We start from the raw sequence: 217,254 nt of genomic DNA, 5'->3' as shown, positions 1-217,254 counted from the left end.
TGAAAAGGACAGGAAATGTAACCTCTGATTCACCAAAAACAGAAACAAAAAAAGTTTTGGCTTGTCTGGTCTGCTGATTTTAGGCAAATTAAAAAGTCTAGGGTAGGTGACTAGAACAAGAAAATGGGAAATGGCGACTTTAATTGGGCGATGGAGGAAGACACGCTGCTCACACGATTCCTGAAGCATCCACCATATTACTGGTTGATGTGCCATCTCCTAAGTAGATATGAGACATTTGAAAGCAGAAGTAGTATTTTATACATGTATCCTCCAAAGGTATTCCAAATGCCTAAAGTTTAGACCATAAGTATTTTTAGATACCTAGCCAACAAAAATTTATTTTGCAACTTCTATGTACCAATCACTGTTCTAGGTGCTTATTCTAGGCACCGTTACAGGTAAAAGGAAGGACAAAGGAAGGGAGGGAGGGAGGGAGGGAGGAAAGAAGGAAGGCAGGAAGGAAGGAGGGATGGAGGAGGGAGGGAGGGAGGGAGGGATTTTAGTGTGTGTTGAAAATATGAGTGCTAACTTTAGCAATGCAGGCATGATACAGGCAGGAGAAATGGTGTCTTGTTGGATGGATGAGTGCAGATGAGGTCGTTTGTTTTAGCTAGTAAGTTTGCTGTGGTTTAGCCTACATTACCAAGAAGATGTAATGCATAAAGGCTAAACTTTGGTGGGGTGTGTTGACTAACTTCAAGTAGATTCGTTGATTACTTGCAGCTGAGGAAGGCAACAGCCCCACCTTTAGGGGAAAAAGAAAATAGATCATCTCTTTTGTTTGCAACTCTATCCCTGGTACTTAGTTCTTGGCACATACAGCTCAATAAATATCTATGAATAAATATTAATATCATACCCTCCTCCTAGAGGCCTTATCTGGCATACTAGTGAAAATGAGGCCTTCAGAGAGATGGAATGATCCTCCCAAGGTCGTTTAACAAGAAACTTTGAATTCCCACTGGTATCCAAATGCTCGATTTCTGAGATCCCAAGGTTAGTCGTTCGACCAGACCATGTTATGCTGCTCAGATCTCAGATTCTAGTCTTACTGACACTGGCAAATAAATACACACAGCCTCTTCACCTGCCTTTGCCACAGAGCCTGACTCTGCCCTCCTGTCTGAGGCTATCCGACAGCTTCCATGATCATCACTGAATTACATAAGCATCCAAATGAGATTGTACTTCCATCTGTTAAGGGCCATCAGAGCCCCCGTGCAATGAATTTCAATTTAAGGAGCTTTATGTCCCATCTGGAGCAAGAGGATTCATTCCTCTATGACAGAAAAAGATCACTGTGATTTTAACCTGGTTTTCATGGAAATGACTCAATTCAAGTTTTAAAATTTAAATGACATTTAAATATTGTATGTTTCAGCACACACAGAGAGAATGATCTTGCCAACAATTATTTTCAAAGTCACATTTTCACAGCAGTAAATGCTCATTAAAAATAAACCATAGAGTCAAGAACTCTCATGGCAGCTTTGTTTGCCAGAGGACAAAACTTGAAGCTAAACCAAAAGTCTATCAAAGGAGTGGAGTTACAGAAACTGTGTTATGTTCCTACCATGAAGCTATGAAAAAGAATGAAGTAGATCTACACGTGCCAATGTGACAAGATTTTTAACGTCTACCAATAAATGAAAAAAGAAAGATGCAAAACGCTGTGTGTGTTTCTAATACTAATGATAACAGCAGTAAATGTCAGCATGTGCATATCACAAAATCTGGAAGAATGTACAACAAACTATAGACAGTAATTACTCTAGGAAATGACATTATGGGGTAATTTCATTTTCAACCGTATGTATCTCTGCATCATGTAGATTTTTACAAGCAACACATATTACTTCTGTAATTTTTTAATGCTTCTGTCTCATTTTAAATATAAATAGGTATAATAAATTTAAAATTAATAAACCAGAAGTTTTAAATGACAGTTTATATCTAAATAGAGCGTGATCCTTCTAGAGAGTTACTGTGTGTCACAAGCATTGTTCATATCCTTTAGTCCAGTAATCTTTAATACAGAAAACCTTTACCCAGAAAGCTGTTTATTACAATTCTGTTGTAATAGCAGAAAGTTGGAAATGACCCAAGTGGTAACCAGAAAGAACGGTTAAATAAACGGCCATTCTCAATAAAATATTATGCAGCCTTTCCATAAGAAGCGTCAAGAAGACTATAAAATAACATGAAATGCTTACGATATAATATCAAGGGTAAATGGCAAGATATAAAATTATATTTTCAAATGTGTGCGGTCAGACCTTTCAATGGAAAATGGAACAGAAAGAAACTTACCAGAGCTGAGAATAACGTTATTTTGATGGTGGCGTTCTTGTTTATTTTTCTTCCTTACACATGTTCATAGTTTCCAATTTTCTAATTACCACTTGCTACATGTATAATGGAAAATAATGCCATCAGTGCCGTTGGTGGGATATTATAGACAGCAGCATTCTTATTACTGGCCTGGTATAGAAATTTACTCCCGTGTTTTCTTTTACTCGATCCTCAGGTTCATTCGAAGGGAAAGCGAGTTCTATGCTCTGGAGCAAACCACCAACCTCTTCACTCCATAGCTGTGAAATCAGACCATGTCATCGGACTAAATGAGAAACTGAATAATTTATGAAAGATGAAATTCCCACAAAAGAAAGTCTGTTATTCTAATGATTAAGCTTAGCATCACAAGCGATCAACCAGTGATTCCTGGAAGGATTGACAGTCCAACGTCAGGACAGTTGAGCGCCAGTCACAATTCGGACACTTAGTGAATACTCTTCCTGCCAGTTAGCTAATGGCTACATTTTTCTTCAACATTTTTGCTTGTAAAATAACTGCGTTGAACTAGAATCTGAATTTTAGACATAGAATTTTCCTAAAATGAAGGGAATAGGAAGTACCTAATGTGTGCCAGGAACATGATAGATATCACCTTTATTTGACATATAAAGAAATGAATATATAAAGAGGGTACGAAAGTTGACCAGGGTAGTGACTGATCGAGGATTCAGTCCCAGGCCGTCTGACTCCTTCTCTTTAAGATTTTGTAGGTCTTCTCCTGTTGACTCTACATTGACATGTTGACATGACATGACGTGACTGAATATCCCACCCCCGTTCATGTGAAGAGGGAAACACTTCTCCCAAAATATGCAGCCCTAACAAGCGTGGCCACCCTGAAGTGTGCTTATCATTCTTGGAAGAAGGTGAAACTCAGCACCCCCTTTTCTCAAGATGTTGCTCATACCTGGACAGCACTTAGGAGAATGGGATAGGAGGTCAGACTTGAAGGTCATGAGGTGGCTAGATTTCCCAACTTGCACCCTGCCTGGAAGTTGACTTTCAGTAGCATAAACACCAGGAAGAAAACAAATGAGATGTTGCTGTCAATATTTTTTATTATCAGGGGAATGTATGTGTGATTTCCTTATAGCATATGCCTAAAATATAATAAATATAAACATTTCAGTCCTAAAAGTATAACCCAAAATGCAATTTAAAAGAATTCCTCATATCACCAGCCATTTAACTGGTGGAAGTGTTCAGACAAGTGGAAAGCTACTTTTTTTTCCCTCTGTCCAGTATCCATGCTGTAACAGATGCTGTTGGTTGTATAGTTCCAAAGCATCCCCTGCCTGTTTGTCCTTCACCTACTATAAACTAGAGAGGATGAAAACCTCAGAAACTTGTTTTGCCAACATACCTTGAAGGCAGGGTAGCTAAAAACCCAGTTCTGGCCAAAGGTTTGTGACAGAAATCTCCTTGGGGGAGCAGGGACTATAGGAAATATATTTTAACTCCCTAAAAAGAAAAAGAAAGATTGTCATTCTGCCCTCACCTCTTCCACTTGTTTCCTATCTTCAAATGTAATCACAGTATCTGGAGCTGTTATGTCACCTGGCAACCATGAAGCAGCAGAGCTTAGCATGAAAAAGTAACACGCTTAGGCTAGAGCAAAATGATAGTAGGAAGTGTCCTTGAAGATACTGTTGAGCTGCTGCACCAAACATGGAAATGCCTATCCCAACTTCTTGTTTAGTGCTATAATTACATGCTTTCTAGCTTGAACTACTATTTGTTGGTATCAATATTATATTACTTGCAGCCAAAAGTATTTTTAACCGTATGTGCCCCAAAGGGAGCTTTCACTATCAAAGGAGCAATTCTGAATCTCTGTAAATGATAGAAGGAGTCATGAAAGGTACTTAAATCTTTTGGACTTGAAAATATCAAATGTAAATAATTAACTTTGTTACACTGCCAACTATAAGCCAGGCACTGTGCTAGACCCTTCGGGGATGTTACCTAACCTACAACTTCCTTCATATACTGACACTGAAGAGCCTCTGATTCAAAGAGCTACAAAAGCTCGGTAAGAGGCCCAACAATGATGGAAAGAAGCTCAAGAAAAATTCGTGTCCAGGCAGAGTGAGACATTAGATGCCCATATTAACAGGAAATTGTAGAATCTCTTTGGGTGTCCTGTGTTCCACCCGCCTTGACTCAGCTCTGATTTTGGTCACACCTGCAGTAGGCAGTTCCTACTTGTTTAGACCCACACCTAAGGAGCCCACTCCGAGCCTTCACCTCCTGTCTCCACGACCTGCCTCAAGTATTTCTTTGAACTCTAAGGAGCCCACTTGGACCTCATGAAGACAGGGCCTGGACACACAGGGCAATTAACACTCCTAGGGTGACCCCCAACCCATGGAGGTTGACAGAGCTGGTGGTGGATGATGCCCCAAGTCTTAACGTGCGGAGAGATAATTCTGGGAGGTACCCTACTCAGGGGCAAGTGGAATTGAACCCTCATCACCTGAATAACTCACCCATATATCAGCTTTCCCTCTTTCCTGGTCTACTTCTCTCCACTTCTTCCTTTCTTTTTCCTGGAATCACCCTTCCTTCAAGTATTTGATTCAGGCTTATCTCTCAAGAAGTATTCAAACTATGATGGTAATTTTTTTCAAAACGTGTATGTTTCATATCAACTTTTTCTTCTCCTTCTTCCCCTCCTCCTTCTCTTCCTTCTTCTTCTTCTTCATAGTGTTAGCTTTTCAAAATGAATCAATATCAAAATGGTCAGCCTGGAAGATTTGTCAAAATATTATGGACTCATATTGAAACGTCTTCTTTGTAAGATGTTGGGTTTGTTTGTTTGTGCCTGTGTGTCTTAAGCCACACAACTCTAGTTATTTTCTGCAGTGTGGTATCCCTGTGAGCAGAAAAAGAGTACATACAATTCCCACTTTGCTCAATGGTTCTGCATCAGCCTAGGGGTGTGTAAAGTCGATCCCTCAATAAGGTGTGTGCGAGTGTGTGTGTAGATACTACTACTGTAGGTCCAGTACTAGGACAAGTTTCTTAAGGTAGCTCTAAGTCTTAGCAGAAGTCATAAAAATGGGCAAATACTATTTGCATTGAAAGAGTACTTAGATATCATCTTATGCCTTTTTTTTGGCCACACTGAGTGCGGCTCGCAGGATCTTTGTTCCCCGACCAGGGTTTGAGCCCCTGTCCCCTGCAGTGGAAGCACAGAGTCTTAACCACTGGACCACCAGGGAATTCCCTTATCCCATTTTATAAGTGCGGAAGCTCAGGCCCAGAGAGGTCAAGCAACATGTTCAAGGCATCTTGTGGGAATAACGGAAAACTGGGATCAAAACTCATTGATTCTGAACCCAAGTCCAGGGATCCTTCATTTATACCCCATAACAAAATATTTCAAACATAATAAAGGAGCCCATTATTTAAATGACAATGATAATAATAATAGTACTTATGGATGCTTACTCTGCTTTAAATGCTTTATCTACACAATTCATTTTGTTTGCATGGCCTTGAGATAAACACTGTTATCATCCCCATGTTGCAGATAGGGAAACTGAGGCACAGAGGGATAGGATAACCTACCCAGAGTCACAAGACTAGGAAGTGATAGAACCAGGCCTTAAACTCAGGGAGTCTATCTCTAGAACTTAGAGTTTTAAACCTTATGCTCAAGTGAAAATTCATCCCCAAATTCCTCAGTTTTATAAATGTATATCTTTTCATATAAAATCAAAGTCATTGTTTTGGGGAGAACAGAAAAAAGGGTTTTAAAGTGACATTATCTTTTCTAGTTTCAGAGGGAGCTATGGCACTGATGTAGCTTTCTTGGGAAAAGGCCAGAGCTGAACTGCCACCACAGATGGCACCTTCTCCAACCACCAGTGCCGTGACGGCAATACTGGCCACAGTCAAATCTTCCATCTGGAAAAAGGGCTGGTGCCCTTTCTTCCTTCTCCTTCCCACAGACTCCACTGTTCCTGAAGTTCACTGGAAGAGATGAGGTCTTTGTTTTAGATGCTGAATTAATCCTATATCCTAATTAACATGCCAATTTACCTAGTGCATTAGACAGCTTGGGCTGCCAAAACAAAATGCCATGCATGGCAATTAAACAACAGACATTTCCTCACAGCTCTGGAGGCTGGGAAGTATAAGATCAAAGTGCCAGCCTATTTGGTTCCTGATGAATACTCTCTTCCTGGCTTACAGATGGCCACCTTCTCACTGTGTCTTCACATATCAGGGAGGGAGCTCTGATGCCTCTTCCTCTTCTTACAAGGGCACTAATCCCATCATGGGGGCCCCACCCTCATGACCTCATCTAAACCTAATTACCTCCCCCCAAACCCCATTCCCTAATACCATCACATTGGGTTTAGGGATTCAAAATAAGAATTTGGGGGGAGGGGACACAGATATTTGTCCTATAAAATTCTTGCCTTATTCAAGCAGAAAATTAATTTAATGAAGAGTCTTAGGTAGGTTACAAAATTTGAGGGAGTATCAGAGTCAGGCTTGGAGGGTACACAGCCAGGAACAATGCCCAAACCATGCTACGGTACTGCACCAGCAAAGACCCTGCAGATCACATTTGTCCTGTGCATTAGATGCCAAAGCTGCTGCCACTATTGCCCCTGTACTAGATGTCTCAACCACCATTATTACCAGAAAAATGGTGCTTGCACCTCCCATTGCTCACTTCCCAATCAAAGTCCCACTCCGACACATGTGTCTGATGGGTAGAGATTCAGTTGCATATCTAATTGCAAGAGATGTAGGGAAAGTGGCTTCTTTCTTGTAGGGGCAAGTAGGGTCACTGTGCAGACATGCAGGCTGCACACTGCACAAGGTCCTAGTTATGTGAGTGGCTCTCCTCAGAGCTGTACAGTTAGTGTATTATTCAGGGTATGCTGACACTTATCCCAAGATCCCCCAAGTCCCAGAGGCTTATCATATTAGAGGTGTTGTTTCCCACTCATATCACAGACCAATCATACATTCAGCAGGCAGTCTTCCATGAGGCAATTCAAGCAGCCTGCTCCTTCCATCCAGTGGGTTTCACAGTCATGCGTGCAGGGCAAAGACCTACTGTCATCCTGTACTATTACACTGGAGAAGCCTTAGGCAGAAAACAAAAGACACAGAGTTTATGCTCAGGGTGAGATGCTGTCAGCAAGAAATGAGCCCAAGCCCACAGAAAACTATCCATTTCAGCCATTACTGAAACCAGAGTTGAAGCTAAGAGGACGCGAAGCAGTACCCGAAAGGCATCGGATACATTAGCTTCTACAACGTTGCTCACCTTCAAAGGACCGTGATTAAGCCTAGCTCTAAATCCATGGTCCCTTGAGTTTTATTGAACAGTCTGATACACTCAGGGTTGAGACATAAAAGGAAAATGGCAGAAGTCCCCCCAGTGTTCTCATCAATCTTAAACCAATCACAAGCCTCCATCCAATTCTCCCTGCGTATTGAATGCTGCAAATTCACTCAATTCAGCCATCCTGTCATTTCATGTCCTTGTTATAGAAAGTTCTTCCATGCAGTTCCCCAGAATTGTTCTTTGCAAGTAGGAACCACTCACTGGCTCAGTCACCCTGAGTGGGTATACGTGCCAAGCCCTGACATCCCCAGGACAAATCCCTACACGTATAAAAGCCACATCCTGTATGTCTTTTAGCCCTGATAAACGTCTTCTGGGATAAGACTTTTCCACTTCGATCTGCACAAAATCTGCACATTAAACTCCCATTTCCTAGATTTCCTTTAAAGGAAATAATGCAAGGGAAAATGAAAACAAAAAAAAAAAAAAAAGAAGAAGAAAAAGAGGAAGACAGGAAAGCCTATTCTTCGACCTTCAGAATATCTCCTCCTCCTTTTTACCTCTGGACTCATCCCCAGAGCTGCTTTCCTGAATGACTCATATGGTCGGGCTGGATCAGAGCCCACAGGATGTTCTCACCCATCTACCCAGGAGTCTTCCAGGAGTTTGGACTGGCGTGCCCCTTTCCTTAACCACCAGGTCCCTTCCTAGCTGCTCCCTGCAGGGTGGGCCTACAAGCGGTACTTCTGCAAACCTGCTGCCCCCAAAGTGCCTGGCAGGGCTCCTGGTAGCATTGTTCCTATTGGGTGCACCCGAGCCACGCAGATGTCTACACTAAGCATTCTTACTGAAGCCCCTCAACTTGACCCTTTAAAGAATTTGGTGAGGGCTTCCCTGGTGGTGCAGTGGTTGAGAGTCCGCCTGCCGATGCAGGGGACGCGGGTTCGTGCCCCGGTCCGGGAGGATCCCACATGCCGCGGAGCGGCTGGGCCCGTGAGCCGTGGCCGCTGAGCCTGCGCGTCCGGAGCCTGTGCTCCCCAACGGGAGAGGCCACAACAGTGAGAGGCCCGCGTACCGCAAAAAAAAAAAAAAAAAAAAAAAGAATTTGGTGAAAGGGAGGCTAAAATGTCCTTTGTGGCTGCCTTAGGGAGTAAGTGAAAATAACCTCCTGAGTAAAGCTCATGATGCCAACTCAGGGCACTCCTCCAGGCTGTGGCTGGTCTTCCCTAACCCTCCCTCACATCACCTAGTCTTCCACGTTTCCTCAATATCCACATGCTCAGGGCCACCATGCACGTGTGTTTAGGTTGTATACTTCGTGAGATCACCACACAGCATTGGCATCAGACAGCTGTATTCTTCTGATTTTTGTGTATGTGTGTTTTTATGATACCTTTTTTCTTCCAAATGTGGGCATTTTTGTACATTCAGTATAAAATTTTTCCAGAAAATGGAAGTGAAGTGTCTTGTTCTAACAGGGTAAATATAAATGATACCACTTTAACTTATTAGAGAGGAGAAATGACCTTGTTGATCTATCAATAACTGAAGTAACCTGAGTTTCTGCATGAGCTGTTCCTTTCATGAAGGATGGACTAATCAGTTATTATCTTAAAATTAATAACCAATCCTCTCTTGATATTAGTATACCGGTTACATTTGGTATTTTATATTGAGTTCATATCATTTGTCATTTTATCATATCAGAATAATATTGCTGAGTTCACAATTTATATCCACAATTGTTGTATAACAATTAACAGTTATTTAACATTTATAATTCACAAACATAACTATTGTATGGAAATAAACTAGAATCTACTAATTGTTTTGTAGCAATTGTTTAGTTACGAAATTTGTCCTCAGTAAAAAATTTTAACTGTTATTAAAATTTAGCAGCTTGTTATGATATATTACTTTTAAATGTTATAAATTCTAACCTAAGATGCTAAGCTATTAAATTATTTCTCTTGACTGGAAAATATAGCTCCTCAAAATTAAATTTTATTTAAAACCTACTTAATGTCTACTATGTCAAAAGACAGGTTGTCATATTTAAGGCCATTTCTATAGAAAATAAAATACTAAAGCAAGCAAGCATTGGAATGGGCATAAAGAATTTAATTGTTCCACAAACACCTCAAACTCAACTAGTCCAAAGTCAAACCCATCATCTTTCCTAAAAAATTCCCTCGCTCCTCTCCAGTATCCCCCATCTCATCATGAGCCACCCGGTTGTCTGAGACAGAAACATGGGGTCATCCTCGGTTTCTCATTAACACACAGATCCAATCAGTTATCAAGTCCTATTGATTTTACTTCCTCAGCATCTCCCAGACCACCAGATGCCCTCCAAAAACCACACTGGCTTAGTCATTGTTTCTCCCTGAACCTTTCAATTACCTTCTAATTCTTCTGCCTCTGATCTCATCTGCCTTCCTGCAGTCATCCTGCACATTGCCTGTGAAAGCCAATTTAAAGGTATTCCCCTACTTGAAGTCCCTCGGTAAATTTCTTCATTTGGCAAACAAGGCTTCCTTGAGCCTGCCTCTGCCTAGTCTAGTCCTATTCTCTTTAGGCCCCAACATAGACCCTAAGCTCCAGTCCTAACAAACTCCCAGGGTACTTTGAGTCATCCGTGCGGTCTTTCTACGCCAGGTCTTTGCACATGTTTTCTCTACCCATAATGCTTTGCCACCTCCTTGTTCACCTTCTCAAGTCTTTGTCACCTTTCATAACATAGCTCCAGTGTCACCTCCTCTGGGCAGCTTTCCCTAATTCTCCAATCTGAGCCAAACACTCCCTCCTCTGTGTTACCCCCGTAGCATCTCTCTATGGATGGAATCCATCCTGTGCATCTCTCTATGGACGGAATACCACACGGTGTGAGAAGTAGGTGTTCCTCCAGCCTTGAGGGCAATGGCTGTGCCAATATTATTCAACTGTGTAGTTGCAGCTACACAGCAGCCATTTGATAAGTGTTATGAAAGAAAAAAGAAGAGTCTCTCTTTCTCTCCCAAGGGCTTGGCTGGAAGTAAAATGCTTCCGCATGTGCCCACATCCTGCTGCTCTGGTTTTCCTAGGTCCCTGAGGTGGGGGAAAGGATGCCACCTCCATAGAAGCTGACCTCCACAGAAGCCCTCCAAATTATACTAGCTCCCTGTCCAGATGATAGAGGTTGGATCAACATTCATTCCCTACTTTTGCCTTGCTTTGCTTTTCTATGAAGGCAGAGAAGGTAATGCTTGACTTCCCTGGGAAGGGCATCCCTTCCTGAAATAAAAGGCAAACCCTTAGTATGAAAAAGCTTTTAACCCTTCATCTTTTGCTTTTCTTCAGGCCTGGAATGTGGTTGTGAGGTCTAGTGGCACAGCAGTCATCCTGTAACCACGAATCCAACAAGCCTGAGAGTGAAACCTCACCCTGAGCAGGGCAGAGTAGGAAGGAGTCTGGGTCCTTCATGACATTGAAGAACAGTATCAACCCCAAATTGCCAATCTCCAATTGGATTCTGTAAGTTAAATAAACTCTTAATTGTTGGGAGCTACCATAGGTCAAATTTTCTGTTATCTACAACCAAAAGCATTTCTAAAAGATACACTACATTACAGAGGTATAAATCTCTTATTACCTCAGATTCCTTGGATTCTTATACAATATTAATAAACAAAATAAGTGTTATTTATTGATCACATACTATAGACCATGCACATTAGTAACTTTTGACCGTTCATTTTAATCCTACCTAAGAGGTACATGGTATTATTATGACAGAATTCTCTTAAAGAATGGGATAATTCAGTGTGAGAACAAGAAAGAAATTCACCTTAGGTCACACAGTAAATGTCAGAGTGGGCACCCATGATCTTAACCACTATGCTATTCTGCAAATAGATCTTAATTTTTGGAATAATAGCTGTTAGATCATAATTGTTGGAAGACAGACAACATTCCAGGACAAAAGTCTGTCTGTTACCTGAGAATTGTTAATACAACAGAGCTTGGCTCGTAATGAGACTTACACCACCTGTCTCTCCATAAATAAAACTAGCATAACCTAATGAATTGCAATTACTGTAAAGATCTCATGGAAATTTGCAGAGTTTAACCTTCTAGAAAAACCCAGAAGGGGTCCATCTGGTTTTGAAATGCAAAGTTGCCTGGGCAGAGTCTATATGGAAAATGTTTAGACAAAATACTCTACACGATAAAGTCTCAAGAAAGTCTGAAGTTGTCAGGCAGGGCTATGAGGAAGGGACATGGACTCCAGAAGAAAGAAGGTAGGGGTGGCAGGGTGGTGCACAGTGCGGGCAGAGCTTGCTGATGGAGGGAGAAACTCCCTCTCACGAGGGTGACGGGAAAACGTACAGGGAGAGCGTTATCATTTGAGGTCATTTTCTGCTTTTGCTGTAGTTATCCTCTGAAACTTCACAAACATCTGTTAGTCAAAAAAGCCTCATATTAGCACTGTTGTGGAGAAGGAATGAAAAGGGGTGGGGGAGTAGTGACCAACAGCAAAATGAATACCATTCCCAAGAATGATGAGATGACAAGTTCCAGCAGCGAGCCCCCCTGCTCTGTGGATTCATTCTGGGTTTGTCCCAAATCCAGTACACTCTGGGAAGAAGCAGAAAGAGGAACTAGATGCTGTCAGTAGATAGGATGGAGGGTGTGACACAATAAGAAATACATACCTTTGGTCTTTGTCCCCAGTTCCTGGCACATAAAGCCCTTGGGATATCCAAAGTGATGAGTGCCTTTTGTGGGCTGAGCTGACTGGTGGCTGGGGGCCCCTGGATAGCTTCAGGATGGGAGCTGGTCTCCAGAAAGACCAAGGCATGGAAGGGGAGAGGGGCTAGAGGTTGAGACAATCACCAATGGCCAATGAAATTAATCAATCATGCCTAAGTAATGAAGGCTCCATAAAACCCCCTAAATAACAGAATCCAGACGGCACCTGGGTTGGTGAAGAGAGCCATTTATTTAGGCAGAAGTACAGCCATCCCTTGGTATCCACAGGGGATTGGTTCTGGGACTTTGTGGATACCAAAATCCACAGATGCTCAAGTCTCTTATATAAAAGAGCAGTACAAACAGGTACAATCTGAGATTTGTAATTGGTACCTGAAGTGGGGACCGTCTTGTGGGACTGAGCTCTGAAATACGTGTAGTCTGACACTAACTCCCAGAGTTGTTGAACTGAATTATAAGACACCTAGTTGGTGCCTGGAGAGTTGGAGAAAGTCAGTGTGGAAAAACTCCCCACACATCTGATGTCAGAAGTGTGAGTAAATATGGCTCAGAGAGGGTAACACCTTTTATCAAATGGTACAGAAATAGTTGACACTGGAAAATAGAGCACTTGAAGTCACTTGGTTTTCGCTGGTTTATTAAAAATTGGATGATGGGGACTTCCCTGTCGGTCCAGTGGTTAAGACTCCGAGCTCTCAATGCAGAGGGCATGGGCTCAATCCCTGGTCAGGGAACTAAGATCTCATATGCCGCAAGGCGTGGCCCAAAATATAAATAAATAAAATAAAAAATAAATAGATAAATAAAATCAATATAAATAATAAAAATATAAATAAATAAATAAGTTGGATGAAATACAGACCAGCACTGCCTCATAAAAGCATAGTCACAAATGCAAACCACACATGTAATTTAAAGGTTTCTTTTAATATGCATGTTTAAAAAAGATAAAAAGAAATACATGGAGTTAATATTAATAATGTATTTCATTTAACCTAATATATCCAAAATTATCATTTCAATGTGTAACCAATGTCTAAAAATGCAGGCGATATTTTGTATTCTTTTTTTTTTTTTTTGCAGTAAATCTTTGAAGCTCATTTCGTTTTTTAATTAATTTATTTTATTTTTGGTTGCATTGGGGTTTTCGTTGCTGCGCGCAGGCTTTCTCTAGTTGCGACGAGCCAGGGAGACTCTTCATTGCAGTGCGTGGGCTTCTCATTGCGGTGGCTTCTCTTGTTGCAGAGCACAGGCTCTAGGTGCATGGGTTTCAGTAGTTGTGGCATGCGGGCTCAATAGTTGTGGCTCGAGGGCTCTAGTGCTCAGGCTCAGTAGTTGTGGCATACGGGCTTAGTTGCTCTGCAGCATGTGGGATCTTCCTAGACCAGGGGTCGAACCCGTGTCCCCTGCATTGGTAGGCAGATTCTTAACCACTGTGCCACCAGGGAAGTCCCTCATTTTGTATTTTACACTTACAGCTCTTCTCAGTTTGGACCAGCCGCATTTGAAATGCTCAGTAGCACTGAAGCTTCTCTGGTCAAGGTTTTTTTTAAAAACACTGTTTAATAATTTTTCATGGCAAGTTGCATAAAATATAGTACTATACACTTTAATATCTCCCTTTTTTGCAACTTCTTCTGTATTATAAAAGGAATACATGTTCATTTGTAGAAAAGTTGAAAAATAAAGGAAAGTACAAAGAAAAATAAATAAATCCATCTACAAACCCCCCTGCGAAGTATGTGTTAAATATTTTAATACATGCTTCTAGAATAACATATATATTACTCTCTATATATAATAATATATAGTATATATATATTCTACTACATGATAGTAACACATACTATTATTATATTAATAATACATTGATTATATATGCTATGTTTATTATTATTGATTATATGTAATCAATAACACATTGCTTTCTTTTTCACTTTTGAATAGTTGTATACCCAAACTGAGCTAATCTTTTCCTGCACATTTAAAAAAAATCAATACAGTTTTCAGCAGATAGCATTATCAATCTTTCAGTCTCCAAGTTTAAATATATAAACTTTGAATATTTTCAATCCTTAGTTATCTTGTCTCTTCTGTCACCATAGATTTGTGGCGGTTTTTTCCCCTCAAATGTTTTACTTTTTGCCCTTCATACTCAGTTTCAACCTAATTCATTTCTCACCAACATTACCATAAGAGTTACCTCTTTGCTCTCCCTGACTCCAATCTCCTCCATTTCAATCCATGTTGACAACTGATGCAAGACTAATCTTCCAAAAATGCTATTTTCCAGCTACTGGGGGAAGGCAAGTAAAATGAGGGCTTGAATAGGCAGGTTTGACTCTAACAGAAACATACACTTGAGGAAATTTTTCCTTCTAATGGAAATAGAATTACTCCTCCATTACCTCTTCCTCAACATCCAACCCATTGTGGTGAAGCAAAGTCTATAGCAAGATACTTAATAAAACCTCAGAAAGATTTTAGAGTCCAATCTCTCCAAGAAAGGCCGGAGGCAATTACATCTGAGCTCTCTCCCATCAATGTTACAGCTTTAGGCTATGGAAAAGTGGATAGAGCACGAGAACCACGCCCTCACGCTGAAGTTCAGACAGTGAGACAAACAGGTCTCACATCAAAATGAGAAAAGATTTGTGATGAGTTCATCCACATCGAAGCAAATTGAAGGTCTGGATAGAGTTGCCTACCTTAAGTATTAAGAAGGTGAAAACACACTATGTGTTATGAAAATATATTTTTTAAAGGAGAAGGAAACAAACAAGATTAGAAATAAAGACACAGAACCCAGTATCAAAGAAAATATAACTCAAGAAGAGAATTATCTATAATGCCTTTGCTATAAAACAACTCAATAAAAATATGAATTCTATAAAACACAAGGGCTTCCCTGGTGGCGCAGTGGTTAAGAATCCGCCTGCAGGGGACACGGGTTTGAGCCCTGGTCCGTGAAGATCCCACATGCCGCAGAGCAACTAAGCCCGTGCGCCACAACTACTGAGCCTGCGCTCTAGAGCCCCGAGTCACAAGTACTGAAGCCCGCGCGCCTAGAGCCTGTGCTCCGCAACAAGAGAAGCCACACCGCAGTGAGAAGCCCGCGCACCGCAGAGCAGCCTCCGCTCGCCGCAACCAGAGAAAGCCCGTGCACAGCAACGAAGACCCAACGCAGCCAAAAATTAATTAATTAATTAATTTTTTAAAACCCCACGAACTCAAAGACAAGATGAAACACAAAGCAATGATATGAAAAGAGAGATCTGTAATTCTACACAAACAAAATACAGAAAGAATACCTAACTAATAAATTGTTTCTTTTCTTTTCTTTTTTTTTTTGAAGTATAGCTGAATAAATTCTGTTTCTTATATACACCCTTACACAAGCAAAAGAGATCCCTGCCCGGGACCCTGATCTTTAGAGTGCTGGTGATCTCACAAATGTTCCAAACATCCAGGAAAATAAACTTTAAAGAACACACAGGCACCTCCAGTGCTCTGTTCCAGCACCGTGAAATCCATAGCCTTAAACTCTGCTTCATAAGTAATACTTCTCAGGCCCCAAGGAAACATTTCTTCAAATGCATTAAAGAATGTCAAATGCCATGAAGGTTCGTGTGCCTCTGCCAACCTCAGAGATGGCCACTGGTTGAGAATATGAGCAGGATTTGAGCTGATGTGTTTAGGAAAAATAAAGGACCAATTAATTAGCATATCAAATAGTCTCGGATATCATGAATCCATTAGATTCTTGTCTAACAAAATACTGCTTCCCAGTAGGCCAAGCTTCCATTTTGTCATTTCTCTTTGTATCTAATTCATTGGTTTGGGAGATACTAAAAAATCAGGGGATTAATATGAAAGGAAAATCAAAATGGAGTCAATATTGCTAAAAGAGCTCCCTAAAATGGAGCCAGGAGGCCACTGAGGACGTGTGACCTATGCACATCTCAGCCTGGATGGAATCCGGTCTTTTGACCATTTATTGTCCTAACAAAGGCGTCCAGAACATCTGCTAGAAACTCGGGATACTCATGGACCCTTCCCCTAAAGTAACTTCTGACAGCCATCCCTTAAGGACAAATATTTCCTTTCCTGTGTTAGAGTACAGTCTCATGGATTTTGCCTTTAGAAGCCCCTGACTCTTTCTCTTCCTTGGAACACTCTTTTGGTTTTACCCAAATCTGTGTCTCCCAAATTGCAATTTTTAAGAGCATAAATAAACTCTTTTTTTATTTGCAGCCTTCTGCAGGTTTTCTTGGTTGACATTACATGGTGTCAGATGTAGGCCTTCTGTGTTGTTTTTTTTTTTCCCTTTTTTGGTTGACATTATTCACAGCTGTTGCACATGGCATCCAAAGAACATTCTGCAGTATTAAACAATTATATATTATTCTTAAGTGTGTACATACATACACTCAAGACATGACATATGTGAAGCATGGTTCTAATTCTTTACATTGGTAACTATGTGGACATGAAAAACTAAAACTGCAAATAGTTTTTCAATACAAGATTTACTATGATTATATTAAAATTTGTAAATATTAAATTAAAATGTCAACTTTAATTTTGATTTTTGTTAATTGTAATTATTTTTGTCTTTGTTTTGTTGGGTTTTTTTGGGGTTTTTTTTTTTGCGGTACGCGGGCCTCTCACTGTTGTGGCCTCTCCCGTTGCGGAGCACAGGCTCCGGACGCGCAGGCTCATTGGCCATGGCTCACGGGCCCAGCCGCTCCGCGGCATGTGGCATCTTCGCGGACCGGGGCGCGAACCCGTGTCCGCTGCATCAGCAGGCGGACTCTCAATCACTGCGCCAGCAGGGAAGCCCTATTTTTGTCTTTTAAAAGAGAAATTTCTGTATTTTAGAAGAAAATAAAAATCATCAAAGCAATTTGTTTTTAAATTTTTTACATTTACCTTATGTTTTTGATGTAAATCATTCAACTTTTGTTCAATTTGAGTACATTTTACGTTTTAATCCTTTAGATCTTTCCTATCCTAAGAAAACAAACTATGTGAAAATCTTCATTATACTGAGATAATTAGTGATTTTGCTGAAATCAATTTCATAGAGTAGACAATAATAGATGATCTAGGAGAGTCTTTATTTCAGTACTCATCTAAGCATTGATGGCCAAAGAACAGAACACTCAAATGTGCCCAATGATAATTGCATTCATCATCTTTAATATCTTGCCAAGTTTCAGTCATGTAAAAACCATACAAAACCATGAAAAATCATGACTTTTACACATATTTTCTATTTTTCCAGTTTGAAAGTATATTTGTCAAGTGTAAGGGAAGAAAAACAGTTTTCCCTCTTCCCATCTTAGATTCATTGGCTGGGGCCCCATATATTAGGCTGATTAAAAAAGATAGATTTACAAGAGAGAAACAAACAGAAGCTTATTAACATGTACAAAGTGCATTCACCGGGGAGTACTCAGAGAGGAGTAACACAGAGGAGTGGTTAGAACTTGGGCTCACATAGTATCTTAGCAAAGAACAATAATTTTGTAGAGAAACGGCAACACAAAGGAAAAGGACTTTGAGTTCCTAAGGCAGCAAATTGTGGGAAGGCAAAATACATGGGGAATAATGGTAGATAAGGGCTAGTCTGAGTGAGTTTACTATATAGATTCCTCTGATTCTGTCTCTGGGCTGGTAAGGGTTCTCTCCGGTGATTACCTTCTGTCCTTCCTAGTAGAGAGAGGAGGGGGGACAACTTTACAAATTTATGTCCTGCTTTTAGGCCAACAGGGGAAGAGTAGAGAGATTTTCTTGTATCTACTTTTTCTCAATTGCCTTCAGCTCAAAATAATCTTCATGCCAAAGTGGTATATTTGGGGGTGGCATAGTCTGCTACTCTTCACAAGGAAGAAGGATAGAACATATTTTATTTAACAGTATTTTAGCTTGATTTTCTCTGGTATAGATCATTCACATTGCATATAATTATTACTATGTTTGGATTTAGGTCTACCATTTTACTATTTGCTTTCAATTTGTTCCCTCTGTTTTTGGATCTTCCATTTTTTCCTTTCCTGTCTCCTTTTGGGTTATTGGAACATTTTTTATTATTACATTTTATCTATTGTGTGTTTGGACTATATCTCTTTGGATAATATGTTTATTGATTACTCTAGGGATTACAATGTACATATTTAACTTTTCTAAACCTATTTAGAATCAGTATTTTAGCACTTCAGGTGCAATATAGAAACCTCACTACCATAGAGGTCTCTTTATCCCTTCCCCGTTACTTTGTAGTTATATTTGTCACCTTTCTGCCACCTCCTGGTAAGTACACACTGGGCAGGCCCAGAGCTTCCAGCGACAGCTCTGTCATCCTTCCTCTCCTTTCTCCTGGTGACCTCAGAGTGTGTGAGGCCCACCTAGAGACCTCACAGCTGGTGATGTCAGAGGGTCTGCTCTGTGAACCCAACTCTGCTCATGGCAGGTCCCCAGGTCCAGACGTGGGGAGACAGCAGGAGGGCCCCACTTTGGCCCCATGTCCAAGCTTATTCTCCAGTCCAACTTTGTCAGAAAGTCCTGAGCCCTGGGGGTTGTTTGGCCCCTGCCTGAAGTCTTAATTTGTTGCTACTTCTTTTTCATGTGGGCTTTAGATTTCTGTATCTAGTATTAGTCAGGATAAGAGGCAGAAACCTTTCTCTAGCTATTCTAAACAAAAGCAGTTTATTGGTTATATAAATAAAAACGTCGATTTCAGGCTGAGCTAGAGCCAGGAGCATTTCTTGTTGTCTTTCAGATCTGCTTTCTCCATAACAGCTTCAGTCTCAGGCCATGTAGTAGCCCCAACGGCTCAAGGTTCAAAATCTGTATCACAATAAAATGTGACCTTCTTTTTCCAATAACTCCTAGAAAAATCCTAGAATTGAAGCTCATCAACTCTGACTGGGTGACATGCTCACGCCTGGGGCCTGGAGGAAGACTGGCCCGCCCAAACCACATGGGCTAAGAGTGGGGAAGAATGGCTCCCCATGGAAAACTGGAGTGCTGGAGCCAAAGGAAAGAAGGTATCTGATCACCCTCCATATTTGGTCGGGTTCCTCATCCTCTACCATCCTCTGTGCGATGTCCGATCACACTGGCCCCTCTTCAGCAAGAGTCCTGTTAGCTGGTTTAGCCAAAATCCCCCTTACTCCCCATGTTTCCTCTTAGTAATTTCCCATCCACTGCTCCCCACACTGCTCCTTGGCTATAAATTCCCACCTGCCCCAGCTGATTTCCAAGTTGACCCCATTCTCTCTCCCTGCCACTACAACATTCCAGCACAGTGGTCCCCGTACCTAATGAGACAGTCCACCTCCCTTAAATAAAGCCTTCCTTACTGGGCTTTAAAAAGTGTAGTTGAGGGCTTCCCTGGTGGTGCAGTGGTTGAGAATCTGCCTGCTAATGCAGGGGACATGGGTTCGAGCCCTGGTCTGGGAGGATCCCACATGCCACAGAGCAACTAGGCCCGTGAGCCACAACCACTGAGCCTGCACGTCTGGAGCCTGTGCTGTGCAAAAAGAGAGATCGTGATAGTCAGAGGCCCGCGCACTGCGATGAAGAGTGGCCCTCGCTTGCCACAACTAGAGAAAGCCCTCGCACAGAAACGAAGACCCAACACAGCAAAAATAGATTAATTAATTAATAAACTCCTACCCCCAACATCTTCTTAAAAAAAAAAACAACAAAAAAACCCACAAAAAAAGTGTAGTTGACTAATTTTTTCTTTAACAAGGGATAAATTACATATGTCCACACAAAGACTTATGCAAAAATGTTCGTAATGGCCTTATTCATAACACCCAAAAACTGGAAACAAAATAAATGCTGTCAATAGGAGAGTGGATGACCAAACTGTGGACTACTATTCAACAACAGAAAGGAATACTACTCAACAACAGAAAGGAACTAATTACTGATAAAACAACATAGATGAATCTCCCAGCTATTACATTGAAGACAGACACAAGACAGAAGGAAGTCAGATGAAAGGCAATGCTTATTGTATGATCCCATTTATATGAAGTTCAAGAACAGACCAAATTAGGCAATTCCCTGGTGGGCCAGTGATTAGGACTCCATGCCCTCACTGCCGAGGGCCGGGGTTCAATCCCCGGTCGAGGAAGGAAGATCCCACAAGCCATGCAGCGTGGCAAAACAAACGTGTTCTATATCTTGTTTGGGTGGTGGTTACATGAGGTATATAATTGTTAAAAATCATCAAATCGAAGTAAGATCTGTGGATGTTTATTACATGCAAATTATACCTCAACCTCAAAAAATTACAAAGGGCTTTCGTTAAATAAAGTTTGTGCCACTGTTTATTTAACCAGTCCTCTAACGTTGGACATTTGTTTTTTTCCATTTTTTCACAGTCATAAACTATGATACAATGAATATCTTTGTGCATATATTAGGTTGATCCAAATGAAATTACCAATCTTCAACATTTCGACCTATAAAAATGGCAAGTTCCTATGGTCCAATCTAGTAGATTTTTAATATTTTGGACTATTCTCTTAGGTTAAATTTTCAGAGTTGGGTGACTTGAGCAAAATTTACAACCATAAAACACTTTTGTACATATTGCTAAATTGCTTTCCCTACCAGTTCTACAAATGTGTAATTCCTACTAACCTTTTATGAAAGTGTCTACTTGCACCTTAATATTTTTAATTCTTTATATGTTGATAGCCATTTCCACAGCCATATGCCCTCTCTTCTCTCTTACCAGCACTTTGTAGCTCTCTTATGGCTCATAACACATTCTTCTTCCCTCATGTATTGTACACATATGGGTGGATAAGAAAACCACTCCTAGAGGACAAGGACAATCTCATTTTTCTTTGTATCTTCTAGGCTGGTGCCTTGTGCATTTCATTCTTTCATTCAAGAAACAGTACAGAGTTCACACAACGGACCAGTAACTGAGACAGGTGCAGTAGGCATTCAAAAAGCTCACTGAACTGAACGCCGCTAGTCTCAGATATCTTTTTATACCAGTAGGTCTCATTTAAAACTCAAGCCCCTACGTTTGAAATTCCAAGATTGAGATTTTTTAATCCTATGATACACCAATCCGGAAACAAGCTCCGAAAGTTTAGATTTAAATGTGTGGACTATATAAGCGCTGTTCCCTCGGCCCTGTTAATAATTCCTTAAAATGCACCCCAGAGATAACACGTTGGGGGACTTCGGACGGGGTAAGTCTGGAAAACCCAGGGCAGCCCAGTGGTGCACGGACTTTTCATGGGCTTCTGAATGGCGCCAGGGTAACTATGTCTTTATAAGGACATCCGTGTATGTCCTTATAAATATGCAAATCGTGGCAGCGCCGAGCTCATTCCAGTTCCGCTCTCGGTCCACACCCACCTCCTGGTCTTCCCAGTCGCCTACACCGAGCGGGCCGGGTGCTCGCTCTGGACCAGACTCGCCTCTCCCGGGGTGCCTGCTCCGCGGGATGAGCTCTGCACCGCCCCGGGCGCCCGCCGCCCAGCGCGCACTGGGAGCCCAGCCCCGCCCCCGGCGCGAGCCCGGAGCCCCGCCTAGCCGCTCAGCTCCGCCCCCGGAAAAATGCCCGGAGCCCCGCCCATCCGGAAAGAAAGCGCAGGCTCGGCGCTACCGCCCACGCTCGCTCCCGCCGTCGGTGTCTGGCTGGGGCCGCGCGTGACCGGCATGAGCGCGTTCGCGGGCCAGTGACCGCGTCAGGGATGGACTGCGGCTCCGTCACGAACGAGAGGCCGAAGCGCCGCCGGCGGCTTCTGCTCTCCCTGGTCCCCGGCCGCGGTGGAGGCCCCGGAGGCCGCGGCGTCCCCACGCGCCACCTCCTGCCCGGGCTCCTCGGCGGTCTGGGGGCGCTGCGCCCCCGCGCCCCGGCGGCCCGCGGCGGCGCGTCACGTGCCTCCCCGCTGCTCCTCCTCCTGCTGCTGCCCTCCCCGCGCCTGGCTGCTGCCTCCCCGCGCTGGCCGCTGGCGGACTGGGAGCGCTCGCGCGCCGGGCCCTCGGCTGCCCCGGCGGGGCGCGGCGGCGCGAGGAGGTGCCAGCCGGGCCTGGCCCCGGGCGTCACCTGTGCGGCGGGCGGGCTCCACCTGTGCCTCGGCCAGGTGGCCGCCCTCGCTTCCTCCAGGAGAGGTGAGGGCCGGGGCGGCGGGAGCTGGGCGGGTCAGCCGAGGTCGCCGGGCTCCTCCGGGCGTGGGGATGAAGGTCTGCCTGGTCCCGCCCTCTGGGCCACGCAAACCTGGGCTTCCTCGGGTGAAAAGACCCGAATTATTCGGAATGCGGGCACCAGGTGTCTGGCGCAAAGCGTGATGGGCTGCGGCGGGGTGGGGTGGGGGCGGTGCGTGCGGGCACAGCGCACGCGCGTTTGTAGAGCCGTTTTGTCAGGTGCACAGCGTTTGGGGGCTCGGGTGAAGGGGTGTGCAGGAAGCTGGCAAGTTGAGGCTCGAAGCTCTGGGAAGGGATTGTTTCACAATTTAATTGCAAACTCTTGTGGGTTCATTACTCTGCCTGGCACTTTTCTGGGAACTCGGAATGGTTATCAGTCAACAAACTCTTTTCCTTCTTGGCGCTTAATTGTAGCAGAGGAGATTAATATATATACATATATAATAATATTTGGTAAATGTTGTCGGAAAAAATAGAGGGGGTAAAGGTTAGGAGGTGGAGTGGGCCTTCAGTTGCTAATTTAAATGGAGTCCTCGGAATAAGTTTGCTTCATTGAGAAGTTGGCATTTCATTAAATACTTTAAGGAGGTGAGAGCAGTCACGGCCTGCATGAGATTAGACTCAGTTTACTAGATTACAAATTGCCGATTAAAAAATCATCCGGGAGAATCCTTATTAATTAGCAAACTTGGCAAAAATCTAACTTTGGATAGTCAATGCATATCCATCAGTGGCTCTCAGTAACTACGCTGATGGCTGTTTAAGAAAACGTTTTTCTCAACAGACATGGTCGGTAAATGTTAGTTGCATCTAAAATTTAAGAATACCTTTGGCGGGGCTTCCCTGGTGGCGCAGTGGTTGAGAGTCCGCCTGCCGATGCGGGGGACGCGGGTTCGTGCCGCGGTCCGGGAGGATCCCACATGCCGCGGAGCGGCTGGGCCCGTGAGCCATGGCCGCTGGCCTGCGCGTCCGGAGCCTGTGCTCCGCAACGGGAGAGGCCACAGCAGTGAGAGGCCCGCGTACCGGAAAAAAAAAAATACCTTTGGCTGGGGGAGAAACTGGTTGGTAGTGCAAAGAGTGAAAGCAGCTTTATGTCCAGAGGCTGGGAAATGAGTGGTGAACTCTGTCAGTGTCCTGCAGTACCTGTGAGTCTTTATTTCTGTACTTCGCCTTTTGTTGCTCTTTTTTTGACAAACTGGTAATTTGTGATTTGGTTTCCTCTCATAATTCCATCAGCTAATGAGAATTTTGACCCTTTGTCTTCAGGCTAGTGGTCTGTTTGGTGTCCAGGGTTCTCAGTAGAGCTACTTAGACTTAAGGATGTTTATGAATAGGAAATTTGTGCTCAGTTTCCTCCCCTGTCCAGGGCTAGCTTTGGGCTCAAATAGTGTTTGTGTTTTCACATCCTTTTGATATGCTGATGGCTCCCCCAAAAGGAGAATTACATATTACACTTTAACATAGCTCTCTTTACTTATTTCCTGGTTATTAGTGGGAATTCATAGTTCTTGGGCCTCGTTTTGTTGTCACAATAAAGGAGGAAAAGTGAGTCAGAGGTGTTCCCAGTGCCAGAGTACTGCTGTGTCCCCAGGCGCTGCCCTATGATAGAGGCAAGACGGAATTCACCCTCTATCAGCCAGAGTTGAGGGCCAAGTGATGAGTGACTAGGCCCTTTCTCCTCTTTTCAGCCCACAATATATCTTTGAAATAAGCTTGCTTGCAGTTTTGTTTTAAATCACATGAATGATTATTGTTATTAGAAAAAAGGAATTTGGGACTAGAATAATCCCGTCACTTTTCACAAGCCAGTTCTAGACCCAGATGTTCTCAAGCTGTCTGACCCACGGGACAGTCCAGCACGGTTCTGAAGTGGGCAGGGTGGCTTGTAAAGAGATTATATATATACATTTATATTAATATATATGTATATATATTATACATTGCACCTGTAAGAGGTACAATCATTCATTCATTCATCTATCTACCATCCAGCTTGGGCTGTTCTGTGTCAGGGTCTCTTCTCATGGAGGCCCAGGGCTGGAGATAAAGGATGGAAAAAGAGGTGCCAGATTTAAGTGAGCGCCCTTAACGTGAAAAGGGAAGACCATAGGTGAGGAGCAGAAGGGGGTTCATCTCAAACTCTCTTTCTAGATAGTCTCTAGATTTGGATCTTAGAATTCTTGCAGTTGAATTTTCTTTTAAGTTATTTCTGGCCTGCAGTATACCAGGCCCTCTCCTAGTGACACAAAAATAACTGGCCGCTCTGGGGGAGCTTGGACTAATATACAGACATGGGAATAAACGTAAGTGCTGTGGTAGAGCTATCTGTACCGGGCTGAGAACACAGATAAGGAAGCAATAAAGGTTGCTCCCTGACCTGGGAGGAGGGAGCAGAAAGAACCTTACAGGGTAGCATAATGCCCTGCCCGGAACATAATGAATGCTTAGCACGTTGTCACATTGGATGAGGAAGGGTAAAAAGGATGCTTAAAACTTACCAGTTGAGAAAGGGGAGCAAGCCAACCTTAAGGATGGAGTACCAAGGTCTGCACGTGCAGTAAACAGAATAGTTTAGGTGGCTAGAACAAAAGCTGAAACGATAAGTGGCTAAATTAGGACAGGCTTTGTATGCCTTGCCAAGGGCCTTACACTATAGGCTAGTGCTTCTTTGAATCTAAACACCATCCGGCCCACCTTTTTTTTTAACCATTAAACACACACATGCATACACGAGTTGTTGCATTTTATATTTTGTCAGTCTGCAAACCGTGTTTGGTACAGAGTGATTCCTGGCTCTCTGGTACTTACCTTGGTGCAGACTGTGACCACAGCCACCGCACTTCTTCCACGTTGCTAGTAATTTGGGAACCACTGCTGTCGTCTTACAGAAAAGCAGCAGGTCTGTAGGGTCCTGTCCATGTCACATTTTTTGCTTACTTGGAATTTCCTTTGAGTGTTTACGGGTTGAGAATAAGAGTTGATTAGCTGAAGTATTTTTCTGGTCATTTAGGACAGGTACTGAGAAAACCTTTGAACTTTGAGTTAGTAGATGACTATTTTGTCTTCTCCCTCTCTTCTACAACACCTGGCATCATGGAAAAGTAAGAACAAGTATGAAGCAAGATTTTTATATAGCTATGTTTATTACATTTAAATGAAAGATTTTTTTATTTTATATCGTCCATCTCTCATTTTCTGTCAAAATGCCTTTTTTAGTGTGATTGTAAGGAGGTATTATGTTTACATGTCCTTTCTTGACAAAATTACAAGTTCGCATTGCAATTGTTCTGTTTTTTTAAAGCTGTTTTTTGTGGTTTGTGGAATACAAAAGCCAGGAAACCATTACTATCTACCTCTTTCAAATGAGCACCTTGAAACAGGTTTACAAAACAGGTTGGATCTGTGGTTAAATGCACAGAAATCCATAGCAAAGGTAATATATAAATTGTTAGAACACATCTCTCCAAAGGTAGGCTTTTGCAAAGACAAGGAAAGAAAACTACAGACCAATATCTTTATGAAAACACTAGCAAACCAAATCCAGCAATATGTAAAAAGGAGTATATACCATGACCATGTGGGATTCTGTCTCAGGAATAGCAGGTTCACTTAACATCTGAAAAATCTATTCATGTAGTACGCCACATCCACAGCATACAGGAGAGAAACTACATGATCATCACAAAAGACAAAGAATTTGACAGAATTCCATACCTCTTCGTGTTAAAGAACACTTGACAAGTTTGGAACAGAAGGGACCCGCCTCACCTTATAAAGGGCATCTGAAATACCCACAGCTACCATCATACTTAATGGTGAAAGAAGGAGTGTTTCCCTCCAAAGTCCGGAGCAAGGATGTCTGCTGTCACCATTCCGTTCAGCACTCTACTAGAAGTTCTAGCCGGGGCAGTTAGGCAAGAAAATGAAAAGGCATCCAGATTGTAAAAGAAGTAAATTATCACTGTTCACAGATGACATGACCTGGTACATAGAAAACTCTAAGGAATTCACTAAAAAAACTATTAAAGCTTATAAACAAATTTAGCAAGATTGCAGGATACAAGATCAATATACAAATTGTACAAAAACAAAAGTCAGTTGTATTTCTATGTACTAGCAACGAAAAATCTAAAAAACAATTCCCTTTACAGTAGCATCAAAAGGAATAAAATACTTAAATTTCACCCAAAAAAAGCACAAAAGTTATACTTTGAAATATATATAACATTATTAAAGAAATTAAAGACCTAAATAAATGGAGAGACATCCCAAGTTCATGGTTGGAAGAATTTAGTATTGTTAAGATGGCAGTACTCCCCCAAACTGACCTACAGATTCAACACAATCTCTATCAAAGTTTCAAGTGGCTTCTTTGCAGAAATTGATAAACTGATCCTAAAATTCACATGGAAATGCAAGGGACTCAGAATAGCCAAAACAATCTTGAAAAAGAACAAAGTTGGAGGACTCACTTCCTGATGTCAAAACTTACTACAGAGTTACAAGTAATCGAGAACATGTGGCACTGGCAGAAGGGCAGACATATAAATCAATGGCATAGAATGGAGAATCCACAGATAAATCCTCCCACTTACAGTCAGTTGATTTTTGATGAGAGTCACAAGACAATTTAAGGGAGAAAATAGTGTGGGACAACTGGACCTCCACATGCAAAAGAATGAAGTTGAACCCCCATCTCACACCATATGCAGAAATCAACTCAAAAGGATCAAAGACCTAAATGTGAGACCTAAGACTGCAAAACTCTTAGGAGAAAACAGATGTAAATCTCTGTGTGCCCAGATCAGCCAGTGGTTTCTTAGATACGACACCAAAAGCATAAGGAACAAAAGAAAAAGATAAATTGGACTTAATTAAAAAGTTTTGTGCTTCAAAAGGCACCATCAAGAAGGTAAAAGCCAACCCACAGAACGGGAATATTTGCAAATCACACATATGATAAGGAACATGTATCTAAAATGTATGAAGAATGCTCTTAATTCAGTAATAAAAAGATAACCCAAATTTTTTAAATGGGCAAAGGGTCTGAATGGATATTTCTCCAAAGAAGATATACAAATGGCCAATACGTGCATGAAAAGATGTACGTCATTAACCATCAGGGAAACGCAAATCAAAACTACAATGAGATACCACTTTACACCCAATAGGATAATTGTAATAAAAAAGACAGATAATAACAATGTTGAGGATGGGGAGAAATTGGAACCCTCAGACAGTTAGTCCTTCAACTGATGACGAGGTAAAAAAAAATTGGCGTATCTATACAATGAAATATTATTTGGCAATAAAAGGAAATATGCCGACATACTACACTGGTGGATGAACCTTGAAAATATCACTGTATGTGAAAGAAACCAGTCACAAAATCTCACAAATCCTAATGATTCTATTCAAATGAAATGTCCAGAGTAGGCAAATTCATAGAGACAGAAAATAAGTGATTGCTGGGGGGAAGTAGGAAGATGAGGGGGTGATAGCTAGAGGATAGCTAGAGGGTATAGGGTTTCTTCGGGGATGATGAAAATGTTCTGAAGTTTATTGTGGGATGGTTGCACAGCACTGTAAATATACTGAAAACAACTGGAGTATACATTTTAAATGGGTGAAGCATATGTATCTAAGTTATGTCTCAATAAAGCTGTTGTAAAAAACCAGATAGACTTTTGAGGTATGCCCTGTTTTTTCATGGTGCTGAGTTGCTTTTGTTTACCATCAAACATCCACCTGTTTACCATCCACCTGTTTTGAACTGTATTGTCCTTTCCATTCTAGAGCTTAGCGTCTGTGCTGGGAGCCTGCATCTGGAGAGCAAAAGGAGAGATTTCACCTCTTCTCGGAGTAGGAAGCTCTACTTTGACACCCATGCCTTCGTGTGTTTACTCGAAGAAAATGGTAATCCTCTCTCATTTGGTTACTCAGTGCCATAGAAAAACACTATAAATTAGGACTTCCCTTATGATCTTATCAAATTTCTTATATTTCTCTTTGACTTTTAAGTCTGTAGGTAATCTTTTGGTCAGTCTCCATTTTTTAAGTCCTTGTTTTTTGTTTAAGGACATTTTTGCTTCATCCATACAATGGAGACTTTTCTCCCACATACTCTCTTTGTCCAAGTGAAGCGTATGTTTATAATATTACTCTGGAAGTATGGTATTATAGGTGAAAAATTAGACATAAGCCAGCAAAACTCAGGAATGATTCCTGTGACAGCTGTCTAGGCACGAAAGTGATGGTTTTATTCCTGTGCATCTTGTGTGCTTTAAAATTTTTGTGAAATTAAAATGTTGCTGAGCAACAATTATTGATAATTCCAACTTGTGATTTTTTAAAAATATTCAGACTTTTCCTCTTACTGCTGTTGAGTTAACTAATGTAAAAGATTGCTGTGACATGTATGAGTTATTGAAAGTGCACTTAATATATAGGTAGCATTCTCATATTTAATCTTATCTAGACAAATACAATTTAATACACATTATAATTCTCTCTGCTCTGACACATATATTCTCAAAATCAGAATCTCAGATATCATAGCTTATGTCTGAAATAAATCTGTGTTTTGACTTTATTGTATAGTTATTCATCCTGTTGTGTGTGTTCATATCTGAAAAGCTGCCCTGTGTAGACGTGCTTTACATGCCCAGGACACTGTGTTGGGGTGGATCTTTCTGTGCTTATGTGGGACGGTTAGCAGCTCTGGATTCGAGCTCTGCCACGTTCCAGCTGCTTGGTCTCACAGTCCTTTCTGCCTTCTCAGTTCCCATTTCTCCCTTGGTAAGAATTCCAAAGAGCCCTTTGAGTGTTAAGTAATGTACTTGAATGCACTTTGGGAAAACTGTCACATGCCCTGTGATAATTTTTACAGCTTTTCTTCTCAAACTTGAAACAGTTAGCCTTTTTCACCAAGACTTCTTTCAGCTCAGAATTTAAAAAAGAAAAGTAAAAGTGAGAAGAGGGGCATCTAAAATTATCTTTGTTAAGCAGAAGTCTTTCTACTTTTCTTTTTCTTTCGTTCTGTTTCTTTTTCTTTTTTCTTTTTGTTGGACCTGTGTTCTTGTATTCAAAGTAACCAACTGTAAAAAGACATCTTAGAGATAATAGGGGCATCTCAACATACACTAGATGTTTGATGATATTAAAGGAACATCATTAATTTAGTTATGCGTAACTATGGCCAGGTAGCTGCAGTGGTCCCAAATCCTGTTTCCCAGTGTGAGGTGGTATTTGTTTCCCCTCCCCCCCTTTCAAAATCCATTTATTTATTTATTTATTTTTGACAAATTAGAAATAGCAGATGTTGAATGTTTAAAATACGATGTTTCAATATATGTACTGCCTGCTTTTCTTGATTTTCAAACCCTGGCCCATGAATATTTGCATATTTCAAGACCAGTGATGTGAAGACCCCACTGGATGTAGGGTGTGAAGGTGCTTACGTGAATGATGGGTGTCTGCGATGGCTGGGTTAGGATAAGGCCAGGAAGGACCCCTCAAGGAATGCTCCATCCTTTATCCCTTTTTCTCTCCAGAGTTATGTCCCTTGATTCACAAAACTTTCTCTGTGTCTGTAATCTCACTAGCCCTGATTCTGTCCCATTCTCTCATTCCTACAAAAAATTAATTTGCATATGGCAACCCAGGAGGTTTTCAGACTTCTCCTTTTTCTTATCCTTTCTCCTCCTATAGGTGGTTCTAAATTATAAGGCTTTAAAGTTTCTTTTCTTATCAGCGTAAGTTCTCTTTGGTCTCCCTCTTTCTGTTCTTCATAATTCCCAAACCTAATTATGTTTAACTATGAACTCTTATTAATAAGTTTTAAAATTTTCAAAAGACATGTTCATTTTTAAAAAATTAGGAAGACAGAAAAGAAACAAGAAAAGCTACTCTGAATCCTAGTACCAGAGTTAAACAGTGTTCACATTTGGGTGATTTTTTTCTAGCTGTTCATGACCCACACATTGAAAATTAAAGGATTTTGAATAAAGTGAAAAGAGTAGGTCTTTGGAGGTCTTTTTGTCTCCTTAAATTTGTTGCTTTCTTTTTTTTTATTATAAAATATGCTTAATCTCATCCAAATTGAATCAGTTATAACTTTATCCAAACAAATGTGCCATGGATTAATTACAAGAATCAGTAAATTCTTCTGAAGTTCTTACAGCTGGAAGTATTTTTTTTTTTTTTTTTTTTTTTTGTGGTACGTGGGCCTCTCACTGCTGTGGCCTCTCCCGTGGCGGAGCACAGGCTCTGGACACACAGGCTCAGCGGCCATGGCTCACGGGCCCAGCCGCCCTGCGGCATGTGGGATCTTCCCGGACCGGGGCACGAACCCGTGTCCCCTGCATTGGCAGGCGGACTCCCAACCACTGCGCCACCAGGGAAGCCCGTAGCTGGAAGTATTTAACGGAAAGAATTGTATTCCAGGGACTTATGCATCTTAAGCATTTAAAATTAAGCATTTTAATTAGAATTTTCAATGTGAAATATGTTACTACCTAAAGTTATCAAAAACAGTAGCACTGCTGAGTTGAGTCTTTAGGTAATTCAGTTCAGCAGCATTTATTGAGTATAAAAGAATATATTTTTTCCAGTTTGAGCCCCCCCCACTCGTGATTGAGGAAAATTATGGAAGAAAAATATAAGAGCCAATTTTGTCTTTTAACATTAAGTAAATTAACAGCTGAATTATTATTTATATAGCCACTGATTTGACTGATTTGTGCTGGAAATAAAATAAGCTTTCTCTACTTAAGTAAATTATTTTTTACTAACATATACATTTTGAAATTAAGGAAGTCACATCCATTGTAGAAAATTTAGACAACACAATTACCTAGAATCTTTGTTAAATTACAGAAGAAATAAATTGTATCTATAGTTTTGAGTCTTGCATCTTTTCACTTGACCTTGCACTGCAGGCATCCCCTGTGTCATTATGCATTCTCTTTTTGAAAACCTGGTTTTTGATGGCTAGGAGGGACATCAGAGCTCAGTCATCCCAGCCCCTCATTTTACACGAGGAAACACTCCGATGTGTCCTACTTGTTCCAAGTGACAGACACATCACAGCCTGTGGCTAGACTCTACCCTCCTGCTACACTAGGCTTTCCACCTGCTTCTGAATTCAGACATCCACTTGCATGTGTCAGTTTGCATTCTCCCCCTTTCTATGAAGGATTTTTTTATTCTGGCAACTAGAGTCTCCTGAGTGACTGTCTTTGTGTGTTTGCCTAGGGTTTACTACTCAACAAGCAGAAATCATTGTCTCTGCCTTAGTCAAGATCATGGAGGCCAACATGGATATCGTCTACAAAGATATGGTCACCAAGATGCAGCAGGTAGCTTTGCTGAGGCACTTGAGCAAATTTGATATCTAATGAGTGTTATTTGTAATATATGTTTTGGGATAATATTCTGTTGAAAAGCATATAGTAATTTTAACATAAACGAGAGACAGATGGTTACAGTGGCATAAAAAATATTTATTCAAAGCTATTTAGTCAGCTGTTACAGAATCACTTAGGTTTGAAAACTGACTATTCTAGTCAACCGTGCTTTAATAAATGGAGATGTGGCTAGAATTACAGCAGCTGGTCCTCTGACTGCCACCCTTTTAACTGTGATTCACTTGATGCCGACACTGGAAATGAGTTCTTATTCTTTTCTCATTTTCAGACAGAGGAGGACCTTGCTGAACCTCTTTCTTTGTTCCCATGTCCTTCTAGTTTCTCAATAAGATGATACTGGGTAGAGACAGTAGGAGGTAGAGTTCCTAGGCCAGACTAGGTTATATGTTTTGTTTTTCTTTTCCCAGGAGATCACTCTTCAGGAAATAATGTCTCAGATTGCCAATGTGAAAAAAGATATGATTATTTTGGAGAAGAGTGAATTTTCAGCCCTCAGATCAGAAAATGAGGTAAAACTAAAGAACCACTCATATTTACCAAATGCTTTATATTAAGACATTGAGATATGATATACACACACAGAAGTGTACAAACAAGTGTACGTCTCGATGAATTTTCAGTATAGACTATCAGTCAAATCAAGAAATAAAAAAAATATATATATTAAAAAAAAAAAATAGCCGGTGACCGGTGCCCCAGAAGTGCTGTGGACGCCCCCTTCTGGTCACACCTCTCACAGCGGAAACCACTATCCTGGCTAACATGGCTATTGAGTGGTTTGGCTGTTCCAGAACTTTATCGGATGGAATCACAGCGTGTCTTGCAGTGATAGGTCATTCTTTTGCATTGTTCATAGTATTATAGGAATATGCCGCGTTACTCTACTGCGACGTATATTAGAGTTGTTTCCAGTTTGAGGTTATTATGAATAAGTGCTGCTGTAAAATATCACTTCGTTTCTTCAAGTGTGGTGTTTGGGATCAGCGTTTAAATAAGTGCTATCTTCGTGTCTTCCTTTATTTTCAGCCCTATTTAAAGTCCCATGAAGGAAGTTCATTTATTATCTGTTGGTCTTAATCTTGTCAGAAACTGCCTAGCAAAAGATCCTTCTTTTGCTAGGAAAAGGTAAACTGTGAAACTGTCAAAGTTGTCTGGAAGTCAGTTATTTGAGGGCAGAATTAGTTCAAAGAAAAATTGAAGGAGGAATTAAAGCAGGGGCTCTGAAGGGAGATGAATATATTGAAAACCGTTGTGTGACTAATTTTATGTGGCCTTCAAGATGGATTAAGACATATCTCAAGACACACCATGATTGTAGTACCATCCTGGCACGACAGTCATTTCTGCCACTGAGACTATTCAGTTATGCTTGTATTCTGAACGTGGCCGAATTTGTGTTGAATGAGGAAAGAACTTGTTCACAAATACATGTTCTAATAGTTGTTTATTATGTTTTTCATAATCTTCTAAATATATCCTTGACATTTCTTGTTAATGTGTTTTTAGAAAATAAAACTTGAACTACATCAGTTAAAACAACAAGTAATGGTAAGATCTTCATTCCTGTTTGCTTGCTTGTTTATAATTACATAAGCTTAGTAATAAATATAATGTCCGAAATACTTATATGTTCTTAAAAACTTAATTCTGTGTTAAATATTTGTGTGATGTGTCTCGAAAGTACACATTGGAAGATTTAACCAAGAACATAGCCAATGAATAAGTTACTGATGTCTGTAACCAAATTCATTAAGAAAATTGCGATCTAGAAGGAATGAAGTCATTTTTAAATAAAAAATTTTCTAAAATAGCCACCTGGAACCCTTAGATTATCTTAGGAGAGACTGTCTTTAGAGAACTACACGTGATTTTAAACTGCTGACTGTGCGAGCTGTTTGATTTTTTTTTAAGTCGAAAGGACATTGATGTTAAAGAAGAAAAGGTTTTGATGAGTGTCAGTAGGAAGACTTTCCTTAAACCTGAATTTAATATTTTACTTTTTTGAGTCCATCTCTGCTTTCCAAAGTTGTCCAAGGAACAGCTTGATTCATAAATTTCACAAGGTGATTGCACTGGGAATCTTGAGGTTAAAAGCAACAATAACCCACTCTAGACTGACTTAAACATCAAAGGGGGATTATTTGTATATATAATTGGGAAGTCCCAGCAGGGCTGACTGCAGACGTCGCTTAGCCAGTCTCCTGACCCCGCTAGTCTCCAGCTCTGTTCCTGTGCGCGCCCCTGGCCCGGCCCTTTCCCCCGTCCCCCCTTCCCCCCTTCCCCTTAGCCCCTTTGGGTGGAGCAGTGGAAGCAGCAGGGAAGGCGCACATCCTCAGAGTTTGGATCTCTTACTTTGGATTTCTTTCTTTCTTTGTTGTTTGCCCTCCCACTAGGATGAAGTGATCAAAGTCCGAACAGATACCAAATTAGATTTCAGTCTAGAAAAGAGCAGAGTAAAAGAATTGGTATGTTTCTTTACTAAAACTATAGTATGAATTAATTTCTTTGCAGGATGGAACATTTGGTCAAGTCTGTTTACATACCATTCAGAAGTATTGTTAAATATTTACCTGTATATCATTGTTAGACACAGTTTTTTCTTTATTTTGACTATATTTTGAATTAAGGCTTAAATTTGATGCTTTCAAAAGTAACACTAAAATTAAAATCTTGGTCAAAGCAAGTTTGAATCTTGTATGTTTCAGAGATACTAAATTATGTGTCACTTAGGCATGAATAAAGAAATTGAATTCAATCTTGATCTATTTGATATTGACTTAAACCTCTTCTGGTCCCGATTTTTCAAAAGTTAAGTTGATTATCTGATTTGAATAATATTAAATTATTAATATTAAATAACATTAAATTCTATGTTAAAAATTCAAGATTTAAAAAATATTTCTATGTAGTTTTTTTTTAATAGAGAAATCTTAATGACTTTACTGCATTGTTTTAAAGTGCAAATTCTAAATGATTCTTGAAGTTATATCAAATTGAAATTTTCTATTAGGGAAAGTAGTGCTATATATTTGTTACCAAAAAGATATCACAAAATGTGGGTTGTAAATAAGTGGAAGGGATAGATATATATATATGTCAGTACAACAACTTGTGGGATCCATGCCCAAGACCTAAGAAAACTGTGGGAATATTGCTCCGCTTCCCTTTGAAATGCCTGTTTATGTGCATTTCAAAGGTAATACATATAAATACAATGTTTTTCCCTCGGGGCTTTCACAGTAACTTCTTGTAAATTTTTAAGTTTTAATGAGATAGAATTGACATACAACATTACATTTCAGGTGTACAGTGTAATGATTCAATATTTTTATATATCGTGAAATGATCACCACAGTAAGTCTGGTTAACATCCATCACCCACATAGTTAACAAAACTTTTTTTCTTATAATGAGAATTTTTAAGATCCCCTCTCTTAGAAACTTTCAGTGGTACAGTACAGTATTATTAACTCTAGGCACCATGCCGTGCATTACATCCCCAGAACGCAGTTATTCTGTAACTGGACGTTTGTACTCTTTGACCCCCCCTTCTCCCATTTCACCCCCTCCCCGCCCACCTCTGGCAGCCACCAATCTGTTCTCTGTATCTGTGAGTTCGGTTTTTTTGGGTTCTTTTAGATCCCAAATATAAGTGAGATCATATGGCGTATGTCTTTCCCTGTCTGACTTAGTTCACTGAGTGTAACACCCTCCAGGTCCATCCGTGTTCTTGCAAATGGCAAGATTTTTTTTAATTTTATAACTGAGTAATACTCCATTGCATATATATATACGCACTGCGTTTTCTTTATTCATTCATCCATCGATGGATACTTAGGTTCCTCCCACGTTTTCGCTATTGTAAGTAATGCTGCAGTGAACATGGGGTACGATAAGTTGGATGTTTTATATGTGTTGGGTTGCCTCTAGTGACTTTTAACCCGTCTGTCTTCTTGTTCAGGCTGTATTTGCATTTCTTTATTTATTAGTTAGATACCTTTTTTATTCTCAGCATAAAAAGAAATGGGGCATATACAGCATTTCGTACTAACAAAGAACTGGATGCACATGCAGAAACTGAGTATTCACAGTTTTTCATTGTCTCCTCATTTTTCACAAGTTACTTTTAACCAAACTGTGCTACAATGATAAATGAAGCTAATATTGAAATTCAAACAAGTACTTAAGTGTATTTTGAAACTGCCTCTGGATTTCAAGAGTTAAGTTGAGCTTTGTTATACAGAATAATTATTATGTCCGTGTTACCTGTCTTTCTAGTCTTGAAACACTTTTAACCTTGAAGATTAAATCACTTAGTATTACTAAAATATGTGATGATCACTAGCATATGACTAGTATCTAGAAGAGGAAGAACTCTTTTGGTTACCTTTGTCCTCAGGGTTGTAGACTTAGCAGGAATTCCTTATTCACTTGATTTAGGAAGATTCCTGTAGCTAACCGAGCCAGAAAGAACTTCATTAGGAGATTGGGAGATAGGGGATGTGAACATGGATTAAAGCCAGTGAATTTATGTGACTTACTAACCTAGCTGAGAAGTCGTTCTTGGTAATCCCAAATTCAGATTACTCTGAAGTGCAGGACAGTAGCATATTAGTATGTAGCTAGCATGAATTTAACTGCACTGAGGAAGATAAGCTATTCAAACCTCTCATTCTCTTGTTTAATAAAGTTATAATACTGTTTCAACAAAATTAACTGTGGTGATATTTACAGCCAGTTTCAAAAGCAATGTAGCCCGTAAACTGCTTTGGGGTGCAGGGAGATGGAGCTATATAGATGTTATTTTAAAAATCATGTCAGTCTGTCCTACAGAGTGAAGTAAGTCAGAAAGAGAAAAACAAATACCATATGCTAACACATATATATATGGAATCTAAAGGGAAAAAAATGGTTCTGAAGAACCTAGGGGCAAGACAGGAATAAAGACACAGACGTAGAGAGTGGACTTGAGGACACGGGGAGGGGGAAGGGTAAGCTGGGACGAAGTGAGAGAGTGGCATGGACATATATACACTACCAAACATAAAATGGATAGCTAGTGGGAAGCAGCCACAGGGAGATCAGCTCTCTGCTTTGTGACCACCTAGAGGGGTGGGATAGGGAGGGTGGGAGGGTGGGAGGGAGACGCAAGAGGGAGGGGATATGGGGATGTATGTATATGTATAGCTGATTCACTTTGTTATACAGCAGAAACTAACACAACATTGTAAAGCAATTATACTCCAATAAAGATGTTTAAAAAAAATCATGGCAATATCAAGACTTAGGTTTTTCCTTTCTCTTGTGGTTGAGTCAATATTGACTTAGTGAAAACTGGAGTTTTAAGAGGTGCGGAAAATCCCATTCCACCCTGCCCTCTGGTGGTGATCTGGCGCATAGCGCTCTCCCTCCCTCTCTCTCTCTCTCTCTCTCTCTCTCTCTCTCTCTCTCTCTCTCTCTCTCTCTCTCTCTCTCTCTCTCTCTCTCTCCCTCTCTCCCTCTCTCTCTCTCTCTCTCCCCCCTCTCTCTCTCCCCCCCTCTCTCTCTCTCCCTCCCCCCTCCCTCCCTGGAGTTGAGCATTCTTTGGTCCTGCAGCTGGTTCTTGGTTTGGGGTTTTGGGTTTTTTTCTTTTTTTTTTTTTGCTCCTAAGCAATGCTGTTTCTATACTTTATCCCCCTAGTAGTCACAGGGGAACACTGTATAGCTAGAAAGTTTCTAGATACTTCAAAACCATTAATTTTTTCCCCTATAACAACATTAATTTATTGAAGTTTTTTAATTCTTCACTTAAATTATAGATTTTCATTTGCTCAGTTAAATCCTAACACCCACCACTAAGGAGATGTGTCTGATTTTGGTCTCAATGTCAACAAAATTGCACAATATCTTTGCATAGATATTAATAGCCAAAGGCAAGATACCATTTTAATTCTGGGTAGAACTAGTCAGTTCCCTTAGTAACACTGGATTGTGACAATGCCCATGTGGGTTTGTTTTTTGTTTTTTTCAATTAAAACCAACATGTGATGGTTTAGTGTATTTCTTGTATCTGTATATTTACATAGTGTTTTATAATCACAAGGCGACATCTATGTCACAGAATAATATTCCTTGAAACTTTTTTTTCCCCAACTTTATATCTTTTCTCTCTTCTGTCTAAGCCTCAAATAGTGACCAATTTTGTTTGTGGTTACAATGGGATAGCTCCTAAATTGAATTGTTACCCCACTTATTTCAACCCTCTCAAAGCCAAAAAGCATATGTCCATCTAAATTGGTCCCAGGGAATGCTGTTATAATAGTGGGAGGGACCTAGAGACAGACATCCCAGCGAAGAGATGAAAAGAGAAAACCAGCAGAGAGTGGTGGAGGATGACAAAAGGGAATCCAGATGTTGGAGCGATGAGTGAATATAAATAAGAAACCCCAAAACACAGATCAAAAGGAGAAGGCAAGTAGGCTACTTTACCCTAGGGGTGGCTTCTAGTGGTACATATTCTTGGAATTACTGAGACCAGAATATTTAAGGCACCAGAGGAGGAGAGAGAGGGGAATAAATCAGAATCTGACCTGTGTTACGTGTTTGTTTCAGTATTCATTAAACGAAAGGAAGCTGCTGGAAGTAAAAACAGAAATGGTGTCATTGGTAAGAAAAGATTCACTTTGCATCTTGCAGAACTGAAACTCTACCCTTGAAGCACCAACCCCTCCTTTCTTCCTCCCCTGGCTGCCACCATTCTATTTTCTGTTTATGAATCTGACTATTCTAGGTCCCTCATGTAAGTGGAATCATACAGTATTTGTCCTTTTGTGACTGGTGTATTTCACTTAGCATAATGTCCTCAAGATTCCTCCATGTTGTAGCATATGTCAGAATTTCTTTCCTTTTTAAGGCTAAATAATATTCCATTGTATGGATGTAGTACATTTTGATTATCCTTGTGGCCATTGTGAATAATGCTATGAACATGGGCATACAGATATCTATTGGAGTTCCTGTTTTCAATTATTTTGGGTATATATACCGAGAAGTGGAATATCATAGGATTTTTTGGAACACAAAATACTTAATTATCTTAATGAAACTTTAAATCTCAGTGATTGAAGAATAATAAGGAATGGAGATGTTTTATTATATTTTTAGCTTATGGCATGCACAACTCATTTACCATCCTATATTACCTGGGACCTTTGAAACCTGCAAGAGACTTCCATGAGAGAACACTAAACTATTCCTCTGGAATATTTTACTCATCCAGGCATTTATTTCCTTATTCATTACCTGAATTATTCATCACAGGGAAGCACTTACTTGCCCTAGGACTTTTAGTGAAGTATTTCCAATGCTTTTATGCATTAATGAAATGTTACAAACCCTTTATAACATCAGCCAAACTTACCACCCTTTGGGAGTTAATTGTGTATCTGGTTTAACTGTATTATATTTGGGAAAGAACGCATATAGGTCCTTGGTATAGCCAAGCCTCATAATAATAAAACACTTGGCATTCAAACTATAAAGGAAGAAAACTTTTAAAAACTGAATAGAAATAGCATCAAGGCGAGCGCTGTTGCTTTTAGATTGCCTGAGATTCCATTCATTTTGTTAAAGCACTTTTTGTGTACCTCTCACTAAGAGGAATTCAGAAGGATGAGGCTTAGTCATTGCCATTGAGAACAGACCAGCTTCATAATCTTAATCTTATTTGCAGAGCAGTCTATAATTTAAAAAGCTTCCCTCCATCAGTTATCACACTTGATTCTCTAAACAGCTTATGTGAAGGCAGGGCCAGTGTTACCTTTTTCTTTGTCTCAAACAGAAGGAAACAGGCCTAGAGATAGCTACAGCCCTGACCAGTACAATACAGCATGAGGCTAGTAGAACTCAGACTAAAGCCCAGGTCTCCTTAATCTGACCCTGCTGGGAAGGGACTCTAGGACTAACAGCAGAGGGGATGCATCCAAAGTGGTTTAATGCTGTGAATCTTTCTTTTAAAAGCACGCCCAGCAAGATCGGGCCATCACGCAGACAGACAGGAAGATAGATACCGAGGTTGCTGGCCTCAAAACCATGCTTGAGTCACACAAGCTTGATAATATTAAATATTTAGCAGGTAAGCCATTTTGTATCTAGATTAGTTAAAACAAGCTGAAAATAAATTTAAACAAAAAAAAAATTTTTAATTTTTTGGCCATGCCACGTGGCATGTGGGATCTTAGTTCCCCGACCAGGGATCGAACATGTGCCCTCTGCAGTGGAAGCATAGAGTCCTAACCACTGGACTGCCAGGGAAGTCCCAAAATAAATAAAATTTATAAATTAAGTCAAAGACAGATATTGCATTTGGTTGATTATAACACAATTTTTTTTCATGTTTTAACATCTCTGAAATTGGAAGGCATCTTACAATTTCCAGTAGATGGAATATCATACAATAATTGGCATTTTTTCTTTCTTTGTAAAGTACATGATTTTATTTACTACTATTGATGGAATCTTAAATTTCATGAGATACTGGCATCGAACTATAGTTATTTGGAGTTATTTTTCGTAACATTCAAGATGGAATATTTTACAGATAGTTGAGTTGTGATCTTTTCTGCTTCAATGGGTGACACTCCTTATAAGGTGTTATTTTCCTTTTGCAGTTTTTGAGCCAAAAGAGGGAAGGAAGATTCATGTACCAAAAAATATTACTTATCCATTATTTTAACTCAGATTTAACATTTTGGATCAATCAATATTTTGAAGTCTAATAGTATTTAGAAGTAGGATTTGCTCATCAAGTTAGAAGGTGTGTCCCTGTGTGTTACATGTGTATATACTTTGTGACCACAGAATTTTTGTGATTCTGTACTTTTACTGAAAAGTTTTCTTGGATATTGGATGCATTTGTACTTTCAAGATGATGGTCTCAGGTGTGGGGTTTTCTAATAGGCAGGTGTTTCATGGGATGTGGCACATCAGTGAGCAAGCCAAGTTTCTTGGGTTTGGTTTTACTTTCTTGGTGGAAGAGTGTCTGTTTTCTTAATAAAAAGATGTTCCCGCAAGTAATTGTTCATAGAACTAATACTATGCACAATTTTTTTTTTCTTACAGGATCTGTATTTACGTGCCTAACAGTAGCTCTGGGATTTTATCGTCTGTGGATATAATAAAGTATCTATTTAAAGAGCATTTTATTGTTTTGCCTTAAAATACCAGATTGCTGTGCTTTTTTTCCCTCATTTCCAATTTTAATGCTGATTTTTAATTTAATGCATATTATTTATTGTATGCAAATTATGGACATATAACCAAGGCAGAGAAGTGAGAAATTTCATAACTGCTTCTTCCATCTTTTCTGTTTAGTTGACTTTATAACTCTGAGTGGTGGTGGACGAAGCAAGGAAGACTCCACTCAGCTGGGCCAGTGAACTTGCTCTAACCTGTGGGACATACCAACAGTAAATATTTGTATAACTCTCCACAATTTTTTTTTTTTTTTTTTTTGTGGTATGCGGGCCTCTCACTGTTGTGGCCTCTCCTGTTGCGGAGCACAGGCTCCGGACGCGCAGGCTCAGCGGCCATGGCTCACGGGCCCAGCCGCTCTGCGGCATGTGGGATCTTCCCAGACCGGGGCACGAACCCGTGTCCCCTGCATCGGCAGGCGGACTCACAACCACTTGCGCCACCAGGGAAGCCCCTCTCCACAATTTTAAATCTTTTGTTTTAATCGAGGATTGGGGGTCTCCATTTAAAAGGCACAGGAGCTTTACTAAGTGCTGAAGAATCATTGTAACTGAATCCTCTTCACCTGCTGACCCAGACCCTAATGTCAGCCGGTTGTGTTTCAAGGTTGTTAGAGGTTGTGTTAGAGGTTGTTTCAAGTCCGCTTGGTTGGTAGCCCCATGCTACATTGTACTTTACGCCCAAAAGAGATTTTTTTCTTGTAATTTCCACTGTCGTAGTTATTGTTCTGTTCATTTTCTGTGTGCCTTCCAGCTAGAAAATCTTGTTGCCTGATGAAGCACTGTGATTGGGATGCAGACTCTCTCAGCCTCCTAGAGTGGTAACTTCCTCTCCCTCCCTCCCTCCCTCCCTCTCACTTGGCCCCTTCTCCTCTCCTCCCTCTTGGTGTGAGAGTTGTTACAACGCCTCAGGTGTGGCACTGCCTCCCTAGAGAACAGGCTCGCCCTCGGCGTGGAAGTCTACTTCAGTCTGTGGGACAGGCTTTCTTCCTTCTGGTCTTCCAAGGGAGGCACGAGGTGTAACTTCTGTAGCAATATCTAGATGTGTAGATAGTGCACGTACTTTCCAGAAATGTCTTTAATGAATACGCCTTTGCCCATTACAAGCTCAGGTCATAGGCTTTGAAAATTAGATAATTTTCATGCCAGGTATCCTAATCTAGGTTGATTTCTTTGGTTGTTAAAGACATTCTCATACCAACCTTACCTCTGTATTTAAAACAAGTTCCAAGATACAACTGGGGGTATTTTGGAGACGCACATTCTCATCTTACTTGAATGACCTGCACGTAGAGAGAATAGCATTTGAGAAACGATGACACTGAATGGCACCTTCCTGTCTTTCTCCACATGCACGCGTGTGCATATAACCTGGTCCAGTGGAGAAACCACACAGAGACTTCTGGATCAGACTGGTACAAGTGCCCATCGTCATTGTTCCATCCACACTGGTGAAAAGTTACCCTCTGTCCTTTGGGTGTCATTTCTAAACTTTGTAACGTGTAAGCCATTGCCTTGTTTGAAACATTTGTGTAGCATAAAGATTCTGAGCTCCAGATAAGTATAAACATCAAGTACTTTGGCATGAGTGGTGTAAGTTTCAAAGTGAATAATAATTTAATCTTTTTTCAACTAGATCCAAAATTATCTTAACTGGCTCATAAAAACATTTTATAGATATATTCTTCCCCTTTCAGAGAAGGAGCCCCAGAAAATACTGTACATTTTCCAACTGCGCTAAGTATTAAAGAGTTAAGTAAATGACATACCATTCAGACCACCTTTGCGATGTAACTCTGGCTAGTAGGAGCCTGAAGGAGCTTGGAGCACAGACACTCCTCCAAGAAAAAGAATCCCCCAGAGGAAACAGTACTGTATGCAATTTTGTTTCAAAGCAAATAATAACTTTTACAGGTTAAAAACAGAAAGTGAAGTGACCTTATATCCTGACAAGATATTTTTTAAATAACATTTCAGTTGGGTGACTTTCTGTCCTCTGTCAGAAGTATTCCAGATGACATTCCTACTGGTGATGCTGGGGGCCACATCAGTCTGTCAGTTACTTTGGACCGCCGATTTTGCTGCAGAGTTCTCTGCAGCACGGAACAGCCCCCCCACCTTCCCTGCCTTGGGCACAGTGCACTTTCCTTCTGGTGACCTGGATTGCATGCGCATACGGAGGCTGGGAGGGTTCAGGACCATATTCCCTTTCTTTAGTCACGTGTATTGTATTTGAGAAGCATAAGAGCCAGAAATACAAGTGTACCCTTCCTGGTGTGGACCCAGACGTCTGTGAACACGTAAGTGACTGGGACGGGACACGGTGTGATGGCTCCTGAGCTCACCTGGCTTAGAGGATGCAGGTCACTTTAGGAAATTCGGCATTAGCACTCATAAGGGGGAAGATGCCTGGCAAAATTCCAGACGCAGATACCCTGCGTCTAAGCACACGGGGAAATTAGCCATAGCAAGGTCCTGAAAATTACCCCTCCAGGCACAGGTGCCTAAAGCAGAATGCCAGGTGGACAGAATCTGTATTTCCTGTTCATGCACAAATCACTTAGGAGGTTCCTCCGCCCTCCTGCTTTCTCTCCCCTCCCCTACTCTTTATCTTTTTTTAAAGAGCTTAAACTCCAACCCCACTCCTTTCCTGGACCCTTAATAAGCGAGCCTGTTTGTGTGTACCGTTCTTCACAAGAAACCTGAATTTTTTTTTTTTTTTTTTTTTGCGGTACGCGGGCCTCTCACTGTTGTGGCCCCTCCCGTTGCGCAGCACAGGCTCCGGACGCGCAGGCTGGCTCAGTGGCCATGGCTCACGGGCCCAGCCGCTCCGCGGCGTGTGGGATCCTCCCGGACCGGGGCACAAACCCGCGTCCCCTGCATCGGCAGGCGGACTCTCAACCACTGCGCCACCAGGGAAGCCCCAAGAAACCTGAATTTTGGTTTCTGTGCTGGTCTTAGTCCTCCGCTGGTTTTCCAGCTCAGTATCTAACAAAACTCAGTCTGAAGGTCTTCATCTTTTCCCTTAAGTATGCCAAGTACCTCAGCTGAGAAGTCACAAGTTCAGGAAGAAAGGCTTGACTCAAAGCAGCCATCTTACTGGAATTTGTCTCTGAACTCTTTAAAAACCAAAATCCTGAGCTGCGGTGTCTATGTCGCTGCCTGGGTGGTGTCCCTTGGCCGCCGCGTGGAGCTACGGGCTCTTCCCTCTGCTCCAGGCTCCTCCTTTGCAGCCTCTCCTCCTGTTAATTAGCTGTGTCAGCGTTGGCAGGCACCTCTCTTCCTCCCCCCTGCTATGCTGTGTTCTTAAGAATTTTGGCGTCATTTCTGAACAAATGTCATATAGATGGCACTATGGAGCTCATGTCTAGAAAAGTGGCTCTTAACATATGTTTATCAAATGTGTTGTGACTTTTCTGACACTAAAGCAAAAACATGTTAATCAGGAATAATTTATTCTTTATATAAAATGTTTGAGACTGTTTAGCCTTTTATCGGAATTTCATTTGGAAAATATCAGTCTTTCTACAGATTTATAACCTATGTTCCTCTGATTATAACCCAAACCATTTCTTAACCCTTTCGTTACTTAAGCAAATATTCAATTACATTTTACTATATAATAGAGTGGGCATATTTTTATGATATAAAATAAAATATTTAATTCTCTAGATGTGACTGATATACTTTTCTATCTGTTCCAATTGAATGTGAAAACTACAACTTCTGCCTACGCTGTATTTCAACTATTATTCCCTCCAATTGTGAATGGTAACATTGCTGTATTATTTTTTAAATCTAATACCTAAACATCTGGATTTGCATAGAGGATACGTTTGAAAGTGATCGTTTGATTTACAAAATAAATTTTTTTTACTATTCAAAAGAATTCTTTTTGCATGCTCGTAAAGTGCTTTAACTCCTTGCTTGAGGGGAAATGAGGTTTATACGCAAGTTTTTAAAAACTGCTGAAGATTCAGGTTACAGGTGATAAAATCCAAATCAGACTAGCTTGAGCAAAGAATTTGCTTTTCTTGGCTTACACGGTCAAAGTTCAGGAAGAGCAAAACGAAAATGCCATCAGAACTGACCTTCCGGCGCCTCACACCTCTGCTTTTTCTCTCAAACCAACTTCACGTGTGGAAGAGCAGCCAGCACATGCCCTAAGTCTTAGGATGGGAGAGTTCCACTTTGGAAAAGCCTGGAAGGAAGACTCCAGAGCAAGTACCTCAGGTAGCAGCTAGAGGAAGGGCCCTGGGTGGGTCCTCCACGCTTCTGCCCCCGGACCTGTTCAGCAAACGTGCCACCTCTGAAAAGTTGGGCTCTTCTGAGCTTCCTGCAGAAGCTGACCTTCCACGGGACAGACGTCTGCTCGAGAGGAAAGCAAAGGAACGTGTTGGGAAAGTGGGTAAATGAAAGCCTGGAAATTAATTTTAGATACCATTTTCTCCAACCGTGAATCTTAACTCAAGTTAGAGAGTCACATAAAAACCGCCTAGGTTTGAGGGGGAGCCGTCAAGTTTCTCAAAGGCCCTACATGATCTGCAAACCCAGTCTTCGTGTGAAAATGGTGTCCCAGATGCTGGTCACCCATCTGCCTTCTCACCTCAATCCCACTTTCGCATCTGTGATGTGCAGACAAACTAAAAATCTGTTCTTTGCCATGGGTCTTTGATTTCTTTAAAAGTAAGAAAATTGTTTTAAAGAAAGACATTTTTAGGAACAGCTTTGTCTCTGGAATCTAAACCCCTGGCGTTCCACAGCAGAATCTCACCACCGTTCAGTGTGCTGGCAGCCATGTCTCTACCTTAGTTCTGCAGTTTCCACTGGAGGATCAGACTAAGACACCGGCAAGGGATCGTGGTGGCCCCCGTCACCCACAGAGTCTGAGCCCAGGCATTTCTAACACATAGGGAGCAGTGAGCTGCTGCTCTTTCACATTTCACAGGTATGTAGAGAACTATTTTTAGGCCAACACGCAGGAGTGAGAAGTTGATACATGCTCACATTTTGCAAGATCCTAACTATTCCTTTCAGTTTAATCTTTTTTTTTTTTTTTGCATGCAGTCTGTGCTTCGGTAAACCCGGATCCGTTGTACATGATTCTGAAGTTTCAAGTCAGCTTATTAAGCCCAGGAGCTGCACTCACAGCCTCAGCTCAGTGTGTGGTTTCTGCACTTACTGTCTTTCAGGAAAAGTTTTTTAAAAACTTTCCTCCTCAGCCGTCTCAGACTCAGACTCCACAATACACATTCCCCCAGGAGAAAAGCTGCTTAGCGGCCTCTTGTCCCTCAGCCTGAAAGTCAGTGTCTGCCTAGCCCAGAAGTATTTTCCACTAGTTCTCTTTTACTTTTATACTAGTTTATGGTTTGCATGAACCTCACAGCATTCCCAGAGGCACTGTAACAAGCAGTGTCTCTCTCAAACCTGAAGAATTGCTATCTTGAAAATCTCAGTGGTAAGACTTCGTGGGGAAAAGATGGAAGCCTGGGGGAATCAAGATATTCAGTGAACCCATGAGAGCACTTAGAATTTTTTTTTTTTTTACATTTGTATCAGTTGGATGCTTTCAACTGCAAGTAACATAAAGCTAACAGTGACTTATACCTCATGACTTTTATTACTGAAGTCTAGAAATAGGTGATTCTCAGGATTGGTTGGCAGCTTAATCCTTCATCTTTTCACTTTTACCTTCCTCTGTGTGTTAGCCCCCAACTTCACCCTTGGGATTGCCTGATCACAACGTGGCTGCCACAGCTCCAGGCATCACATCCTCACACAGCAGCATCCAAAGCAAAAAGAGATGCACAAAAAGGGCTCTTCTCATATGTCTGTCTCTTTTTAATCGGGGGGAAAGATCTTCCACCTTTCCCACAGAAATCCTCTTATGTCTCATAGGCCAGGACTAGGTCACATGGTAGCAAGAGGTTGCAAAAGGGAATGTTTAACTGTTTCAGCCCCTCTGGTAGGAGGCCGGCAAGGAAGAAGGAGTCTGGAAATGGTTGTTGATTGGCATTCAACAGTGTTGGTTACAATGTTCGTGAAAATAAAACACAGGCTACAGACTAAACAGAACTATATACTAGCTTGATCTGAAATTTGAGTGGTTCCAGGAAGTGCAAAAAGTAAGTCTACATTTGGTAGAATTCGAGGTCGAGAAGGGATGTCTGGGCACAGTCGGTGGCCCTCAGTCTTGTTCAGGGTGGGTGGACCTAGAAGGCATCGTGTTCTCTACTGAACAATATGTTCTTTGTGAAATGCTGCAAATTACTGACATACCTACTTGCTTCCTACAACCCAGGAGAGGTGTACCTGCAGAAGGTCTGCTTCTGATGCATGTATGCAATTAAATCAAAAAGTCAGGGGTTCATGGAAAAACAATGTAGCTGTTGAACCAAGCATGGCCAGTGAGATCTGGGTTTTCTGCATTAATATTTATGTGAATGCCTTTGCTTGGCTATGAACACCAGCAAGTGGTAGGAGGCAAATCAGTAGCAAGTCCACAAAGTTTAAGGAAACTCTAAGAGAAAAAGTGAAAGATGGAGAAAAGTCTATTAACTTCTTCCTGCCAATTAATAAAACCATGATTATTTTGTTTGGACAGCACAATATCTTGGTCTGGTTGCTAAAGACCAGTTTTTACAGGCAGATAAGTTTCACAACCACTAATATGATGAGTCAGGAGTCCTGGGCTTAGCCCCCTTACCAGCCTTACCACTTGCTTCTCGGGAAGCCATTTAACCTTGCCAATCCTGAGTACCACATTTCTAAAATAATAATAACAGCAATAATAATGGGAATAATTATAGAGCATTTGTTTACTGTCTTACACTATAGCCTTTACATGCTCAGTGAATCTTCATCGCATCCCTAGGAAGTACGAACTGTAATGATCTCTATTTTACAGATGAGGAAATGAAGGCAGAGAGAGTTGAAATAACTTGCCCGAGAGTACCCAGCTACCAAGCGGTGACTCCAGATTCAAACCCAAGGGTTCTGACTCCAAAGAATAGAGACCCTGCCCAACTGAGAGCACTTGGTAAGGATCAATGAGGCCAAACATGTGAACATGTTTTGTAAACTGTAAACCCATACATGCATGGAAACATAATGTAGTCCATGTGTAATAACTGGAATCCTACTCACACCACCACCCAAACAAGTCCATTTCCCTTAGCTTGCTCCCTAGCAGCCACCCCAGAGCACCAACACAGATGATGCAGTATCCCAGCAAAAGAACATAATCCTCTGAATGGCTGCTGTATAGATTAGAGTAGGTATTAGAGGAATATAGAGGACCTAGTGGAAATAAGTGTTATACCACAGCAGCCCTTCATGTAAATCCCAGGGTGATGGTGACTGTTCACATTTTTCTTTGGAGGTCTTTCTATAAAAGGATTGGTGCTGGCATGGAGCCCACTGTCCAAGCCTTAGATTCATCTAAAAGTTTAGGCCTTACTGCTTAGTTCTGCACCCTTCTTTCTGTGACACGATCATTAACTAGGATATTTCACTCTTAATCAACCAAGTCAACCATCTGCAGCACTTTTCAAAAATTTCAGCCGCTTTTCAGGTTTCCCAGGAAGCTGGGCTACCCAAATCCTGACGAAGCCCTTGGGAACGCTCACATCCCTTCCAAATTCTGCTTTATTTGTGTAAAACCTTTCTTGCCTCCTCTCAGCTTTCCATGGAAACCTTGTGTCTCGTGCTCTTCTCAAGCAAAGCAAGACTTCAGATCTCAAGGAGGTGGGAGGAAGAGTAGGCACACAGGGCACACCATGCTTCCACCCCAAATGTTTGTATAAATTATACACACACACACACAACTGCACGAGAATAGACACACAGAGCACACCATGCTTCCACCCCAAATGTTGGTATATATTATCCACACACATACACAACTGCACAAGAATAGGCAACTCCACAGAGACAGAAAGGGGACTGATAGTTGCCTGGGGCTGGGAGGTGTGGGAAAATGAAGAGTGAAAGCTAATTCTACTATTTCTACAGGGTTTCTTTTTGGAGTGATGAAAATATTCTAAAAACCAATTTGGGTTATGGTTGTACAACTTGGTGAATGTAATGAGAACCACTGGATGGCATATTTTAAATGGGTAAATTGTACATTGAACTCTATCTCAATAAAGCTGTTTTTTAAAAAAAAATGTCCACTCTACACCTCCAGTTTACAGATGAAGCCTGAGAATTGTACATTCGACTGCACGGGTCACACAGCAGTGACCGGGGACCCAGGCTGGGATCTGAGGGGCCAGCTCCTCCAGTGGCCCCGTGACTCCTGACTAGTCTCCCGAGATGATGCTTTGGTAGCTGTTAAATCCTAAATTACTTTTTATTAGGGTTCAGTGAGGACTAAATGACATAACCTAGTCGTCCACCTTATGTTGGCAGCGTTTTATGAGGGGCAGAGTCGACTCCTGATCAGCAAAGGGAGAGAATCAGAACTCATCCATTTATGAGTTTGTCTCTCCAAAGACACCGTAGGCCCCCCGTCCCGGGGCAGAGTCGGGACTTGCTCCTCTCTCATCCCCAGTGGCCAGCAAGATGCGTGTGGCAGCCAGGGTGGGGCGCGAGGGGACAGAGGCCTCTTCTAGGGAGCGAGTCAGCATGGGGCCAGAAGGGGCGCTGTAAAAGGCAGCAAAGCCCAGAGGTCAGCCATCCCAGGACCCCATCTCCCCACTCTGAGTGGACTTTGGTGATTCATCCCCATGCCCCCAACTTGGACTTACCCAGGCCTGGGTAGGCAGGTAACTGTGTTTCACAATTCCCCAGCTGTGGACCGGCTTCTTAGGCTCCGCTTTCCTCCGAGAGATGCCCATCCCCCTCCTCCCCCTCCGTCCTCCCCTCCCCCTCCTCCCCTCCCCCTCCCCTCCCCCTCCCCTCCCCTCCCCCTCCCCTCCCCCTCCCCTCCCCCTCCCCTCCCCTCCCCCTCCCCTCCCCCTCATCCTCCTGTCTCAGGCAGCGGCATCCAGGTGGTCCTGTGAGGGAGGGTGTGAGGACCTCCACGGAGAGCCAGGAGGCTGGGCGTGCTGGTCTGGGCACTGCAGAATCACTTTGAGCTTTAGTTTCTTTGTGCATAAAATAAGGAGGGTGAACCTGGTGCTTTTATTGTCCTTTCCAGACCGTAACTCTGGTTCTAAAGCACTTCAGTCTTGGAATGCGGGCACCCCAGGACCCCAGGACTCATGGAACAATAAAATGTAAGTGTTTAAGGAAGAGACCTTCCATTAAAGAGTACCCATTACAAACACTAAAAGTAACATAGGATAGCAAAAAGGGGAGCATTTTTCTTCTTTTTTCAACTCTAACTCATTCTCATTTACCGCCAACATTGCCCTGAATCTCTATCATTCTTTGTTAAAACTTACCGCCTCCAAGAAGCTGCCTGGATCAACTCCACTGCTGTCTGTGTTCCTCCCTGTGGCTTGGTTAGGAACGTGGCCTCCAGAGCCAGGCTGCTGCGGTTTGAATCCTGTGTGACCTTGGGCAAATGACTTAAGGGAGTGCCTCAGTTTCCTTCTCAGTAAAAAGGGATAATAACAGAACCTACTTCACAGGGCCATCGTGAGGATTCAATTAGTTTATGTATCAATACATAAGCACCCACTACCTAGAAACAATTTGTGTTAGCACAGAATTGAGCGTATTTTCCACATGTTGACATGTTTTATAGTTGCTTCCAAACATCTTTGGAAGAACTGTCCTCTAACTGATGTAAAAATTCTGATGGAGGACTTTCTCCTAATTTGAAACAGATTGCTCTGGGAAGCAGCAGGCATTTACCAAAGACTCTGTGTGTGCAGGGCATTATTTTGGCACTGGGAAAGGACACCAGTTAGAGAACAAAGTCCTCCATCAGAATTTTTATCAAGGATGGTCCGCCCTTATTGTCAACTCGGATGTTTGTTGGAGACTTGTCACCTTCTTGTTTGCCTTGTTCCTCTGAAGCCTTGTTTCATATTTGGCCTGAAAATGTCCTGTAGCTGCGCCAGCCTGGTGCCTCGGGACTGCTCTGTACTGGGCTTCAGATTACAGGTTAAAAGCCTGCTCACTCTCTGAGGGGGACCAGAGGAGGCAGGAATACAGTGGGAGTGGACGGGGTGGTGGGCTAGAGGGGAGAGCCCCCCGCAAATGTTGGCATCCACGGAGGGGGCACGGGGCCCAGGGATCCCCAAGGTTATAAAAATCCTGAATTCGTGTCAGGGCTCATGCGTCTTTGCAAAGGTCTGCTGCTGCTACGTTTTCGCAGCATTGACCACTAGAATCCTGCAGATTGTTCCTTTTGTGATTATAAACTGTCTCTGGAGTAGCATGATGTGGGCGGCTGCAGTTTATAGAACTACTTGGACGACTCGGCCTACTCCTCAAAGGAACGCTCGCTTTACAGTCTTCCAGGCTCTTTCTTGCAAAACAACATGATACGTCAGTCTGTTTGGGAGGAAAGGAGAAGAGAAAGGGCATCTTCCAACTTAGGGACATGAAGAAATACCGGAGCACAGGCCAGCCCTGAATAGAATTCAGCAGGAACTCTCTTTTATGCATCTCCCTCTCTGCTCTCTGGGCCTTTTCCTCATCCCATGGTCTCCATTCTTCTGTCAGACGCCCACTCCCTTCATGTATTCTCAAGACCCTAACCCACCAAAACCAAACCTTAAACCCCTCTACTCTCAGGAAAAGTGCAAATCTCACCCTTTCATGGCTTCATTATAAGGGTGGGCTTTGACAAAAAACCAAGAGACCTGGGTTCGAATCCTCGCTCTTCTGCTTCCTAGTTGTCTAAACTATTGCAAATTGCCTGACCTCTCCTATGTACAATACAGGTCATAACACTCACCGTACGTGGTAGTGTGTTTTCAGCTGCAAGTAGCCAAAAAGCAAACTCAAGTAGGTTTAACCAAAAGGAGATATATTGACCCACATAATCGGAAGTTCAGAGGTGGGACAGGCTGACTGAACCCTGGTGTCAGGGGCCCAGGTTTCTTCTGCATCTCTGCCTTCCATCCTCAGTGTCAGCTGCACCTTAAGACTGGCTTCTTTCACAATCAGGGTGGCTGCCAGCAGGATAGAGAGGGCAATGCCCTCGACCAAGAACTGATAACTGATACCAAGGGAATGCTATGTGCTGATTGGTTTAGGCCTGGGTTCTTAAACCAATTACCAGCAAGGTAGGGACATGATTACCATGATTGGTATACATAACCAGTGGTTCTCAAACTTGAGCATCGTCAGAATTACCTGAGGATTTATTAAACTACAGAAACTCAGTGCCAGAGTTTCTGATTCAATAGGTCCAGAGAAGAGCCTGAGAATTTGCCTTTCTGACAAGTTCTGAGATAACACTGAAGCTGCTGGACCTCTCTTTGAGAACCACTAACATAGACTAATCAGGGCTACCCCTGGACTGGGGTCAGTTCTTCAAATTGCACAGTGAAGAAAGAGCAAAATGGATGTTACAGAGTTAACTGTGATATTCAAAATCTTGTGGAGTAAATGCGGAGATTGTTACAGTAATCTATTGCTGTGTAACAAAATGCTCCAAAATGTAGTGGTTTAAAACACCAATTTATTACTATTTCTAATAGTTCTGTGGATTGGCTGGGCTCAGCTGGGCAATTGTCACTTAGGGTCTCACATATAGTTGTAGTCAGATGTTGGATGGGGCTGGAATCACCCAATGGCTACTTTGAGCTGGATGCCCAAGATGGCTTCTTCATTCACATGCCTGGTACCTGGCATGAGGTGGCTGGAATAGCTGAGGACTGGCTGGGCATCTCTTTCTCCATTCAGCCACCCCACATAGTTAGCTTGGGCTTCCTCACAACATGGCAGTTTTAGCAGAATTGAATTTCTTCTTTTTTTAAATTGAAGTATAGATTATTTACAATGTTGTGTTAGTTTGAAGTGTACAGCAGTGATTCAGTTTTACATATATATATATATATGTTCTTTTTCAGATTCTTTTCCACTATAGGTTATTATAAGATATTGAATAGAGTTCTGTGTGCTATACAGTAGGTCCTTGTTCTTTACCTATTTTATATATAGTAGTGTGTGTATGTTAATCCCAAACTCCTAATTTATCCCCCCTCCCCACCAAGAATTGGATTTCTCACATGATGGTTGACTTTCCCCAGAGTGATCGTCCCAAGAGACCGAGGCAGAATCTGTCAGGCTTCTCCTAATCTAGGCTTGGAAGCCATAGAGTGTCACTTCTGTCCTATTCTACTAGTTACATGTGAGTCACAGGGCCAGCCCAGGTTCAAGGGAAGGGCACTGCACAAGGGCATGAATATGCAGAGGCAAGGGTCATTGAGAGGCCATCTTAGGGACCAGCTACCCCAGGGATTAAAGGAGATCATTCATGTAAAGTCCTGAATATGAATGTAAGTGAAGCACTTACCATAAGTCAGTGCTCAGGAAATGAGTATTATTATGATTGCTGTTCTTTTCAGGGGACTTTGCTTGTTACCCTTGCTCTGTTAATTTAGGAATGTAAGGCTTTCTCAACTAGCAAAGGATTTTCAGGTGCTAGCCGGCAGGTGAGGTACTATTTTCTCAGCGAGTGATCTTTCCAGGGTCCCCCAAAACCATACCCACAAGTAACTATTTCCTTAACCAGGAGTAAGCCCTTGCACTCCCAAGTACTTCCACAATACAGTGGAAAGGTACCTTTTCTGTTGGCTTCCACATGGCTCCTATACTAGAATGTTGGCTTCTGTTGAGGCTCCTATAGACTGGCTGATTTTACTGGTAATTATGACAGCTCTTTTATTCTGTTTAGTCCTTTGGTAAAAGCTAGCCCACCGATGTCCTTATTCACATTTCAGTTACGGAAAGTCTCTGGAACAACATCTTATACAGTTACTCTGTATCAGTCCCAGTCAGGCACCTCCCCTCGGAAGACAAATACACCTTCCCAGTTTGAACAACACTTCCCATCACTTAGCTCCAGAATAGTCTGGTAGATAGAACAATTTTTCTTATTTCTGCCAAACATGTACCTATATATCTTAACTTTCTACTTACCAGGTTGTTTTCCCCCTTTCCTTCAGAGCGTGAGAGTGAGTTGGGTTTTTATTCAACTGCGTGACCCAGAGAAACTCGAGGGGCTCTCCGTTTCTGCGTGTTGTTGGGAGTCGGGGGGTGGGGGGAACAAGTGCAATCTAGAAGAATCTACAGGTTCAGAGGGAAGAAGCAAGGGGAGCCTTAGGAACTAGAATGTTTCGTCTGTCAGCTAATGTACCCCCTGCAGCCCTGCCAAGCTCTGATGTGTTTAGACTTGAACTTCACGGGGAAGGTCGCATAAAAGCAAGTTCCTGGGATTTGTTCTGTAGTCTGAGTAGGCTGGAGTTTTCTCGCTGGGCTATTTCTGTGCAAAAGGCTGTCTGGAACCATCTGAGAGTCACTAACCACTGTAGTTTACTGTAATATATTTTCTAGTCACTTTCTGTTGCATCATTTCCCCTCCATTTTATGCTTAAGGGAATGACTGCGTGTATGCTTGTGCATGTCTGTGCGAGTGTGTGTTGTGTGTTTTCCAAAGTTATGTTACCATGGAGAGTTATTTGGAAAAGGAGTCTTATGAACCACTTCAGCTGATGTATAAAACTGCATTTCAGAAATCAAAGCTCCTCTTATATGCATAGACTCTGCCTGGAAGGACACGTGAAAAAGTGGTAACAGTAGCTGCCTCTGGGGCAGAGAACTAGGGGGTCAGTGGCTGAGGGAGACTCACTCTTCACTGTGTATTATTTAATTTTTTTTTTACCATGAGCATGTAATACTTTTTAAAAATGAAATCTGGAGATTCAGTGCCAAGGCTTCTTTTGGAAAATATTCACTGACTCACATGTTCCCTTTGACTCCTGTACTCAGCTCCCCGGGAAGAATTTGGGACTCTCTGAACAATCATGGGCTGAATATTGAAGGTGGAATCTGACTGCCTTCTTGGGTGCACATAACACATCTTCAAGGCTACTCCTCACCCCCGTCCATTGGGATGGATAAAGGGGGTTGAGTGGAGATACCATGTCTGTCAGATTCAATAGTAATCAATAATGGCTTTAAACACATTCTTCCTGACAGTATCACAAAGAACACGTAGCTGGTGGTGAATGTAACAGCCCACTGACTGCAGGGAGTGAAAATATACATGATGCCTGAGGTTCTGTCAAGCCAGCATAAAACGGCTCATCCAGGTCGGACAGGGAAACTCCACACCTGGTCATGTAGAAGAATGAGCACTTTCATAAACACTTTCATAATGTGTCTACACATGTTTTGATTCCCCAACAGACAAAGGCTCTGACTTCAGAAGTTGTGGTAACCTTATTGTGTATTTTCATATTCTCTGTGCTGAACGGATGACCCACTTCCAAACCAAGAGTACAAATTACAGATGAACATCCCAACTGCATTTCATGTTCCAGCCTCACTAGACTGGGAGTCCATGAAAATAAAGAGTGTCAGCACAGCACCTCTCATGGACGGTAGGTAGTCAATGTGGGCTAACTGGCTTGTGCTGAATGCAGTTCTGTTCACTGGAAATCATTAGCCAGCTCAAGAGGGAGGAAAATGGAATGAAAAAGAAAAACATTGCCCATCACAAAAATAACTCAAGAACTGTGCAGTCTGCCAACATCGGTCATTTGTGTTGAACTTGCTTTCAGCACTCTGTTAAATATACCACACCCTACCGCGGAAGCCATCATTCCTTTCCTTTTGAGTAGCAAAGTAGTGGGAACTAGAAAAACTTCTGTGAATTTGGCAAGCGTTGGGGTAAATGTTTCCAGTCAATATGGCAAAGGTGAGGATGGCAGAGGGAAATCCGTCTATTCATAGTGCTTTAGTGTCACCTGTTCATTAAAGGCTACCTTCTGGAGGTTGAAGCCGTGCTTTCCTGTACCTGAGACAATGCCTGGACCTCGTATACTTGGCTGACAACGTAATTTTGCTGCACAGATTATTGTTGTATTGTTCCAATATGTTTGAAGTGATCATGGAATTTCACGTAATGCTGAACGTGTTCCCTTGGGAAACACTTTATGTTGCACATAGAGCCACCCGGTCTGAAAGTTCCCTGCTGGGGACGTTGTGCTACTCCACTGAACACAGTGGGGCAGAGGTTTCAGAGGATTTCAGTACAGTTGAGAGAAATTTGCTGACTGCCAGCCATGTGCCAGACCCTTCCATGAGTTTTTCACGTCTTCACGTGTTGTTGACAGCCACCCTGTAAGGCTGACGTCACTGACTGCTATCCGAGGGCGGAAGCTGGAGCACAGGGAAGTGGGTGCCTTGCCGAGTGTTTTCCACTGTAAGTGACAGAGTTGGGCTGCTGCAAACCCAGGCTCTCCTGGTCCAAATGCAAACTTCTTTTCCTGTAGCAGTGACACTGACTTCCAGTGCCTCTTTGAGGCTGAAGATTAAGCTGTGCTCACAGTTTGGACATGGCTTTCAGGGAGGATGCCCAGACCATGGAGGGACATTGATGAGGATGAGAACTTGGATTTTTTTTTGGGGGGGGTCCACTAATTGATAATACAATGGCATCTGGAGAGTTAGAGGTGGGATTCCCGCTCTAACTCTCCAGGATATAAGGTTTCATGGCTGGACTTCCCTGGTGGCACAGTGGTTAACAATCCGCCTGCCAATGCAGGGGACACTGGTTCGAGCCCTGGTCCGGGAAGATCCCACATGCCACAGAGCAACTAAGCCCGTGCACCACAACTACTGAGCCTGCGCCCTAGAGCCCGCGAGCCACAACTACTGAGCTCACACACCACAACTACTGAAGCCACGCACCTAGAGCCTGTGCTCCGAAACAAGAGAAGCCACCGCAACGAGAAGCCCGCACACCGCAATGGAGAGTAGCCCCCGCTCGCCGCAAATAGAGAAAGCCCGCGCACAGCAACAGAGACCCAACTCAGCCAAAAATAAATCAATTAATTTTTTTAAAAAGTTAGAAAAAAAAACAAAACAGCTTCATGGCCTATGTCCTTGACTCAGAATCAAGGGATCAAAGGGTTCAAGATGGAAACCCACAGGGAATGTGACAATGGCCAATGACTAGAGCCAGGTCAGAGCAAGACCAGCACTGGCCTGCTGTGTGGCGGCCACTATTCTCGTTAGCACCGAAATAGCCATGAACAAGACAGATGAAGTCCTTGCCCTTATGGAGGCAGAGCATAAAGAGAGAAAACAAATAAACAAGTAGTTAACAAATACTGATAAATAACATAGGAAACAGTTCAGCCGACTCAGGGGGATAGAAATGTTGATGGTGGTGGTGCCTGCTATTTTCCATAAGGGAGTAAGGAAGGGCCGCTCGCTATGGGACACGTGAGCTGAGACTTGAAAGCAGTGAGGGAGCAGGCTGTGCAAACATCTGGGAGAAGAGATTTACAAGCAGAAGGAACAGTAACTGCAAAAGCCCTGAGGCAAAAGGGTACTTGGGGCGTTGGAGGAATAGCAGAGATGGGTTTCCCAGGTCGGGTTCCCCAGGGAACAGTGTCTGAGTTGGGGATTAGCACACAGGTTGTTTATTAGGGAACGCTCTTGGGGTCAACCTGTAGAAGGGAAGGGAGGGCCAGGAAGCAAGCCTGGGCAGAAGAAGAGGAAGAGCTGTGATGGTCTCAACAAACGCCTCAGACCACCAATGGGGAGTTCTGGAGATAGGATGGCCCTTCAGAGCTGCCCCACATTGAGCAGAAGGGGCTGAGCTCTCACACCCTGGTGTCCATCAGCCGTGGCTGCCATGGGAAAGGGGCGGGATGGGATGGGGGGGCCATCTCTTCTCCTCCGAGGCATCCTCAGTGCCTGTGGGCTGTCAGCCAGCAGCACACCCAGCGCTAAGTCCTCAGTTCTTGAAGGTTCTGGGTGGCCCCTCCCACCATCCACTGCATGCTGGTGTGATTGGAGCAGAGTGAGCAAGGAATTAGTGACAGAAAATGAGCTCAGAGAGGTGTACAGGGGCCAGGTTGCGAAGGCCCTTACAGGGCTTGGTGAAGACTTGGACTTTTATTCCACTGGAGGTGGGAAGCATTGAAGGGTTTTTGAAAGTAATGCTAAGCTCTAGCTTATGTTTTAACCTGCTGGCTCTAGCAGCTAAGTGGAATTGACCGTAGATGAGCAAAGGGGGTAGCGGGGGAAGGGTTAGGAAGACTCATCCAGAGATACTTGCAATAAAGAGGTGACGATGGTTTAGATCAAAATGGGACTGGTGGTGGTTGTGAAAAGTTGTTGGACTTTGGATATATTTTGAAGGTAGAGCCAATAGCATTTGCTGCTGGATTGGATGTGGGGTGTGAGTGAGTGAGAGGAAAAACAGAGACAACTCTACTGTCCCCTGGAGTCTAGGACACTAGAGAGGATGGAGCCGCCCTTTCCTGGCATGGAGAAGCCTGTATGTATTAGTTTCCTGTTGCTGCTGTAACAAATCGCCACAGACTTAGTGGCTTCAAACAACATAAATTTACTCCCTTACCGTTCTTGAGATCAGAAGTCTAAGGTCAAGGTGTTGGGTGGGTTATGTTCCTTCTGGAGGCTTTGGGGAGAATACATTTCTTGGCCTTTTCCAGGTTCTAGAGGCTGCCTGCCTTCCTTTGCTCATGGTCCTTTCCTGCATCTTCAAAGCACATCATTCCAACCTCTCGTTCTGCTGTCATATCTCCTTTTTCTCTCTGTAACTCTGATCCTCCTGCCTCTATCTTATAGGACTCTTGTGATGACATTAGCCCCACCCACATAATCCAGGATAATCTCACCATCTCAAGATTCGTAACTTGATCACATCTGCAAAGTCCCTTTTGCTATGTAAGGTGACATGTTCAGAATTCTAGGGATTCGGACATGGACCTACTTGGGGGGCCATTATTCACACTGCAGAAAGAGCTGGATTTGCAAGGTGGAATCAGAGCTTAGCTGTGCCTATGTTAAATTTGAGATATCTTGTAATATCCAAGTGGAAACATCAAGTCAGCAGTTGGATAAATGAGTCTGGAGTTCAGAGGAGAGGTCCCAACTGAAATATGAATTCGGTAGTTTTCACAATATATTTAAAGCCACATGACCAAAGATATTACTTAGGGACTGAATGCAGAAGGAGGAGAGGAGAAGTCCTAGGATTGAGTCTTGGAATATATTCCATTGGTTGGGGATCCATAGAAGAGGAGGAACCAGCAGAGAGGGACAAGGGCGGCAGGAGGAGAAGCCTGAGAGAATGGTGGTCCAGAGGCCAAGCCAGGAAAGGGGTTCACAGCAGAGAGAACAGTCAGCTGCTGAGAGGTCAAGTAAGATGAGGACTGCACAGCACCCATCAGACTTGGCTGGTGACCTTGACGTGAGCAGTTCAAGGCCATGGTGGGATGAAAGCCTGACTAGAACAGGTTCAAGAGATAAAGGGAGGAAAGGAATTGGAGACAACTGGTATCAACAACCTTCTGAGAGTTTTGTTGGAAAGAAGAGCAAAGAAATGCATCAGTAGCTGGAGTGAGTTTGGGGTCAAGAGAAGGCTGATGAGCCTAGGGTCTTCCAAGGACAGCTCCAGTTCCAGAGTCTGGACTGGGCGAAGTCTGGGGGTGAGCGCAAAGGGGGCCCAACTGAAGCTTGGAGAGGAGAGGAGGGGCCAAGTAAATCCTGCTGTGATGAGTGACAGGAGCAAGGAAACACTAATACAGATGTGCCTCTCTGTACAATGACTATCTTCCTACAGATGCTGAAAAGCTGGGTATGGACTGAGGCTTTTGGAAAATTTGGTCTTACTTTAACTACACAGGAAATTATTTAGAGGACACGGGTGATGTTTTAATGTGGAAAATCCTTTCCAAATGTAACTATTATGAGAATGTCCGTGTATCAGTTTTCCCAAAAACTGCATACACCTCTCATTACACTTTTAGTTCCCCACCAACATCTAGTATGAAAGGAAATATGATTATATAATATTTTCTTCAAAGGATGGATCTTAAACTTTTTTATTTTTGCAACCGAGGCGATCACAGTGCAGTTGTGAGATGACAGAATAGCACGTAGTTTGAAAAAGCTAAAACACGGGGCAGGAAAGTCATTTTCCAGATGTCACTGAATAAACCTGGCCAAGCCTGGCAATGAAGCAAGAGAACAGGAATTCAGGGCCAGCAGGCCAGTTGCCCTCAGGACCCAAGGGAGATAGACGCACATTAGGAGCCATAAGGGGGGTGGGGGTGGGGTTAAAAATTCAAGGACCAGAGTCTAATATATAAACAGGACCTGGATAGCAGCCTGGGGCACGGGGACAGAAGATACCCCAGAATGCCTGCAGCGCGGCCGGGCTAACAGCTTTGGTTTACACTAAGGAGATGGTGCCCCCCACCCGTGCTTGGAGACTCAAGGCTATAGAGTATCACCTTGGAAATGAGATCTTCAAAATCATCCAGATATGCCCAGAGAAAACCATCATTCAAAAAGACACATGCACCCCAATGTCCACTGCAGCACTATTTACAGTAGCCAGGTCATGGAAGAAACCTAAATGTCCATCCTCAGAGGAACGGACAAAGAAGATGTGGCGCATATATACAATGGAATATTACTCAGCCATAAAAAAGAATGAAATTTGGTCATTTGTGGAGACATGGATGGACCTAGAGACTGTCATACAGAGTGTAGTAAGTCAGAAAGAGAAAAACAAATATTGTATATTAATGCATATATGTGGAATCTAGAAAAATGGTATAGATGATCCTGTTTGCAAAGCAGAAATAGAGACACAGATGTAGAGAACAAATGTATGGATACCAAGGGGGAAAGGGGGGGTGGGAGGAATTGGGAGATTAGGATTGACGCATATACATTATTGATACTATGTATAAAATAGATAACTAATGAGAACCCACTGTATAGCACAGGGAACTCTACTTAATGCACTATTGTGAACTAAATGGGAAGGAAGTCCAAAAGGGAGGGGATATGAGTATATATATGGGTGATTCATTTTGCTGTACAGTAGAAACTAACACAACATTGTAAAGCAACTATACTCCAACAAAAATTAATTTAAAAAACAAAATCAGCCGGCCTCCTCAGGGCCTTTGACGCACTGTTCCCTCTGCACGGCCGACTCAGCCCTTCCCTGAACCCCAGGCTGACTCTCCCTCATCCTTTAGGTCTCATCTGAAATGTCACTTGGTCAGGAAAGCCTTTTCTGAGTGCCCCAGCCAGCCTCGTTCCACCTGAATCCATTTGCAGGGCCAATTAATTTGAAAGCTACAAATATTTTTTCTATCCCAATCTTAGAATAAAATTTTTAAAAACTGTTTTAAAGAAGGTAAGCATCTCATTCTAATCAGGTATCGTTGAGGCCATGACCAATGCTTTGTGAGCTAGGCCAATTGTGTAGACGCTGGAGCCCAATATAAGATTCTGGGCCCCTTCCAGGTCTCGGAGTTAAGGTCCATAATGTTTCTGCCTGAAGCACTCTTCCTACAAAGGTCTAGAGAGCCTGCTCCCTTTTTTCTCTAAGTCTCTGCTAAGCACCATCAGAGTCCGCATTCCTGAACTCTCCACAAAGATCAAATGCACCCAGGCCACTGCATTCCCATCCCTCTAACCTTGTTTTGTGGTTCTCCACAGCCTCTGCTGGCATTTTCACGTGTCTGTTTATTGGCCAACTTCCCCCTTCCCATGAGGGCAGGGAGTGTCTTGTGCGCTGTTGTATCCCCAGGGCCTGGCGAGGAACAAGTGCTTGATAAATATCTGTTGAATGAATGAGTGGATTAGTCAATGTCAGACAACGGGGAGGGCAGGCTGCCCAGATACTGACCTGCCCATCACACCCCAGCCCCTAGCACAGTCCCCAGGCCTCCAGGTAAGGAAAATCCTCCAGACTTCCCCTCGCCTCCTTTTGTTGCTTCTCCTGCAGCATGGAGGTGGTCTCCTGGCCTCTTCTCCATTTCTTGGTTTGGTTCTCACCTTGTCCTGGCCCTGATTTCCCCGTACCTCTTGGATTAAAGCAAGGCTCTGGCGGCCTGTTCACGCACTACTGTCCTCCAGCAGCTCCCCTCTGGCTCCATCCCGCCAGTGCTGAATATTGTACACCTCTTTATCTATTTTCACATTTTATGGCTCATTTGTAATAAAAATGGATTAAAATAAATCCGCCACTGATTGGCTCCAATTTTTACATAAAAGAAACAAACTCAATGGCTCTATAATTCTAAAGAAGTCCCGATTTTAGTTCAATAGGACTGTCCTCTCTGAGTTGGCCGAATTTAAGACAATTCTAACTCCTGCATTTTTCACACATTTATTATGGCTTAAACGGGGCAATATTCCTCACCCTGATGTCCACGGGAAAACTGGAAAGAACAAAATGATCAGACTGGGCACCATCATGATACAATGACAAAAAAAGAGAAACTTTTAAATGCTTCTTTGAACCTGCCTGCAGGATCTGAAGGACAGCAGAGGGCCCACTGCTTCTCTGTACAGTAAGAGGGGAGCTTAGACTTCCTAAAGAGTAAAACCAGAGCTGTGCTCAAAGGAGGAACATCCTTTTCTTGATTTATGATCGGACTGACCTTGGACCCTGAGGAACATGGTCTCTGTAATGTGTTTACTTCATAGATAACTTAAAGAACATAGCTCTTACCAGGTGGGGAAATAAATCAAAATTAGGGGGCTCATGTTCGGCTTCTGTCACGGGAGCTGTATTAGTCAGGGTTCTCCAGAGAGACAGAATCAGAGGGGGAGAGAGAGAGAGAGAGAGAGATTTATTATAAGGAATCAGTTCACAAGGTGATGGCAGTTGAGAAGTCCCAAGATCTGTAGTCAGCAGGCTGGAGACTCAGGAAAGCCAATAGCATAAATTCCAGTCTGAAAGCTGGCAGACGTAGACCCAGGAAGAGCCAAGTTTCAGTTTGAGTCTGGAGGCAGGAAAAGACCCATGTCCAAACACAAAACAGTTAGACAGAGAGTTCCCTTTCACTGGCAGAAGGGTCAGACTTTTTGTTCTATTCAGGTTTTCAACTGATTGGATGAGGCCCACCCACATTGGGGAGGGCAACCTACTTTGCTCAGTCCACTGATTCAAATGTGGATCTCATTCCAAAACACCCTCACAGAAACACACCCAGAATAATGTTTGACCAAATATCTGGGCCCCCAGGGCCCAGTCAAGTTGGCACACAAAATTAATCATCGCAGGATCACAGACTAACGATGAGACAAAGAAGCATGTTCATGTTGGAGGTTCTATCAATACTTGAGTTTTCTGGATGGAAAGGAACCTAAGAGGGAAACTCCCTCTTGTACAAAGGAGTGTGACTATCTCCCTGAGGACTTTCCCTGGCTGCAGGAGCACACTCCCTCTGAATGGCTGGAAGGTAGGGACCTACTGCCCCAGGGGGAGCAGTCCTCAACCAATGATGATTGCAAGTTGGTAGAGAAATACCCCAATTTCCTCACCTCTCTCATCAAGCAAATCTAACGTATATTCTATACCGCCTCCCAGAAGACCTTAGTGGAATTGGGCCCCAGTTGTCCAAGGGTAGCTCATCCTCATTAATGTACCTTATCCACTTCCTTTTCTTGTCTAATCCCACCCTCCCCTACTGGGGCTACCTGAAATCACCTCCAAAATAAACTACTTGCACTCAGATCACATCTCAGGGTCTGTTTCTGGGGAAACCAGACCTAAGATAGGGGATAAATTGGACTTACTGATGAATTCACTTTACCTGGTCCTCCAAAAAAATCCTACCTGAAATTTTGGTCTAATGTAGGCCAGGGTAGTAAATTATACCTGGGAAAAATAAGTACAACTCTTCTCTGATAAATGTATTTTAAATCCAAGCCTCAAAAAATTATCAGAGATAGATTTCCAAGGAATATGAGCACACAATAAATATATCTCAGAACATACAAGGAAACAAGCCCTCAGGCACAAGAGTTAGCAAAATCAGAATGAAATTTTTTAAGTGAAAAAATATTGATCCAGAGATTCAGTGCAATCCCTGTCAAAATCTCAGCACATTGTTTTGAAAAAATTGACAAGCTCATTCCAAAATCTATATGGAATTGCAAAGGGCATAGAAAAGTCGAGAACTTTTGAAAAAAAAAAAAAGAAAGGAATTACACTAACTGATTTCAATACTAGCTATAAAGCTACAGTAATTAAGACAGTGTTGTACTGGTGTACAAACAAGCATATCAATTAATGGAATATGGTAAAGAGTCCAGAAACAGATCTTCACATATATAGCCAATTGATTTTTGACAAAAGTACCAAAATAATTCAATGAGCTAAGGATATCTTTTCAATAAAATGTGCTGGAAAAACTGGATAACCACATGGAAAGAACGAGCTTTGACTTTTACCTCTCCCCAAATCCCAGGATTAACTTGAAATAACCAAAGACCTAGACCTAAAAGCTAAAACTATAACACTTCTAGAAGAAAAGATAGGAAAAAGTCTTCGCAATCTCGGATTAAGCCCTTGAAAAATGCTCATCATTTTTATTAACCAGAGAAATGCAAACTAAAACCACAAATTAAATCCACTAGAATGACCAAAATTTTAAAAACTGACACCACCACCAAGTAAGTGTTGGCAAAGATCATAGAGCTGGTGGAAATATAAAATGCAACGACCACATTGGAAAATAGTTGGGCCGTTTCTTATAAAGTTACACTAATCATATGACCCAGCAATTCTACCCCTTTTACTTTACCCGAGAGAAATGAAAGCATTTGTCCACCCAAAGACTTGCACATGCGTGTTTAAAAGCAAAACAAAACTGAAATTAACCAAAATGGCTGTCAGCAAGTGAATTGATAGACACATTTTGGTATGTCCATATAATGGAATACTACTCAGCAATAAAAAGGAACAAACTATTGGTATACCCAACAGGGATGAATTTCAAAAACATTACACTGGGTGAGAGAAGACAAATACCAAAGAGTATACACTCTATGATCCCATTTTTATGAAATTCTAGAAAAGAAGAAAGCAACCTACAATGACAGAAACATTCTCAATCTCATACACATTTTTTAAAAGGCAAAGTAAAACCACAACTAGATGTGGTTTTTCAATCTGTAGGATCGCCAAAGTATGTGCTTTGAATAAAGCACAAATCTGCAGCAGAGGTCAGAGCTGGAGTCTGGGAACTGACTGCAGAGGACCATGAGAGAATATTTTGATTATGGTGGTCAATACCCAAGAGTATACATTTGTCAAAACCCAACAAAATGTACACTTAAAGTGGGTTTTATTGTAAGTAAATTATCCATCAACCAGGGGAATGGGGAGTTGCTGTTTAACGATTATAGTTTCAGTTGGGGAAGATGAAAAAGTTCGTCTTTTTCATGTGGTGATAAATGGTACTTAATGTGAATTTCTAAACAACAATGTGAATGTACTTAATGCCATAGAACTATACACTTAAAACATGGCTAAAATGGTAGATTTCATATTATATATATATTTAATATAATTTAATATAAATTTATTTAATATAATTTAATATAAAGTTCATATTATATATATATTTACCACAATATATTTACCAAATATATATATATATTTATTATATATATATATATTTACCACAATAAAAAGAATTATACCTCAATAATGTTGATTTTGCAAAAATGAAAAGAGGGTGTCCAAAATATAAGTTTGAAAGAGAATGAAATACAATGTCTGGAAATGAATATATAATATTTGGAAATATCTATGGAGGATCTACTAAATGTTAGCAAGATGTTAGACTCTGTCAAAGAAGACAAAAATGGCAGCCATAGAGTAGAAAAACAGTTGGAATTCAAAGCCAGAGTTCTAGCACCTGCACAGTTCCCTGTGTGGCCTGGTCATGTCACTTTTCCTCTTTGAGCTTCAGCTGCCTCACCAGTAACACGTGGGTGATGGACTGGCTTCCACCCAAGGGCCCTCCAGCACTGCTAACACTCTCTGCTTTTATGTCCATTTGGGGTTTACTTCCTTATAGAGTGAGAGGTGGAAAAGGGAAGATCCAAAGCTTGGGGCAGACAGACCTAAGGCGTGCTTTAAAGAAGTGAACATTTGCATTCATGAAAATAATGATTTGTCTTAAAGAAGTCATGCCAGTTTGTTTGTTTTCAGTTAATTTTTACTAAGCACTCATGGTTTGCACCCAGGCTTATCTCTCTCTTTCTCTCTTTGTCTGTCTGTTTGTCTCTCTCTCTCCTGCCCTCCCTCCCTCTGTTTTTTTCTTTCTTGTGACTCAAAAGCCTGTGTATCAACCCTCCCCCAAACCTGTTCTACCAAAGGTCACAGTGACCTGCTTCCTCATTGCCAGTTCCAAAGCACTCTTAAATCTTCATCTTACCTGAATTCTTGGCCAAATGCTGATAACTCCTCCAATCTACTAAAATTTTCGACTCTTGTCTTCTGAGCTGCCAGTCTGTCTGAATCTCCTCCTGTGTCCTAGATGGCTCCGTCTCAGCCTCCTCTTATTCTCTTCATCCCAGATTCCAGGGTTTGACAGATGTTTTCTGTAAAAGGCCAGATGGTTAATATTTTAGGCTTCATGGGCCACAGGGTCCCCCACTCACTCTGGGGGTTCTTCCTGGGCCACTCCACCCACTGCCATTGCTCCAACGCCCATCTGTAACCCAACAGCCTCAATAGTGATGCCCTTTAAGTTCCATCTTCCCATCGAGGGGTGTAAGGATGCCCCATTTTCTGCATTCCAAGAAAAATTATAGCTGTGCAAAAGAGAAAAGGGCAAAGTACACGAACAGACGATTTACAAAATAATAAATGTCAACGACTTTAACGCATATGAAGATTCTCAACCTACACGATAGAAGAAAGGCAAAGTTGAACCACAATGAGATGTTGTTTTTCAATCTTGCAGGCTAACAAAAATGAAAGAGTGATAACCAAAAGTGTTGTTGGGGTATTGGAGAAACAAGCATCGTCCTTTTTGGTGGGTGATTCAGCATTATCTATCAAAATATAAAATGCACATATCTTCTGACCCGGGAGGTCCATTTTTAAGTAGTTATATGAGAAAGGCAGAATGGAGAATACATGTGTGGCATGTTACTACTTGTATACAGAAGGTACGGGGAGAATATATGCATAAACAACAGCTTGTTACAAGTGGTTAGGGCGGGGCAGAAACTGGAGTGGTAGAAGTCAAGGGTGGGGGAGAAACTGACTTTTTTCACTGTGTAACTTTTTGTATTGTTAGAATATTTTTGTCTTATGCATATAGTATTTTTACCAAAAAATTAACATAAGTAAATGAGTGGATAGATAGATAGATAGATAGATAGATAGATAGATAGATAGATAGATAGATAGATGATAGATAGAAGAATCTTATAAACAAAAAGAGAGAAATAGTTGAGGTAGAAGGGTCCATAAGGGCCATTGTACCCAACACCACCTTTTGCAGATGAGGAAACCGAGCCCAGAGCAGTTCTGACTTTTCTAAGATCTTACTGTTACTGTTTCTTGAGTCCAGGCCTCCAAATTCCAATCCAGCACTGGTCCCTGTATACATACTACATCACATCTCTAAGCTGACCCCCTTGATTCAGGAAGTTCATCTACATAATTTGAACTTGAGGAAGAAATAAGGCATTTATAAAATTGAACATTTGCAATGTATTTTCTTTAAAAAAAAAGTCCTTTCTTGTATTTTTAAAATTACCAAAGTACAGGCATACCTCATTTTATTGCGCTTTTCTTTCTTGTGCTTTACAGATACTGTGCTTTTTTTTTTTTTTCTAGCAAATTGAAGGTTTGTGGAAACCCTGCATCGAGCAAACCTATCGGTGCCGTTTTTCCAACAGCATTTGCTCGCTTCATGGCTCTGTGTCACATTTTAGTAATTTTCACAATATTTCAAACTATTTTACTGTTATATTTGTGTTGGTGATCTGTGATCAGTAATCTTGTACTCGTGAAAAAATTATGACTTGCTGAAGGCTCAGGTGGTGGATAGCATTATTTAGCAATAAGGTATTTTTAAATTAAGGTATGTACATTTTTTTAAGACATAATGCTAGTGCACACTTAACAGACTACACTGTAGTGTAAACATAACTTTTATATGCACTGGGAAACCAAAAGTCCATGTGACTCGCTTTATTGCGATATTTGCTTTACTGCGGTGGTCTGGAAATGAACATGTCATATCACCGAGTTATGGCCGTATTAGATGATTTGGTATCTAGAGAACTGGTAGAAAATTTAAATAATGCAGAAGTGTATTGTAGTGTTGTTTCCTCAACAAACATTCCACCCCTCTCCATCATGTGGCAGCCATGAGTGATTTGCATGGGACAGATCCCACTCCCAATTCCAGGGGACACCCTGATTGATCCAAGCAGGCCTCCTTGCTACAGTCATTTATTTAGAGTATATAGGTCTTAGCCAATCAGCATTTGCCATTCCCCTGGCCACAGAGGTTCATTCGGGATTGATCCAATCAGTGTCAAACCTGAAAACTTTTGCTGAGAATTATGGGACACAAACACGTGCTGCCTCTGGGTTCCATGGGGTACATATGAGAAGCTTGGAACTGCTGCAGCGTTTTTGCTACCATGAGAGAACCTTGTCTAAGAATTCAGCTGACACGCCAGAAGGCAGAGTAGAGAGGTAGAAAGAAACCAACTCCTTGAAGACATTATTAAGCTGCTGAATCACACCAGACCTCTGAACCTTCCAATGACTTGAGCAAAAGTCCCCCATTTGTATTAGAGCTAATTTGAGTCAGGTTTTGTTACTTCTCCATGAAGAGACCTAAATGATACATATTTAAAGTAAAGAAGTGCAAGTCCTCCCACTTCCACCATGTCTAAAGAATAACTACTATAAATGATTTGGTGTGTGTCCTTTTTTACATACACCTATGTATAATTTTTTTAAGAATCAATTCTACTACTCACATTCTTTTACAACCTGTGTTTCACCTACTCAATAATGTGACATGGGTAGATTCCCAGTCAATACAAACAAAACTACCTACTTGCTGCATAGTATCCCAGGGTGTGGCTGTAACATTTATCAAACTATCCTTCCAATTTAGATTTAATCTCTATATTATAATAATGCTGTGAGACAGGGAGCGATTATACCTGTGGGCTCTGGAATCAGACTTATATCCTGGCTTCACTAATGATTTGCTGTGAAAACTTAACTACCCTAAGCCTCAGTTCCTTCTTCTGGAAAACGAAGGTAATTATAGACCTACGCTCAGCAGGCCGTCTTGTGCAGAAAGCGAGGAGGTCCACGTAACGTACCTGGCGTGGGATCTAGCTCACTGCACTCAGTTAAGGTAAGCGGCTGTTACTTTCCCTGGAATCAGTTCCTAAAATTGGACTCTCTGGGCACAAACATGTTTACCTTTGAAATTTTGATAGAAGCTGCCAATTGCCCTCCAGAAATAAACCAAGTTACACTTTCCCTCAGAGTGCCCTTTAACCTCCACCATTACCAACGCTAGATCTTTTTCATTTTTGCTAATGCAGGAGGCAAAAAAAAGTCACTCATTGCTATTTTAATTTGCATTTCTTAGATCACAGGTAAGCCCTCTGATTGTTTATCAGCCACTTGTTTTGCTAATACGCAAATCGCTTGTTCATCTCCATTGCCTCCTGTTCCTTGAATTTGTATTTTTCTTTCTAGCTCTTTGTGTGCACTGAGGATACTAAACCTTAGTCTAATATTTGTAATGTAAATATTTTATTGTAGCCTGTCATATGTCTTTTAACTTTTTTTTTTTAATTTTAATTTTTGGCTATGTTGGGTCTTCGTTGCTGTGCGTGGGTTTTCTCTAGTTACAGCGAGCAGGGGCTACTCTTTCTTAGCGGTGTGCGGGCTTCTCATTGCGGTGGCTTCTCTTATTGCGGAGCTCGGGCTGTAGGTGCGTGGGCTTCAGTGGCTGTGGCGTGCGGGCTCAGTAGTTGTGGCGTGTGGGCTCTAGAGCACAGGCTCAGTAGTTATGGAGCACAGGCTTAGTTGCTCCACGGCATGTGGGATCTTCCCCGACCAGGGTTCAAACCCGTGTCGCCTGTATTGGCAGGTGGATTCTTAACCAGTGTGCCACCAGGGAGTCCCATTTTTTTAAACTTTTTAAATGTCTTTTTGTTTGTTTGTTTAATGTAGTCAAATCTTGTCCTTTTTTTTTTTTTTTCTTGTGGCTTCTGGATTGTGTCTTTTTAGGATAGTTTTTGTTCAGGATTTCTGATGCACATTTGGCTTTTCTATTTAGAGCGGGGCTGCTTCTGGGTTTGCGGCATATCATGGGCTTTTTTTCTGGAATGATCTGGGCCTCCTGGGCATTATTATAGGCTATTAACTCCTTGGTGGGAGAAAGGCTTATAATGCCGAGCCCTGGGGGCTTGAAACTGTGTCCACAGTGCCCCCTCCTGGGCACCACAGGACACCCACCCTAGAACAGGCCCGGGGCAGGGAGGGTTATGTCTCTGGCCTTCAATTAGTTTAGTATTTACTGAACTACTGAGCATGGTATTTAGCTGTGGGCTACAGGTATGATACAGGATATAGAAACAATAGTGTTCCTGCCTCAAAGGTACCTGGAGGGTAATGAAGGAAACAGACACAGAAAAATCCTTTCAGTTTTTTTCCTAATGCCTGATTAACCATCTACCTTCACAAAACATTGAAGTATAGATACTGAGGTTGACTAGCTTACTTCATTTACTATTCCAGAATTCTACCTTTAATTTCTCTTTGTATCCCACCCAGCACAATGTCTAACATGCAATGGTGTTAATGAACAAATGAACAATTTTTTTTATAAATTCCACTTTTAAAAATTACAAAGTGTGGCAACAATTAATATTTCTACTCTAAAACTTAGATGCAAGGAATTGCTAAGCTCGAAACAAAGAAAAAGCCAGGACACATTTTTTACATTTGAGGACACGTATATTATGAAGACAAAATCATTGTCACTTGGTTAACACTGAGCAGTAGATGCTAATTGTTGGTAAAGAATCTCACTGAACTTCCCTATCTCTTGACCTTTCCTCTTGGCCTTGGTTCAAGGAGGTGAGTCTTGCACTGGGTTCAATTTAAGGGTTTAAAATAAATGTTTGAGGGAATTCCCTGGCTATCCAGTGGTTAGGACTTGGTGCTTATAATAAGGGGGGCACGGATTCGATCCCTGGTCGGGGAACTAAGATCCCACAAGCCACTCAGGGTAGCCAAAAAAAAGAATAAATGCTAGAGAAAAAAAAGTCTGTGGAGGAAAAAAACATCGAGATCATAGTGATGGAAGCGAGTGGCCTCTGGAAAGAAGTGGGCATGTCGGGAAGCAGGAGGCAAAGTGGAAGAGAAGCAGGTCCTGCCTGTGCAATGCTGCTCCTGATGAGATCAGAGCAGGCCGGCCACCAAGCGCCCAGCGCAGCGGTAAGTGCCTTGTCTCCTTTCACTCCTGCAACAGCTCTGTGAGGTACTTATCATTCTCCCGACTCTACTGATACAGAAACTTGGGTTTAAAGAGGTTAAGCTGAGGTTAAGGTGAAGGTCTTACAGCTGGTGATGGCACAGCTGGGATTTGGAGTTCGTGTGGCCCCAGGGCCCACACTCTTAACTACCACTTCCTCTCAGCACGTTGTACTCGTCTGTCTGTCACTGCGCTACAGGCCCCTTGAAGGCAGACGTTTTATGTGCATCTTGCAGGTAGGTTTTCTAATTTTTTTTTTTTTTTAATGGGAGAATATAACAATGGCTTGCCAAATCAGTTGATTTTGATTCAGGAAAGCGCATCATACTCCCCAAATTCATTTTTCTTGTTATTCAGCATAATATTTACTTGAGGGTGGTAACTCATTGAATCAAGACCTATTCAGTTAGAATTATCAAACACTTAGCATTTATTCTGTGCCAGGCACAATTTCACTTGATCTCTGTATATTAACTCACATGATCCTCCCAGGAGCCCTCTAAGCAGGGCAGCAGCCTCCAGCCATGCAGGTTGTGACCGGTGCCCCCTAAAACTGTGCCGTTTTCAGCCTGCACAAGTTCATGTGGTGCCCTGCCTGCAACCCTCAATATACCCATTTTACAGATGGAGAAACTGAGGCATAGAGATGTCCAGTGAAACTTTCTTAGTTCAAGTTTTAATGAAACTCATGCTAACTACCTAAAACTATTTAAAACTTGGTAAGATAAAACCACATTAATTCAGCCCAGTTGTGAAGGTGAGTGGGAAAACTGGTAGCATTTACTTGAAAAGTGTATAAATAGTAGACTCATTTCTAAGAATTTAGTTCTAGTACATTAAACTACATTTAACCAGTTTGTTAAATACTATCAGAATGTCTATCAAAAATTACAGTCATGTTCCTTTAATGAAAGCTGATATCTCATTTATAGTCAGGAACAATTAATAAACTAATCTTAAAATTAAAAAAGGAGCTAGCTTTATTTAATCAGTTAAATATGCCCCCTTGCAAGTCAGTTGGCTAGCTTGACAATTTATTTACTAAACAATTTCTACTTAAATTCCTCAAAGACTTCACCATATTCCAAATAAAGACATTACAATTCAGAACTGAGTTCAAGTTAATGAGGTTTTTTTTAAATAGGATTAAGCATTCTTTCCTTAAATTTATTTATTTATTTATATATTTTAAATTTATGTATTTTATTTTATTTATTTTTTGCTGTGTTGGGTCTTCGTTGCTGCACGCGGGCTTTCTCTAGTTGCAATGAGCACAGGCTACTCTTCGTTGTGGTGCGCGGGCTTCTCGTTGCGGTGGCTTCTCTTGTTGCGGAGCACGGGCTCTAGGCACGCGGGCTTCAGTAGTTGTGGCTTGCAGGCTTCATTAGTTGTGGCTCGCGGGCTCTAGAGCGCAGGCTCAGTAGTTGTAGCGCATGGGCTTCACTGCTCCGCGGCATGTGCGATCTTCCTGGACCAGGGCTTGAACCCGTGCCCCCTGCATTGGCAGGCAGATTCTTAACCACTGTGCCACCAGGGAAGCCCAGTAAGGTTTTATTATATTGTTAAAGATTGAGTTTGGAAGGCCCTAGGCAGGAGTTCCAGAGAAAAGCATTTCTAAACTTTTGACAGAATAACATTTTTTAATAGCAATTCTTTTTTATTTTAATTTTTAATTTTTTATACAATTTTTAAAGGTTACTCTCCATTTACAGTTATTGCAAAATATTGGCTCTATTCCCTGTGTTATACAAGACATCCTTGAGCCTATCTTAAACCTAAAAGTTTTTTTTTTTTTTTGGTCTACTTTCTAAAATAAACTGCTCAGTTAAAAAAAAAAAGTCTACAGAATTCCAAATAAAGTTTTTTTAATGCACACATTAATGAGTTGACCCTTGAACAACACAGTTTTGAACTGCGCAGATCCACTTATATGCAGATTTTTTCAATAGGAAATGCTACAGTTTTATGTTGCATGATCTGTGGTTGATTGAATGCCTGGATGTTGAACCAGGTAGACGAGGTGGAGGGCCAACTCTAAGCTCTATGTGGACTTTCCACCGTGAGGAAGGTGGGTGCCTTTACCCCCATGTTGATCGTGGGTCAACTGTATTTATTATTATTCTTACAAAAGTGGCATTAAGTGTTGCATAGCAGTTTGGGCTTCAGTCTTCCCAGCCTCCGATATACACAGAATCACCTGGGGATCTTGTTACTGTGCAGATGCTGATCCAGTAGGTCTGGGGTGGGGCCTGAGAATCTGAATTTCTAAAATGCTCCCAGGTGAAGCCGATGCTGAAGAGTTTAGTGGAACTCAGTCTTCGGAAGCCAGATAGTTGGAGCTAGATCAGAATTCTAGCTCTAACACTTATCAGATCTGTGTCCTTGGGCAAGGAAGTTAACCTCTCTGTGCCTTAGTTTCCTCATCTGCAAAATGGGGGTAATTATAATATTCTATACATCATAGGGGTGTTGCAAGGTAAGATTAGTTAATAAATGTAAAGCAATTCAAGCAGAAAAAAACTGGCATTATACTACACATGCAGTTATAATTTGCCTTTGTCATCTAGCAATGTATCCTGGGCATCTTTCTATGTCAGTAGAATAAAATCTACCTCATTTTTCTAACAGCTTCCACGGTTGGATATATGTTGATCTGCTTCATTCCAGTAGATTTTTTTTTCTATTTTTTTAAACTGTGGTAGAATATACATAACATAAAATTGACCATTTGGACCATTTTAAATGTATATTTCAGTGGTATTAAGTACATGCACACTGTTATGTAACCATTACCATTATCCATCTCAAGAATTTTCTTCATCATCCCAAACTGAAGCCCTATACCCATTAAACAATAACTCCCCAATATCCCCCAGCCCCTGGTAACCTCTATTCTATATACTTTCTGTCTCTATGAATTTGCCTATTCTAGGTCCCTCGAATAAGTGGAATCATCCAATGTTTATCCTTTCGTGTCTCCAGTGGATTTTGAAGGACATGTTTTCTCAATGGCCCTTCCTGCAGAATCCACACTCTCAATTTTGAAACCTCTGAGGAGATGGTAGTTGCCCCTCTTCGTGGCCTAGGCGAGACGTAGGTCCAACTGCTGACCTTTTATGACAGGCAACCTCGGCAGGCTTCTGACTCTGTAATTAACAAAACCCATCGTTGCTTTCATTCCCTGAGCAGCTACCCTGGGACAGCGCTGTACCTGGTTTTGCAGGGTGTTCTCTGAGGTTGGGAAATGCAACCTCATTTTACAGCTGCAGACGCTGAGGATCAGAGAGGCTAAATGACCTGCCCGCTATTAGTTAGGGAAAGATGTCGGTTATAGTCAGGGCTGGCTCCAAAGCTCATGCCCTTTCTACCACCTACTAGTCTGGCAAATGAAAAAGCAAGCATTTCCAGTGTTTTTCAACAATATTCTGATTAATATAGATAGAACTTAAATAAACCTCATAAGTGGAGACTCTGATATATAGCCAAAATACCTGGGGTACTGGCTAAGCAAAAGAACTCATCACAGAAGCTCTCTTGAGCAAAAGCTTCTCATTTCTTCCTCAGCTTCCCAGACAGAGAACATTTCAACTGCACGTGTGTCTGAGTAGGTTTATGCTGCCTGCTGCTGTGCAACCTCCTTTTTCAAGGGGTCTCATTCTCATCATGAGAGTATGTTAATTTAAAATGGTAGTTAATGAAAGTATTTCCACTAAGATCAGGAACAAGACAAGGTTGCCCACTCTCACTGCTCTTATTCAACAGAGTTTTGGAAGTTTTAGCCACAGCAATCAGAGAGGAAAAGGAAATAAAAGGAATCCAAATCGGAAAAGAAGTAAAGCTGTCACTGTTTGCAGATGACATGATACTATACATAGAGAATCCTAAAGATGCTACCAGAAAACTACTAGAGCTAATCAATGAATTTGGTAAAGTAGCAGGATACAAAATTAATGCACAGAAATCTCTGGCATTCCTATACACTAATGATGAAAAATCTGAAAATAAAATCAAGAAAACATTCCCATTTACCATTGCAACAAAAAGAATAAAATATCTAGGAATAAACCTACCTAAGGAGACAAAAGACCTGTATGCAGAAAAGTATAAGACACTGATGAAAGAAATTAAAGATGATACAAATAGATGGAGAGATATACCATGTTCTTGGATTGGAAGAATCAACATTGTGAAAATGACTCTACTACCCAAAGCAATCTACAGATTCAATGCAATCCCTATCAAACTACCACTGGCATTTTTCACCGAACTAGAATAAAAAATTTCACAATTTGTATGGAAACACAAAAGACCCCGAATAGCCAAAGCAATCTTGAGAACGAAAAACGAATCTGGAGGAATCAGGCTCCCTGACTTCAGACTATACTACAAAGCTACAGTAATCAAGACAGTATGGTACTGGCACAAAAACAGAAACATAGATCAATGGAACAGGATAGAAAGCCCAGAGATAAACCCACGCACATATGGTCACCTTATCTTTGATAAGGGAGGCAGGAATGTACAGTGGAGAAAGGACAGCCTCTTCAATAAGTGGTGCTGGGAAAACTGGACAGGTACATGTAAAAGTATGAGATTAGATCACTGCCTAACACCATACACAAAAATAAACTCAAAATGGATTAAAGACCTAAATGTAAGGCCAGAAACTATCAAACTCTTAGAGGAAAACATAGGCAGAACACTCTATGACATAAATCACAGAAAGATCCTTTTTGACCCACCTCCTAGAGAAATGGCAATAAAAACAAAAATAAACAAATGGGACCTAATGAAACTTCAAAGCTTTTGAACAGCAAAGGAAACCATAAACAAGACCAAAAGACAACCCTCAGAATGGGAGAAAATATTTGCAAATGAAGCAACTGACAAAGGATTAATTTCCAAAATTTACAAGCAGCTCATGCAGCTCAATAACAAAAAAACAAACAACCCAATCCAAAAATGGGCAGAAGACCTAAATAGACATTTCTCCAAAGAAGATATACAGACTGCCAACAAACACATGAAAGAATGCTTAACATCATTAATCATTAGAGAAATGCAAATCAAAACTACAATGAGATATCATCTCACACCAGTCAGAATGGCCATCATCAAAAAATCTAGAAACAGTAAATGCTGGAGAGGGTGTGGACAAAAGGGAACACTCTTGCACTGCTTGTGGGAATGTGAATTGGTACAGCCACTATGGAGAACAGTATGGAGGTTCCTTAAAAAACTACAAATAGAGCCTACCATATGACCCAGCAATCCCACTACTGGGCATATACCCTGAGAAAACCATAATTCAAAAAGAGTCATGTACCACATTGTTCATTGCAGCTCTATTTACAATAGCCCGGAGATGGAAACAACCTAAGTGCCCATCTTCGGATGAATGGGTAAAGAAGATGTGGCACATATATACAATGGAATATTACTCAGCCATAAAAAGAAATGAAATTGAGCTATTTGTAATGAGGTGGATAGACCTAGAGTCTGTCATACAGAGTGAAGTAAGTCAGAAAGAGAAAGACAAATACCGTATGCTAAGACATATATATGGAATTTAAGGGAAAAAAATGTCATGAAGAACCTAGGGGTAAGACAGGAATGAAGCCACAGACCTACTAGAGAACGGACTTGAGGATATGGGGAGGGGGAAGGGTGAGCTGTGACAAAGCGAGAGAGAGGCATGGACATATATACACTACCAAACGTAAGGTAGATAGCTAGTGGGAAGCAGCCGCATAGCACAGGGAGATCAGCTCGGTGCTTTGTGACCACCTGGAGGGGTGGGATAGGGAGGGTGGGAGGGAGGGAGACGCAAGCGGAAAGAGATATGGGAACATATGTATATGTGTAACTGATTCACTTTGTTATAAAGCAGAAACTAACACACCGTTGTAAAGCAATTATACCCCAATAAAGATGTTAATAAATAAATAAAATGGTAGTTAAGCAAACAAAGGACTCAGAGAACCTCAACAAACAGTTCCCTGTAGAGCTAACCCTCTCCTAAAACACTGCAGCCTTTCCCTTCGTGCTTCTGAAGGAACGAGAACACAGAGGCAACCACTGCGATCTCTGGAATACAGAACAGAATCAAAATGCTGGTTTCATTTCTTCAGATATTTCGCGCCCAGCTAAATGGGCAAGTGGGGTGTGTGTGTGTGTGTATTCAATTACTTTACAGAACTAGAATCAAATGTTCTAGTTTTTTAAAAACCTACTTCTGAATTTGCTGGAAAAATCCTCTAAAAATGGCCATAACTATCACATCTAAAAATTCTGTTTCTTTCTCCTCAGAGATGTCTTTTGTGTCTTGTTTTTGCCAAGAAGAGCTCTGTTTACATTTTGCAAAACCCTCTTCACGAGTTCGGGATCCTCTTCCCCAGGCTCATGGGTTTTGGCAGCCGCAGGCCTTCTCTGCTGCTCAGACCCCTTAAAGGAACCTTGTGCATATGTGTGGAGCCAAGGCTGTCCCCCGGCAGCGGCAGCGGTAGGAAGGGTGTACTGCATGTTGTGATTGCGGGATGCTATTCTTTGGGTCTGTTTTGACTAGCTGGGTGTTAAACCAGGGTGATGAGGGAAGGCTTGATAATATCGCTTGAATATGAAGTACTACCCAAAGCCACTATCTTATTCATGATGAACACTAAGAAAGAAAAATAATATCCACAAGGCCTCTTGGAAGGTGTGCTGGTCAGAAGGTCAAGATTTTCCACGTCTGATGCTTTCTGGTGACTTGGGTCAAGCTAGTTAACATTTCTGTGGTGATGACTAATATCCACCCCCCTACACAGTTACTACAGATTTTATTATAAGAAAAACTTCTGGTTTGTTATTATGAATAAGTCTGAAATTCAAATCACATGCAGCTCCATCTACTGAATAGCTTTGAAGGATCCACAAGAAGCAAGTGCCTTAAACACCATGGCTGTGACACAATCAAAGACTGAGGGTACGTGTCACGCTAGGAAGTTGTTCTTTTTTTTTTTTTTTTATTGCAATCAAAGCTGCTGCCTTTCTTAACTCAGACTTCGTGTCAGAAGAGGATCTGAATGTTTGATCCCTCTCTTTCAATGGTTTGTAAATATAATCGTGCATCCATGTTCAGTGAGACTCTTTAAATTATGGCCTTCATGTTACATACAGGGTCCAGAAAACCAGGGATATAAATAGGGCCATCCCTCCAGTTTTATATGCGTGTCACTGACCATCACCTACCAACCACTGGGGTAGGTGAAATATGATGTACATGGCTTCTGAGGTCCACATATTCTGCAGAGACTGTTACTGTATGTGCTGAATTCTAATTCAGTACATATTTACTGAACTTTTTTGAGGCTGTGCTTGCCTTCAGCCAAGAGACAGAACTAAACAAGGGCACGAGATGAAATAGCTAGTGGCCCACCCTTCTGAAAATATTCTCACCTTTCTCTCTTCACCCCAATAACGTGTGCCTACCCAGGGTGGCTCAACAAACATGTGAAAGACACAATGAGGTATATCTTTAAGGAACTTACTATCTAGTTCAGGAGAAAAGATGTGTATACATAAAAGAGCTAGAGATCAATGCAAGGTCATATAGAATTAAGCGCTAGAATGTCGTGACAAAGATGGAGCATGGACTGGAATTTTAAAAGGGGATAAAATGTCTGGTCTCAGGTTAGTGAGGGTCTTCTGTGGAAGATGGAGGCTTGCGAACTGGCCCTTGAATGAAGTGAGGAATTGAACTAATGTAAAGGACAGCAAAGTGGGCTTTTCTGACTGGAAAACAGATGAGCTCAAGCAAAGCATAGAGCTAGAATGAAAGGACTGTGCATCCTTGTTTCCCTTTGCCCTTCCTTCATATTTTTTTCTGCTGCTTCACACATCAGAGTTCCTCCAACTGCAGCTAATAGGCTGCAATTTTATAGAATAGCCACCTGTATTTTACACCATCTGTTCAGGGAATATTTTGTACATACTCTCCCATCTTTGGGGGCAGGGGAGGTGCATCATATTCAATGAGGAAAAAATGGAATCATTAAAGAGAAGTGGCTCTTTTCCTGCCTGGCCTTTCCCTTTCTTCCCAAATGATCCAGTCATCCTAAAGTATTAGATGGGGCAGAGCAAAGTGGACATCCATGGTGTGGGAGAGAGGGTTAGGTGAGGTGTGTCGGCACCCAAGCAAGGTAAAGAAGGTCTCCATGCAAGAGGGAAGCCTGCCGTGGGGGTCAGAGCCCATGAGGGTGGGAGCGTCCACATATGGGGTGGCTCCATGTGTGTGTCAGAATCTGAGCACGATGACCGAGGCATCCTTGTGTGACGGTATCAGAGCCTGAACAGAGAGGAAAGCATTCATAAGAGGGGAGGGGTGGAGGTAAGCATAGGGAATTGATCAGATAAATAAATAGATGAAGGTTTCTCACTCTCAGAGAAAGGAATTACAAATATGGAAAGGGAGAAAACTAGAATGAACACGGTGATGTTGGGTTGGAATTGGATGCATTAGCACGATTTTCAAGATGGAAGGATAAATCATAGAGAGATAGAGAGACTAGATAGATGATAGATAGAAATATAGGCATAATGTACATGTGCACATATGTACTGCAGCGTACAGACTCCCCAGTTCTTCACTTTGGGAGGCCTGGGTCTCCCCTTGCCTTTGCCTCTTAGTCAGGTGATTACAGTAAAAGATCCTAAGATGGTCCCCAATGGTCCACAACTCCTGGTACTACTCATGCCCTTGTGTAATTCCCTCCCCTTGTGTGTGACATGACCTATGACTTGCCTTCAACCAGTAGAATACAAAACTAATAAGATATCATTTATACAATTATGCTCTGTAAGATTATGTCTATCTTGCTTGGAGACTCTCTCCCTTGCTGGCTTTGATGAAGGAAGCTGCTGTGTTTAGTGACTTGCCCTGTGGAGAGGCCCACATGGCAAAAAAAAAAAAAAGTGGGTGCAACCTCTAGCCAGCAGCCACCAAGAAACTGAGGCTCTCTGTCCAGCAAACCCACAGAGAGCTGAATTCAGTCTTCACAAGGGCTTGGAAGTGGGTCCTTCCCCAGTTGAGCCTGGAGACAAAAGCACAGCCCCAGGTGACAATTTGGGGGTCTGTGATGCAGAGGAGCAGCTAAGCCTGGCAGGGCTCCTGACCTCAGAAACCATAAGGTAATAACTGTGTGTTGTCATACGCTGCTAAATTTGCGGTCATTTGTTGTGCAGCTATAGAGAGCTAGTACATATACTAGTACTAGCAGTATATGTACCTTAGCTCTCCCTGAGGACGCCTAAGGCAGCAGCACTCCAGCAGAAGTGATCACACCTCGTGCCCACATTTGGGCTTCAAGGCCATTTTCAACTAAAAGGAACCACGTCTCTTTAGAGAAATGGCTGATTCCAGGACTGCAGCAGAGAAGGTACAAAATGAATCTGGAACACTTTCTTGTGCCAGAAAGTAAGAAAGTGCTCGAAGAATGATGGGGACATGTCAAAAGGATATAGAAGCCAGCTTGAAAGAGCTCCCACGAACGAAATCAGGGATAATTTGAGCAGCAGGATGAATGATCGTAGTAGCAGATTAGGAGCCTATTGAATAAAATAAGAAGCCATGAGTCCATAGAGTTATCAGTAAATAAGCTCATGAATAAATTGAAAGTTTGATAAGTGAGATATTTAGATCATTTCAAAATACTTCGTCACATGACAGTTACTAATTATAAAGAGGAAAAGAGTGACTTTGTATCAGAGAAGCCTGACAGATACGACCTTTATTAAATGATTCAAGTTCACCTCATCATTAATGGGAAAGATTGAAACCATGTAGCCTGATGGTATGCACTGAGAGGAACACAGAGATATTTATATGAGATTCCTGCCCAAGATGCATAACTTGAGCCTACTCATGAGGAAATATCAGACAAATCCAAACTGGGGGACGCTCTAAAAATAACTTGACTGTGAACTTCAAAAGTGTCAGTGTCATGAAAGTCGAGGATATACTAGGAACTGGCTATGGGTACGTGACAAGTCAATGCAATGCATGATTTTGAACTGGATCCTTTGGCTGTAAACAATGTTATGGGGCAGTATGCAAATTTTGAAGAGCATGTGAGGATTAGATGGTAGCAATGTATTGGCGTTCCAATGGTCATACTTTGGTGATGTAGCAGAATATCTTAGTTTGTAGGAATTCCACACTAAAGTATTAGAAGCTGATGGGCTATGATGTTGGCAACTTATTTTCAAATAGCTCAATAAAAAAAAAGGTTTTTGTACTGTATTTCCAACTTCTTTGAAACTTTGTGATTGTTTCAAAAATTTTAAAAATACATTAAATGAAGAAGAAATTCCAGTCCAGTGATTGATCTCAGAGTGTGGTCCCCCAAATAGAAGCAGCATCACTACTTGGGAACTTGTTGGAAATGCAAAATTCTTGGGCCCCACCCTGACTCCATCCTTTAGGTGATTCTGAAGCACTCTTAAAGTTTGAGAACCACTGTACTAGTCCATTTATTCAAAATATCATTCAAAAAGCCGTTGTTTTTTAGCTGAGTGTAACTTGAACTACTGAATGCAAGTAAGATTGGTCTTTTTGAATTCCTACCTCTCTTTCTGTTGATGATCCATTATAAAGGTGACAAACTTGATACTAAGTAAAGAAAGTGGAATAATAGATTTTAAAGCTGTTTTGGAAAAAGAAGAAAGGAACTACTATTTATCGAGAATATGTCCTATGCCGGGTTTCATGCTAGGTTCTTTCCCATAGGAAAGAAAATCCATAGATTTTCAGGATAGCCTCCAGAAATTTAGAAAATTAAATTGACCAGAATTCCCCATCCCAATTCAACGAATATTCTAGGTTTTTAGAAATCTATTCCACATTCATTCAATAAACATCTATTGATCACCTACCATATACCATACAGTGAGGAAAGCACTGGAAGTTATACTGCAGTAGATTCATATCCACAGTATTTGGTGTCTAGGACCCAAACCTTCACAGTACATATAATCTTCTTTTAAATCACAGCTTTACTGAGCTATATTTCACACACCACATAATTCACCTATTCAAAGTGTACAACTCAATTGTTTTTAGTATATTCAAAAGTTGTACAACCATCACCACAATCAATTTTAGAACATCTTCATCACCTCAGAAAGAAACCCTATACTATTAGTAGCCACTCCCCATTCCCTCCTCCCAGCCCCTGGCAACCACTAATCTACTTTCTGTCTCTGTGGATTGCCCTACTTTGGACGTTTCATATAAATAGAATCATAAAATATGTGGTCTTTTGTGACTGGCTTCCTTCCCTTAGCATAACGTTTTCAAGGTTCATACATGGTGTGGCATGTGTCAGAATTTCACTCCCTTTTATTGCTGAATGCCATTCCATTGTATGGCTATGCTACCTTTATCCACTCGACCACTGGTGGACATTTGGATGGTTTCCAACTTTCGACTGTTATGAATAATGCTGCTATGACATTTGTGAACAAGTTTTTATGTGAACATATGTTTTCAGTCATTCATTTTGGTAATATACCTAGGAGTAGAATTGCTGGGTCATATGATAACTCCATGTTTAACTTTTTTTTGCTGTATAACTGGCTTCATTTATTTACTTATAATTAATTTTTTTTATTGGAGTCTAGTTGATTTACAGTGTTTATGATTAACTTGAGAACCCACCATACTCTTTTTCACAGTGTCTGCCCCATTTTGCATTCCCACCAGCAGTGTATGAGGGTTTCAATCTTTCCACATCCTCAGCAACACACTACCCGTACATGTAGTCTTTGCATCATAATCAAACTGAAAAAATTCATTCTTAAGATAAAAGCCATGGGGTGGGTTAGAAAGACCTGGAATCAAGTATTATGAAACTAGCTTGTTCGTAGCATCAGGAAGGTTCAAAGGAGTGCCTACTAGGTGTAGGGCATTGTAATAGGAAGTGGGCTCTTTGGAGGTGTTTCTCTTGGCTTGTTAAGCAAATGGGACACCTATGACTCAGATTTCCCTGGCAAGTCAGGAAGTATCTCAAGATCTCTACATCTGGTTCTACAGGCAGAGCAGCGTGACTGAAAAAACTGGTGCTTCCAATCACCCGCTGTGGGCAGTGGGCAGGGGCAAATGTAACAGTTTTAAAATTTTTTAAATTTTTATACAATTTTTAAAGGTTACTTTCCATTTACAGTTATTACAAAATATTGGCTATGTTCCTGTGCTGTACAATACATCCTTGAGCCTATTTTATACCCAATAGTTTGTACCTCCCTCTTCCCTCCCTTTATTCCCCCCTCCCACTGGTAACCACTAGTTTGTTCTCCATATCTGTAAGCCTGCTTCTTTTATGTTATATTCACTAGTTTGTTGTATTTTTTAGATTCCACATATAAGTGATATGATACAGTATTTGTCTTTCTCTGTCTGACTTATTTCACTTAGCATAATACCCTCCAGGTCCATCCTTGTTGCTGCAAATGGCAAAATTTTGTTCTTTTTTGTGGCTGAGTAGTATTCCGTTGTATATATGTAGCACATCTTTATCCATTCATCTATGGATGGACACTTAGGTTGTTTTCATGTCTTGGCAATTGTAAATAATGCTGCTATGAACATCGGGGTGCATGTATCTTTTTGAACTAATGTTTTTGTTTTTTCCAGATATATACATTGGAGTAGAATTGCTAGGTCATATGGTAGTTCTATTTTTAGTTTTTTAAGAAACCTCCATACTGTGTTCCACAGTGGCTGCACCAATTTGCACCCGGCAACAGTGCCTGGGGGTTCCCTTTTCTCCACATCCTCACATTGTGGTTCTGAAATAATAACAGTTTTCCGCTTCTCAGGGAGCCAGACAGAAGTAAGACAGCAAGGCCCATCCAGGACATCTGTAATTGGCCCGAATTTTCAGCTCTGAGTTCAGATCAGCCTTTGGGCCACCAAATGGTCACTCATTAGCCACATCTGACCCACAGAAGTGTTTTGTTCGGCCCGTGTCGTGTTTCAAGCATTCTGATTTGAATTCCTCTACAGTCTCTAGTCTGTTACAACTCCCACTGATCTCTATTGTTTTATACCGCATTGTCTTCACTCTTTTACATTATCATCTGTCTCCTGGGAGTATTTGAATGTGCACATCCTGCTTCGGATGATGTCTTAGTCAGATGGTTAATGCCTGGGCAATTATTAAGTAGAACATCATTGCCATCACTCCAAAGCAAATAGTCACATATCTACACTTCACTGTCAACAAGAAGCAGTAACTAAGCAGATAATTGTGCAACATATTACATAGAGAACAATACGTAGATGGGACCTGTACCTACTTGGACCTTAGAGACTAAAATACACCACACTGACACAGACAGACATTCATGTGGCCGACAGAGAATGGAAAAATACATACAGACCATGAAAATAGACATGATGGAGGTCAGCCCTGGGCCCGACAGCACAGCCAAACCTGTGACAGGGCTCCTGCTTACATGTGCATTCTAAAAACGGACTTCTTTACAAAAGATACTCTTCCCAGATTATTCCTATCAAGATTTGAAAGTATTTGCTGGTTATAACTCCATAATATGATTTGCAAGACTTGTGAAATTCCAACACTCTTCAGTAATGCAAGCATGTTTTTTTCTTTCAGAGTTCTCTAACGGCAGGTGTAGCCACTAAATTGATCAGCTGTGTGATTAGAATGTAGTTTGAAGCAAAGTCCATGCATCCTTAGATGCTACTGGTGCCCTGACCAGTTCTCCTTACCTGCCGGTGTGCCCATCTCAGGCTGCCATGAGCGTTGGTTACCAAGGGCTCACTCCACACCCTTCTCCAGAGAACTACCCTCGCCTGAAGGGAGCCTCCTTGCCCAGAGATGCCCAGGATGTTATGCTCCCCCAGGGAGGAAGGTGGTCTGCGGCTAATGAGTGATTAATACAGGTTCTAAAAGTCCTGGACTCTTGCCTAAGGAGAGGGCAATTCTGTCGTGCTACATACTCTCCAGCTCCCCAAGCTGAAGCCAGACTTCATGGAACCTTCATTTTTTCCTGGCTTCTTCCCCTGCACTGTCCTGCTTCCCTTATTCCCTAACAGATTTCACTTGAGAGCACTCTCCCCCCCAAGTCACCTGCATCAGAAACCCCATCTCAGGGTCTGCTTCTAGGAAACCTGATATAAGACCCCTGACCTATCCCACAAAGTTATCCGCATGGAGTCAGATTTTTAAATGGTTGTTAAAGTATAATACACGTGACATTAGGCATGTAATGGTTAAAAAGTAACAGCCCTGAACTGTGGCAGCCAAGGTGACCCTCTAATAGTGTCCTTAAGGCAGCTTTATGGCATTTATGCTTCTGCTCAGTGGAAGAGCGATTTCAATTCATACCCTAATTATAAAATTACTTTTCCATCAAACCAGAGTGCTTATAGCCCCCCCTTCTTTTTTTTACTGAAGTGTGGTTGGAACCCAGAGGGAGAGAGAGAGTAAGCTATAAAATTATGAAGACAAGTCGTGAATCTAGACTTGCTTAATCGATGTATAAAGTTTACATAACACGTGAGTTCTGCATCTTATGGAAAAGTACATTCAAATAAAAAGCACTGCAGTTTTGATGAGGGAGAGATGTGTTACCGTATCACTCTAGCTTCCACCATCCACAGTATACTTAATCTTTTCAACGACTTTGTACAACTCTTTTACCCAGGACCTAAAATATTTGAGCTGCATGTGTGGCCTCTGTAACAAATGACCGCAAACTTGGTGGCGTAAACCAGCAGAAGCTTATTCTCTCACAGTTCTAGAGGCCAGAAGTCCAGGTGTTGGCAGGGCTGCACGCCCCCCACTTCTGTAGGGGCAGATCCGGTCTTCACCTCTTCCAGCTTCTGGTGGCTGTTGGCATTCCTTGGCTTGCGGCAGCATCTCTCTGCTCCATCTTTATATGGCCTTTTCCTCTGTATGTGTCTCCTCATCTGTCTGTCTCAAATCTCCCTATGCTTCTCTTCATAAGGACATTTGCCATCGGATTCAGGGCACAATGGGATAACCCAGGATCATCTTGTTTCAAGATCCTTAATCACATTCGCAAAGACCCTCTTTCCCAATAAAGTCACATGCACAGGTTCATAGGTGGCTTCATTGGGGGGCCATTTTTGGGTCTACCACAGTATGTACATGTGTGTACAGACACAACCACAGCAAGATAAAGAGAGACATGCACATGGGAAGAATCTGATCAGGGCACTGCTTGCACACTTACACTCATATTGAACACCCACCGTCTTTAGAAGCAGTCCAGAAAGTTCTTGACATAGTTCTGGTTCATAATTCTGCCAAAAGCACAAACTGTATCGCACGTGTGATGAGGTTATTGCACGACATGAAAATATGCACTTGATCACTGCGTGGCCTAACCAACTACCCAACACCCACATGTCAGCGTGACTTTGACGTTCTCTAATCATGTAGATTATTCTCATTATACTTACTGAATTTTATGGAGTGGCATAACATGCTGTAGTAGAATTTGGAGTTTAAGGATTTCGAAAGCTCTTGGGCCTCTTAAAAATGCCAAAGATTGGGAATTCCCTGGCAGTCCAGTGGTTAGGACTTTGTGCTTTCACTGTCAAAGGAGCAAGTTCATCCCTGGTCGGAGAACTGAGGTCCCAAAAGGCATGCAGCCAAAAAAAGGCATGCCAAAGATAAATTACCTATGTGCAATTTTCAGATGGACAGTGGCATAAGGCACATATGAAGGACTGAGACTGTTGGTGACATTAGGAGACAGACCTGTAATTCCACAGCAAATGCCACTCCTCTTTGAATGACTGACATCTGTTTCTAAGTTAAATATTCTTCGGACAATTGCAGCTGAAACAGAAAAATACTAAAGAAGTCTCTGAAACAGTTTTTAAGATACAGATGTTCTGACAGCTTTGAAATATTAAAAATTTTAAAAGCCTCACATATTGCCGGGCATATTTTTTGCATATCTTTAAGGCACTTAAGGAAAACAAGCAAAGATGCTTAAAAAATTAATTACCAAGCATAAAATTATATAGAGCCATGATGAAAGAAATAGTGAATTGTGAAATAAATCACTTCACTAAATTGCTTTCTTCTTATATTTACTTAGATAACAAATTAGGCCTTGTACCTTCATTGAGGATCGTCATGGTAAAATATGTATACATGTTAGTTACCTCCATGCTGTAACCTAGGTACAAAGAAACTTACATTGAAAAAATTCATTTTGGTGACAACAATGGGTTAGTCTGCAGAATTACTTTTTCCGGGATATTAGAAAAATAGCCCTGGTGCTCTTTGTCAATACTGTAGCACTTTTCATACTCTACCCTGAAAAATTGGTTATATAAGTAATGTTCTCTCCCACAAAACTTAAGGACCTTAAGTTCTCTCCCTTTCTCTTTCTCTCTCTGTTTTTTAAAAAATTTCCACGTGCTGCCTGGCACTGTGTATTGCATATAATAGGCATTCAATAAATTATGACTGAAAGGCAGCCCACATCTCAGGAAAATAGGTGGCTAACTCACAGAGGGTAGGCAAGTTACAGCTTTTGTTTCTAAAGAGCATCAGCTATTTCTCTAAGTCCTTGTTATTCAAAGGATGGCCTGTGGACCAGCAGCAGTGGCATCCCCTGGAAGCCTGCTAGAAATGCAGAATCTCAGGTCCTGTTCAGCAAATGCCCACATCCAGGTTTGAGAAGCCCTGTTGTCATTCATGTGTACTAATCTTGCCTCTCCAACTAGATTCTATTCACTGAAGGAATAGTTTCCATACTGCCTTTCTCATCTTTGTAATCCTTCATTCTTTTCCTTACTCTGTGCCCAGAACCTAACACGGGGTTCCATACACAATAGGTGCTTCATAAATGCTCACTGAGCATTACTCCCAATTTGGACCTCTTCCTGTTGCAGTTTCCTAGCATTGTTCAGCCATTTGCCATCCAGTTCAATTTGCCACACGTTAGGGGCAGAAATATCCTGACTCTGTTCACGTATGGTATACAGCCTGTCCAGGACCCTAGGGTAAATCATACTTCATTGGTCACAGAGTGAACTTGTTATCTTCTGGGATTTCATTGCTAATGACTTGGTCTTGCCATTTAGTGTTGAGAGTGTTTTATAAGAGATGTCAATAGAAGGGTCTAGAACTGGGATCAGCCAGTACAGCCTGTAGACCAAGTACAGCCTGCTGCCTCTTTTCTTGTAAATGAAGTTTTGTTGGAATGCAGCCATGCCCATTGCTTTATGTATTGTTTATGGCTCCTTTTCATCCACGAAGGCAAAGTTGAATAGTTTCAACAGGCACACAGAGCCTAAAATATTTACTATCTGACCCGTTACAGAAAAAGTTGGCCAATTCCTGGTCTAGAAGCTATATTTGATGTGTGTGTGTGGCAAGTGCAGTCCCCCTGGATCACCGGAAGTTGCAACAACCCTGTGATAGGCACTTTTCAAAGGTGGCCTGCAAGATCCCTGCCTTCTGGTATTCATGCCCTTGTGTCATCCCCTCCCCTTGAATGTGGGCTGGACCTAGTGACTTACTCTGAACAAACAGATTATGGCAAAAGCGATGGGACGTCACTTCTGTGATGCGGTTACAAAAGACTGGGACCTCTGTTCCGCTGCTAGTGCTTTCTTGGCCTGCACATTTTGACGAAGCAAGCTGCCATGTTGGAGAGGCCTATGTGGCAAAGAACTGAGGGCCACTTCCGGCCAATAGCCAGCAAGGAACCGAGGCCCTTAGACCAATGGTCTCCAGAAACAGAATCCAATCCTCCAGAAACAACCACGTAAGTGAGCTTAGAAGTGGATCCTTCCTCAGTCAAGTCTGGAGATAACTTTAGCCCCAGCTGACACCTTGAATGCCCATGAGGTTTCTGAGTCACAGAAACTGTATGATAATAAATGTTGTTATTTTAAACCACTTAGTTTGGGGGTAATTTGTTCAGCAGCAATGGATATAGACAGTACTACAGACGGCACACTACAGACGGCACACTCTGCCATCCCATTTTCCAGTACCTAGGAGGATACTCTCATGGACACTTACTGAAACTGGCTGGCCAGTGTCTGCACCTCTTTCCTAGTACTGGAAAATCCTTGACTGAGAGCATCAGTGGCCACTGTCCCATTAGGGCAGTGTGTTCTAACTTCTTCATGTCACGCCAAGCATAGAAAATGAATGAGACGTGTAAAGCGCTCTATGAACGCACGGGGCTGCTCACTGCCAGAAGGGACCACAGGCTCTAGCCACTCCAGGCCCACCCTGAGCTGAAGGTCTCAATAACTCAGTACCTCTATAAGCTGGGGATATCTGCTCACTGGCGGCCCCTGGCATGAACATGCAACCTAGGCTTGGCCAACTTTGAAACATGAGTGAGTAGTAAAAAGACTGGAGGTCGGAAAGGTGACAGTCTAGGTGGTGGAGGTGGCATCTGATGGTGGCTGATGAGACCAGTGGTGGGGCCAGTCTATTTGTGCTGCCTGAACCCTTTTGGTCTTTGTTTTAGGCCTGGTTGTCTAGCCTTCTGGCCAATTCTGAGACCCACCAAATATCATTCCAGTAAGTTGCTTCCGCTTAAGAGAGCCAGAATTGGCTCCTAACTGTTCACTACTGAGAACCTCAGCAGATATGTGTGTATCAATATTACAGCAATACATGGGAAGGACTGAAAATATAGGTGCAAAAATGTTGTGGACAAGTTCAAGGCTGGTGGATTTTTATCATTTACATCTCTATGTAAAAGTCTAATATATTGGTAATAAAATTTTAATTATGTATTATAATTGCCCATTATAGAAACATTTTGTGATTTTCCTTCATGCCTTTTGCTAACAGCTTTGGCAGTGTAAATTATTGTATAGCCTTTTTCCAGTTAGAACATCAGAATCATTTTTCCATGTCTTCATTTTCAAGAGGGTATATAATATTTATTTCAGGCTGTGCTTGTGCAGGAGGCCTGGAAGGAGTGGGTAAGAAACTGGGCCCAATATCCACTAAGTCAAGAGAAAGGAGTGCCTTTTCTCTAATTAGTTGGCCCTGTCTTTTGGGGATTCCACTGCCCAGAGGGGATGCATTTAAAAAAAATTCAAACAAATTTCCTCTATGTGCTCCTGATTCCGTTGAGTGGAATTTCGTCAACTAGTCCCTTCATGCTGGGCACTTAGTTTGCTTCCATATTTCATCTATCAGTACTATCTGTTGAAGCTTTTTAGGCCTAAATTTCTTCGACACTTCAGATTTGTAGTTGTGGCTCGTGGGCTCAGTAGTTGTGGCTCACGGGCTCTAGAGCACAGGCTCAGTAGTTGTGGCATACGGACAGCTTAGTTGCTCCACAGCATGTGGGATCTTCCCGGATCGGGGCTCAAACCCATGTCCCCTGCATTGGCAGGTGGATTCTAAACCACTGCGCCACCAGGGAAGCCCAATGTCAAGATACTTTTATTCTCTCTGCCTTTCCTAGGATATGTAAAGTTCTAAATGGTTTTTCAGTGTGCTGACAGAAGAAAGTACACCGTCATAAATAAAACCTTGGTGACTATTTCAAGAAAGTTTGATGAGACTTGGAGCCCATTTATTCTACCTTGGCTAGCCAACATTTAAATAGAGCTTGGTTTACATTTAACTCGTTACTGTAATATAAATGACAGGCTTAGAACAATTTACATACAATGACATCATGTAATTTAAAGTGCAGTGGCTTGAAAAAAGTCATCAAACAGCAGGTTAGAATTATCGGATATTTTTATTAAAGAACAACAGGGCATCTAGTTGCTGGGTAATTGAGGGAGAAATTAGACTAAATGACTATTAGTTCTGGCCAGCCGTTGAGGGCCTTCAATTAAATCACCATTTACCTACCCTCTTCAAGACAAAATAATTCTCTATTCAGCAAAGAACACTCCTTGCTTATTTGGCCAAACAATTAGCACCATAATATCTTTGGAAGCAAACAAAATACCAGAATTTGTATGGTGTAGATTACACGTGTAAAGCTCGATTTTGCCAGCTAAGGAAACGATAACCTAAACAAAGAGATGTGATGAAAACAAAATAGTAATGTTAGGACGGGTCAGAGAGCAACACTTGGCGAGTTGTGCCCAATTAGTCGACCAAGCAAAGCACTGTTGGGAATTGCAAAGTAGGAAGTCCTATTTTTGACTCTGCTGACCTCAGTGAATATTTCCTTGTTTTCAAAATGGTCATAATTCTTTGCTACGTAACAAAGAGGCCTGTTACGAAAACGAAGGAGTCTCTAAAATGTTTTGACGCCTCCAGAAGCCCTGCGTAAATACACCTTGTATTCGTACGGTTCGTGTTCCTGCTCTTTGATGAGATGCCAGTCTTTATTAGCATTCCTAATAAATTAGTGACACCTTCTGCCACCCTGGGTTCACTTTAAGTCCTCATAAAATTACTTAACAAAATGCTCCCTGTTTTAAGTGGGAGACTTTCCCTTCAGAAATGGTTATGAAGTATGCAGAGCAGTTGGTTCCTTAAGAGGGAGGCGGCAAACAGGGACCTGTACTGGTGCAGGAGCTGGAGCCCGAGCAGCCCGTGGGCGCCGCCCGGACGGCTCGCCCCGGGGACCCGATTTGGGAGCCGGAGCCGCCCCGCTCGTCCCTGGGGCCCGCAGACCGGACTCGCGGCGGCCCCAACGGGGCTCGATTACTTTCGCCTGGGCGAGAAGCGGGCCCCGCCGCGCCAGCGGGAACCCTACGGTTGGGGAGGTGGGGCGACGACAACAAAAAGAAGTAAAGTAGGAGGAGATTCTCCCGGGGAGGGCCCGGGCGAGCGGGGCGAGGCGGCGGGCTCCCGGCAGAGGCGGGGACCCCAGCATCCGGTCCGCGAACGGCTGGCTGACCCGGGCAAAGGCGGAGTCCGCGCGGGGCCACCCGCCTCCCTAGTGCGGTCTCCCGGCGCCGGGACCCCCGCGGGCCCGCCCTCCGCCGCCCGCACGGCCCCGCCCCCCGCTCGGCCCCGCCCCTCGCGCCGAGCTCGCCCCTCCGGCCCCGCCCCTTCGCCCAGCACCGCCCGCGCGCAGCGTCTCGCGCCGGCCCGGCCCGCCCGCCGGGAAACAGCCGCGAGAGTAGCGGCCGCGGCTGCTGCCACCGCGCTTTCTCTTCCCGCGCCCCCGCCTCGCCCCCGCCCTCAGCGCCTCGTCCCGGGCCAGCGCCCGCGCTCCGGCCAGCGTTCTCTCGGGACCTCCCCGGGCCTGGCGCCCACTCCCCCGGCTCCGAGCCCCCCAACCGTCGTGCTTTCTCCCTCTCGGCGCGCGGCCCGCCGCCTGCTTCCGGGGCGGGCGGACTGGGCGCCTGGTGCCGGCGGCCGCAGCGACAGCGCCCCCGGGAAGCGGAGGAGGAAGGAGAGAAGAGGTGGAGGTGGCCGCAGGCTGAGTCGCGGCCGGGATGTCCGGGCAGCCGCCGCCGCAGCAGCAACAACAGCAGCAGCAGCTGCCGGCGCCACCGCCGGCGGCCGTGGCCCCGGTGTCCGGAGTCGTCCTGCCGGCGCCCCCGGCCGTCAGCGCTGGCTCCTCTCCGGCCGGCTCGCCCGGCGGCGCGGGCGGCGGTGGCGGCTTAGGGGCCGCGGCGGCCGCCCTGCTCCTCCACCCGCCGCCGCCGCCGCCGCCGCCGCCGCCGCCCCCGGCCACCGCGGCCCCGCCGCCGCCGCCGCCGCCGCCGCCGCCGCCCCCGCCCCCGCAGCCCGCCTCGGCGGCCGCCCCCGCCAGCGCGCCCCCTGCGCCCCCGGGTCTTGCCGCGGGCCCCGGCCCGGCCGGAGGCGGTCCGGCCCCGGCCGTGGCGGCGGGCAGCAGTGCTGCGGCCCCCTTCCCGCACGGGGACTCGGCCCTGAACGAGCAGGAGAAGGAGCTGCAGCGGCGGCTGAAGCGCCTCTACCCGGCCGTGGACGAGCAGGAGACGCCGCTGCCTCGGTCCTGGAGCCCGAAGGACAAGTTCAGCTACATCGGCCTGTCTCAGAATAACCTGCGGGTGCACTACAAAGGTACTGGGCGTGTGTCCTGCGGTGGGAGTGGGGCCGCAGACCCTCGGGCCGCCCCCGCCCTCCCGGGGCTGGGTGTCCTCGGAGGGGACTCGCCGCCGGCTCTGGTGCTCCCAGGGTGGGATTGGGGTCGCGGGGAGAGGTGCGAGGGAAAGCAGGCGATTCTGGGAAGGGGAAGGTGAGTATAATGGTCCTGGGTAGAATGGAGCTGGTAATCCCAGGCCAGGAGCAGGACACCTCGGGGGAATCCAGGATGACAGGACATAACTCGCTTTCTGATTTCCCTTTGAGATAAATCGTAGGGCTGGGATGGAGGAATCTATGGGCTCGGAGTTGGGTTACATTGTTCTCCAGGTGGTGTTGGGTCAGGCGCTCTCCTCTTACGTGGGGGGAAGAGAGGCACGATTCTGAGGGATAATTTCTAATTAAGGGAGAGCAGGGATGTATAGGGGGAGGAGTAATCGTGGAGGATTTTGCCCCAAATTAAGCTAGAGATTGTCTAGGGGAACACACGGGCCGGGGCCCCAAGTTTGCCGTCAGTGTATCTTGCTAAAAGCAACTGGAGGGTGCGAGAGGTGAAACCTCAGGAGTACGTGTTTTCTTAGGGGAGCAGTAACCTACCACGACTGATTGGATATGCCCTATATTTATATGTTGGCATTATGAAAGTCTCGTTGAAAACAGGGATTTGTTAAAAACGTTATTTAGCATTTTAAAGAAAACTGGCTCCTATTTTCCACCTGCAGTTAAAAAAAAAGCCTTAGGCTAGTGCTCTCCCCCTCCTCCCTCACCTACCTCTCCTATGTTAAAACAAAGCTTTAAGCAGATCAGTTGTATATAAAATTATAAATTGCTCTGGGAGTTTTTGAAATGTAGCCCACATTAATAACACGCATCAAATTTACTTATCTGGGGGAAAAAAATCAATCCAATGTGTCAGTCTATCTGGAAACAAATCCAGTTTTTTAGGCCCCAAACCTGCTGCTTTTACATTCAGAGCAGCCTCATTTTGATTGGCTTCAAAGGGAGGGTCTTTATCAGATCCTAGTGACATGGATATAGAGGGTATAAACAACCATTGTGGTGAAATTCTTAAAGTTTACTGGACTGAAATTTGAGAAGAGCCTTGATAAATAAGTTACTATTTAATCAGGAACGAGAATGGCCACCGAAGTCTTCCAAATGATTTGGCTGCAAAGAATAACGCACAAAAATAGGCCTTGTTGAATATTCCTTCCTTTTATCCATAGATCCAGAGAAGTACTTTCAATTTTAAATGTTATGCTTCTTAATCTAAGTGGCTGAAATTTTCAAAATATTGGACCTTTGGTTTTTCTTAAGTTAGGACATTTTGTTAATATCCTGTGAAGGCTGTTGTTTAATTTTGTGTTTTAATTTGTGTGAACAGTGCTATGTATGAAGTGTTTACTTCTGATCTGGCTACCAGAATGCTTTTTGTCAGACTCCACAAAACTTTACTTTAAATTTTATGGTTGATGGTTGATAGTTGGCTTATAAAATCAGAGGGAGTAGATATAAGAGATTATTGAACAAAGAATTCTAGCTTTCCGAGTCCTGCCATCATTTGTGATTTTAGGCATGTTACCAGACAGGGTCTCAGTTTCTTCCTCTGAGTGATGAGGGAGTTGAGCTGGGTGTTGGTAAGGAGATTTCCAGCTCTGAATTTCCATATCTAAGATCTGTGATTATAGTCTATTTAGCACTGTAACATGCCTTGACTAGTTTTACTAACTACTTTTACATAAAATGGATGATTTGGGTCACGCAAAAGTGCAGCTTATGTGAAATTGGTTGGAGTTTGGAATATTTATGACACTGCTGTCTCAGTTATTTTTCCTCTTGGCCTCTTTATTACTTTCTGTTGTGTAATACTAAGATTCACTTTCTGGAAACTTCACTCTTTTGTAAACATAAACCATTATTTCTGGAAGAACAAATTTTGCTGTTTGTCATTCTTTTTCTTTCCTCTCGCTTTTTTCTATCTCCCCTTTGTCTCTCCCTTCCCCCTTGTCACAAACACGGGCCCTTTTTCCCCTTCTACTGCCTCTTCCTCGTCTTGTTATTTTAATATGTGCCTGTGTGTTTTTCCTGTTGTTTTTCTGTGTGCCTTCAGAGTGGACCACACCAGAAGTTACTGGGCATCTAAGCAAGGGGGAAGTGTCTTAGGTAGTGGTAAGCAAATTTGAAGTCAGAAAATAACATTAAAAACTATTGTTCTTAAAGTATTTTTGCATATTACAGAATTTCAAAAGATTGATGATAATTATTTTCCATATGATGAGGATTTTTCTTACCTTTGAAATATAAATTTCTTTTGGTCTGAACGTATTCTATTTTGAAGATGTTATTCTTCTAAATTGGAGTTACTCTTTTGGAAACAGTGGGGTTCCTTAAATGATTTGAAGGGATTAATGTTAAACAGTGTCAGCCATACAGACCAAGTTGATTGGATTGCAGAGGAATTGGGTGTGTTTACTACCTGTTAAAAATTTTTAGAAGACTTTTTGCTTAGCAGTCACACACCAACTGTTGAAATCCTCAAGCATGGCCCCTTTTGTTTTTGAAATTCTTGTCAGCTTTGAATAAGTATAAATGTGACAAGTTTAGACCTAGTTATAATGATCACTTTATTCCAATTTAAAGCATTTTAATGAATGTGACAATGGGTTTGATTAGTCTAAATGTTTCAGTTACAGGTTGCATTTTTATATTTGTGAAGTTACCACGATTTGTTTACTTTGCCAAGCGTTTTGATACGTACACTCAGGAGCATGTTAGTGAATTTGCATAAGATGGTGGAATTCTCATTTAAGACGAGAAAAAGTGGGAGCACCTGGAAGTTAGAAATTCCCAGTCACAAGTAAGCCAGGATTGGAAACTAATTTTCATTGATTTTAGATTTAGTGTTCTTTCCACCACACTGTATTGCCTATTTCAATTTGTATGAGACTTAATTATCTCAAGTAGTTAAAATCCAGTGATCACATTTATAACTTTTTGAAGAATAGTTGACTTTGAAGAATAGTTGATGTTGAAAGTACTTCCTCTGGGGAAAGTGCTACCTGGAGCACACTAATGCCATGGAAAAGTCCAGACGCTTTGATTATACTGATTTAGGGCAGCTTAGAAGAAATGTAAGATAAGTGAAAGTTGGGAATGATAGGAAGAAATGAATAGTGAACTGCACCTTCTAACTGAAGTATTATTAACAGTGACCAAATCGGTTGAACTTTTGGTATGCCCAGCTCCCCTCCCCCTCCGTATCACCAGTCACTAGGCCTTTAACGTGTCCTCAGTTTAACTGCTTATCTAATTTCTTGCACTTCTTTACGTAGAATAAGTATCTCAACACATATTTGCTTGCTTACCAATACAAATGTCTTTAGAGATTTATGGGAGGTGATACAAAAATGTGCTTCAAAATCAAGGAATTTAAAAACCAAGCTTTCCCAGGGATCCCTTTGCCAAAATTGAGCTTTAAGAATGCTAGTTATAACTGCAAGGATTAAGTGATTCTAATAATCATATTGAACAGAAGTAGACAATAGTAATGATTTTTTTTTGGTAATGATTTATTGAGCAATTGCTGTAGGGCAGATATTCTTCTAGACAATTTGTATATATACCTTACTCTCTATTTATTCATTTTGTTTATTCAGCAAGCTTTTAGTGAGTGTTTACTTTGTGCCAGGTTCTGGATACTCAAAGGTGAATAAGACACTGTTTTTGAATTCGAAGAGCTCAAAGGACATCAAGCAGTGTGTGTAGTAGGGAAGTGTCATAGAGTACTGTGGAAGATGGGGGAGCATCTGCTGCAGGCTGCCCTTGTCAGGGGTGAAGTTGGTGGGTCAGGGAAAGCTTCTTGAAGGGGATGAGGCCAGCGGTCAGTCTTGAAAGATGAGTATGATATAGGGGAGGAGGGGCTGGGCATTACAAGGGAAAAAGCATAAACAAAAGCATAGAGGAGAGAATTATTCTATATGTTTGGATCTACAAGCAATATGGGGTTGTTGGAATTTAAGTGTGTGACAAGGTACAGCTGGGAAAAGATCATGCGGGGCCTTATAGAGTATTTTATCGAGCTTGGATCTTATTCTGTAGGAGACAAAGAATCATCTAAGGATTTTAAGTAGGAAGTGACTGGCTCATTTTCATCTTTGTCGGATTATACAACTAATTGGGAGGTGGACTCAAGGACACAAGCCTGGAAATAGCAGACTCATTTAGAAGGCTGTTGCAAACCACATAAGAAATAAGGACCTGAACTGGTCAGTGGTGGGGGCAGAGAAGAGCAGACATATCTGTGATCTGTGCTGAAGAAAATCTGACTGGATATGATGGAATGATGGAGAAATCAAGGCTGATGCTGGGTTTCCAGCCCTGTTAGGTTTTTGCAGTGAACCGTGAAGCAAATAATTATCGCAAGGAAGTATTACAGTACACTTAGAGGTAAGTGAAAATGGGAATCTTAGCCATGTGATCTGACCATGTAAACCAGAAGAAGCCAAAGAAATAGCGTTGGAGAAAGAACAGAAAGAGGTCTTCTGGAGTTAGGGTGGCTCTGTGTCATCACCACAGCTGGAGTTCCTGATTTGTCACTTTATTCTAATGTTCAGATGATTCAGCTACAGTGCTAGTTTCTGGTGGTTTTCTGTTCTTTTCCCTACTAACTGGTTTATCCTTTTTCCTATTTTAAACTCCCAAGAGACTCAGCAGATTGGCCTAGCTAGTTGCCGTCTTTCTTAGTTGGGCAGAGCTTTTCATTCTGTGCTGTGGAGTGAATTGGTGGCCTTCCCATAGATGCTGACCTGTGTTGAATCAGCTGTAGGGGTGTGAGGGTTGTTATGAAATACAAAATGTCCTCCTGGTGGAAGGATAGTGTGGACCCCACTCCTCTCAGTAGGGACAGTGTGGGGGTCAGTTTCTCCTAGGAGGGGCTGAACCTGGAGGAGAGGCTGAGGTCATGACTGACCTGGGAGTCGCCTGTAGCTGGTAGTTGAAACTCAGAGTGTGAGAGAGAGTGGGTAAAGTGAGAAGAGCAGTGGGCCAAAGATGGAACCTTGAGCAAGACCAACATTAAAAGACTGCAGGGAGCCCAAGAAGGAGTAGTTAAGAGGCACCTGGTCAGCGGGGAGGGTGGTGTCACAGAAGCTGAGCAGAGGAGTGTCAGAAATGAGGAAGTGAACTTTCGTGTCAAATGCAACATATAGGTTTAGTGACTTAGGCACAGAAAAATTTCCACTGGATTTGGAAAGTAGTTTGTTGTGACCTTAGGTAGAACAGTGTGCATTGAGTGATGGGGGCAGAAATCAGGGTCAGTAGAAGGGACCAGGCAGAAAGTATAGTGAATATATGTTATTCTTGAGAAATATAGATGAGGAAAGAGATTAGTCAATACCTGGAGGAGAATGGAGGTTAGGGCAGCTGTGGGTTTCTGTTTTTTTTTTTAATGATTGATATTGGAGTTATGTTGTATCTGGAGATTAGCTTATAACATCAGCATGTAAGATGAAAATCCACATACTTAAAATTATCCCTAGAAAACCCTTTGGAAGGTACTGTGTTAGAAACTATTGTATCATTTCTAAGTAGGCCTAGTTTTAGTTTGGCTGCGTGGGTAAAACTGAAGTGACGTAAGTTAGATGACAGTATGATGTTAGTGCAAGGTATGGAGTCTCAATAAGTGTCTACAGAATTTAACGTGTTTTAACAAATAAGATAAATAGTACCAATACTTGGTTTTACTACCTTAAAGTTAAAAAAAAAGTTCATTATACTAACCACCAACTCCCGTGCATTATTGACAATGATTTATAACACAGAGACATATAATTTTATGAGAAGGATATACATTTTTGGGACACTGTGCCCTTATAGATCGAAGGGAAGGAGAGTAAAGAGGGAAAGGATGAAAATACAAGCTTGGGAGGCTGACAGAGTAAGGACTTGGAGGGAGGAAGGTGGTTCAGAAGCTTAAGATGCTTGCCCTTGAAGAGGAGAGGAGTACGTACTGTTCCTTCGATAACAGTGGAAGAGGTGGACTGATGTAGACAGACGAGTTAGTAATGCATGAGAGGAGAGTAGAACGTAACCATATATATATGGTTGGTATATGGTATAATGGTGGAGTCCCATTTCAGTCCCGTTTTGTGATAAAGGAGGTGAGGTAGTTTGCTCACTGAATTCAGGTAGAGGACTTAAAGCCTAAAGTGAATGATGGAGATGTGGACCATCTTCATCTTTCTAAAGATTGCTGTGTGGTATTGATAACAGTGGAGGATGCCAGCTGACATCATTAGTTCACAGTGGTGACTGTTTGCAGGACGGTTGGACTTTATTCCGCAAAGGCCAGCTGCCCAGTGCAGGAATAGGGAAGGTGGATTATAATGTTGATTTAAGGCTGTGGTTTTGCTGGCTGGGTTTGATGGAAGGATAGGCATATGAGGGAAATCAAGATATTTGGGAGCTTTTAAATAATTACCATGTATACCATCCTGGAAGAGGAAAGAGAAGAACAAACAAACAAGAAAGGGTTCAGTGCACTGGAGTTCCTTGACTTTTTTTTTTTTGCGGTACTCGGGCCTCTCACCGTTGTGGCCTCTCCCGCCGCGGAGCACAGGCCCCGGACGCGCAGGCCCAGCGGCCATGGCTCACGGGCCCAGCCACTCTGCGGCATGTGGGATCTTCCCGGACCGGGGCACGAACCTGCGTTCCCTGCATCAGCAGGTGGACCCTCAACCACTGTGCCACCAGGGAAGCCCTGGAGTTCCTTGAATTTTGAAGTGCAGAGTGAATTCTTTAGACAGGGGAGAGGATAGGGGGGTGTGTCCTAGGGGAAGATGTCGGTATTTCCACTGTAATGCCAAAATTGTGTTGCTGGAAAAACTTAATGTTTTTCACAGAATTGCGCACTAAAAGTAACAGGGCTTATGGGAAAAATTGGGCTGGGGCAGACCACTTAAAACCTATGGAACTTTGTAACCAGAGCACTACAGAAATAACAGTCCTAATAAAATACAAGCCCAGTTAAATTTCCACTCCCATGTGTGCCCAACATCACAGGCTGCTGATCCTTCACAGCCTTCAACCCTGGGGTTTGGTCTTCCTTGTTAGAGATGTAAGTTCTTGACAGCTGTTTAATCAAAAATAAAAATCTGATTCAGGGTTTAGCTCTTTTCACCTTTTTTTTTTTAAAAGCAATTGGAAATGCTTAGCTTTAGCTATTAGAATGGCTAAAATCCAAAGAAAACCTGGCCACGACAACTGCTGGTGAGGGTGCAGAGAGCAACAGGAACTCTCATACTCTGCTGGTGGGGGTGCAAAATGATACAGCCACTTTGGAAGATGGTTTGGCAGTCTCTACCAAAGCTAAACATAGTTTACCATATGATCCAGCAGTTGAGTTCCTAGGTGTTTACCCAACTGGTTTGAAAACTTACGCCCATACAAAAACCTGCATGTAAATGTTCATAACGGCTTTTCTCATAATCACCAAAACAGGAAACAACCAAGATGTCTCTCAGTAGGTGAATGGATAAACTGCAGTACATCCATACAATAGAATATTATTCAGTGATAAAAAAGAAATGAGCTATCTATCCACACAGAGACACATATGGATCTTAAATGCATATTGCTGAGTGAAAGACTCCAGTCTGAAAAGATAACATATTGTATGATCTCAGTGATATGATATTCTGGAAAAGCAAAACTATAGAGCTAGGAAAAAGATGAGTGGTTGTCAGGGGCTTGAGGGGATGGAGAGAGGGCGAGTGAGGCGAAGAACAGGATGTTTTAGGTGAATGAAAGTATTCTGTATGATGCTGTAATTGTGGCTGCATGACACTGTGTGCTCATCAAACCCTCAGAATTTTAGGACATAAAGAGTGAACCTTAATAGGTACATATTTTTTAGAAAGTCACTTGGTGGGGGGGGAATCCCAGTGTAGAATGTAGAATGTGACAAAACAGTGTAACTATATTACAAATATATGAAGCAATCTCAGAAGAGGAGGGAAAAGGCACTGACCTAAATAAGTAACTGGAAATCAGTGGAGTCTGTAAAACTAAAGGTAAAAGAAACTATATAAGCACTGAATTCTTGTTGATAAGTTGCATCCCAGGGGGATATGAGTTAACAATTCTGATACTGCTGTCCATGTATACTAGAACTTAACAGTTAAATCAGTGGATGGTGCACAGTGGGAGCTGGGTTTCTCACCACTGGAGTGGTTAGAATGATCCACATGGTAATGGATTAGAGCCGGAGACAGTAGTATGAACTCATGTTCAGTTTAATATGTACACAGATGATTAAATAAAAAGCACAGATGTGTGTATATACAGGGGTTTAGTGTACACACATATATTTCTTCGCTCTTGTCAATGAGAGGGCCTAAAAGCAATGACACCCCAGTAACTGTGAGCATACCTAGTACCTAGATCTTGGATTCTAATGCCATTTGCCCATAAAAGGAGCCAGGGCCCCTTGGAGAAATGGCTGATTCTAGGACTAGGGTAGGAAATGCACAAGATGAGCTTCCAGCATCTTGTAGTGCCAGAAAGTAACAAAAACAAAAAACACATAATGGAGGTATGTCAGAGCACCAGAGCAGCCAACTGAAAAAGCTCCCAGTGGCTAAACGGGGAACAGTTTGAGCAACAAAAGAAATGAACTAGTCTTGAATTATAACCCAAAGTATAAAATAAATATGCATGAGATGCATGAGTCCATACTGATATAAACAAAGAGGAAGTATCTTAGCTTTTTTTGATCTGTACTGCACTTGAATTTTCCCCAGATGGGTTAATACAGTGGCAGGTATAGCAGTTCCTGAAGCCACCAAACACTGGGCACAATAGGAATGCACTTCTGGAGGAATCCCAGCTCTTTTGACTTAGGGCCTCTGTTTATTGCTAAAATTTTCTCTTTAATTCATTAATGTACTGGGAAAAGCTATGTTATGAGCTGAGTGACTTCTTTATTATGCTGATATCATTGCCATGTTTATCAAGTGCATGTGGGCGAATTTGTATTCAAGAAATGTGCTTTGTAGCAAAACAGACTTTACTGCAATTTAATATTTCTGAGGTGGAGTAGTTTCAGGTGATGTCAGCATCCAGAGTGTGGCTCCAGGAAGAATGATTGAAATTAGAATGGAAGTCAGTGGGAATAAAGAGGTCTGGGAATTAAAATGCAGAAACAATAAAATAATCAAAATTAAGTGTTAACATGTGTTAATGTTGTGTGGCGGGCATATAAAAAAGGTTAGACCGAGTCAGAGAGACTAGAGAAAGAATAATTGAGGAAGTAAAACTTGAACTAAGATAGAAGGGCTGAGGAGGACCTGGCCAGTCTGAGAAGGAAGGGTACACAGCTTTCCAGTTAGAGGGAGTAGCTTGGGCACGGCCTGGCCTGGCCAGTGTGGCTGGAGCAGAAAGGAGGTGGAAAATGCAGAGGGAGGGCAAGATCAAACAAGGTTTTCTGGAAGTTTATCTTTTTCTAGGCTGAATGGGAAGGAGTGTTAGTTGTCTTGAGGGCTAGTGGTACAAGGAAGGCTGATTTATATTTTCAGAACGGCACTTGGCTGCAGGTTGGAGAGTGGAGGGGTCTGGGGGAAGGCTTTATTCAAACCCTTTCTGTTTCAGTTAAATGCAGTCAACAGACTGAATAGGAGGAGGTGACCTTGCTAGTCTTAGAGTCCTGAAGCAGTACATGTATTTTCTTCTTGAACCATCTAGAAAACACTTAACATTGAAGACTGTGGTTTTACAAATGTACACTTTGGTAGTGTGAGGGTTGTACTTTGGTCACCACAGAATTGAAGGTAATAAACTTCCTGCTGATGAACATTATTAGAAATAGGCTCTTCACTCTGATATTAATATCTTATATCTCAACTTTTTCTTGAGTCTTTACATCTTAAGGTTAATTTTAAAATGGAACAAATCCTTTTAACATTTACAGAATTTTTCTATAGTGTCTTGGTAGAGCATAATGAATATACTAAAACCTTGAAGATTTATGACTCTGTAGTTCTTTACAGTTATTTTTGCATAATGGTAAGATGTAGGGGATTTTAAATCAGACATAGATTTAATGCACGATTCTACCAATTTTGGGCAAGTTATATAATCTCTGTAAGAATTTCTCCATTTTTAGAAATGAGGTTAAATTATACCTATTTCACAGATGTCGAATGAGAAAAATCTATACAGAAGCACCTAGTACTTTGAGAGATTGTTTACTCTCAAATATTAGTTTTCTTTCTCTTTTCCCACAAAAGTAGCTAGAATAGGAGGTGGGAATACATGTGAAGTGATCCCAGAACGTTCCCTGTAACTAAATCTTTCCTGTGGGTTCAGAGCTCGCACTGGATCAGGCTTCTTGAATTTAAATCCCAGCACAAATCCTGGTTTGGGATTCTCACCCAGCAGTACGACCTGAGTTTCTTTATCTGCCCTTGGCTTCCTCAACTATGAAATGATAATAAATAGTACCTACTTCATAAGTTGTTTTGAATGTGAAATGAGTTAATAAATACAGTGCTTTTATTTATTTATCATTTTAAAAATTGAAGTACGGTTAATTTACAATGTTGTGTTAGTGTCAGATGTACAGCATAGTGATTCAGTTATACATACATACATATACATTTTTTTCAGATTCTTTTCCATTGTAGGTTATTACAAGATATTGAATATAGTTTCCTGTGCTATATAGTAGGTCCTTGTTATTTATCTGTTTTTTGTATAGTAGTGTGTATATGTTAATCCCAAACTCCTAATTTGTCCACCCTGCCCACCCCCCCATCACCCTTTGGTAACCATAAGTTTGTTTTCTCTGTCAGTACAGTGCTTTTAGAATGGTGCCTTTCACATAGTATTAAATGTATGTCAACTGTTATCACTTACTATTATTAAGTATACTTTGAGATTCCCTTATCCCTAAAAGTTTTGGTCACTTCTCTTCAGAAAAACCAAAACCAAAAATAAGGGCTAGTTGATTTAGGATTCCTGGGTTAATTGGGGTTTTCTTTAGATTTATTTTTAACTGTCTAAATTTTAAAAATGCTTTTAGTTTACATGACCTTTTCCCAGGCAGCCAATTATTTGAACATAATGTTACCGAAAAATATATTTTGCTGAAACCATAATTTATTAAATGTCTGTTTTTAAAAAGTGATTAGTGTATCATTCTGCAGATTTATGCCATTACTTTCTTCTGCTTAGCTCCATGTAAATACTACCTACATATATTAAAGCAGTTTTATCAGCATCTGTACATTGCTGCTTCCATTTTTATCTTTCTAGCCAAGTTTATCACCTCTCAGTGTTCATCCTGCTGAGAACTTCTGCCTGTAAGACATATACTTAAGGCATCTATGAATGGTAATAGAGTGGCTGAGTTCATTTAGTTCCTTTTAGGCCATGTGAACATGTGCTAATTTGCATTGCAAGTGTAAACTTAACTGTTTAATGGTAGGATACACATTGATAATTTGACAGAGTGTATGGTAAGGGAAGATGTGATCTCATTGGTGTTTGATGGTTCTTGTATAAACAGGATATAATTTTTGACTGATAAGAGGTGTTTAGTTTTAAAACAGTCATGGTAAATTTGAGAAGGGGAGTTCTGCTACCCATGAAGGTAATGGTATAGTCTGACTGAAAGATTAATGACATAAGTTTGTATTGGGTGAAGCATATCTAACTAGAACACCTGAGTAATGATTTGGAGCATTGTTGCTCATACGGCCCTTTTCGGGATTGTGGAGTCTGTCTCACTCACTCTCTCTGAATACTTCCTGACATGCTACTTCAGCTTTATTCTTCTGGTGGTTTTATGGGCATATTTTCTCTTGCTCACGTGGTTTTATTCACATGCTAGCTTTCAACGTAATTTGTGTCTTGGGTGATGGACAGGGGAGGTGATCTTAGTGAATAAAACTCTGGGTTAGATTGAGGAATAGCTAATTTAAAAAGTTTAAAAGCCTTTATCTAACAGATTCCCTAAAGATGTCAGCATTAGTATGGTTATTATATTGCTTTCTTAAAAAAGAAAGAAAAGACAACGAGAGGTTAGATATGTTTCTCAGAAGGCTGTAATTGACCAAAGAAATTTTATGGATCAGCCTTTGGATAGAATTAATGATCAAAGATTAATGATTTTTTTTTTTACATATTAAAATTTTTAATTTTTCTAAACACCAACAATGCAATTTTGCTAAAGTTACAATTTTGGAAAATTGACTGGCCTCAAGACCACTCCCAGGCTTTCTGTCAAGTGTATCTGTCTGTGTATCTGGTCTCTACCATCTCAGGGCTGTGTGCATTTCTCCCAGGACTTGGGGTGGAGTAAAGGTGGGTAGAGAAGATTTTCTAAAGGTCTCCTGGAGTATAGAGCCCAGGAGAGTCCTAAGTGAGGCCCTGGGCTCCTTGAATGCTGTGTATAGTAACCTCTCTCTGCCCTTGTCTCCCAAGCTCTCTTTTGCCTTCCTCAGGTTTGGTATCTGGGAGGTTTGATTTTCCAGAGGAAATTAAATATTTTTAAAAACTATTTATTGATTGATTGATTGCTGTGTTGGGTCTTTGTTTCTGTGCGAGGGCTTTCTCCAGTTGCGGCAAGCAGGGGCCGCTCTTCATCGGGGTGCGCGGGCCTCTCATTATCGCGGCCTCTCTTGTTGCAGAGTGCAGGCTCAGTAGTTATGGCTCACGGGCCTAGTGCTCTGCGGCATGTGGGATCTTCCCAGACCAGGGCTCGAACCTGTGTCCCCTGCATTGGCAGGCAGACTCTCAACCACTGCGCCACCAGGGAAGCCCTTAAATACTTTTATGTCGAATTATATTACAATAAATATTACCAAATGCTTTCCTTTTACGTTGTTCCCCATCTAACTGTTAAGTTCAGGTAGTTGAAATGTGGATGATGAAATGAGTGAAACCATCAAAATCTATCCAAAGTTTGGATCTAACCAACAAAATTGTAAATTCTTAAAGTAAGAAAGCTGTTTTGCCAATTCAATCTAATTATAAAAATTTCACTTAAAAAAATAGTGTATGAGGGCTTCCCTGGTGGTGGGGTGGTAAAGAATCCATCTGCCAATGCCGTGGACACGGGTTCAAGCCCTGGTCTGGGAAGATCCCACATGCCGCGGAGCAGCTAAGCCCGTGTGCCACAACTACTGAGCCTGCGTGCCGCAACTATTGAAGCCCTGCTCACTGCAACTAGGGAAAGCCTGTGCACAGCAATGAAGACCCAACGCAGCCAAGAACAAAATAAATAAATTAAAAAAAATAGTGTATGATACAGATGCTTCTGGTTTAAAAAGTTAGGCCATTTGGCAAAAAAGTGTTGTTTAGGAATTTGATAGATTGTATGCAAATTTAGATCTAATAAATTAATCATATTCTCATCTTGTTCTTCAAGTGTATCCTTTTGCCTCTTAAAAATACCGGCTACCTTAAAATACTTTATTTAATTTGCATAAAGGACTGCTAGGTTCAATGTGCTTAGATTCTGAAATTTTATCAAAACTAGTAATAGTGTGAAGAGTTCCATGTTTAACTTGGGCTGTTTTGCATATTGGATTAATTGTGATGATAAATGTGTTATTAAGTCTTTGATTATTTGTACTGATGAAAGCAGAAATGTGTATCTCATTCAAAAACCATATTGGTTCCTGAATTATTTGTTAAGATTTTCATTTGATTATCTCTCTTGATTTTTTTTTTCCTTCCTGTTCCTTATGCAGGTCATGGCAAAACCCCAAAAGATGCAGCTTCAGTTCGTGCCACGCATCCAATACCAGCAGCCTGTGGGATTTATTATTTTGAAGTAAAAATCGTCAGTAAGGGAAGAGATGGGTAAGTGTACATTTTGATGGGAAAATCGTTTGCTTACGGGTAATTATTTTTGCTTTGATTCATAACCGTTTATGATGTATTTGGAAAATTGGAATTTTTGGGAAATTTTGGTAATTGGAAAAGTGGAATATGAATATTCTAGTATAGCATGTTGTACCTGGCTCTGCTTAAATACTAGTTGAAGTTAACACTTGAGTTGGTGAAATTACCAGGTTTTTCTGGTAGGTTTGTCGTTAAAGTGGAGGATTGGAATAAAACAGTAGAGAGATAATGACTCATTTTCCATGCCTTTCTTACACTGCCATTTTCTGAATTCTGCTGAGAAATTAAATCTTCTCAAAGGTAATTAACCAAAACCAAAAGGTGATTCATAGATATTTTACAGGGATGGGGCCTCAGAATTTTAGGTTTAGATCAGGGAATTGTATGTTTGTATGCTCTCAGTTGGAGGCCATTCCCAAGTATTAGGATGTAGTTTAGAAGCTTCCAAATGAGAACTTCATGTAGATGCTAGAACCAACTTTTATATCATTGCTTTTCAACTTGAGATCACTGGGGGTGTGTGTGTGTACACATCAGAGTCACTTAGGGGACTATTAAAAATATAGTAGTTTGGGTCTTACCCCAAAAGTTCCTTAATCAGTATTTTCAGATGTAGAGTTTGGAAGATAGGCATTTTGAGAAAGCTCCACAGGGAATTTCGGTGCATCCCTCTGATTGAGAGCTAATTACGTAGAATCATGGGATCTATCCTGTGGTATTTCCTGATAACTTCATTGTGGTATCAGAGATCCTTTAAAGCATCTATAGAGTCATTTGTGCAGCTACCAAGGTAAATTTATGGGGCTGTGTAAGTTTACCTGTACTTGAAGTGAGTCATTTAACCCCTCTTGGTGCTTCTTCTGTGTTTAATTGACAAAATAAGTATGTTCAGTAGATCATTCCTCTTTATTTGCTGAATATTCTCAATGTCAACAATACGGAAAGTACAAAGTGAAACCTTGGGTTCAACGATAACTTTTTAACTACCTTAGTTTTCCCAGGGTGATCAAGCCAAAGGTAAAATCAGAGAAGCCAACGATAAAGTGGTTGAGAGACCCCAAATTGAAATAGGCACATGATTGTAACCATTTCTAACTCTACTGCTGTATACTCAGTAAGCCAGTTCTTTTATACTTCAAGTTATATCACCAACTCCATAATGCTGGTGTTGCTCAGGATAATTCCCAGGATTCTCTTTACCTTTCACTCTGCATGTTGTATCTTTGCATGAGCTTGACCTTATATTTTCATGACTGCACATTCCCTGACGAGTCTCAAATCTAAAGCTACATCTCAGGTCATTCCCTTGAGCTCTAGACCAGTATGTCTGCCCAGATGTTTGTATTTGAATGTCCCACAGGCATTTAAATTTAGCTTGTTTAAAATCTTTTTCTCAGCCCTAGCTTGGTTAATGGTTACACTATTGCTAGAAACTTGAGAATTTCTTGCCTTAAACTTTCTCTGTCCATTTCTACAGTTTCTGCCTGAGTCAGGTCTTGGTAATTTGTCCCCTAAATTACTGAGGTCTCCCAGTTGCTCCCTATTTTGCTCTCACTCCAGTGAGAGAGCAATATAACTATTGCTCATCTTCTAATACAGAACTCAATTGTGTCTGTCCTTTCTTGAGATTATTTGGTACACCTGTTGCTTTGAGATTAAAATCTAAAGCTTCTTAGCAGGGTCCTTCATGATGTGACCTTTGTAATTTTTCAGTCTCATCTTTTTGTTGCCAGAATCCCTCATTATTTTTTTTTAAATTAGGTATATTTTACATGTAGTAAAACTTACCGTTTTTAGTGTGCAGGCCTGTGAGTTTTGACAGATGTGTACAGTCTTGTAACCATCACCACAATCAATATATAGAACAGTTCCATCACCCTGCAGAATTCCTCCATACCCCTTTTTAGGCAACCTTTCCCCATCTCCAGCCCCTGGTAACCACTGATTGGTTTTCTTCCTTTATAGTTTTGCTGTTTCTAGGATGGTGTATAAATGGAATCATAGAGTATGTTGAGTAGAGTAGCCTTTTAAGTCTGGCATCTTTCACTGAGTGTAATGCATTTGAGGTTCATCTCTATTTTTGTATGGATTGGTAGTTCATTCCTTGTTATTGCTGATTATGTGGATGAACCAACCACAGTTTGCTTACTCACTCTTCAGTTGAAGGACATCAGATTATTTCCAGTTTTTGGCAATTAGGAATATACCACTCTAAACATTTATGTATAGGTTTTTTCGTAAACATGAGTTTTCATTTAACTCGGGTAAATACAAAGGAGTGCGATTGCTGGGTCCTTTGTTAAATGTATTTTTAACTTTGTTGGAAACTGCCAAATCGTTTTGCAGCATGGCTGTACTAGTTACGATCCCACGAGCAGCGTGTGAGACTTCCTGTGGCTCTGCCTCCTCAGTAGCACTTGCTGTTGTCAGGGGTTTTGTTTTGTTTTGTTTTAAATTTGTAGCCATTCTAATAGGTATCTAGTGGTTTTCTTGTTGTGGCTTTAATTTACTTTTCCCTAATGACTAATGATGTTGAAGACATCATTAATGTCTTCATTAATTCTTATCTGTCCTGGTTTTTTTTTTTTTTTTTTTTGCGGTACGAGGGCCTCTCACTGTTTTGGCCTCTCCCGTTGCGGAGCACAGGCTCCAGACGCACAGGCTCAGCGGCCATGGCTCACGGGCCCAGCCGCTCCACAGCATGTGGGATCTTCCCGGACTGGGGCACAAACCCACGTTCCCTGCATTGGCAGGTGGACTCTCAACCACTGGGCCACCAGGGAAGCCCTGTCCTGTTTTTTTTAAACAAACTCAATAGTTCCTTTATTTCGATTTTATTTTATTTTATTTTTAAGATTTTTTTTTTAATATGGACCATTTTTAAAGTCTTTATTGAATTTGTTACAGTATTGCTTCTGTTTTATGTTTTGGTTTTTTGCCATGAGGCATGTGGGATCTTAGCTCCCCAACCAGGGATCAGACTCCTGCATTGGAAGGTGAATTCTTTAACCACTGGACTGTCAGGGAAGTCCCCTATTTTGATTTTAAATTAATTACTTGTCAACCACTGTGGACATGGTTAAGAAATGACTTAACAGAGATATACTTAAAAATACTGAATTGACAGCTCAATTGAACGGAATGCTTCTTAGGGCAGTTCTCATTTTGGCATTCACCCTGATTAAATTTAAGGTCCTTATTCCTCATCTCTTTTCTGAGCTATGGGAGCTCTAACTGGGGCATCCAGTTAATCTCCATTTCCATTTTTCTGCCAGCTTAGGCTTGGAGAAATAAGCCCCAGAAAATAGAAAGTAGGATGTTAAACAGAGTTGAATCAACATAAAGTGACCCCAAAGGAGAGGGATAGGTTAGAAAATACTACCTAACCAAACTGGGGTCCACTTGCCCGGCACCCAGCAAAGCCAATCTACTGACACTGGGTTGTGGTAAAGTACAGTGTTTATTGCAGGAACCAAGCAAGGAGGATGGGCAGCCCATGCTAAAAAGACCCAAACTCCCCAGTGGCTTTCTGGGAAGGGTTTTTAAAGGCAGCATTAGGGGTGAGGGTTGTAGGGTGTGTGATCAGCTTGTGGACTTTCTTCTGAGTGGTTGGTGGTGAGGTAACAGGGTGTTGTTTTGGGAATCTTAATCATCAGCCTCCTGGTTCCATCCTGTCCAGGTGTACATGCTTGTGGTCAGCACGAAGTCACCATCCGCCTCTTGGGAGGGAGACTTAGTTTCTGCAGAACTACTCAAAGATATTTGTCCGATTGTTATGTATAGGCCTTGAGGAGGAAGTAGGACCCTGTTCTGTGGCTGCTGTTGTTTAAAGCTGTCATCACTTCTCTTGCTTGACTGCTTTTCCTTGGTTTCTGCATTCCCTCGCTTCCCCAATTAGTAACTGCTTGAGTCTCCTCTTTGGAAGTCAGGAAAGGCCTAGGGACTAAAGCCTTTTTCCTACAAACAAGAAGCACGGAGGGGCTTTTGTACCCGGGAAGGTCTCGCAGGGGCCTGCTGGGTTTCAGTCTCCCTTTTTCTTTGATACTTCTCAATCCTGAGGGGAACAAGGGTGCGACAAGAAAGGGAATAAAGTTTTGGATAGAGAGGTTAACCATAAACCTGGCAGGGGGACTTGGTTTCAAAAATACCCCCAAAGACCTTTTTCTAATCAGAGTTGGCATCTGTGGAAAGTAGATGGCAGGTATGTAGTGCCGTAAGATACTCTCTGTAGTTCTCTGATGGTACTTGCTGGCTCATGTTTCTAGTTGTGTGCAGGTTCTTTCCTTCCTCCTTATATTCACCTTCTCTTGTCTCTTTCCCCATTTGCCAAGCTTAACTAGTTACTCTTCAAGTCGTAGTTTACAGTTACTTTTTTTTGGTGGCACTTTCTCCTCCCCAAAATAAGATTGTGCCTTTATTATGCTTCCTTTGCTTTTTGGGCAGACTGTAATTATAATATTTATACAGCTAACTGTCTGCTTATTGGTGATATAAAACGGTACAGATTCAAGGGTGAGGGACTATTTTATATTTCTGTAATTCCAGTACTTACTTTTTAGCTAGCACTCATATGAATGAACAAATGGATGGATGAGAAACAGTACCCACCTCCTGTATATTCTTGGAGAAAACTGTTGTGTTTTTTTGGTCTGATTTTGTTTATTTCTGGTAATCTTTTTTTTTTTTTTTTATTGTAATCTTTTTGAACACAGTTTTAGGTCCAACCCAATGCTTTTGGAAGGAAAGAGCAAACAGTTCATTTATGGAAGAAAAGCAAGTCATGTAGCTTATTTTGGCCAAGTATTGTCTTTCTGGAGATATATTGAACTGTATCAAGAGATATAAAAATTCCTTCCTAAAATCCTAATGTCATTGTAAAGACTTGACCAGAAAGAGCAGCTGTTAGTTACCTTTCATTTGCAGTGATACATGCTCATCTGAGAGTTTATTATACTTAATTTAAAATTGAATTTTCTTTTAAACAGTGTGTTTATCCAAGATTAGGACAGGTAAATAAATATTTGGATCCAAGATGTCAGTTTTATTACGAGAAATTGTCATTGTAGCAAGTTTTCTCATGAAATGGCAAGAGTTGGGTATGAATTGCTTCTCAGTTTTTTTGTAAAATGCATGATTTCTAGGTCTGCCTTGGAAAAGTAGGAATATGACTGTGTTGATTGGTACTTGTTTTCTTCATTGCCTAAGAAGTGAGGCTTGAAGGAAGTTCCTTTTATTGAATGAAACAAATAATGTGTTCTGTTTTCTGCCTTGGATTTTCATTTAAACTAAACATAATTTTTGTGTATGTTCAGCAAAATAAGCTTACTTTATTAGGACAAAATAGCCTGTCTCAATTTTTTGATTAATTTGAAAATGAATTCCTAACACCTTTTGCACCCCAAAAATTAAATCACCTTATCTGCATGAAATCATTTTCTTCAGGAGACATATTTAAAGGGTATATATTTACTTTATGTTCTTGTTAATTCTTGTTGACTGTCAAGATGAATTTCTAAAAGTAGTCTCTAAAAGTGTCTTTTGAACGTACTTTCAGTTCAGGAATTTTATTCAGGTTTTAAATTATGTATACTGATAGAGGCAATGGAGATACAGTTAATTATAAATGTGAGAGATAATAAAATTTTTATTTGGAAATTTTTAGAATTATAATTTATTATGAGTGTGATATTTTTAACTCTTCAAACAAAATATTGATGCCATTCTGCCAGTGTGATTCAGGAGAAATCAGCAAGTAATCCAGTCTCTGTTCTGTTCCTAAATTCTGCTGATAATAAAAGCATAGAACATTCCTTCTATGCTTCCTGACTGTCTGGATTATTTCTTGGGGGAGTGGAAGAGAAATAAAGGCCTTTCTTTCCATCTAGGTTTAAAAGGCTTTAAAAGGTCTTTCCTTCTAGTTTCTATTGGTGGTAAGCAGTAAGTGGAAACACAGATGGAAAATGTGAACAAAGATATCAAATAAACTATATATTTATTAACTTAATGAATATATATTGAACGGGTATGGTGTATCTGGCATTGGCAGCAGCTGAGCAAGTATAAGAAATTATTTTATTTATCTCTGTCTTATCCATAGTTTCTAGTAGAGGACCTGACACTTAGCAGAAACTCAATAAATGCATTGAGTGAACTGAATGTGCGTTCTTGTTCTCAGGGAATATTGAATTCAGTATTTGGAGGGTACGGTGGGGCAGAGCAGGGAGCAGACATATGCAAATAACTCTAGATTAAGACATAATATACTAAGTACTTAGAATGAGAGAGTATATGGGAGAACTGAGGAGATGATGATTAATTCTAGCTCAAGGAAATAGATTTATAAAGGAAGTAGTGTTTGATAGGCCTTAGAAAATGAGTAAAAATTTGAGACACTTCGATGGGGAAAAATATTCCAGACTATGACAAATGGCTGGACTTGTCTCATGGGAGGAATGGAACTGTATGGTGTCTTTGGCTGAGGTAGATGACTCAATATTGCTGGAGACTTGAGGGCTTATAGTGAAGAGTTTACAGAAGTAAGAGTGGAATTGGAATCATATTAGAGAGCCTTGATGATAGTTCTAAGGGCAAATGCTCTATAGGTAGTAGGGAGCCTTCAGTCTTTTTGAGTAGGGCAGTGATAGGGTATCTGTTTTAGGAAAACAGTACTGGGTGGGGAGGGGATGCAGTGTGTGATGGCAGTGTGAAAGATGGCTAGAGATAGGAGTTAGGCTACGAGGCTATTGCCTAGGGATGAATTGTGATAGAGGTTAAAAAAATAGAGGAGGAGGAGGTAGTTTAACTTGTTGGGTGGTACCTATTATGTACCAGATACTGTGCTAGGAACCTAGGGTTTACAAGGAGGAATTGGCCAGGACAGGGTCTCTGCCCTCCAGAAGTTTGTAGGTAAGAATAGAAATGAACATGTCAATAAATAATTAAATATAGCATAAAAAATGTATAGTAATAGCTATATGAACAAAGTAGAGAAGCAGTATGGTGGAGGAAGTGACCAACTCTGTTGGAAGATGGGGTGGCAATCAAGGAAGCCTCTAGAAAGCTTGCAAAGAGTTATGGAAGAGGAAGAAAGTTAAACATAAGTCTCTCTCACTTCCCTGTCCTTCAGCTACCTATTTACCCTCCTTAGACTGATTTCCTAGGAATTACTCCAGAGATACTCTATGAGCAGAGTTTTCAAAGATGAATAGTTGTTTTAGAAGCTGATTTAGTTACTTTTGCTAAGAAATACAGTGAAATACTTTGGGACAAGAAAGATGGAGATTTGAATATTGGCTTTGCCACTTACTAGTTCTGTGGCCTTGTACTTTTCGACAAACTCTTTGTTTCCTTTTCTGTAAAATGGAAACAGTAGTGCCAGCCTCATAGGATGAGATTAAATAGTTCACTTAAAGTACCCATTAGAGTGCCTGCCTGGTGCACAGCCTTGATGCTTCTGTTGCTGATGGAGAAGGAGCAACACAAAGGTTTGTGGCATGAATGTGTCTGGAGGTGATCATGAAGGGACTTCTAATGGATAATCTTTATCTTCTAGGTGCTAGCTTTAAAAGGGAATGATAACGATTGGATTTGCATTTTGGGGAGGTTACGCTGATACAGAAAAGAGAGGTCTGAGAGACGCAAGAGGTCCAGTTGGGCCATTATGATTTTGCATTGGCTTAATCTGTGTAGTGGAGTTAGTGGGGAAAGTAGATAGATTTATTAGCTATTTAGGACTTTAAAGAAAAAGAAAAAACTTGATTAGGAGGTGGGAATGGTAAGGGTAGCTGTTGAAAGAGAAAGAATGAAGGGTGACTTCCACTGTTCTGGCTGGGACAGTCGATTAGATAGATGGTGCTGTGACTGAACATAATAAAAAATACTGGAGAGAAGTAGAACTTTGAAATTGCAGATGATGGGGACATTGTTTGAACTGCTGTGAGACATCCAGATGATGAATTAATAGTAGGGGCTTTGACTGAAAATAAATGGGATTTAGGAGAGAGAAAAGTTGTAGGTGGATTTTGGAGTCATCAGAATGTAACTTGTTGAAGCCATGAGGATTGATATGATCACCCAAGTATGTGGTGTAAAAAAAGAAGAGGTCTGAGAATGGACATCTGAAACACCATATTTACTAGAAATGTAGGAGGGAAGAATCTAGCTAAGGATTCTGAGAAGGAATGGTCCGAGTTAGAAGGAAGATTCTAGAGAGTACTGTGTGTTAGAAGCCAAGGAAGTCAATTAAAAGGAGAACTGAAGTGTCCGCTGGTTTGTCACTTAGGAGGTTGTTAATCTTTATTCTGGCAGTTTCCTTAAAGTTGGGGTGGGAATGAGTGCAGTGCCTCAGAGAGTTAGAGGTAAGGGATGGAGTTGGTGGAGCTGGAGGACTGCCTAGCTGTGCAGCACTTGTAGGAAACAGTATTTCTCCATCCATTCAGAAAAATCGGCCTAAGAAAATTATATCTTGTATAAATTCTATTAATAATTCAACTTGTTTTCTTCCAGTTTTTATATATACACCTTTTTTACACAGCTGTACTCTTCTTACACATTTTTTTAAAATGTATTTATTTATTTATTTTTGGCTGTGTTCGGTCTTTGTTTTTGTGCGAGGGCTTTCTCTAGTTGCGGCGAGCAGGGGCCCCTCTTCATCGTGGTGCGCAGGCCTCTCACTATCGTGGCCTCTCTTATTGCAGAGCACAGGCTCCAGACGCGCAGGCTCAGTAGTTGTGGCTCACGGGCCTAGTTGCTCCGCAGCATGTGGGATCTTCCCAGACCAGGGCTCCAACCCGTGTCCCCTGCATTGGCAGGCAGATTCTCAACCCCTGCGCCACCAGGGAAGCCCTTCTTACACATTTTTACATCCTGTTTTTATTATTGATTTGCCAAGACATATTTATTACTATGTATTTTTTAACCTAGTTACAGGTATAAGTACTTTACTATGAGATTAAAAGCTCTGACCATCTTTTTTCTTTTTGTTTTATTTTTTTTTGCTGCAACATAGTCTGTTGCAGGTGCATTAAGGCACATCCATAGCTATTCTCCTATTGTTATTTAAGTTGTTTCTAACTCTTTTCACTATTATAAATAATTTTTATGCATGGTATCTGTATTTCTTTAGGAAAGATTTCTTGAAGTAGAATTATTGGATCAAAAGAGAAAGTATGTACACTTTTAAGGTGCATGAGACACTGGCCAAATTACTCTCTAGAAAGATGAGTCCAATTTCCGTGTGGGCGGGAGAAACTTGGTCATATGTGTAAATTGAGGAGAGGAAATCACCAGGGAATCCAAGGCAAGTTGAGGAGGCTAGTTCCTTTGCTGAGGGAGTGGGGTTGAGGGGTTAAATACAAGTTTGGAATGTGGGCTGGAATATGGAATTGATTAGAACAGAAACATCTCTACTTTGGGAAGCCTGTCTTGACAACCTTTCCACCTCCAAACTGGGTTAGACTCCTCTGTTACGTGCTTTCATAGCACTTTTACTCCCCCTTTATAGGATTTCGTCATATTCATAATTATTTATGTAAGATCTGTCTTCCTTGTTAGAGTGTCAGCTCCACGGGAGCACAGACTTCTGTCTTTTTCACAGTTTAGTCTGTGTTGGCCCACACATAGCTACTTAGTAAATATTTATTGATCAGAGAAGTAAAAGTATTGAGGAACTGTGAGATTTTAAACCATGAATTTAAAATCATGTAGTGACAGCAGTTTACATATGTAAAATCATTTTTCTGTATGTACTCAGCTGGTTGGGGAGGAAAGTTGAATTGTATGATTGATACAGGATGGGAAATCATAGTTTAGGTAAGTTAGAAGGACAGTTGTAGTAGTTGAGGTTACTGGTGAGGGAATGTTTAAATGGACAGTTTTTTAGTTCAGGCTGGATAAGGAGGAAATGAAATCAGTAAAGAGTGGGTAAAAGCAGACAAAATGGAGAAATTTGTATGTTGCTGTTTCTAGTGAGGTTTAAGAAGAGGTGTGGTGGGATTTCTGAGGTGGGGTTTCTGGAGCTGCCAGGTGGGATGTACCAATGAAAGACAGCTTATGTGAAGAGAAGCAGGAGGGATTTTTGGTTGATTTTCTTCGCTACTGTCTCCTCAGTGCATAGAACAATGCCAGGCACAAAACAGGTGCCTGAGTGGAGGCGATGGGGTAACAGCTTTGCCTCTGCGTACCCCCAGCTCTGTGCCTTGTACAGAGTATAGGTATTGGTGTTTATGGAGTGAACAAAGTGAGCCTTGGATTTTGGACACTTCTTTACTGACATTTTGAAACCAGCAAAGATGATTGGGAGCTGCATTTCTGTTGGTGAGGAAAATGTTTAACAAAGTGCCCAGTGAATGTGGGAAAAGTGCCCTAGAGATATATAACCATCACGTTTCTTAAATTATTCTCGAGTTGGTTATCCATCTTCATTGTAGCGGAAATCCGAAATCACCTTTACCCCTTACTCCATCACTTATTTTATACCCAGTAAATGCATGTGGAATTTTTTTAAGAACCTTTTCTCCAGCTGTAAGGTAATGTATTCTTAATGCAAAAGGGAAAATCAAACAGATCCTGTGAAATAGAAGAAAAGCATAACTATTTTTAAAAGCATGTGCAGTCCTACCACTCATACTAAGGTACAGTTGACATTTTGGGGTATATTCTCCCTGCCTTTTTTTTTCCTCTATTCAAACAAATTTTAACATTAGTCCGAGAAAGGAAAATTGGTTTAAGATGTATGTGAATCACGTAAAAGAGATTTAAAAAATATATTATGCTTATGTGTACCACTACCTATACTTAATATGAGTTTAATTAAAAATTCAGAGAGAAAAATCCCATTTTAATGATGTCTTGAAGATACCCATAATCTTTCAATATGTTGTTGAGGTTGTATAGCTTTGTCATAATGAATATATTACTTGAAATCGTATTTCAGTTTTGCAGAACCAGAAAAAGTTTGTAACCAATCTATTTATTTTTATCTCAGATACATTGAGTGCTTGCTGTTTGCCTTCTTCTGGAATCACTTATATGAAAGTAAATGTTCCAAAATAAGGAGACATGGTCTGTTAGTCCTGGACCTTTTGATTTTCTGTGGATGATTTGGCAGTTGGGTAGGTTTTTCAGGAGGAGTGGCTGAGATGTTTAAAATGATTACAGAGTAGTAACTGTTTTGGAACAGAAACACAGGCTGGTGAGGAGTTGTGCTTCATCCCAGTGCTGCTTTCTCTGTGATTTAGATGGTGTGGAATCTCAGCAGTTTTCCTCCCCAACATTTTCAAGCATAAAGACGAGTTAATACAGTGAACAGCCATATACCACCTTGATTTTAGAGTTAGGATTTTGCTCTGTTTGCTTTATCACAGATCTGTCCATCCATGAACACATCTTATTTTTTAATACATTTCAAAGTCAGAGTTTCCAAATTAGTTTTATTTAAATTCTCTAATTTTACACTTGTACCTCTTTTTTCTTACTCTGAAAATCTTTGTTTCTAATGCTTTTGACATAATTTTTTATTTGCTTTGTCCTAGAACATAACTATACGTTTCTAAATTAGCATACCAATATTATTACTAAAAGAATATTGAATACTGTATTTTTTTTTAATACTTTTTTTTTTTTTTTTTTTTTTTTTTGCGGTACGCGGGCCTCTCACTGTTGTGACCTCTCCCATTGCGGAGCACAGGCTCCGGACGCGCAGGCTCAGTAGCCATGGCTCACGGGCCCAGCCGCTCTGCGGCATGTGGGATCTTCCCAGACTGGGGTACGAACCTGTGTCCCCTGCATTGGCAGGCGGACTCTCAACCACTGTGCCACCAGGGAAGCCCTTTTTTTATACAGTTTTACACCAACTTGACATATTATTTCACATATTTAAGTTTATCTTCTGTTTATAGGGATTGCTTTTTTCTTTTTGATTTTTGTTTTAATTAAATAAAACATTTGAACATTTACATTGTTCCCCAATTAAAACTGTGCAAGAAGGCACTTCACAGAAGGCTCACTTCATCCTGGTTTCCTCCCATAGGTAACCATTTTTACTAGTTCTTGTATTTTCTTTGTATTATTTCCTTTTGAAAATATAAACAAATATGCCATAGAAAAGTGTGAACAGATCTCACAAGTAACTGGTGACAGACATTAGTTGCTTCTAGACAGGGGAAGTGGTTAGCTGGAGATAGGAGTGAAAGGAAACTTTAAACATTTTTGTCACTTTAGAATTTTTTTTTTTAATGATGTGATCTGTTTGCTTTTTTGGGGGGGGGGTTAGTATATTTCTACATTTAGAAAATTATACTAATACCTGTAGTCTCCTCTTTTAAAGATATCCTCTGTTGTGAGCAGTGATGGAATTAGCTACTAATCTCTTCTTGACCTTCCCTTCCCTCTTCCCTAGAATCTTTTTTTTGTTGGTATTTAAAAACTTGTTACTGATTCACATGCAGTAAAACTCACTTTTTTGAGGGTGATGATGTAGGTCTGTGAGTTTTGACAAATGCATAGAATCATGTAACAACCACCATAATAAGATCTAGAACAATTCACCTCCCAAAATTCCCTCTTGATATCTCTTTGTAATCAAATCCTCCCCCATACCCTAACTCTTGGCAACTACTGATCTGTTTTCTATTCCTATAGTTTTTCCTTTTGAAACCAGAGTGTATTTTGTCATATAAATGGAAATGTCATATAAATGTAACCTTTAGAATATGGCTTTTTTCCCACTTAGCATGATGCATTTGAGATTCATCTAGGTAGTCTAGTGTATCCGTAGAACATTCCCTTTTTGGTAAACTCTCCCCTTCTCCATTTTGTTAATTAATTGCTATCTATATATACACACACACACACATATACATTAAAAGTACATAACATTTGCATGCACAGCTCTGTTGCCTCATCATTAGTGTTAGTTCTAAATTCAGTATATTTAATACTTACCACCAGATCTTATTTCAAAGCTTCTCTTAGGGTTTTTTGGTTGTCTGAAGCTCATTCTTTACTAGAGAGCTCAGGGAGAGCTCATGGGAACAATATTATTTAAGTCCTTTCTGGTTCATAACTTGTTTGTGACCATTACACCCATTATATTTGAAGGTTTGGTTGGATATAAAATCCCTGGTTTACATTTTCTTGAGCTTTGTGGACTTGGATATGAAGTATCACTGTCAAAGTCTTATGCCATTTTTTTTCCTTGCAAGAGATTTGGTCTTTTGCTTGGATGCCCAAAAGATTTTTCTTTAAGGAACCAGTATTGAATATGTCTTGGTGTTAACCTTCATGTATGACCTTAAATAATAGGTTCAAGTCTTCTTTTATTTCAGAAATGTTTTCTTCTATGATAATTTTCAATATTTGCTCTTTTCAATTACACAGGTTTCATTTTTGGGGACTCCAATTTTGAGTATGTTGGATCTTCTTTGCCTAACTTCTGTATCATTTACTCACAAAATTTTTTTCTTTCCTCCTTTGTTATTTTAAAAATTTCCTGCATTCTGTTTCATCTTTTCTTCTGGTGTCTATTCACTCTTGTGTTCCATTTAGTTTTTCTTCATTTCTGATTTAATTTTTTTCCTAATTCTCATATAATGCTAATAAAAACACCATTTTCCTACTTATTTATATTAAAAAATGGAGACTTCCAATGAAAAAGTTAAGTTAGAACACTGGTGGAGAGAAACGCTATTGCTGAAAAACAGTAAAGTACACCCCAATCTCCAGAGTTATAGGTACACCTCACTTGGTATGATGGATAGTATCTGTAAAGTTTATAAAATTGAAGTGAGGCAGTTTCTTACTAACTTCTTTGCATGATTTGGAATTACTGCTCTTCATTCTTCATCAATTTTTTAGGGAGATGATGAGAAGTAAGAAGATTTTAAATATGGGTTATAATATAAAGAATTAATTTTATTAACCAAAAACTTCACTTTATTGGAGTTGTAAATAATTTAGTGCCTATGAGGTGAAAGTAGGATGTTTTATATCTATTATGTGATAAATTATTTTCATTACCCTACATTTAACACTATAACACGCTACTTTATAAAATTGATTTGTTGCTCTTGTAATTAACTACAGATCAGATTCTTTGATAGTTATTAGAGAAACTCTCAAAATAGTGTTCTGCTTTTGTTGATCCTAGAGTTTATTGTCTTAATTATTATTTAAAAGGCCGGATAAATGAAAAGGTACTTGAAGTCCATCTTAGGAAACATAGCCAGGCCTTAATTTAAGGTATTTTGTATTTATATAGCTATTTGAGAGGTAGTGGAAGAAATATGCAACTCAGGGGTTGTTGTATATTATTGTGGACTTTCCAAAGGCAAGAAGTAGAGCCTGTTAATTTTTGTTTTCTGTGATCCTTTTGCTTTGGGAGAAATGGGGGAGGGGTTAGTATGGTATATATAGAAAGAAGTAGCTGCTTTACTGTCCGTGTAGAATTAGAATAAAAATTTTTTTACCACAGACAAATGCTCTAGGTTTGAATAGTAATACTGAGAAAAAGAATTTCTGTTTTCTCTAATTTCAGTTGTAAAATTTTTACCTCAATTCTGTTGGCTCACATATCATTTAGAGAGTACTACTTAATTTGTAGTATTTTAGATATGCATATTCTTGAATTTTTTTTGTATATTAATAGTGCATATCTAAGAATGTGCATGTTGGATATGGTATGGTAAAGTTGTTGGGACAGCAGAGGCTTGGCAGGAAGTTTATTATACTCACAGCACCCAGAGGGGAGTTACGCATGCCATGCAGGGTCACAGGAGGAGCACCAGGTTTCAGTCAGGTGGCAGAAGATAGTGGGGGAAGGCAAGGCCGAACCAGGGTAAACAGTTTAGGATTGGCTGGTTTGAATAATATTGGCGGGCCTTGCGCTATAGGGCTGATCTCTAGTTGTTTGGGACTTGACCTGAGATGATTTAGGGCAGGAAAAATTGGCTTGCGTGTGAGAGTAAAATAAGGAGATGATGGGGGCTATAGACTCAGAATCAGTTGGTTTGTATATGAGAAGCATATTCCTGGCCAGGCCCTTTGTTATCTCTTAAGAAAAGGCTTGCCTTGGAAGGGGCTGGTCAGAGATGGGGAAGGAGCAGTCTCTGACCAGCAAGCTCTTTAAGATGTCAAAACTTCACATAAATTACGGGAGATAAGAAACATGACTAGTGCAGCCGCCCAGTGAAGTTTACCTGTTTACTCTGTCATACAATATCTGATATATTCATAATCTTAGCTTTCTAGACAATTGCTTTCTTTTTGTTTGTTTGCTTTTTCATACTTTTTAAACCTTTTGGTTCGTGATTGCTTTTTTTTCTTTTACCCCTGAAATATGCATCTTTTAAAAATTTGATTAATGTATTTTCACAGGAGCATCTGCAACTTTTTTTTTTCTTTTTTTGCGGTACGCGGGGCTCTCACTGCTGTGGCCTCTCCCGTGGCGGAGCACAGGCTCCAGACGCGCAGGCTCAGCGGCCATGGCTCACGGGCCCAGCCACTCTGCGGCATGTGGGATCCTCCCGGACCGGGGCACGAACCTGTGTCCCCCGCATCGGCAGGCGGACTCTCAACCACTGCGCCACCAGGGAAGCCCTATCTGCAACTTTTGATGAAATGATTTTGATTTAATTTTATAGCACTACTGTATGAATCACCAGTTGGATATATGTCAGCAGTTCACTTTTAATGGTTGGGAGTAGACATACGTTTCTTCTTTTTCTTCATAAAGAAGAGATAGATGTATGTTCATATCTTTTTGAAATGTTTAAGATTGATAGCTTGTGAGTTGCAGATAAGTGTCCCTGAGTTTCTATGTAGAAATATACCTAGATATACATACAGCAGTGAATCTTGCAGCAGTACTTATCTTTTGGTGCTCTTATTTGGAGCCTTATTTCATTATATTTATGATGCCATTTGACAGAAATAAAATATTTTATTTCAAAAGGTATTAAGTAATTTTAAAATCCTGTAAGACAAAAAGATCCCTCTTGTACCTTGAGTAACGTGAAAATACTATTCAGAATTTGAAATTTAAAAATTAAACATCAAGCAAGAAATTTGGTAGATGACCGTTAGGCCCATTAGAGGAATGCTTACTGAGCAGCTAAGTTATTCAGATTCATATAATTTGAAACTTTCTTTATTTCTGAAATTCCTAAACACTTGTGTTAAGAAATTATGTTTGTAAAATTGCTTTTGAGTTTCAAATAACACACTGATTCAATAAATTACTTTGTAAATTAAAATCTAATTCCAATCCTATAGGACAGAAATGTCTTTTCACCAGTCTTTTTGACATTGAATTACTTCACTCGAAAGGGCCATATCTACCCCATATTTACCTTTTCGGAAAGCATTGTTTCTTTGCACACAGTACAAGCTGTTTATAACATACTTCCCCCATTATTGTTTAATGTCTTTACATTTTATTTAATACTATTTTTATAACAGCATTTATAGTGACCACATAGCACATTCAAGATTAAAACCATGCTGGTGCTTGAACCAATAGTTCAGTGCTTTTAATTACTGGGTAGTCGTCCATTGTCAAGAGGTACCACGTTTCATCATCCCTTTACCAGTTGAAGGACTTTGGGTTGTTTCCAGGTTATGTCAGTTATGAGTATAGGTGTAATAAGTATTTGCAAACAGGTTTTTGTGTAGTTTACCTATATTCTTGTTTTACTGAGAGTTTTAATCATGAATGAGTGTGTTACATTTTGTCAAGTGCTTTTCTATTATGATCATATGATTTTTCTTCTAAATTATTGATGAAAGATTATATTAATTTTCAAAGGCTGAACCAGCTTTGCATACCTGGAATAAACTGCACTTGGTTGTAGTGTTTAATTCTTTTGTATACATTGGTGGATTCATATGCTGATAGTTTGTTGTGGATTTTTTACATCTATGTTCCTGAGAAATAGGTCTGTGCTTTTCCTTTCTTGTAATCTCTTTATCTGGTTTTCATATTAAGGTAATGCTGGCCTCAAAAAATGACTTAGGAAGTCTTCCCTCTGCTTGTATTTTCTGGAAGGGATTTGTAGACAGTTTATTATATCATTTCTTCCTTAAATGTTTTGTAGGATTCAACAATTAAACTACTTGAGTGTAGTGTTTTCCTTTTTGGAAGGTTGTTAATTATTGATTGAATTTCTTTAATCGTTTCTTTAATATAGAAGCATATTCAGATTATCTGTTTCTTCTGTTGTTAGTCTTGGTAGATTATGTCTTTTAAGGAATTGGTCCATTTAATCAAAATTATTAAATTATTATCTAAATTATTATGAATTGGTCTATTTTATCTATATTATTAAGTTATTATTAAATTTTTTTCCTTTTAATGTCCATGAGATCACTAGTGATATTATTACTGACAACAGTAATTGCTGATTTCTTTCAGTTCTGATATTAATAATTTGTTAGTTTGGCTAGAGGTTTATTAATTTTATTGAGCTTTTCAGAGAACCAGCTTTTAGGTTTCTTTTGGTGGGAAGAATCATTCTGTCCTCCTTTCATTGGTTGATTGAAGTATAGTTGCTTCACAATATTATGTTAGTTTCAGGTGTACAACATAGTGATTGAATATTTTTATGGATTATACCCCATTTAAAGTTATTATAAAATACTGGCTATATTTCCTGTGCCGTACAATATATCCACATAGCTTATTTATTTTATCCATAGTATATGTATAAAATATGTATTTTATACATAGTAGGTTATACCTCTTAATCCCCTACCCCTACCTTGCCCCTCTCCCATCTCTCTCTCCACTGGTAAACACTAGTTTGTTCTCTGTGTCTGTGAGTCTGTTTCTGTTCTGTTATATTCATTTGTTTTATTTTTTAGATTCCTCATATAAGTGGTAACATACAGTATTTGCCTTTCTCTGTCTGACTTATTTCACTAAGCTTAATACTTTTCAGGTCCATCCATGTTGTTGCAAATGGCAGAATTCTTTTTTATGGCTGCATAGCACTCCTCTGTGTGTGTGTGTGTGTGTGTGTGTGTGTGTGTGTGTGTGAGAGAGAGAGAGAGAGAGAGTGTGTGTGTGTGTGTGTGTGTGTGTGTGTGTGAGAGAGAGAGAGAGAGAGAGAGAGAGTGTGTGTGTGTGTGTGTGTGTGTGTGTATCACACCTTCTTTATCCATTTATCTGTTGATGGACACTTAAGTTGCTTCCATATGTTGACTATTGGAAATAATGTGACTATGAACACTGAGGTACATGTATCTTTTCAAATTAGTGTTTTCATTTTCTTCAGGAGTGGAATTGCTGGATCATATGGTAGTTCTATTTTTAGAACTGTTTTTTAATTGGCTACCCCAAATTACATTCCCATGAACAGTGTATAAAGGTTCCCTTTTGCCCACATCTTTGCCAGCATTTGTTATTTGTGGTCTGTTTGATGATAGCCATTCTGACAGGTGTGAGGTGATATCTCATTGTGGTTTTGATTTGCATTTCCCTGATGACTAGCAATATATAAAGAACAAGCTTTTAGTTTTGTTGATTTTCTCGGTTTTCCTATTTTCAATTTCATTGATTTCTGCTCTGGTTTTTATTATTTCTTTTCTTCCTAAAATGTAAAATATTAAGAAAAATTAATATTTTTCTTAATTACTGGTTTCCTAAGGTAGAAGCTTAAATTATTGATTTTAGATTATTATAATCAGTGCTATAAATTTTCCTCTAAGTACCTTTTTTTAAAGCTGCATCCCACAAATTTTGATAAGTTATGTTTTCATTTTCATTTAATCCAAAATAACTTTAAAATTTCTCCTGAGAATCTTCTTCTGTGACCCATTTGTTATTTAGAAGTGTAATGTTTAATCTCTAAATATTTGAGATTTTTCGACTTTTATTGGTTTCTAGTTTAATTTTATTGTGGTCTGAGAGTGTACGTTGTATTATTTCAGTTTTTAAAATGTGTTAAGGTATGTCTTAACACAGAATCTGGCCTTTCTTGGTGAATGTTTCTGTGAACTTGAGAAGAACGTGTATTCTTATGTTATTGGATGTAAATGTCGGTGAAATCCAGTTGATTGATGATGCTGTTGACTTTGACTGTATCCTTACTGGTTTTCTACCTGCTGTGTCTGCCAGTTACTGATGCAGGTTTGTAGATGTCTTCAGTTATACGAGCGGATTTAACTGTTTTTCTTTGCAGTTCTGTCAGTTTTTGCCTCATATCTTTTGATACTTTGTTATTAGGTGCATAAACATTAAGAATTGTTATGCCTTCTTCAAGAGTTGACACTTTACATAGTACTCCTCTTTACCCCTGATAATTTTCCTTGTTCTGAAATTTGCTTTGTTTGGAACTAATATAGCTAGTCCAGCTTTCTTTTGATTAGTATTAGCATGGTATACCTTTCTCCATCCTTTCCTTTTAATCTACCTGTGTCTTTATATTTAAAGTGGGTTTCTTGTAGACAGCAGATACATGGGCCTTGTTTTCTTATTCAGTCTGTCAGTTTCTTTTAATTGGTGTATTTAGACCTTTCACATTGAAAGTGAGTATTGTTATAGTTGGGGTGATATCAACCTTGATTATAACTTTTCTATTCATTGCGTTTGTTCCTTGTTGCTTTCTTAAAAATCTCTCCCCCATTTGTTTTTTTGTTTTGTTTTGTTTGCGGTACGCGGGCCTCTCACTGCTGCGGCCTCTCCCGTTGTGGAGCACAGGTTCCAGACGCGCAGGCTCAGCGGCCATGGCTCACGGGCCCAGCCACTCCGCAGCATGTGGGATCTTCCCGGGCCGGAGCACGAACCCGTGTCCCCTGCATCGGCAGGCGGACTCCCAACCACTGCGCCACCAGGGAAGCCACCCATTTGGTTTTAATTGAGCATTTTTTTATGATTGCATTTTCTCTTCTATCTTAAGATATCAATTACACTTCTTTTAAAAATTTTATTGGTAGAGTTTGCAGTAGACATTTTCAGCTAATAAAAGTCCATTTTCAAGTAACACTTTACCACTTTACAGGTAATGCAGGTGCTTTGTAACAGATTATAACCAATTCCTCCCTCCTGTCCCTTATAATATTGCTGTCACTCCTTTCACTTATCTATAAAATGTAGTTACATAATTCATTGTTGCTGTTATTATTTTGAACAGTTATCCAAGATCAATTCAAAATCAGAAAAATAAAATATTTTATCTTCATTTATCCTGACTCTCTTTCTTTCTTTATGTAAATCTGAGTTTCTTACCTATATTTCCTTCTTTCTGAAGAACTTCTTGCAAGACAGGTCTGTGGCAATAAATAGTCTCAGTTTTTGTCTGATGAAGTCTGGTTGTCCTTTTTTGAAGGATAAATTTCACTGGATATCAAATTCTGGTTGGTAGATTTTTTTTCTTTCACACTCAAATATTTCACTCCAGTCTCTTCTTGCTTGTATGGTTTCTGAAGTCTGATGTAATTCTTATTTTTCTTTCGTATAGGTAAGGTGTTTGGTTTGAGTTTTGGTTTTCTGTTTTTTTTTGGTTCTTTAGCTTATTTTAATATTTTCTTTTTGACTTTCTGCAATTTGAATATGATAAATTAGGTATTGATGTTGGGTATTTGTCCTATTGGTGTTCTCTGAGCTTTCTGGAATTTTGGGTTGGAAAAAATTCTCGGCCAGTATTACTTAAAATACTTAAGTTTCTCACTTCTCCTTGCCGTATCCTCATTACGTGTTGTACCTTTTATTGTTGTCCCTCAGTTCTTGTATATTCTTCTCTGGTTTTTTCATTCCTTTTTTCTCTTGCCATGTAAGTTTGGGAAGTGTCTATTGACATACCTTCAAGCTCACAGATTGTTTCCTTGGTTGTGTTTAGTCTAACGATGAGCCTGTTGAAAGCATTCTTCATTTGTGTTAGTGTTTTTGATTTCTAGCATTTGTTTTGATTCTTTTTTGTAGTCCATAGCAGGTTAATCACAGTTATCTTAAATTTTCAGTTTGATAACTCCAAAATTCTGCCATATCTGGTTTAGTTGTGATGCTTGCTCTGTCTCTTCAGAATGTAATTTTTCTTTTTAGCATGTAGTGAATTTTTTTGTTGTTGAAAACTACATGATTTATTGGATAGCAGGAACTCAGGTAAATAGGTCTTCAGTGTGAGGTTTTATAATTATCTGGCTAAGAGTTAGGCTGTGTTTAACGTTTGCCAATTTGTTTGTATTATTTGTAGGTGTCAGAAGCTTAATTTACCTCTAGTTTCCTTGCTTTTGTTTTCCCTGCTGTTTTGGGTTTCCCTAGAAACTCCTTAAATAGAGTCTGTCTTTCAGCTGTCTCACTTGTAATTTGTTTTTATACTGGAGCCTTGTTCATGTGGTGCTAGGTACTGGAAAGGGAAGTGTTCTGTAACTTATGATTAAATACCAGTTGTGGCCTTCCCTGGTGGCGCAGTGGTTGAGAGTCCGCCTGCCGATGCAGGGGACACGGGTTCGTGCCCCAGTCTGGGAGGATCCCACATGCCGTGGAGCGGCTGGGCCCGTGAGCCATGGCCGCTGAGCCTGCGCGTCTGGAGCCTGTGCTCGTAAACGGGAGAGGCCACAACAGTGAGAGGCCCGCGTACCGCCAAAAAAACGAACAAACAAAAAAAAAACCAGTTGTAGTTGACCAGAGTTCCTGGGCTGTGATCCTTTTTTCCTTCTCCCCTTACTTGGAAGAGTTTTACCCTTTTTTCCTTCTCCCCTTACTTCAATTGGGAAGGCTAGCTGGTACTGGAGTTGTCTAATTACCCTCCCTTTAGGTCAAAAAGGCTCTGGAAAGTAGTTACCCTTGAAGGCAGGTCTTTGTTAAAGAGACCAGATTGCTCTGGGCATATCTCAGAATGGTTACTTTTCCTCTCCCCAGCACAAAACTGGAAGGGTTTTCTTTGTTTGTTTAATGATAACATGGTGGAGCTCCTGAAGGTAAAACTCCTGAGCATATGGAAGGTTCTCTAAGAGCGGGACCCTAAGAGGTTTAAAGCTCAAGCTAGTTCACACTCAGCCTCCAGCAAGTCATTCACCTTTAAAGTATTTCTACCAGTTAAAGTCTCCAGAGACTCCTACTCCTGGTAAGCTCTCATTCTCTGTGTTCACTTGTCTCTTCAATTTTCCTGGAGGCACTTTGCCCTGTGAACTCAGTTTTCTGACGAATCTAAGAGGGGTGGTTGCTTTTCAATTTGATCACCTTTTTTTTCCGGTTGTGAGGGAGTGATAAATTTCAGTCTCTTTACATATCAGAGTTGAAGCCAGAAGTCCTCTTGTTTATGTTTTAATGAGAGTTTTATGGAGACATAATTCATATACCCATCAAAATTTACCCTTAAAAGCATGGTTTAGTAGTTTCTAGTATATTTACAGAATTGTGCAACCCTTACCGCTGTCTAACTTCAGAACATTCGTATCACCTGAAAAAGAAATCCTATTATATCTATTAGCAGCCACTCTTCCCAGTCCTAGGCAACCACTTAACTATTTTGTTTTTTTGGATTTGCCTATACTGCACATTTTATGTAAATGGAATCATATAATGTGTGATCTTTTGTTTCTGGTTTGTCTTAGTGTAGTGTTTTCAAGGTTCCTCATGCTGTAGCATTTATCAGTACTCACATTTCTTTTTGAGGTCAAATAATATTCCATTGTAAAGATATTACATTTGTTTATCCATTCAGTAGTAGGTAGAAACACTTTTTTGGCTATTAGGAAGAATGCTGTTAGGAACATTTGTGTAACATTTTTATGAGTGGATATGTTTTCATTTCTCCTGAATAGATACCTAGGAGTTGAATTAATGGTTCATAAGGAAACTGTGATTACCATTTCAAGGAACTGCTAAACTGTTTTCCAAAGTGAGTGCACTATTTTACATTGCCACCAACTATGAAAGTTCTAAGTTCTCCACATCCTTGCCAACACGTCTTCTTGATTTTAGCCATCCTAATGTGTGTGAAGTGATAGTGGTTTTGATTTGCATTTTCTAATGACTAATGATATTGAGCATCTTTTCATGTGCTTATTGGTCATTTGTATATCTTTTTTGGAGAAATGTCTATTCAGATCCTTTGCCCATTTTTTTAGTTGGGTTTTCTTTTTATTGTTGAGTTCTAAGAATTGTATATATGTTCCGGATAGAAATCACATATCACCTATGTAGATTTGTATATATTTTCTCCTATTCTGTGGTTTGTCTTTTAATTTCCTTGACAGTATCCTTTGAAGCACAAAAGTTTTAAATTTTTATGAAGTCTAGTTTATTTTTCTTTCATTGCTTGTGCTTTTGCTGTCATATCTAAGAAACCATTGCCTGATCCAGGGTCATGAAGATTTACTCCAGTGTTTTTGTCTAAGAGTATGTGGTTTTAGCACTCCCTCTTAGTTTCTGATTCCATTTTTAAATTAATTTTTGTATATGATGTGAGGTATTGATTCACTTTCCTTGGTTTGCATAGATATATCCAGTTGTCCCAGCACAGTTTGTTGTAAAAACTATTTTCTCCTCCTTTGAATTGTCTTGTCCAGCTTGTCAAAATCAACTGATCATAAATGTAAGGGTTAATTTCTAGATTCTAAATTTTATTGCATTAATATTTATGTCTATTCTTAAGCCAGTAATGTACTCTCTTGATTACTGTAACTTTACAGTGAGTTTTAAAATTGGGAACTGTGAGTCCTCCAATTTTGTTCTTTTTCAAGATTGCTTTGGCTCTCCTGGGCCCTATTACATTTCCATACGAGTTTCAGGATCAGTTTGTCACTTCCTGCAGAAAAGCAAGTTCGACTTTTGATAGAGATTGCCTTGAATCTCTAGATTAGTTAGGGGAATATTGCTATCTTTTTTTTAATTTCTATATATTGCTCTCTTAACAGTATTAATTCTTCCAATCCATAAACGTGGTAGCCTTTCCACTTATTTAGGTGTTCTTTAATTTCTTTCAACAGTGTTTTGTAGTTTTTCGTGTTCAAGTCTTGTACTGTCCTGTTAAGTTTATTTGTAGATATTTTATTCTTTTTGATTCTGTTGTAAATGGAATTGTTTTCTTAAATTTATTTTTAAATTGTTCATTGCTCGTGTGTAGAAATAAAATTGGATTTTCATATTGAACTTGTATCCTGCAGTCATGCTGATTTTGTTTATTAATTTTAATAGTATTTTGGCAAGGATTCTTTTGGATTTTTTATGTACAAATTTATGTTGTATGTGAATAGAGGATGTTTACTCCTTCCTTAACAAGTTGGTATCTTTTATTTTTCATGCCTTACTGCCCAAGCTGGAACCTCCAGTACCATGTTGAATAGAAGTGGTAAAAGAGGGTATCTTTTTCTTGTTCATGATTTTAAGGGAAAAGCAGTCTCTTACCATTAAGTCTGATGTTAGCTACAGATGTTTTTTCATAGGTGCCCTTTATCAGATTGGGAGTTTCCCTTTTATTTCTAATTAGTTGAGTGTCTTTATCAAGAAAGGTGATGAATTTTGCCTAATTCTTTTTCTGTGTCTGTTGAGATGATCTTGTGGCTTTTATCCTTTATTATATTAATATTATATTAATTATATTAATATTACATTGATTTTGTTTCTAATTTATTCCTGGCGTAAGTCCTCCGTGGTCATGATGTATAATCCTTTTTGTGGGTTACTGGGCTTCATTTACTAGTAATTTGTTGAGGATTTGTGTGTCCTTGTCCATAAAGGATATTTTTCTGTTGTTTTCTTGTGATATCTTTATCTGATTTTGGCAGCAGGGTAACACTGGCCTTGTAGTATTAGTTAGGAAGTGTTCTAACTTCGGGGGGAAGAAGAGTCTGAGAAGGATTGGTGGTCATTGTTCTCTATATGTTTCGTAGAATTCATCAGGGAAGCCATCTGAGCATGGGCTTTTCCTTGCGGGAAGTTTTAAGATTGCTTATCAGTTTTGGTAGTTTATGACTTTCTAGGAATTTGTTCATTTTTAAGTAGGTTGTTTAATTTGTTGCTATATAGTTCATAGTATTTTCTTATAATCCTTTTAATTTTTTAATCTTTTTTAGTTTGGTGTTAATATTTTTTCTTTCATTTCTGATTTCTGATAATTGGAGTCTTTTTTTCTTGCTTAGTGGAACCAATTTTTTGGCTGATTGATTCTGTTGTTTTTCTGGTCTCTTTTATTTCTGCTCTAATCTTTATTATTTCCTTCCTGTTGCTTGCTTTGGGTTTAATAGTTTGTTGTTCTTTTTCTAGTTTCTTGAGGTTGAGAGTTGGATTATTCATTAGAGATCTTTCTTTTTTATTTTAGGCAATTGCAGCTATAAACTTCCCTCTAAGAACTACTTTAGCTGCATCTTATAAGTTTTGGTGTATTGTGTTTTCATTCTCATTCATTTCTAAGTGTTTAAAAATTTCCCCTATTATTTCTTTTTTTGTATTGGTTTTTTAGGAGCATGTTTAGTATCCATATATTGTACATTCCAAATTTCCTTCTGTTCGTGATTTCTAACTTGATTTTCTTGTAGTTGGAGAGTATACCATGTATGGTTTCAATTTTTTTTTAATTTATTGAGGCTTGTTTTATGGCCTAATATGTCTTGGAAAATCTGTGTGCACTTGAGGAGCATGTGTATTCTACCATGGTTGGTGGAGTGTTGTGTAAACGACTGTTGGTTCTGGTTGATTTATAGTTATGTTCAAGTTTTACATTTCTTGTTGATTTTCTATCAGTTGTTGCATCCATTATTGAAAGTAGGTTATTGAAGTCTCCAACCATTATCATGAATTGTGTATTTCTCCCTAATTCTGTGGGTTTTTGCTTTAAATATTTTAGGGCTCTGTTGTTAGGTTCATATTTGTATATAATTTTTATGTCTTCTTGATGTATTGACCCTTTTTATCATAATAAATATATTGTTTTGTTTCTAGTAACAACTTTTGTCTTAAAGTCTATTTTGTCTGATGCAAGTATAACTATTTCAGCTCTCATTTGATTACTGTTTGCATAGTATTTCTTTTTCCTTCCTTTTAATTTCAACCTATTTGTGTGTTCAGATCTGAAATGTCTCTGTAGACAACATCTCTTTGGATCTTTAAAAAAAGAAAAATGTGTTCTGTGAGTCTCTGCCTTTGAATGATTTTATCCATTTGCAGTTATTGCAATTACTGATAAGGGAGGACTTATGTCTGCTATTTTGGTCTCATGTCTTTTTGTTTTTCTGTTGCTTTCTTTTGTTTGAAGTAGACTTTTTAGTGTACCTTTTAATAATTTTATTGTGGTTTCTTTTCTGTAGTTTTTGAGTTATTTTCTTAATGGTTGCTCTGGAGGATTACTCATATAATATCCTAACTCAAAACAATATAAATTGGATTAATATCAACTTAATTCCAACAGTGTGTTAAACCTAGCTTCATAATATTTTCATTGTCTCCCCTCTTCTTTTTGCTATTATTGTCATAAATTATACCTTTATACAGTTTAGGCCAAGAGAGTTATAATTATTGCTTTATGTCTTTTAAGTTAGATAGGAGAAGAAAAGAGTTACAAAGAAAAATACACTTACACTGCCTTTTATGCTTACCTGTGCAGTTATCTTTACTGATGTTCTTTATTTCTTTGTATACATTTGAGTAACTGACTAGTTTCTTTTCCACCTTATTTCTTTTTTTTCCCACCTTATTTCTTATAGCACAGGTCTGCTAGTGACAGATTCTCTGTTTTTGTTATTTAGGAGCGTCTTAATTTCTCTTTTGAAATATAGTTTTAGTGGATATAGAATTCTTGGTTTATAGTTTCTTTTTCTTTCAGCAGTTGCAGTATATTATCCCACTGCGTTCAGGCTTCCATGGTTTCTCATGAGAAGTCTGTTGTTGATCTATCTGGGTTACATAGCATTAGTTATATAAAGCAATAATAGTAACTTGCTTTTGTGGAGTTTGTGACATATAATGAAGCAAAACATGACCACAGTATCAGAACATGTGGGAAGAGGTAAAAAGGTTTTTAAAAGTTGTGTGTTGCATTGCCAGCATTTGATAAATATACTAATTCAATCAAGAATATGACATATTAAAGGTGCAGTTTTTTAAACTTATGTGGTACTCATTAATGCAATGCCAAAATATATAGCAAAAAGCTAACAAAGGTCATAAAATACAAAGAGCACAGAAAAGGACAAAGCGAGAGAACAGGTAGGACGAATAATAAGTTAGTAAACTTAAATCTATCTATAATAGGAATTAAACTAAACTAGTCCTCTTAGTCTCTGTTCTTTGATATTTGGCACACTATTATTAACAATGCTAATAATGTATAATTTGAAATTATTTGTATTGATATATTGATCTAAAAAAACTTCATGTCCATTTCCCTTTTTAAACACAAGAAGTCCTCTACATATGAATGAGTTCCATTCCGAGAGTGCATTTGTAAGTCCAGTTTGTTCATAAGTCCAACAAAGTTAGCCTAGGTACCCAACTAGCACAGTCGGCTATATAGTACCATACTGTAATAGGTTTATAGTACTTTTCACACAAATAATACATAAAAAACAAAAAATAAAACGTTTTTAATCTTACAGTACAGTACCTTGAAAAGTACAGTAGTACAGTACAACAGCTGGCACACAGGGGCTGTCATCGAGTGAACAGGCAAGAAGAGTTACTGACTGGAGGAGGGAGAGGAGGTGGGAGACGGTAGAGCTGAAGGATCGTCAGCAGTAGGAGGCGGAGGGCAAGCTGCCATTTCACTCACTCCTGACGTCGATGGCACAGGTTCTGGTTCCTTGCTGGATTCAATTTTATCTACCCTTTTGAAAAAACGATCCAGTGATGTCTAGGTAGTAGCTCTTTTTTTCTCATCATAGATGACACAGTAGCACTTGATTACATTCTGAACGGCTGCTTCGTGAACAGTACTTTCGTGTACTGTTCTGTGTTTGGGTCCTGTGCCTCAAAAACTAACAGTGCCTCCTCAAATAAAGAAAACCCCCTTGCCGTTTCCTGCATCGTGAATCTCTTCGGTTTTTCAGTTACTTTTTCTTCCTCTTGTCTCTCTTCGTCCTTTCTCTGGGCCTCCAGTTCCATCAGGTCTTCATTAGTCAGCTCCTTGTGTTGCACAGCAAGGAGTTCAGTGAAGTCGTCCTCTTGCAGATCTAGCTCCAGCTTCTTGCTGAGGGCCACTTGGTCTTCTTGCTGGAGACCTCTTTGGACTCCTCATCCACCTTCTCAAATCCACGGAAATTGTGAACACACTGCTGGCAAAGGTTATTCCAAATCCCGTTCAGGGTGATGGCCATAACCTCACGCCAAGCAAAGTCAGTGTTTTTTATGGCCTTGTAGATGTTCTAGTCCTTCCAAAATTGTCACAGGGTTGTTCCTGATTCGTCACTTGCCTTTACTGTCTGATGAAAAGTGTGACGTAAATAATATTTCCTGAAAGTCTCTATAACTCCCTGGTCCATAGGTTGGATGAGGGACACAGTATTCAGTGGCAGATGCACTACTTTGACATTGGGATGAAAGTTGTCCCATGAATGGGAGAGTGGCCCGGAGCACTGTGGAGCAGCAAAAGAATGTTTAATGGGACGTCCTTCTCCAAGCGGTATTTCTCTACCTCTGGGCTAAAGTGGTGGAAAAACCAGTCCTGGAAAATGGCCTTTGTAACACAGGCTTTGGGGTTACTCTTCCACACAACAGGAAGAGAGAGCCCTTGGCTATGTGTTTAAGGGCTCTTGGGTTCTCTGAGAGAGGCTTCAGCTTCATATCACCGGAAGCATTGCCACCAAACAGCTGAGTTAGCCTAACCTTTGCTGCTTTATATATAACCTGGCATCAACTTTTCCTTCCTCCTTACTGATGTAACTTCAGTCTGGCATCCTCTTCCAGTACAGTCCTGTCTCATTTACATTAAAAACCTGCTCGGGTAAATATGAGCCTTCATCAATAATTTCTTGAAGTGTTTCAGGAAATTCCTGGGCAGCTACCGTATCTGCCCTTGCTGCCTCACCACTTACTTTTACATTGCGAAGGTTGGTTCTAGCCTTGAACCAGTGAAACCAGCAATGGCTGGCATTAAAAGATGTGCCCTCTGATTCTTTGCCGTGTTTCTTCTTCAAGTCTTCATAAAGGCTTCTGGCTTTCTCTTGAATCAGCATTAAGCTGAGCACCTCGACACATGCTGATCCTGCATCCACACAAGTTTCTCCATCTCCTCCATCACTTTCCCACACTTCTTCGATATTGTTGTTGACACCATCGGCACAGCAGACTTCACATGTTCCATGATCTTGTCCTTATTCTTCAGAATCGTGCTGATGGTCGGACGATTCATGTTATAAGAACGAGTGATGTCTCCCATCTTTTCGCCTCTTTCCACTCTCTCAATTGTTTTCACTTTTGTTTCCATTGTTCTCACTTGGCACTTCTTAGCAGCACCAGCTACGTCACCGCTGCTTTTACGCTTGCTTGTGGACATCCTGGGCTTGAAATGAAGATCCTGTACTCTGTACAGTACTGTACAGTAAAGTACCAAAAGCACTACCACTCCTAGAGGATGCACTCACATGACAACGTACACCAGACACATGAACTAACTTATGTGACTGGACATGCGAACGCACGTTGGCATCTTTGAAAGTTCGCAACTTGAAGGTTCATATGTAGGGGACTTACTGCACATAATACCACAGTAAGTTTCTTGTCCGTCAATTCTTTCCACTCCCTCACTGCTACTGAATTTGAGTGTGTTTTTATATGTCATGCAACACCTCAAGCATCTACCAGCTTTCTTGGTTCACTGTTTGTTGGGAGCCACACCCATCCACATCTGGTGTTGCATATTTCCCCTGTCAACTCCTTCCACCACTTCACAATAACTCACAAGCTGCAGCCCTGCTTCACCTACTTCCCCAAGTAAACTTCAGGTCTTTTTCAGTGTAAGGTACCATATTTATTGTAGTATTTATGTATTTCTTGACAATTCAACGTGTAAAACCATTTTTATTGAATTTTGGTGTTTTTTTTTTGGATTCTTATATTTTTAAAAATATGTTACTAATGAAGTTTATGACTGTTTTGCTCTTAACCCCACTTCCCCCATAAACTCTGTGGTTTTTATTGCATCATGTTGTATAGTGCAGTGATTTTAAGGAACTCAAATGTCATGCTATGGTAGAACTGACTGTAATTGCTCTATCCCATATGTGCCCATTACTTTGTCCACCCAATGATCCATCTTATTTTTTGATGCATTTCAAAATAAGTAGACTTAACTCCTAATTACTACACCATGCATATCACTAAGTAGAATTTGATACTTGCTTATTGTTCTTTTTTTAATCATCATAAAAGTAACATACAGTGAAGTCTGAAGTGTACCATTTGATGAGTTTTGCAGATGCATACACCTGTGAAATGCAAGCTCCCATCAAAACATAGAACTGGACCATCATCCTTAGAAGTGTTCCCTCATACTCTTTCCCGGTTAGGCCCTGTCCTCACCCTCTCAGAGGTGACTGTTATTTTCATTTTGTCTGTTCGGAACTTCATATACAGGCATACCTTGGAGAAATTGCAGGTTCAGTTTCAGACCGCCACAATAAATCAAATGCAACAAGAAAGTGAGTCACATGAATTTTTTGGTTTCCCAGTGCATATAAATTATGTTTACATTATACTGTAGTCTGTTAATTGTGCAATAGCATTATGTCAGAAAAAGTATTTACATTAAATACTTTACTACTAAAAAATGCTAATAATAAAGAAAAAGTTTGAAATATTATAAAGAATTACCAAAATGTGACAGAGACATGCAGTGAGCAAGTGCTGTTGGAAAATTGGTGCTGATACACTTGCTGGATGCAGGGCTGCCACAGACCTTCACTTTGTAAACAAACACAGCATCTGTGAAGCTCAATAAAATGAGGTATGTCTGTAAAGAGAATCATATGAGAAATCTTAGTACGATTTCTTTGATTCACGGAAACATCTTTTGGATCATCCATGTTGTGTATATCGGTAATTCATTTTCCATTTTATTTCTGAGTAGAACATACCACAGTCTGTGTATCCATTCATTTGTTGATAGATACCCAGACTGTTTCAGTTTTTCCTCCATTGTGAAGAGCTCTTACGAACGTATTTGTACAAGTCTCTAGGTGCACGTAGTGCCTTCATTTATCTTTTGAGTGGAATTGCTGGGTCTTGGGATAAGTACATGTTCGGTCTTTTGAGACACTGCCAGCCATAGTTCCAAAGGAGTTGTCCCGTTTTACATTCCCACCAACAGTGTATGAAAGCTCTCACTGTGCCAAATCTGTGGCAGTACTGGTGTGGCCAGTCTTACATTTTAACCGTTCTGCTGGGTGCATGGTGGTATCTCAGTGTGGTTCTAATTTGTGTTTCTCTAGTGACTGACTAGTGCTGTGTAGCAGTTTCATGTGCTTCTTGGTTATTTGCAGTATTATTTTGTGAAGTGTCTATTCAGATCTTTTGTCCATTTATAAAAATTGGATAGTCTTATGTCTTTTGAGCAGAAGATTTTAATTTTGCTGATGTCTGATTTATGAGTTTGTTATTTTATGGTTCTTGCTTTCTGTGTCCTGATAGGTATTTGCTTTATCCCAAAGTCATTAAGACATTTTCACGTGTTTTTTTTTTAGAAGCTTTATAGTTTTAACTTTCGTGTTTAGGACTATGATCCGTCTTCAGTTGAGTTTTATATATTGTGTGAGGTAGAGATTAATGTTTACTTTTCCAAATGGGTATCAGTTCTATCACTGTTTGTTAGAAAAACTTTCCTTACTCTTTTGGATTGTTTTGGCACCCTTCTAAAGTATTAAATGATTGTATAAGTGTGGATCTCTTTTTGAGCTCTTTTTGAATCCATTCCATTGATTTATTTGTTGATCCTTAATTCTGGTACCATACTGTCTTGCTTACTCAGGTTTATGGTAAATCTTGAGGTCAGATGGTGTAAGTCCTACATCTGTATTCTTTTTCAAACTTTCTTTGGATATTTTAGATCCTGTTTATTTCTGTATAAACGTTAGAATCAGCCTGTCAGTTTTTACAAAAACCTCCTAGCGTGAGTATAATATGGATTGCATTGACTCTAGAGATCAATTTGGAGAGAATTGCAGCCTTAATAGTATTGAGTCTTCTAGTCCATAAATGTGATATATCTCTCCATTTATTTACATCTTCTTTAATTCCCCCCGTCAGTGTTTGGTAATTTTCAGCAGAGAAATTCTTCATGCCTTTTTTTCAGTTCTTAAAATGTTTTATGCTTTCTAATGCTATTGTAGACATAATTGTTTTTTAACTTTTATCTTCTTAGTGTTTACTGCCAGTATATACAAATACAATAGATTTTTTTATACAATAACTTTATATCCTGCAGCCATATTAAGTTCACTTATTCTGATTATTTTATGTTTCTTTAAGATTATCTCTTGTTAAATTAATGTTATCTACAAGTAAAGTCAGATTTATTTCATCCTTTTTTTCCCCCAAATAGGATGTTTTTATTAGATGAATATATTTATATGTCTGTATTCAGCTTTAACAATAAGATGTGTTGGGACTTCCCTGGTGGTGCGGTGGTTGAGAATCCGCCTGCCAATTCAGGGGACACGGGTTCGATTCCTGGCCCAGGAAGATCCCACATGCCTTGGAGCAACTAAGCCCATGCGCCACAACAACTGAGCCTGCGCTCTAGAGCTCGTGAGCCACAACTACTGAGCCCGCACACTGCAACTACTGACACCCACGTGCTCTAGGGCCCGTGCTACGCAATAAGAGAAGCCACTGCAATGAGAAGCCCGTGCACCTCAAGGAAGAGTAGCCCCCACTTGCCATGGTTAGAGAAAGCCCGTGCACAGCAATGAAGACCCAACGCAGCCCAATAAATAAATAAATAAGCAAGCTATGTTAAACTCTAAAAATATGTCATACCATTACTTCGTGAGATTTTTTTTTTAAATCAAACTAATCATTCATTCATTTATACATTCCTTCAAAACTGTGCATTGAGCACCTTCTATGTGCCAGGCCTCCACTGGGCACAGAGAATAAAATGCTAACAGTCACAGTAACACAGTTCTTGTTATAAATTTGGCACATCTCTGAGTTCCTTGCATTTGCAAATATACTTAGCCCGCACAACAAGCCAGTGAGGTAGGTTCCGTTATTATCAGCACATTGTTCAGATGAGTAACTTGCCCAATAAGTTCTGCCACTTATTAGCTGTGTGACATAGGACAAGTTATTTCTTCCTTTTTTATTTATGCCTTTTATTTCTCTTTATTGCCTTATTGAAATGCTTAGGGTTTTCAGTACAGTGTTGAATAGAAATGGTGAGAGCTGGCATTCTTACCTTGTTCTTGATCTCACGGGAATAGCTTTCAATATTTCACTATTACGAATGCTAGCTGTAGGTTTTTTGTAAATGTAGGTTGGTGAAGTTCCCTCGTATTTCTGGTTTGCTGAGAGTTTTTATTGTGAATAGGTGTTGAATTTTGTCAAATGTTTTTCTACAGCTAATTACATGATCATAAGAGTTTTCTCCTAATTTGATAAAATATATTGATCGGTGTTTTGAATGTTAAACCAGTGTTGTGTTCCTGGATTAACACCACCTGGTCTTGATATATTATCATTTTGATATATTGCTAGAATTCTGTCTTAATTTACCTGTTGGCTTTTTAACTAATATCTCTGTAGTTTTTTAGTGGCTACTCTAAAGATTTTAGTATATATCCCTATTTTCATAACTTACTAAGAATTAATGTTTTACTATTTCACATAAAATACAGAAACTTGCAACCGTATAGGTCCATTTACTGCCTCTTCCTGTACTTTTTGCTGTAGTTACCCATATGTATTATATCTACTTATCTTATCAACTGGGCAATACATGTTATTTTTGCTTTAAGGAGTCATACATGTTTTTAAGGAAATCAAGAGTGAAAACAGTCTTTTATTATGTACCCATGTGTGTGCCATTTGCAATGCTCTTCTTTCCTTCCTGAAAATCGAGGTATCTATCTGATGTACCTGTATATGTTATATCTGGTATACCTTTATATATATATATCTGATTCCTTTCAGTTTGGCAGATTTACTTTAGTATTTTTCTTAGTGCAGGTCTACTGGCAACACATTCTTTTTCTCTTATCTGAGAAATATTTTTATTTCGCTTTCATTCTTGAAGGATATTTCCTTAATATAACACCCTGTGTTGGCATGGGTTCCCCTTCCCCTTTTCTGCTCTTGTGAATGTTTTGCTCAGCCATCTTCTGGCCTCTTCGTATTTTCTTCTGAGAAGTCAGGAGATATTCAGCTTAGCGCTCCTGTTGAAAGTAATGCATCATGTTTTTCTGGATGCTTTCAGTATTTTCTCTTCATTCTTAGTTTTTAGCTCTTTGGCTGTGGTGTGTGCCTATGTGTGCTTTTCTTTGTACTTAACCTGCTGAGGTTTCTATGCTTTTTAAATGTGTAAATTTTTTTCTTTTACCCAATTTGGGGAATTTTTCTCAGTTTTTTTGTTCCATTCTCTTTCTCCTTGTGGGAGTTCGGTTACATTTATGTTAGACATTTTGCTACTGCCCAAGGGACTCTCTTTTTATTCCATCAGTATTTTTTCTCTGTTCTTCAGATCAGTTCTGTCATTGTTTACTTACTCATTTTGCTATTTCCAGTGTGCCATTAGGTACATTAGTAAATATTTATTTCAAATATATTTCAGCTCCAGAATTTCTTGTGTGTGTGTGTGTGTGTGTGTGTGTGTGTGTGATACGCAGGCCTCTCACTATTGTGGCCTCTCCCGTTGCGGAGCGCAGGCTCAGCGGCCATGGCTCACGGGCCCAGCCGCTCCGCGGCATGTGGGATCTTCCCGGACCGGGGCACGAGCCCGTGTCCCCTGCATCGGCAGGCAGACTCTCAACCACTGCGCCACCAGGGAAGCCCCAGAATTTCATTTTTTTATTGTTTCTTTTTCTTTGTTGAAATTTCCTATTTCATTCATTACAAGCATATTTCCCTTTACATCCCTAAGCATAGTAACAGCAGCTGCCTTAAATACTTCAGCTTTAATTCCAGTGACTTGAGGCTCTCCCGGTCATTGTCTTGTTTGTCTTTTCTCTGGAATATGGGTCATGTTTCACTATATCTTTATATGTCAAGTAATTTTGAATTGTATTCTAGCACATTATAACTGGATTATAGATTTTTAAAATTCTTAATAGCGTTTTTTCAGTAATTAATTTTAATTACATTTCATCATTTTCTTTTCTAGTTGTCATTTCTTTGTCCCATGCATTCCTTCTGTTTTCACTTGTCTTCCTGCTAAAGTCTATTCTCAAATAGTTCTTTTGTGAACACTTGTGGATAGTAAAGTGTTAGCTTTCTTATGCCATAAAATATCTTATTTTGCCCTCATTCTTGGATGATGCTTTACCTGGGAATTAAGTTCTAGGTTGACAGTTCTTTACTTTCAGTACTTCGTGCCATTGTTTACAGTCATCACCTGTTGCTGGGGGGAAGTCAGCTGTCATTTTAATCGTCATTCCTTCTGAGGTAATCTGCCTTTCTTTTTGGAAGCTTTTAGGATTTTGTTTGCATTGATAGTTTGTGATGTGTTTTTATCTTTCTCTGTTTGTGGTGTGCACTTTCAACTTACCAACGTATTTTTCAGTTGAGTTGTGGAAAATCACTAGCTAAATTATCTCAGTAAACATTGGTGCTCCACTGTATATTTTAGTGATGGTGATTCCTTTTTTTCTTTCACATAATCCTAAATGTATTAAAAAAACTTTTTTGTCATACTCTCCATTGTTTGATGTCATCTAGAATGAATTCATGTTCCAGTTGTGTATTTTGTTGGTCTTATATATATATTTGGTATATTTTAGAATTTTGTTTTTGTGGCCTCATTTTAATTAGAAAGTTTAACATTTTTCTCCATTTTGTTTATCTATCTAGTTCTATACTTATTCCCTTTATTATACTTTATAGTTGCTTTCTAACTTCTGGGTCCCCAATCTAAAACCAGGTGTACGTTAGAGTTTCCAGGTTCTTTCTTCAAAGTGGTATTGGGAGTATTGCAGATTCAATAACAAATCCATTCAGTAACTTTGTTCAGATCTTAAGAGGCTATTCCTTCCCCCTTCCCTTCAACTAGGCAACAATGTCAAATGAATTTTAACCAAGGCAGCAGGTGGTATCAGTGTTTTCTTCCCCTTCAGGAGGGGAAGCCTATTCCAGTTGTTGGCTTTAAGCAGTGAGCATAGCTAATGATCCCCTTGTGGAGCCTTTTTAGTCTTTGTTTCCTCAGGAGAAACTCCTACCCATTAATGGGTGCTCAAGGACGCAGAGCTTTACAGGGCCAGAGCACAGTTTTGTGTTTCTTCTCAAAGATTATCTTGTGACTTACTACTTTTTAAAAAAATAAGTAATTACGTTGTATACTGTATTTGGAACAAAGGGGCTGAGTCAAAATACCAACTTATAGAGTCTTGACTAGACATCCAAAATGCTGTTTCTTAATGTTTTGTTATTCTTGTGTCACTTGACTCTTACTCTTATTAGTAATATTGCACTTGTGAATTCCATTTTCTGAGTTTTAATATCTAGTAGGACAAACACTGTTTTTTTAAAAAATTTTGTCTTGATCAAAATTCTGTTTTTACATATGAACTTTTAAAATCACTTTCTCTAGTTTTAAATATTCATTTGGAGTATATCGTGAATCTCATTACATGTATATATTCATTTTAGAAAGATTGCTATTTTTATGCTGTCAAGTTATCCAGATACCTAAAATACTCATTTATTTACCACTTTTAAGATATCATTCTGGAGCTTTACTTGAGCTCTTTACTCTTGTTTTATAATTTCTGTAGTTATTATGACTGATATGTCTATATATTCCACTTCCTTTCTCTAGCTGGTTGTTACTAGAAAAGAAGCTAAAATGTTTTTCTTAAATTCAGTCATTTTTCCAAAATAACTAGTTAATTCTAAAAGCTTTTAGTATGTTCCATAGTTTCCTATGTATATAATCAGAGCAACTACAATTAAGATAATTTTATGTCTTGTAATATTTATACTGGTTATTTAGTTCTCTTATTAAGCTTCCTATTTTCTTATTTTATTAAACTAAAACCTTCAAAACAATGTTTAACAGTTGTTGGCATCTCTATGTTCCTGGTTTTAATGGAAATGACTTCAGTGTCTCACTGTTGAATGCCTTGCTTGCTGTATTAGATTTGGAAAAAGGTGTGTTATATTTAAGTAGTTTCCTTTTATTTTTATTTGAGTTTTTATTAGGAGTGGTAGCTGAAATTTGTCAGATACCATTTTAAATCATGATACAATCACCGACAATTAGCCTTCTAACAAATGGATTCAGTTTGCTTTTTTATTTAGTTTTTCTTTTTTTGCGTCGATACTTATAAATATATTTCTTTATGCTTTCCCCCTTTTGAACTGTCTTTATCAGTTTTTATTAATATCTTATAAGCTTTTAAAATAAATTGCATACCCTAATAATTACCTTTTCCTCTTGTATTTCTTTTGTGGAGATAATTTTGTTCTAGTGTTTCATAAATTAATAATTGAGTCTCATATTTAAGTCCATGTTATCAATTTGCCAAAATACTTTTGGAAAACGAATATATAGATACCCCATAGCATATACTTTTTAGTATAATTCTGTTAAGTATTTCAGATGTTTTTATATGAATTGGATATCTTTTCAGTATGTCTCCATGTCTTTGTGTGTGTATGTGTGTGGAACTAGATTTTTACTGTATCCTTTTGAAAACACATTTGTTTCTTATTTAGTATTTCGTTTTTCTTCCACAAGTCCCTCTATACTTTTTGTTAGAAGTCTTAATTCTAAATATTTGTGTAGATACGTTGGAAAGATTTTTATAGTTTTTAGAGTATTTAAGTATTAATAATACTTTGGGTATATTTATGAATGATTGCTATAGGAATTTGCTGTGAATCTGGATTTTATTGTTGCTTAATATTGCCCTTTTTGCTATTTCATGAATTCTAGTAACTTTTTTGTAGCTACCCTGTGAGTTTCATCTTGGGCTTGGTTCAATAATGTTTGAGAGTGTGTGGTAATTTATACATATATAACTATAATAACCAGCTTTTCTTCCTTCCTTCCTTTTTTTTTTTTTAAACAGTTACATGGGAATTGGTCTTTCTGCTCAAGGTGTGAACATGAATAGACTACCAGGTACACTTGTAATTGAATTACAGTACAGTCTTATGGCTAACTCTGGCTAAAAATGTCAAGTAATAACTTGGAGATAGTTAAGTACATTAATCTTCTATATTTTTAATCACTTATGAGTTCAAAGTCGAGCTGAATGGTTTTAATAAATTTTATGCTATTTAGCAAAACATAACAAGTATACCATGCATTGTTTTGTTTTGTTTTGTTTTGCTTGTTTTTGTTTTGTTTGTTGGTATTTTTAACTTCCAGTACATAGTCATATCAACTACTTTAAATGTTTTAATGTGGCTGGTTCTGTTTCCTACCCAACACATTCCTAGGTTTTAAACCATTTATAGTTGTTTTAATATTCTGGGAATGTAGGCTGATATTAAAAGTAAACTAAGAAAGGTGTGAATTGAGGTAGGAGAACTGTTTCCTAAAACCATTAATCATATGGAAGTGATTCTTCGATTATATTTTCTGGTATTCTATTTACTAATGTTAAAAATTAACCTTGGAGGAAATTTTTTGAAAATTGAAAGAAAAATCTTTTGTTATATTAAAGTGTGTGTGTGTATCTGTGTGTGTATGTGTGTGCTTAAACCAAATCAAAGCAAAATTCCTTTGGTCTATTACCAAAGGAAATATGCATGGAAAATGTGTCTTGCTATGTTTGTTTGCATTTTCTGATAGGAGTCCTCTCTGTTTAAGATATATTTTAGCATTCCGTGTGGTGGATTTATTTTCCTTAATGTGGTAAGCAGTGTTTTATATAGAAATTATGTACTGTAATTGTTGAGAATTTAAATGTACTTTTGGGAATTTTATCTTTGTACTATCTGTTGTACTATTCTTGCTTAGCTTGTTATAATCTTAGTGAATAGCTCTAGTATAGAGTAACCTTACTTTTCACTGTAAATATACTGGAACTTTCTCTTTAGGCTGGGATAAACATTCATATGGTTATCATGGTGATGATGGACATTCATTTTGTTCTTCTGGAACGGGACAACCTTATGGACCAACTTTTACGACTGGTGATGTCATTGGCTGTTGTGTTAACCTTATCAACAATACCTGCTTCTACACCAAGAATGGACATAGTTTAGGTACTAAGATAATGAATTGCATGTTAAATAACCAGATGTTATGATTATTGTACTTACATCATGGTAGTAATATTTTTGTGTAATTCTCCTTTATGAGTAGTTGCCTCTGGAAATTATTTCTTTGCTCCTTCTAGGTAGAAGCTGAGGAAATGGTGACAATTTAAATCCGAAGTATAATGGACACATATTCAACTAAAAACCCTTATTTTTTACAATGAAGGCCACATTGTATCACATATATAGGACTAACTAGAAATAACCTCGTACTCAGATATTTATTCTAGTAGTAGAAATGCTAATTGTTTTCTGCTTTGCTTTGAATAAAGCCTGTCCCAGTATGATCCAGTTCTCTAGGTAACAGTTGCTTAGAAGAAAGAGCTGTCAGTTTTTAGTATAGTACGGGGGTAATGACAAAGCGAGAAAAAGCTTGATGCCCCCAACCAAATGAAGGGCGTTGACATACTGAAAAATCAGACCTGCTAACAAAGGTTGATAAAGGATGGTGACTACAAGTTAGTTCTGCAAAAGTGAGCAGAATTAAATGAGCAAATAACAGCAAAACTTGTAAAAGACAGGTGGCAAATAAGTAGATTAATGAAAACATGAGGAAATCTATCCATTGTAAGACTAATAGGAAATCAGGGGTTTTAGTTGAATATGCATAATACTTCAGATTTTAAATTGTGTATAATTGTTATGCTCCCTTTTCTTAGAAGTTGCTTGTTTTTGTTTTATATTAAAGAAAGTATAAAGGATAGCAAAACTGATGCTTTAAAAGTAAAAAAGTTTCACATTATTTTACTGTTTGAAACATCCTTGATTTATGGCAAATTATTTCTGTTGAAGTAAAGTGAAAAAAGGCAAAAACTAAGTAACTCCAGAAGGCAGAAAATTCAGTTTGCTTATTAATAGTATTTAAAAAGTAAGCTGCAGATAGTATGCTTAGACATATGGTAAATGTTCTTGAATATAATACAAAAACTGTTCTGTAATTTCATAGTAGAAGATTCTAAATTTTTGGCTACATTGGTAATAGTCTTTTTTTTTTTTTTTTAGTGTCTCAACATACTCCTTATATAAAGTTACTGTCTTCTTCATATTTACATTCAGCTTAAAACTTTTCCTTCTGATTATTAATATTGATTTTGAAGTCCTGTGCTATCTAATTTAAAGGTTGTCACAAAGATTCTTACATTCTTTTTGGTGCAAGAGTGTTGATAAAGGTCGCCATGCAGATTATATGTATTTGTGATTTGATTGCTGTGGCAAACTGGTTTCCAGAAGGATACAGGCATTGTAGTGTATTTGTTGTTAGTGCTCAGCTCTGACTTACCAGAGCAGTTCACCGGCATAGTCTTCGTTGGCTTGGCTGCTTAAGATATTTGCGATCTTAAAGTAAACCAGGAGAAATCTGCTTTTAGGTATGACCTTCAAAAATGCAAAAGGTGACATTTTTAAAACCAAAATTAATCTTTTTACAGTTTTCAAACTTTATTTCAGAGAAGAAATTTTATTTTAGGAGATGAGAAGATCATAGGTGATGTGATATTATTTTTTTTCCTGTTAGATTTTCACAAGTATTTACCTTGAAATTTTCTTTTGAGCAAGGAAGCTGTTTTTAAAATGTGAGATGCTGTTTAAGAAAAGGGTGCCTAATGATAGGATCACATTCTAGAATTAAGTCACTTTGAAATATTTGGCATTATTCATTCATAAATTTAGTAAATATTTATTAAGCACATACAGAGGCAGTATAACAGTGGTCAGTATGGGTTCTTTAGTTGCCTGAGATTATCTCCTGGTTTGGCTGTGTGACCTTATGCAAGTTACTTAACATTTCTGTGCCTCAGATCATAAAATCAGATCACTATATTACCTACCTTATTAAAGTTGTTAGAGCAAGCCAAAGTGATGCATGTGAAGTTCTCAAGTGATTGCCCGACACATAGTGAGTACTCACTAAAGGTTATTTATTATCGTTGGCCAGGTGCTGGGGGTGCAGTGGTAAAACATTGGTGAGCAGAAAGTGTTCCACTGGAACAGAGGCCAGCAAGCTGTGGTGGCCCATGGGCCAAATCGGTCTCCTCTCTGTTTTCTAAGTAAAGTTTCATTGGAACACAGCTACACCCATTCATTTATGTACTGTATATGGCTGCTTTCCTGCTACTGTAGCAGAATTGAGTAGTTGAAACAGAGACCACATGGCCTAGAGAGCAGAAAATATTTACTTGCTGGCCCTTTATAGAGTAGTGTGCTTATCTCTGATCCAGATTCTAGCATCTAGAAGATAAGAAATTACTCAGTTATGCTTCCCTTGTATTTCCCAAAGTAGATAATTTCTGCCCCAAGGCTGATACATCTTTAGTTTCTGTCTCATGAAGGTTTTCAAAATATATATTTACTTACCATATAAAGAGAAATGGAAAGGTTTTTGAGAAAATAATTAAAGGAGAAACATTTCAGTATGCAAGTTAATTTACTTGAAATTTTAAAATTTTGTTTTATTGATTATCATTCATCAGTTGAAGATAACTTTTCAAAAAGCCTCTTGATAATCAGATTAGGAAATAGGGGGAAATTATTTTCTGTGTAAAATTTAAATAATTACACAGCTTGTTAAAGTGCCGTCTTTGTGGTCTGAACATGCATAGGTTGTGGATGCTGTATTTGGCAATGTTCAAAAGTATTCATCTATAGAATTAAGTTGGGTTTTTCATTAGAGGTTTTGGTAAAGTAAGGATTTCAGTAATTACTGACAGAAGGGAATTTTTGCTAAAACAATATGAATTTAGACAATCTTTATCAATAGACATTTTTGAGGAAAATAATTGATTAGACTGCTGTTTTATGAAAAATGGTAGAAATATGTATGGTTATATTTATTCTTGCTGCTTTCTGTGTTCTTTTTAGTTTTCTGAAATTTTTAGAATAAATTCTCATATTCGTTTGGCCCATAGTCAGTTTGCTTTCTACTTACTAATGAAGCTGAAGGTAATCCGAATGTTTTATGGAGGGTGGGGGGATCTCCAGCTTCGCTTTTCCTTTTGACAAGCTAACATGAGTTCACTAGTTTTTAAAAGTCATAAAAACAGTACTTTAATTACAAAGCACTGTTTTTACTGTTTATTTAAAAACATGTACAATAGAGATTTAGTCACTTTGCCTTTTAACTTTATTACTTTAATAAATAGAGTTAGATACTTGTGTTTTCTGGTGATACAGCACAATTATAGAGCCGTAGACTCTCAAGTGGGAGGAGACCTTAAAGATAATATAACAGGAGGGCCCTCCATTTTTAGAAGGCGATCAGCACTGCAGAGGCAGTGGTGCTGGCGTGGCTGTATTTGTGTCAATGTGTGTTTACACTGGAAGAGCTTTGCTTAGCTGGCTCACCAACACTGCCCCTCCCATTCTTCTAGAGCTCAGTCTTTGTAAACCTATGAATGAGGTCCTGCAGAAATATTTGGTTTGCTTATTACCTTATTTTCAGCTAAGTAATATATTTGAATATTTGGAGGGAGATTACACCATCACTTTGGGATGTCAGTAGATGTATTCCGGTGATATTGCCATTGTGCAAGTGTACTTGGTACATGACTGTTGAAATTACTGTCACCGGACATTTAAGAGAAATTCTCAACTGTATAAATCATTGTCCTTTGAAGGAGGAATTAAAATTTTTTGTCCAGAGTAAGAGCTCTGAGAATGTACTTTTATAAGATTTTTTTAAAGGAAACAAAAGTACTATATTTTCTATTCACTCCCCACCCCCATTTTTAACAGAAAATCTTTCCTTTCCCCTCAAAGTTATTTAAAAGATAAATATAGGTAAGGAAGATTAAATAGTAAGGTTGGATAAAGCAGCTTAGGTGTTAGTGAGAAAAAAATTAGTCTTATTATTTTATATTTAGCTTTTTAAGTTTTTTCTTCCTTTGCTATTTTTCCCCTTCTTTTTAGTTAGAAATTCAGCTTGTCGCCATACTCTGCCTTTGAAAAACAGCTTCTAATGCCACTTTTTTTTTTCTTTTTAGGTATTGCTTTCACTGACTTACCGGTAAGACATAATTTCTTGTAAAAGTAGTTTTGTACTTTTAATTAAAAGTATATAAGAACTAGTACTAATCATGTTTAAAATGCAGTCTTATTGGTAATTAAGTTTATATGCCATGCCATGCATAAGCTAGAACTCCTTTCTCAAGCTACCGTTGGTCTGGACCATCAGAAATTAACCTCCAAATTGCACTGGACACCATTGTCCAAGGGAACTTAGCTGTAGCTAAAAACTCAGTGGGAAATGATTATTTAAAATACACTTTTTGGTGTCACTGTGGATTCATTCGAAATATGTCTCTGGTATTGCTGGACTTTTTAGTAAGTGGCTGTGCAACACTTCTAGTCATTCACTAATTCAGTGTATGTTGAGTGCCGCTGTGCTGCAGGTTCTGTGCCTGGGCTACACTGTTCAACAAAACAGATAAAGGGCTCTGTCCCCTTGGAGTATTCAGGCTGAGCAACTTAGAGAATAAATAATGCATTAAAAATATTTTTAAAAGATTTAAATACTTTTTAAAGAAAAAGAAACAGTAGAGCTTGGGAGTACCAAAGACAGAACACACGTGGTATAATTTGCTCACCTTTGTTCAAGGTAATTCTTGAGCAGAGACTTTTGAGGAAGTGAGGGAGTTAACTAAACGGATACAGAGAACAAGAACGTTCCAGGAAGAGGGAATAGTTAGGGGAATGGTACTAAGGCAGTAGCACATCTGGCATGTTTGAAGAATAGCATGAAGGGAGGTAGAGAGACATGAAAGTAGGAGGTGAGTCAGATATGATGACAGGGAGGATGAGGAGATCATCTAGACCTTGAGGGACATTGTAAGAGCTTGGGCATTTACTCTGAATGAAATACAAAGACACTGCAGAGTGTTAGTTATTATGGTATACTGGGATGAAAAATAGACTGCAGGGGGAGGAAGGGTAGAAGCAAGCCGACATGTGAAGGGCTATTGCAGAAATTCAGGCGGGAGATGATGCTGACTCAGCGTCACTAGAGATGTAAGAAGCAGTTTGATTCTACATACCTTATGCCCCAAATCTAAGGCTCTATCAGTGTAACATGCGTCATATGTAGCCCAAGGGCAGGGTGGTGGTGGTGGTGGTGGTGGAAACGAACAAACTAATAAACTATGATAAAGTGCTTTCGTATCATTTAGAATTGATATTCTATATTCACTGAATGATCTCTTCAGGTATTTAACTTTTTAATCAGTATCACATTACACACCTAAAAATGTTACAGTAAACGATATAAATTGATCAAAGTTTTCCCCAAACTTCTTCATGTTCAGAGTCCAACCTTTTAAAACACTTGTTCAGAGTTAATGTCTGTGGTTTTCTACATGATATTGTCTTCTCTGCCATTAAGAACATTTCTTAAGAGTTCTCCATTATGTCTCTGGCACTTTCTTCCAAGCTCCTGACCGCATTGTACAGGGTTTCATATGCTCACTTTCTTCATGTGACCAGAAGGTATTAACTAAAGGTTTTCTGACACAACAAGGACTCTGACATTCCTTTCTCAGTTGGTCCATAGTGGCTTGTTGACTAAAATGTCTTAGGAATTGCATTTATCCAGCTGTTTGACCAGGAAAAACAGTCAAGACTCAAGTTTTTGGTGAGCTCATCCTTCAGCAAATTCACACCTATGCAGGTGGTGACCACTGCTGCCTCATGACAGCTGCCGGAACAGACGTAAGGTGCCAGTGATTATAAGATACATTCCAGCTCTAGAAATGTTTTGAGAGAGATGACAGGAGACTCAAAGGCAGAGAATAGACACCCTATCTATAGGTTATTAATCTTCCTGAAGAAAAATCCTAGAAAAACCAGAAGAAATCCAAGTTATAATAGAAAACAAGCAAGGGAAAATTTGGAGTCTTACAGATCAGAATTGCTCATCAAGAGGTGTTATTTGATAAGCAGTGATGGAAGAAGTGTTTATCTTTTTGAAAAAATATATAGTGTTAGGATTTTGTCTGTATACTACAGTAGGTTCCAAATGGATTAAAGAGTTAAATGATTGATAAATAAATAAGATTTTTTTAGAAATCTGAGAGCCAAGAGAATTTTCTGATGGATTGGATGTGAAAATGTAAGAAAGAGGATTTGACTTCAAGATTTTTGGCCTGAAGAGTTGAAAGAACGGAGATGCCACTTACTGATATGGAGAAGGCTGTATTTTAGCTGGAGCACTTTTTTGAGGGGGGGAATCTGGAGTTCATTTTGGATAAGTTTAAGTGGACTTGTCAAGCATGCAGTTGGCTATACAAGCCTGGAATTAAGAGAGTGATCTGGGCTGGAGATGAAAATTTGGGAGTCACTGGCATTTCAGTGTTTAAATTTAAAGTCATGAGACTGTTTGAAGTCAACAAGGGAGTATGTGCATGTAGAGAAATGGAGCAAGGACTGAGTTCTGGGGCGTGCCATACTGGGGAGAAGAGAAGGAACCCGCACCAGGAAAGTGAGGAGCAGCGATCAGAGAGGTAGGAGGAAGACTAAGAGCTGGGTGTCCTCAAAAAGCCAACTGAAGAAAATATATCCAGAAGGAAGGAGAAATTAACTGTGCCAAATGCCACTGCAACATACCACATAAGACAGGGCTGTTGATCAGTGGGTTTAGCAGAGTGGAGGTCACTGGTGACCTTGTCGAGAGAGTTTCAGCAGAGTGACGGAGAAGTCCTGACTGGGACAGGTTTAAGAGAGAATCGGAAGAGAGAAGCTATTATAGATTATGGACAGCTTTGGAGGATTTTGACCACAGTGAGGAGTAAAGAAGTGGGATGTGGTAGCTGGTGGTAGAATGGGGAACAGTAGGAGATTTTTTGTTAGATTCAGCAGGGTGTTTGCTGATGAGAACGATTCAGTAGCGAGAAACACAGTTGATGTTGTATACAGAGAGGAAAAGTAGCAATGATCGTACCCTCGACTGGACAAGGGAAGTGATCCAGTGTGTTAAGTGGAAAGGGGAGGCTTTAGAGAAGAGCGGCTGTGGTGGAGGGGCGGGGTGTAGGTGCGGGCGCAGGTAGGCAGGTTCATGTGGCTCAGTATTGTTGCAGGGGTTTTGCTAAGGCTCCATTCTGAATGGAGTTGGTTAAAGCAGGGATCCCCTGGGCTGCGGACTGGTGGCGGGCCGTGGCCTGTTGGGAACCGGGCCGCACAGCAGGAGGTGAGCGGCGGGCGATCGGTGAAGCTTCATCTGCCGTTGCCCACCGCTCCCCGTTGCTCCCCACCACTCCCCATCACTCCACACCGCTCTCCATCACTCCCCATCGCTCCCCGTCACTCTCCATCGCTCCCCGTCACTCCCCATTGCTCCCTGTCACTGCCCTTTTTTTTTTTTTTATGACTGTGAGATCTGGGATTTCCACATGTCGCTCCCCACCTCTCCCCATCGCTTGCATTACCGCCTGATCCCCGCCCCCCTCCAGTCTGTGAAAAAATTGTCTTCCACAAAACCAGTCCCTGGTGCCAGAAAGGTTGGGCACCGCTGCGTTAAAGGGCCTACATAGCTGGTTTGCTTTTCCTTTCTTCCCCCTCTTTTTGTGGCACTGAGCAAGTAAAACCAACTTGTCAGTTAGCAGGTTTTGTTCCTCACTGATAGCTAGTGGGGATCATTTGAAAAAGGCTTAGCTAGTTGTAGACATGTTGACTTTTTTTTTTTTTTTTTTTTTTTTGGCGGTACGCGGGCCACTCACTGTTGTGGCCTCTCCCCTTGCGGAGCACAGGCTCCGGACGCACAGGCTCAGCGGCCATGGCTCACGGGCCCAGCCTCTCCACGGCATGTGGGATCTTCCCGGACCGGGGCACGAACCCGTGTCCCCTGCATCGGCAGGCGGACTCTCAACCACTCCGCCACCAGGGAAGCCCAACATGTTGACTATTTTTGTGTTGCCTTCTGATTATTTTTTGTCCTGCTTTAGAATCACCAGTTCTATTTTTTGCCTTGTCTGTGATTAACCAAGGTTGTTACTCAGCTCTGTAGCAGTGGGTAAAGTGGTGGTTATGGTGGTAGTTGTAAGTTTTCTCTTAAGATACAGTGGCTCTGAGAGCTCTTTTGTTTTTTTATGACTGTGAGATCTGGGACTTCCACATGTAACATATCATTCTTCTACTTAAAAAGGAAAGAAGAAGTTAGTCTTTCTCTTAAAGGCACCACCAAACAAGTGTTTCTATGTTGTGTACCTGTGATCCTTCACTAGCCAGTTGTAGCATTCAATCCCAGTGGAGAGTATGTTCACAGAAAAAAAGTGTACCTATTACGGAACATAGGGTGCTTTACATCTCAGAAAACCTTAGATGTTTTTCAAAATGATCTTTCTTCCCCAGCTCACCTCACCAGTTTGAGAAATGTCCGTGTATAAGCTGACTAATTCAGTTGGGATTAGATAAATTCTTTTGTTATAGAAGCTATTCACGTTTAACATGATGCTGCTTTCTAGTTCCTTGGCCTGATTTGAAATCTACCTTTTATAGAAAGCATTATTTGCTTCAATTTTCTTTAGAAAAAAATCTTTTATATATAAAAGAACAAAACTATGATATTGAGGATATAATTTTATTGTGTATACTTAGCTTTTGAATAGCATTTTTAGTAGCTGTCTTCATCTTTCATGGGTTAATAGAAATGAGACCTATGTATTTTTCTGTTCTTTTCGTAGAGACTTAAATTATTCTCACTTCTAATTCTACATAGACAGGAGTGCTTTTTTTTTTTTTAACTTAAAATCAGTTTCCCCGAAAACATTGTTTTACATATATCCATACTCTAGATAGATGCTACAGCGTGGATGCACCTTGAAAACATTATGCGAAGTGAAAGAAGCCGGACAGAAAAGACCACCTATTGTATAATTACACTGATATGAAATATCCAGAATAGGCAGATCTGTGGAGTCAGAAAGTAGATCAGTGGTTGGCAGTGGCTAGGAACTGGTGGTCTGCAGAGAGGGACTGCTAATAGGTATGGAGGTTTTTTCGGAGTGATGCAAACGTTGTAAAATTAGATGGCGATGGGCTGCACAGCTCTGTGACTATACTAAGACCCATTGCATTGTTGTACTGTGCTTTTAGAAGTCTATAATTTAGCAATTTAGAAGTCTATTATATTTTTAAAAATTTGTAGTTTAGTCAGTTAAGGGCTGTGTCCTTAATCTCTCCCTCAAGTTTTAAGGTTGAGTAAGTGGAATAAAAGGTACAGTTAGTTACTTTTCATTGAGCTTAAACTGACTTTGTCATTTTTAGTTTTTTATCACTTTCTGATTCCAGAAGGTAATATAGAGTGTTAGTCAAATGGTAAATATTTATAAATACAGGAATGTATAACAGAGAAGTTCCTTATAATCCCAGACTCTGTAGATACAATGATTGTGTTGAGTGTGTACCCTTCTAGATCTGTTTTAAACTTAAGTTAGCCAGTATCTCCATAATTGAATGTAGGATGGAAGAAGACGGGGTCATAGCTGAGGCACTGTTCTATAGCTTGTTTTCTTCATTTAGGAATGTATCTTGGGCCTCTTTCTGTGTCAGTATACACATTTTTAACTCTTCTTTTTGCTTGTTTTTTATAATATCTTACTGTGATGTACTACCGCAATTTGAAGATGTACATTTTTGCATATTTTAACATTTATGATATGGGGTGCATCTTAGAATCCATGGCCTGTCAGAGTTTAATGGGCAGTGTTTTTGCTTAGACATAAAATAATGGTAAATCTTGTAGTTAGTGGGGTCTGAGCTTCAGTGATTGTGGTATATAATACCACCTGTGAATAGACATTCTTTTTAATTTTTTATTTGCTATTACAAATCATGCTGTGGGACATATATATTTGCACATGTTTGTTTTTCTGTGGGATTAATTTCTTACAAGTGAAATTGCCTTGTCAGTTTTAATAGATTTTGCTGAATTTCTTTCTTAAAAGGTTCTGTGGGTTCACATTGGTATGTACAGTGGATGAGAGGGCTTATTTTCCCAACGTTCATCAGCACTGGGTATTATTCTCAGTCTTTAAAATCTTAATCTGCTGTGCAAAAATATCTGTTTGTTTTAATTTGCATTTTAAAAAGTTCACTATGTCTCTTCATATTTTTATCATCTTATATTTCTTCAAATTGCCTATTGCCAATTAAATTTTTTTGAACTAGTAATCTTTGTCTTCCTATATTGTGAGAATATTTTTTAAATATTTGGAACATTGATGCTTATATGTGTGGCAGATTGTTTTCTATAAAGTCTAGTTTTCTTGACATAAGAGTCTTTGGCTTTATATATTTTTGTTTTAAAGTATGTCACAATTTTGTAATGGGGTTTCATGAAAAGAATACTGTGCTACGAGTAGAGAGCCATGAGTTTTTTCCTTTATGTGTGTCATTAACAAGCTGTGTGCTTTTGGAGACACCCCTTAAGCTCTTTAGGTCTCAGTTTTCTCATTGATGAAATGAGAAGGTTGTAATAAGTATCTCACTTGTCTTCGGCTTAAAATTCTATTAACTTGCAAGTTTTGTTGATTGTTAAGAATCAGTACATTTGTTCAGTATCTTTGTGTGCATTGTGTTACCATTTATTTTCCTAATCCAGTGTGAATATATTTCTCAATATTTTGACACAGTACTCCTTCTGTTTCTGGTTTTGGTTGCTTGGTTGGTCAGCTGATTTTTAAAACACCCTCTTTAAAAAAAAAACAAAAAACACCCTCTTAGCTTTTTGCAGTGAAATCTGTCTAAGCACCTTATATGTACACACGAATTATACTCAATCTTTACCTAATTTTGTACTGAAAATACTTGTGATAACCATTAAAGCAAAGAGATAAGACATGAATACAGAGACTGAAGATGAAGTAGGATTTGGAGTTACAGAAAGAAAAATTGAACTTAAGATTTGGTGTTAAATACACCTGTGTTCTAATCCCACCTCTGCCATAGTGTAGAACAACTGTGAGCAAGTTAATTTACCCCCAATCCTCAGCTTCTGTATCTTTATAATGCAAATAATAATAATAATGATTTAACAGGAGAATTATGATTAAACCTGACCGTTTAGTAGACATTCAGTAACTTATTCTCCGTTTAGATGTAACAACTAGGGATAGAGCCAAAAGAAGGACTCCTGTATTTTTGTACAAAATTTTTGAAGCTATTAAACTTGATTGTTTTACCTCGAAATCTTGGAGTATATCTTGGAGTAAATGTATTTCTTCATGAATCTGAATATTTAAATCCATCCTTTCCTTTTCTTGAAATGTGCGCATTTTATTTTTACGTAAAGAATCTCTATTCTTAATGGCACTGTTTTGCTTATAATTAAGTTCTTATCACGATCCCTTAATAAAAGCATCCCAGATGTACAGATAAGTGAAATTATAGAATAGTACGTGCCCAGTTAGGATGTACTTTCATAGTAACTAGCTTCACGTGCAGTTTCTAGAAATGCATCGCTTATATCGGACATAGAAGGATAAACCTGCGTTATACTTGAGTCTCTACAACTATTATATGACATATTCTTAAGAGCAAGAATGGTGTCTTCATGTATTAGAAGTATAATGCCACATGGTCTCTGAATAAATAAGTAGCTTAGGTTGCTGTGAATTTTTTTTGATGATTAGATTACAGGAAGTGATAGTTTTCATCCAGCATATAATGTATTTTAGATGATTTGCTGTAGTCTTCCTCTACTAGTTTTTGATTGAGATTTTAAAATATTCATGAAGTAAATTTGTAGTTCTGTAGCATTTGAAAGAATATGTTTTTAACATAAAAGGGATAGATGTTTAGTAAAATGTGTTTGTCTTACAGCCCAATTTATATCCTACTGTGGGGCTCCAGACACCAGGAGAAGTCGTCGATGCTAATTTTGGGCAGCATCCTTTCGTGTTTGATATAGAAGATTACATGCGAGAGTGGAGAACCAAAATACAGGCACAGATAGACCGGTTTCCTGTTGGAGATCGAGAAGGAGAGTGGCAGACCATGATACAAAAGTAAGTGAAGAAATGTGTATTGACATATTCAGAAGTACATTTTTTATAAAACATCTCATCCTTTTGGTAGGAAAGACTATTTATTGAAGCTTTTAAATCTCTTAATATATATCCTAATGATTTTAATGTATTAATAATGTTTGATTTGGTGACACACATACCAAATTTGTATTTTAGTCTGATTTATTAATTTGCTGGAAGAAATAAAGTGACACTAGATCTCTTAGGTTAATTCATTTGCTATCCTTAGTAACAGGATTTAACGGTTTCCATAGGTTACATGATTCAACTATTAATAGTGCCAATGCAAAAGATAAATTCAGAAAGATAATCTAGATTGTATAATTCAGCATTGTGGTATTTGGACATGAACTTGGCTGTGTTGTTCAGCAGTAATGTAAATATTTATGAAGAATAAATTATTGCTCAGTAAGAATAAGCATCAGAATAATGGTGTAATTTACATACTGGAATACAGACTTGATGTGTACATTTCATGTTTCAGGATTTGGCTAAATTTTTCCAGTGAATGGGTTGCTATGTAAGAATAATATCAGCTATTTTTGTTTACTAGGATCCCTTTTTTTTTCCCTGACTAAAAGCCTCCAGCTTAAGGAATTTTTAAAACTCCGTTTACTTATTGTGTGTTCTGTAATTAGACATTTAAGAGGAGCTAAAGGGAATAAAGACCAAGGAACAGTGAGTATGGGGTTAAGATGCCTCAATGCGGGTTAAATATTTAGGAGTTAGTAGTAACAGTGGTAGAGGATGGGCAGCAGCAGAGCAAACAGTGGGTGTCAATAAAAGTACTGCTTATCTCAACTCATTTTTTACCCAAAATTTTCAACTTGTTTTTTTAGGCAGCCTTTTATGAAAAGGTAGAATTCCAATATGGAAGTCAGCAGGAAAATGTAACTCCTGTGACAGTCAACTTTTTAGACTGTGCCTTTGCTTGAAAGGCTAGCCATGACACATGAATGTCAGTAGTACTGAATAGTAGCTCTTAGAACTTGAAATAGTGTAGACTTTAAAATAAATACCAGTAAGTTTAAATTGTCATTCTCCCTACTGTAATCTAACCTGAGAAAATTAAAGATACCATCAGCTTGACACAGTTCATCTTAAATGTCTCTATAATTGCTTTGAACAGTCTTAAATTTACAAATCTAATAAAACTTTGCATATTTTTTTGAGGAGATAATTTTGGACATGATGATGATTCTGAAAACAAGCTTTTTCCCTGGAGCTGTTATCAGAGCCTCAACACTAGTATTTTGTCTTGCACAGTTGAAAGAAGAGTGAAACTGACTCAGAATCCCATAGTTGTCATGAGTTAGAGTTGGAGCTAGGATAGACTGCTCTCTGGGGGTCACATCTCTTAATGCTTTGAAAATGGTTACCACTGAGCAACATGGCAGGATAGTTGTAGAGGAAGCATTGTTTATCTTAATCCTATAGCCAGGGTTCAGTGAGGGCACCCTCCCCTATCCCATGCTTCAGAAAATTGATACTCACCATGACCTCCTGGGAAGTCCATTTTAAGAGGTTCTCCCCTACCCTCTTAAATTAATTTGAATAATTAGATGAAATAAAATGAAAAAAATCTGGTTCTTAGAGATCTTCCCCTCTGCCACCTCAGTCCCCTTTTCCTGAACCACTGCTTCACACCATTTTCTCATGGACCCCTCAGTTGTGCTGGATGGAGGCAGGTTTAAAAGTTGGGTGTTTAGAGAGATATTGGGTATTCGAGTTAATATCGTGTAGTCAACAGTTTTTCTAAGGTTTTGTGGTTAGATGTAAATGCCAACACCACTTGGTAGCTTTTTAAAAAAAGAAACTTTCCCTTTGGCAGTGTCACTTACATGTAAATCATATTTGAGGAATTAATGTCCTGTGCACGACCATACTAACTGATTTAGATTAGAAGGCTGACTCCTCATTGATTAATATTATCACCCTCATAGACTTTGTTCTGGAAGATTCTCTCTCTGGGTTCACCTTAGTATTTTTTGTGTTCACACCTTGTGATCCCATCTTATGTAACTGATGGATAAAGAAAATGGTTCAACTACAGAACACAAAGAGTTAATCTGTTGTTTTAAAATTGTTTTATTTTACAAAATGGCAGCACTTTGCTAGGATAATTCATACGATAAAGGTAAAATAGAAATTATGGTTAGTACGATTGAATAAGGATGGGAAATAATAGGAAAGGACCTGGGGATGATGGAGTACCAAGAGTCAAAGTCATTTAATGTCCTTGATTCTCTGGTAATACTTATTTCTAGGGAGAGTAGTCTCACCTCAGCATTTGCAGTTATCTTTTTGGAAATATTACATGAATAAGACAAAATGATCTTTTTTAACTTATTTTAAAGTCGAGGTACTTAAAGCCTTAATTGTTCCAACGGCATAGGTTGGTCTTGTGATATCAGAGTAGTCCTTGTTTATATAAATTGTAGTATGAAGCATGTATTCTCTTGACTAAAAGATGTGTGTTTCTTCTTTTTATTTTAAGAATGGTTTCATCTTATTTAGTCCACCATGGGTACTGTGCCACAGCAGAGGCCTTTGCCAGATCTACAGACCAGACCGTTCTAGAAGAATTAGCTTCCATTAAGAATAGACAAAGTAAGGACCCTGTGGTGCATGGCTAACACTTGTTTTCAGATTATAGGTTTGGTTACATTGATTTTTAGAAATTTTATTTTTTAAATTAAAATTTTTTCAAATATATTAACTTGAAATTATGCCTCTGAAATTTATTTTTATTGACATTTTTGAAGATTACATTAAAAATTCACTTATTAGCATTCTGGATGTAGAAAGATACAATTTTGGAGAAATTTTTGTAAAAATATTTGCCATTTTTTCTTAAAATACGTTTTCTTGAGCTTTCAGGAAGTAAACATTTACTAAACAGTGTTTTTTTAAATTGGTAAAGTAGTCCACGATTAGATGTTAGTGGAGATAACATGTAAAATAAATTTAAGTATCTTTGCATTTAAATTGCTGTCTAAATTTAAGATAGTATTGATCTTAAGTATTTATGGCTTAGGTCCTGGTGCTTGTGGCCAGAGCTGTGGAGTCTGTTCTGACCAGGGCAGGTCAGCATAACAGCTGGTTCACAGTAGCCATCCAAAGATTGGTGCGGTTAGGCCATCAGGGAGGGCATGGCTTGATGAAAGTATAGGGATAAAAACAAGACATTACGGGTAAGATCATGATGGATGAAAACAAATTTTTTATAGGTCAGACTGCTGTGATAGCACTGATGACACTGCGTTGTAGCTAATCGTATGCTTGCCTGTCTTTCTCACGGCGTTGTAAGCTCTGGCAAGCAGGAGGTGACCGCTTACTCTTCGTATCCCCATCATCTAACCCACAGGGACTGCTCACTGAGTAGCTATTGGATTCAGGTCTTACTCAAAGGCTAGCATTCGTTTAGTACTGGGTGCAAAAGGTTATAGTATTTGATAAGACACTTGGAATATTATTTCTTTAATGTTTCCTATGGTCTTTTTTTTTAAAAAAAAACCACTTTTATTGAGGTATGGTTGACATGTTAAAAACTGTACATACTTAGCATATACACCTGGCTGAGTTTGGAGATAAGTATATATCCATGAAATCATCACCACAGTGTATGCCATAACGTACCCATCTTTTTCATTTTAGTGTTTAGTACATCAGTATTGCTCAACAGGTATTTTTCCTGTGCTACTTGTATGCGAGTTTGTGGGGTTTTTTAGTAGTTTAATAAAGTACTTGTTTTTCTGATTTTTTAATTTGTCTGAAAATTTTCGTTGAAGTAGAAACTGAGTTAGAAAAAGAAGTGGAAAGTAATCATGATAATTTATTTAAAGATTTTTTACTAAATTTTTTTTGAGGATCCACTAAGTTTCTGTTTCTATTCTTTTTAAAAAAAATTTATCTTTTGCTTTCTTTTTCTAAATAGGAATTCAGAAATTGGTGTTAGCAGGAAGAATGGGAGAAGCCATTGAAACAACACAACAGTTATACCCAAGTTTACTTGAAAGAAATCCCAATCTCCTTTTCACATTGAAGTGAGTTTAATAAAATGTTATATTAATGACACATGTGTGTGTTACATAATCAAAATTATTTTCATACTTTCAGATATTTGGATATAATTTTGTAATGTAGCCCCTTTAAGTGACAGGTTATAGAATGTGCTTCTGTGTCGAGGACTGTGGGCAGAAGGCAGCTGTTGCTTCGTGTTTGCACTCTGTCATTCTGTCCTGTGTCTAAGAATGTGAAAGTCTGACTTAGAAGATGGATGTCTATTTTTCCTCCTGTAAAGTGCCTTATAGTAAGTTTGGGGCATTTTAAAAAACTGTGGTAAAAATATACATAAAATTTGCAATTTTTGCATGTACAGTTTTCTGGTATTTACATTGTTTCTGGTACATTCACATTGTTTTTCAACCATCCCTTTCTAGAACTTTTTTCATTATCCGAGACTGAAACTTGGTACGCATTAAACACTGCCTCCCCATTCCTCTTTCTCCCCCCAGCTCCTGGCAACCACCGTTCTACTTTCTGTCTATAAATTTGAATTTGACTGCTCTAAATACCTCATATAAATAGAATCATAAAATATTTGTCCTTGGTAACTGCTTTGTCTCACTTAGCATAACGGGTGTACAAATATATGTTAGAGTCCCTGCTTTCAGTTCTTTTGCATATACAGTCAGAAGGGGAATTGTTGACCATATGATAATTTTGTGTTTAATTTTTTGAAAATTAGTCCTCACAGTTCCGTAGCCCTGCACTGTTTTACATTCCCACCAACAGTGCACAAGAGTTCCAGTTTCTCCACATCCTCACCAACACTTGTTTTCTGTTTCTTTTTTTGTTTTTGTTTTTTTCATAAATAATAGCCACCCTAACTTGGCATTTTTTAATTGGTCGTATGAATCTTCGTTATTTTAAAATTCAGGTGTTATTAGGTTTAAGATTTAAACTCTTTAAGCACCAGAAATTCTAAGCCCAGTGTCAAAATTGTCTTGCTTTAGAATCAAAGTTTAAATGTGGCCTGTTTTGGTTAAGAGGGATGAGGAAACTTGGGGACTTAGGCTCTTATTTTGTATGTAGGTAAGTATGTATATAAAAGTACATGTTTATAAAGCAATTATACTCCAATAAAGATGTTAAAAAAAAGGTACATGATGTTCTTATGTACTGTTTGGTTTGCTTCCAAGTGCAAATATTATTTTGATTATTTTAGCTAAAAAAAATGAGGTCCATTTTGGTTTGTTTATTATAGCTACAGATAGATTTTCATTTTCTTAGTAAATCTTGATTAAAGGCGATAAAATGTCTTTTGCATTATACTCTCATTTTTCTGGAAAATTTTAAATTGATTCTAAGCAGTACAGTATATGGAACCATGTTTAGTGTTTTTAGCATACTATCTAAAGGCCACATTTACTGATAAAAATACAAGTTCTTAAAATATTTCCTTTCAGAAATCTGTTGCTATTAAATAAACAGTAATTTGAAGATCATGTAAGTAAATTTTTCTTTTCTCTTTTTAGAGTGCGTCAGTTTATAGAAATGGTGAATGGTACAGATAGTGAAGTACGATGTTTGGGAGGCCGAAGTCCAAAATCTCAAGACAGTTACCCTGTGAGTCCTCGACCTTTTAGTAGTCCAAGTATGAGCCCCAGCCACGGAATGAGTGTCCACAGTTTAGCATCAGGCAAAGGAAGTGCTGCACATTTTTCTGGTGAGGTTCAGTCTTATGACGTTATCTTAAAATTTTTACCCTTCTTCGTGGTTTTGAACCAAAATAAAATTTTTTCAAAAATCTAGACATTTCTGCTAGGCGTTTGGTACATTTGTATACTTGATCTCAAGATGTTCTGGAGGAAAAATTGTGGGTGGGTCAGATTCACGTGTTTTTAGTACCAGGAAGTGACTTAAAGATGAGCTGTTTCTAAAAACAGTTTATTAACAGATCTCCATAAATGAAGGGCAACATTCAAGTTGTCTCTAGAAATTAAAGCGGAGCTATTTGGTCATGAGAAGGTAATTGTGTGTTTTAGGAAAGGATAACTGTAAAGGCGGTGACGTGGCTGTGGTGTCTGGAGCCACCGATCACCATACCCAGCCACCTAGCCCGGCTGCCTCTTGCTCACTCTTTCCCAGCCAAGCTGCCAGCAGGAGTCAGCTCTGCCTGTTCATTTCCTCCTATCCTTTTCTGGACTCACCAAGGCCTTTGGTGTTCTCTTAATTAAAATTCTCTCCTTTCTTGGCCTTTATGACATCACTTCTGCAGGTTTATTTCTGATCCTTCTCAGTCCTTTTTCTTTGCTTGTCTCTTTAATTCTGTTTTTCCCAAGGTATTATGTTTCCTCTGTACATTTCACATTCTAAAGCAGAAATCAAATGCTGTTTCCTGTCCTTTCAAAGAGTAGAGCAACACCTTTGCGTTTTCTCACTCAGCATATACCTTTCTACGTTGCTGCCTCTCAGCCTGTTCACATCACCATCCTGCACAGTGTGCGTGATTCTCATGTTTGTGTCCTTAGTCACCACCCCTCTGACACCATGTGTCACGTCAGGCTTGGACAGATTCTTAGCCTCGGTGTATTCATATGTAAAATGGGGTTATGATAACTGGGCTTCATGGGCGGGGGCTGGGGGGTTGTGAGGATTAAATGAGACCTATAATTAAGCCTTCAATAAATACAGGAGGAGATGACAGCTCACAATTAAGTAACCTTATGTTCTTTCAAAGAAGTTATCCATTTGTTTTCTATTTAAGTAGTCCATTGACTTTCCTGCATTATAAAAGTCTTAAATACATGATCAGAATATGGTACATCTGTTACAACCTTATGTGTTTGTTTCTATTTTTATAAAGTTTCTCTTTCTTTTTTCCCAGGTTTTGAAAGTTGTAGTAATGGTGTAATATCAAATAAAGCACATCAGTCATACTGCCATAGTAAACACCAGTCGTCCAGTTTGAATGTACCAGAACTGAACAGTATAAACATGTCAAGGTCACAGCAAGTTAACAACTTCACCAGGTAACGATATCCCTAGCTTTTGTGCTACTATAAGCAACCTTAATTATAGATGTCATCATTTTTAATAATTTGGAGAAATTGAGTTAGATGGTCCATAGTGGGGCTCTGAGAGTTCCCAAGCCCCCAGAGGTTAAAGGGGTGGGGAGTAAGTTCTCCAAAGCTTTCTGTTCTCCTAGAGTTCATGGAGGCTCATCCTTCTGTTCCTTCCCCTTCCTCTACGTCACTCTTCCCTCTAGTGGGGTGATAGGGACACATCCAGGTTCTGCATTTCATCTTCCTGCCACCGCAGACCCGTACAGGTGGTTACGTACATGCCACTTGTTATGGTTCTGCATTTCATCTTCCTGCCACCGCAGACCCGTACAGGTGGTTACGTACATGCCACTTGTTATGTTTCCATTAGTATATTTAACCTCTGCAGTTAACATTTGATACAGTTACAACTATTTTTTTTCTTTGTGTGTGGTTTTTTTGGTGTAAGTGTGTGAAGTGTTTCCTGAGTTCCAAATAACTAACTTTACAAAAAATATTTGTTGATGAGAACCTATCTTTAAGTAGCTTGCGTATAACAGACGGTTAAGTCATTTAGTAAAAATATACAGTGCGAGGAGAGTATTGAGAACCTGTTGGGTGTCAGACACTGCTGGGCATGGTCTCCACTCGAAGAGCTTTGAGAGAAGAGATGTCTCTCTCAGCATACTATGACATACTCAGGTTTACTATTCATGAAACCTGAAGGTTTCATTTGAATTGAATGCTAGTGTGTGACAGCAAGTTCTTATGGATTTTATCAATTTGATGTTGGTTTGGTCTTAGAACGTGAATTGATTGGTCACACTGCGTTTTGGGGGAATGTTTATCAGTGCAAAATTCTCCCATTGAAGGAGAGAGAACCTAATGTTTACCATGACTCTTAATGGAAATAGGACTCTGGAGAAAGAAGTATGTGTAAAAATCTGTTTTCACAAATTTGGAGATTAATCAGAATTTCCAGGTTATCTGTCACAAATGACAAAAATGTACTGAAGTAATGGTATTGTGTGGTACAGGTGATAATGAAGTCCACAAAAATGGTATGAGAAGAACAGTAGGAAAACAGACTCTCTTGCTGAGGAGGTCAGGGTAGTCAGTAGAGATGACATAACTAGAAAATATAAGATTAGAATATTCTGAAAATTTTGTATGGAAATTTAAAAGACTAAGCCTTTAGTACATCATTGTACTTTATAGTATATTAGTACTTTATCATTGTTAGAGGGTTCTACCATAGTTTGAGGGTAGGATTGCAGTTTCTTCGTGAGTTTTTCTCTTAAATACTATCCTCATGGCAGGAAGTTGCTAAAGAGACCTATTATTACCTGAGTTGAGGGAAGCAAGCTTAACGGAAGGGGTTGATGACACAGCATCCTCTTTTGTGTGCAGTATAGAAGAAAGTAAGCTTTTAAACTGTCTTAAACTGTTAAGCAGTAACAGTTACTTTCTAGTTGGTAATGGCTTTCCTTACCAACGGTATTGTGAAGTAGGCAAAGATGGTATTAACTGTGAAAACCATTTTACAGATGTAGAGCTGAGTACCAGAGAAGTAAATGACTTTTTTTTTTTAGGTCAATAATTAGTAACTAGTAAGTTGCAGAGCTGTGACTACTTCCTGGGATGTCTGACTTCTAGACTTGTTTCTTCTCCGTTACCCCCCATCAGAAATGCTCTTCTCCCCGCCCTCCTTCTTCTCCCCCATCCTAACTTCTGTTCAAGCTGTAAAACTCAACTTCAGATGTTACCTCTTCCAGGATGTTTTCCTTGATTTACATCCCCGCCAAATGTTGTGTCACTCCTTGTGGAGCTTTCATCACAGAACTGAGTCTCTGTACTATAATAACTTTATTAGCTTTTTCTAGGCTGTTCACTCCTGGAGGGCAGGGGCTGTTTCATTAAATCCTTAGCACCTAACACAGAGCATGGCCCAGGGGCTCTTAAATGTGTGTTGAATGAAAGTATCCCTCTCAAATATTATATTGGATTATGAAAAATGCACTTTAGTATATTAATAAGATCACTAAAAGCTACGATCTTAAGGATTTCCCTTAAATTAAACATTATTTTCAAAGTTTGATTTTTCTTATCAATTCTCAAATTTCATCAGGATACTAAACAAGCTTTTCTGACTGACAGGAATGTCCTGGGGCCATGGCCCTCTTCTTCCTAGATCTCTATGGGCCTTTTTACCCTGATAGGTCTTACGGATAGAAGTATGTATGCACCCACGCGCGCCCACGCACCCAAGCTGTTAACCGTTGGTTACCTTTGCTGGCATTATTACGCATAAGGTGCTTTTTGCTTATCTGCATTCGATGTTCTTTTTTTCCTACAAACATTGCCTTTTTAATGAGAAAAGATCATTTTTATTTAAATATTCTCTAAATTTTCATCAAGCGTTTCCTTCTGAGCTGTATAATCATAACCTAGATCTTCATAGGAGAAATTTGGATGGTTAGATATTGTTGCTTGGGGTGTGGAAGGATCTGAAGGGCAAATATTGACGAGCTCAGCATGGAACTGTCGGCACATGCTATTCGTTCAGGCAGCGTGACGTAGGTGAGAATTGGCAATGCCCTAAGTATCTCCAGAGCAGTCTTTTAAAAATTAAGATGCAGCAAAAATACTTGAGAATCTTCACCAATAAGAAAGCCTGTGAGAGAAAAATAGTGTTGGGCGCTGGGAAGGTATGAAGGGATGAGACTAGTAGTTTTGCAGGTTATTACTTGCCATTGAGAAAGAGTATATTTTTGAGTAGTGAGGACAAATGCCAAAACATCAAGGCTGTTAGTGAAAAAAAATAGTCGAGAAGCTAGTCGAGTATGAGGGTGGGGAAAGAGGTGAAGAGAGGTGGGTTCCAGGAGTAGTTTGAGAGGGAGGGTTTCCCTTACACGCTGCAAGTGCATGCTGGGGTGAGGGCCAGGGATTCTGGGGCAGGAGTTGATTAACAAAGAATGGAGAGCAGATCTGAGTTTGAAAAATAGTGGGAAATACGTGCTGAAAAATGATTTCTCCATATTGATCGGAAGTCATCAAACCACTACATTTTAGTCCACGTACTTTATCTCCAGGAGTACAGAGTTGTTAAAGGTCAGCTACAGATTGGGCTTTGAATACATTCAGGATGTAACTAAATACCTTTATTCCAGATTGCTGTTGCCTTGTGAAGTCAGTTTATACGTAGTTGAGTAGTAATTTATTTTAAACTAAGCTGCAAGTATGCTATTTCTAAAATTAGGTTTGTTTTTTCATTTTCAGTAATGATGTAGACATGGAAACAGATCACTACTCCAATGGAGTTGGAGAAACTTCATCCAATGGTTTCCTAAATGGTAGCTCTAAACATGACCACGAAATGGAAGATTGTGACACCGAAATGGGTCTGCAGTGATATTTCTTACATTTTTAATAAAAAATGATGACTACAAGGTTATGTTTTTACTTGTACTGATTCACAGCTGATGAGCACAAATCAAATTTAAAGATGTATGTGCCATTGGATTTTACAGTGATACGTATTACTTCTCTTAAAATTTCTTGTGAGAGGGGGTTGCTAGAGAGAGTAGAGTTTAATTTTTTAGTATCTTCTTTGCTGAACTGTTTCTGCGCAACTGTAGTGCTTTCATTAATGTAGGAGTACTAACTTATTAGTGTTAAATATCCTTTAGGACAGCTAAGGTTGGAGATATGAAAAGTTTTTATACCTATTTCAGTATAGCCAATAAAGGCCAAATGGGTAGAGATGATTTTATAAGTTCTAATCAAACTTTCTTAAATTCATTCAATGTGAATATATGTGACTCTGCGCAGCCCAGCGCCTGGCAGATAGTAGGCGCCTGCATTTGACACCCCCTGGCTCCTGCCCCCTCAGAACATGTGGCTGACAGATACGTTCGCACACATAAGTTTACTTTGTTGACAACTTGTGTAGTAAATTGTACCGAAAAGTTAAACCATCAGCAAACTTTCCCATCAATTGGAGAGTGAAAATTATTGAAGCTTATACATTCTTATTTGTCAGAACATTAGATTTCTTAGTATTTTGAGATTAAAAGGTATTTATTCAGATTGTTAGAAACTACTTTATAAATGCAAACTTATATTACACAACCACCTTGTTGTTGAGGATTGTGTGTTCCAATGCATAATTCACTCTTTCAAGCAAGGAGTATGATTGAAAAGGCAGCCTAGCTTCACTCTATCAGATATCAGCAAGCAACCTCAACATTCCAAGAGTCATTTGAGCATAGTGATTAAGAGCAGGAGCTCTAGAGCCGGATCACCTGGATTTGAATTCTGCAACTGCCACTTACTAGCTGTGTAACCTTGGACAAATTACTTAGGAGCTCTTTGCCTCAGTTTCTTCATCTGTAAAATGGGTATAATAATAACTGCCTCATAGCTGATCTGTAAAAAGCTAATAGCACAAAGTAAGTGCTTCGTAAACAGTAACTATTATCATTATCATTAGTGATTAATGATGTTGTTATTAGTGACTTATACTGTTTGTTATTGATCAGTGATTATTGTCAGTCAAGATATACACTGTAAAATTTTTTCCTAAAAGTAGTATTTTTCTAAAAGTAGTATAATTAACCCTTTTGATTAGTATGTGGTGTCTTCTGTGTTTTTATTGGAGTCATTTAGTCTTTCTTACCTTCTATCTCTGTTCTTTGTCAGTTAAAGTAGCCTGAGAAGCACTACTTTTTTCTTTTTCTTTTTTTCATGTTGCTGTAGTTTTAGAAAATCGTGCTTATTATTAACCTTTCATAAAATTTTCCCTGAGACATATGTACATGCTGACACTGAAAGGTTTGTCACCTGACTTTCAACTGAAAGCTGGGTATTGGATCCTAGACTCTTGAGGCCTAGATAAAGTATACCTTTTAGCTACAAAGTTCCACATTAAATTAAAAATCTGCATATTTAGGTAAAATATTAGGAAGTAATTACTAAATGAAACGTCCAAAATGTTGTAAGCAGTTTATGTTCATTTCTCCATTGTACTCCAGATGTAAGGTAGTAAAATACCTGTTTGTTTTGCTTACAGAAGTTGATTCAAGCCAGTTAAGGCGCCAGCTGTGTGGAGGAAGTCAAGCCGCCATAGAAAGAATGATTCACTTCGGAAGAGAGCTACAAGCGATGAGTGAGCAGCTGAGGAGAGAGTGTGGCAAGAACACAGCAAATAAAAAAATGTTGAAGGTAAGTTTGTTTTTCCTTGAAAACTTATAAATGTGTCAAAGGAACTAAAATGTAGTTTTGTAACACATTGAGCAACACTGGAATTCCTGTTGGGAACTTGGACGCGCGCCCCTCCCTGGCTTCCAGCCCGGCTGAGGGTGCGGACACGCGGCAGGGTTCGGCAGCCCGGCTCTACTGGACAGGCGCTGGACTTCTGTACAACATACAGATTAAATCTCAGTTCTGCCACTTACCAGTGTTGTGTGCCCCTTGTCAACTTGCTTTCTTAGTTTTCTCGGCTATAAAATTGGCAGAGTTATTGGGAGAAATGTGGGTGTGCTGATAAAACTATAAATTTGAGATATTTTTACTTTAGTAGAGATTGTTCAGGGTTGCAGCAAATTGAATGTATAACGTGTGGCTTTTCTTTTGAGATTGGTGAAGGGTTGGGTCATCTTTCACAGGGAAGAGATAAAACACGTCTTCAAGTCTCTTCTGGATTGATGTCTGCGCTGGATATAGTGAGATGGAGAAAATGGAAACAGTTCATTAAGTTAGCCACAGTTCTGTGTAGCAGTTAAAGATGGAGTTTTGCCTACCTTAAGTCAGCATTGCAGTTAGTGGTAGAGATGAGGTTTTTTTCATGTTCATAGAAGTCCCACCAGCCCTGTACACCTGTGAAACATGAACCTAGCCATTGTAGTTTTTTGTTTGTCCTGCACGAGGTTGGGCTCAAAGTTGGTTTGTTACAAATATCTTCTCCTGAATGTTTTGAAATAAGCCCAAAAAACGAAGGGGAGATGCACGTAGGCCTTTACACTGATGCTTGGGTATAGGAGAGGGCGAGACTCAAGACTCCTGCCATCCCTTCCTGACCTAAACTGAGAGAGGGCCAGCGAGCAACACGTAGTAGTGCTAAATATGGCATAAAATCAGTCCCCCCAAAAGAAACCCATCCCAGCTGCATGCACTGTAGCCTCAGTAGAGCACCTGTCTAGTGTAGGATGGGTTAAGAAGCCACCTATATACACCTCCAGATAAAAAGGCATGCATAACTTGATTTTTCCAGACTGGGAATTTTCATCATTATACAACTTTGAGAATCTTTTCTGATATCAACAGTGCTAAGAAACTTCTCAGGCTTTATTATTATTTCACATATCCAAAGCTATCCATTTGGGAAACTTCTTTGCTAGGTTTTAGGGCAGTGGTTCTCAACCTTTTTGGTATCTAAACACTTTAAAAACTATTAAAGATTCCCAAAGGGCTCTTGTTTGTATAAGTTATATTTATTGATTTTACTCTACTAGAAATTAATACTAAAATTATTAATTCATTTTAAAATAAGTCATTGTTATTTTTCATAAGTGTTATTTTATCTTCCTAAAATAAACAAAAATAGAAGAGTGGCCCTGCTTTACATTTTTGTAAATCTCTTTAATGCTAGATTTAGTAAATGATAAGCTGGATTCTCATACCTGCTTCTGTATTCAGTCTGTTGTGATATAACACACGTGTAGCCTCTGGGAAACCCCACTGTATAGTTTTGAAAGAATGAGAGTGAGAAACGAGCAAGTAATATCTTAGTATTACTATGAAAATAGTTTTGCCCTCACAAGAGACCCTGAAAGGGTCTTCAACCCAGTTGTTCCTGGATCGTGCTTTGAGAACTGATGTTTTAGGAGATATTTGGGGATGTGAAATGTTTTGAAAAAAGAAATCATAGGCTTTTTTACACTGGGTCATCTGACTCTGTTTTCTTGTTAATACTTTATGCTGATGGAGTCTGATTTTATGTAGTCCCTTTGAAAATTTCAAAGGGACTTTGAAATTTATGCTGACTCCATCAGCATAAAGTATGCTTATTCTTTGATTCTAATTTGCGTTAAGCACAGGAAGTGGCATTACATGGCCTGTCCTCAAAGATACTCCTTGATTATATATTGAATTAAGTGAAGATGTGATTCATCATCTAAAGAATGTGGATGGCTTTGATTTTGTACCTATGACTTCTAAGCAAATGCCACCTACTTCAAGAGATTGTCTTAACATTCTGAGCTGCTTCTCTCCCATTCCCCAAACTTATCTTGATCCAGGTAAGAGATAAGATGGGTGGCTGATCCAGCTTCTAAGTACCTAAAGAACAATGCTGGAGGATTTGAGGGTAACACAAAGAGAACTTTTTTTTTTGCCCTGCTTGAGAAGGTTTAGAAATTACTGTTTTCTTTTATTCTTCACTTCAGGTCATGGGTGGTTGAAATGGGTGTTTTTATCTTTAGTTTTGTTTGAATTTGCACAGACTTCTGAAGCATGCATACATGTGTAGAGAGACAGGATTTGGTTAAGGCCGGCTTGAGACTTACCGAAGTTGCCGTAAGGTACACACGTGTTGTGCTTCCCCTCAGTCGCGGAGTAGCAGGCGCACCGCAGACCTTGGGGTAGCCCACCTGTGCTAAACACGGGCTGGGCGGCCTGCTGCAGCCGTGGTTCTCTTGACCTTTTTCTGACTTTCTCGGTCTTCCTTTCCTGTTTTCCTGTTGTCTTTGTTTTTGTTGCTTACCTGCCTGAATCTGCCAGTGGCTCCCGGGAGAGCCACCCGTATTGTTCAACAGCTGTTTACTGCGCTTGCGCAGAGCAGCAGGGCGCCTGCTGGAGGGCCGGGAGAGTCAGGTTAGAGCGAGCAGCCCCAGCTGCAGGTAGCTCTCAATCTAGTAACTTTAGATGCACCCTGTTTAGAAACTGCTACAGAGTTTAAGCCAAGTGTAAGTACAGTTTGAGAATCCTACCTAAATGTCACACTTTGTCAGAAATTTTCCCACTGAGGTAATGTTTTTTCTAAAATAAAAAGTAACCCATAATACCATGATATTTAACAGGTATTTTCAGTTTTGTGCCTTCAATCGCATGGGCATATATTTTATCTGGTTGGTAAGTGTAGTTATCCTATTTGTATTGTTATTATCATAAAAAATGTATTTCCAGTTTCTATGCATTACTGACAATTATTTTTAAATGGCTACGTGATATTCTAGTGTGTTGCTATATCAGTTTATTTAAGCATTGCTCTATTTTTAGATTTTCTATTTGCCTTTTAAAAAATGCTTTGAACACCTTTATACATGTATCTTTGTTTCTTCCTTAAAATTATTCCGCTGGAATAAAGTCCTAGAAATAGAATTATTGAGTCAAAGGATACAATTATTGTGGCTCTTGCTACGTGTTGCTGCGTTGCTTTCCAGAAACGTCTACCAACTTATCAGCAGTAATAAAGGGATGTGCCGGTGGCACTAATACCTTAATTCTACTTTAGTGGGTTTAACATGTATCTCAAAATTGCTTATTTGCATTTCTTTGGTTACTCTCACCAATTAGTCTTACAGCAGAATTTAAAACATTAAGGTTGCTTTGCTGATTTCATTCCCCTTGTAAAGAAAGATGAAGTTCTAGATATTTACTCCTGGGAACTTGATGGCATAAACCGGTTGTTTTTTTTTTAAGGGTTTTTTCAGTTTTCTTGCTTAAAGCTTCACTCTACTTGCAAGCTGTGCTTCATAGTGTTGTGTGATCCATCTAAAATCAAGTCTAATTCATATCACTCCGTTATGTAAAATTCTGTTGCCTTATTGGAAAAAATGGAAGCTTTTTAGTGTGATTTTTAGGGTGTTTTAGGATCTAAGCCCTTACCCATGGTTCCAGCCATGCCTTTTCTTCTTTCCAGCCTCAGTTTCCATGTAGCTTGAGCCTATATCTGTGATTGCTTCTTGTGACACAATACACTCTGTTAATAAGCAATACACGGTACATCATTTACATGTCTGCCTTCCCCATAGGACTGTGTGAGTCCTCGAAACAGTGATGAGGTCCTGGTGGTCCCCGTCTGTGTCCAATAAATATTTGTTCAGCTATACTGAAAATATGGGGGCAAAATTTTAGACTTTTTTCCTCTTAATATTTAGATTGGTAATTAAAAGAAAGAAACTGTATCCTACTAAAAGAAGTACAGTACCGTGTGGTGGTAATCTCTCACTGCCTCAGTTCGCGTCTAAGATGGGCATAGTAGTAACCACCTCCTAAGGTTATTGTGAGGATTAAATGAGATGATACACATTAGCGCTTGAAACATTGCCTCACACAACATTAGTGCACAGTAGATTACTACCATCATTATCTTTTTCTGTGAATTTTGTTTTAAATGCTAGAAGGTGTATTTGACAGAATGGTCTTGATTTGACTTTTGGGACTACAGCATTTCACCTTTTTGGTAGCATGTCAGGATGTAGACGCAAGAGGATAGTTCTGTGCTTAAAATAATGATGTAGCAGTTATTCCTTGGACAGGTTCTTTAGTCTGTCTTTTAAAATTTATGTGCACTATAGGGATGGTACCTCATTAGATGGTTGTGGGGTGAATTAAGTCTTGAGCAAAGCTCAGTCTTTAGAAATAGCGTGATTAGAGTTAGCTTCACAGGATATCAGATATTAATCTTTCTCCATCAATAAATTTGGATTGGGGGGAACCAGAAGTAGAATCTGGTAGCTTTGTGAGATGCATAAAGTATCTTAAATACTGTTAAGAAGCAGATCTTGCAATCAGCAGGTATATGAAGCTTTTTTTTTTTCTCCTTGTATCTACTAGCACCTGTGAGTAGCTGCAGGGGATTCCAACAAGTATAAGTTCTTCAAAGAACTTTCATTAATAACTGTGGCCAGAAGTCTCATGTGAATGAGATACTCAGCAGTGTACGACAGTGGAGGTGCCCCGTGTATCCCTGTCTGTAGCCTCAGGCCGCACAGCTCTGCTTTACGGGCAGTTCTTCTCCAGTCATCACAACGTAGAGGCCAATTCAGATAAGAAAGGGCAAGAGCAGGCTTGACCAGGAAGCCTCACCCCCACTAATGAGATGGCTAGAGGGGGGCCGGAGCAGCTTCACGTTGGGAGGTGCTATTCTTTAGGAATTTGTCTTCCACGTTTGAACGAGCAGCAGTTTGAGTGTCGCGCTACTGAATTCACTGGTTTGGTTTCCCCAGCGCCTTTCCACGTGCCGTCTGAACTGGGAAGGTGTGCTGTGTCTACCTGTATCTGTATCTGTATCATAATGTTACTCTGGATTAGGGCATTGGCTTCTGGCAAAACGATAATATATCTTTTACTGAAAGATTAGAGTGAGCTGACATTACTAATTTTGTTTAGCTCAGTTAGTCCTCATAAACTCTGTGAAATAGGACCTTTTATAATCCCCATTATACAAATGATGATACTGATACTTAGGAAGGTTGTTCTTGCCAAAGGCCACTCTGGTGATGCAGCTTAACTTGAAGCCAATGTCTGAAACCACTGTAGTTATGTGCTTCCCACAGAAAGATGACAGGAAGACAGAGCCATCGTCCGAAAAGAAGACTGTGTGTCAGTTACTTCAGGAGGGGCGGCTTGAGGATGGCTGGAACTACTGAATGTTCCTGAAGCGGAGCCAGTTTAATTTTGTTGATTACTGAGTTTGAGAAGATGACGTCCAGTGAGATACGCCCAGTTCCCACATGTGTTTAAAAAAATACATGGGCTGGTCCTAACCTTTTAATGTCAAATTCATATTAGTGGTCATAAATGTTTTCTCTTTCTCTTTACTTTAACCAGTAATATAGCCCATTCCACAGGAATTAAGTTTTTTCCATTTTTATTCTATTCTGTTCTGCATGTGTTGTAGGGATAAGGGGTAGATGATGAAAATGGCTGTTTACAAGAAAAATGAAAACAAATTAGGCTTTGCTGCATAATCTAATTGTTAAAAAATATATAGCCTCCTAGTCATAGGGGTAAATGGGCTTGTGTTAGTCTAGTGCCTTAAAGCCATATTTTTACCTTTCTCTCAACGTGTAATCATGGTGAGCACAGTCGCTGAACTGTTTGAATTAAAAACCAAATTGCTGTGTTTTCAACAGGATGCATTCAGTTTACTAGCCTATTCAGATCCTTGGAACAGCCCAGTTGGAAATCAACTTGACCCAATTCAGAGAGAACCTGTGTGCTCAGCTCTTAACAGTGCAATATTAGGTAAGTGAAGCCAGAAAGCACTTTAGCTAGTCTCTGGGGTATTTGAGATGGTATTTGTGCTGGCATTTATGTTTTGGTAAAATCATAAGGGAAATGTTTTCTACATTTAAAAAATTAAAATTACCTTAAAGTATAGAAAACTTCCTCTGGTATCTCAATCCCAGATTAAATAGATTCAAATGGAGTAAAAACAGGTATATTGGGGTGCATCTTGTGATTCTGGAAGACAGAAGTTTTTGTGTGAACGTGTACATAAGCATATCTGGCCCGAGCCACCTGTGTCACAGCTCCCACGGGGCTCGAGTGAGTGCTGTCAGCATCAACCCTTGGAGACACGTGACATTCTCATTGAAGTTCAGCATGTTTAACTACATGCCCTTACCAAGTAAAAAAGGGAGGGAAGGGGAGAACAGCAGGCTTAGGCAGGGGGAGCACGAAGTGAGAAACTGGGATTTGCTGTCCCCTGGTTGGTTGCAATTCCTGTGAGCAACTCATTGCAAAGTAGGAGTGTGGTATTTATGTACTGAACAAATACTTTTTTTTTTTTTTAAACAGAGGACAATTTTTTTTTTTAATCTTTATTTATCCTTGGACGCGTTGGGTCTTCGTTGCTGCACGCGGGCTTTCTCTAGTTGTGGTGAGCAGGGGCTACTCTTCGTTGCGGTGCGCGGGCTTCTCACTGCAGTGGCTTCTCTTGTTGCAGAGCATGGCCTCTAGGCGCGCAGGCTTCAGTAGTTGTGGCTTGTGGGCTCTAGAGCACAGGCTCAGTAGTTGTGGCGTGCGGGCTTAGTTGCTCCGCGGCATGTGGGATCTTCCCGGACCAGGGATCGAACCCGTGTCCCCTGCAGTGGCAGGTGGATTCTTAACCACTGAGCCACCAGGGAGTCCCCTCAACAAATACTTTCTATGTGAATTCAGTAACTGCACATTTTGTGCGTTTATATATAAACTACAGGGTTGATTGTTCACATGAAACTTTTCATATCTGGGCAGTTTTTCTCAGAGGTAGTTCAGATGAGAGCGATTTTTCACCTTTTTAGAATGTAATTCCTCAAGAAAAATGGGGACTACCAGTTTAGAAGTCTGTTCTGTGCTGTTTGGCCCTGTTAGGTTTATGTCTGAAACTATCTTAGATAGGATCAGTGTCACACACAGAGACTTGTTGGAGTGAAGGCCAGGGCTCATGTGGCTGGAATGTAAAGGAAGCAGTTTAAAAGTATGCACGTTTGGGCCTTAATCTGCTTCTTTGTCCTTCTGAAATTCATTATTAATTCATGGTGTTATGGTCTAACACTGAAGTTCTGGAATAGTAGTAGTGTTTTTTGTTATACAAATTCAATGTGAATTTTCTTTGGGTAATGTGTATTTTCTTTGGTTATACGAAATTCATTTAGCTTTATTGGTAAAAATAAGTGTACTTAGTAGCAGCGCTGGGATCGTAGGGCAAATAATGGTTTACTATAATTGTCTTTTTGAAATGACTACATTATAGGTAATCATGAAGCCCTAAATCGCTTTGTATCTAGGTAAACACTCAGACTTCAAAAGAATTTTTGAAAAGTGAACAGTTTTCTTATGACAGTTAAAAATCTTGGGTTCTCCAGGGGAATTAAAATTTTCAGTAGTAAATTGCTTAGGACCATTATCCAGGACATGTGTATTCTTACATGTTGTGCCATGTATTATGTAGTTCAGCTGTAAACAGTGCTTAAACTTATATTAAATGTATATAATTCTTGCAAAAGTAATGAGACTTAAATTGCTGTGGATGTATGTGTGCATATTTATAAACACTGCGCTATATTACACAGCTTCATCTCTAAATAGTGCTTAAAGTTATATGATCTGTAATTCCTGTGAGTTTCATATGCTAAAAAAATTTAAAGATGCTTACAGATGTGCCTGCCTTGGCCAAAATAAAACTGTAATGTGCTTACCTCTGAGCAAGGTTACTTCCCTGTGAACCTTCAAGAGATATTTTTGAAAGGATGGTTTCCTTTTCATTGTTTATTGTTATGTTGATTTTGTGTAAAAATTAAATTGTTCCTGATTCTAGCTGAGGCAGAGTTAGTTTATAAAGTCATTCCTGCTTAGAGTTGACCAAAAAATGTATCACCATCAGAATTTAGCTGAAGAGCATCTTGCCAGAGAAGAGCTAGTACTTGAATAATCTTAACCCACAGACCACTTTTCACCAGCGTGTGCATCTTTTCTTGCGTTATCTGTATTCTAATATTCTTCATCCTGTGTTACATCCTTCCCCTTACACCTTAAGTCCGGAACCTGCTCCCTTTATTTCTGCCTCATCCCTTCCGGAACTTCTCTTTCTCCCACCGCTATGTGCAGCCTCAGAACCAACCACATGGAGCCTTAACCAGCCCTGGATCACTGTTCTTGCCCTGCTGTCAGCTGTGCCTACAAGGACTGATTAGTAATTTTACTAACTGGGAATCTGCCTAAAATTAAAATTTGGACACCTGCACACAAGGAAAAGTTATCAGCTTCTATGGGTTTGGTCACTTTTATCATTAGTCCAGTTTTTCATTTCTGGCAAAGAATGAATTTTGCTGATGGTTACATTTGTACTACAGCTGTCTGACAAATGTCTGGTAGGTAGGACCCTGAAAATTCCATTTAATGGTGATTTTTACAGATGTTTATCCTATCAATTGTAAATTAACTCCTCAGACTATAGGGTCGTTTGGCTCAGTTGTCTCTCGTGGTCACCATCACCACCTGCTCCCTTACCAACCCAAATGACATTCACCAACATGCCGTGGAAAGGATTCGGCAGCCTCTGTTGGGTCCTGTTCCCAGAAGGGGAAGAATCCATCAGTGAAACTTGTACCGAAAACCTGGTGCCGTTTTCTTTGGTAATGTCAATTAACCTTGGAAAAATAGAAGGGAAATACTAAATATTCCTTACTCCCCACTGCAAACATTAGATTAATTACATCGTTTCCATCATAGTAAATGTGGAAGTTTTTGAGTGTCTAACACCTTGAAAGTCTAATTCTGCAAGAATTTTTTCTTATTACTTGAATACCCAGTAACCATATTACCTTGTCAGAGTAGATGTCCAAGGCATGTGCTGTTTGCTTAAAAACCACCTTTGCTAGCTAGCTAGGTAGTTAAGAGCAGTATAGACATCAGTAATTTTGTAAGTAATGCTGTATTTTCCTGATTGAGAGACGTTGTTTGAAATGTATTGCTAATTGCTATTTCCATTTTTAATCATTTTTCCTCAGAAACCCACAATCTGCCAAAGCAACCTCCACTTGCCCTAGCCATGGGACAGGCCACACAGTGTCTAGGACTGATGGCTCGATCAGGAATTGGATCCTGTGCTTTTGCCACAGTGGAAGACTACCTACATTAGCTATGCATTCACGGAGCTCACACTTATATTGTGGCATATAGTCAACATGGAAGTAGACCAGTTCTGCTGATTTGAAATTTAGATTTTTTAAATTATGTACTGGGGACAGGTTTTTGTTGCTTTACATTGCTTCCTAGTTTACAGCATGATGCAAATGATTTTCTAACTTAGTGTTAGGAGAAATTATTTTCCATCTTTAACCTCTTAGTTGTCTAAGAGTTAAATATTACTGAATTTCAGACGTTCAAATTGATCATCACAAATCCTTTAAAACAATTACCTAAAAGAAACCAAAAAATCCTGCCTTCTTTGTTGGGGGGAGAGAGGGGGGAAGGAAACGGAACAAGTTGTGTTTGTGTTAGCATGTGGGTGATGTAAACTTCAAATTGGGAGGTGTTCTGACCCCCGCTCCCATGTAAGCAATTCAATCAGTGTAACCTGCAAAATGCATAAACATCTGACAGTTTGAATTTATAGTGTTGATGGAAGAAATCATTTTTAATGTGTACTGTAAAACTTGAAATACTCAGGAGCTGAGTGAATATGTTTGTTGCTACTTACAATCCCGACCTGTTAAGTCCCAGTAGTTTTGTTTTAACATGGTCTTTTTCAACTTTGTTTCCTGTTTAACTACAGAGACTTCTGTTGTAGACTCACAAGTTTAACTGTTGTATTATAACAGTATTACATGTCAACAGTGTGGTCATGACCTTTATTTATATAAAAACCAAATATTTAGTCAATTTACCGTGTCTTAATTTAATCTTTGTACACCTTCCATTTTTAAGTGCTTAAATGAGTACTATATTGCAATAAAAATGTAGTGATATAATTAACCAGCCATTAAAAATTTACTTCTACAGATACTAGAGTGTCAATTGAATTTATATTAGGTACTGGCATACTTCTCACGATTAATATAAAGTTAGAACAACTAAAATGAGTGGTTGCTACTATAAATCTGAGTTCTGCAACCTCAGACTGCCTTGAGTTTACTGGCCTCTGTGGATTAGGGTCAAACCCGATACTACGGGTGACACAGAAAGAAAGCAGGAAATGAATCTTCTTGTTTTCACAATCATAATATGGCATGTGACTTGCCATTTTTACAGCAAACTCCCAAACTGGTTAAAAGTAAAACATAAAAACAAGCTGTTCAACAGGATAACAACCAACCATGTCCTTTGGTTTGGTAAACCTTCTTTTAAAAAAGAACAGATTATCTAGCTACACTTAGATACTGCACTCTTCCTCGTATTCTGTGAAATTCTCATCAATAGCACAAAAATATCCAAGAAACTAAAGCATCTGAGAGCTGTAGTGGAAGACTTTTCCTGCCACACACCCTGCAGGGGATGGGGGAGGGGTAGCAGAGGAGCCCTACTGGTGTGGGCACTGCTTGTGTTCAGTAAAATGGGTAAACAATTATAAAAAGAAAGGAAAACAAGTCCTTTTAAACTGCTTTTTCTTCCAGGATGCTCAAAGACTATAAGGCACAATTACTTATACTCCATGGATGACATGTGACTGGGTACTACCCCAAACAGACTTACGATTTTTATAATGACCCTCTAAAATGATTTGTAAGTCTTTTATTAATCTTTTCAGAAAAATTAAATGCTCTAAACTAAAAATTTATAAGTTCTGTACATACAAAGTCCTCGTTCTTCATTTAGCTGTGATTTACTTCTTAGAAGTTTTCATCTTTATGACCATCCAACGTCTTTTAAACCTCTTGGCATTTTGTTTTTTCTGGGATGCTAGAATAGAAGGTTTTGTGCAGTTAAGAATAATAAAGAGATAAAATTCCCAAGAAACAATTCCAAATTTTCTAGTTAACACATGAGTGTAAATATTAAAATTAGGTACATGTGCATACATACTGCACTGACCTATTCTTCAGAAGCAAGTTTAAAATAGTAATAGAAGCCATTGTAAGAAAAACATCGATACTGCATGAGTATTTACTATCTCCTTAAAAAAGAACATCTTTCAGGGACTTCCCTGGTGGTCCAGTGGTTAAGACTGTGCTCCCAATGCAGGGGGCCCGGGATCGATCCCTGGTCAGGGAACTAGAGCCTGCATGCGCAACTAAAGATCCCACACGTGGCAGTGAAGATCCCACGTGCCGCACGCAACTAAGACCCAGCGCAGCCAAATAAACAAAAAATTTTTTTTTAAAGAACATTATACAATATATAAAACTATCAGATTCAGAGAACAAAGCTGAATCTTACCCCAAGCATTATTCAAAAACTGGGCTGCGGCCTTTTTCACCGGTAACCTCTTGTTGTCAAGAGACAGGAACTTGTTTACTAGGAAAGAGAATTATTTATCATTGCTTTGTTTAACTTGCAGTTAAAAGGGAGAAAAATAGTCCATAAAGAAATTACCAGTAGTTCTGTTGGTTCCAGGACCATATAAACAATTCTGTATGAAGGCTTTGGCCGCTTCTTGCCTTGAATCTCTCAAATCTTGGTCTTTCAGCCTTACAGCCAAGTAGCTTTTATTCTGGCTGGTAATCAATACAAAAGGTCAAAATGAGGCAGTGCTTATTTTCAAAATAAAGTATTTTTGTTAGTTGACTCAAATAGTGGAAAACAATATCCCAAGTCCTAATTTTGTATATGCACGGGTAAGATGATAAAACTAAATTACAGGACTATTTTACAAGTAATGTTTACATCTTAGTAGAGCAAATAAATATTTTTTTAAATATAAATACCAAAAACTTTCCACAGAGGATCCAATCTGAAACTGCTACTAATTAAGCCAATACTCTCCTCCAAAGGTCACCTTTACATCCTACACACAAAAAAAGAAGACTCTTCTTACCCAACAGTCTGTACTTTTTGCACTTTTTCTTTAGCTTTCTTTGAGTCACTTCCTTTCTCACATTCTTCGTTTTTCTTTTGCAAATTCACTAAAAAATTGAGTTATATTTCTAATTAGCATTGGTGTAAAAATAAATCAGGAACACATACTGGAGTTCACTTTAAATACCCACTACACACCAGTGTGTGATTTTTATTTGTAAGAAATAAGCTACAACTGGCCAGGCCTGTTCCCATGCTCTTTCTAAGGGTCAGTAACATTTGACTGCAAATATCTGCAAATGCAGTTGGCACTTAATGAGAAGTTATTTAAATTAGAATAGTTCATACCTTCTTTCAACTTTGCGGGTGATTTCTTCACACTAAGGAAGAACAAGAAGAACACTAATTGGGATGGCAGAGAGCAAAGGTGACTCAACCTGTTACAAAATTTCATCTAGTTTTACAAATAAGATACCCCTCCCCCCCCTTTACTACCACCATTCTCAGTTTTTACTTAGGATCTTTAGAAAGAAAGAGTCTCTCCCCAGTGAACTGACAACTCAAAATCAACAAACTATACTAGGTTGGGAATATCTTCTCAGAATTTAAAATCTGAAAATATATTAGCAGGCTTCCAAAGCAGACTGTTGTGGTTAAGAGAGTTAAAGTGAAATATTTAAGAATTATATAGTACAGTATTTGAAATACAAAGTGAAAGGTGGTAGGCCTGCCTCACTTTATTTGGAGAGATCTCGAAGCATTAATTGAACAATTTAGACACAAACGAGGATAGAGACAAGAATTTATAGCCTCAAGAAGTGCAGTCTAATGGAGAGAAAGACAAATGGCAAAATACAATCAGATATCTACACAGAAGCACTTGCACACTGGAAAAGCTCGATGGTGGGGCGAGCGATGGGGTAGAGGGAGTGAGAGAAGACAGGTGACATCTGGACTTGGTTTTGAAAGGTGAAAAGGACTTTGTCACCGTGATGTATCCAGAAACCGAGTAACTCTGGAGAAAGTTCTTTTACTGAAAATTTGAGAACGACTGTCCTAAGTCAAAGATGCAGGGCTAAACTTCTAAACTGAAAGCAGTAAGAGGAGATAAGGGGGAATGGGGAGGGGGGGAAAGCAAATATTTAGAAATGTAAATTAAGTATGGTTTGATTGATTCCCTGGTACAGATGAGGAAAAGTAGCTTTAAATGTGCAGTGGATGGCAGAGCTGCTAAGTGAAATGGGGAACGAGGAGGGAGGCCACGTTAGTGGCAGATAGGGCAAGTATGGGACAAGCTTGAGTTTTAGGAGCCTATGGATAATTGCCTGCTACTCCACTAAAGGATAAATTTCAAAACACTTTTATTCACACCATCTATCCTGCCCCTAGTACAATGACAGTGGCCCACAACTTATTGAATGAACACACTGGGATCACCAACTCAGAAACTAGTTACCTATGGGGAAAACAACAAACATAATAAAAACCAGAAGACTGAAAATAAGTGGAATATTTCCCTCAACCTGTCCCACCAAAGTCAAATACTGTGTAGCTTTTTAATTTAGACTTTACAATTTCTTCAGTTATTTGAGTTCAAATAAATGTACCAATATGTAATTCAAAGACTGTATGTAGGCAAGTAATAAAACGAGATCCATTACTTACCTAGTTTGTGAAGCTGTAGTTAACTTCTCTAGAATAGTATCTGGAAGAAGTTTTCTTTTCTTAAAAACGTTTTAAAAATCAATTAAAAGTGAGGTACACGACAATATGCCCTGGATTGCTTTTAAAAGTTACCATTTTAAGGACAGCCCTACCTCTAGGCAAATAAATGAATTGGGCTGAACACCGCCCTCCACTATCTCTAAGCTGTGGGAAGACTGGGACCAAGCATCTCAGAAACTATTCCACATTCTTCGGAAGATGTGAAGGCTGGAACCCTCAGGTCACTATCATACACTGGAAGCAGTTACTATCACGTCCATATGGAGTCAGTTCTGTGGCCAATCTGCTAAACAGCAGAGAGCACATCAATCATCCTCCACGTTGGAACGGCCCTTAGTTTCCAAAGCACTTAATTCTCACGGCGACCCAGTTTCAAATAAACTACCTCCGCCGAGCGTCAGAGGTGGGACTGACCCTACGATTTCAGGTTCCCACTTCTTCCCACTCCCTTTTTCAATCGGTGGACAGCAAAGAGCATGAGCACCTTGTCACTGTAGTCAGAAGAAAATATTAGCGACTTTCCTCTACCCCACATCCTAGCAACTTTGAATTCTACCCCGAGCCGCGTTGTGAAACGCCGCCCTCCCCTCCAACCTTCTGTTCGATGAACAACTCCTCGCGTCGCTTCCTCTTCTCCTTCAGAAGCGTTTTATCCCTGGGAGAAAAGGCGATAAGTCAGTCCGGGCAGGGACGAGCGGGATGGGAAGGGGCGCTTCTCCCCGCCCGGCCGCAGGCTCCGAACCTGCGCACGGTCTCGCGAACTCGCCGCTCCTCTTCTTTCGCTTCCGCCTGAGCGCTGGCGAAAGTCAGCTCCTCCGGGGCCTCGTCGTCAAGCTCATCGTCCCCTTCCTCGTCTTCCTCCAGCGGCTCGGCAGCCGCGCCGCTGCTCGGCTGCCCGAGCAACAGGCCGTGCTCCGCCTCCTCCTCCGAGGCGGGCTGGCCCTCGTCCACCATCGCCGACGCCGAAACCGGAGCGCGGGACGCGCGCGGTCTGAGCTGCACCATGACCCAAGCTGCGCCCGACCTCTGACCCGGAATCAGCACGCAAGCGGAGCGTGACGTAAAAGGCAGGCGCCGCGGGTTCTGTCGCCCTCTGCAGGTTCCGAGGCCCCATTGAGCTATGCAGAGGCGCATGCGCAGAGCGGGGACGGGCGTGGCCTGAGAAAAGCTGGGGGCCCTTCCCTTCTGCCCGACTCCGGGGCTGCGCGCAGGAGGCCTCGCGGCTCCCTCCTCGCTCACGACTGCGAGAGCAGGTGGCCGTGGTTTCTAGGCGGGAAAGATACATCCTGCTGCCTCCTTGGCGGGGATGCCGGGAGCAGGGTTGGCTGGGTCCTCGCGCTCCTTGAGGTGGGCTCGCAGGTCCCGCCATCCGGTGACCCACAAGCCCCAGTCGCCCTATCGCCGCCTTTTTTAGCTCCGAGATCCGCCTGGTCGATATTCGGCTTTCCGCACTCCCCACAGAAGTGCAGTTTCAAAAGGAAGAAGTGCGCTATGGCGGCAGGACCCCATGCCTTTCAGCCCTGTTGTCGCCGACGAGAAACAAGGTCGACAGACTCGGATTTAAATCGATCCTCAGCACCAAACGTGGGCGTGGCGACCTCGGCCGCCCTCTCACGGGCATCCCTGACCACCAGCCCTCGGCCACTGCCTGTTCTGTGTCCATCACTGACTCCTCGCCTTAACAGCTTGTTGTCTGACTCTCCCGTTAGAACGGGAGCTCACTGAGAGCGGGGACCCCCCCCTCCCCGGTTCCCTGCTGTAACCCCAGGACCTTGCACGGTGTCTGCCCATCCTACCGTCACTTAGTGACGCAACCCCCCCGTACTGTGTATATTTATGCCCCCGCCCGTGCCCCAAGTATACTTATTTCATTTCCTAGCATACGTGGCCCTTCATGACCTTTGTGTTTATCTTCTCTCACCCATTATACGATAGCAAATGATTCATCTTTCTCTGAACAAACCAAGCTATTTCATATTTACCTTGCATTTGGACATGCCCTAGTGACACACACTCTGCCCTTGGAACTCCTATTTATACCTTCAAAAACTCCCACCCAGGCTGACTTCCTCTTAAAGACTTCCAAGCACCTTAAGATCGACCCCATCCCCACTCTGCTCATCTCTAATGGCATTCTCTGAATCTTGAACACATTTCTGTAACTATAGCTTCCACGCTGTTTACCAGTTCATATGACAATTGTCCCAACCTAGTCTTTGTGAACTCCTTGAGGGATGGTCCATCTCTCTCTAAGCACTGTACTTCTAATGTCTGTCATACGGCAGATGTTCAGTAAATATTGAATTGAACTGAATAATCCTACCTCACATAAATTGTGGAGTATTTTCAATTCGCTTTTCCTCTGCTCTGATTTGGAAGCAATTCCTAGTTTAAAAACAAGACCAAAACATGAACAGAATTGACAAAACAGAAACAAAAAACAGCTACTGGTACCAACAACCTAGTAGGAAGGGAGTTGCAAAGAATAGTTCTGAAATATCTGGATCTTGGTCAGATAGAAATTACGAATTAAAAATATAGTCCGACTCCCTGAAACAGTGTTCTGACTTCCATCACTGCTAACACTAGGGAATTGTATACAGTGCACTTTTAGGAAGCCCTACAACAAACCTACTAGAAGTGAATGATGGTATTTTATGTACAAAACCTGCATTATAAGTATTACAAGTCCCGTCAGTGTGCGTGCTTTGACCCACCCACGTAAAAGCATATGATGGGAGCCCTCAGGGTGCCTGGCTGATCTTTCAGACTCCCTGTGGGTTATGGGCACCCCTCTTGCCCATGCAAAGGATACTTGGGATTTATTAAAAGGCATGACTTGCAAATGCAGTACAAAGTTTTATGTCACAGCGTCTTGTCATCTACTTCTACAAACGCCAAGGGTGTAATATTAAATGCAGTTTTGTAAGGGGTGGGGATGATATGGCCCAGCTGCATAATCACCCAGGGAGCCCACCTGATCCAAGGGAGCTAGTTATGTACGACCTTCATGTGCTGTTTACTGAAGGCCGCTCCTCCGTCAGGCCTCTGATGCTTGCCTTGCCGGCAGCAGGCATCCCTGGGAGCTGCGTTAGATGGTGGGACTTGAGGAGAGGGCTGTATTCTTCCTACTTTACGCAGAGGTAGTATGAGCATAAAACTTTCAAGTCCCACGGGAAAAACTCCCTTCAAAATTCAGTGTCGGGGGAAGCGTGTGTTGATGATAGTGAGAAATGTCCTTCTGTGTTTATAATATTGAGGAATGACCCACTCGGAAGGCCAGTGCTAAATTTTAGGCAGCTGTGTTTGTCCTTGGAGTCCATATATTTGCATTATTCTTTTTTCTCATCCTGATTTTCTACCTTACTGCTAATTTCTTTTCCTTCCTTGCCTGAATTCTTGTTGTAAGCTATCCCCCTGAAACTGAGGTTAGGCAGCCAAACAAGATAAACATTGACAAGAGAAAGTCTCCAACAAAGATATCTCTTGGGGTAACACCTTTATACAGTCAATTACCAGCTGTAGAAAGGGATATTATTTTCCACCAAACCTTGCACAAAAATCAGAAATACCAGGGTTTTACCCCTCTACCCAAATAGCAAAAAAAAAAAAATTACTTTTTTTAGACAATCTAATTACAAAGTTGTTTCCCTCCCGGTAACCAACCAAACACATCAGAGGTATCTTATGTTTAGTTCAAACCAGATAACGTGAATTGACTTGAGAAGTTCTGTGACTTCTCCTTCTAAACACGTTTACTACAATTTCCTCTAAGTCCCATCACTTATCAGCAGTTTGGATTCCAGAAGATACATTCAGACCTTTCAGTATTCAGCTCACCATCCACAAGACTGTTTCTCCTGTTGGTGGCCTGGTACTTATAGATGCACTGTGATTTCTTCCTTCCTCAGGGCAATTAAGAAACAGTTTCAGTTTCATGAGGCGCAAGGGCTTCAGGAAGCGTCGTTCCACATGGCCCCTGGAAATGAAACCTGAAATAGCAGGACGAACACAGCAGAGTTAGGAGCAAGATGAACATTCTCCTTCAGCAAGTCAACTTTCTTAGTTACAACCAGAGTAAAATTCACATTCTCACAAATGCGGTCTTATGCGTTTCTGTGCCCAGTTCTTTCATCTAGTTTCTGAAAACTCCAAATGCAGACACTTCACTATGGGTTGGCCCCTGTCACCAAGGGAATTTGGGAAAGCAATTGCTTAGAATTTAGGTGCTATAAATAAGGATTTTCTTTTAAGGAAGAAGGGGAGACATGGTTGTATTTTGTGATTGCTTTGCCAAACTCATAACTGACATATTGTAAGTTTTACAAAATCTTACTGACAGGTAATAAGGACAAGAAAAAAAGAGCCTCATGCGCCATGTGGACCGTAAGGACCTTACCTGAGGCCACGGGCCTCTGCAGCCGTCCACTGAACTCGCGACTAGCCCTGACTTGCAGTCAGAAAGTAGGAAAAAGACAAAGATCAAGAAAGAGGAGGGAGAGAAAAGAAGAAAAACCAACGACTTCTGCTTCCTTCAAGGGAAAACACTTAGGACAGGGGGAAAAAATACCCAACTAATTCTAGTGTATCGTTAATAAGAAAATCAACTGAGCACAGTTAAAAATGAAAAAAGTATTTGGTCATATTACTTATTCTTGATACAACACAAATCATGAATGCCTTAGCCCTTGAATACTGTTCTCTGTGCCACGAACAGACATCCCCGACCAAATGGCCTCTCTGATCCTTCTACCACTGGCAGCATGTGGAACACTGGCCGCTAAAAAGCTCCGCCCCAGCACAGTCCCTTGAGGACTTTCCGAGAAGCACAGCCAGGCACGGAGAGCCTCAGCTTCCACATGTTCTTCCTTGTGCCCCTTTCCACATTCACCCTCCTCCCTATTTACCAAAGCAAGCTGCAGCTCACCTCACCCATCCCAAACCTTACAATGGCGCCTTATCCCAGAACGTGAAAAGAAAGGGATGTCTGAAATATCGGTGTGGATCTGAGAAAACAAACGGTTTCTAAAGGCCGGGTAACACATGCAAGCAGGGCCGTTTCATCCTTGCTTTCAGTAAAATTGAAAGAGGGTCTTATAGAATTGTCAATGAACAGATCACTAAACGTGATTCAAGATTACTATGGGTATTTCAGCGTGTAACTTGGAAGGAGGTCCAAAATCTGAGTGGCGATGCTATAATGAAATTCCTTTCACGCCCAGGGTTTATGAGGCCCAGGTTTCTCAGTACTTTCATCTATAAAAAGCAAAAACTGGGACTTCCCTGTGGATAAGACCCTGCGCTCCCAATTCATGGGGCCTGGGTTCGATCCCTCATCAGGGAACTAAATCCCACATGCATGCTGCAACTAAGGAGCCCACAAGCTGCAACTAAGGAGCCCGCCTGCCACAACTAAGGAGCCCATGTGCCACAACTAAGGAGCCCGCCTGCTGCAACTAAGGCCCGGTGCAACCAAGTAAATAAATATTTTTTTAAAAAAGCAAAAACCAAGAATTACAATTGACATTGGACATTGAAAAGGCAAAATTTAGCTCGGCCAGTAAAAATCTTCCCTGCCATCCCTCAGACTGGAGTTAAGAGACACAGATACAGCCAGCTGCAAAGCTAGCAAGAAACACAATTTTTTTCCCCCAGGACAAGCTGCACAGTATCGTAACAACTCCCTTCTTTGAGCGACCACTGCTTTGTTACTCACTGAGTAGGAATTCTGTCCTCTAAAATCATACACTACCAGTATGACGGCAGTAAAGAATGAAATATCCTGCATCTGGAGGACCTAAGCCTCCGAGAAGCAGCCTTACTTCCAACCCAGGTGCAGAGCTCCAGGTAAGGGATGTCTGGGACCAGGGTTCCACATCTACCTTCAAGGAAACAGGACCTTGCGGCCACTTTGCAGCCAGAGAAGATCTGACCCCTCTCCACACCCACAGCCCTGCTAGTTGCTGAGTCTATCAAAAACTGCTTCATTTAAACTTTACCTGAACTCAACCCTCCTTCCAAATCCTATAATAACTCCATCTTTTCCTTTGTTTGGGGACATGCCCCACGGCTCCTCTGGGGTCTCGCTCACTGCAGTGGGTCAGGAAACATGATCTTCTCAGAATACAGGTTTCCTGTGACCACAGGCCGACTGGGCTACAACAACATGAACTCCGTCTCCTTCTAACAATGCGTAATACTCAGCCATGGATACCCGAACTAATTCAAAAAACTCATGCCCCATGCATCTATTAAGAGATGCATTTCCCATAGTTTTACTTTTATGGAATTATTAATCAAAATGTATCATTTGTTGTTTTCAACAACTTAGTACTATAAATTACTGCAGTGATAATTCCATCTACAAGAATTTTTCAATGGAACAATTTTTAAGTTTTAACTTGAAAATAGTTCAGTAACTCATATATTTTACAGCAGAATATAATAGGATAGTCAACAAAAGATTTTCCAAGCATAAAAATACATTAATATAAATTTCTACGGTAGAAGTAGGATGGGAATACCAGTTCAAAGAGAAAAAGAAAAAATGTGAAGGTTCTCATTGTTAAAAAGGGCTTGTATATTTATTCTGTAAATGGATGACGTGGGTATCAAGCAGTTGTGACATTTCGATTTGACTGGATACATTTAAATGGCAGTTTAGGATAATGGCAGTTTTATTTTTAAATGTCGGTATTTTATTTCCAGTAATTCGGAATCACATCTTTTTCAATGATTTTGATAAATTTTAGATGTCAAGTTTAAACATGTAAACGGGGGGGCTTCCTGGTGGTGCAGTGGTTGAGAGTCCGCCTGCCGATGCAGGGGACACGGGTTCGTGCCCCGGTCTGGGAAGATCCCACATGCCGCGGAGCGGCTGGGCCCGTGAACCATGGCCACTGAACCTGTGCGTCCGGAGCCTGTGCTCCGCAACGGGAGAGGCCACGGCAGTGAGAGGCCCACGTGCCGCAAAAAAAAAAAAAAAAAAAAAAAGTGTAAACGGGGTACAAGAACAAAGGTGTTTGAAGACCCCTGTTCTAGCAGCCTGGTGCCTCTCCCCTCATCCCTCCCATTGTAGGATAACCAAGACCACTGTGTTTCGCCCAGAATATGTTCATGCCACTTTTATTGGTTAATGTAATGATCCAATTTAATTAAAAATTTAATTAATGCAAAAATATAGCTATTAAAAGAGGATTATTTCTAGGAAAATTAGCTGAATGCTTTGGAAAGACATAACATGTTATTAAAAACAATTCTGTCAAATTAGATGTAGGTGGACAAGATGAGGGTAAAATGCTTCAAAGTTTTTTTGTATGTTCTTTCTCCACTTAAAAAAAGAAAAAACAGGGAATTCTCTGGTGGTCCAGTGGTTAGGACGCTGTGCTTTCACTGCCAAGGGCATGGGTTCAACCCCTGGTGGGGGAACTAAGTTCCTGCAAGCCTCGCAGCGTGGCCCCCCCAAAACACAAATAAACAGAAAAATATCTAAACCAGGAGTTGTATTCCAGTGTTTTCCAAGATTTCCTGATGATAAGAATCACCTAGGTCACTCGTTAAATATACAAATAAACAGCCCTCTTGCCCTGGCTATTCTGACTCAGGAAGTCCAGACCGGGGCCTTGGGGTCTGATTTTCTTGGTTATCTGTTTTGTTTTATAAAATAAAGGCTCAGGTGATTTTTCTCTTCAGGGAAATTTGGGGAACACCAGGAGGATTATGAATATGATTTATGCAAGAAAGGTGAGCTCCAGTCAGTAGATTCCCACTAACGAAAAGGCCTTTGGCTCTATCAGAAAAAAAAAAGGCAAATGAATGCACATTTATGCTTTAAATGAAAATGAAATACTTACGTGTCCTTTTTTATTATATTCTTGCTTTAAGTGACTTTTTTGGTTAACAGACCACAGGGCCCCTTTGCCTGGGAGAGCACGGGCCTTCCCTATCAAATGTGATCAGCTGTAAATTAAAAGAACTAACCTCTTTATACTCTTGAGGAGTAAATACATAAATAAGACAAGCGATAAAACCATCTTCTAGCTAAGAATTCCTGAGACTTCTCAACTCCACCTGCAGTGAGCTTCTTCTGGGAGCACCTGCCCAGCACACAGGTCACTTCCTCACCGTACTGACCCCTCTACCTCTCCTGGAGCGCCTCCCCGCTCCTTCCTCTCCAAGCATGCTGGCCTCCCTGCTGCCCCTCAAACCGCCCAGGCTTGCTTTCCCCTTGGGGACTTTGCTCCAGCTGGTCCCGGCATCTGGAAAGCTCTTAGCCCAGACACCTCTTTAGCTAACTCCCTCCCCTCCTCCAAGTCTGCTCAGGCCTCTTCTCAGTGAGGCTCCCCCCACCCATCCACTGAGTCCTGCAACCCACCTGCTCCCCCCAGCTCTACCTCTGCTTTTCCCACGGCCTAATCCCCACTTGTCGTAGGCCACAGAATCTGCGCACTTATTATCCCTATTGTGTACGATTTGCCTCCACCGCTAGAATGCCATCTTCACATGGTAGGGTTTGTGTATCGTTTACTAATATATCCTATCCTAGGCACCCAGAGCAGTGCCTAGTACATAGTAGGTGCTAAATAAACAATTATGGGCTTTGACTAAATTCCAAAGTTTAGAGAAATGCAAAGATGAACAACAGGTGGTTGCAGGGCGTGGAGGGCCAGGGTGCTTGGAGAGCCCTGCACACCAGTGTCTCGGGAGCACAAATCCCACTTCTGCCTCAACAAATGCACGCAGACCCTTACTTGCCAAGGACCTCTGGGAATGAGTAACAGCTTGAAGCCTAAATCTGAAAATGCCTAGTGTAACAGTTTTTCAGAAATCATCTCAGACAACCATCTGGGACAGGGAAAAAAAAAACAAAAAAAAACTGGAACTAATTAAATTAACACCTTGAAACTATTAATACATTTCAGTGGGAGGTAAATTCTACACGACTTAGTCTCTAAATTAGAATTGGGGCAAAGAATCCAAACAACTTGTACAAGGTCGAAGGACTCTTGTGAGATCCAAGTTTAAAACAGAGGCAGCATTCCCACTATCTATTTAGGTAACGAAGAAAATCAGGTTAAAAGGAGATATCATTCCAATTCTCATTTTTCTTATTAACCTAGAGCAGGGGTTGGCAATTTGCTTTCTGTAAAGAGCCAGAGAGTAAATATTTTCATCTTTGCAGGCCTGACGGTCTCTGCTGCAACTCCTCACTTCCGCTGTTGAAGTTCAACAGCAGCCACAGACAATACAGGAACATGTGGCGGTGGCTAGGTTCCAAATAAAACTTTATTTACAAAAAACATGGTGGGTGCATTTGGCCTACAGGCAGCAGTTTGCTCACCCCTTGACCTAACTAAAGTTCAGCCAACATCTGTTACACATAAGATGTGAGAAATTTCTGCTTTTGTTGAGCTGCGTGTTTAAACAAGCCTCTTAATCACCCTGGGCTTGGTTCCCCATTTGAAACACTGAGTAGGATGAGAAGATGATCACCCATGCCTCTTCTAAATGTCAGCTTTGGTGACGCCTAGACAAAAGCATTGCTGGCTTCACTGGTCAGTTATACTCATCTGGGAAAATTCCCAGACTCCGTGGTACAGAGGGTCTCGGCTCCCAAAGAAACCCATGAGCATCTGTTCTCGTGGTTCTTGTGGTCGGTGCTGTCCACATCCGATCCAAGTCTCTGACTAGCAAGTAGCCTGTTTGTCTAAACAGAGACACGGCAGGTTTTCAGGACGTGAAGCTGAAGAATTCTGGTTGAAGAAGAGTAGCAGCTGCAGCAGGTCTGCGGCTTGAGGAGGCCCAACTTATGAAGTGATATCATTAGTACGTGCCAAGAATCTCTTCTTAACTTGCATGGAAAACCACCAAGTTCCATTTCCTTTCACGTGAAGACCAACACGATGGATGCCCAGTCCTTGCTGGTCAGTCCTGAGCGTGAAAGGCAGAGGCCAACTCTTATCTTGGGCTGTGGAAACACTCGAGTTTTATTTTCTTCTTTTTCCCTATCTGCATTTTACTTTTCTACAATGACGTGTACTTTTCTGTACACTTATTAGAGATGAGCTGGAGATCAACTGACTGAAAATAAGCCACATTAGAATAAAAATAGAATTTGGGGATGAACCACATTTCCTGCTTCAGAAAATTTACCCTGTCCCCACCTGGGAGCGTTCTGATGCTCTTCCAAGCAGACAAGAGGCTTGGGTTACCTGGCTGCGATGTTACTTTTGATGATGCTAAGCGGCCCAGGTGCTACACGTAAGTGCCACAATGTACCAATATTTTAGTGGATAGGTTAGAAGACAATAACTTTTTTAATAGAACAACTTTATTGAGATGTAATTCACATACAATCCACTCATTTAAAAGGTATAATTTAACAGGTTTTTTAGTATATTCACAGAACTGTACAACCATCGCCACAAGCTACTTTAGAACATTTTCATCATCCCAAAGTAAACCTGCACCCATTAGCAGTTGGTTACTCCCCATTCCTCCCTACCCCAACCCTAGACAACCACTAATCTACCTTCCGTCTCTGCTGATTTGCTTATTCCGGATATTTCGTACAAAACAGAATCATACAATATGTGATCTTGTGTGCCTGGCTTCTTTCACTGAATATAATGTCTTCAAGCGTCATCCATGTTGTAGCATGTATCAGTACTTCATTCTTTTTATGGCCGAATAACGTTCCACTGTATAGATAACAAGTTTTGTTTATCCATTCATCAGTTAAAGGACATGTGGGTTGTTTCCATCTTTCATTATGATCCATGCTACTATAAACATTCATGTACACATTTTTGTGTAGACACATATTTTCATTTCTCTTCACCACATACCTAGGAGTAGAATGCTGGGTTATATGTCAACTCTGTATGTACTCTTTTGAGGAACCACCATACTCTTTTCCAAAGCAGCTGAATCATTTTACATTCCCACCAGCGATGTATGAGGGGTCCAGTTTCTTCACCAACACTTGGGATTCTCCATTCTTTAAATTATAGCCATGCTAGTGGTTAAGTGGTATCTGGTTGTGGTTTTGCATTTCCCTAATGATTAATGATGCTCAGCATCTTTTCAATATGCCTATTGACCATGTATATATATATCTGGAGAAGTATCTGTTCAAATCTTTGGCCCACTTTTTAATTGGGTTATTCGTCTTTTCATTATTGAGTTGTGAGCGTTCTTTATATATTCTGGATACCAGTTCCTTTAAAATATCAGATTTGCCAATATTTTCTCCCACTCTGTGGACTGTCTTTTTCATTTCAGTGGTGGTGTCCGCTGAAGCACAGAAGCTTTAACTTTGATGAAGTTCAATTTCTCCATTTTTCTTATGCTACTTGTGCTTTTGATGTCATATCAAGGAGGCTTTGACTAACTTAAGGTCACAAAGATTTACTCCTATATTTTAAGAAATTTATAGTTTTAGCTCTTACATTTAGGTCTGTGACCCACTTTTGTTTATGGTGTAATTAAGGGGTCCAATTTCATTCTTTTGCAGGTGGCTATCCAGCTGTTCCAGCACCACTTGTTAAAAAGATTCTTCTTTCCCTTTCTGATTTGTCTTCATACCCTTTTCAAAAATCAATTGACTATAAACATGAGGTTTATTTTCTGGACTCTTTTCAGCTTTGTCCTTCCATATACTTAGGTCTTCTGTATTTCTTCCAGCAGCATTCTGTCATTTTCAGAGTATAAGTTTCACACAGAAGGCAATGTTTTAAAAGGTGCCTCCCTGGGGCTTCCCTGGTGGCGCAGTGGTTGGGAGTCCACCTGCCAGTGCAGGGGACACGGGTTCGAGCCCTGGTCCGGGAGGATCCCACATGCCGCGGAGTGGCTAGGCCGTGTGCCACGGCTGCTGAGCCCGCGCTCTGGAGCCCGTGAGCCACAACTGCTGAGCCCGCGTGCCACAGCTGCTGAAGCCTGTGTGCCTGGAGCCTGTGCTCCACAACGGGAGAGGCCACCTCAATGAGAAGCCCGTCGACACAATTAGAGAAAGACTGCCTACAACAACAAAGACCCAACACAGCCAAAAATAAATAAATCAAATAAATAAACTTAAAAGGCGCCTTCCTAGTTCCCACCTCTTACACACAAATGAAGAACTATGGTCTAAGCACATAGGCTGTAGCTGACTAAAAAGACCTGGAGAAGTCTAGGAAGAAAGTCAGCTCACTCACCTGAAGAGGATTATATCTGAGTGTTTCCATACTGTCTGTGACACGATTTTATTCCAATGAAAAAGAGCATTGGTTCTCATCCTGGCTGCACATTAGAATTACCTAGAAAGCTTATAAAAGTCATGGGGCTCAGGCTACACCTCACACCAATTACACCAGAATCTCCTGGGTCATCAGATTTTTAAAACCTGAGGTAAAAACCACTGACTAAAGTAGTGACAAGAAGCTTCAGTGAAGTTTTCTTTTATTTATTCATATTTATTTATTAGTTTATAGTCTACCTTATTCTGGAAAGGAATTAAACAGACTGACAAGAATATATAAAGTACATTAAAAATGAAGAGAGAAAAGCAGGGGTGAAAAAAAGCAGAACAAAGGTGAAGACATAAAATGGAACCTAGAATGAGACTGCAAATGAATACTGCGATAATCTACGCTTTGCACACAAATTTGGGAAACAGGATCAGTATCACCATATGGCCACAAGTACAAATATTCTTGACAGTGAGACCAAAGGGGAATTTGCCCAGGGAGCCCCACGGTGAGAAGCGTGGGAGATGCAGTTCCGCATGGGTATCTCCTGGGCTGACGTGCCGAGTCTTCGGCTGACCTACCTCTAAATGCCATCACTAAATCTAGCTTAAAAATACAAATAAAAGTCAAGTCTGAAGAATCAAGGAAGAACTTTCAAAATGTGAAAAACAAAAGCCCTATGGCAAACTTCCCGTAAAAAGACACAGCTACCTTCATCTAGGTTTAATACTTTGTTTTCTTCCATCAAAGCAACTATAGGCCAAATAAGAAAACACAAACTCCGTGTTTTTAAATTAGAATAGTAGAAATCTGCTTGGATGAGCACGTCCAAACCCGCTCAATAGCGTGCATTCCCACCCTGGTGATCCCGGTACCTGAATCTGTTCGCTGCAACGGTGGCTTCTATGTTAAATTCGGCCACCGGTACCCCCCGGGCAGACACCTCGGGGGCAAACATGGCGGCGGGGTAGACCACGGAGGAAGTTCCCACCTACAGAGCAAACAAACGGAAACGGACAAATGACCACACCGTGGAGAGGAAACAGCTTTTCAGAAAACCTACCAGAAACCTGGGCCAGTTTGTGGTGGCGGGTGTGAGGACAGCTAAGCTGGATGGGATAAGTGGAGAGCGTCTGAGGGACAAACAGGGAGGCAGGAGGCGCCCCTCTGGCTGACCCCTAGAATTCGGGAAGGACACGCGATACGAAGACAAGAGCTGCACACACGGAGAGAATGGCAAAGAAATGACTCGAGCGTCACCCAAAGGGGGTTCGTTTTAGTTTTGCTTCTGCTCTTTGAAGAGATGCAAATAATCCAGGTTCCTTTTAAGTTAGAAAATACAAAGAGAAAACACATACACGTCATTCATAATCCTACTTCTACCAAGATTATCGCTGTTCGCATTCTGATGTATATTCTTTCAGGCTTTTCCCTACGAATATATATTTATAAACATTCTTTACAAGAGCAGGGAGACCAGACCAAGTTTTACAAGCCAGCTTTCCTTGCTTAACCGTCTATCGAGCACATTGATACTAGATTCAACAGTGGGACGCACTCAAGAAATACCGGCTGAATGAACACACACCCGTGAGAGGCTGCTTCTGCTTTTAGAGATGTGTTAGGAGAATCTGAAATGTGCATGCCCTTTGTCCCATTAATTCCACTTCCAGGAAATCTGCCCTCAGGAAATAACTTGAAGAGCCTGCTAAGAGTTACATCTAAGGACATTCATCATAGCATTGTTTTAAAATATCAAAATCTGAAACAGCCTAAGTGTCCAACAGCGGAGGATTGGTTAACTATGTCCTTTTACATCCATACAAAGGAACACCACCACGCAGCCTGTTAAAAGGTGACGTGGATTTGGACGTACGGGCATGAAATCGGCTAAGTGAACTGCTATGTGAACAAAGCAGCTTCCAAGCAGGACATACAGTATGAACCCACTTTCAAATTTGAATATGTCTACATCTACATAAGCAGAGGTCTAGACCAGGGTGGGTCAACTCTGTGTAAAGGGCCAGATAGTAAATTTTTTAGGCTTTGCAGGCCATGCAGTCTGTCACAAAGACTCAACTCTGCTATTACAGTGTGACAGCAGCCACAGGCAATACACAGAAGGAAGGGTACGGCTATGCTCCAATACAACTTTGTTCCCAAGACAATGTACATCATAGTTTGCTCCCCTCTGGTCTAGAAGAGATCACACCAAAATGCTAACAGGGACTATTTTTGGATTGTGGAATTATTGGTGATCTCTAATGTCTTCTTTATAATTTTATACTTTTTTGTATTTTCTCAAATTTAATAACGAGCATGTGTTACCTTCAAAATCAGAACCAATAACATGCTCTTTTCATTATTTCTCTTCTGGGGGGAAAGGCTTTGAGAACCCCCAGACATGGTCTTCCCTAGTTTCATATTTTGAGATCGTATCTTATTCACCGTTTCTTAGTTTTTCTGTAGGGCACCCCCCGACTCTCAACACACCCTTAAGAAAAGGAAGGAAGGGAGGGTGGAGGGGGAGAGAGGGAGAAGGAGGGGAAGAGGGAGGAAGGAAAAGAGGGGGAGGGAGCGAGGAAGCAACCCCCACCCCCACCCCCCCGCCTGGTGTTTCAGAGCCTCCCGAGGATCAGGGACGGGCATGACCTACCACGAGACACAAGTCACAGAGGGCCAGCTCCCTGCCAGCCTCCTCCAGGATGGCAGGGTCCAGGTTTTCTCCAAACCACACCACGTGAGGTCGCAGCAGGCCCCCGCATGCTGCCTCTTCACACCTGGAAGAGTGTCATCCTTAAGCCAACCCCAAGACCTGCTCTCAGGAAGATCTGCCCAAGTGGATCGGGGACAGCCAGGAGCTGCACCAGGGCCAGTCTGTCCAGGTAGGTCACTCTGAGCCTTCCTATCCCCCATCCCTTCCCTCCAGCCCACATGAGCTTGTCCTGAAGGTGTAGTTCTACCTGCCCTTATGAAGTTTCTATTCTGTCTGGATGCACCGGGTTGACGTGCTGGTGGAGGCGTTTCAGCCAGGCTCGCTCTTCTTCTAAACAGCTGTCTCTTCCCCAGCCGCTTCCCCACGGTCATGGGCACGGTCGTGCTCACGGTCAGCCAGGCCCAGGAGGAATGTACTGGGCTGAGGTTTGCCTCTAACACGTCAACTGCTTGCTAATTTCATCAGTGACCTCCTTCTTTCTTCTCTCAGATTCACCTCTCTCTTGCCCGGTCTCTAGCCAAGTTCTCCAGCGTCAATTCCTAAAAATCTCTCATCTTTCACTCGCTACTACCCCAGGTCATCTTACAATTTACCTTCTAAAATAATCTCCCCCAAGCACCATTTTCATCATATTAATCTCCTACTCAAGATTCTTTTAGATCAAAACTTTCAGATCAAAACTTCAAAATTTAGTAATGAAAACATTCTTTTAGAGCAAAACTTTGAATTTAATAATGGAAACCCTTATTAAGAAAAATAAAAAAGGTTAAGTCAACCAGGGAAATACTAACATAATCGCTTTTTAGAGAGTAACAGTGTACTTTCACATATTCAGTGCTCTGATTAGTCCTGCAGTAAAGGAAACATACTTTAACTTCGTTCAATCTAGCGCTTCCGTATTTATTTGAGCACATGACATCTTTTTTTTCAAGTAATGCCTATAACTTCATATGGATCTAGTGCTCTAAGAAACACTTTTGGAAGCGCTATTTTAATGTCTAGTTTTGAAAAACTCACATACAAGTTTTTTGTTGTTGTTACTCTACAAAAATTCTATTTGGCCCTACAACTTCACCTTTGCAAGACCTCCTCCTGCCTCCGTGACCCTGGATTGATAACTCTGAAGATTAGGAGGAGGACAGAGAGGGTAGCAGCCGAGGCTTATGGACCAGTTAGTCCCGGGATGCCAGCCTCTACGCCTCGTATACACTGCTAAGTGTCTACCACATAACAGCTGCTGAAACTTTCACACCTGAAATGATCCCGCCATAACACACAGGAGAAAGGGACGAGACGGAAGCACTTCTCTTAAGCCTGGCTTGGTTCACCTTTTGTCCTTTCGCCCTTGGCCTCATAGATCAGGGCTGGTTTCGGCATTTGCACATCTAAGAGGCATCTCACCAAGTGAACTTGGATTTTGACTCCTAATTTTCTTTTTTTTGCAATCTGGAACACCAAATACAGATCAAAGATTTTTACCCACCGGGGAAGTTTCTCCACTGGGATTCTGGCATCTTGAGTTTCAGGTTCTGGAGCCCTGAAGTAAATAGTATCAGAAAAGAAAGAACGTCACTGGTGTAATCGAAGAACAATGAAATAAGATAACCCAATGAGACTGACTCTTTGCCTGGCAGTATATGGTACAAAACTCCTAATGAATACACACTGACTTAGAAGGGTACTAGGAGGATGGACACCAAACAGTTGATTACCACTGGTTCTACCTCAGGAGAGGGAATTTGTATGTGGGAAGCGGCTGGAGTACCTGTTGTGCTAAGGAGAGTTTCATGATTTGCATGGTATATGTCATCCTAGTTGGAATCATCTGCAATGACATTATGTTAATAAGTTACATGGATAATTTATACTGATTTAAAATAGCCAGGTAGAATTTTTCTCAATATTCTGAGTCTACTCTTAATTTTTTGCCCTAATTATAATAATAGTAAATGTTCATCATAGAAAGGTTGGAAAATTCAGAAAGATATATATAAAGAAGAAATCAAAATTGTCCATAATCTTACCACTCCTGTTAATATTTTGTTGTATTTTCTTCTGGACTTTTATCTATATAAAGATACGTCAACATGGTGTGTTTGTGTTTGTGTGTGTGTGTGTGTGTGTGTGTGTGTTTAAATACAAAGTTGGGATCATACTGTATAGAGTTAGATTCCGTTGTTTTCACTTAACATTGTAAACTGTGAGCACAATACTTCTTTGATCATATAGCTGTACTGTACCCAGTTTTATTTCGCATAAATATCCATGGGCATCTTAGATGAATGTTCAATTTCTTTGCATTTATATTCAACTTAAGACAAAACGACACACGTCTATTCTGAAGTGCAGTATAATTACCCTTTTCCTGATAAAGCTGGACAAATTGGACTCTTGTAATTCTCAGCCACAACTCCACAAGAGGTACATCGAGTTTTAAATAAGCTACCTGAAAAACAGAAGTTAAACAAGACTGGAATTTAGTATAATCAGGCGCAATTGTCTCCACGTCTAAAAGGGTACGAAATAATTTTGTTTTATACATCGTTTTAACAAATGGGCCTACCCCAGGCATCACAGGGAACATAATAAAGGCATGCAGTACTACTGAACAAGCCAGAACATCTGCCCTCCTGGACTGCATAACCTGTAGGAGAGAGAGGCGGATGAAATAACTCACTGCGTGACTAAGGAGCTCTCTGATTGCCCTGATGTTCGGGTGGAACTGAAGTAGTCAGTTGGGCAGAAGAAGCCAATCTAACCCTAAGGGCAGGATTTACTAAGTGTATGACTGATAAAGGCTCGATAGCTTGGGACGTGCTTTACAGAATCTTAATTTTGACTTAATAAAGCTTGAATCTTTTCTACAAAAGCAGCTCAATAAATAATCAACTAACAAACGAAGAAAATAACTGTGAAAACTAGCAATGACTTATTGAGCTTAACCAATAAAAGGTGATCTCAATTCACTAAATAGTCACCCCATGCCCAGTGTTGAGCACGTCACACTGCGGTGGACACACACTGTTCCATTCTGGCCAGGACTCCTTCTTTGGGGAGCCACCTCTCCTCTATCCCAGGCCAAGCTGACAGAGCTGTCAGTCACATCCCCAGATACAAGCTTGGGCACGAGCTCCAGACTGGTCCCATCGTAGCAGCCTATCCTTCTAGCAGCAGTGTTTGGTCAAAAGGGAGGTATGTGATCTAAGCAAGGCCATCCAGAGACTTATTTTCTGAGGAGACAGCTACACTAGAGGGAGCCTGGAGCCCCACTGGGTCACTGCTTCTGGAAATTCCACAATTTGAAATGCGTTTCTTGGGATTGAACTTTTGTAGACTATTAAATGCCCTTGGGAAGAAATTCCTGCATACCCATTTATGCTCTTGTATGAATGAACTGATTAGATTTTCGGTGAGAGCAAAAAGGGGAGAGGATTAAGAAGAGGAAAGAGAAGGGTGTCATTAAGCGCAGAGAAGGGAAGCCAGAGGGATCCAAGACAAGCTCCGCGGTGTCACAGACCTGCTGGGCTCATTGCAGCGAAGGTCACTGAGCTGGAAGCTCCCTAAAGGCTCGAGGGCTGAGCAGAAGCACAGCCTCGGCGGACACTGCCGATCGGGGACACAGGGAGAGTAAATGGTTCCCCCGGGGATGCCAGGCCTTTCCGGAGCTGGATCCTGCTGAAGCCACAGCGGTTCAATGGCCCAAGCCTCCTGCTTCCCTCAGCCCAGCTTGGGGGGCTGTCTGGGAACATAAGGCCCCTCAACAGGACACCCAGGGAGGGGAGAGCATATAGCAGAGCAGGCGGGGCTTCTCCAGGCAGGGTGGGCCACATTCCAGACACCTGGGGTCTTGTTAAGATGCAGTGGGCCCAGCTGGGCCATGGCAGCACCTGTGTCTTCAGGTCTGGTTCCCCCCTCCCACGGAAGACCGAGGGTCCCTCACCATGGATTTCCAGAAGGTTCTTGGTGCCAGCCTTGCGGTGCAGCTCGTCGATGTTCTGCGTGATGACCGTGACCCGTCGGCCCTGCCTGCCCAGCCGGGCCTCACACTCAGCGATGGCCAGATGAGCGGCGTTGGGCTCCTTGCTCTGCACCACCTCCCGCCGGTAGTGGTAGAACTCCCACACCTGGGATGGGTTTCGGGCAAAGGCCTGAGGGGTGGCCAGGTCCTGGGGGGCAGAAAGGAGGCAGGGGTCAGGGAGGGAAAGAAGCTCTGATGCTCCAGAAGCCGGGCGGCAGGGCTGCTGCAGCCGGCGGGACACTCCCAGGGCCCCTTTGTTCTAAGCAGAGTGGCAGCTTTGGGAGGTGCCCACAGGGACACGTCCGTGTAGGTACATGTGGCGTGGCAGCCACAGGGCGGGGCCTGGGGCTCACGAGGGACCTTGGAGAAATCGGTTTAACTTCCCCAGTGATGACGCAGGGAGACTGCAACCTGCCTCATCTTCCACTCGAGTAAGTTACGAACGTGAAGTCGAGTAACCAGCGGGAAGGTAATTGAGTCTGGAATCCAGTTTTCCATGGAGCTCCACATTACAGGATGCCAAGCTCATTTATCCAGGAAGAAAAGTAAAATGCAAAATGCCCAACTGAGGTATAATGGCCATAGTTGAAAACCTCGGTTTTTATAACTATAATGATAGGTACACACACACACACACACACACACACACACACACACAGCTACACATACACACACACACAGCTACACATATACACACACACACACACACACAGCTACACATATAAAAAATAGTATATACATTATAGTAACAGGATATGTATAAAATACATATTTTTAAAGTGCGATTCCTCTTCTAGGAGAGGCAAGTCTCATCGACGGTGGAAGAGCAGTGTGGTCCGTAGCTGTCTGGGGCTGGAAGCTCGGGGGAGGGGAACCCTTGGCAATGGCTGAAATGTTCCATAAACGGATTGAGGCAGGGTTGGGATTATGTATTTTACTATAAAGGTCACCCTTGGACCTGGTGCTAAAGTCAGCCTGCATCGGAGGAGCGGACCATCATCTACATCAACCCTGTACCTCCTTCCTTCCTGTCCCCACTTAGACCTCCGGTGGCCCGAAGCGGTCACAGGCAGCCCATGAAGCTGCAGCCCTGGAACACAGGTGGACTCAAACCGTCGACTGACTTCTTTGGGTCCCCACAGACCCTGAGCTGCTTTGACACCACCGACCACCCCTCTGGAAGGCCCTCCTGATGCCCGCTGAGCACCCCCGTCCGCCCCCACCCCACCCTGCTTCTCAGACCCAGGGACTGCCCTCCGCAGCTGCTCCTTCTTGTGGGACCCTAAGGGCCCTCTGCTCTCCTTTCTCCCCTCCCTCACCTTTAAGGTGATGATCCCCAGACTCGCCCGGGAGGGCAGCAGAGAGGTGACAAGACATCCTAAACATGTGCCAGCCTGAGACATTCATTCGGGGAAGGAAGGGCAGATTCATTAACCCTTCCCTCGGTAAGAAACTACCTGTGAAATTTGGAAGTCACGCATTGAAGTAATTACTCATGATTGCCTTCTTTCGACCAACAGAAATCTGATAAGCGGCTACATGTGCCAGAGTTCTGGGAGCTGGGGATAGAGCGATGAAGGCAACAGGCACATTTCCCTGCCCTCCAAAACTAGGGATCTCCTGGGCCAGGGGGAGGGGAGGAGACTGCCTACAGGGGCCTTGAGGGAATATTCTGGGGCACAGAAATGTTCCACACCGTGATCCTGGTGGTGGCTGCACCACTGTATACATTTATTAAAACTCACTGAATTGTACACTTATATTGGCGAATTTTATTGCATGTATGGGGTTGGCCAAAAAGTTTGGGTTTTTCCCAATATATTATACCTCAATAAAAACTGAATTAAAAAAACTGCATGCCCCAGAGAACTTACATCCTAATGACCTTCATGTAAAGTTTTGAGCATCAAGGCCTAAGCCTTTAACAATTCAACACTGTTTTTCACATGAAAAGTTCAGAGAAACTTTTTAAAAATGTGTAATTCTTAATTTCAACATCGATAGAAAAGTAATGAATTATGCTAACCAAAGTTTTCTGGTTCCACTTTAGTTACTGGAAGAAACCCAATTGTTATCTGAATAAGTGCAGTCAATACATGCCTAGAAAGAAAGGAAAGAGGCTGCTTTGCTTAAATCTGAGATCTTAATCATACGGACCGTGTGTCGATGCCAAAACAAATGGGACAAAAGGGTCATGGTAAATTTCAAAACTTTCCTCTCTGGGTGTCAGGAGTGGGTATAGGTTGCGAGTCAAACACTATGATGGCTTCATGCAGAAGAGCCTCTCGCTGTTGTGGAGACATGACTAACCTGAGCTTTCCATCTTCTCCAATAACCTCCCGCTCCTCTGAAAGTCGGTATCCCACTCTCAGCACTGACGCCAGCCCCTGAAATGATGACTATGTGCTTGGCTTTTGCAAAACACTTCCGGAAGTCAGCCATACCTAAAGAGGAAATAAAATCTTGGTCAATTCAGTGCACCATCTGGACATTTACATCCCAAATCAACTGCCTGTATTTTGAAACTTGACCTTGCGTGAAATTATACTTTACGATAAGCAAATGAAAATCATTCTCGTACCATGAAGACGCCCCCAGGCACCTGATGTGTGAGTGTACAACGTCTTAAGAAAGAGATAGGGGCTTGGGGTGCACAGCACTGGCCCTGCATCCCACCCCATCTCCCGCAAGCGAGATTTTATGTGAATGACTGACCCTCTGCTATCCTGGGTTTCCTTGGCTGTTTCACGTGCACAATAGTGCCTTCCGTAAAGGGTGGCTACTATGAGGATTAAAAAACGCTAATGGGGCCTTCCCTGGTGGCGCAGTGTCTGAGAGTCCGCCTGCCGATGCAGGGGACGCGGGTTCGTGCCCCGGTCCGGGAAGATCCCACACGCCGCGGAGCGGCTGGGCCTGTGAGCCATGGCCGCTGAGCCTGCGCGTCCGGAGCCAGTGCTACGGCTAGCCCAGGACAGAGAATCTCAAAAGAGGCTCCAAATCTCTCCTCCCCTTCCCTTCCTCCCTGACGACTGGCAAGAATAAACAAAGAATAAAAGCAGAGCCTCAGAAACAGAAGATGCAGAGGCTCCGGCCCCCTCTCCCGCTCGGGCCTGGAGCTCTGGGACCATGCTTTCAGCAGCACGAGCTCAACGGGATGAAGACGGTCTAGGCACACGGTGCCCCTGCGTGCAACCAGCCCGGTGGCCTGCCAACCGCACTAGCGCTCTGCCTGAATTCGCACCCCTTTCAGAGACAGACCAGTGTGAAAAGCAGGGCCCACGAAAGCTGTCCAACCAGGAAGAATTCAGAAAAAGAAACCCAGTCTGGGTGGGTTAGAGGTTGTAATCTGATCTAATCTCCTGAAAGAACAAGATGCTTAATAAGAAAATACATCAGTACTTTTCTAGGAACTATTTACGTGACTCCTGGATTCAAAACCTACAAACATCCTTACAGACCTAAAGTTCACCCGTAGAACTTTACCCTAAAGGTCTTTTCTACCTCAAATGTAAACTCTGTCATCCTACTGATGAATAGATTTGTAGGTCAGAGTTGACTTGCAGGTTTTTGTCAGGTAGAGATACAAATCATTTCTGTCTAGTAGAAAATTTAACCCCATAGTACCCACAGCACGATCACTAGCTTTCCTGCCCTGCCGAGAGGTGAGGGGTTTAAAATACAAATCATGTGTGAAAAGCTTAAACGCAAACATTCTGAAGAAGCAACAGAATGTCTTAAATGGACTTAACTTGGCTACTGAGAGATAATTCTGACCCTGTCCTAGAAAGGGCTTCCCTAAGGACAACAGGACAGAGCGACTTTCTCCACCATCCTGCCCCGTACCCACTTCAATACAGACATTCCCCCTCACAGGGCAGGAACTTTCAGGTATTTCAAATTCCACTGGAGATGAGAGGGCAGGCTGCGAAGACCTACTTGAACTTGGACGAGCCATTGTTAGGCAAATCTTGGTTTGTATAGAGGCTGGAGGTTTCAATCCACAATGCAGCTGGGAAAGTAAACAGCTTGGGACAATCCGGAGAGGTGGCATCAGGTTCTCTGCGTCGCACTAATTATTGAGACGGGCTTTAGAAAAATCGCAAAACAAAGAGAAACAATCAGAAAATACTGGTATTTCTGCAAATATATACATACACACATACACATATATGCAAAAGAATGCCCTTAACAGAAATCTTCTGTAGCAATTTTCAGGGTGTTCATCCTCTAAACCAGCTGTTTTCATTGTGTGTTCTCAAGCGCTCCTAGGTGCCCAGAATAGTGGTTTACAAAGTATGGTCCCTGGACCAGCATCAGCAGCATCCCCTGAGATCTTGTTAGAAATGCAAAGTCATGGGCTCCACCCCAGATCCACTGAATCAGGAACTCTGGCAGTGGGGCCCATCTCTGTCTCCGGGTGATTCTGATGAGTATGCGAGTTTGAGAACCACAGCCTCAGAGACTTGGGAAGGGGTCAGATGGGAGAACTCATTTGAAACACAGCTTCTGATGCTTTCAAAAAGGTATGAAAACCACTGGCTTCTCAACTTTGCATCAAAATATAGCTTCTATGAGAATGTAAATTCTGAGAACTGAACTAGGCAGGGAAGATATGCGCTATGACAACAAATAGGGTTAAGATGACATCGTCTCAAAGACACTTGCGAGTCTTCAAGCACATTTAGTAAATCTTTACCTATCCGAGGAGTTATATAAAAGAAAAACAGACACAGAGAAAGGCAATATTCAGATCCATGACATCAAAAGGGTAACTGACATAGCTGACTTCTATCTAGTGGATCACACTGTTGGCAGAACTCAGGATTAAAGGTCTGTATATACAGGAAAAATAGAAAAATAACACATTTCCCAAAACTTTCCAATCCCCTTGGAGGACAACCTATCAAAAACAAATGCATTTTCCCTTTGACTTAGCACTCCCAAGTCTGGGTAGTTTTACAACAGTGACACTTGCACACATCCAAAATGACATACCTACAGGGCTGTTCTTTAGACTACTGTGATTAACAGCAAGAGACTAGAAACAACCTACATGTCCATCTGCAGGGGATGAGTTCAATAAACAATGACACATTCACAGTATGCAACATGGCTGCTATAAAAAAGAATGCACGTATGACTCTACGTATATGACATTCTGGACTAGATAAAACTATGGGGACAGAAAACATATTAGTGGCTGCCGGACCAGGGAGGAGTGAATACACAAAAGGGCACGAGGGGATATGGGGGAGTGACAGAATTGTCCTACATCATGATTGTGGTGGTGGTTACATGATTGTGTTGTCACAACCCATAGGACTCTGCATTAAAAAAGGGTTAATTTTACTGCATGTAAACTATAAAATGGTTTAAAAATAAAAATAATGGGTTTCAGTTTTGCAAGATAAAAAGAGTTCTGGAGAATGGATGCACAAGAATGTGAATGTACTTAACACGACTGAATCGCACCCCAAATAACAGTTAAGATGGTAAATTTTACATTATATGTATTTTACTACAATTAAACAACAACGACCCAAATGAACAAAGTCTAATTAAATGTGATTTGCTGGTTGACTCAGTATTTATAAGCAGACAGCTCACTGGCTTCAGAAGTGAGTGTTGATATCAGTAGAGCAGAGGGTATTCAGAGAGGTTAAAAATAAATGTCTGGAAGATGAGCCTCCAAACTCTGTTAGTGCCAAATCAGATTATTTCATTCCATAAATCTTTCCCATGTTCAGATTTCACATGTTAAAAATAAAAAACAGAATGAGCTGTCCCCTCTAATCTGATAGAGGTTTCCAGAATAGGGGACAAAAGTCAGGTGTAAATAGCACCTTGTAAGAGGAAGGAAGGGGAATACAAGTTATACCATAGTACTTACTTGCATTTGTGTTTAAAAAATAAATGGAAGAATTCCCAAGAAATTAGTAACAAGAATTGGGGTGAGAAGTAGGATGTATGGCGACAAGAGTGGAAGTGAGGATTTTCAACCGGTGTGTTTATATATTGTTTGCACTGTCAGTGCTCTCCAGCAGAAGTCTAGAACACACCTGCAGCTGAGCAAGTGCAGGGACGGAGCAGCTCACGGTGAGGAACTGCAGGCGTCCCGGTGATGTGCTGGGAAGGATTTATTACAGGATTTGGTCTTGTGTTTGGTAAAGCTGGGGAGGGTCAGGAAGGAGGCTTTGATCTGGATTGGATGCTGTCAGGAAAAAGTATACTTTAATTGGATAATTCAGTGAGTGTGATCTAGGAGGAAGGAGTGAAGGGAGGCTTGAGCTGGGATTGGTCAAGAGGCAGCAGCCCTCCTATTAGCCAGGATAGGAGGGTGTTTTGCCATTTTAGTGGTTTAGACAAAGTTCTTATTTATGTCTAGCTTCAGACCTAATTATGGAGTTGTCTTATTTTTGTCCGGATTCATCGTGATCACAGGGTAGCCTTGCCTGATGTTGGTGTTCTGTGAAATTATTGATGTTCAACAGGCCTAGCAGATAGTGCCAGGTCTAAATCTGGAAGCAAACCAAACGTCTATCAACTCTTAAAAGGGTAAACAAATTGTGATTCATCCATACAATGAAATCTTATTCAGCAATAAAAAGAAAAAACTGGTAATACGTGCAACACGGATGCATTTTCAAAGTATTACACAATAGTAATACAACAGTGGAGATGCCTGGCAGATACGACCTTAACCAAGTAACCAAAGTTAACATCACCAGTTCTAAGACATACTGACTTCATCTACCTCCCTCATACTACTTCATCTTCGTCTATCATGTGATGCCATGAGAAGAGCAAAACATCACTTGGGTGGTATTTTTCCCCAAAATGCATTAGTTCAATTTAATTGTAAGAGAACATCAGACAGACCCCAACTGAGCAAGCATTCAATGCAAAAGTGGCCAGTACTCTTCAACAAAGCTATCAAGGTCATGAAGGATAAAGACTGGGGACATGTCCCAGTTTGTAGACTAAGGAGGCATGACAACTAAATGCACTGTGGGATCCCAGACTGGATTCGAGACATGAAAAGAGACATTAGTGGCAACATATGAAGTGAGCCAATTAGTTAACGGTACTATATCAATGTAAACGTCCTAGTTTAGATCATTGTACTAAACTAAATAAAGTGTTAACCTTAGGGGAAACAGGGTAAATGGTATATGGGAACTCTGTATACTATGTCTGCAACATTTCTATTAACCTAAAATTATTTCAAAAATAAAGTTGCTGGAGGTGCAGTGGTTGAGAGTCCGCCTGCCGATGCAGGGGACGCGGGTTCGTGCCCCGGTCCGGGAAGATCCCACATGCCGCAGAGCGGCTGGGCCCGTGAGCCATGGCCGCTGAGCCTGCGCGTCCGGAGCCTGTGCTCCGCAATGGGAGAGGCCACAACAGTGAGAGGCCTGCCTACAGCAAAAAAATAAAATAAAATAAAAATAAAGGTGCTTTCTTTTGAAAAAAGGAAAGCATTATGCTTAGTGAAGGAAGCAGACCTAAAAGGCTGCCTACTGTTTGAGACCATTTATATGATGTTCTGAAAGGGCAAAACTACAGGTACAGAAAGCACCTCCATGATATCCAGGGACTGAGGGAAGGGAAGGCAGGTAGGACCAGGGAAAATTCTATGTCTTTATTTTGTGGTGTTTTTACAAAACTCATAGACTGTGTAACAAAAGGGTGAATTTTAGAGTATATAAGTTGCATTTCAATAAACCTCACTTAAAAACAACAAGAAGCAAACAAAATGTCAACAAATTTTCACTGTAACCTGTCTCTGCTTTAATCAAAAAGACTGGACAAGTAGCTTGGAATTCTGAAAAAGACAGTAGGTTAGAGAAAAATAGTGTAGTGCTGGTTTCCAGAACCACCTCAGGGGACAAGACCCTCTGCAGTCATGAGGTTAGAGGCAAAGATAGTGCCAAAAAAGGCCCCTGGCTGCCAGGGGGAGAAGGTGGGCAGGCTCAGATGCCCAGTGGCCAAGGAGGGCCACTCTGGTGGGCAGCCTGCAGCCTGCAACAATGGGGATGCCCGACTATCCTAGAAAGCCCCCCAGTGCTTTATTTAAAGCATGAGGAAAACAACTTGGCAGGATTTTCCGCCAGCACGGGCGTAAGCTTCTGACAAACTTCAGTTGACTTGGAAAAGCTAACTACTTGAACACCTCAGTAACGGTGTAGCTATCTACAGTTTATGCTTTATTTTTTTAACTATGGAAAAATTTAAACATATACAAAAATAGAATAGTATTACTAACTCGTTGTATGTTCCCATCACTCAGCTTCAATAATTATCAAGAAAAGGGGTTTTTCTCAGATCCAGCTGAGGCTTTAAGATGTTGTCATAGATGATAAATGTTAAACTTGCCCATCTTGATGAACACTGTAAAGATTAATGTTTCTAAAACTGCTTCACTTTACTAAAAGCTCCTTGTATGTTGCATGAAGTTACTTATGCTATTTTGTGCTTAATATGTTCCGTTATTTCTCTCAAAGATGTTTGATTGCACTGTTGCTTTCTAATATTTAAATCTGGAGACATCACTTTGATCCAGAAAATTATTTTCTTCCTGTTAAGTTTTTAAATGTTAGAAAACATTCCCACTTATTTTCAAAGAATTCTAGACCAACTCCTGAGTAAAGTGTCATGTTTTTTCTTAGACATGAAGGTAGGATTTTTAAAGTCATTAAGCATTTAAAAGGATTTAAGGATTTAAAATCCAATCAACAAAGGCATCAACATAAAGCAATTGACTATACTGCTATATGTACAGCTCTTCTGCATGAGCGTCTAAATGGTGGGTCTTCTGCTGGACAGCTGTGACATGAAGGCAACTCTTCACTCTACTCTGAACTTAAGTACTGAATTTGTTGCTAATTATAAAGAGTTGTCAAAAATTTGAGATTATTAAGAAGGAGTTTTTAATTAGAATTGACAAAATTAAGACTTGTATTATCTGGGTAAAATGTTATTAATTTTTCATCTATTAATTCATCTAATTAATTAATTCATCTATTAATCTATTAATTTTTCATCTAAGTTTTTCTATTCAAATGTTCTCATTATTGAGTAATAATAATTACTTTCACCATAATACTGAACTCAAAATGATAAAATGGAAAAAAGTTTTCCTTGCTCATGTTTCAATATTTCCAAAAACCACTAGTATCTAGATTGTTTGTCTAGGAAATGCAATGAGCAAGTACTTTGGGGGAAGACAGCTTTAGTTCTCATCTTATGTGAATTATAATGTCTACTGACATACACATATATCTTATATATATATAAACATATATATGCATATAAACAGACTCATGAACTGTATACAATTAAAATATTTTTAAATATGTATATTCTTTTTATTTCAAATCTTTTATCATACTAATTTATTAGTGGAGTCTAAGTTTTTCATGTCTATCTGAAGTAATGCATCAGTGAGATAATTTTGGTCTTGTGGGTTACAAAAACTAAACAGGTCTACTGCCTGTTTTATTAGTCATCACATGATTTCTTTTTTTAAATGAATGTAGGAATTGTTTTGCTAAATTTTCCATTAACTTACAAGATGTTCTCCAAGTCTCTCGGTAAATGTGAAAACAAAGGAGAGATTAAGAACAAAACTTTTACACGTTTTAGAACAGTGGCACCTGAAGTTTATCTCCATGATTGTAAATGCTCAGAACATAAGTCTATTTTCAAGATGCTACCTCAAAGTATTCATCGGAAGCATCCTCTGTGCCAACATTTATCTGCGTTTCTGAGGGATCAGGGTGGGCAGTGGTTCTAGCTTCCGCAAGCTCACATCCCGATTCAAGTGCAAAAGCAAATACCTGGGTGGTGCGGTGGTAGGGTAGAAGGTCCCCACTGTGCTGAGTCAGAAGAGGAAGAACTCAGGTTATCTGGTCCAAAAGCCCTCAGGGGTGAAAAATGCCCTGGGTGAAGCCACCAATTATCCTGCCTTGCTTTTACCTTCAGGTGGGAAGAAAGGCCTCAGGAGAGAAAAACTCATTCATCACAGTCATTGGGAGCTTTCTGGGTGCAGGATAGGTGCCCAAACACTGATATTACTCTGGGTGAATGGCAGTACCTACTTAACCAGGCTTTCTTGTGAAACTGGAAACTCACCTACCCAATTAGAAAAAAAGAAAAATGTCTCAGGTTCCCTGTTGAGAAAGGGGGCACCCCACCAATTCTGAAAAACACAATAAATATAAGGTTATATTAGGAATTCGAGAAAAAAAAATTTACAGAACATTAATTTAAAATACATGATAATGGGCTTCCCTGGTGGCGCAGTGGATAAGAATCTGCCTGCCAATGCAGGGGACACGGGTTTAAGCCCTGGTCCGGGAAGTTCCCACATGCCGCGGAGCAACTGAGCCCGTGCTCCACAACTACTGAGCCTGTGCTCTAGAGCCCGCGAGACACAACTACTGAAGCCCGTGCGCCTACAGCCCGAGCTCTGCAACAGGAGAAGCCACCGCAGTGAGAAGTCCGCATACCGCAACTAGAGAAAGCCCACGTGGCAACAATGAAGACCCGTCGCAGCCAAAAATAAATAAATTTATTAAAAAATAAAATACACAGTAAGTACATTGCAAAGGAACTGCAAAAACTTACACAGTTGTTCACTAAATACTTTTTGAACACCTATGAGCTAAATAAATGCAATACTCTAGCCCCCAGGTATCGACACTGGCAGACTCACTCCCTCTCCCCTACTACCGCCTGCTCTTGTCAAGGTCACCAGCCTTGCTAAACCCAAGGCTCCTACTTGACCACCTCTCCGGAAACCACTTCCTCCTCCCGGCTTCCAGGCGCCATCCTCTCCTGGTTTTTCTCCTACCTCGCTGGATCTCCCAACCTCCCAAGGCTTCAAGATGGTGCTCCCACCTCACACAGCCAAGCCCGAACTCCGGAAGTTTCCCCAAAACTTCTTCCTACAAAGGCTTAGGGCACCATCCTCCTTGATGCCCACTTCTCCTTTCCTTCAGCATCTCGCACCCACAGCCCCACAGCTCAGCAAATCCCGAAGGCTGCAGCTTTACACTATGTGCGGATCTGGCCGCTCCTCCCAGGCCCACCAGCCGGCCTAGGCCACCCCACATCTGCCACCCGGGCGGCTGCAATGCCCAGAGTGACTCTAGTCCAAGGGGACGTCCTGCCCGGGGACCCCGGGGTCTCCCCCTTCACAGCAGCCTACCAGGCCCACCTGCCCTGGCCACATGACTTTCCGACCTCGTTTCCTCCCCTCCCTCGTCTCTCGGCCGCGCTGTGCCGGGAAGACACAGAGCCTCGGGCCTCCGCACGTGCGGCTGCGGCCGGGGCTGCCTCCCGGGTCCACCCGCAGAAGTTGGGCGCACTCCCCTCCCCCTCGCGCTCCTCCTCCCCCTCCGCCACCATCTTGGACCCCGGAATCGGCGGGTGCGTTTGAGCCGCGCAGGCGCGCCGCTAGCCGGCTGGCCCCGCCTCCCCGTCCGGCCCGGTGAGACCCCGGTCCACACCCAGCCGCTGAGCTCGGCCCTGCAGGAACGCGTGCTCTGCCGGACCCCAGGCTGGAGCCCAGGAAGGCCGCGCAGATGCCGGCCTGGCCCCAGCGCAGACGCACCTGCAGCAGGCCCGAGCGGCGGCGGCAGCGGCGGCGGCTCTGGCGCGGGGACTGGACGACGAGGCCGGGGGGCGGGACGATGAGGCCGGGGGCGGAGCGGCTTGACCCACGTGGCCGGGCTTCCGCGGCCCCCTGCCGGAGACCCACACCTGGCCGGGTTCCCGAGCCTTGGGGGGCCATTCTTTGGGCCTGTTCATCGTCGAACAAGATTGTTCTTTTGCAATTCTTTCTTTGGGGGCCGACCGGCCCGGGGGAGGGGACAGGATCTTATTTCGTCTTTGTGAGCTTCCCAGATGCGTTGTGAACGAGGAGCTGCTTTCCTCCTTGAACCTGTAGCGATCGCACAACTTTGCGACAGAGCACTTGGAATTATAGGTGGGCTTCCTCTGAGACGCTATTTCCAATGATGGTCAGCGGGGCTCCCAGGCCAGCCCACCAAAGCTGAGTGCCGGTGCTGAGATCCTGACCCCTTGTCTGAAGGGAACAGTTTCAGGTCCTCGAGGACTCTGTGACCCACGTGGCTGCACGTGTCTGATTGCCCGTAAAATCACTCATCTTTCTTTGTCCTTGATTTAGCGTTACCACCAGCACTAATTTTCTCAATAGAATTGCTTCTGGCTGCGCCAGTAATCCTAAAGGCAAGCGGTCTGAGAACTTGGTTGCATAGAATGTTATGGTAACATTTGCTTTCCCAGCTCAGACCTCAACCACTTCCCTCAGTCTGGCTGGAAATCCAGCCCACTTTGCGGCCTCTCTTGCTCCTGCAAGCTGTACCAGCCTTCAGGGCCCTATGGAGTCCAAGAAAATTGGAGAAGGGCCTCACCTCTGGCTGCTATATTTTCCTGACACGCATATAGCACTTTGCACCAGACACCTCTAAGAACTTCACATGTATTAACCAATTGAAATCTTCCCCACCACTCGATAAAACATATAGGGTTATCCCCACTTTCCCCTCAGTAGGGAAACTGAGACCCAAGGAGGTCAAGTAACTGCCCAAGATGGAAAGACTGTTGAATAGTAGAACTGGGATTTGTAAGTGCTTTGGCTCCAGACACAAGGGTCCATGCCACCACGTATACTGCTACTCATTAAAGTGTTGTTGTTTCATTGCTTTTCCTGCTTATGATGTTAGCCATCAAGTGTTAATCCTTTCCTTCATTCAGACATTGGGGGAGGAGGGAAGGCAGGCTGTGGGGAAGGCCCAGTGCCCCTCGCTGCAACCTTCCGTGGTCCAAAGGCCCAATATGTAGCCCTCTGCCACCTCCCACAGGTTAGGCCCCCTCTGAGGCATCGCATTCCATCAAGCCCCAGGGGTCACCACCCACAGCTACCCACCACACATCCCTCAACCGCATCCCTTCTTCCAGGCTTACAAAAGCTGACTCTTCCATCAGCGTCAGGCTACTTCC

At 40.7% G+C, this 217,254-nt stretch overlaps 4 protein-coding genes across 8 annotated transcripts; 2 read left to right on the top strand and 2 right to left on the bottom strand.

The window, feature by feature from the left end:
• Positions 1 to 21,911: 21,911 nt before the first annotated feature.
• MCUR1 (mitochondrial calcium uniporter regulator 1) lies at positions 21,912 to 45,120 on the top strand. Its single transcript, XM_060023617.1, is given in 10 exon segments — positions 21,912 to 22,022; positions 22,024 to 22,582; positions 28,412 to 28,531; positions 31,871 to 31,974; positions 32,451 to 32,552; positions 33,550 to 33,591; positions 34,437 to 34,508; positions 38,635 to 38,688; positions 40,042 to 40,156; positions 41,143 to 45,120. Coding segments are annotated over 10 exon segments (1,335 nt in total). The 3' UTR covers positions 41,199 to 45,120.
• Positions 45,121 to 92,854: 47,734 nt separating this feature from the next.
• On the top strand, positions 92,855 to 182,183 carry RANBP9 (RAN binding protein 9). Its single transcript, XM_060023618.2, has 14 exons — positions 92,855 to 93,768; positions 107,541 to 107,652; positions 145,843 to 145,895; positions 146,819 to 146,986; positions 151,018 to 151,040; positions 158,843 to 159,027; positions 161,546 to 161,658; positions 162,986 to 163,094; positions 164,589 to 164,779; positions 165,941 to 166,085; positions 169,377 to 169,498; positions 171,169 to 171,320; positions 177,236 to 177,347; positions 180,596 to 182,183. The coding sequence occupies exons 1-14, from the start codon at positions 93,177 to 93,179 to the stop codon at positions 180,724 to 180,726; spliced, it is 2,208 nt and encodes a 735-aa protein (XP_059879601.1). The 5' UTR covers positions 92,855 to 93,176; the 3' UTR covers positions 180,727 to 182,183.
• Positions 182,184 to 182,303: 120 nt separating this feature from the next.
• On the bottom strand, positions 182,304 to 186,315 carry NOL7 (nucleolar protein 7). Its single transcript, XM_060023619.2, has 8 exons — positions 186,010 to 186,315; positions 185,862 to 185,922; positions 185,208 to 185,266; positions 183,891 to 183,922; positions 183,562 to 183,649; positions 183,120 to 183,241; positions 182,964 to 183,041; positions 182,304 to 182,486 (listed from the first exon to the last, which is right to left on the bottom strand). Exons 1-8 carry the CDS (start codon positions 186,270 to 186,272, stop codon positions 182,410 to 182,412), a joined length of 780 nt encoding a protein of 259 aa, XP_059879602.1. The 5' UTR covers positions 186,273 to 186,315; the 3' UTR covers positions 182,304 to 182,409.
• Positions 186,316 to 188,741: 2,426 nt separating this feature from the next.
• Positions 188,742 to 215,905, bottom strand: SIRT5 (sirtuin 5). Of its 5 annotated transcripts, XM_060021584.1 has the most exons (10): positions 215,447 to 215,570; positions 214,065 to 214,359; positions 208,165 to 208,314; positions 206,539 to 206,672; positions 204,151 to 204,376; positions 202,569 to 202,656; positions 201,694 to 201,747; positions 200,151 to 200,274; positions 198,370 to 198,485; positions 188,742 to 189,259 (listed from the first exon to the last, which is right to left on the bottom strand). In XM_060021584.1, exons 3-10 carry the CDS (start codon positions 208,277 to 208,279, stop codon positions 189,184 to 189,186), a joined length of 933 nt encoding a protein of 310 aa, XP_059877567.1. In that variant the 5' UTR covers positions 208,280 to 208,314; positions 214,065 to 214,359; positions 215,447 to 215,570; the 3' UTR covers positions 188,742 to 189,183. The 5 variants fall into 5 exon arrangements, with proteins under 5 accessions (XP_059877567.1, XP_059877568.1, XP_059877572.1 ...); XM_060021585.1 differs by lacking the exons at positions 214,065 to 214,359; positions 215,447 to 215,570 and adding an exon at positions 215,843 to 215,905; XM_060021589.1 differs by lacking the exon at positions 214,065 to 214,359 and having other exon boundaries at positions 215,447 to 215,464.
• Positions 215,906 to 217,254: the final 1,349 nt, after the last annotated feature.

The sequence above is a fragment of the Delphinus delphis genome, chromosome 10 (genome assembly GCF_949987515.2).
Source record: "Delphinus delphis chromosome 10, mDelDel1.2, whole genome shotgun sequence".
In the NCBI taxonomy this organism is placed as follows: Eukaryota; Metazoa; Chordata; class Mammalia; order Artiodactyla; family Delphinidae; genus Delphinus; species Delphinus delphis.
Note: the sequence above shows the minus strand (reverse complement) of the source record. Positions and strands in the feature narration are given on the sequence as shown.

Bases quoted from the DNA above. Each gene is read 5' to 3' on its own strand.
- RANBP9 (XM_060023618.2), top strand. From the start codon at position 93,177: ATGTCCGGGCAGCCGCCGCCGCAGCAGCAACAACAGCAGCAGCAGCTG. The intron at 163,095-164,588 runs GTGAGTTTAATA...TTCTCTTTTTAG, and splicing joins AATCTCCTTTTCACATTGAA to AGTGCGTCAGTTTATAGAAA. The intron at 164,780-165,940 runs GTGAGGTTCAGT...CTTTTTTCCCAG, and splicing joins AAGTGCTGCACATTTTTCTG to GTTTTGAAAGTTGTAGTAAT.
- NOL7 (XM_060023619.2), bottom strand. From the start codon at position 186,272: ATGGTGCAGCTCAGACCGCGCGCGTCCCGCGCTCCGGTTTCGGCGTCG. The intron at 183,242-183,561 runs GTAAGAAGAGTC...ATTGATTACCAG, and splicing joins CAAAAAGTACAGACTGTTGG to CCAGAATAAAAGCTACTTGG. The intron at 183,042-183,119 runs GTAATTTCTTTA...TCTCTTTCCTAG, and splicing joins TGGAACCAACAGAACTACTG to TAAACAAGTTCCTGTCTCTT.
- SIRT5 (XM_060021585.1), bottom strand. From the start codon at position 208,279: ATGCCACCTCTCCGGATTGTCCCAAGCTGTTTACTTTCCCAGCTGCAT. The intron at 201,748-202,568 runs GTAATTATACTG...TATTTACTTCAG, and splicing joins CCAGCTTTATCAGGAAAAGG to GGCTCCAGAACCTGAAACTC. The intron at 189,260-198,369 runs GTACCGGGATCA...CTGCTATTTCAG, and splicing joins GTTGCAGCGAACAGATTCAG to GTTTCATTTCCAGGGGCCAT.